At 33.6% G+C, this 288,358-nt stretch overlaps 4 protein-coding genes across 10 annotated transcripts; 2 read left to right on the top strand and 2 right to left on the bottom strand.

The window, feature by feature from the left end:
* Positions 1–18,469: 18,469 nt before the first annotated feature.
* On the bottom strand, positions 18,470–52,768 carry C4H12orf50 (chromosome 4 C12orf50 homolog). 3 transcript variants are annotated; one of them, XM_047550943.1, is made up of 12 exons: positions 52,366–52,768; positions 48,783–48,902; positions 48,320–48,440; positions 34,544–34,702; positions 33,496–33,573; positions 33,302–33,415; positions 31,806–31,919; positions 27,001–27,108; positions 24,163–24,267; positions 23,705–23,908; positions 21,928–22,020; positions 18,470–19,253 (listed from the first exon to the last, which is right to left on the bottom strand). In XM_047550943.1, exons 2-12 carry the CDS (start codon positions 48,792–48,794, stop codon positions 19,228–19,230), a joined length of 1,134 nt encoding a protein of 377 aa, XP_047406899.1. In that variant the 5' UTR covers positions 48,795–48,902; positions 52,366–52,768; the 3' UTR covers positions 18,470–19,227. The 3 variants fall into 3 exon arrangements, with proteins under 3 accessions (XP_047406899.1, XP_047406898.1, XP_047406897.1); XM_047550942.1 differs by having other exon boundaries at positions 23,705–23,905; positions 33,496–33,621; XM_047550941.1 differs by having other exon boundaries at positions 33,496–33,621.
* Positions 52,769–54,381: 1,613 nt separating this feature from the next.
* On the top strand, positions 54,382–67,503 carry C4H12orf29 (chromosome 4 C12orf29 homolog). 3 transcript variants are annotated; one of them, XM_047548701.1, is made up of 7 exons: positions 54,382–54,599; positions 58,671–58,788; positions 61,219–61,314; positions 61,999–62,115; positions 63,526–63,723; positions 64,492–64,661; positions 65,615–67,503. In XM_047548701.1, the coding sequence occupies exons 1-7, from the start codon at positions 54,510–54,512 to the stop codon at positions 65,801–65,803; spliced, it is 978 nt and encodes a 325-aa protein (XP_047404657.1). In that variant the 5' UTR covers positions 54,382–54,509; the 3' UTR covers positions 65,804–67,503. The 3 variants fall into 3 exon arrangements, with proteins under 3 accessions (XP_047404657.1, XP_047404658.1, XP_047404659.1); XM_047548702.1 differs by having other exon boundaries at positions 63,634–63,723; XM_047548703.1 differs by lacking the exon at positions 61,999–62,115.
* Cep290 (centrosomal protein 290) lies at positions 65,746–159,359 on the bottom strand. 3 transcript variants are annotated; one of them, XM_047548698.1, is made up of 54 exons: positions 159,164–159,359; positions 158,513–158,642; positions 158,305–158,382; positions 157,061–157,130; positions 156,735–156,781; positions 154,283–154,426; positions 150,398–150,451; positions 149,805–149,825; positions 149,526–149,678; positions 148,839–149,021; positions 147,809–147,898; positions 145,316–145,438; positions 144,277–144,400; positions 140,066–140,238; positions 139,124–139,286; positions 137,520–137,620; positions 137,364–137,451; positions 136,053–136,165; positions 134,460–134,544; positions 133,792–133,934; positions 131,432–131,596; positions 130,918–131,067; positions 129,227–129,342; positions 127,589–127,691; positions 127,268–127,498; positions 120,287–120,460; positions 118,665–118,776; positions 115,473–115,678; positions 114,347–114,498; positions 112,175–112,286; positions 111,091–111,546; positions 110,166–110,330; positions 109,155–109,262; positions 108,808–108,942; positions 107,125–107,391; positions 106,405–106,512; positions 105,202–105,401; positions 103,592–103,805; positions 102,505–102,642; positions 97,233–97,454; positions 96,770–96,892; positions 93,076–93,221; positions 92,609–92,764; positions 88,694–88,817; positions 84,167–84,301; positions 83,333–83,419; positions 82,206–82,370; positions 81,589–81,711; positions 80,429–80,601; positions 71,701–71,842; positions 70,542–70,615; positions 69,890–69,984; positions 67,688–67,767; positions 65,748–66,748 (listed from the first exon to the last, which is right to left on the bottom strand). In XM_047548698.1, exons 2-54 carry the CDS (start codon positions 158,612–158,614, stop codon positions 66,521–66,523), a joined length of 7,440 nt encoding a protein of 2,479 aa, XP_047404654.1. In that variant the 5' UTR covers positions 158,615–158,642; positions 159,164–159,359; the 3' UTR covers positions 65,748–66,520. The 3 variants fall into 3 exon arrangements, with proteins under 3 accessions (XP_047404656.1, XP_047404654.1, XP_047404655.1); XM_047548700.1 differs by lacking the exon at positions 108,808–108,942 and having other exon boundaries at positions 65,746–66,748; XM_047548699.1 differs by lacking the exon at positions 149,805–149,825 and having other exon boundaries at positions 65,750–66,748.
* Positions 159,360–159,592: 233 nt separating this feature from the next.
* On the top strand, positions 159,593–208,058 carry Tmtc3 (transmembrane O-mannosyltransferase targeting cadherins 3). Its single transcript, XM_047550765.1, has 14 exons — positions 159,593–159,752; positions 164,745–164,961; positions 168,693–168,911; positions 170,399–170,498; positions 176,813–176,928; positions 177,287–177,459; positions 182,271–182,523; positions 188,084–188,232; positions 190,385–190,505; positions 191,941–192,052; positions 199,196–199,299; positions 200,529–200,698; positions 202,121–202,347; positions 203,991–208,058. Exons 2-14 carry the CDS (start codon positions 164,773–164,775, stop codon positions 204,785–204,787), a joined length of 2,730 nt encoding a protein of 909 aa, XP_047406721.1. The 5' UTR covers positions 159,593–159,752; positions 164,745–164,772; the 3' UTR covers positions 204,788–208,058.
* The last annotated feature ends 80,300 nt before the right edge of the window (positions 208,059–288,358 follow it).

The following is a 288,358-nucleotide window of genomic DNA, read 5'->3' on the forward strand; positions in this document are numbered from 1 at the left end:
TTTGGGTAGTATGGATATTTTTATGATATTCATGCACCCAATCCAGGAACACATTATATATTTCTATTTATTCATGACTTCTTAAAATTATTTCATGAATGTTTTGTGGTTTTACAATATACAGATCTTTCACTTTTGTGGTTAACTTTATTCCTACGTATTCTATTCCTGATATTTGAAAAAGGTAAAGAGGAAGTACTCAAGTAAATATATTCTGTATGGATGGAAAAATTAATTGAGAAATATCAACATAGTACACGTTTGTCTCTACAGATTAAGAGCTAAGTTTGAACTTAGTTATCCAAAACATGCTTTGCTGCGACCAGCACGACCAAACTTTCAGGTCTAGCGAGGGGTGAAGGGGGAATGGGAAATAAACATTCACAGACACACATCTTGAAGATTAAACTGGGATCAGGTGGAGCTCTGCTCTCTGATAGAGATGCAGATCTAAAGAGTTACACTAGAAATCTTTATTTATATATGTTTCATTGCAGGTTAAAGACTATGCAACCATTATTCTTTGTATTCAGGGAAGTTACAGAAACCAGGGCATCTCTGTAGCTTTTCCACAGTTGCAATCCACAGTTGCAAAGCGCAATGTCAGGAGTTTTGTGTAGCTCTCAAGAAAGTCCATTGTTAAAAGTTACTATAAGGCAGGCAGGAACCAGAGAATCAGAGCTGGTGAAACATTGTGGTTATCTAGATAAGAATTCCTTCCTTCCTGGGAGTTGGGTGCCTGAGATCAAAGTCAGAGCTGATAGGACTCTTGCACAGAGCCTCCTTATGCAGGGAATTGCCCCAGCAGCTAAGTATCCTGTGCCCTTGCACAGAAACATTCCCAGGCACCAGGCATGACATAGCCATGAAGTTATCAGAGTCCCCTGATCTCAGTAACTGCTCCCCCATCCTCTGTTACCACTCTCAACAATGCTTAGTGCCAATTTAAACAAACTGAGCACCTTCATTGGTGTAATCTATATGTGAATGCATTCCAGATGGGATTTTTACCTAAGACTTAGTAGATATGTAATAAAGTAAAAAAGAACCAAAGGTACTTATAAAAAATAGATGCCATTAGAAAAAAACCACACTGTTGGGACTAATGACACATTAACTAACTCAGGCTGACTCCTTACTTCCTGGTGGGTGAGCAGGATCAGGACCTCAAAGGCGGTTTCAAAAGTTAATGATGATAAATCGGACCACCCTCAGGGATTGGTTAACAACAGTTCCGTGATCATGATCAGCTGGTGCTTGCCATATAGTCCTATGGGACTCTCACCTGTGTGAATCCTCCATGCCTTGCTGACCTTTAAGCTGATTGGTTCCCGCCTAGCCCCCACTTACATAAAAGCTGTGTGACTTCCTCAATAAACGAGTTCCTGCTGTGACGGGTCTCCCTGACGTGTCTGATTGTCCTCCACCCGGAGGGCTGGGAGCGGGCAGTCAGTCGGCCCTACCTATCCTGGTCTGACCTTGTTGGGGAGTGTCCCCTTCCCTTGTTGCTGGTTGAGAAGAGCAAGGGGGCTTAAGACCCCGACACCACACATTTAGATTTATCACTGTGCCTTGCTTCCTCTGAATTTCTGATGTAACAACTCCACCAAAAAAGTAGCATTTTAGAGGATATAGTAATGAATAAAATGTAGTTCCTATTATAAAAAGAATATTATTATATTAAGAAAACAATTTCAAAACAGGAATTAAAAAGAGAGCTAACTGACAGTAATTGAAATGAATTGTTGAAGAATTAATGAGATATATTTTATTTTATTTGGGGATAATTTTAAGTTTTTTATTAGTTTATTTTAGTAATACAATAATATCAGGGTTCATACTGATATATCAAGCATGGAATATAATTTTCTCTAATTCAGTCCCCAGTACTTCTCCTTTTCCTCTCCTTCTCCCTGAAATTTTTATTTGTTCTAATTAGTTGTATATGACAGCAGAATGCATTTTGATTCATTGTACACAAATGGAGCACAACTATTCATTTCTCTGGTTGGTCATGATATAGAGTCCATCCCATTTGCATGATCACACAAGTTGTAATGGTTAATTTGAATTCTCAACTTGATTGGATTAATATATGCTGATGATTAAGAGGCTTCTGGGTGTGTCAATGAGGGCATGTCTAGGAATGACTGGAATGTGGGATAGTGAACTGAAGTAGAGACCTTCCCTAAGCGTGGGCAGCACTGCCCAATAGGATGGTGGCTTGGATGGAATAAAAGTTGGAAAAACAAGGAAGCAGATGCAGATGCAAGCTCAACAATTCTTGAACAGGTTCTTGATTGCTGCTTCGATCATTTGAGGATGTTGGACTCTTGCTTCTTCACTCTTCCAAAGAGAACTCTGCCAGTGATTCTCCAGAGAGTTTCCAGAAGCCTTCCATCTTGGACTAGGGTAGCACTGTTGATCTCTCTTGTTCTGGGGCTTTTGACTCTTGGACTGTGCAGCTACTTGTTCCTCCAGCTCTCTAGCCTGCAGACAGTCATTGTGGACTATCCAACTTCTGGTTGTGTAAGCCAATCTATTAAATCCCCTTTTTATAATCACACTTCCTGTTGATTCTGTTTCTCTAGAGAACTCTAATACATGAGTACTTAGGATAATGATGTCAATCTCATTCCACCATCTTTCCCACCCCTTGTCCCCTCCCCTGAGTTCAATCCCTGATCAACCCCCCACAAAAAAAAAAGAGAGAGAGAAAGAGAGAAAGAGCCAATTGTATTCATTTCTTCCCAATTTTGAGATCAGTGTGAGTTCACTTTAGTAGCCTTAAGTCAGTCACTATGGGAGTTTTCACATTATAGATATCAGCAGTGCTACAAAAAAAGGCTGTTTGCCTGAAAACTAGTTGCTAAGCATTAACCAGCAAAAAACTTGATAAAAATCTAACGAAGAGTGAAATCTGAACTCTATGTTCTTCTGAAAAGAAATAATCTCTGATTTACCATATTAATGTATTTAATATGTGAACATAATAAAGCATTAATATACTACATTAGTATATTGCAGAAATTCCCCCAATTTTTTTAAATTGAACCCAGGGGTGCTTTACCAGTGAGTTACAGCTCCATCCATATTTGTTTGTTTGTTTATTTATTTGTTTATTTATTTTGAGGCAAGGTCTTGCTAAGTTGCTGAGCCTGGCCTCAACCTTTTTCCTATCTCAGCCTCCCTAGATACTGTAATTATAGGTATGTGCCACAGTACCCAGTTGCATTTTTAAATTACACAACATAACACAATGTTAGTCTGAAGATGGTTTAAAAACAGGTATTTATTTAAATGGAATTATTCCTATAATATAACCCAGACCTTCAACCAATAAATGCTTTCTCTTTAATTTAAAATATACATTTTTGATAAACTCCTTTTTTTCTTATTAGAAATTACTTAGCATCATGTTAGGCAATTTAATATTTGTTAAACATAATAGCCTACTGGCTATCTTGAAAAAGAAAGCATCTCAGTGTCAGAGGAAGCAGATTTGAAACCGTTTCCCATGGAAAATCACCATTTAGTTGACTATAACCAGAGCTACAATACCAGGGGTAGAAATTGCTCCAGGTTGAATGCCTAGGCAGTTGTTAGTCAGCTTTATCACTGCTGTGACCAAAAGACCTGACGAGAACCATTAGAGAAGGAAAAGTTTAGTTTGGGGCTTACAGTTTCAGAAGTCTCAGTCGGTAGAGGACTGATCCATTTCTCAGAGTCTGAGATGAGGCAGAACATCATGGTGAAGTATGTAACAGAGAAAGCAATTGGCGAGGTGGCACCAGGAAGCAGGGGCAGGGGGAGAGGGAGAGGTGGAGAGAGAGAGAGAGAGAGAGAGAGAGAGAGAGAGAGAGAGGGGGGGGGGGGGAAGGAGAGAGGGGGGAAAAAGTGTGCTTCCCTCACCACAGTCAAAATACATATCCCAAAGGCAGGCCCCTAATGAATCTCCTCCAACCACACCCTACCTGCCTAGACTTACCACCCAGTTAATTCCTATCCCTGAATTAATACACTGATTAGCTTAAGGTTCTCCTAACCCAATCATTTCACCCCTAAATTTTCTTGCCTTGTATGTCCCACACATGACCTTCTGGGAGACACCTAACAACTAAACCATAACAGGAGTATAAATTATTAAATAAGAATTGTCAAAAGAAAATTAAAATGCATTTGAAATTCTGCTACAATATGTGTTTTATTGTTTAACTTTTAGTGGTGTAAATTTATTCTGATTATGTTTCAGTAATATTTTCTTATTAAAATATTAGATATAGATTTGTTTCTGAATCAAAAATGTAAGAAAGGAAAACATTCATACATCTGAAATCACCAGTGTATCTCATAGACAAGGAACAAATGAGTTTGAGAATTAATCGTTATGTTATCAAAAATATATTCAAACTGTTTTTCCTACTATTTATCAGCAGAAACATTCAGATCTCATATCTACTTGCTATTTAATATCATAGAAATTAAATATTAGATTAAGTCCAAAAAAGTGGTCATATTATTTCTATTATATCAATCAATAGTGATAATAACCTGTCAGATACTCTTCAATAATAAAAAATAGATATCTTTTGTTAAAATCATCCCTATCTCAGGCACAACTCTTGGCACTTCATATGTTATATATAATGCCAATAACACACCTATCCAGAAGTTACTATTACAAATGAGGAAATTAATGTTCAGAAAGATGAAGTATTTCCTACAATTTCAAGCAACTGGTAAATGGCAAAACCAGGAGCCAAAAAAGAAAAGGGGACAAAAAAAAAAAAAAACCCTTCTGACTCCAAAGTCATGTGAGTTTACTGAATTTACTGGCAATTACCCAACTTTCCTGGTAATTGCCCTTAATTTGTTCTCTGATAGTTTTTTCCCCTTGTGGGGAAAGAACATAAACATCTTCTCAGCAATAGGGGCAATTATCTCCACAAACACTACCAAACAAAGCCAACTCAAAGCAGATTGAATTGGAACCCAAAGTTCCCCTCCCTTACTGTGTATGATCTGTTTTGATTAACTTACAAATGGTACTAATTGTCTTTGTGTGTTTATGCCAGGAACAAAGTAGAAATTGTGGTTTTTATTTTTGCCAGGCAGCATAGACTCCAGTTTGTGACAAAATAATTTTAAGTGAAAATAAACTGTTGAGTTAGAACTTTCACTTTTTAAGTTAAATGGCAGCCTCTGGTAAAAGCAGGCATAAATAATCTTCAAAAGAAAAGTTGTACATAATAAACTTTTCTTAAAAATAACAGGTGCATCCTAAGACTAGCTGGGTCCCTCAAGTAAACCAAAGAGAAGAGAATTTAAGTAAAAACTTATAATTTGAGTTGTGAGATAATAAATTAAGGAATAATTAATTAAGAGAAAAACCGTAAAAACAAGTCCCATGAGGATAAATGACTGAAAACTAATGTCTAATTTCTTATAAAAATATCTTTGTTTATTTAAAAATTTTATTTTAGGGGATCCCATGTGACTTTAGGAGTGGAACGTGTGGACTTCCTCTTAGTCTGCTTTTCTTCATTTACCCCAATACTGGCAAGAGTAACAATGAATTGAGGTTTATCAATCTTTTCATTCAGTGGTATATTTATAGATTTGCCAGGATGCATACATACTTACAACAGTTTTAGTTAATATTGTACATTTAAGTGTGATGTTTAAGTGTTCATTTCTTCTGAAATTCATATTTTGTGTAAGATTAGTGTCCTATTGTCTTTTGTTTTGTTTTTTGATTGTTTTTTTTTGTTTGTTTGCTCCTTATTTAGTTCTGGGGATTGATTATGGCACTTAATCACTGAGCCATACCCCCAGACCATTTTATATTTTATTTTGAGACTGGGTCTTGCTAAGTTGCTCAGGGCCTCACTAAGCTGCTGAGGCTGGCTTTGAACTTGCAGTCCTCTTGCCTCAGCCTCCTATGTTGCTGGGATTAGAGGTGCGTACCACTGCGCCCAGTGTCTTTTTATTTTTAAATATATGGATACCCAATTTCCCTACCACATTTATTTAATGGTCCCACCTTTCTCTATTGATATGCAGTCTCTCCTCTACTATGTATCAGTGTATGTAGATACAGTAATTCATTTTCTGAGCTCTCTATTCTCCTCCCTTTTGCCTCCAATATCATAACGTCAGTACTATGCTGTAACAAATCTAAAATATCACTTTACATATTACATAGCTTGAAAAAAATCTTGATATCTTTTAGAGAAACTCCTTACATTTTAGTCCTGTCAGTATAGTCTGAGTTATTTATTAGTCAGCTTTTCTTCATGGTGAAAATAATACCTAACACAACTTAGAGTAGGAAATTATTTTGGCTCATGGTTTCAGTCCATGATTGTCTGATTCTGTTACCAAGTGGGGATCTTCCAAGAAACTGAGGCAGCACGAAGACTGACTTTCCAAACCCCAATTGTAAGATCCCAGAAACCTCTCCGGACGCAGGAACTCACATAAGAGAGCTTATTAAGTAAACAGGCAGAGTGTCTCCCTGCAGGGTAAGAGAGAAAATGAGAGGAAAAGAGAGAGAGAGCAAGAGAGAGTGAAAGTCAGGAGGAGAGAGCATGAAAGTGAGGAGGAGAGAGAGAGAAAAAAAAGGTCTAGGGAGCCATTCTTAAGCAGTGGAATTCTGCAGGCTAACAAGGGACCAATAACGGAGGAGGATACTTGCAAGCTGACTGCTAGGATGTTCACAGACTGATAAGCTAGGTTGTAAGTTGGGAAGTGAGGAAATGACTGCAGCTTAAAGGGTGAGGGAGCAGCTTTATATTTTGTTATATCAATTCTTGCAACCAAGTCAGAAAGATTTCAGACATGTCACTCAGAGCAAGAGGAATGAGTTTATTGCAGGGATAAGAAAAGGGAAAGGAGACACTCTGAAGGGAGAAAGTGGGTCCTTTCAGAGAAGAGAAGTACCATGTGCCTCCCCTGTACTCCAGTTTCATTGGGGATTCCAGAGAAGTTTCCAGAGAGTCCTTCTCGGGTTCATCTCTTAACTTTAGACTGACAGCAGGGTGACATTAGACTTTCAAGTCCTCAGTCAGGGCAACTTTAGGTCACCCTGGACCATGCTGACCTGTTCTAATCAGATTCTTAACCATCAATTCTCACAGATTTTATGGTTAGGAGGAACCATCCTTATCTCACAAAGTTTCAAGATCTGGTCACAAAAGTCTCCTGGGTTCCTCCCATTGTCATTATCTTGGATCTGCATTTCTTTTGTAGTTAACAGGTAGTTTGCTGAGGAATGTGGCATATCCTGTCCACTTAGTCTGGTCAAGGCTGCAGGTAAATTGCATCTTGCAAAAGAAAGCACGTGGGGGTCAGCACAACAAGCCCATTTTATAGAATTCTCTTAACCTCATGTTCCCACCACCCTCATCTGTCTATTCCCTAACAGTTTCATTGTTTCTGTGCCTGTGGTGAAGTGTATATCATGGTGGAAGCATGTGGTAGAGCAAAGCTGGCCACATTATGGCAGCCAGAAGTCAAGATAGGGAGAGAAAGGACAAGGTACAGTTCAAGGACGTGCCCCCAGTGTCCTACTTCCTCCAGGTAGGCACTGCACTTCCTGGAACTTCCACCACCTCCCAATAGCACCACCTGCTGGGGGTCCAAGCCTTAAACATGAGCCTTTGGGCGACATTCTAGATTTGAAATATTACTGTTCTTGAAATTTTGGAATTTCATATTGATTTTTAAATAAGCTTGTCAATTTCAGTGCAAAATTCCTATTAAGATTCTGATGGACATAATATTAAGCACTTGAATTTGTGGATAATTGATGTCCTTTTTATGAACATGTAATAAACACTTACACATATTAATAGGATACAATATATTTCCAGGCATACAATGTGCACTGATCTAATCAGGGCAATTAGTATGTCCCTCTTCTAATCATTTGTTTTTTCTCAAATTCCACATAATTGTGGAATTTGTTGTTAGCTATTGGTACATGCACATGACATAATTTTATTGACTTCATTCCATAGTACCTCCCTTTTCCCTCCCTTCCTCCTTCTCCCTGACCTCTCTCTCTATTCCACTGATCTCTCTTCTCCTTGTCACTTCTTCGTTTGGAGCCTTTGAGCTTCTTTATTCTAGATCTTCATAAATTATATAGTAGGTTATTTTGAATTATAGTCATCTTCCTGAGCCATAGAACACCAGAACTTGTTCCTTCCATGTTTTAGTACCACCCTACCTCCCTTTATCCCTTCTATCCCTGCACTCTTCCTAGCCTCTAGCAATCAGATCAACATTTTTTAACCTTCCAAATATGAGAGAAAACATATGCCTTTAGTCTTTCTGTGTCTTGGTTTCTTTCTTTCATGTAACACAATGTCCTCCAGTTCCATCTACTTTACCACAAATGACAATAGCTCCTCTGTCTTTATGGCTTAATAATGTTCTATTTTATATGCATACTGCATATTCTTTATCCACTAATGTATCTGTATATTCATGAGTGTTCCATTTATTTGGGCATTTGTTAATAATTTTCATTAAAATTTTGTAGATTTCTACACACAAGTTTTGCAAATTTCTCTTAGTTTTATTCCTAATACTTTGTTCCTTACTTTTACGGGTATATCCATTTTTTCTATATTGTTTATTTTAAATATATGTGTTAGTATTCAAAAATGAAACTCATCTTTATGTACCACATCATTTTATATATCATCTTATGTATCATTTATATCATTCTCATATCTAAAACTGGTCAGTCTCTCCTAATATATTTAATAATTTATTTGCAAATATTTGGATATTTCTATATAGACAATTGTACTGCCTAAGAATAATGATGTTTCTTTCCTCAATTCCAATTGTTATTAGGTTTATTATTTTTCCTCATCTTACTATGCCTACTAAGTCCTTTAGTAAAGTGGTGAATTAAACCAGTGATAGTGGGAATCCTTCCTTTTGATCTTCAACTTAAAGGGAATGTTATCATTCACATTTGAATATGTTTATTTTAGAGTTTTACTGATACTCTTTATCAGTTTATGAGAGATTCCTTCTATTCCAAGTTGAACAAGAGTTAGTTACATTCCACAAATTTTGATATGTACAACTTTTATCATTCGTTACTAGTATATATTAATTTTCATTGCTTTCTTCTTTGACCCATAATTTTTATTTATAAATGTGTAATTTAATTTCCAAATATATGGATATCTTTATTCTTTTTTGATTCTAACCAAATGATATTATCACAAAAAAGGTGCACATTAACAAATACCTTGAAATTTGTTGAGACTTGTTTCATGACCAACTCTGTAGTTTTCACAAAGGACCACACATTTGTGTTGTTTTTAAATGCAAGTTTTCCTGTTGGGACTAATGACACGTTAACTAACTCAGGCTGACTCCTTACTTCCTGGCGGGTGAGCAAGATCAAGGCCTCAAAGGCGGTTTCAAAAGTTAATGACGATAAATCAGACCACCCTCAGGGATTGGTTAACAACAGTTCTGTGAACGTGATCAGCTGGTGCTTGCCATATAGTCCTATGGGACTCTGGCCTGCGTGAACCCTCGTGTCTTGCTGACCTTTAAGCTGATTGGTTCCCGCCTAGCCTTCACCCTACATAAAAGCTGTGTGACTTCCTCAATAAACGAGTTCCTGCTGTGACTGGTCTCCCTGATGTGTCTGATTGTCCTCCACCCGGAGGGCTGGATGTGGGCCCCGCCTTTCCCTACCCTTCCCGGTTGGGCCTTGTTGGGGAATGCTCCCTTCCCTTGTCGCTGTTCCATAAGAGCAAGGGGGCTAAAGACCCCGACATTCTCCAGTTGTTAAATATAGCAGTTGTATAGTTTTCTATTGCTGTGTAACAAATTATCTTAAACTTAGACACTTTAAAATAAAACTCTAGTTTTAGCTCATAGCTTTTGTTCTGGTCAGAGGTTTATGATGTGGGGAAGTTTTTGCTTCCATTCTCATTCAGGCTGTTGTCTGAATTTAGTTCTTGTAATTGTAGGACTGCGGTCCTCGTTTCTTTGTTGGCTGTCAGTGGAGGCCACTGTTATAGATATTTTCCCATATTCCTTGTCATGTGACCATCTATTTCCCAAGCTACTAACATAAAACCTCCTTTGCATTATTTTCTGCACAATTCTATCCAGTATCTCTTAATTACTTACTAGATTCAATCAGATTCAACCAGGATAATGTCCATTTCTTAAAGTCAACTATGCCATACGTTAGAACCTACTACAGAAGTGTTGACACTTCATATTTGTAGTTTCAGGGATTACCCAGGACATGTGACCCAAGGTAAGACTGACACTCTTAGGGAACATCTCACCATTCTGTGTACAATAGTAGTCTAAATGTCTTTAGGTCCAGCTTGCCAATTGTTTGGTTAAAATATTTTTTTTTCTTTGAGGGCATTAAAAATGCATTTGGTGCATCAAACAGCACTGTTTTTAGTTGGTGAACAAAAACTTTATCCATATGTGGTAATTATCTCTAGTAATGTCTCTAGTAATCTTTCTGTCATAATGATCTTTTGATTAGTTTTCTTTTGGTAAGAATTCACCAATATATATTTTTCTGTCACTTACTATCAAATGTTCTATGTTGTAGTTTTACTTAGGTCTCCTTTAAATCAACATACAGCTGAATATGAAAATATTTATCAATTATAATTTGCTGTATTTGTTGTTAGTATTGATATGTTTCATTTTTGCTATTTTATATGATGCTTCTTATACCACATTTTTTTTTCCTTTTTTAAAATTCTTGTTCCATTTTATTCCTTCAACTAATTTTATAGCAATTAGGTTTTTCTTTTCTTGCAGCTATCCTAGAAATTTTAACATGTATAATTAATGTCTCAGATTATATCATATCTTCCCCTTCTGGCTACAGCTGTTTTTGAGATCTCAGCTCTATGTTGGTGTTTTTAAACTCACAGATTCACACTGTGATTGCTTTATATAGTCATTATATTTTCTTAAATTAAACAACAGGTTCATCACATTCTTTGATTACCATTCTTCATTCCCCTCAGAATATTTTTGTAAATCACGTTCCTTTTTCCTGAAGAATATTCCTCAAAAGTCATGTTTTAGTACAGAGAAAAAACAACAAACAAAAAAACTTTTTTAATTTGTCTAAGAGTTTTATATTTTTCACAAATTCTTAGAAAACAAACTTTTTTCTGAATTGATAATTATTTGCTTTTAGTGCATTGATTATTCTGCAGTATTTTGCAGTCATCTGGCTCTGCTGCTTTTTAGAGCTCAAATATCAGCATGATATTTCTTCCTTTGTAGGTAAACTGTCTTTTCACTCTTACTACTTTAAGATGATACTTTTTGATGTACTGCAGTTTAAAGATAAAGGGTATAGGTGTGGGGTGCTTTTTGTTCTTCTGCTTTTTTAAAAATCCAATGGATTCTTGAATCTAAGGGTAGTGTTTCTCAATAATTGGAAATTTTCCAAACTTTCTTCTTATTGTGTCTCTTACCTTCTCATTGTCTCCTCTAGACAACACAAGTTGGAACTCAACTCCCCATCTCTTTCTACCTTTCTTTTACATTTTCAGTGTTTTAGTCTTTCTATACTACATTGTGGATAATGTATTCAAGTATATCCTTCAGTATACACACTATTCAATAAGCCTTGAACCTTTCACTATCCAATTCTTCATTATTCTACCTCAAAATATTTTATTTTCACTTCTGAATATTCTATAACTCCTTTTTAAATATCTCTGTTCAACACCAATAGCTTCTTATCAACTTTTCCTATTTTCAACACATTTTTTATACCTTAATTATTTTTCCAATGTCTAATTCTCATTTGTTGTTCAATGGCTGTTTCTACATGGTTTTTGTTTGCTTGTTTTATTTGTATGTGTTTCTTGAAACTGTATCTCTGTGATTACCTGAGGACTGAATTTAATGACCAGAGACCAAAAATGATTTCCCTTTTCTTCATTCAGGTACCTGTGTCACTATAATTTGGGAACACTTCATAGTAAATTTTTTTGTTTGAAGCTTGTTAGGACAGTCTAATAATGCGTATTCAAGATGAAGAGAAAAGTTAAGTCTTTATAAACATTAAAGAGAGAAGTTATATATTAACACTGCTCCATCCACAAGGCAAGGGTTCTTTTCCTAGTTACCTTTCTAGTTCACAATTAAAGGGTCCTGGATTTTGTTGGATTTTAAATACTACCCTCACCCTCTCATGTCCTATCCTTTGTCTCTAATTCCCCTATTTGTGGGCCACTTAAATTCAAACTCTGTGGAGGAAATTTGTAGATACCTCAGGGCAAACATGAGAGCTAATACTTCGATGCTGGGGATCCAACCCAGGGTCTTGTGCTTGCAAGGCAAGCACTCTACCAACTGAGCTATCTCCCCAGTCCACAATACTTCTTTACTCCTCTGGATTCCCTGTTTATCATTCTGGCCTCTGAGGAAATCCCTTTCTTTCCTACCTGTTCTCTACACTAAAAATGATGCTTTTGTCTTATATAATTTTTTCTAGATATGGAGTATTTATATTTTTCCAGGATATTTTCCTGAATGTATAGTTTCCATTATGTTAGAAACAAGTCTTATATTTTTATTCTTTACCAATTATATTTTCATAAAAGCTAAAATTATTGGGAAGTTACTATGTGTCAGAACTAAGTTCTATCCATCTACCTACCTACCTAACCAGTTATGTATCTAAAAACCTACCAATTTATCTATGTAGGAATCATCTCTTTCTCTCCCTGTCCTCTTATCTCTCACTCTCTCCTCCCAGCCTCCCAGGCACTATAGCCCTAGGAGGAGTAGCATGTCTCCATGGCCCTGTGGAATCCTTTCCCAGCATAAATCTCCCAAAACACAAGGTTCATGGCAATGGCCTAGCATTCCTGGACTAAGGGTTTTACTAGTTGAATCAAAGGAAAGAAATCTCAGAGATGATAATGTGATACCAGAGGAAAGTATCATGGAAATACTCAGGGGAAAAATGACTACTTAAGATCTTCTAGTACTGTTTTCAGCATGAACTTTAAATCTAATCTAGATTTTAGGCCATATTTGTTATATTGGAGATTAGAAGACATACTAAACAGATTTGAATGACTTTCCCAAATTGCTCTTTGGTCAAAAGAAAAGAACATGGCCTGCATTACTTCTCACAGAATGAGACCCTATGGTTTTCCCAAGCCTTCCTTAAAAACCACAACATTTCCGTACTACATAACTCCTAAATTGTCGGAAGAATGTAGAATCAAGGAATTTGGAATTAGCTAGAGATTATACACTCATCTGCTACATTCTCCATCTGAAATATTCTAAAAATGTTATTTATACTGCCCCTCCTGCTCAGCCAAGCCCCTTTACTGTAAGGACAAATCCCCAGCAAAAATCCAGACTCCGATTACAGCTAGTACAATCTTCTCTGATCTGCACATGATTTGCATGATAAAGGAAACCAATATCAATCTGTGTCAAGATCCCAAGTGTTAACAGAATTAACAGGAAAGGATGTGCATTGGGAACACTGGATGGAAATTGTTTTTCCCATGTGCTAAGTAGTCCAACCACATTACTTCAAAGCCCAGAGCAAGATGGACACTAAGACCTATAAACTATATATCTAAATATTTAAAAGTTATAAATCATGCTAACAAATACACCTACAAAATGATATAGGACCACATTTGTATTTAGAATTTAGAACAACTCAACAGTTTTACACTAGAAAATAGAAGCATGACTGTAAGCACAAAAGGATGGATGCAGACCTCCACGTATTGAGAAGCCTCTTATTCACTGGAGGACTTGGGCTCATTTTCTGGATGCAAAAATGGTCATCAGTTACAGGGGGATTTTGGTTTTATGGGGTACAATGAGAATGGTTTAATCATTGGAAGCCATGGATGTGCAGTCTGGACAGTCAGGGGCTAGTTGTACAGGTTAAAACTTCAACTTAAGGAAGCTAGTTGTAAAAACGTTGAAACTCATTATTATCTGGGGAGAGAGAGGATTCCAGATCCCAAGGGATGAATACTCAGATCTTGCTCATTGCTTTTCTTTCTTTGAGATCCATTGTTTCCCAGAGTTTCAATATTTGCTGTGCCCTCCATTTAGGACTAATTTGTAATGGGGGAAGAACCCATTGTTATTAGGAAAGAATTTACTAGGAGGTTAATCCTTGGCTAGTTTCTGCTCCCTCCTCCCAAGCTGCATTGTCCATCCATTTTCTTGGGGAGCTGTCTTGCAGGAATATTATTTTCCATAACCCTTCAACGACAAGCCTCAGTCTCCTGGAATGAGGTGTATTCTGCTTCCTGCTTCTCATTCCATTCTTTGCTGTGTTCCAAGTTAGGACAGACTCTGTGTACATGAAGGGCAGGACAGTCCTTCATCAACAGCTTCCCCATCGCCACTATCTGAGGGCAAGTTTCACTCTACAGAGAGCTACCCTGTGGGAGAAGTCCATACAACCCAGGAAATGGCTTTAGAGTGATCTCAACCATAAAATCCAGCCTCCCAGGCACTAGAGCGCTAGGAGAGCAAGTCTTCATGGTCCTGTGGAATCACTGCCTCATACAAGTCTCTCAAAACACAAGTTACGTGGAAATGGTCTTGCATTCCTGGCCTAAAGGCTGTATCAGTTCTATCAATGGAAAGAAAACTCAGAGACAGGCATTAGATCCTTCAAGAAGTATTAAGTGCTTATTATATGCCAGGTTCAAGGCATATAAAGAAGAAAAGACATTATTCTTTCCTGGGAAATACTCATAGCTTAACACTATGCACAATATAATTGCATAATGAAATGCAGGTGAATGTCCAAGTAAAAAAGTTCACTCTAAAACTAGTTTTCTGAGACACATTTTTCTGGGGAACACATAAGCACAATTTTTCTGCTTTGAAGCAGAGAACTCCTTCTTAAAATTTAGCAATTTATCATTAGTAATTCATCTTTCATCCCACAGGGGAACTAGTGTCAGTCTGGTCATCACCTCATGCAGTGCTGTAAATCAGCACTTCTGCTCAATGAAGAACGTTAATGGCAAGAAAAGTTTTAAGAAATCTGTGACTACTCAATGTCAAGCTAAATTTTCAGGTGTGGTGTCTCATTCTACCTATTCCATACCTCCACTATAGCACAGATAGCTTCATATAAATTATTAAACCACACTTTGCATCACTTATTACATTAGAAGCATTTAGAAAGAAAGATTTGATTTATCTTTATCTCTATAACATCTAGCAGAAGGCTTAATCTTAGGGGATGCCCCTATAACATTTGCTGAATGGATTTCAATTAGGTTTACACAAAGTAGGCTCTCTTTTGAAGGTAGTACCATAAAAATGTTTTCTTTAGTACAGTATAATTTTCTAATGTAACCATGTTTTCTTTCTTGTGTTGATTGTCAGAAAACACAAAATTAAATGTAATATTCACAATAAACATATCTGGATATTTGAGGAACAAACAGGAAGTTAATCAACATATCTACACCATTCTTAAGAGAAGGCAAAGAGAAGGTAATGGGGAAGAAACTTTTAAAAGAGTTTTGCTGTCATGGCTGTGAGGTCTGTGACCCAGAACAAACCAGAGTGTCTTTGGGGTAAATGGGGGTATGAGGAGATAAAGTATAATCAAACTTTAATGCACTCTAGTGAAGTGGATGGGCCTATGGCTATAAGCATGATATCATCCTGCCTTTGCTACTTACAAGTTATGTGGCCTCTTATGAAATTAAGAAAAAATTGAAGTTTTTTTAGCTAACTGCTTATGAACTTGAACTGAAACCCCTTTCTGATTACTCAGTCTGTTGGCTTCTCCCAAGAGATTTGGGACTCAACAAACCTCCACAATAACATGGGCCAATTCCCTAAAATAAACATGTGCATGCATACACACACACACACACACACACACGTATACACATACACACCCTATTGGTTCTGTTTCTCTGTATAACCCTTGTAATGCAGTTGCAGGGAACCAAAAATTCTAAAGGAACTTAATCTTAAGAATGTCTTTTCAGAATTTGTTCTAAGGTTTCTGGAACTAGTTCTATAACCTGATTAAAAACACTAATGACTCTGTTTCTAGTCATAAAGAAAGTACCTATGGTCCATGGTGTGTGACAATAGAGAGATGCAAAATAACACCCTGGATATCACTAATCAAGCATTTTAAAGAGCCCAGGACCTAGGTGATCGGTTTGTGATAACTTCGAACAAGTGTAATGAGATTGAGTGGTTGTGCTTAATGTTCCAGAAGAAATTGGTTAAAAAGATAAATTCAAGGATTCAAATCCCCAGGCTCAAACACTGCATAAGTTACCTGAAAATTACTATGCTTGCCCTAACAATAGAGCCCCATCTCCTATAACTACAAGGTTGAAATTGCTAGAATCTCAAACTGAATTCCAAGGCTGACAGTGTCTTCTGCTTAATAAGAGCATTGATTGGGAAGGAATATGATCCTGAAATTTAGAATGGGCATATATGGGAAGACCCTCATGAAGCTGGGACATTGAACCCTAAATTTTATGAGTCTTCTTTAAAGAACCCCAGAAGGGTCTCCTTCTCCACCCACATCTTGGGTTTACCCTGAAGTTGCCTTGAAAGTCCTTGTTTCCCCTGAAGACCCATCCCCACCACTCCTCTTGCTATTAGACCTATAATTAGACTCTAATGGATGATTTGTTTTGTTAGCTTAAAGATGGACCAAAAGAGGACCAGACTGTGTGAGCTAAAAACGCTGGACCTGGTTTTCATTTACTGGAAAGGGGTTTGAAGTCTTAGAGAAGTTTGAATGTTAGAGTGGATTTGTCTTGCAAGACGGATACATTTACCACGGAAGTATTCAGAAGTCTCCCTTGTATGTCCCTCTCACAATGTGGGTGTTGAAGTTCTCATTCCTGGCACCTTATTTGGGGATAGTATCCTTACAGGTAATTGAGTTGAAATGAGGTTATTAGGATGGGCCCTAATCAAATACGATATTATCTTTATGAAAGGGGAAATTTGAACACGGAGACACACATAGAGGAAAGGTGATAGAAGGTGGCACAGGGAGAAGACAACCCTACTCAAAACCAAGGAGGGAAACCTAGAGCACATCAAATTCTCCCCTCACAGTCCTCAGAATGAGTCAACTCTGCTGACCCCTTGATGTCAGAGGTCCAGCCCCCCAAAATAGGAGACACTCATTTTCACGCTCATTTTGAGGTACTTTGCCCTAACAAATAATATACTAAGCATCTAATAAATGCTATTCTTATTATAATTTTTTATCACTGCTGCATTCTGAAAAGAGTGGAATCATAGACCACCAGTGAAAACTCTTCAAAAGTTTCTGCATGTGCCAAAAAAGCAACTACCTAGCACTGGTCTTATGAAACTTAAGTTTAAAAGCTGTATTTGTATGTTCAAGAGTCAGAAAACAGGTTCTGTTACTTTCCTATTTTTTAGTTGCCCACTTATTTTGTCACCTCCTATATTTTCTTCTTTTGGAATTTTCTACCTTTTTCCTACTTTAATAGTTTAGTCCCATAAACCAAAATTACCTTTTTCCTAATTACAAATATAAAACAGAGTTGGTTAATGCCATGTTCTACTTGATCCTTTGGACAAAGTTTATCATAATAAAAGTTTATATTTATGCAGAAGTAGCATGTATATAATCACATTCAGGCCTCCCTTCAGATTTTTCTCATTCCTATGGTTCTTCAGCATTCAACATGAAGACATACACCGAGAATCTGTACTTCAAGAAAGATACTTTCACAGAACCTTCCATGTTCAGCAATATTTAATGTTTTAGAAGACATAGATCTGTTAGTTAAATGGGATTATAGACTGCAGAATGGCTTCTATCAGCTTCTACCCAGGCAGCTTTTCATCTCAGCTCTTTTGTTACATTCCTCTAAATTTGCTGGCAGTTTACATTTCTATCTACTCTGCATGTAAACAAAATAATTATAAAATGATACTAAAAGTGAGTACACAAAACACCATTAGAAATCAGAAACTAGGGTTCATTACTCTGCAAAAGGGAATTACGTCTTATGAGATATTCCTTAAAATATTTCTAAGAACACTGATTCCCCTAGATGTTGAACAAGAGGCTACTAATAACCACAATTTGCATGTGCACACATACACACACATATATAGGTTGTCACAAAGTCTTAGTAAACTTCTAAAATGTAAGAAACTCTGAAACGTAAACACTACAAACTTATAAAAACATCATTTGAAACCAATCCTCATGTTTTTTTTAAGTTTGAGGAACAAATTTTTAAGTTTTTGTTTCCATCACTGTGCAAATGGTTAATTTTGGCTGAAATTTTTAATATTAAATAAAATGATTATTATTAAAAATGCAAAATAAATGGAAATAAGTTTTCTGATGAAGTCACTTTTGCATTTGTAAGCATTTTTACTTACAAATGGAGTTGCAGAAGCCTTAAAACTTCACTAAGTCTTTGGAGATGCCATGTTATTAAATGTTATTTTACATGTCCTTTTCTCCATTGTGATAATTTTTGTTCTCATGGGAGGAAAATAATTTTCAGTTTCGAATGTAAGCACACCTCAGCAACTAGATTTTGTAGTTACCAATTAAAAGATATTGTTCAGCAACTGCCCTGCACAATAAACCAACTTTGTCTCCTACAACACATCAAAGTGTACTTCTTTTGAAATTCTTCAGATGTACTCATCACCAGACTGTAACCCTGGGGCTTCATTGAATTTGTTTATAATTTGTGTATTATCATTGCTGAGGGCCCAGCTTAAAATCTTGATAAAGAAAATGTGAGATTTCTTCCATTAAGAGTATGGCAAAACAAAGATCAAAGGCATAATTTTACTCCACAATCTGTGTGATCTAACTTGGTTTATGATTAAAGAATGATTTTAATTCTCAAACTTTTAAACTTTATTAAATGTTGTGGTAATGCATTGAATAAATTCCAGACCTACATAAATACACAGGCAGCTGTTTGTAATTTGCATTTTTATCAGTTTTGAAAGAGCACAATGTACTTCCTGCATCTTATTTTCAGAATTTGCATTTTATCATCTTTGGCTATCCAGTATATAGTATTGAGTACTTGAATATCTCATTCTTTGAATTTTCATTGTTGATTGTAAATCAGATGATGGCTGGCACTTATCTCTTTTCTCATTTTTCTCTTCTCTCAACCTCCAAGTTTACTTGCTACCATTTCTTCTTGGCTCTAATAATAGAATACACAAAATATTTCATTTTCTTTTCCAGGCTTCTTTAAGGCATGAGTAATCATATTTCTTTTCCTAATTACTTACCTTAAAATCTACAGGCAAAAAAATTAAGTTTTTGCTTTTATTCATAAATTTTCAAAATGTCATTCAAACTTCATCAGCTTTTCAGTGCTTACTGAGTATTGCATTTAGAGGGAAGGGGAATGGAATGGAGATAGTACTATATATAAGTCTGCACTCTGAGCTATTCAAAATGAACAGGATGAACACTCCATCATACGGAGACAGGCAATGCCATTCATATCAGCTCTATGCCTATCAGAAAGGACATGTGGCCTCGAGGGAAGGCTGGCAATGAGAATGACATCTCTAGTTGCCTTCAGCTCCTGGCCCTGATTCCCATAGACACTCAACAATTTCCTCTCCTACACTGTCCTCACAGCATCCAACAGCATTTTCCCAAAAGGCTCCTCTCACCCATTTACACTTCTCTGGCCTTGGCTGCCAGAGTCTTAATGAACAGACTGGTGGCAGCTTGTGTTTTCTGCCTCCTTCCCTTTAGCAGTCCATCTGTCCCCTGGGAAATATTGAAATTGCTGCTTTGTGCCCTAGCGAGAACATATGGGGGAAGAAACACAAGCTTATCTTTCTCTTCATATTCTGTCGATGACAATTGGAAAGGATGAGATCTGGAGTTACCTATTTCCTAATGAAAAGCAAATAAGCAAACAAAATTTATTTTATAAAATATTATGTTAATTTTATAAACTATTTTATGACATCCATTTAGTTTCTTGAATCTAACTTCCCATTCTTACTGATGTGGAAAATGTATCCAGTTCTTTTTTACAAAAATTTAATCCAACCCAGTGATTTCTTAGTCACTTCATTTTCATATTAAGTCACATATACATTTAAAACTTTTTCTCAGGGGTTTCTCCCTACCCCACCTCTTTGCTGTTGATTCTAATTTCTGGTATTGGAACAAGGGGAAATGGTTGCTGCTCTGTGACAGCTAGGAAGAGACTATAATTCCAACAGACTTGACATGTCTGGGTCTTGAATGGAGGTTTCTTGAACTTTAATGTGTACCCTAATCAACAGGGGATGTTATTAAAATGCAGATTCTGACAAAACAGATCTGATTCCATATTTCTAGCAAGCTCCCAGGTGATATCAATACAGCTGGTCCTCAGACCATACCTTAATTAACAAGGGTTTGACTGGTGACGCGGGGCTTGGTTTCTGCTTATTTCTCTGGCAGAGGCTATCTATTGAGATTATAGTTGAGTACCAACCCCCCGCCACTTCAATTGTACTCAACAACATGAGCATCTTTCTCATTCTTCCCCAAATCTTTTATGATTCATGTTTATCTGGGATGGAAAAGGAGAAAGCAATTGGGATACAGAAGCATTCACTGGGACAGGAAAGGGGTGGGGGGAGATTATATCCTTTAATATTCCAAATATCATCCCACTAATAAGGAAACCATAGGAGAAAAAGTTGTAGCTCAACAATTGCTAATTTCATTCAGGATGTGCATCAACTCTTTATCTCCTTTTCCCCACCCCAAATTAAATGCCATCACTTGAAAAACATAGCTAAGAGAAGATATAGTCAATGAAATAGCACTGCAGCAGAGTTCTTTTATAGTACAATACAATCAGGGTAAAGATGGGTGGGAAATAAAAACAATTGTTTCCAGTATATAAATATATACATAGGTCTTGAAATTGAGTCACAGCTGCAATCAAAAACAGTTTTCAAGTTCCAGGTCAGTTATCACTTTGGAAAAAGGGAAATGTCTAGTCTGGATATATTCCGATTCTTTCCAGGAAGCATTGATATTAGAGCTTATAGATTTCAGACTATTTTGAAAATACTGGGCTACTTATCTAGATAAGAGCTCCCTGTCTGAAACTTTTTTTTGAAAGATTCAGTTGTCTGAGAAGTGATGAGATTTTATTCTGTATGGTTTTCCAAATCTACTAATCCAGCCCTATTCAAGCTAGGAAAAGACAGTAAGTTATTTAGCAAAAGACCCACCTGAGATCAGGACTCCCCACAATCCTCTGCCCTGAGGAGACTCCCAGGATCCCCATTCCCTCCTATAGCACAAAGTACTACAAGGAAGAAAGCTCAGTACTTAGTGCCTTCTACCTGAGAAAATTTATCTTGGATGTCCTGTTCAGCCCGAACCAGCCTATATTTGTCGATGGTAGAGATAGCAAGGCTTAGACCCTTATTCGTGCCCAAACATGATTTAATATGTTTGTGTCTTGTAGCATATAGCAAAGAATACATCCAAACATTTTATAAAACTGCTGCACTTACTATTCCTGTTGATGAAGAAAGAATTATATGGAGGTTTTCTGATAACACAAAAATAGGTAAAGAGGGGATAAAGATGTACCTCAGTGGTAGAGTGCTTGCCTAAGCATGCATGAAGGCCTGGTTTAAAAAAAATAACTGACAAAGAGGGACACAATAAAACAAGGTAAAATTAAATTGCTGATAGACAAGAGAACTACAAAACTCCAAGTAACTAAGTGTGCATATGTATCTTGACATTTGTATTCATTTAAATTTTTTTCTAAAATGTTTCTTAAACTTAAAAACTTGTCATTCATTTTCAGAATCACATGATACCTTAAAGTAAATATTTACCTGGATATATTTTTTCAGTTTTTGAATAAGGTTTTGAAAAAGGAATTCTTTTTCGCCAGGCTGAACCGTTATATGAAGTTGACATATATTTGTCTGAAAAAATAAAAGAAAACTGCTACTGAATATTTTTGAACTTTAAAATCATATTCCAAGAGTGTTTCAAAGTTATAAACATCTCAGCAGTGAAGCTCTTCTCTAAGTATTTCATTTTACCATTTCAAAGCTAAGGAGGCATCAGGGATATAAGTGAGACCACCGAAGCTATCACTGATCGTGGCCGTGGATCTCTTAATTGGTTTTCCAATTCCTTAAATAAGGCTCTCTCCCATGAGCCATGCTAGAGGAGAGGGTGATGTCTGAAGGCAATCAAAATATTTCACTACCTTGCTTTACCATAATTTAACATAAGATCTTGCTAATCTTGTAGAGTTTTATTTTTTTTAAATGTGGCACAGCCCAAGTCCTGTTTCCTTCCATGAATTGACTTCCAACATCAGAGCAATCGCTTTGCTAGAGCAAATTCACTGCCCCAGGAAGCCGAAGCACTTATATACCCATCTAGTCCTTAGATACATACATCTCTCTAGCATTATTACTTTTCAACTATTATCTAACCTTATATTTGTGTTTGCAGGTATTACTATGAAGCTGTAGTTCTCAAAGCATGGTTGAAAATGATAAAAAGAATTTCCCCCCATTTTGGCATTTGCACTAATGACATAAAAACTAAAACAGCACAGAGTATAATTGCTCTATGCTATAATCGCACCTTCAGGGAAGTCTAGAACCTGGCAACAAACTGTTCTAGTACTCATTGTATTCTGCTCAGTCATCTACTTACAGTAAAATAGTAATTATTATTATTATTATTATTATTATTACTATTATTATTATAAATAAAACTAAGGGGTAGTTTCACTTAAGAATGTCTTTATTTACATGTAAACATTCACATATCAGTTTATTCTAAAACAAATAGAAAAATACTTTAAAGTTAACTTCTTATTTAAGTTGTTGAAGACTTAAGAGTCTTAGATTTTCTAAGACTTCTCTAAGATTTCTCTAAGAGTCTTAGATTTTCAAAAGTATGTAACATCTGGAACTTCACTAACAACATTGTGAACATGGAAAGATAGAAACGTGAAATTATAAAAACTTAAGTGGCATTTTTTCTTAGGTTGAGAGAAATGAAACCCAACTTCAAAAGAGCAAAATTCCTCTGAGACAGGGAGAAAAGAGATTGGGTTCCCTTCTCCCCTGTGGCCTTGTACTTCCTGACATACACTCTGACTTTCCCTATTACATGATGAAATGATTTAGAAGCAATCTGTGCATGGTGGGAGAGATGAGAGGTTGTCAACAATATTGCAGTTAACCCCCGAAGTAACCCTTTCAGATAGTAATCATGAAGGCCTGAAGAACAGCCTGACAGTGATAACTGAACAAAGCAGTTAGTGGAACAAGAAAATGTCAACCATCAAAAACAATCCCCCCTGGTGAAATGAAGCTGTCCAGGGTAACAAAGTGCAGTGCTCTGAGGCAGAGCTCCAGGGAGGAACCGTGTCAAGTCATCTGCACCCACCATGAGCTTTCTTCCATAGCCTTTAAATCATGTGCATGACGGCACATGGAAGAAATCCTCCCTCTAGTTTCCATATTATGACGACCCAAAAAAGAAGAGGAAAGGGAGTGGTAGTGAGGATTAGCTGATCCATTAGGAAATTCCATGGGAATGCAATCCACAGACAAAGTAAACCACATTAGACAAGAGCCTCACCTGGACAGAGGTTGAGTTTGGGTTCCTTGTTAACATCAGCTTTGTGGTAGGACCCATTTGTGGGTCTGCTGCGTGGCGGTGCGTTCAGCGGGACAGTCCTGACGGTATCTCTTTGAACATGGATATAGGTTGCATTCTCAGCATTTCGATTTTTATTATTATGATGGTAACTCATTTTATTTTTGGGATTTGGGACCTGTACTGCTAAAACACAAAGGTCAGAGGAAGTGAGGGATAAAACAAACGGGCTTCACATCCATAAAAACTATTTTGTGCTAATAGTATTTGACAGTACAATGGAAGGCAACATAAGCTAAAAGAATTAAGTTTAGAGGAGTTAGGTTTACGTCTAACATTTATGGTACATGACAGTGAGTTGTTTTTCACAAAGAACATATTTGATATCTAACCACTCTTCAAATGACAATTCAGAAACATGAAATATATTGACCCTTTACCTCTCCGCATTCCAGAGCCAGGAAAGTTCTTTGGTTCATCATAAATCCATTTTCTCTTTTTCACACCTTTAAAATGAGGCTTCCTCACTGGCTGGACATCATTCACTTAGAGAAGATACAAATTTTTACAGTTTTTAAAGAGATTGTTTCATCTGAAAGTTACTGTAGGTGTTAATTAGATATCTGCGCATTCAAATATCAAGCAAGGAAAAATGTACCACCCCAATACTTTATTTTCTAAAACAAAGGGTGATTTATTTTTAATTGACAAAAAAAAACTATCTTGGAAAGAGATGGATGAGAAAAACCTTCAATAAGCAGCTTTTCTTCAAAGGCCTGTGTGGATTCTTTTAAAAGAATATAAAAATGTATCCCAAATATAATTATGATGCTATTTTTAAGTAATTTTGTAATATTTTCAACATAAATCTTTTTGTACTCTTTTAGTTCAAAAGCCTCTTAAAGTCTTAAGAAGTTGAGTGTACAGGTAGTTTGGTCAAACAAGATTGGATAATCAGAATTTGTAAGTACTAAAACCATAAATTTTTTGATTTTTACTTGCATATTTTTACATCAACATTTTATATGCATTTTCAATTTTTCAGGAATTTCTAAGGCACATATTTCCAGCGAGACTTAAAATAATTTTGTAGATAGAGACATTCTGTTACTCACAAGTGACTACTGCAACAAAGGAAATGAGTATCAATCACGCTGTGTACTTGCTCTCTACAGTGTACTGATAAATCTGTCTTTGTCCCAGCATTCAACCTCAGTTTAAGCTTTAAGCCCTCAATGCAGCTCTGATTCACTGCCTCCTCTCCTCAATATCATGTCTTGCCTCTGTTTCCAAGTTCTCAGGTCTGGAAGTTGAAAACTGTATTTTTAACCAGTGCCACTACACCAAACTTGGCTTCCTGAGAAAAGGCGTAATTGTTCCCCTTCAGGGTCTCACTGGGAACCAACACTATTCTAGGGGTTCAAGAAATGAAATAAGGGACAGAAGGAAGGAGGAAAGGAATCAGGAAGATTCACAAGTCTTAACTGTATTCAAGAGAAGTAGTTCAGAGTATTGAATAGTAAGGATAAACAAAATCAAGAAAAATAATCCAAAACACAATGTATTGCCAATGTATTTCCCTATATGGAAAATTGTAAATGTTATACTAGTGAATCTTCTGAAAAGTAGTATGTTATTGTTTTAACATCTATTTTAAACTAGTGGGAAAGCATATAAGTTACTAGGACCTACTTCACAATTAGAGTTAGTACAGGAATATTTTGTCTTTAATTCTTAGTCCTCAATAATTTTCAAACCATCCTTTTTTTTCTTTTTTAAAATTCTATTTCAAAATAAGCAAAACAAATCCACACTAAGACACATATATTTAAGGCCTAAAAGTGATAGAGCTAATGTCTCACTTGAAGAGGGGTCCTCTCTGCACTTCATACTGATATTCTCAGTAGCATTTAATACATGCGTTGTAGGTACTAGTCGGGTAGTTAGGGAACGCTTTGGATGAGGACTGTCCTTGTTATCTTTTAAAGCAAATTAAAAAAATAAAATGTCAATATTAGTAAAAGAAGCATTTCAGTTGGTATTTCAGTTTTCAAACATTATATGGGCACACCTCTTTAAAAATATAAATGTATATTAATTTTTAGAAAGTGTCTTTAAAATTTTTTAGTTGCCACACTGTACCTCAAATATCACTGATAAAACTTAAAAATCTGGAATAGTATCTATTATCTTCAATATATAAATGACATAATAGTGGCAATATTTTTAATGTCTTCATGCCAAAGAAATAAAAGGTTATTAATTTTATAAGTGGGCCCATTTAAATTGTGTTTCTGAAAATAATTTAAAAGTATCAACTTTTATTTGCTCTATAATTTGGAGTGGGACTATCCAATAAGCTCTCCACAATGATAAAGATGTTCTAAATCTGGGCTGTTCAATATGGTAGCCACTAGCCACATGTGGCTACTAAACACTTGAAATGTAACTCAAAACTGAATTTTTAATCCTATTAACTTTAATAATTTAAATTTGAACAGTCATATGTAACTTATGGCTACCATATTAGTATAGTTATCAAAGAGTTTCTTTGATGGACTTTTCCATCTCTGATCAGAAAGGTAAAGAGATTAACATATGATTTTCCATTAAAATATTTTAACACAAAAACCTTTTCCTATGCTTGAGGATATTTAATAGTCAGCAAAAAAAGTAGATGAAATGGGTTTACATTTTGATGTAGAAAATGTGAATTCCTCTAATGTGAGGTCAGCAGTACTTTTTGTCTGGGACTAAGAAAGGTGCTCAAGCGGAGAGGCTCCCAAGTACAGTAAATGCAGCATAGAACAACCAAGGATAGATTTTGTTGTTTCTCTCAATTATTTGTAGACTACAGTTAGCAGTGATCATAAAATAGGGACGTTATCATGAGATTTGTACTTTTCACAGTGTTCACAGTGTTTTCTAACAAACTTCAGTCGTTCTGCTATACATTGGAAAAAGAAAACTGAAAAAGGATGTGGCATTATGATTTAAGAGAACCAATAACTTTAGAGCAAGCAAGGCTCCTAGAAATTATGTAGCCCAACAGGTTAAAGTTTTCAGAGTAGGAAACTGAGGCTAAAAATGTTTAAGTTCCAAGGTTAAACAATTAGGGACAGAGCCAGGACTGGAAGCTCAGGGCTCCTAACTCCTACTCAGTGGATACTGTGCTTTATTACTTTCCCTCTTATATTGATTCCTATAACAACCAAGTTTTATGCTTAATTTACCTATCCAAATTACAAATGGGTCAGTAATATAGAATGATTCATTACCTTTAGTATTTGAACATTTTGGTGTGGTGATTTCTTTCTCTTCAGTTAAAGCTTCACTTTCATCTACTCCAAGAAATATGATCCTTTGTGGAACATAACAGTCACCTCCTATTACAAAAAATTACTATCAAAAGCAGCAATGGCAAAAAGTGGTACAAAGCTACCTTTCAACACAGGAATATACTCCACAATATCCCTTTTGTCCACTTTTGTTTAAATACTACAGTGATGCCATCCCTATCTCTACACATGTCAAAAATGCTTAGATTAATACATAAGTATTAAGGTGTATGTATTTGAATGCCCAATATGCAAACTTACATACAGAAAATTGCAAGAAAAGTTACATATTCAACAAAATTAATTCTCTTTTAACTTATGACAATCTCTAGTTTCACCTTTCACAGCTACTCAAAGTAAATGCCCATAGTTGCTCTAAATATAACTTACACACAAAATTTTCTGATCTTTTATCACACAAATTACCCTTTCTTAAAATCAAATATTTGTTTCAAATAACCTTCTTTAAAAATAACACCCATACATTAAATAACCTATGGAGAAACCAGTGGAAGTAATATAACTGCTGATATTTATGGAGCATTTTTCCATGTCCAACCTATACTACTACTAATAATTCAGTGTGCTATGTGATAATGGAAACACATTACTGAATTGTTTTGAAACATTGTGGGCAAAAAAAGCACTTTTATCTCCTCACAAACTATATCATGTCAGGTTTTGCCCAACTTGAAGTCACCATTAATGTTTTGAACCTAAATGTAAGACTTTATGTTTATCATTGCTTGTTTATCTTGATAGATTTGACTCATTGTTCTAACATATTAACTTCCAGCATCTGCAAGTTTTACAAACATGTCTCCATTAACCCAGTCATTCAATATATTCAATACATTTAAACATACAATCATTTATTGTACAAGTATTGTCTGAATGTACATAGTGTGCCAGACATTCTACTACAGAAAATTACCTGTGGTAATTGATTATATTTGGTTCTTGGCCTCATGAAGCTTACATAAAACCAATGATAAAAATTTCAAAACAGAATTCACTTTTCTTCTTATGAGCAAATGGCTTGTATAAGAATAACTTCCCTGCCAAAAGCAATTACAAAATATCCAAAACAAATTGGGAAACAACCCACTGCACGGAACTGTAATGCCCGACAGTAATGGAGGCACACAAGTAAATTTCACATCTTCTCGACTCTGGCTTTTTTCTCTGAATGAGTTAAGCTCCACATTTACCATAGCTTTTTCCACAAAGGTATTTCTAATTCATCATGTAGGGAAATACATTCCAAGCAGAAATAGACTAACCAACTACTAAAGAGAAAGAGTCCAAAGTTTGGGTGGCACAAAGTGGCTTCAAACTAAGGGAAAGTTTGATAGAGGTAAAAAGAGCAAAGAAGCAACGTCCAAAAACACAGACTCCATGCTTTCCACACACAAAGTGGGGCCCCAGAAAGCCAGCAAAAGAGCATCCAGGAGGCTAAAGAACTGCTCAGAGACCTTGGTAGCTGCATACTCTTTGGGAAGCAAAATTTGGAGTTCAAGCTTCCCCAGGTTAGAGAGATCTTGGCAAACATGGAGGCTCTCATTGCAAACCCAGAAATGTAATGTTTTAGGAGCAAGGATCTTACCCTAAGAATAAGGACTTTATCTCAAAAGAAAAAGCAAATAGTATAGAATCCACTACTTCATTCCTGATAAAGCCTAAAACCAAACCCTGACATAATTGAGGTAGCTTGTTGATAGTCTAGCTACCTGCAAAAAAAAAGAGAAAAGTTTCTCTGTGGAAAACAACCTCATTCATACTGTGTATATCATTATTATCCATAATGTCCAACATGTAATTAAAATTAGAAGGCATATTAAGAAACAGAACAATTGATAAAAAAAAAAACCAGAAGATGATGAATGATGTCCAAATACTGTGCAAAAGAAAGTTAGAAAAAAATAATGACTAATATCCAAAAAAAGACTAATGGGGAATTTTAATCAAAAAATTTATAAAATTGTCAAGTAGAAATTAGGAATTTAATACATGGAGTTAAGAGCAGAGATGAAGAGGATTAGTGAGCAGGACAAGAAGTTGGCAGAAAGGATCCAGATTTATCCAGTGAAATCAATAAGAAAAAGATACTTTTAAGTGGGCTAGAGATGTTAAAAATGCAACTTGACAAAAGAAGAAGTCAAAATGGATAGTAAGTCAATGAACATGTGCTCAACATTACTAGTCATTAGGGAAATACAAATTAAAATCACAATGTGAGATCACTGTTAAACCACCAGAATGTCTAAAATTAAAAGGAATAAAAATATTAAGTGTTGGTAAGAATATAGAGCAAGTTTACCTCCCAAAAATGAGTGCATATGACTTTGGAAGACATGTACAAGAATGACTACAGAAAACACAAACTGGAAACAATTTCTAGCAAACCCCTATTATCAGTACTCTAGGTGCTTTCATGGTTTTTCACAAACACAAGTAAAGGGGTAAAAGAATTTGTTACAGGACCCTCGCATGCCTAGATGAGGTCTAACAAGGTGACAGGCTGACCATTCTTGCTTTAGTTTTCATGCAAAAATGAACAGAGGATGGAGACATTAGGGGGCACAGCACAGCATGTACAAGAATTTAGCTCTGGGGCACATGGAAGGGGTCTGGATCTCAGTTCCAACACCTTTAGTAAGGGCAGTCTCAGAAGAGTGGCCTAATGCTTCTGAACTTTGTTTTCCATTTAATAAAAGTAAAGATAATAGCCTCCACCAGCATGAGTATTTCTATAACTTAATAGAAATGATTTTAATCCACCTGAGATATGTGTGTGTATATATGTGTGTGTACGTGTGTGTATACACATTTCCCCTAGAAGCAATGGTTTAATATTCACTAATTCAGTGTTCATGTCAACTTTATAGACTATAGCTATGGGTATAATAAGAATCAACTGCATGTGTGTGTGTGAGTGTGGATGTTAACAGTGTGTGTGTATGTATGCATACATAGGATGTGTTATATTTGTATGCATATACACACTAGCTCTCTCCATATATACTTACATGCACATACACATGTTTACACACACATGTACACACATTTGTATACATATAGAAATCTACACAGCAGTGTAAAAGAGCTATTTTTATAATCAGCAACATGGATCAGTCTCATACAACTAGTCTTAAGTAAAAAAATTCAAACTAAAGGAGTACAAACTGTACGTTTCCATTTATATAAAGGTCAAGAAATGCAAAATCAACCTATGGTACTGACAACAGGTTAGTTGTCACCATCGAGAGAGGACCTTAGACTTGGAAAGGAGAAGCCCTCTGTAGTATCATAAATATGGTTATATATGGGTGCATATGCATGTAAAATTTTATTGAGCTATATACTTGGGAGTTGCATGTTTTATTAAATTCAAAGCTCAATAAAATATTAAAATAATAAGACTAAAGTGTTTTCCTTCAAATTGAATATTGACTAATCACATAACTTTAAATTTTTATCATCTTCCTCACAAGGATGTTTTATCAGTTCAGAGGCTTAGGTATATTTATGTTGTTCTCAAACATATATACTCAGGAGATTCTTCTATCTGGGAACACACAGAACATTATGTGGAGAATCAAAAGATACAGATGCAGAAACCCAGTATTCCAAATGATGGAGAATTTTAACAATCTTTTGGTGTGGCTGTTCAAACAGCTTATTGTTCTCACATTATTATTATTAAAGAGAGTAACTAAAATGCAATGACAATCTCACATTTTCTACGACTCAATTAAGTAGGAAATATATTTCTGTTGTCACAACATAAAGAAAAGTTTATTTTTCATACAAAAACATCAGTTTACTAGTGGTTGAAAATAACCTTTTAACCGAGATGGTCATGTATTTAATAATATTTCACCAAAATGTACAACTAGAGTTAGTCAGATGAAGTGGGTCCCCATTTTGTTCTCTTCATTTACTGTTAAAGCTTATTGCTTCAAGAAAATCAAATGACAACTAGGCTGTAATTACTGCAGACATAAGAAAGGATAGAATCAAACTGTGTTGGCACCAGGAAAAAGTATTGACAAGAGAAAATGACTGAAAATGTTTGAAATCAGAACTGCAGAAAATATCACCAATGTGCTTCAGATGCACTGGTCCTTACTGGTATCTTCCAAACTCCTTCCTGTTCCTCACACATTCTTCCCGCCAGCCACAAACTTTTTCCTTATCCAAAAAGTCTCTGTATCCTTTTCTAAAAGCTTAGAATTTTCTGTCAGAAGATGGATTTTCTGAAATGCTTTTGCGAAAAGGCAGTTTCAAAATGTTTAAGTTACAGTACACAGTTAGGATGTGATGTGTTGGCACAAATGATTTACATATCTATATTTAAATAGAGCTGTCTTGACATAGTCTAACTCAAAGGATTTATTAGGGACCTCCTGTGTTTATAGTTCTATGATATTATTGCACATGCTTAATATCTGAATTCATTATAGTCAGAAGTTGAGCCAATGCACACATACACACACACACATACACACACACACACACACACAATTAGTTCTCATAAAAATACAAAAAACTGAATGTCTTGCACAATGAGCACAAATTCCTAGAGACATCTGGAAGACAAACAAGCCTCTGAAAGCATTTGATTTTGTGATGTACCTCCCACTCCCTGCATTACACAAGAAAAAGACAAAAAAAAAATTGATGACACAAAATTTCTTGTGGTGATAATATATCCAGAACCATCCAGTTACAAATTAACTCACCTCCATTTTCTAGAGCAGCAATGTCAGTCCTTGGTTTCCTATCCAATGATGTTGTTTTTATCTCACTTTGCCTTTCAAATAGGCTAAATTTTGTGGGAACTGTAAGACCATCCCCTACAAATAAGAAAAAAAGAGATAGTCACTCCAGGAAAAAGAGATAGAGAGTCACTCAGTAGGTGAGTAAGAAGTTAGTGATAGAATTCATGATGAAAGTAAATAGATTAAAAGCTAATACAAATATTGTTTGCACAGTGATCTGATAAAAAACATATAAATACATAAATTTTAAGCAAATTTTATAACTGTCAATAAAGCAGTAAACAAGTTTATTTTTATTCCCCTATTTGTATTACTAATCAAATGGTAATTTGAAAAATTCCAGTAGATCAACACTATTGTGAATACATAATGTGTTTATGCATAGGAATTAGCTAAAACTACTTAAAAATAAAAAAAAATTGTTAAAGCATAAAACAAAGCAAAATACATATAAGTGGATTTTTAGTCTTAAATTTTTAATATTCACTGCTAATTTGTTTTGTTTTTTTCTATGTGATTAGTGCAGGCCTGCAATCTCTTCTTAGAAATTTCTCATGAAGTCTTTCTTTATTCTGCCATCTGTTTGATGGTTCGTTGCTGCCACCTACTGCCATTTATTCAAATAGTTCACCACATATAGATTAGCAAGCAGGTATGTTGTCCTGTACTTTATTGATCCTTACACATTATCACACACCTGGATCTCGCACTCTGTCTCCCCCACCCTTTCTCTCTCTCACTCTCTTCCCCAACAGGAGCCTGGAGGGATTCACTTCTCTCCTACTCCTACAAAATGTGTTTTTAAGCTTACCCTAAATGCAAGAGAACCATGTAAACTCATGACATCCATGAATTTCTCTGAGTTCCTTGTTTTATATTCAGAACATAAAGCCCTTCTTATCTTGCTTCAAGGGGAAAATGCTCAGAAAGAGCAAAATCAGTCTCACCACACCAAAGGAAAAGTTCTAAGAAAGACAGAACCTGAGATTTGCCCACCAGAATTGTCCTGAAATTGCCTGGTATACAGAACATGCTCATTTAATGAACAAATATGCCCTTGCTCTGTCATTGTGTCATTCTGTGAAATTCCTTTAGTCTTTCTTGGACTTGGTTATCTTCTGTTTGTTTAGAAAAAAAATCTAGACCTATTTCACAGGAAGATTTATTTCACAAATAAGATTGTAAAAGAAAATGGTTCACAGGATTACTGCATGAGGTATGTAGTGTCACCATGTGTTTATGAAGTCTATTTATTCTGTGGCTCCTCTAGGAAAATATCATTAGGTTAATAGCAGCTTTCATAGAAAATTTGGGTCAGCAAGTAAAAACACTTCTTTCTTACTCTCTAATCTGTTGTATTATTTATCATTTGGTGTACATCATACTAAATAATTCACCTTCTATCACATCAAGTATCTACTACAAATCGCTTTTAATGTTGCCTTTTCATTTCTTACCTTCCTGCAATTCACTGCCATTTTCCAAAGGTTTTTCTAGCTCTTTTTCCACTGTAGGAGCTATGCTTTTTGATGATGAAATATCTGGAGGAGTATGAAATCTATAGTATTCACCTAATCTCCCATAAGAAAAGAATGGTTAGTATATGTATCTCATCAAGTCCTGAAAAATCCACAAATTTTTGATTTCTTACCAGATTTATAACACATCTCCTTTATTGCTCTTTTTTCTTCAATTTCTTCAGGAGTCTTTGTCCATAAACTAGAAGCATCTACAGGATATATATTTTTTAAATTAAATTGTCCCAAATCCAAATAATCTGAAAATGTGTAAATCAGAAAGAAAAATCCCAAATATTGTTTTCATGGATGAATTATGCTTTTTTAGCTTTTAAAATTAAGAAATTTACATACTGGTAAATGCTTTTAATTGTTATCATTTTAAGTATTAGAATCAGTCAAGAGAAAAATATATGACTAATCACATGTTATGTATCTTGAAATGAGAAGTTGAAGGCACAGACTCACACATTGAGATGGTGTCTGGAGGAGAATGTAGGATGAGAGACGTGGAGATGTAACAGATTAAAAAAATAATAGTTCTGTGTATTCCAAAGTAGAGGGACAGTGGTGGCCTGTAACCCACAGGAAGACATGTTCCAGGGAAGAGACAGAGTGAAGTTTATTTTTCTATGTGTCTCACTTGGATGTACGTACTGACAGACACCACTGTGCTGTGGTTTTATGAGAGGAAAGGCAGAAGACCTGGGTCCTAATTCTCTTCATACTCTTGTGAGGATCACCTGGGACAAGGCAGATGATAGTACATCATAAATTATACACTACTCTATAGATTTTCATAACTCCAAAGGTTCATGTAAGACAAATAGATGATTAATAGATATGCAGGTGAGCAGACGGACACATATAATTAATGTGTTTTGTAACAGTTGTTATATATAAATGTGGGAGGTAATTTGCATCTCTTCAAATAATGCACACAAACACGAGATCTTCCCGTCATTATGCAGTACAACCTTCCAATCCAAATAATCACAAGCATACGCAGACATGAACAAATCAGAACATAATTACATTTATTTAATAAAATTAAAATAATTTTCTCACCAAAATCTGCCCTATGTATTATTACATCATAAACCTATCTAGTAGCTAAACAAATACGTAAAAATACTGCGAGGTTTTTAATATGCATTGTAATCTGATGAAAGGTTTACTAACCATTTTGTTCCTCTCCTTCTTCCTCTTCATCTTCAAAGTTAGTTTTTAAAACTAAAGGATGGTGAATGGGTCGTGATATATTATCCTGAGGCTTCAGAGGTTCCTGACTGTGGTTCAGGGGTGGAATTCCTTCCTGACTTTCTTTCTGTAGTGTGATATCTACGGAGAAAATTAACATTTCAGACTCTTCCTGACATCTCTTATGGTATATGTGTTCTACCAACAACCGGTGCTTTCCTGATTAATGGAACACTTTGTTAAAATATGTTTCTTATTTTAGAAAGATTGTTAAATCATTTTAAAGTAAATATCAAAAGTTTGCCCACAACTCATGAAAAAGATGTCACTTTATAGGCTCTAGATGGTCATTTGGTACATCTGAACTTTTGGTCTTACAGGCAGTTCCCAACAGAATGGTTCAACTTTACAATGGTGTAAAAGAAACAGGCATTCAGAAGAAACCATACATCAGATTTTGATTTTTTTCCCCCAAGATTAAAAGTAAGCAGTAGATACTCTATTGGAATGGTGGGCAGTGGCAGCAAGCCACAGCTCCCAGTCAGCAATGCAATCACAGTTTTAAAACCACTGACACTCTACCATGTACTGTGTTACAAAGCTATGATATATAGTAGGTCAGGTGTATTAAATGGATCTTCAACTTAAATGGGTTTATTGGGGGGCTGTTGGGGGTGTCGCTCAGTGGTAGAGTGCTTATCTAGCATGTGTGAGGCACTGGGTTCAATCCTTAGCACCACAAGAATATAAATAAATAAAATAAAAGTATTGTGTTCCATCTTCAACTAAAAAAATTTTTTAAAAAAGGTGTATTGGGAAGTAACCCCAGTGTGTAAGTCAAGGAGTATATCCAAATGCAAACTGATCATAATCATCACTGTAATCATACATTAGATCTGTTTGATAAGAATAAATTTACTAATCAGATTGTAATACCTAACAAAGGCTGACTCTTATAAGACAGGGTTTATAATGGCAGAGTATATCCAAAAAAAGGAAAAGATCCACTGGGTCTAGGTTTTTGTGTCTGGCAGAGACTACCTGGAAATGAGAAGAATGATACTCCAAGATTTGTCTACTGGCTGGACACTGAAGACAGTGGCCAAGACTCTAAGTAATTTTTAAATGCACTTTAGCTTTGAAAACTAACTGTCAAATAAGAAGACAAAACTAGCTAACTCATGAATCTTCTTCTATTATTATAAATCCAGCTCCTTTTGTTCTCTAAATCAATTTTTACCAAATCCGGCTAATTATTAGAATCGCCTAAAGAAATTATTCAAAATACTTTTTGGGTCTCTGCTTTCTGAGCTCCTGATTTGGCAGTTCTGGATTAAAGCCTGGAAATACAATACCAAATTGAAATGTCTCCAGTAATTAAGAAAACAGCCAAGTGTGGAAGCCACTGACCTAAATCAATGGCCATTCAATTAAAACACTGGGTCATGGGAAGCTGTTTGCTGGATATGCCATTCCAGTAGTTCAAAAGCAATCAATCCTATTCCAGATCCTCACCTTTCATTTGTATTTCTCCCTATAACTGGTTTTCATGAAAACAGGCCTGAGTTCATAGTCTTATCTCTACTTTACAAAATAAAGGCCTACCCTTTACTCAGGCAAATTTATTATAGTGCATTACTCTAGAGACATATCCTCCTTTACTGATTATCAAATTACCATGTACCCAAAGGGCTTTCTCCATTACCTTGATTTATACACCATTTCTTACCAGGAGAAAATCATGGTATGAGAAACAATAATGCTCCTGCTAAAGTTGTCCTAATCTCAAAACCCTCCACATATGCTGGATAATATGCTAAGGGAATTAAGGCTGCAGATGGAATTAAGTTTGCTAATCAACTAACCTTAAAACTGACAGATTGTCATGGATTATTAGGCCTAAAGTAATCAAAAGAGTCTTAGAGGGTAAAAGAGAGCCAGGAAAAGAGACATGACAATGGGAGCAAGGTCAGATCATGTCACCCAAGAAACCAACTCTGAGTATGCAGGAGGAAGGTAGCCCGCCAACACCTTAACCCAAAGATTATCTGTGTCAAATTTGCAGTTTACAGAACAGAATAATAAAGCAGAATTCTTGAGGTTATGTGGTCTGTGATAATTTATTGTAGCAGTAATAGAAAACTAACACACAGGATGGAATGATATGAATTCAAATGCAAGGTAAAGCGTGGTAGTAATTAAGAATGTTTAATGAAAATTTTGTTCTTCCATCTTTGGACTATTGTTAAAGAATATATCACTATTTTTAAAATTTTCTCATTAGTACATTAAAATTGTACATAATAACAGGATTCATTGTGACACATTCATACATGTACATACTTTGTATATCATTTAGCCAACTTAATTCACCAGTACCCTTTTGCTCCCCTCCTCTTTCCCCCGATCCCCTTCTGTTTCTCTACTGTTCTTCCATCTATATTCATGAGATCCTCCCCCTTTATTTCCCTCAGTTTTCCTTCTAACTTCCACATATAAGAGAAAACATACAACCCTTGACTTTCTGCATCTGGTTTATTTCATTTACTATATAATGCTATGAATTTCCATCAATTTTCCTGCAAATAGCATAATTTCATTCATTTATGACTGAATAAACCTCCACTGCATATATACACCACATTTTCTTTATACATTCATGTTTTGATGGACACTTAGGATGGTTCTATAACTTGGCCATTGTGAACTATGCTGCTCTAAACGTGGATATGGTGCATCATTACAGCATGTTGACTGAAATTCATTTGGATAAATACTGAAGAAGTGATAGAGTTGGGTTGTTGGTGGTTCTGTCCCAGTCTTCTGAGACACCTCCACAATGATTACCATAATAGTTACACTAATTTACAGTCCCACCAACAGTATGAAAGTGTTCCCTTTCCCCCACATCCTCACCAGCGTTTATTATTATTTGTATTCCTAATGACTGCCGTTCTTACTAGAATAAGAGGAAAATTCAGTGTAGTTTTGGTTTGCATTTCCTTCTTGAGTTAAGGTCTCATAATAGCAATGCAAAGAAAGGACTAGTAAATAACTGAAGGAAAAACATGAATTTAATAAGCATAAAGGTCTTAGTTTATTCTCAATATATATTCCCAAGATTCGTCATTAGCTATAAAGAAAATACTTAGTAAATATTTAAAACAGTAAATGTTAAAGTCACATTTTAAAAAGCTGTATTGCAATACAATTCACGTGTCATATAATTCATCATTTTAAGCATAAAATTCATTGTTTTTCCCCCAGTGGTTTTTAGTATATTAACAGAGTTGTGAAAACATCTCGATTTTCAATTTTAAAACATTTGATCACTTCAAAAAACAAATGCACTCTGATTAGTAGTTACTTATCATTTTGCTCCCAACCCCACAGCTCTACAAAATTACCACTGTATTTCCTGTTTCTAAAGATTTGCCTATTCTGGATATCTTATTTAAATGGAATCATACAACATCTGATCTTTGGTGAATGGCTTCTTCCACTTACCAGGTTTTCAAGATTCATCTATGCTATTGCATAGAAGAGCACTTTATTCCTTTTTATATACAAATAACATTGCATTGTATGAATATACAACATTTTATCTATTTATCAGACCATGGGCACTTGGGTTGTTTCTATTTTTTATCTATTACAATTACTGTTGAGGCCATTTGTGTACAATATAGACAAGTATTTTCACAACTCTTGGATATGTATTAATGAGTGAAATAGCTGGGACATATGATGTCTCCATGTTCAACTTTTTGTAGAACTCTCACATGTTTTCCTAAGTAACTGCACTGTACCATTTTACATGCCTACTGAAACCTATAAAGATTCCAATTTGTTCACATCCTTGTCAATACTTATCTTTTAAAAAAAAATTAATCAAATCATTCTAATATAAATTGTCATTTCATTTGATTTTGCTTTACATTTCCATAGAGGTTAATGATGATGATCATCTTATCATGTACTTATTGGCTATTTAAATATATTTTCTATGAATACATATGACTGAAATATTATTCAATACTTTGGCAATTTTGTATTGTAGTTGTCTTTATATTTTTTCAGTTGTATGATTTTAGATACATGTCCTTTATCATATATAACTTGAAAAAATTTTCTCCCATTCTGTGGATGATTTTTTTCACTTTCTTGATGGTAGTCTTAAAACAACATTTTTAATTTTGAAATTCAATCCATTTTTTTCTTTGGTTACTTATCATTTTGGTGTTGTATCTCAGGAAGCTTTGTATAACCTAATATTTCTTGTAAAAGTTTTATACTTTCATTTCTTGTTTTCATTCTTTGATCCATTTAAGTTTTGTATATAATGTGAACAAAAAGGTTCAACTTAATTTTTTTGAGTGCAGCTGTACCCACTCAGAGTAGAGCTCTGTCACAATAAGTAGGAAGTGGTGGAAAGAAAAGGCTGTGGCTCATATTAATATCACAGACTTGCTGTTCTTACTGAGATTTAGTAGGTTTTTAAAAATATTACATCATTTGCCAAATGCCCTTAGGACAATTTCTAGAGACTTAAATTTTTAATATATAATTTTTACTAACTGGTTTATTTCATTGAGGAACAAGTTTGCGAACTCTTCACAACATCATTTTGAAAGTTATTCCTAGGTTCACAATTTTTTAATTTTACACAGAATTATTTACAGGATTGCCAAACTATTCTTGACATCTTAGATAAAATCCAGGGATAAAACTTTTAAAGTGATTTTTTTTCTGGATGAGAGTTGTTCTAGTAGATTTTTTAAAACCCCTGAAATCTTCCAATTAAAGTGAGGCATTATCTTATTTCAGCTTATAAAATGTTTACCATCTCTGTCTTAGCAAATATTAGAATAACATGTTAGTTCTGGGCGTTTGTTGTTAGAAATTACCTTAATCCACCTGTGTTGAAATAATAAAACACTTAATACTAAGTAATCTATAAACAACAAAAATCTATTTCTCACAGTCCTGGAGAATGGAAAGTCTAAGATCAAGATGCTGTCAGGTTTGGTATCTGGTGAGGATTCTGCTTCCAAGATGGCACCTGTTAGTGCATTGTCTTGATGGGAATGGCTGTATGTCCTCACATGGCAGAAGACAGAAGGACAAAATGGGCCTAACTCTGTGGGAAGCCTCTTACAAGGTCCTACATCCCATTCACGATGGAGGAGCCCTACAGACCTAATCAGCTCCTAAAGGCCCCAACACTTAATATTATTGCATCAGACATGAAATTCCAACATCAGTTTTGGAGGTACACAAATATTCTAACCATAACATACTGCCCTGGGCTCCAAAATTTGATGTCCCGCTCATATATTAAAGATGCTATTTCCATCCTTGTAGCCCCTGGAATCTTAACTCATTCACCATCAACTCAAAAGTCTAAAAGTTGAGCTTTATTTAAATATGTAAAATGGATATCTCTCTCCAACTGTGAGCCTGTAAAATCAAACAAGCTCTATACTTCCAAAGTACCATGGTAGACAGGGACATGACAGACATTCCTATGGAAGGAATTAGATAACAAGAAACTGGTAATACATCCCAAGTAAATAAACCCAACAAGGAAAACAACACTGAATCTCCTTTGAATCTATGTTCTACCTTCTACATCCTGGGTTGGGTGTTATATCACCAAGATCCCTTTTTTCCCCTATCCCCACAACTTTACCAGACACAACCCAACTAGCAACTCTCAAAGGTTGGAGTTGCACATTGCAGGGTCTGCAGTTTGGGAGTCTCGGGGCTGGTCCCACTCTACAGCTCCACTAGGCCTCCACTAGGCACTACCCCGCTTTGGGAGCTTTCTATGGTGGTCTTGCCCCCATGGATGAACAAGGTATTACCCTAGTGGGAGCTTTCTTCCATAGCCCAGTTTGTCTGGTTCCCTCTGAAGCATTCTCTGAAATTCACATGGCCACTACCAAGGCTTATAGCTGGCTCCTTCAAGAAGAGAGGCCTGAGCTGTATCTAGGCCTGCTTGTCTCATATTTGGGGTGGCTGAGGAATACTACATTCAAATTTAGAGAGCAGAGACTTGAGTTGTCACAGAGTAGCAAAGATCCCATGGGTACCCAAAAAGCCCTTCCCTCAGTTCTTGGTACTCCAAGCATGTGCTAATAGAGATAATATTGACAATTGTTCAGATAAATAGCATCTGGCTTCCTTCTATCCATACTAATCTCCTGATGAAATGATGCTTGACCATAGCCCTACTACTTTTCTCCTGAACATACTTTTTCAACTTTGCCAGGCTGAGAACTTTCCAAATCTTTAACGTCTGCTTCCTATTAATTATAAGTTCCATCTTCATCTCATCTCATATTTTATTTAAAACAATTAAGCCTTGCAGCACTTTGCTTAGATACATCTTCTCCCAAATATCCTAGTTAATCGCTCTTAATTCCTTCTACCAAGTTGTACTGCATGGCTGCTATTCAGTCAAATTCTTTCCAACTTTACACAAGGATGGTTTTTCCTCCATTCTTCAGTAAGTTATTCCTCATTTTCATCTTAGACCTCATCAGAATGGAGTCATCCATACCTTTGTCAGTGTTATGATAATGATTACTTGGCACTTAAAAAATGTCTAAGATGATTTAGTCTACATAGTTCTCCTCCTCTTCTGAGTCCTCACCAGAATCGCCTTAAGTGCTGTTTACAGCAATATAGACTTTTCTCATATTTATTTCAGAACACTTCCAGCTTCTACCAGATTCAAAGTCATTCTCTTTCCTCTTACCCAGTTCCAAAGTCATTCTCATATTTTTAGATATTTGTTACAGAAACACTTTACATCTCAGTACCCATTTTTGTCTTTTATCTGTTTTTGAGGTTACTCAGTAAAAATGGGGCATATAAATTAATTATGGTACATTCATTCACTGTTCATCTCTACAACCCAATTACAAATCAAGTGTCCATCTATGTAGGGGTCAGCTTCCAGCTATCCAATCTGTTTTATTTGTTCATACATCGATCCTTAGTACTGTGTTATCTTTGTCTCCTTCACTTCATAGGTCTTCATATCTAGTTGAACAAATTCTATCATTCTGCTCTACATCAAGCATGTTTAGACTACTCTTCACTCTTTACATTTCAATTAAATTTTAGAACTGTGTGAATTTTGTTTGAGAGTTTTATTTTAAAATAGAATATAGATACTAAATCATTATGGTAATTTATGTTTTTATTAAATAGTTTAAATTCTATGTATTTCAGGGTTATGATGTGATTATTTGACACATTATATGGTATATAATAATCAAATCAGTATAGCTAGCATTTCCATCAAAAGATTTTTTAATCTTTAATAATTATACATATTTATGTGGTAAAATGTGATATTTTAATACATGTATACAAGGTATACTGATCAAACCACCATAATTAAAATTTCCATATCCTTACTTTATATTTGGAGATTTTTTAAGCTTCTTTTCTAGTTTCATTATGTTAATTTAAATGTCATTGGATGAATTTAAGAGAGTGAAGAAACTTATTTTTAAATATCAGTACCATAAAATGCTGGAAATTACATTATTTGCAATGATAAAAAAGTTGAACCAAAAATGTTAGGCGATAGTTCATCAGAAATAAAGATCAGTGCACATTACTTTTTCATTCATTGTATTAAAATATACATCAGAAGGAGAAAGAGATACACTTGAAAAGAGCACAGTGAAAAGAAAATATTTAATTAGAAATATGAATATAAAATTCATTGGTTGAATTGGATTCATCACTTGATTATACTTGGTAATTAAGTAATGAAATAAAATTTCAGATGTTGCTGGTTAAGTTTGCCTTTCTAACAATGGTCTGCTAAGAATCTGACACATATCATTATGTGTTTTTTGATTTGCAATAATTTTCTAGAAAATATCAATGGTCTTTACATTTTAAGGCATTATTATAATGCACTTTCCATGAGTTTACATAAATACACAACTTTTGTCATCTTGATTTACCCAAAACATAGTTTAATGAGACTCAGATCAATTTTGGTGTGATCAGCTATATTTCATATAACACTTTTGAAAACAATATATTTGTAGTATTATGTAATAAGCATTTGTTATTTTTTGCTTACCCTGTAGTCATTACTTCCTTCATTTTACATAAAAGATGTGAGTTTTCCTTAGGGGAATCACCTTTTTCTCCTTTCCAATCTCATTTAGTTTGAATAAAGATGGCCTTCTTAACCCCAGAAATTAGCTGTTCCTCTGTCCTGAATAATTGTTAGGGATGAGCATGCTTTTCACATCAGTAGATGAGATTTGATATTAAGCCTTTAGCTGGTAAAAGATATATTCTACGATTGCTGATTTAAAATGATGATGATAATGATGCTAATATAAAATACTTACGCTTTGCTGAGAACCCTAAACTATTAGGTATGAATCCATTCTCTAATACAATTCCATTACATGGGTACTATTATTTCTATCACATAGAAGGAAAAACTAGGCTACAGAGATTAAGTTGCCCAAGGTTACATTGGAAAGCATGTGGCAGGTTGAGATTTTAACCCCATCTGAGTGAGAGTCAGTGTTCCTAATCTTTGCTTATTCTGTCTGCAGGTTCTAGGTCTGGAGCTTCTGGGGCAACTAAGGTATATGGAGGAAGCCAAGTAGCTCACCCTGCATCCAAGGTCAGCTCTGACCATGTTTTCCTTAAATTGAATTGAGTTGTTTTCTCTTCCTACAACAGTAGTGTGCTAACGTGAGCTCAGATCAGTATGTGAGAACCTATTTTTAATTTTTTGTTGTTGTTGTTCTGGGGATTAAACCCAAGGGCACCTAATCATGGAACTATATCCTCAGCACTTTTTATTTTTTATTTTGAGACAAGGGGTCTTTACTAAGTTTCTCAGGACCTCACTAAATTGCTGAGGCTCGTTTTGAACTTGTGATCCTCCTACCTCAGCCTCCCAAGCCACTGGTATTACATAAGCGTGTGACCATGCCCAGCTTGTTAATTTTTCATCAATACTGTGGCTGACTTATGTCACATTGGTAGCCTGAAATTGGACATAGTATAAATATTTGTTCCTTGGTAATTGGTAGATACTATAAGCCAGGACTATTTTGTTTTTTGTTTAATTTTTAGGATGGGAGCGAGGTTGGGTAAGAAGAACCAGTTGTTAAACATTTAGTGGTACACAATAGCTTGTAACAAAGAAAGTTTCAATTAGTACATATGAGAGACTACTATATATCACGACGGGACATTTCAAACATGAACTACTTCTGTGCTTTATCAATTTTCAAAACAAATTATTTTAAAGTAGATATCACGTACACTGCCATTATAGTACAGTATTTTCTGGTATAAATTGCTTCCACAGGTAAAAAACTGCAATGCAAAATGAGTTTTAAGAACCATTGCATAAATAAGTCAATTATTTTAGCTAAATAAATTGCTCTTATTCAAGTCTGGGAATTGGTCATTATCATTCCTTTGTGCTTGAAAGAGTAAAAAATGGTGCTAATTTTTGTAAAATTCGCAGAGACTCTTAATTCTTTTTCTTCACTTTTCACTAATTCTTTAGGAAACTCCACATAGACTAATTAGGTTGGGGCAATAGATTTGAAAATATACTGATGATCTTTGCATATTCTTGTAAAAAGTAGTCTTATTTAAATCTTAATTATACAAACAAAAAATAATAAAATATCCTAAAGATATTCTGCAAAGAAACTGGCCTGAACTCTTTTGGAAAGTCAATAACCTTAAAGGGGAAAAAAAATCTAGGACTGTTTTAAGAATAGTTGGTCTATCAGAACACACTAATCTCTAACGTATACCATGGGAGAAAGAATAAGCACTTACTATGTTTGCAAAGAAAATACAAAAGGTACTCAGAAATTCCTAGGGAATTTTTGTAATTGTAGTAAATATTTACTGAGCTATGTTTTCATAGCATTCTCAGTTGGTTTGGTAGCTATTTGCTTTTAAACTCTGAAATGATAACCAGAGAAATTAGAATGTTTCTTGAAGATCTTTGCTTTAGCAACATTTAAATCTCTCTCAAAAGAGTCTAAAACCTTTTTAAATTCACTAGCAGGTTAAGTTTAAAATGCAAAAAGTCTAGTTGGTTGTTTGATATCCCCAGAACCAAAAAAAAAAAAAAAAAAAATCAAAACAGGCAAGAGTCCTGATAATTGCACTAAGTGCTTAGAGATAATATGCAAAGGCAAATCAACTAATGAAAAATTGCTTTTGGCAAGCACCTTGCACTGGAAGAGTACAGCTGATATCTAGATAGCACTACTGGGGTGGCTCCAACTCACCCACTTATATGGATTACATGATAAGTCTTAATTCACAAGCAGAGGGAGGTTCTAGAAATTTTCACAGGTTGCATGTTCAAGCACCTAAAATTTTTCTTATTTTAACCCAACACAAATAGTACAGATAGCACAATGCTTTGTATATGCTGATACTTATGTTGTGTTTTGATGCCACATAATTTGCAATAAACCACTTTTGTGTAGTCTACTAAAAATGTAGTAAATATGTGTAGTCTAGGAGAGTAGAAATGAGCTGGGGGAATACCATGTAGCACGATTGGAAGTCAGCATTATGAATTCATTTGAGGTTTTAGAGAGAAGTGCCAGAGAACAATCTGAAATTGGCAGTGAGGACCAAGGAAATCTCTCATCTCATCTCTAGTTCAGTGGTACTTAAAGGTTGGGAGAAAAGACAGTACAACAGAAAAGCAGGGTCCTCAGAGGAAAATCTTTCTTTTAAAAAATTAATTTATTAATTTATTAACTTTTTTATTTATTACTTCCTGCACTGGGGATTGATCCAGGGGCACTCTTCCACTGCACTATATCCCTGGCCCCTTTTAGTATTTGTTTTGAGACAGAGTCTCCTTAAGTTTCCCAAGCTACCCTCCCATTTGTGATCCTCCTGCCTCAGCCTTCCAAGTTGCTGGGATCAGAGGTGCACACCACTGTGCCTGGTGAAAAACATTCTCACAACAGAGAAGGCAAATAAAAGAAAATTCAGAGAATAGTTATTTCTGTTGATAATGGAAGGTTGGGGAGGTGTGAGTGAAAAGGACAGGAGAGGAAAAGAAGAGAGTCACTCAAGAGAAGAAGTCTCTTGTATTGCCAGTTTCTTCATGACATAAGCAGAAATAAAAGAGGATGAATTCCTGGTGGACTCAAAACACTCAAGTGGAGATGAGGAAGGTAAGTTGGAGAGTAAGGAGAGTGTATGGGGGCTCCTCCTTGTCCCCAGCAGATCATGTCTAGGAGGTTTGGGGAGGCAGGGTACTGTCAATCTATGTGTCCCCTTGTGCCCCTCTCATGATGAGTAGAATGCTTAGGGAAGGGCTTGGTTCCAGTGCATGGATCTGGATTTGACCTCTTGACACTTCAAAAGTGTCAGGCTAAGCTTTGACACCTGTTGAAGAAATTGAGACTTCCAGAAAAAAAACTTAAGTTATTATCTGCAAATTTCAGATTCTATTTCTAATAAATTAGAATAATAAAACATATCCCTACAGCATTTAGCCCAGGGCATACCTTATGGTGGGGAGTCCAATAATTGCCAATTATACAAACATTCTACCCTTCCTCTGCCAAGGGATACAATGTTTTATTTTAGTCCTAAAAAAGCTAGTTTGAGAATAGTAATTTTCTCCCTAGACCAGTAGAGAGTCAACCACTAACTACATATAAAGAACTTAATACATTTTCATAAAGAAAAATCATATCACCTGTAAATTAACAAGGTCAAGTTAATTACTTAATTAGGTGAAATAACTTCCATCCCAGTAGGTTACCTAACAGTAGTCATCTATCCACCCCCATCTATCAAACATCCAGTTTGACTGAGCATCTTTGCTCCAGAAACTTGTGCAAATCAGTGGTAAGGAAACCAGTTATGACTCCCATTCTGTGATGTGCAGAGTCTAGTGAGGAAGAGAAACACTGATCAGGTATTACATGTATGATGTGTACTATGAGGTTAGAGGTTTCCAAAAGTGCACAACAAAGAATCTAAGTTTTAGTTATTCATTTGATGAGGATTATCTAAAGTCAACATTTCAAATCCCAAAAGATCAATTGCTAGAGCTACTCCATTCAAGAAATTGGGTAGCCCAAGCAGGAGAGTGAAATGTCAAGGAAATCTTGACAGCTCCAACTTCTTCAGCAAGGTTCTTGCCATTTACTGCTTCTGGGTATGATGTCTTGTATTTCCCTTCCAGAAACTATTTTTTAGTTTGCCAGAAAGTAGTCTCAACATAATTTAGTTGAATTGAACCCTGGCTTTTGTAGCAATGGGATTATATTTGCTCCACTGTTGTAGCCTTAGGAAGAACAACAGCAGACGGCCACTCTGCTAGAAGCCAAAGTGTTAACCCAAGTCAGGTCCTTGCTGTCCCCACCCATGAGACAGGTTTCTGCCATTCATAGGAGGCATCCATGAACCTATTACCTCTGGTTTGGCTCTGATGTTTGATGCTTTGCAGAGACTATCACCTGCTTAGTAACATCGGTAGCCATTTCATTTTTCAGATGAATGTGATCGGTTTTCGACATACACAAAGTTCAACTTGCTCTTTGTTATCTTCATCTTTTAGTGACCTACTAGCTTATACTACTAAACTTCATCTCATGATTCTTTTATTTTTTTAATTTTTATTTATTTATTTATTTTATTTTTTACAATCTGCATTTTGATTTATTGTACACAAATGGGTACATCATTTTGTTTCTATGGTTGTAAACGATTTAGATTCATACCATTCGTGTAATCATACATGTACATAGGGTAATGATGTCTGTCTCATTCCACCATTTTTCATACCCCCTCCCTCTCATTTCCCCCTACATAATCTAAAGTTTCTCCATTCTTCTCTCACCCCCCCAGAGAGCACTTATCTCCAAAATTTATAAAAACCTTCAAAGTTATGCACAAAAAATACAAAGAACTCAATCAATAAATGGGCCAAGGAACTGGACAGACACTTTACGGAAGAAGACATACAGGCAATTAATAAATATATGAAAAAGTATTCAACATCTCTAGTAATTACAGAAATGAAAATTAAACCAACTCTAAGATTTCATCTTACTCCAATTAGAATGGTTATTATCAAGAACACAAACAATAACAGATGTTGCTGTGGATGTGGGGAAAAAGGCACACTTTTACATTGCTGGTGGAGTTTCAAATTTGTACAGCCACTCTGGAAAGTAGTGTGGAGAATCCTCAGAAAACTTGGAGTGGATCCACTTTTTGACCCAGTTATCCCACTCCTTGGTTTATACCCAGAGGACTTGAAATTAGCATACTACAGTAATGCAGCCACATTAATGTTTATAGCAGCTCCATTCCCAATTGCTAGATTGTGGAACCCACCTAGATGCCCTTCAATAGATAAATGGATAAAGAAACTGTGGAATATATACACAATGGAATATTATTCAGCCATAAAGAGTAATAATATCATGGCATTTGCAGAGAAATAGATGGAATTGGAGAATATCATGCTAAGTGAAATAAGCCAACCCCAAAAAACCAAAGCCTGAATGTTTTCCCTGATAGGTAGATGATGACATCTCATGATTCTTGATAGAATCATCCCAAAACATCCATTAGTTACTGAATTACATTGCTCACCTTGTTGTACTTTTATGTGTTATTCTACGCTGCTACTACAAAATCAAATTATTATATGGTATGTCCATGTTGTTAAAATACATATATACTCACTGCTACTTGGTGGCAGAAATAATCCATTGATATTTCGAGGTTTGCTATGATAAAAGATACAACTGATCTTCACACAACCAAGAGGCTGTGTTTCCCAGAAGCATGAAATGCTGCAATTTTGCTAGACAAAGAAAATGGGGCGGGGGGCGGGGAACATAAGGATTAGATGCCATGTTCACAATAAATACAATGTGTGACAACACAACACAATGTGACAAAACAACTGCAATTAGTGATTAGTATCGTGTTTTCCCTGGCCTTCAGCTCTGCTATTTAAAAGATGCAATGATATTTCCAAAACTTGTTTCTCCATTTTTCGCAGAATATAAGTTAAGCAAAGTGATACTTAAAATTAAATAGTGGAAGGAAGAACCATTTGTTTTCTATTCTGTTGTCAAAGCCTAATTTAACATTATCAAAAGGAGATGCTTTTAACACACATGATGATACTGAGTAATTTTACCTGCATTTCCATGTGTCTAAATCTGCAAAGTGGATCTAAACATTTTCTCTCTCTCCATAATGAGCACACAGTGTCACTGCCAAGGGCCTCCTCACAGTGTCGAAATCGGCACTGGGAACCCTAAAAAGAAAAAGTAAACAGTGTAGAAAACTCAACACATTAAACAGTAAATTCTGTTAGTGTTTAACAAGATCTGGTTGCTAATTATAAAAGAAATTATGAGTGTATCAAAATAGAAGTACTAAAAAAAAATACTATCAACACAACTCTGCCTTTTAGCCAATGGATCTATCTTTAGTGAGAAAGTGATAAGAAAATCTCAATGATTCGATAGTATGACATGTCACAATTTGCTCACAGAATCCTACTTTGGTTGTCAGTTAACCACAGAATCCACTGTGGAACAGAGAATAGAGATAGGAGACCAGTGATACCCTTGACCACCATCCAATGATTGAACAAACTAAGAAAACCAGATAGATATTTTAGGAATCACTATGTTATAACTGTGGAGATAATCAATCAATCTTTTTTCAGATCATCTGTTTTGTTAATCTATGACGGCACTGTTAAGTGTGTTTATATGGATAAAGTGAAAGGAGTTTAAACTCTGTTATTGTGGAATGTTAAATAATTACCACTTTATGCTGATATGTATGCTTTATGACCTTAGCCTACAAAGAGTTGCCTGTACATATATATATTGGCATTTTTATGTAAGAACAAAAGCAGATGTAGATTATTTAAATGGGCTGCTCTTACTATTTTTAATTCTATGTTCTTGTACACACAGATCCACAGTTGCAAAAAACTTCAGGCCACTGTCTTGAGGGCAGAGAGGTGACATATAAAAAAAAATTCCATTAAATTCTTCCCTCTTTTGACACATGCTCCTGGTTGTTTCTTATCTTTTAATTCCCCTCTATTTTTGGCTTCAGCCTCTTTCCCTCTTAAAAAAGTAGTGTGCAGAAATTTTGGGGTTAGATAAGCTGGTATCTGAAATCCCTGGTTTTACTACTTGCCCATAGTCACAAAGAAAAATATGCATCCTCTCTGTGGTCAATTTCCTCATTTGTAAAAAAAAGAGAATAAAATACCTTTCACCTAGGATAGATATAAAGATTATGTGACAGAAGGTATTGTGGTTGCCATATTTTATAATCATTTATTGAGGACTTAAAACCCATCAGTCTCTGGGCTAAGTACTTGATAATAAGCAGAGATAAAGAAAAACCTCTTTGCCAACCTGAACCATAAATTCTATTATTACTTATCATCCCAGAATTTAATCTGAAGGTAAATGAAGAGAGAAGTAAATTTAATTCCTGTGGTGAAAAAGACTGACTTCATTCGGGTTTCTTAGCAGAGATAAACATGTTAAACTAAACAATCTTCTCTTTCATTGGGTTCAGACTATCACAAACAGGAAGTCCCCAACATCAGGTTTCTGTATCTATTTGGTTTTATTGAGATCCATTAATCCTATCCTCAAATTTACCCCCATTTAACTTAATTTTTATATTTGGCTGTTTTCTTCATAATATATTCCCTTTTTCCATAATATCTAATGATTTGCTGATACTTGTTCTTTTAACAGGGGAAAAGTCAGTAATTGTGTTAATGAATTTCAAGTAGAGAAGCAGGTTTATTATGTTAAGTAAATTCAACTCTTTGAATTTATATGACTGGATCACATTAAACAAAGCAATACGCTATAGTGTGTAATGTGATATTAGGAACCTGATGTCTCAAGGAGCCATAATGTAGTAAAAGTACCATATAAAGACTGAAAAGTCAAAGGCATGTAACTGACACATATAAGGGTAATTTTAAACGAATAATAACTTTTAAATTATCCCAGATTCCCCAGAGAAATTCAGTATGCCAAAATACATCATAAACTTTTACTTCAGATTTTAAGTATATAAAATATCTTGTGGGAAAACAGTACATTTTGATTCAGCCATGCAAATTATTGCCATATCTTCATTTTACTTAAAAGCTTAAGCATGTGAAGGACTGTAAATTGTACAATATTTACCTTTATGCATGTGGAATTAAAAAAGAAATAGCAGTCATTCCCAACTTCTGCCATTTTCAACTCTCTTGCTGCTAATCCAATGATTGTTTATATATATAAATATATAAGAATTGCAGAAATGAAAATATAAGAACTATCAGTGTGTAAGGGGGGAAAAGAATTTCTTTTCCACAGTCTTTCAGGCTATCAGTAGTATTCCTTTAAAATTGACCTCCTGTTGATAGTACATTACACAATAGATAATTCTTAAATAAACTTAAATTAGAAGATACCTTCTCTAGCTTTGCAGAAATGTTGAAAGTGGTTGCTAGTAAGCACACAAACTCAAACTTCCAGAATTTTCCCCACTGTTACCTAATCCATTGTTTGCTCATCATAAATGACCTCATCTTTAACTGTAGGGTAGTTTACTTGCAGGCTACTTCCCTTACTCAATTCTGGTTTATTAACCCCAAAAGACTAGTAAAAACAAATTAGTATATTTTATTTTTCAATGTTCTGATTGAATATGAAACATAGTTTATACTTTCACTTTTAAAAGTAGTGTAAATATCTCACAAGTAAATACTTATTTCTAAACCCTTTTCTTTATATTGTGTGGAAACAGAACTAAAATTTCTAAATAGAATATGTAAATATGCTGTTCATATTCCAAGAAAATAAATACAATTATTTAAATATGTACTTGCTGTTATTCACTGGCTTGGGAATAAAATCATATTCATGTTATGTTACCTTAGCAGGTATCTGAAAATAAATTGGACCAATTATTCATTCTGTAGCTTTATCTCATTTCTTATTCATCATAAAAGGAATAGTTTCTTCCTACAACAAAGTTTCCAGAGAGATTGAAAATTTTGAAAATTGGTTGAAAGCAACATGAAGTACTCTGATTCGTAGAATGAAACATTTCAATCAGCAGTTACTGAAATCCTCACGCTACTGTCTTTACTAAAAGAATCGGAACCTGGCAGAAATCAATACAATTTTCATCACAGGCAACTTAGAGATGCCCGTGGAGATGGCAGATCACAGTAGATTAAAACTGCAATATCATTTTAATTGGAAATTTAAAAGATTATGACAAATATGAATTTCCACTTTGGTTACATAAAATAGGCAAGGTTGGTATGAACCTTTTTGATACAACGTTTTAAAAATAAAAATCTAGAAACAAAATAATCTAATATTTAAAACAGTCGTTTGTCTACAACTGTGATAAAAATAAAATAATGAAAAAAACTAGATAGTACTAGAAGTAAATAAAGAGTAAATAAAGATTTGGCTAAACCCTTTGAAAATATTTGCAAAGATATATAGAAAAATATATATTGACTTTTGTTAGTCCTCCTAATTCTGGAACAACAGATATTCATCTTAAGTACATAGACAACTGGAAGAAAAATCATTAAGTAGCAAAATCTGTATCTACTTTTGAATTTGGAGTTTCACTGGACTGTTTTCAAATACTATTACCAACACCACTAGTGCATGATTACATGATTTTAAATAGGTGGAAAAGATGAAAAAAAATGTTTTTACCTCTTGAAATTAGGTGTGAAGAGCCACATTCCATTAGATACAGCAAAGGAGGTCAAATCTGTATAGGGATTTGTTTATTTCATTGCAGAGCACATTAATTTGATCTGGTAGTCTTTAGGGTACCTGGAGCCTTATCTTCTCCTTTTAAAAATTCTCTCTTCTGCTTCATTATTTTTTTCTTTCTTCACTTCTATTCTTTTCTGTTGCAAATTTTCTTTATAGAAAGCTATGGTCCTATGTATGCGAATTTTTACTACCTGTAGTGAAAAGTGATAGGAACTTTGTCTTCTCAACTAGGAGTAAAACTGAAAATTCCTATGCAATTTCTGTTGGTGAAAGTAGAATCACACTGAGTGTCCTTCTTGATGCATGTTAGAGCACTGACACATCAGTCAGAGATAAAAATCTTTCTTCCAATTTGTAATCCTGTAATACCACTTTCTGTGACTGGTAGCAACTCCTAGTTTGCTCATGGAGAGTGTAAGAAGCAGGTGAAGCTGATGACTGTTACCCATTATAGTAGCTGTCTGCTTTAGAACTGTGACTTGATCCTTTGACTCTTTCTCTGTTTTAGACTCTTGTGTTTTTACCAGACTTTGCTCTAGATGCGGCTAAAACTAAAGTACTGGAAACTGTTTCATGAAAGGCGGTTAGCTTTGCTTCTACTATTCAAAGAGCAAGTAGAATGTTTTGAAAGATTATATTTTCTCAGAAAAACAGAATGTTGCACCTAGAAGATTCTGTGGCGGTTTGAGAAATGACAGTTGCTAGTTGTGAAGGTTATTTCATTGCCTCTTCCAGACTCATAAGGTAAGTAATAAACTGCTTTTAAGGGATTCCTCTGGAAGAAAAAAGTCACAGGTGCCCAATTCTAAAATGCTAAGAAGTTTCTTGTTCCAACATCACACAGTCACCATCATATTTTCTTTTCTAATTTTTTTTTTTTTTAATTTGGGGGTGGTGGTTGTGTTTTCCTAGGAGAAAATTAGAAGAAACACTTTGAAATGGCAAATTTTTTCCTCTCACCCCTCCCTCTAAAACCCAGCAATCAATCTGAACTTTCTCTTTAGGAATTTTTCATTCTTTGGGAACCCCCTTATTATACAGATAGCTTAAGTGAAATATTGTTTAATTTTTCTAAGGGCTATGTCTATGAAATGCTGGGCAGTTGGATACATGTAGAAAACACAATTACAGAAATAACTGGGTCTGTCCAGGCACATAAATGAAGTGTAAAGTCAAAATTCCCTTACAAATTTAGACTGAGGATTACTAAATGCAATATGTTAGAAAATCTACTATTATTTTATTCAGTCATTGGCTAACATACTTTGAGAAATGTCAAATAAGAATTTTTAGTTCTAAGTTTTTAGTTCAGTACTAAAACTACTCATGTCGAGCTCATCTTTAAGATAAATAAGATTCTTATGAGAAACTCAAGAGTGTGATATGGTTGTTGGTAGTCCTGTGGGTTTGGACTAGTGTAGTGTTACACTTCGCACTCATTCTGGAAAGTCCATAAGAACCAATTTCAAACATTATATACTACACAGTGAAAGCAATTCGAAGGGTAATTTTTTTTTTTTTTTTTTTTTTTTTTTTTTTTTTTTTTTTTGTCTCAGGTGTTTTAGTTACAGCTTTTTCTGACTTCCTGCGAAATCAGTTTTCTCTCTGGGATCAGAAAGTATCTAGTTATTTCTAAACTTCTATAGTGTTTCCCCCACCACGAACAAGCAAGTAGGTTTCACTAGTACGGTGTTAAATCACCATCTGTAATTATTGATCACTTACAACTCGATAGTGTATAATTTTCGACAATACCATCGGTTACTAGGTGTGGCCACGTACACACAGTCGGAAACGGACCTTGGTGTTTTTCAGTCATAAAAACTAGGGGGACACACGTGGGAGCGCACAGCCTGGCGCCTCGGCGCCGCACTACAACTCCCAGAAAGCGCCGCGGCCAGTAGGCCGCTTCCGGGCCGCGTCCCCGCCCCTCGCTCGGGTTGGCAGTTTTAGGGCGCTGTTGCCGTTTGTGGGCGAGGAGTGTGAGTGGCCTGAGCCGGCGGAGGACTGCTGCTGCTCTCCGTAGTCCGGACCCCAGCCTTTTGGCAGAGAGGTCGCCACTGCCTTTGAGGCCCACCATGAGACGCTTGGGCTCCGTGCAGCGGAAAATGCCGTGTGTGTTTGTGACGGAGGTGAAAGATGAGCCTTCCGCCAAAAGGGAGCATCAGGTACAGCGCGGCGGCCGGGTTTGAATCCGGCGAGGGCGGCCACGGACTGTAGAGCTGCCCAGCAGGCCGGGAGCATTTTGTAGGTTTTGCTGGGGAGGTCTGGGTTGGGAGTCTGAGTGTCCTGAGCTCCAGGTTCCCTTGATTTCTTAATTGTAAGGGGAGGGATTGTGGGAGGTATTTTTTTTTTTTTTTTTTTTTTTTCCTGATCAGGCGATTCAAGCTTGCTCTCGCAGGGAGATGAAAACCCACAGGTCCTAAATAACATTCTTTATTCTCGGGTTAGCATTTTTTGGGGAAAACCCTAAGTCGTCAATCACTGCAGTTCAAGCCTGACTACTTTTGGAGAATGATGAGAAAGTGCAGATGATACTAAAAGACTTGGCTTTACCTCTCCTAACCTGAGAGTGGATGGCAGTGTTGACACCTAGCCTAATTAGGTCACTAACGATCTGAACCCCTGTATTGTTACCAGTAATTACCTACTTGATTCTAATTTTAGTGTTCCTGTTTCAAGGTTTTCTATTCGCCTAGCAGCGTCTTTTGCATAATGAACCCTAGGAAAATACTAGTGGATAAATACTAAGTAGTCTACATCAGGTTAATTCCTTCATATGTAACAAAGTCCTTGAGGGAAAAAAAATCCCTGTTAGCGGGGTGTTTCCAACTAGAACGAAATCAGCATGGCATGTTCATTTTCATCATTAAAACTGGTCTTTTAGACTAAATGACCTTTAAAGTAGATACTGCCCAGTTATCTTTAGTCCCACTTTCTAGAACCTGACACATGGTTAGGCACTAGATAACTATCTGTTGTATTAATGAACTCTCGAATCGAGTCATATAATTTCCCGTTCAAACTTGATGCTTTTTACTTATAATGTCTGATTTTCCATAGTCTTTTCTACTGCTATTCTTGTTATAGTTCTTAATATTACTTGCCACCCAGAATGGTTATCACCATGTTCTTCCCTAGTCAAAACTCCATATTTGCTACTCAATATCTATAGCAGTAGTTGCCAACTTTTTAAGTCTCAATACCAAAACCATGCACATGCTTTGTCATTCTTGATAATGGTTCACTCTATGATTCTAAACTTTTTATGTTGGGGGAGTAATTTGTAAAACTTTCTACCAGAAAAATAAGTTCCTTACCACTCTGCAGTTGGTAGGAGCTTATAGTACTGTTATAGCAAAGCATCTACATTCTTATAATTTAAGGCTTTCTATTAATCAGTCCCCATCTTCTCCCTAACCTCTAAATGAAGTCTCTGTTTTAGCAAAGTGAACATACCAATTATAATCCTCTTTATTTTTGCTCAGGCCATTCACTTTGCTTGGATCACCTCCAGAGTTGTTTTAATTTTCCCAGGTTTTAATCTCCATAAATCTTTGATCAACTTAGTCATCCCAATGATTTCCCTTGTCCAGAAATTGTAGAGGTCCACCTGATCCAATTGATATTCACTAATACTTTTATACACACATGCCTTGTTTTTCCAGTAATCATTTAAAAGTCTGATGACAGGTAAAAGAAGAACTTTCTGTATTCCTCAGTGTCTTGTTTTGTCTTTTGGCAATGTTGATAGCAAAGAGAGGTAGATATGAAGGAATATTTTATATTCATCCAAAACTCAATGGGCATAGTAATCTCCCTAGGAGCTTGCTAAATTTAAATACATACAAATACACACACACAGAGCTATTGACTCAGCCCCTCTGGCTTTACTACTCTAGTTAAACTGATACCCACTGATACCAGTATTGTAAGTTAGCAATAAATCCCCATTCAGATATATCTTAAAAGTACTAGAATGGGGCTAATTTCCTAGTTTACTTCACTCTATTCAAAGTAGTACTTCTGTACACCAGCATATGGTTTATATTGTGCGTTGTTTTTCACATTGAATTAGACTATAAAATATGGGCATAAGTTTTGTTTCAGAAATGAAAATAACAAAAGGTGGGTAGGAACATTAGAACTGTCCTTTCCTCCATCCTTGATGTTAATTTTTCTTCCTGATTGTAGAAAAGCCATAAATCAAATAAATAATCAGTTTACTATTGACAAAGATGAAAGGAACATGAAATGAATACTCTCAAAATCTAAGAAAAAAGGAAAGAAATTCTTGGTAGTTTTAACAGTGAAAACTGTTAGGTGTAAAATATGAATAAACCAAAATCAGCCCCAAATGTTGAGTATGCATTGTGCAGAGAATAGAACTTAAATGATAGGTACAATATATCTAATTTGGCACAGTGATCCACCTTTGGCCATTGGTGAGGCTAGATTTCCCAGAGTCCTCATTTGAGGCCTCACCCAAGAGGTGATGCCAGTGAGTCTTATTCCTTCTGTATACTTTGCCTGCCTAGCCCACGACAATGCATTTCACAAACTAGATGCCCAATCTTTGTTGAATAAGTGACAAGATTTTTAGATTGACATAATGAAACGTTTGAATACTACATTCAAAGTAAAAGATTCATGTGATTGCATGGTGTTATCAGCTAACTGTGAAGAAAACTATTATCAAGCAAAACCTAACTCAGAAGAAAGAGGTTTTATTTATAGAGGCAATTTTCATTTTGCTTTGAACTTTTATGAAAAATAAATAAATAAATGTAAACAACCATAGTTGATATAGCTTAGAAATTTAACTTTGTAATATTTTAAGGTCTGTCCAATACAAGTCATTGTTAATAGTAAGAAATCATCAGAGGTTAATTTTCCTTTCAAGCAGGTGTTTTCCAGAAGAGTACTTGTTGCACTGTACAATGCATCTGAACATTTTTAAGATGTTAATTCAAATTCTGAATCTTCAGAATGACTTTAAAGTCTATAATCTAAAGTATTTAGGCAGAGATGCAAGATCCTTCATAATGGATCAAAGATGAAGTATTAAGAAAATAGTATTATGTTTATTATACAGTTGAGGAGGAAAAGCATATAAAACAAGTAATTCTGATTGACTTGGTTTTTGGAAAATGCTTTGTAGATAATAGATATTAAGGATAAAAAGACAAAGAAAGAGAGACTGAAATTATGTCTGCAGTTTCTTCATGATTTTGTCCAAATAACAAGACTATGATTTCTTGTTTATGCTTTTATATTTTTACTTTGTAAATTTTCTGTAATGAGTATGTGAGTTTTAGCTTTCCAAGAAAAAAGCAAAAACAGAATACATATCTCTCTTGCCTGCTCCCTGAGAGTGTGGCCTGAGGCAGATTCTTGCTCACTTACAAAGAACCAAGTCTTAATTAAAAGAACAAATTTTGTAAATAACTGAAATGTTTGTACTAATAAGAGAGGGGGAATGTCTCATGTATTAAAGAGTAGATTCATTCTTGGAAAACTGAAAAGTATTATTGGCAAATACTTGTATTGAACCACCGAATTATTTAAAGTTCACTTGATAAGATTTTACTTGCACTTGTTTCCAAATACAGTGACTACCTTGCATTCTTCAGAAACATCAAGGAACCACCTGATTTGGGGTCTTCCCCCCACCGCCTGCCATATTTACTCGGTGTATTCCCTTACTTCAGAGAGCTCAAATATTACCTCCTCAGAAAGGGCCTCCCTATCCACTATATGTAAAATAGTACATCATTCCTGTCTTTCTTTTGTCCCATTTTTCTCTTTAGTACCTGTCATACCTAATAATATATTCATTTTATTTCTGTTGTATCCCTCATTACAAAGCAGGTTTCACCAAAGGCAAGTACTTTTTTCTTTTGCCTTCTATATTTCCATTGCCAAAGAAAGTATTTAATAGTAGGCATTTAGTAAATAATTATCTAATTAATATCTGATGTGCATATTGCATATTGATGTGTTGTCATTACGGTGGATGAAGAAACATAATTTGCAGTCTGAAAAATCTGGATTTTTTGTGATAAGGTAAAATGGAGTGGGTGATTTAGAACTTCACAGAAGAAATATTTTTAAATTGTCTTAAAGGATGGACAGGATATCTTTTAAAACCAAAACAAGTTAGGAACATTTCAGGTGAGAGTGTATGAGAAGGCAGAGGCTGTCTATCTTAAACCAGTTTTCTCTCTTTCTTTTTTAAGCCATTTAAAGTTTTGGCAACTGAAACTGTAAGTCACAAGGCTTTAGATGCAGATATATACAGTGCAATTCCAACAGAAAAAGTGGATGGAACATGTTGTTATGTTACTACCTACAAAGGTAAAATAAAATTGTAATGTTTACTACAAGTATTACTTTATCGATCATTTTAAAACTATATAAATCTGAAATGGGGCATTTGCTCATCATAAACCCTTAGGAGCCTTAGTAGCAAATTAAAATGTCATAATTGTTATTTATTACATCATTATGTTATTTCTCTTGGGGTAGGAAAGGGAAGTAACATTTAATAACTATTGAGCACCAGGCAGTACAATAAATGCTTAACACGTTATCTTTAATTTATACAGTAAGGTTCCCTGTATCATAGGTAAAGAAACAGCCATCTTAATTTGTCCAAGATCATATAGTTAATGAATGGCTGTACTGTTGATGCAGCCTAATTTTGTCTAACACTAAAGCTTGTTCTCATTTTTTGATTCCAGAGCTCTTTCCATTAGTTTTATTACTATTGGCAACGTCTCTAATTTCATTTAATGTACTTTAAAAGCGGTAGAAGTTCAAACAAAAACTGTCAACTATGTTAAGAAAAAAAATGCACTGAAAAGAATTCTTTGTGATTATTTCTGGATAGCGAGATTACCTCTCATTCTAGCAAAAGAAGTAGAACAGTTAAATGGGCATCCAGACACACCCTTTGTATCAGGAAATCTTTTCTGGAAAAGCATTAAAAAAATTCTTTTAAACTGGTAAATCACAGAGAATTTACCATCTTAAACATTTTAAAGATGGTGTACAGTACACTCATATTGGTGTTAAGTACGTGCATACTATGGTGCTTTCACCACCATCCCCAGAACTCTTCATATTCCATAACTGAGACTGAATACCCACATTCCTTCTCCTGCCAGCCCCTGGTAACCAGCATTCTGCTTTGTCTCTATGAACTTGACTTCTCTAGGTACCTCATGTAAATGGAATAGTAAGGTACTTACCATTTTGTGATTGGCATATTTTCCTTAGCATAATGTTCTCAGGGTTGTCCATGTTAGCATGTATCAGAATTTCATTTCTTTTTAAGACTGATAATATTCCATTTATTTAAATATGTAAATTATATGTATTTTCACATTTTGCTTATCCATTCAACCACTGGTGGGCATTTGGATTGCTCCTACCTTTTGTAGGAATAATGCTGCTATGAACAGGAGTAAACAATTCTCTCTTAAGATCCTGCTACCAAGTTTTGGTATGTGTCTAGAAGTGGAATTACTAGATCATATAGTAATTTTCATTTTTGAGGAGCTGCCATATATTTTCTAGTGGTGGCACCATTTTATACTCTCATCGACAGCACACCAAAGTTCTGGTTTGTATCCTCACTAGCACTTGTATTTTTGTTTTTGTTTGTTTTTTGATAGTAGCCTAATGGATGAGTTGAATATGCTTTTTATATTTACTGTTAAAAAGAACAAAAGATCTATTCAACCAGAAATGACAGTATAATTTTAATTTGGTTCTTTATACTTGTCTGGATAACTAATAAGTAATAGAAAATATCTGGACCAAAGTATAATTATTTTTTATAAACCTCTGATTTATATGTTTAAGGAAACAGCAAGATTTTTTCACTTTTTATATTAAGAAGCTTTAGTGTATCCTTATATATGGTTATACATGATAGTACCAATTAAACAAGTTTAACTTCTAAAAAAGGCTTGTGGAACTCCAGATGACAGAAGGACCCATAAGGTAACAAGGGCTTTAAAAGTTAAGGTTGGACTCTCTATGAGATAGCAAGAGGGCCAGAGAGGTCAGGGGAAAGCTGTATTTTTTTCTGCTTTAAATCCCTGGCAGGACACATTTTCTCAGATCAGGATCCATTGATGTGTGCAGGCAACTTTGAAACCAGGGATCCAAAATAATGTCTCAGCTAGAAATTATTCTGATTTTGCTGATCAGGTAGGTATCTTCCTACTAAGAAACCATTCTCAACAACAGAGCCCTCCAGGAGTCTAAAGCCAGGTACAACTCATCAAACTCACCTGTCCAATAATGCCGGCACAGTGCCCTAAAACTTACACCCATCTTTACAAAGCAGCACCATTAATCAGTACGTTTAATGGCTTGGCTGGGGTGGTGCTATGATTCCAGAGCTGTAAGAATTAACCCTCACAGCACAGTGTTAATGTGCAGGGGAGGTATAAATACAATTACCTGGTTATGATTCCATTTTGGATAGAGGTGTCTTTGGTTTCTCATGAATGCTATTAATATGATTATGGAATATCCTTATAAAAGGACCATGTTTTTTGTTCTTATCTCATCTCCAGCATTCTTTAATCGAAGTCAGTCTTTCATAACATAAGGTATTGTTAGATGGTATGTATCATAGACTGAATATTTTCCTTTGTCTTTTAGGGTTGCTTCTTTTGAAGAGATGACCTTACTGCTTATTGAGTCTTCTTTGAGGTTATCTTTCAAGATAAATTGCTTGCCTCTTAACACTTTCTTTTTATACTTTTTTAGATCAGCCATACCTTTGGGCTAGACTAGATAGAAAACCCAACAAACAAGCTGACAAGAGATTTAAAAATTTTCTACATTCAAAAGAAAACTCAAAAGGTTAGTGGTTTTTTCTTTAAACTTTTCAAATTTAAATAGCTGAAATTTGTGTTGTTTTTGTTATGGCATTTCTATACATTTTTATCCTTCTGAATTATTTAAGCAATTTGGAGAACAAAGATGATAGTTCATATATATAAGAAGAATGTTACTGAAAAATATTTTATAATATTTTCCTAATATTTCTGTGACTCTTCATCAGTGTTTTATTAAAACATACAATATTATAATGCCAGATACATTTTCATTTTGTATGCATAAGAGATATAATTTTATCAATCTGGCACAAATCTCAAAGGAAAATTAGCATTTTAAATTATGACATTAAGATGCCTTTAATTTTTATATATAATAGATATATATATACCTACAGTCATTCATGTTAATAATTTATGTATTTGTATTTATAGTACTTTAAAAGTTCATCATAAACCTATATAAAATGGAACATTGGCAACTTTCGTTAGAATATTATACACTATTTACAAATGGTGGTATATTCAGAATTGAAAATTTAAAATGTTACTACCATAACACTGAGGAATACAGTCACATTGTGGTAAAAATGTGACTAATTGTATCATACATTATGAGGTTTTATTAGCTATTCCCACTCTGAACCTGCTCAGTATTTTTATTTTATTTTTTTAAATGACCACCAATAAGATTATCTACTCTTTTTAGAATTTCTTTGGAATGTTGAGGAGGATTTCAAACCTGTTCCAGAGTGCTGGATACCAGCAAAGGAAATAGAGCAATTAAATGGAAATCCAGTACCTGATGAAAATGGACACATTCCTGGTATCATGAAATCTCTTCCTGACTGCAGTTTTGTGTATACTAGTATAAAAAATGAAAGGCTCATTCAATCAGAAATTGCAGAATTTAATTTTTATCTGGGTCTTTTCTTGATATTTACAATGCAAAACTTCTGAATCAAATTTATGTAGTCTTAATCTGTATCAAAAATGTTTCAAGCCAGGCACGGTAGTGCATGCCTATAATCCTTGCAGTTTGGGAGGCTGAGGCAGAAGGATCATGAGTTCAAAAGCCAGCCTCAGCAATTTAGTGAGGCCCAAAGCAACTTAGCAAGACCTGGTCTCAAAATAAAAAATAAAAAGGGCTGAGGACGTGGCTCAGTAGTTGTTTCATATTAAGCATGTCCTCTCAGGCTTACAGATTTTTCTAAGATGGACAGTTTACTTGCTGTACTCTGTGATAATAAGAGTTGAGGCTGCAGGTAATGGAATGGGCTCAGACCTTAAAGGCTCTGATATTCCGTGTAGTTTTAAGTTTATTCTGAAGATTCTGTTTACAGAGCTGTGCTACAACTGAACTAAGATTAAATTTCAGAAATAGAATTTTGTATTAAAGTTGGGTTTCACTGGAGGCTAGCAGACTAGCAAGGAAGTTATTAATTACTATAATTTGGGGGTAATGAAGGTAAAAAATGTGGTCACTATGGCATTGTCACAGTTTGTCTCCATTTTTGCAGAGTTCTGTACAATGAGAGGGTCTACACTGGCAATAAGACTTTTTAAGAATAGCAATAACTTTTAATACTTTTAATCAATAAATTGTCCAATATACATAAAATATTTTTAGTGGATTGTGAAACACCTACTGCATATCTTATCTCTGAAACTGACTGGAGAGAAGATAGAAAATTATTTTTTATTTTTTAAAATGTTTTAGGGCTGGGAAATAGCTCAGATGGTAGAGTGCTTGCCTTGCAAGCACAAGGCCCTGAGTCCGATCCCCAGAAAAAAAAAGGAAAGTTCATGTTTTTGGGCTGGGGAAATAGCTCAGTCAGGAAAGTTCATGTTTTTGGGCTGGGGAGATAGCTCAGTCAGTAGAGTGCTTGCCTTGTAAGCACAAAGCCCTGGGTTCAATCCCCAGCACTGCAAAAAAAAAAAAAAAATGTTTTAATGCTATCTTAAATTTGTGTTCAGTTCATAATGAATCAAGGTGAATTTTCTAGCAAGAGAATGTTGGGTACTGTGTAGTGGAATCAACCAGGTAATTCCTTAGAATAAAAAGTGAAACCATATTTTTTTTAAAAAAAGGAGTAAAACTTAACTTTCTGTTTTAGAAGTATATGTCTGATTAAAACATCCCAAAACTGGAAATTTACAACAGAAATTAAAATTTAACTGTTTTCAATCCAGAGAAACCAGTAAAATAAAAATAATTTTTTTCTTTAAATGATAGGTTGGGTACCAGTAGAGAAAAACAACAAACAGTATTGCTGGCATTCCTCTGTAGTTAATTATGAATTTGAAATTGCTCTGGTACTAAAACATTGCCCTGATGATCCAGGACTTTTGGAAATTAGTGCAGTGCCACTCTCGGATCTCTTAGAACAAACACTGGAGCTTATAGGAACAAATATCAATGGAAACCCCTATGGTGAGTGAAGTCATTTTCTTCTTCAATTATACAGACTATCATTTATAAAGAGCACCTCTTAGGGTCAACTTAAAAAATACATGCATAAACTAAAGAAATAGTAAGAATTTTGAGTTAAGAGCACCTCTTAGGGTCAACTTAAAAAATACATGCATAAACTAAAGAAATAGTAAGAATTTTGAGTTAGTTTCCTAGGCTTATAGCCATTTGTGTTAATCTTATATTCATGGAAAATTCATGACTAACAGTTTTGAATTATTAATCCAAAAGGTTGATTCTATCCTGTTTCGCTGTGATAACATTCTATAACTATGCATGAAATTAATTATTCAGGTGCAACTTTTCATTGCTTTTTAAAATTTAGATGAGGTGACTGAGAATGTACTTTGGCGAGGTAGTTCTTTTCACGTTAATGAAAACAGGAAAAAATAAGATACATAAGGAACTGGCAATGAATACTATATCAAGTTTCAAAATATATACCATGATAGATTTGAGTACACTGAGGGTCCTATGGAGTACACTCTTAACTGGTAAATGAGAAGATGGACCTAAGGACACTGAAGCTATAATAGCAAAGTCTTATGTAGAGATCAAAAGTAAACTGTCAGGTGTAAGGCTAAGACAGTACTTATATAAGGTATCAGTGATATACTATAGCTTTTTGGCAGACACTGAATGATAGTTGAATGTGGCTAATGGTATAGAGCATTCTTCCTGAAAAGTTCCTTTGAGTTAGTACAGCTAATGGCAAATTTTATCATTTAGGGTTAGGAAACAAGAAACATCCATTACATCTTCTTGTACCACATGGAGCATTTCAAATAAAAAATCTGCCTACATTGAAGCACAATGATCTGTTGTCCTGGTTTGAAGGTTGCAGAGAGGGTAAAATTGAAGGAATAGTATGGCACTGCCATGATGGCTGCTTAATTAAGGTAAGGCAAAAAAAATATACCTTGTGTTGGGTTATGTCATCTTACATTCCTCCAAGGAAGAAGTGGTACTCAAATTCTCTGCACAAACAAGAGCAATTCTGATTCTGAAGCCAAGAAATACAATTCTCTTATCTCACATGCCAACGACCTTTACAATGTGAAAGCAGTGTTTCCCAACATGCACTCCATGGGCCACTGCTTATACCAGCTGTTGTTCAGAATTAAGTGATACTACGTGTCCTCCTCTTGGAAATTCACAATGCCCATTAGAGCTCTTGACATACTATACCTAGTTTAACTCAGTATCTCCCAAACTTACTTGGTACATACAGAATGAATTATTCTTTCTGCACTGTTTGACCCCTGGACTTATCTATTTGATTTCTCATAGGTGACAGAATGCTGCTTTTTGCTATAATTGCAATTGGTTAAACATTGTTAGAATGTTCACAGTTCAGGGTTGGGGTGGAGAGCAGTTCTGACAAGTTAACCAGGGTCCACGGGTTATGCAAAACCTTAATGTAATGAACCAGTTTTCTCATATGTAATTTGTAATGTTTAAGAACTATGTCTTTTCAATCCTCTAGCTCCATACAATTCCTTGAGGTTAAAAATCTTGGATATTATTTTTAATAAGCCCTCTTTCCATTACTTCATATGTCCATTATCAGTTAAAGATTCTAATCTGTTGAATCTTTATCTGTATCCTTCTCACCAACCAATTCACTGTTAATTTTAATTTGTAGGCCAGTATTCATGTTTGAATTGCACTGTTCTAAACATTACCTTTCAGTCTTACCTTTGTCCTATCTATTCTTCATAAACAATTGAGAGTATTATTTCCCTGCATAAAACTGTTCATTGCAGGATAGTGAGGCATCCTAAATAAATAGATATAAGTGAATTAGATACTGTTTAAAAATTAAAACTAATACTCTTTTTTCTCTTTATAGGTCCATCGCCATCATCTTGGTTTATGCTGGCCAATTCCAGATACTTACATGAATTCAAAACCCGTTATTATCAACATGAATCTGAACAAATATGACTATGCCTTTGATACTAAATGTTTGTTTAGTCGTTTTTCGAAAATAGATAACCAGAAATTTGGTAGACTCAAAGACATAATACTTGATGTATAACGAAAATGCAATTAAAATTACATTTGTTATGTTAAATCTTGAATATTCTGCCATGTTAAAAAGTAAAAATGAAGTTTACTGTTGTCTACTGTGAAACACCATTGTCTTCTAGCATTTGAAGAAATTTTCCAGTTGCAAATACCTATTCAAATTTTAATTTAGAATCAACACATTAATTGTAACTTCTGAATATAAAAATGTAATGAACAGAAAGCTCCCCAAGCTTATGTAATTTGATTCTGTCCACTGTAACTGGGTGATAATTTAAAGATGACAATTAAACTAATAATGTTTTTATCAATACTTTAAATATCTTGAGCTCACTTTAATCTTGTTAGACATTTAACAAAATGTACATCTTAATCTTATATCTTAATGGCTGTATATACAGATCATAGTACTTGACAATCTTAAATAATTGTATATAAATTCTAAATGTTAAAATTGTTAAAGTTTACCCTCACACTTTTTTAAAAACTTAAGACATTATGAGTAGAGAAATTCACCATAGTTTATTATCTATTCTATGGTCATAACTTTCAAAGTCTTCAAAAATATATTTTTCTAATAAGTTGAAAATTTTCTATAATTTACTAAAATTTTCAATTTTAAGTAAAAGTAGAATATATTAAGGAAAATTTTTGGTTCACAGACTTGCTTGATTTACAGATGAAACAAAATTAATCAAAAGCTAATAAATACAATTACATAAGGCCTTCAATAAATGGGGAAATTAACAGGACTTTCTTCATCTTCGGACTGTTCAGAAGTAGGAACAGGGCTACTTAATTCAACTCCAAATTGTTCAGAAAGGTTTTTTAACTTCTCTTCTAAGAGAATATTTTTTTTCACTTCTTCTTTGTAATTATACTTTAGATCTTCAATTTCTTCAAAAAATGAAGGGTCGAAATTTTCCAGTTCTTTTTTCAGCTTTTTTATTTCCTCCTGTTAGAAACATATTAATTTTAAAAGTTGCACATAGAAATAGCATGTTTTAGGTTTGAACTGAAGAGAATAAAAGATAAAATAACTTGAAGTCGAATACAGTTAAAAAGGCAGAAGTATTTTCATAATATTTTGTTAATAAGGTTTTATTGTACAGGATAAAGAACTTGTTAACTGCCAAATTAAATGATATAGTCTGTAAATTATGTTCTAGCCTTTAAAATTTGTTAATTAACTCTGAGAATGAGATTTAATTTTTCCTTAAAATCACAACAGGAACTATCAATAAGTCAATCAAAAGTGAACTTCTGTATTCACAACATTGAATTTATTCTGGTTTAAGATTTTTCGTTTTGTGCTTCATTTTTATTTTTTATTACAATTATATACTTTTTGATGAATAATGATTAAGTTCTTATTAAGCATATTTATGACCAGAGAAACCTTGGGATTTCTCCTTTGCTAAGTTAGGCATCTGGTAAAGAGAGAAACTAAGCTTTACTGGCTATTTTAAATAGCCAGTGATCACCAGATAATTATCCAGGCCCCTTTTTTCTGTTGGTGGAATCTTAAAGTACATAAAGCACAGAAAAAAATTTAAGTGAACTATAACCTTAGAGGAAGATTTCCAAAAAAGAATTTTAAAAGGTACTTAAAGACACTGTTCCAATTGTGACCTAAAACTTAAGAAAATATCTTAACAACTGTAAAGAGCTATATTTGTTGAACTGAAAATAAATTACATTCTCATCCTTTCTAGTTGTTCTGTCTGAATTTGTTAGCTTTTAAACATAATGAGCTTTAAAATATCCAGGTAAAATAATGTAAGAAAAAGATATAATTCCTTGAATTTCAGGATGTGTACTTAAAGATGGTGATTGTAAACTATTTTTCACAAAACATTTATAATACTAAAATTAGACATAAATATCTAATTACCTTCAAATGCTGCTTTTCTAAATCTGATATTTTGATCTGTGTTTCTAGGTCTTTTATTTGTTCCTTTAGTTGATCAGCATCTGCAAAAAAAGTTATAGAAATTAGACTCACTTTTTCCCAACATAAAGGATTTGATTTAGAAAATAAGCAGAAAACTCATGTAACCTAGAGCCTTGAAAGTAGGGCTAAATGGTTGAAACTTTTTCAGGCTTGTAAATACAATTTTTTAGAATTGTTAGGCATCGTCATTCCATAGAAACCAAAGAGAAAAGGAATCTGCCAGGAGTTAGAAGTGAAGATTAAGGCTAATTTTTCAAATAGAAGCAATTTATATTTTTCAGAGAAAAATCCTACAACCAATACAATTTGTTAGGTACTAAAAGTACATCAGAAAAGCAGACTACTAGGTAAGTGGCTAAAACCATAAGCTGGCCCAATGTTCCTTCTATCCCATAAGCACTGCTACTCCATATAGGTCAACTCACATTTAGTTTGCCACTAATACGTGCACAACACCCTAGGCAGGGTGTTTGATACAACAAAAAAAAAATCAGACATAGCCCTGATATTTTGGTAGGAAAACAAAAACACACACACAAAGGTTTTCATTTATTGGATCTACTACTCATGTTAACAGATCAATAGGCAAATGGACTTTTTAATCCCACCTTTCCTAGATATAGACCACTTTTTAAATACTACACATACTGTGTCAAGTCACATGCAACTGCTGAAAGGTAAAATTTTTAATGATAAAGTCTGAGAAAATAATAGCAAACAAATGTGCATGACTCAAGCATACTGTGTTAAGGTGCCCTTGGAATGATCCCCTATGTATAACTAGGAGAAGAATAGAGATTAAAAAGGCTGAGGAAAAAATATTTTGTTACAGGATTCTGTTAAGTAGAAGCCATTTTCCTTTGGAAGGCACAGCAAAATCATACTTTTAAAGATTTCCTCAGTTTTGCAGAAAGTGCTAAGATATTGTAAGTTGATTTTAATCAGTGGACTATTTTACATAGTAAAATAGTATTACATAGATTGGTGGTTAAATAATGCAGGAAGAAGTGAATATTATGTATGGCATCTTCCAAGAGCTATTTAAATGACCCCATACAGTTTTGATAGTAATTTTGAAATGCCATAAGTTTGTTTAATTTTGAGGCTTAACAATTAATAAAATATGACAGACATCTTTGTCCCTTTCACATAGGAAGTTTGCAATAAAAGGGCTCACATTCCTTGAGAACACAGTTTAGAAAAAATGGCATGTCCACAGCATTCAACAGGTCTTTTGCACTAGGTCTGGTCTAGTACAGTTCAAGCTGACTACTATTAGAGATATATCAAGAGATTAATACATGTATTTTCATTTACCAAGAGGCACTGCTGCATAGTAGTTAAGGGCAGGGAATAGCAAGGAACTTTGACATTTTGTAGAATTAGGTTTTAATCTTGCCTCTGTCACTATCTAGCTGCTCTAAACCTGGAGACTGGTTGTCAACCCTGAATCTGCTTATCACATGAAAAATGATGATAACACAACTTGTAGGCTATAAGAATAAAGTAGAATACTTGTAGAGCACTTAGCATAGTGTCTGGTACAAGTCACACATGGCAGCTTTACTACACAGTATCATCAGAGCTATATGATAAGATACATGAAATAGATTGTTCAGATAAAAATTGATACAATCCTTTCATGCAAAATTTGGCACTTCCATCAAGTTATTAAATAATGGAACCAATAGGTTAGGCAGTTCACAGAATTAGTTTATAATTAGCAGAAACAAACTAAATGTCCATCAAAAGGTAAATGGCTAAATGTATCCATGCAATAATTGTGATTATAAAAAATAATAAAAGAATGAGATAGATTTGTATATAGAACTCAAAAGATGTCCATGATAAATTATTAAAGACAACAGGCTGGAAATGTGGTATGAATTCAATTTTATACCATCCTTTAAGAAAATATTTATACACATACAAACAAAATAATATAATGCCTGTTCTCTTCATTTACAGCAGTCATATTCTTTTAAGTTGGCACAAACAGCATTGAGAATCACTACTGCTATGGGAAGCATGTACATACATGTATCTCATTTTATATAGACAAATATCAGAAAAATGAACAAACAAAAAAGGCAAACACTAATAAAAAAAATTGGGGTAGCTAAGTCTTATAAAATACATTACCAGGTGTGGTGCTTTCAACTCCACTTTGGTCCTTGTTATCTTCTATCTGATGGATTAATTCTGCTTTTTCTTTATTCAGCTGATTATTAGCTAATCTAAAACAATGACAATGTGTTCAAAAAAAAGATACATTGCTCCACAAAATACATGGACATTCCTTATCAATTTAGTGATGTACAATACCCAAAATGTGCTAGTTACCAAGGTAAATATCTATTCTCTAAGCTGCAATGTCCCCATTGTCTAACAGAGCACAGAATCAAATGTCTTCATGTTTTTCTTAATATATGACCCAATTTTTTTTAAGAGTTTTCTTATGACAAGAGCCCAATGTAAGTAGGCTATAGAAACTCCTGAAGGTAAATAATTACTTGTTCCTTCTTTCATTAGTATTTGCCTCTGGGACACTAAAGTTTAATTCCATCTGTGCTGTTAAGAAAGTTTAATTACAAACTGGCCCCTTATTTTTCAGTATCTAGTATGTAAAAGATGAACTGCCTGGTATTGGAAGGATGAAATAAGGACCTAATGAACTTATCAGGCAGCCCAGTTGAAAGACCCCTTGTCTCTAGCTGTAGGAACCTAGTTATTTAAAAAATAATAACTTTAAAAACAAAGTAAAAGAAACAAGTCATATGAACACAGAACATACCTAAGAACTTGAAGTTCCCGTTTAAGGTCTTGCTCTGTCTCAGTACCTTCAGGAACATGTTTGAGAATTTCAATCTTTAGAAGATAAAATTTAGCACATAAATATGAGCTTTATAAACACATTTTTAATAAAGTAGAATATTAAAAGTTGGGTTTTAATGACACATTTCTATTTCTTTTTATTATTCATTCGTTCAACAATTATTAACTACTGCATGCCAGGTACTGGTCAAGATAGAGAGGATATCTCAGTGATTTAACAGTCAAAGTCCCCTCTTGCATGATCCTTTTAGTGAAGACAATAAGCATGTGATAATGATATGTTATGTAATAACAATGCCAGATTGCAGAAAGAACTATGAAGAAAAATAATCCAGGATAAGAGAGCAGTGATGGAAGGTAGTATACGATTACGGTTAGAGAAGGTCTCTCTGAGAAGCCTCCATTTAAGCAGAGGCACATGAAGTATGGGAATGGGCTATGATAATTGGGTGTTTTAAACAAAGGAACATTTGAAAAGATTTGAACTTTAAGTTTGGTTTGTTCAAAGATTCAAGGGAAAGTATGTGGCTAAAACACTGAATTAAGGAGAAAGCAGATGAGAGTGAAGGAAAAAAAATAGGTGGCACATGTCTTTATAGGCTATGACAAATATTTTACTATAAAGCTTTATTCTAGAGTGATGGAAAACTACTGGAAGATTTTGGGTGTGGTACTGCTGTAATACTTTCAAATGATTATTTGACATCCATGTGAAAAACAGATCAGAGATATGGAGGAGGTGAAATGACATGAGGATAAAACTAAGACACCAGTTAGGAAATTACTATAATCATTCAGTTATGAGATAATTACTTGAATAATAATTACTAGAATGGTAGTGATGAAGATGCTGCATAGTAATCTTATTGGGAACACATTTTGAAAATACAGCTGAAATGATTTAATCATGAAAAAGATGTGAGGAATGAGAAGGAATGAAGTCAATGATGATACAGTTTTTGTCTTACAAAAATGAATGAAATGGTAGTGCCATTCAGTTAGATGGGACTTCTAGGGAGGAATTATCAAGAGTTGTTTTTTCTACTTCACACAATGCAAGGAATCTCTTGAGAATTAATGCATTATTTTATCATATAAAGAAAAATCACACTGCATGCCTGTTGTTCGAGGTCTTCATTATATTTCTTAACTTTCTGTTCTCTCTCTGTTGCTTCTCTTACAAGCTGTTTAAGGTCAGTGATGCTTTGATTCTTTTTGGCAATATCAGCTTCCAATTCTTTCAACTTCGTTTCATACATTCTATAAGAAATAGGATAAATATGGCACATAGCTTTTCTTACTCAAGTGAGTTCGAATTATCACACTAAAAATAAGAATCTTACTACCCATAGTCTCCTAGGAGGATTTCTTCTTTAAAAGATTACATAAATATTGAGCATTAAAAGGTTATGACAAGAGGGGCAAGGGAAGTATTCCAGTTCATACATATACTTGTGTGCACAGGGCCCTGAAGAGCTTGTAGGTCCACACTAGGACTATGGGAACAGAGGCAGAAGCCATAGGCAGGACTGCTAGCATCCATGAGGTCATTCTGAGGTGGGCAAGAATGAGAATATCAATGCAGTGAAAGGCAAAAGGGGTGTCAGTATACCAACTCTAACTTCATTAACACACACTGTTGCACTTGAATTTGGAGCTTCACATTTTTCAAAGTATGATTCCTGAATGAAGCACTTTTGACTTTAGAAAATTTTATATTTTATATTTTTCTTCTATTGCACATCCAGATTTAATAAATTAAACATGTAAATTAAAAAGGCAAAGGCAAGAGAGAAGTATCCCTAATTCATAGTTTAGCTAATTAGAGAATTTAGATGTTTCCCAAGATTATACATAAGGATGAATCCTGAATTTGACCCCTATAAAAATGGAAAATTAATATTTTTCAGTCATAAAACAAGAAAATACAAATGCATGACTGATGTGATCCTACAATATGTATAATCAGAAAAATGAGAGATTACACTCCATTTATGTATGTCAAAATATACAAATGCATTCTACTGTCATGTACAACTAATTAGAACAAATAAAATTTAAAATTAAAAAAAACAGACTTCATTTAGAAGGAACAAATTATTCAAAAGCATAGCTCATAGTAATAGTGCATGATGGGGGAGGGATGAAGCTTATAAAAATATAATAGTCCAAATGGATTTGTAACCATCAAGAAAATGATTCATAGTTCAGAAGAAGTGTTTGAAGTCTGCTTCAATGGAAATTTTTAAAAAATTAAGTCACATAGTTGTACAGGCATACCTAAAGGAATACAATGCTTATAATACTCAAACTTCTCCAGAGAAAGGAAAAAAACCCTGAAATGCCTTAAGCTAATTTTAAAAGCAAGTACTGCTTTGGCAATAAAATCTGATAAGAACAGTAAACGAAAGGAAAGTTATGGTTGTCTAAATATATTCAAATAGTTTTTAATAGACCTTAGAAACTTAAATTAGGAGGGAATATTCTTAACTCGACAAGGACTATCTACCAAATATTTGCCAAAGGTGAATAATGGTGATCAGAAGTTTACTCCTTCACTTCTTCCATTTCTTTGTTCAAAAGTCACCCAGGCACAGAAGCCTTTTCCAATCACCCTATCTAAAATAGTCCCCACATAACCCTGGACTGTCCCAGCCATGGGTGCCAAAAGTACTCTCTAAATAGCTTCACTGACTTGGATGTATACTATCATTTCTAGACCTTAGGAAATTTAGGTGGGTGGGATGGGAGCAAGATAAAGATTTAGGGAACTTGAAGATCAAGAATCAGAATGAGGGGATTTCTAGCGCTGGCCCAGCCCTACACAGATGCCGCTGCTGTGGCTCCCCATCTACCATTGTGTTGGGATGCCTCTACTGCCATCCTGGATTATACCTGATGCCTACACTGCCATCTTTAGTTGAGGCAGCTTCCATTCCGGGACACCTGCTGGAGACTAGAAGCTCATTATCAAGGTACCTACAGGTTAGCTGCTACAGAGGCCACCAACTTGGGACATGGCTGCTTACATCCAGGGATATCAACCAGGTCCTGAAAGATCATCAACAAGCGCCTTCAGGCTTGGCTGAATCTGAGGTATCCCTGCTAGGTGTGCTAATAGTCACTCACCATCTTGTTGCAGAGGGAGGAGAGATCCTTGCAGGAGGTCAATAGGTGGGAAAAGGGTGTGAGAGTATCTTGATCCTGGCTCATCCAGGCAACCAGCCCAGCACCCACTGGGATCCCAGAGATAACTCGGAAGCACTTGTTGGGACCTGACATCAGCCTGGCCCACGACTCCACTGAGCACCTGGTCCCACTGGCTTGGCAACCAACAGAGCCCTCCAGTTCCTCAATCCCCAGTCTCCCAACCATCCTCTGGTCACCAACTGGCCCAGTGCCTGCAGCTACATGGCTGGCACACAGCTTTCAATGCCTGGTCCTGATCTGCTAAATGCAGAACAATTTCCCTAGATAGGTTCAGAGATCCTGGTGCTCAGTCCTTAGGACCTCCAGGTAGAGAGGTTCCTAAGGAGACTGGGAAGTTGAAAGGGCAGGGACAGAAGAGATACAATTTAGAGACTAAATTAGAGACCAGGAATCGTGGGGTCCACCAGTGAGGGAAGGGGCTAAGACCAGGTTACTGTGTCACATGAGTGGACCACAAAGGAGCATCCTGGGGTGCAGTCTTCCAGAGAAACTGGCAAATGCTATACCCTGCCTCCAGGAGTCCCTCCTCCAAGTCTAATGCTTCTACTGTTATCATCCAGAGGGTGGAGTTACCAGCAAACCCAGACAACCCTGCCTATCACAAGAGAAGAAAGGCAGAGAAGATAGTGAACTCTAATAGAAATAGTTGTTCAATTTTCCCTTCAGGCTCTTTTGTTTTTAACTTTTCCCCATTTTCTTTTGTTTTTGTTTTTACATTTTTAATTAATTTCCCACGCTCACAACCCCATCATCTTTGAAATCAAGTACCCTTCATGCATTAGGCTATGGAAGATGGGGAGCTTCGAATGATATGTTACAGTTAAGTTGTAGATTTTTAAAAAATTATTTTTCTCACTCTATTTTCCTCCTATATATCTATTTCCTCGAAGTCTCTTTCTCCCTTTTGTCATGGTAACAACCAAATTCTTTTGACTCCACTTTCACACTTTTATGATCTACTACCTCTATATTTTCACTTCTTACCTCATTAACGTTACATCCTTCCACTCCCCCATCCTTTGTCCACCCATTAGAAAATGCAGACTTTACTGTAAACCTATTGTTTATTCAGTAGATAATAATTGAAATCATCATCTCTGTTTATTACGACAAAACTGTTAATATCTTAACAGGGGCTATTTGGTTTAAGGATGCATATTGTTTGTATTGGGTGCTGCTAATATTATCTCCCCCTTAAAGGTAAGGTATTGGAAATCTGCAGAGACACTATAATCCTATAGGGGGGAAACTGTAATATCTCAGATCCATGCTGCTAGAGGGAAAGACACGCAAACAAGATGAAAAAATCAGGGAAGAAAGCACCCCAAACCAAGAAGCTATATTAATAGAATCCACTGAGAGCACAGTAGAAGAAATGTCAGAAGGAGTTCAGAACGTACACAATTAAAATGATCTGTGAAGTAAGGGATGATATAAGAGAGCAAATGTAGGCAATGAAAGATCACTACAATAAACAATTAAAAGAGCAAATGCAGGAAGCAAAAGATTATTTCAATAAAGAGATAATAGATTTTGAAAAAAACAAACAAAACCTTGAAATGAAGGAAACAATAAACCAAATTACAAACTCAATGGAAAGCATCACCAACAGACTAGATCACTTGAAAGACAGAACCTTAGACAATGAAGATGAAATATGTATTCATGAAAATAAAGTTGACCATACAGAGAAGATGGTAAGAAATCATGATCAGAGCCTCCAAAAATTATGGGACAACATGAAAAGATCAAATTTAAAAATTACTGGGATTGAGAATTAGAGATACAAATCAAAGGAATAAACAATTTATTCAATAAAACATTATCAGAAAATTTCCCAAACTGAAGAATGAAATGGAAAATCAAATACAAGAAAGTTACAGAACACTAAATGTACAAAATTACAACAGATCCACACCAAGGCACATTATAATGAAAATACCCAACATACAAAATAAAGATAGAATTTTAAAGGCTGCAAAAGAAAAGGATGAGATTACATATGGGGGAAACCAATAAGGATATCAGCAGATTACTCAACCAAGACACTGAAAGCTAGGAGGGCCTGAAACAACATATTTCAAGCTCTGAAAGAACATGAGTGCCAACCAAGAATCTTATATCCAGCAAAACTAACTTTCCCATTTGATGATGAAATAAAATCCTTCCATGACAAACGAAAGCTAAAAGAATTTACAAATAGAAAGTCTGCACTATGGAACATTCTCAGCAAAATATTCCATGAGGAGAAAATGAAAAACAACAATGAAAGTCAGCAAAGGGAGGAACTACCCTAAAGGAAAAGTCAATCAAAGGAGAAACCAAGTCAAGTTAAAAACAAAAAATAAGTCAAAATGACTGGGACTACAAATCATATCTCAGTAATAACCCTGAATGTTAATGACCTAAAGTCATTATTCAAAAGACATAGACTGGCATATTGAATTAAGAAAAAAAAAAGACCCAACAATATGCTGCCTTCAAGAAACTAATCTCATAGGAAAACACCGCCACAGAGTGAAGGTGAAAAGATGGGGAAAAACCATGTGGGCTCTGAAAAAGCAGGGGTTTCCATCTCATATCAGATAAAGTGGACTTTGAACCAAGGTTAGCCAAAAAGGATAAGGAAGGACATTTCATACTGCTTGTGGGACACATAAATTAACAAGACATAACAATCGTACATATTCATGCCCCTAATAATAGAGCATCAATGTATGTCAAACAAACCCTTCTCAATTTCAGGAACCAAATAGACCACAACTACAATAATACTGGGTGACTTTAACATGCCTCTTACCACTGGATAGATCTTCCAAACAAAACCTGAACAAAGAAACCACAGAACTCAATAACACAATCAATAATTTAGACTTAATAGACATACATAGAATATTCCATCCATCAACAAGCACATGGATCCTTCTCTAAAACAGACCATACGTTATACCACAAAGCAGCCTTTAGTACATATAAAAAAAATAGAGATACTACCTTGTATTCTATCTCTAATAGAGATACTACCTTGTATTCATAATGGAGTAAAATTAGGAAAACCACTCCATTCAGAATAGCTTCAAAAAATAAAATAAAATAAAATACTTGGGAATCAATCTAACAAAAGAGGTGAAAGACCTCTACAATGAAAACTACAGAACCTAAAGAAAGAAATTAAAGAATTCCTTAGAAGATGGAAAGATCTCCCATGTTCTTGGATAGAATTAATACTGTCAAAATGGCCATACTACCAAAAGTACTATATAGATTCAATGAATTCCAATTAAAATCCCAATGACATACCCTCCACGAAATAGACAAAGCAATCATGAAGTTCATTTGGAAGAATAAGAGACCCAGAATAGCAAAGTAATCCTTAGCAGGAACAATGAAGCAGGAGATATCACAATACCAGACCTTAAACTATACTACAGAGCAATAATAACAAAAATGGTATGGTAATGGCACAAAAATAGACAGGTAGACCAATGGTACAGAATAGAAGACACAGAGACAAACCCACATAAATACAATTATCTCATATTAGACAAAGGTGCCAAAAACATAAAAAGAAGCAAAGATAACCTCTTCAACAAATGGTGCTGGGAAAATTGAAAATCCATATGCAGCAAAATGAAATTAAGCTCCTATCTCTCACCCTGCACAACTCAAAATGGATCAAGGACCTAGAAATTAGACCAGAGATCCTACACCAAATAGAAGATAAAGTAGACCCAAATCTTCATCTTGTCGGCATAGGACCAGATTTCCTTAACAAGTCTCCCAAAGCACAAGATATGAAAGCAAGAATCAATGAATGGGATGGGTTCAACCTACAAAGCTTCTCGCAGTAAAGGAATCAAAAATGTGAAGAGAGAGCCTACAGAATTGGAGAAAATCTTTACCACACGTACTTCAGATAGAGCACTAATCTCCAGAATTTATAAAGAACTCAAAAAACTTAACACCAAAAATACAAATAACTCAATCAATAAATGGGCTAAGGAACTGAACAGACACTTCACATAAGATATACAAGCAATCAACAAATATATGAAAAAAGTTCAACATCTCTAGTAATTAGAGAATACAAATCAAAACTACCCTAAGATTTCATCTCACTCCAATTAGGATGGATATTATCAAGACTACAAGCAACAACAGGTGTTGGCAAGGATGTGGGGGAAAAGGTACATTCATGCATTGCTGGTGAGTTTGCAAATTTGTTTGCCACTCTGGAAAGCAGTATGGAGATTCCTTAGAAAACATGGAATGGAACCACCAGCTATCCCACTCTTTGGCCTATACCCAAAGGACTTAAAATCTGCATGCTACAGTGACAGAGCCACATCAATGTTTACAGCAGCTCAATTCAAAATAGCTAGATTTTAGAATCAAACTAGATGCCCTTCAATAGATGATAAAGAAACTGTGGTATATATACACAATCGAATATTACTCAGCCATAAAGAATAATAAAATTATGGCATTTGCAGGTAAATGGATGGAGTTGGAGAATATCATGCTAAGTGAAATAAGCCAATCTTCAAATACCAAAGGTGAATGTGATAAGTAGATGCTGACACATAATGCAGGGGAGGCGGGATAAGGAAGAATGGAGGAACATTGGCAAAGTGTAGAGAAAAATAAGGGGAAGGGAAGAAAGATGGTGGAATAAGACAAACATCATTACCCTAGGTACATGTATGATTACATGAATGGTGTGACTCTATATCATGTACAACCAGAGATGAAATGTACTCTGCAACAAATAAAAATGCATTCTGCTACCATGTATAATTAAATAGAACAAATAAATTTAAAAAGAAAAGAATCAGAATGAGGTTTATCTCTGTCAAGAAGCTACTACCTGGACTTGTTTTTTCTTCAAACTGGTTTATTAGAGACATCCTCTATGGTTAGTTACTTGTACAGTTCTCAGAATAAAAACACATAAGTGAAATAAAATAAAGTCATTTTCAATTATGGTTAAGTCTCATTCCAACTGTTCACAAATTGTATTAACTCTTTTATCCTAACAATTTCTTTTATAGCCTCAAAGAGCCCTTCTAGAAAAAAATGGGGGTTATCTTCTCCACGGATGAAAATGACTTAAGCCCACAAAGGTATGCACAATTCAGTCAAGGTCATAGTAATTAGGTCTATCTAAGCCATGGAAGCTACCTGGCTCTCAAGGAACCCAGGCAAGGTAACTTTGTAGAAGTAACACACAGTGTGTAGCACAGAATCTGGGAGTAGCAGGTACAGAATAAATATCTGTTGAACAAATAAATCTCAATGTAACTCAAAATTCTTTCTGAGACCTTATGTGATTACAGAAGAAAAAAGGAATGACCAAGAAATGAACACAAAGTCACAGCTGGGGTCCAAGAAGGAAAAACAGGACACTTTTTCCCTTCTTTGTATCACAATTGATATTTTCACCCTGATTCTCACCTTCTGACTTGATAAGGTATCAGAACAGGAACCAAGGATCACAGAGCCTTCTGGCCTTCTCTTAATGTGCCTGCTTATTAACCTTTCTCTTTTCTCCTTACACTTGGCTGATGGGGCAAATACAGTGCAACCAGCCACTGTGGGACTTGCTGTAGTCTAACATTGCTGTGAGTTCCATCCTATTTCTAGTGATGGTGGGTGCCAACCTGTCCCCCATCAAGGTCATTCTGAAGAGCAGGCAAGGCAGATGTAGACTTCAAAAAGGTAAGGACATATGGAATTATAAAGATGTGTTTGCCTTCTGAATGGGAGCAGTAAATGTGCTGATGACAAAGAATATAACTTCAGACAGGAAAACTTTGCTGGAAAAGGACAAAGGTGGGATCCTATTGGTCACTAACTTCCAGACTTCTTGAGTTGGAAATGACAATGACACCAGAGCCTTTTAGCAACTTATCATAGTCATGATGAACCATCCATGGTGACGGCATCATATGAATTAGTTTCACAGGCAGAAATCCCATATACTTACAGAAAAGGTTCACGGGGTGGGAAAAAAAAATTGAGTACCAAAAACCAGAGGCCAGAAACACTTAAGCTGATGCTGCATTTATCTACTGGGGCTATCTGAAGAGAAAGTTGTCTAGTATTTAACTTGAAACAGTACTGTAGCTCAGTCTAGATCCTGTATGTCACAGACTGACAAGATAGCTCAAATGTTTCTAGCTCATACTTGAAATAGAAAATGAACAACAATCAAGAATCTGATGCTGCATTTGCCTAGTTGCACAAGGCCCTGGGTTCAGTTTCCAACATTGCAAAACAAAAACGGAAGCTGAGACTACAGTTGAAGAAGAGCAGCACTCAGGAAAAGTTGGTTAGCACTTGCCCAGGCTCAAAGCTGACAGCAACTTTATGATGCGCAACCAGCTCCAAGGTCTTAGCCTAGCCCCAGGTTCTGCTCTGTTCTATTCCCTGCCATCAAAACTAGTTAAATGTTTTAAAGAAAAAAAGATTTTCTGGAAATGCTAGGATGACTAAAATAGAGTATTATGCTAAAGTAAATAAAATATTATTCATCAGGAAAACTCTAAACACTCAGAATAAGGTCATCCTTAAATCAATGACACCAGAATCAGAAGTGATTAAATGCTGGGTAAATTTTGAAATATTTGGTCCTACCTGGTAACAACAATTGACTTCCAGCTCTTGCTGTCAGCACCTTCAAGCTGTGGACCTCTACTTTCTGCCAACTGTAATCTCTTACTAATCTCTTCTAGTTGAACAGTCATCTTCTCATTTAAGATCTCTAAATTATTCTTGGCTATCCGTAGTTTCTCTGCAGTTTCAGTTTCCTATCATTAAAAGATAATTAGTACTTTAGAATAAAACATAACACTATTCTCATATATATATATATGTATTTGAAATTACCATTACAAGTTGAAAAACATAAATAACTAAAGTTAAATGCTGATTACATCTGAAATCAAAATTCAATATTTCTTTTCTTCTAAAATAGCAATATGATAATTACAACAAAAGATCATATATATGAGCTCATAGGAATATACTTACAAGTATTTTACTCAAGTGGTTACCTTAAATTTTTCATTGTTTCTCTTAATATTTTTAGAATAATGAGATAGTCTATCTCTTTACACATTTAAGATACTTTGTTTTGCCTTCCTAATACTTAAAGACACATGGCTATAAGCATAAGCCATATGTAAATATCAGATTATTTCTATTCTTATACATGCATATTCAAGGCACAGCATCACTCTGGTCTCACAATGCATTCAGTTACTATTCTAACTAGTTTTAAAACTATTAATTTCAATGTATTCACTAGATCATCCATAAAAATAACAATACCTACTTGCTGAGAACAAGAAATATACTTTGTCATTTAAATAGAAAGAAATCTTATTGTTTAACCAGAGAGTTTCATATACTCCTTACTGGAAATTAGGTATTGTTCTAAGGCATGGGCATAAAGATTAAGTCACTTAAACCCTATAGCAACTCTGTGAGACAGGTATAGTTCTTATTCTCAATCTTACATATGTGGGAACTGAGGAATAAGTAATAGAACTAGGAACTGAATTCACAGTGATTAGCTTTAATTATATTGCCTCTAAATTTACTTTTTTCTATGAGTGTCCTTCAAAGTAATGACAAACATAGAAGCACAATTCCTAAATCTTACTACAATTCCTTAAACCATTTACTATCTACTTTGAATAAATGTTCTCACCAAGGATCTACTTTCAGTTGTCAAGATATACAACTTAACTAGAACAAAAATTAATAGTAATAATCAATCATAAAAGTCATACTTTTTTAAGTTCTTTACGAAGCCTTTCATTTTCAGCAACAATTTTTTCTGTGCCTTTGGTCTTGGATTCATAGTGCATGCTCAACTCACGTCCAAGATGAACTTTTAGTTTTTCTAATTCAGCCTGGTGATTAAAGAAAAAAAAAATCACAACAAGGAAATCAAATAAAAGGAACTTGTAAACTCATAAAATTTAATTCGTTAGTTTTAGAGACTATATTTGATATGATTAAAATTAAGGTCTTTCCTTGAATACTGGTCATCTAGAATGGCAGTTCCCAAATGAATTACACTACAAAAACAACCCTCTCACTATACCTATCTTAGAATATATCATCAAATGATCAGATCGATTGGGACCTTGGGCGTTTATATTTTTAAAAATAGATACAGGTAATTAATCTATGCTACCAGAGAGAAACCAAATTGGTCTTGAAATAAGGAAGATAAGTGGAGCCACTTCTGTAACTATCCTTATCTTTCTCTCCAATTAATTTTTTTTCTGTTTGTATAAAATATGTACATGTATTACAGCCATTTTATAGTATGTTTAAATTTTTCCTAAAAAATTAAAATAGTAAAGTACTCCCATAAAAATTATCATATTAAAAATGTTACCTTTAGCTTTTCATTTTCTAGCTCAATATTAGCCATTTTTTCACTGGTCAGTATTCCTGATGCTCTTTTCAACTGTTCATTTTCTCTTTGGACTTTTTCAACTACTTTTTTCATTAAACCAATAGTTTTTTCTAGCTCTGGGATTGTTTTTCCACTTCTACCAGACTGTAAGAGAATATGCCCATTTATAATTTAACAAACATTTCATAGAATATGATACTGAAGTACCAACAACACAACTGGTTCATTATTGTACTCGTTATTGATAATTCCTAATATTTGATCCCCAAACTTATTAATATATCCTTATAACAACCTGTAAGAATTATAATTTTCACATACAAAAAAACCAAGACTTAGAGAATCTGATATTCCTACAAGCACATGGTTAATAAGTAACAGCTAGTTAGCTTTAATGTCTGATCCACATGAATAAATTCAAATATTCTATTATGTTCTCTCCAATATACCAAAATTTTCTTTATATGGAATAAAATCACAAAATAAAAATTATATTGTTAAATAGCTCATCAGTAATCAAATTTTGACTGCAATTTAAAAGATGCAATTTTCTCTAATAGCCACTGCTTAGAAATTCAACTTCTGTTCAACATAATAGAAGACATCTGAAACAAAAAACCTTGCATAAAGATATCAACAGAGGTAGGCTACCCATTAATAAAAAATAATTTCTTATAATCAAGAACAGTTCATAGTTCAATAAAAGTGTTCATTTTGTTTACATTTTAGTTAGCATTCATGCTATATAGCATGAATAACCCTGATATACAAACTTTTATGTAATTTTAATATATGCTTTCATTAACTAGAAAAGGTCAAATTACATTTTTTTTAAATTTTAATTTTTTAGATCAATATAAAACTAAGTATTTATAGCATACACGTTTTCATTTTTGAAAAATATGTTGCTGATCATCAGCAAGATATTTGCTCTGAATATTTTTCTAATAATACTCTTTGTATTTTAACTGAATCCATCATATATAACATTATTACCAGAATGACTTTTTGAACTATGATTGCTTTCATCTGTTTGTACCACTCACCAACATGAAATCAATGGAGGCCTAAATTTTTGGCCCTGGCTTCCCGAGCAACATACTTACCCCTCTAACATGACCAAGCTTTCGCTCAACTTCAAACTTTCCTTTCTTAAGAAACTCACACATTTCCTTCAAATCTCTTACTTGATTCTGAAAGATAAAATATGTAGCAATCTGACATAATTATTGCCACTGAAAAGGTAAGGCAAACAATTCATCTGAACTAAGAACTTCTTCAACTGTATAGTAAAATTAAGCAACTGGGTTTCTAGACTAATAAGGAATATTCTGAACTAAGACATATGTTCAATTAATAAAAGAGAATTTTGTATATAAACTTTCAAGAAATATTTTCCACACTATTGCCTTAGGGTACAATGCAAATTTGGGGTTAGATCTCTGAAACTGTCCCATAATTTACACATGTAGATCCTTATCCATGTAACACAGAAAGAGAACTGAACTTCTAGCCAAGACAAAGACTCCCATAAATAGGTTAATATATAGGAAATTGAACTTTTAAAAAAACTTATTAAGATCAAAGTAAAGCAAACTTTCTAAAAGGAACAAACTATCCTTATATTTTCAAGTGTGACCATTGCTAGCATTTAACATCAACTTACATAGTATAAATTGACTTAATTTATTTTCTTCCCCAATAGAGCATTTAAGTTTTACCAGTGTATCCCAGTAACTACAAAAGTGTTTGATACAAAGTAGGTCCCCAATAACTCTTAAATAAAAAAAGTATAAAATATATAAAATGTAACAACCATAACATTTTATGAATATGCATTTCATAATGTAATATAAGTAAACATAACAACTAGATGTGTGGTGAAGAAAGGTTATAGGCATTTAATTTTCTTAATAATAATAAAGCACACTAAACTTTACCTTTAGTCTTGGCAAATCTTTATTTGCTTGTTCAAGCTGAAACTTTAGTTCAATATTTTCAGAAGACAACTTCAAGTTTTCCTTCTGCAGCTCCTGTTCTTTTTGACAATGTTCATCTGACTCTATTTCAGAAGTCTTCAGGAAAATAAAATTTGCAATATTTTTTAAGTTTAATAAATTAGAGCTGGATAAGACATACTGAATTAGAAAATATTATATAGAAAGGGAAATTTTTTTTCTTAAGAATATGAAAAAATTGGGGAGTTCTAGAGAAAACTCAAAATAAACAAGTTGGAATATAAAACTTGCACATTAAAAGGTAATATAGTTTCCTTTTATTTAAAATAGGAATCTTCATAAATGTAGTGTGTTTTATACATACTCTCATAATGGTTAAACTAGTTTATGTTGGTTTTGTTACTTCAAAATAAAAGTTGTGTAATTGTTGTTACAGAGTGAATATTGTGTCCCTCCACCCCCAAATTGTATTTTAAATTTTAATTCCAAGTACCCTAAGAATGTGATCGATTTGGAGATAGGGTCTTTAACAAAGTAATTAAATTAAAATGACAGGTCACTAATCCAGTATGACTAGTGTCCTTATCAAAAAGGGAAGTTTGGGAATTTGCAGAGACATGCATACAGGAAAGAGGATCTGAAGACACAGGGAGAAGAGGGTCAGTTATAAGCCAAGAGTTAGGATAGATCTTTCCTGTAAAGTGTTCAGAAAGAAACAACCATGCTCACAACTTGATTTTTGAACATCTATCTTCCAAAACTGTGAGACCATAAATTTCTGTTTTTAAGTCACAGAATCTATAGCAGTTATCCCTTAGTTTCCCCTGGAGACTGGTTTTGGGACCATCCCACCCTCCTCCAATGGACACTAAAATCTGTGGAAGCTCAAGTCCCTTAAATAAGATGGCATATATGCATGTAACACACACATCCTCCTATATATTTTTAAATCATCTCTAGATTATTTATAATACTTAATACAATATAAATGCTATGTAAATAGTTGTTATAATGTATTGCTTAGGGAATAATGACATGAAAAGGAAAGTCTGTACATATTCAGTACATATGCAATTTTTTTCTGAATATTTTTGATCCATTTGGTTGGATGAATCCTTGGATGTGGAATGTGTGTATATGGTGGGCCAATATAGTTTGTTCAGTTATGGCAGCCCAAACTATGCACTCTAGTCTACCAAAAGGAGTGCCTCAATTCCTTCCTTTTTCAGAAAGCTTCTCCTTATTCCTTGAGGTAATTAATTACTCCCTTCTCTGAAATACTTTTGGTTTCTTTGTTATTTCCACAATCTCAGAGTGCTGGGGACTCGAACCCGGGTCTCCAGCATGAGAGGCAGGCACTCTACAAGATGGGCTATATGGCCTTCACTTGAAATACTTTTAATATTACATCTGCATTTCTTTTGGCAAGAATCTACCTTGGGTTATTATTTATGTTCATTTTTACTTCTCATGCTAAACTATAAGGTATTTGAAAGAGAAAACTGTGTTTGATTATTTTTTCTATAAAGAGGATTGATTACCACCTACTTCACAGGATTGTTATGATATCATATGAAATAATTTTGTTACTTAGCCTGGTTTTAGTATTTTTTCCTCAAACTTCCTCTATTGGTTTGAGGGCTTCAATTGGGTTCAATAAAGTCAATATTTCATAGACATTATAGTTTTAAAATATCTCAGTAAATATACCTATTATACATGATTTTATAACAGTGATTCAATTATCAAAATTTGCATATTTGTTACATTTTTATCAAAAAGTAAAGAAACACCATAAATAAATTTTCTTAGGTAAAACACAGTAAAGAAATTACAAAATAGGAAATGGAAAAGTAAAGAAATTTTGGACAGACATTTGATTCTGATGAGGTATGCCTGATGCCAGGAGGACTGTATGTGTTCAAGAGATTAAGGGAATGAGTTATGTATATGCCCACATATATATTAGCAAGAAAAAGAAGACAATTTTGCTGATGTCCAGAGACCACAGCTACATATACCCACTTATTCAGATTACCCAGGCATATACTCTAATTATTCCACAATTAAGTTAACACAAGGCAAATCCCTGACAATTACAAGACTATCAAGTTTTTCAATCTTAGGAATAAAGGCATTAGAGAAGATAACTTTTAAGTTCAGACACGGGAATCTTTAATTCTTGGACTCTAAGCTCTTTTGTTCCATTAACTTTGTCTCTTATATCTGTGGTAGCTATTTGACTCTATGAATGCTAATCACCTATAAAGTACCACTGATTAATAAAAAATATTAAATATCACTCACAGAAGATAGTAAGTATGTGATGAAGATTTTACATGAGAATAATTTCTAAACATATTTCTCACTAAAATATGAATGCAATTACCATATTATATAAGTGAATGTGAATCACTTTTTCTTTTCTATTCTCAGAAAATAAAACAATATACTAGATCATACTGTCCTAATTTTTGGAAAATAAATTTAATTAAACTCTCTATTCATGATAATATAAATGAATTTCTTATATATTGAACTTTATAGGATTTTCCAAGTGTTTTACAGAAGAAAAATTCCACTAAAAGGCATAAACTGCTTAAAATCAAATCCTTTGTGTTTAGGAATTATAGATAATATATATTGGACATCTCAAAATTTCTTATTATCAAGTGAAAAGAAAAAAATTTATGAACCAGGATAAAGAAATGAAGTAAGAATTAAATCACTTTCATCTATTTTCTCTTAGATGTATAATTTTAGGTGATGCTAGGGATGACTGAAACATCAGAGAAAAGACAAAGAAAAAAAGAAACACGTTATCTGATTTCAACTGGAAACAAACTTGTCTTATTCTATATTTCCATATCAGCTGACTGAAAGTAGTATATATACAAAAGTTCAGAAACTAGTTAGACTGAATTTAAAGTCAGATTCTGTTTCTTACATGGTCAATAGAGATACTTATTTTTCAAGCCTCCTATGTAAAATAGGAATAATATTTTGCAAAGTATGAGAAATATACTTAGGTACAGAGTCTAAAACAACACAGGCAATACATGTAAGCTCCGTTTTTGCATTATAAAAAAAAAAGTTATCTATTACCATCCATGGCAAAAATACCACTAGAGGAACCTGCTACATATCATTACAACAAAACTTTCCTGATGTTCGCTGTAATGAGCTTTCACTTGTAAATACAGTGGGCTGAATTAGAAATATCTAAGGCAATACAAACATAAAATGCCTTCTTTCTACTATTCATAAGTACTAAACTGAATGAGGAAATGAAAAACCATTAATTTTGTTAATAATGAAATAATTATTTAAAATTAGGGCTTAAGGAAAAGTCTATTAATAGTTCTTAGGTTTTTTGTTTTGTTTTGTTTTGTTTCTTACAAATCCTACATATTCTGTTCCATTGGTACTATATGTTGCTTAGAATTTGCCATAAAAAAATTTGGCTAACAAAGAAATAAGGAATATGGAATATATTTCATCAGGGACATTTCATTTCTTGGCTAGACTGATAATACCAGTTTCATAATTTGTGAATCATCCACAGCACACTGATTCACTGGCATGATTATGGTCCTCCATAGCAGATTCTCTGGGATTCGTGTAGTTGTGAACCATATCTTCAGCTGTGTGGCCCTCCTTTTCTCATTCTTACCTATCTCATTCTCTTTCTCTTTTTTATGTTCCTGTTTACTATTTAACTAAATGTTCTTGATCAATTTTCTAAACTTCAGGATCTGATGCAGATTCAAAATTTGAGTCAAAATCTCTTGTTACCATTAGTTGACCTAAATGGACCTGATATGTTTGGTAATACTTCCAATTTATTTAACTCAGTAGGATCCATTTGTTATTTTTCACTTTGTGTTTTTCTTTAATTAAAACCATAGGTTATTAGCAATGATGTAACTGTCACTGGCACCTATTCTCTATTTTTAAATCTTAGGGTTTTTTTTTTTTCTGGTTCCTAAATAAAATGTTCTTTTGCAAAAGGTATTACATCTGTATTTATTAACACTACTAAGGTAGAATGCACAGTTGTGTCACGTACCAGATTCTGTTGAAGTAGAAGAAATGTGAAAAGGAAAAAACATAAAATATACACATTAAGTATTTAAAATGATAGCAAACAAAAGATTCTACATTATTCATTAATGAATCTTTATAACTAGAAATACACACATGAGAACAGAAACATACTGCAACATATTTTCCCACTGAACTATAGGTTTCTAACACAGAAAACTTCATAATAATTTCATTTAGAATTTTTAGAAATCAAATGTCATGAAGATTTATGTAAACATTAAAGTGTTAAGTTATTAAGTTAGGATTAAAGAAGTTATTATACAACATTACCTAGTAAAAATAAAAGTTGAATTTACTATATTTGATATTAATGAGAAGAATCTAATGGTTTTAGCCAGAAAAAGGAACAAATTGATTTCACTTTTATGCATTTAAAACTGGAAAGAAAAGATGCATACTTACTGAAGGCCTAGAATATGCATCCTTTGAAAATTGCTTTTCTAATGCATGAAGTTTTTCTTGAAGGTATTTATTTTGTAAATGTAAATCTTCTACAACAGAATCTCGAGGAAGAGCCTGATGGGTCCTACAAACAACAACCACAGATTCTTTACTATGCAAACCTTAATTATCCTGCTTTACTATATTAAAATACAGAAAAGAAGAAACTGCAGTATGTTTATTAGTATTCATTTAATATTTTTCAAAATTCTAAAATTTCAATATAAACCTGGCTATCACAATTTATATTTTAAAACAATCCTCTACAAAGGATTTAATGAAGGTCTTCTTCAAACTATCAGATAAGAAATGCATTTTGACCAATAAAAAAACTAAAAAGAAATATATTTGATTTAGAGAAATATATTCCATATTTTTACATAGCATGTACCAATTTATATGTCCTTATGTAAGATAGTTAAAATATACACTATTCTAAAAACATTACATAATAAGTGCATTATATCCACATCAGACTCCAAAAGCTCAAAGATATAAAAAGGGCTGGGGTTGTGGCTCAATGGTAGAGCGCTTGCCTGGCATGTGTGAGGCACTGGGTTCAATCCTCAGCACTGCATAAACATAAATAAATAAAATAAAGGCATCGTGTTCATTTATGACTAAAAAATATTTTTAAAAAAAGATATAAAAAGGTTCTTAATGCTTCAAATAATAATTTGTCACTTCAAGTCTAAATGTGTCTGCCTGATCTACATCACCCTCCATAATCTGGCATAACCACATCTATCCAACCTTATTGTCCAGGACACTACCTTTATTTAGGCACATAAATTTACTTTGACCCAAATATGAAATATTTACTCTTGCCTCTATACCTGTGCTAGGTGATGTCCTCTGTCATATGTCCTTCATCCCTTTAATATCTAAAATTGATTCTTAACATTCAAAAGTTTGCTGAATTTGAAAAGAAGACAAGTTAGTTTCTTCTATGAAGTGTTCTCCAACTACAGCCTTCATAGGTTAACAGAATTTTTTAAAAAGGGGGGACTTCAAAAGCATTAGAAGGTTTCAAAAGTAAAATGATTTGATCCTTGCAAAAACTACAAAGTCTACTGAAAGAGGTTTGTGTGCTTGCTTGTTTTAATACATGTTTAGATCCAGAAAAAGGAAGAGAAAGATCCACTGCTGGCACCAGAGAGTAACTTTAAACAGATATCAAGAGAAAGAATTTCTTGATCATATTTCTCTTCCCTATCAAGGGAAATTCTGTAGAATTAAACAGTAACTTAGATGGAAAGAGGATGGAATGTAGGTTAGAAATTCATGAGAATATTATTTGAAGGAGTTCCACTTTATAGGTTCATATCACATTCATACTGACAAAATATTAGATATTAATTAATAAAGAAGCACTACTCTCAAAGTGCAGGAAATAAAAACAAAACTAAAAACTGGATTATACCAAACTAAAAAGTTTCTGCACAGCAAAGGAAAGAATCAGCAAAATGAAGAGAGAAATAAAAAAATGGGAGAAAATATTTACAAACTATACATCTGATAAATAATTAATTTCCAAAATGATAAGGAACTCCAAAAACTCAACAGCAAAAAAAACCACCAAAAAACAAAAAAACCCTAATTTAGAAATGGGCAACAGACCTAAATGGCATTTCTCAAAAGAAGACATTAACATGGCCAAAAGGACATGAAAAAAATACTCAACATCGCAAGTCCTTAGGGGAATGCAAATCAAAACCATAATGAGATACCACCTCACAACTGTTAGAATGTTTATTATCAAAAAGACAGAAGATAATAAGAGCTTGAGAGGATATGAAGAAAGATCCTTATACACTGTTGGTGGGAATGTGAAACAGAAACAACTTAAGTGTCCATCAACTAAAGAATTGATAAAGAAAATGTAGTAAACTCACATACACCATAGAATACTATTCGGCCACAAAAAGGTACAAATTCTATTATCTGTGACAATATGTTTGGAACTGGAGGACACTGTATTAAGTGAAATAAACCAGACAGAGAAAGACAAATACCACATGATCTCACTCATACGGGAAATACAAAAAAGTTTATCTCATACAAGTTGAGGGTAGAATAGAGATATCAAAGGCTGGGGAGAATGTGGAGAAGGGAGGGATGGGAAAAGGTTTGTTAAGGGATATTAAGTTATAGTTAAATAGGAGAAATAAATTCTGATGTTCATTAGGGTAACCGCAGATAATAATGTACTATGTATCTCAAAAAAGTTAAAAAAATAGATTTTCAATGTTTTTGTCACAAAGAAATGATAAATGTTTGAGGAGATAGATATGTTTTCCCTGACTGAACATTATATAATGTACATGTATTGAAAAATCACATTGATATATTCAATTTTGTCAATTAAAATTATAAAATTTTAAAAAGCACTAAAATTAATTTTTAAAGATTAACAGACAAAACCATGGTAAATTTATGAAGGATAAATATCCTCACATCTAAATATTATAGGTAGGTACCAGACTTTGACAATGATTATTAACACCATTACAGATTGTAATATTGTAAGCACTTGGCAGAGGAAATATCAAATTGTTTATAACAAACCAAAGTTCATCTTGGAAGAAATATGTGAAACAAAAAAATACTGTTGTAAGGACAATATTTTATTTTACTTTTTATTACCACAAGTATATGGAAGAGCAGTTTGGAAAAAGCAAAACGAAACAAATCTTAAAGTCTCTCTCAAGAAACGGCATGATGGTGGCAGCTGGAGGGGGTGTGGTGGATCCAGGTACAAAGAAGTAAACACACTCAATCCTGTCTCTCTCAAATGAGCAACTACTTGTGGATGTTGAAAACTAAAACACTTAAGGCAGTGGAGGACAGAATGCCAGAATTTAAGTACCAGGTAACAGGCAATGAATTTAACCTTTTCTTTTCTCCTGTTGTAACTGGCCTGAATACATTATTTGAAACTGGAGGTAGTGTCAGCACTGAAGAGGAGAGTTCTAGAGAAGCCTTCTAGTTATAACGCAAATAAGGAGAAAGGGAACATCTAAAACAGAGAATACAAAACTATCTCATTATTTCTGCCTTTTCTAGATGGTCTCATGATCCAACCCTCAGGTAATTCCATGGTGTTGGCAAAGGCTTCAATGGGAACCTATAACAGCTGAAGTTTTTGAAGAGGGGGATCATTTTCTCGAATTGGTAGAGCTGTAATACCAAAGTGACTGGGCAAAATACTTTTTCTCCTCCTTTTTTCTGCCCTCCTATTACTGGCTCAGATATAGACATGTGCAACTGATGAAGTACACAGCACAGTGGGTTTAACTAAAACCCCAGATCTGTATGAAGTACCAAAATGGGGAACCCTAGGGAAGTAGGAAGTATAAAGAGAGGAAGAAGCTCAAGAAACTAATCCTACAAAGTTGTTTATGAACTTCTGGGCTCACTCTTGAGCTGCACATGTGTGCATCTGATCCTAATCAGATCAAAATACCAAGGGTTCTGAGAAATGAACAGAACATAGCCCATGTACCAGACTGCTGACTGGTAAGTGCACAGGCAGAACAGATCTGAATGGCACTGAAAAGGCTTTGAAAACAGAACTGATAAAGGAAACATAGCCCACAGAAAGGAGGCTGGAACTTGAGGTCTGAACCTAACCAGAGATTACTAGCTAAAACAAATCATCTAAATTTTCCATATAATTTAAATAAGACCCAGAGATTCACAGTATAATATTTAAAGGTCAATATTATAATCTAGAATTACATGAGGAATATCTCAATTCACAAGGGAAAAGAAAACCAACACAACCCCAAAATGAAATGACACACATTATTTCCAAATCTATGGTCAAGCAGCTTCGTGTTACAATAGGTACTACATTTCCATGTGATAACTTACTTCATATACAATATGTCATTTTCTAAGTCAAGATTTCGCTTTTTTAATTCTTCCAACTCTTTTTCTGACTCCAGAGCTCGTACTCCCATAACCTGATCAACAGTCATGCCGGTTGTTTTTAATTTCTTCTGCAAAGTAAGTTTCTCTTTGTCAGCTCTGTGAAATTTAATGTAGAATCATGAAAATAAACCATTTACTATTTTGCTTACCCAATTTATTAAACTACAGCTTACCCATTATCAGACCAACATATGGCAATTGTCACATTTGTACTTAGTCTGAACCAACATACTTCAAAACCAGAGGAAACTTCATCTAAATTTTGTAAAAGAAATTTAAAAAAACTGAATCATAGATAATAAATAATTAAAGCTAGAAAATTTCTCACATTATCAACTATGACAAAACTATATAATTTCCAGGTCAATAAATTGTAGACATAGTGTTATGTTGAAATTTAAGCTCACTTGGCAAAAAGATCCTTCAAAGTATTCAGCTGTTTTGTTATGGTATAGACTTCTCTCTCTTTCTCTTTTAACTTGTTTCGAATTCCCTCTATTTTGGTTTGCCATTTTTTACCTTCTTCCCACCTAATTAATTCTTCTCTAGCACTCTGTAAACAATAAGAAAAGTATTAGAAAATTATAAAAATTATTGTAATTTCATTTTTAGATTTGTAAATTACAATCCACTAAGAAAAACACTAAACTAATACTTCCAAGCAAATATGATAATTGGTTCATTTTGCTATATAAATTCCTAAAATCTTTAGACATGCCAAGCTTCAGTCTAAGTAGGCTTCATTCTATCACCTGACAGATAAAATTCTGGGGCACAACTGACTAATGCCAATACCCTTAAGGAGACTTTAAATGAAAATTATGACTAAAGTAAGAGATCATGCCTAAAGTAAGCTCCTACCAAAGAACTTTCATGTATAAATGGTCAACCTGACCTTATTATGACATGACAATCTCCTAGAATCACAACCTACTCAAGTCTTCAATGCCTATTACCTCACTCATATGCAATCATTTAGTACTAACCACATGCCAGATACTACCCTAGGGACTAGGACTAGAAGAAATGAATATCAGATGAAATTTTCATAAATCTTACAAACCATTTTATGTTGGTTGGCAAGTAGATCGGAGTAGAGGAGGTGAAAGAAGCAAACGGTATATAGTAAAACAAGAAACAAATCTAAACATACTGGACAGTAAATTAGCTGATGATAAGGACTTAAAAGCAAGGGAATTAGCACACTTCAGAAGTAGGGAACCTAGCTGGTTATAATTGTGGTGGTGTCATGGCTTGTTATACTTTTGATAAAGGAGCCAAAGAAAGCTTAAGCAATGTAGGATACTCCCAAGCACTCAACAAATGTCCTACTGAGTATTTATTTAGTTAGAAATTTTGCTCACAATTGTCTGAGCTAAGCATTTATCTCCATTTTACATATTAACACTAAGAAACTTTTTAATATTTTACCACACACTGAATTTTCCAGGAATACATTGGTCATTATACAGAGAAAGGCTACAGACATTGTTTTGTGAAGAATTACTGATTATCATTTTGGAAATCAAATTATAACTGGCAATGTCATCATGACAAATGAATTACCAATAGAACATATTTGTATTATACTATATTTTTAGCTTAGAACTCACATTGATATGAAAATGTGAAAGCACATGACTACCTATATTTTCTAGCATAATCATGCCAGACTAGTTACATGTTGAAATGTGAATAATATAGTCATATACTTATTATTTTATAAGTTATTTTCCTTTAATGTTTCTCCTATAAATATTTCATTTAGGACATTATTTATAATATTCTTGAAATTATGTAAGTAGTTTATAAGTAAAACATTATATTTACTATAAAAGGTCATGTTGGGCCTAAAAGGGTTGAGAATCATGATTTATAAATTTAAATTCCCAAATAGGATTAGTTATCTTATCAAAACTATCTTCTATAATACTGGAGAACTACATTCTCTAATATTCTTCTTCCAATATTGGTTAATTTTTTTATCTTATTTATTTAGTTTGGCTAACAAGTAGCCTTTAAAAAAAAATGTAAAAACTTCAGTAAGTGGTTAATAGTTATTTTTTTTTTCTGAAATAGGTACAAGAAATTACCTATATTCCGAGAAATGTAAATACTTGTTGGGGGCATAAGGTATGTAAATAAATGATTCTGAAGCAGGGAATGGAGTGCTCTGCTCTGATTAGTCAATTCAACTGTATCTTGTATTACCCTTAAAAATAAGGAGAGAAGCAAGGCTGAGGGAATTTAAGAATGAACAGGGAATAACAAAGGCAAATGTCATATGTTCTAGACTAAGGGAGAAAAGCAAAGAGAGGATAGGAAGAGAAGTTCTGCTTTCAAAATAATTTTCAGTACTAAAAGTCTCATAAAAAGATGGTATATTTAAAATTTTCAATCATTTAACAAACAGTGAGCATCTACTAAGTAGATGCTAGAAATGTAACAATGAATAAAACAAGCAAAGATACTGCTATCAAAGCTTACAGTCAAGCAGGAGAAAACAAAAGATAAATACATATAAGTAGATATCTAGTATATTCAGGTAACAATAAATGCTATGCAGAAAGGAGTGTAAAGCATAGGAAATTTTGTTACTTTATATATGTTGCCTACATATTTATAGACAAAAGCAAGCCAAATTTTCCAAACACTCAATATGAATGCATTTTTTGAATATAAATTAGAAATGCCCAAGTACTATGGAATCTGAAACAAATCTTCTCACTAGGTTTATGGATATATATGTTAAAATCAGGATTGTCCTGTGTTCTCTTTTTCTAGTTATTAATAGTATCTTATACTTGCATGGATTAGACTTGATATCTTACAAAACTTTCACTTATTATTTCATTTGTCAAAATTATCTTAAGTGGCAATATAGGCAGTATTATTTCAAGTTAATAAACTGAATAAACTGCAACAAAGAAGTTAGGAATTTAGGCAAAGTCACAAGGCTACTGGGGCATTCTGATAGGAATCAGGTTAGGAATTGGTATCCAAGGTTGGATTTACCCCCAGGTAGGAAGGCAGTCAGGATAGCAATCCAGAAGAGCAAAGACATTTTGATCTTGCAGATTTCACCAACAAAGCTTCTGACAGAAAGCATGCTGTGGTTTCACATATGCAAATGCTATCATTTTCATCAAAATTACATTGACACTGATGAATTTTCATGGGGAAAGCACTGAAAGTCTACTAAGTTATTTTAATTTCATTACCTACTTTCTCTTCGGTGTCATTACTGACAATTTTCTTTTTATTAAAATTATTTTAGAGTTATTAAATGTGTTCTGGGAATTTTATAATACAAATTTTTCCTCCTCACAGTAATTTTTTTCAGGGGCAAATATTACTACTAACACCAACCAGTATTTCTGGAAAACTTCTGTTCCTTTGTTTTTGTGGAGCTGGGAATTGAACCTAAGACCTGATAGACAAACACTCTACCACTAAGCTACATTCCCAATAATACTCTTAATATATAAGTGGTATTATATATAATATATAAGTGGTATTTTCAATATACTAACAGCATATTCAATATACTCCAGTTTCTTTTTCATAACAAGTTTAATTATAAGAATTTTAGCCCATTTTATTTTTGGTTTGGGTTATTTCTACTAGTAATTCTTATTACAAAATGGCTTACTAGATGACCCATAAAAAAATTTTAAGCAATTTCTCTCACAAGACGGAATCAATCTATGAGCAGATAGATAGGTTATTAATTATCACAAATACTCAACATGTTCCAAATCTTTTGTTTACTCTGAAATGACAGCCTAGGCTACTGAGGACAAAAAAATAGACATATCTGGATTAAAGTAGAGGTATTAAAATGCCCAGTTTTCTCCCAAAAGTCGAAAGTACCTACCTATATAAATGGTTACTTGGGGAGAAATGATACAACTGGATATGTAAGGTGTAAAGAAACACTGGAGGTATTTCAAGTCAGGAAGATGACACAGAGATGAATTCCCAGGTAATTCCCAGGTAAAAGTCACATTAGAGGTACCTACTTAAGCAGACCACAAATTCCTAAAGGATGAAAATTTTTGCCTTTTACATATCCAATACCACTTACAGTGTATCACATACCTTTTCTTTCACAGGTTTTAAGTCTACCTCATCCACTTTTCTTTCTAGTTGGCTTTCTAGTTTTTTAACTTTTTTTTGAAGTTCTTCAATTAAACTTTGTTTATTATCCATCAGAGGTCTGCTCTGAAAAAAATAAGATATAACTTTATATTCTATAGAAATAATATAAAAAAATGTAATAAATATTCCAATTATAGAAATCTTGAGGTCATCACTAACCACACTTTCTGAATAATACTCTTAATATATAAGTATAACATGGTATCTGCTTCTGTATTTTATAAGATATGCCACTCTAGAACTGTGACTATAACAGAAACCACTGATGGAATTAGTTATATTTATCAAAATAATATGAAAGCCAGTTTTAGCAAATATTGAAGATGAAATTTAAAAGAGGAAATAAACTATTACCCACATATTATAAATCAAAGACATTAATCAGAACTAAACATAAAATTACCTGTAATCCATTGGTTAGTCTTTTAATTTGCCTTTTAAGTTCATCATTTTCTTGATCAATTCCATCTTTCTCTCTAAGTACTTTATTATAGGCTTTTTGGGTTTTTTGCAGCTCATTATTCAAATCATTCAAATTATCAGTTAATGAGTTTTCTCGGCTTTTACTTGTTTTAAGAGCTTCCTTCAGTTTTAAAAGGTTTTCATTTAAATCTTCAATTTGTGACTAATTAGAGGTAAAGAAAGGTTTTAGTCATGAATCCTCACCACATATCCCAATGATAAAAGCAACACAAAATAGAACCTATGCCATTAATACTTATTAAAAAGAAAAAGGAAAAATTTAAGTATAATACACAAGGGTTAAAAGTCAAACTATATATATATATTTTTCTTTGTTTATTTTAAATAAACCAAGGCTACTTGGAACAAAACAAAATATATTTTTTAAAAAAGTCTAAAGCAATTAATTTTCAATACCCAGAAATGAAATTTTTGCATTTAAATGTTTCATTATGGCTAAATTAAAGAAACCAATCAATACCCAGCAATATGCATAGAGATGTTTTAAACACTATGAAGCATTAAGAGTAGTATAAAACAAAATCTCTGACTTCAAGTAGTTTCTAATCTACTTTGTGAAGACAAAATATCAAAGGGCAACTTGCAATTCCTGGAAGTATACATAAGCCATTAGGAAGGAATCCGGAGTTCTTAGCTGTTCAATACAGTGACAGTGAGAGAAACATGATGTTATTTGCCCTATAATGCTTTATTTGACTAAATGTAATGTCTTTCAAATAAATTATTACAGCTCAAACAGTATTACTACCAATAAAAAATTAGTATTATAATATTGCTAAAGAAAAAGAAACTGTCTTGAAGAAGCTTTCAGAACAAGGATCTGAATAATATGAAGGATTCAGGCAAGAAGACATTTTATGCAAAGAGAAAGGTATTTAAAAGGATACTAACAAAGGACTATTCCTCCTTATACATTTATTTACTTAATTGATTTTCATTATCAAATGTGACCATAATCTTTAAATATACAATAAGAGATTTAAAAATTTCAGTATAATCTAGTCCCTACATAATTTAATGGCCATGAAGGAATATATATCAGCAAACCAACAGTAAATCAAAATTACAAACTAAATAATTGTTTTAATCAAAATATTCTATGTGACACTTTGTACAAGGAAATTTGAAATTTATTTTAATATATATAATAAAATATTTTATACATATTTTATATATATATATATGAAAAAGTTTAAATTACCAAACCTAATGATCGAGTGAGAAAATAACAAAATGTTACCCAAAACTACATAATTTGGGAATAAAAGGCTCAAAGTCAGGTAGCTCTATAGATAAAATGTCTTACAGACAACATGATTTGTAGTAACTATTTCAGGGGAAATGAAGGAAAGCTAATCTACTTATAGGAAGGCTAATAAGAGCTAGAGGTTTAGCTCAGTGTCAGAGCACTTGCCTAGAGTGAAAAAAGTCCTGGGTTCAATCCTGAGAAAGAAACACACACATCTACATAGAAAATTCTGATACAGAAAACAAAACAAAATAAATACATACATCTATTCCACTTATCAATACAGAAGCAAAAATGGTTTCATTCATAATTGCCAAAGCTTGGAAGCAACCAAGAAGAAGAAAGTGAACCTATGAATAAGACAGGATATATCCAGAATACATTCAGTGTTAAAAGGAAATATTAAGTGAAAAAGCTAATTTGAAAACATTATATATTATATGATTCCAGCTATATGACATTCTGGAAAAAGAAAATCTGTGGAGAAAATCAAAGGATGAGTGGTTTCCAAGGGTAGGCAGAGGGTGGGGAGAATAAGCAGAAGGAGCACAGAATATAGTGTTTTAGGGGAATGAAAATACTCTTCTTGATACAATAATGATGGATACATATCATAGATTTGTCTAAACCCATAGAATGTATACCATTAAGAGTGACCCCTAAGGTAAATGTGGACTTTGGGTGATTATGATGTCTCACTGTAAATTCATCAACTTTCACAAATGTGCTACCCTGGTGGAGGACATTGATAATGCAAGTAGCTACGCACGTATAAAAGAACAGATTATATGGGAAATCTCTGTGTTTTCCTCATTCTTTCTGTGATGTGACCCTAACACCCGATCTTTAAAAAAAAAAAAATTAAAAATCCTAAGTAAAATTTTCTTAAATTCTACTAGAAAGAGTAGTTCACATGGTGTGGTGGCACATGCCTGTAATCCCAGCAGTTCAGGAAGCTGAGACAGGAGAAGGATCAGTCTCAGCTACTTAGTGAGCCCCTAAGCAACTTACTGTGAACCTGTTTCAATATTAAAATTAAAAAGGGCTAGGGATGTATCTAAGCGGTAAAGAACCCCAGGTTCAATTCCTGGTACTAAAATAAAAAAAAGAAAGAGCAGGTGATGTTGGCTTAGCTTTTCCTAATTCACTAGATGAAAATCAGTTTATGAGTACCATAAGAACACATATTGTTAAAAATGTGTGTGCAGAAAAAAAGAAAATGAAAAAACAAATGGGTTCATTTGTATCTATCCACTAATGACAATGCTCCTTAAATTATTTCACAAAACAGAATAGGATGAAACACTTCCATATTCATTCTATGATGACAATTATCACTCTCATACTAATATAGATAAGAACATATTGAAGAAAGAAAACTACAGACGAACATTCCTAATGAATTTACATGCAAAAAATCTTTAATATTATACTAAAAATTGTATTCCTAATTTATTAAGAACACTGTAAATCATGACCAACTTGGTTTTATTCCAGGTATGCAAGCATGGTTTAACATACATAAATCAAGAAATGTAATTCATGACATAAAAAGAATTAAGAACAAAAATCACATAAGCACCTCAATAGATGCAGAGAAAGTCTTTCAGATAACGAAGCACTGACTAATGTAAAAACACTGAAGAAATTAGGAATAGAAGGGACTTCCCCCAACATCATAAAGGTTATATAGGACAAAACTAAAGTCAACATCATAGCAAAGGGGAAAAAGTGAAAGTATTTCCTTCAAAATCGAACAAGAGAAGGATGTCCACTCTCACCACTCCTATTCAAAATAGTACTAGAAATTCTAGCCAGAGCAATGAGGCAAGAGAAGGAAATAAAAGGAATATAAATAGGAAAGGAATTATTACTGTTTGCATGATACTTCCAAGTATGATCCTATACTGAGAAGTCACTGAAGACTGTCAGAGCTAATAAGCAAATTCAGCAATACAGCTGGTTACAAAATCAACATACAAAAATCAGCAGCTTTCCTATACACAATAATGAATCTGCTAAGAAAGAAATCAGGAAAACAATCCCATTTAAAATAGCCTGATTAAAAAAAAAATTTTTTTAAACTCTAAGAATAAACCTAACCAAGATCTAAGACCTCTACAATGAAAACTACATTGAAGAAAGAAAGTGAGGAAGATAAAATGAAGGAAAGACCTCCCAGGTTCCTGGATAGGCAGATTTAATATTGTTAAAATGGTCATACTACCCAAAGTAATATAGAGTCAATGCAATCTCCCATCGAAATACCAATGACATTCTTCACAGAACTAGAAAAAAGAGTCCTGAAATTCATTTGAAAGTATAAAAAACCCAGAGTAGTCAAAGCAACTCAAAGTCAAAAAAGGAATGCTGGAGGCATCACAACACCTGACTTCTAATTATACTACAGAACTATAGTAACAAAAACTGCATTGTACTGGCATGAAAACAGACACACAGACCAATGGCACAGGACAGAAGACACAGAGACAAACCCACACAGATACAGTCATGTAAGCCTGACAAAGATGCCAAAAACATACACTGGAGAAAATACAGTCTTTTTAACAAATGGTGCTCAGAAAACTGGTTATTCATATGTAAAACAATAAGACTAGATCCTTATCTCTCACCATACACAAAGGTCACCTCAAAGTGGATCAAAGACCTAGGAATTAGACCAGAAACTATGCAACTCCTGGAAGCAAATGTAGCAGCAACATTCCAACATAAAGGCACAGGCAATGACTTTCTCAATAGGACCCTTAAAATTCAGGAAACAATGCCAAGAGTTAACATATGGGATAGCATCAAATTAAAAATCTTATGTACAGCAAAGGAAACAGGAATGTGAAGAATAGGAGAAAATGTTTGCTAGCAACTCTACTGTTGAAGATTAGTATCTAGAGTATATAATGAACTAAAAAAACTTAACACCAAAAAAATCAAATAATCCAATTAATAAATGGGCAAATAAATTAAACAGACATTTCTGAAAAAAGAAATATGAATGGCCAATAAATAAATAAATATTTATATAAAGTTCAACATCATTAGCAATTAGGGAAATGGAAATTAAAACTAAACTGAGATTTCATCTCACACCAAAATGGTAGTCATCAAGAATATAAACAATAATAAATGCTGGAGAGGATGTAGAGAAAAAGGAACACTTTTACACTGTTGATGAAGTTGTAAATTAGTATGACCAGTACAAAAATCAGTACAGAGTTTCTTCAAAAGACTAGGAACAGAAACAGCATAATACACAGCTATACAATTTCTTGGTATTTACTCTAAAAAATTAAAGTCATTATACTATACCATACGTGCACACCCATAATTTACAATAGCCAAGTTATGGAACCAGTCGAGGTGTCCATCAGTAGCTGAATGGATAAAGAGAATATGGTATATATACATAATGGTGTTTTATTCAGTCATAAAGAAGTATGAAATAATGTCATTTGAAGGAAAATGGATAAAACTTCAGAACATTACATTAAGCAAAATAAATCAAACTCAGAAAATCAAGGGTTATATGCTTTCTCTCAAAAGAAGAAGCTAGAGAGGAAAAAGGAAAAGAAAGGAAGGGAAATCACATAAAATTAAAGGCAGATCAGTAGAGTTAAGGAAAGGGACCAAGAAAAGGGAGGAGGGGAGGAAAAGGGGAAATACTAGAAAATTATATTGGTCAAATTATATTGTTTTATTGAGTTCATGGGCAAATATTTACAATGAATACCACCATTATGTACAACTATAATGCACAAATAAAAAGCATGAAAAAAAGATACTTATTCTTAAAAAGTGTCTATATATGTGTATCTATCCACTAATGCATAACTAATCTGTTCATTATTAAAATTACTACAAAAGTGGATTCTCTTTCAATGGGAACTGTCAGGAATTTGGTTATATTAATGCATATGTTGATGTTCACCTTTAGCTCTCTTGTATGTCGATCAACAATTTGTTGAACATTAAGATTTGCTTCTTTCTGAGAAGTTATAGAAATAATATGTTCCTCAGCTGCTGCTGTCATTTCTGCCCGGAGTTCCAAAAGAGCTCGACTAAGTGCCTAAAAATTACAACATATATACATTTTTAAAGGAAAATTGGTATTTCAACTGAGCAATATATGAAATAAAAAATAAACAACCTTTATTAGTTTCTACTATTTTCCAAAAATATCATGTATTTAATCAAATGTAATTCACAACATACTTTTCAAATGAATATTCATTAGTTATTTATACTTAATTCTTTCCAAATTGAATTTGAGGGTTCAAAATCTTGACAATGATTTTGAGTACCCAGCAGAAGTTAATCAACTTATATTACAAAATCTAGGCATGTTTTGTTTTCCAATATCCAAATTTAGGTATTATAAATCCTTCACTCAGTACATCCTTCCATATGAAATTAACTGAATTTAGGTAGAAAAGGATAGGAACAGGAATAGAAAAGGCTTAAATATGGCGATAAATTTCAAGAGCTAAGAGAAAATTAGCAGTACCTTCTAAAAGTTTTAGGATATCAAAGCTGAGATAAATGAGGGTGAAAAAAACTAACAATAATCAACCAATGACTTCCCATAAACCACGTCTGTGATTCCCTTTTTAGACCTTTTTCTCTTTTCACTATCATATATCTTTCTAAATCACCCAAATCAAATTGAAACTGCTTAATTATTTGAAATAGACTCAGCAGCATAAAATTCCAGCAGAAAAGAAGAAAAATTAATGTTTAAGTTTTCCTTTCATTTCCAACAGATAATCTACAAATTACTGAGGACAACACAGACAAAATGAACTATATCTGCATTTTAAAACAGCAGTCAGTTAAGGTTACTTAAAAACTGTCTTCTAAGAAGTCTTACTTAAATGCATGAGATAAAGCTCATTCTTTTTATTCTAACACAAATTAATGCTATTGTCTTTTACAAACTTACAAATCTTCAACTATCATTTTTTTTTCTATGTTTACTATGTTTTTCTAGAAAAAGTTAATAATATGCTATTATTCACTTTTTGCTGTTTCTCTTTCAAGGCTAATTGGCTCTTCAGCCGTTCTACTAGATTTTTCATTGTAGTTGTTGGAGCTCTTGAATTTGCTTCTTTTTGAGCCTCAAGTTCAGACTTTAAACTCTGTGACTCCTTTTGTGAATGGGCCAGAAGACACCTTAAATCTTCTACTTCTGCTTTCACTTTTTTCACTTCACCTGCATGGTTTTCTTGGAGCCTGACAAAAACAAAACAAACATATATAACAAATGAGCTGCCACAAGTAATACCTTAATAAAAATTTTATAAAGGCATAAAACAACCACCTTTAGTATTTCATATGGCAAATACTTAGATGATAGTTGTACAATGATTTAAAAAACTGCACAACTCTAAACTTATTTTACATTTAAAAATCTGTCTCAATAAGCACATTGATATATTCAGAATCTCTAATATACAGAATGCTGTGACACTGTATTGTCACAATAATTAATAAAAAACCAAATTCCTTTGTTATTTAACAAACATTTATTGAGCCTCGATTTTGTGCTGCACACTCTAAGATGTGCAAACAAAATTTCTCTATGTATGTATGATTTTCTATACATAACCATTAGAAACTCATATAACCACTCTGAAACCACCCCTGAAACTTAGGGGAATAGTGAGAACATTCAGTCTCTAAAGGAAAATACCCCTGTTAAACTACAGAACAAACAATTTGTGAGCCAGACAAAGGAGCCTGGGAGGCACAAATTACTTACAGCTTTTCAGTTCCCTACTAGTTTTCTGTAATGTTAACAAAACAGGAACAAGACTTCAATAGAAAGAGACCTGAACCTTGTGAGGTTGAGACCAACCTCTGATTGAACCATGACCCCCTGGCCTGGTCACCTAATGGACCACTGATATACAAGAAGTTGTTCTAAACCAAAACCTACGTGCCAGACCTAACCCTAACCCTAACCCTAACCCTAACCTTAACTTTAACCTTAGTAGGAAAACATGACCTGCTCAATATTTCCCAATCCCAGAAAGCAGGCCAATTCCTTTGGATGACACATATTCACCTTATTATGTATTCTAGTACAGACTTAACTTTAAGTCCTAGTGGTGTGTCTCCCTCCCAAGATCGCCTATATTCTGCTCTGAGAGTCTACCTTCACCTTTCACTTTCTAATAAAGTTCTTCCTTTCTCAGATAAAACCTGATTTGTCCCTAAATTCTTTTCTGCCATGTAGAACTGGGAAGGTCTGGGTAAAGCCCAGCAGGTCGCTTAGGACTCTCATATAGTGAGTGACAAAAGAACCAAAGTATGGTCATTTCCATTTTCCAGAGGATGAAACTGACACACAAAAACATTTGTGAGAATTGGGATTGGTTTTTGAGTCAGACTGACTAGCTTCAAAATGTTGCTTTTCTGCCACCTCCCAGAATGCTACTGAGTCTTCCTAAAATCTTGTTTCCTGTCTGATAATTGTGAACAGTAGCAACACATGTAGTAAGTAGTCATGAGGATAAAATGAGTAATATACATCAAGGTATTAGTACAGTGCCTAGCACAGCAAACACATTTATCTTTATTATGTCTTACTTACCATTTATTTTTAAAGTACATTTCTAAAACTTACCGTAATTTGACATTTTCAAATTCTTGGATTTTTAATTCAGTGATTTCTTTTTGTCTCTCCAAATCTTGTGATACTTTCTTTAATTTAATCAAAAGTGAAGAGAGAGAGTCATCTTGTTCTGCTACTGTCTGTTCCATTTCAGCCAAACGAATAAAATGCTTATTGGTAGGAACTGGAGTAGGAGATTGCTTTATTAAATCCTATGAAATAAGAATATATTAGCCCTAAGTATTTATAATTCAATGTCACTGATTATTCCACAATTTTAATTTGATTTCTCAAATGATCAAAATATGAAACTTAAAATTTAGTAATTTAAATAGCAATAAAGGTTTGAAGAGATGGGAAACAACTTATTTTTGTTTTTCCAATTTTAGCAAAGTATCTATATGCAGTGGAGGATCAATAAATGCTGACTGAATTAATGAGACAAGGCTCAAGGATTCCAATATTGCACATTAAACCATTAAGTCCCAAGTCTTGAATTCTGTGACTATTTCAACAAAATTGACAATGGTGCATTAAAATAGGTTGGAAATCTATTTGTGTTCCAATATATACTTTATATATATATTTTTTTTTTCATATGTATACAAGGAAATATATAGTCCTCTATGTATATGAAAATACATATTTTCATATATGTACATGGAAATAAATATGTATTTTTAAAAACACTCTAATCACTCACCTATTACTTTTCTCAGAAGAACAGACCTCTAAAAACATAATTATTTCAAAGTTATTGTAAGTGATATATTTGATGCTCAATTTAAGATTTTATAGGTGTTCCACGTCTGGGATAATGGGACAAATGGGTTAAGAGATCAAAAACAGGTCATTGCACACATACACAATGGAATGATTAAAAGAGGCAAGTATTAGCTGAATTCAAAAGGTGCAAAGCACTTACATATAAACTTCCAATGAGCAGAATTTGAAAATTGAAAAGAAAGTCTTAAGACAAATCTCATAGGGAGTCTTTGAATGCATGGCTGAGTATAAACATGATTTTGTGAGTAGTGATAAGTTACTAAAGGATTTGGGTCTAAAAAGTAATTACCAGAGCTGGGTTTTCAAAAGATTATTTTAGTAACAAAAAGTCGGGATAACCTCTACTTTGACAAATTGAAGAGAGATGAATTTTAAATGATATGATCTCAAAAATCAAGAACAAATAGAACAAAGTTCTTAGTATCTTACCCAAGCTGTTTGTTTGAATTTACTGAGTGAACTGTCAGCCTGTAGTTCTAATTTGTGATGAAGAATAAGAAGGTCTTCCTCATGTTTCTTAACAATTTCTCTTTGCTCCTGGTATATTAAAAAAAACTATTTTAAATCATGATTCAAATAAATTCACATTCCAAAGATCTTTAAACATTTTGTTATCCTTAATTCTCTAAAATCTCTTTTAGCTAGAGAAGGAATAATAATTGCATGTATTTATCTAGACCAGTATACATTTCCCTAACATATATGTATGTAGACAATCCCAGTCTTAGGTCATAATTTACTTTTAACATTAAATATATATAGCTATCATTTTTTAAACTGTTTTTAGAATTTTTTTTAAATGTTAGAATTTTGCTCTACAGTTCTAGTAAACCTGATGTCTACTGATTACCAGTGTGACATATTTCTTTTTAACTTACTGCCTCAATCTTTACTTATAAACTCAATTGGTATTTCTCAGATTCTTATGGATTCACCATCATAGCCATTCTTGGTTTACTTAGTTCACAAATGAAAAGATACACAAACTTCCACTTTTTATGACATCTCTATAATCCAATCATGTGAAAGCAACAATTCCCAAATTTGAAAGCAAGAAATAAACTACTACTTTAGCACAGAATAACATTTCACATTTGACTAAAAAACATGATGTGAAGTTAAATAACATGACAAAATATGATAAAATACCTCTCTGGCTTTTTCTAGAAGATGTTGATATTTCTTTAATACTTCTTCCTTTTGATTTAACCTTGCTTGCATGTTTGCAATGGTTTGATGAGCAATTTTCATCGTGTAATGAGATTTTGGTTCCATGTCTTTTTTGCCTAGCTCAGACAAAAGTTTTTCTTGTTCTGCAGTGACAGGTAGTCGAAGCCTCAGTTCATTGATTACTTTGTCTCTTGATAGAATATTTTGCTCTGCTAACTGTAAAGCAGATTCTTTTTCTTTTAGCTTCTGCAGTTAAATCAACATAAATTATTTAAGTGTATTTTTAAATACTTTAGCTGAGTAGTTTTACTTTATTTTTCACATATTCATAATAGCTATCTGACATTACTGATTACATTGCTGCATTTATATGCAATAAGCTATTTGTGCACATTTTTTAATTTACTTGTAAGATTACCATGTGTTAAAAACATCTTCATTAGAGTTATATTCCATGTATGTGTAATGTCTATATGCACTCTACTGTCATATATATCTAAAAAGAATAAAAAATAAAAAAAATATCAAAAAACATCACTAGGATGAAAATGAAATTTAAATAGGGCATTTTATTTAGATTCTTCAGAAATGAGTGGTGGTATTATATTTGCAAAAAAAAAAAAAATGTAATAAATCATTCTCTTTATTTTTATTTACCATGACCCCAGAGCACTAAACGACTAATCAGTAAAAGTCAGCTTAGTAGAAGACTGGAATTTTATTAGCTCCTCAACAAATTATTGTTTTATAATCTATGGTGTAGAGGGCAGGAGTGGTGGCACACACCTTCATCCCAGCTACTTAGGAGGAAAGACAGGAGGATTTTAAGTTCCAAGTCAGCCTGGGAAACTTAGAAAGACTCCGTCTCAAAATAAAAATACAAAGGGCTGCAGAAGCATCTCAGTGGTATGGCACTTGGCTAGCATGTGTGAGGCCTTGGGTTCAATCTCCAGTACTGGACATAGAGGGATGGGGGTGCTCTTCAGTAGAATTAAGGCAGACATTCTATTGTAATTCAGTGGCAGTTCACATAAATGAAAAATCTTATAATTACTAAAGAAGACCTAAGTTTCCTAAATTAAGTAAAAATGTACAATTTTATATGAAAAACTTAAAATATGTTTACAGTTAATATGTCTAGGTAGAAATTAAAATGAAAATAATATTCAGTTTATATTATTTTCTAAATAATTTAATAAAAAAACTGATTTGATCACCTATTAATCAAAATCCAATACCTATATAAGTAATTTCTAGGTTACATTCACTCTTAACTCCTCCTCTAAAGGAATGAACTAAAAATTGATTCATAGGACATAAAGTAAACTCTTCAAAATAAAACGTAAATATAAACAGGAATGAAAAGATAATATAAGGGAAGGTAATATACTGCTCATAAAGTTACAATGAAATATTCTTTCTACTTCCTTTGATACTCATTTTTACTGAACAGTGTGCCCAAAAGAGATAATTAGTAATTAAATGAAGATTTAATTCAAATTAGTTATATTGGCTATTAAAAACATTATAGGAGAATAGAAAAATAGAGTGGAATTAGCAACAGATTCATTATTTTTTGACTCATCATCATGAATGTTATTTAAAAAATTCCACAGACATATCCAATAATACACTAATCAAAGTGCAAATTCTTATCATTACCTCTTCCAATGATTTGCAAGTTGCCCGTGTTTCTAGGATTATTCGAATATTCTCCTTAAGTTTTCTTAGAGCGATCTCAAGTTGATTTGGAAGGGGCAAACTAGGATCTGGCATTGATCCTGTAGCCTCTTCAAACTATTAAGAAACAATGTTTTAAAAACAGCAGTTGCAGCACTGATATTAAATAATATTAATTTTTACAAATGTTTAACAAAATATAGATTAAATCTCATATTTTATATATACAAAGATAACATCGACTAATTACATCTGATTTAGAAGATATTTCTGTAAGTTAATGCTCTAGGCCATGCTAATTAGTAGCAAAGAGGATTACTCATTCATACCTTTTGTGCTGCATTTAGTATTTCATTTTGCTGACGGTCAAAAATATCGAGTTGACGCTCCAGTTCAACTTCTCTTTGATCCCAGGCCATTTGTCTTTCTTCATGAAACTTAACAAAAACAATATGCATCAGACACATGCACAGAGACACCAGGTATATAAAAAGCATTTTACGTATATTTTCTTATTTAATCCTTACAACACTGTGAGGTCACTATATAAACTCAGAAAGTGAAGTAACTTGCCTAAGCCCATAGAGATAGGCAGGTGTGATGTCAGGATTTCAATCTATTATCTATCCATTCATTCATGCACGCATTTAAAACATATCTAATGGCACGTGCCATATGCCAAGCACTATTCTAGGTAGTACAAACATAGCATAGAACTTATATTCTTGTGATGGGGAGACAGCTAATTACAAACAAATATGTAACGCATTAGAGAATGAAAAATACTATGGAGAAAAATGAAAATAACTAATTTCCATTTAAGGGATCTTGATGGTAGAATTTACCATTTTATATCAGGTGTTTGATGAAGGTTGATTAGGAAGGTTAAGACATTTGAGCTAAGAGCTTAAGACAGTGAAAATACCAGTTGTCTAGGGCAAGAAAATCTAACAGAGGGAACAACAAAATTGCTAATGTATGTATGTGCTTGATGAGTTCTTTCAGCTTCCAAATTGAATAATTAATTCTAGAGTAGGCTACTGCCTATCCATCAGTGACAGTAAACAGAAACTGTGGACATCAAATAACCAGTATCAAAATAAAAATTAACTTACCAAATAACAAATAAGTCTGCTTATATATTGCTCTTTTAAGAGTATGGTGACAAGTAAATAAATATACATTTTTAGAGTAACTTAGCAAATGAGGAACAGATTATTATATAACCTATTAATAATGAAAATACACTTAATTAGGAGAACAACACAACCACTTATGCAATACTCTTATGTTTAAAATGTTAGCAAACAAAACACCAAAATGAATGCATTAAATGAAACCTTATTCTGCTGAACAATTTCTTCCTCCAGACTGCTGATTGTGTGCTCATATTCAGATATTATATTATTCAAGTATTTTATTTCTTCTTTATCTTTGACTAATTCTCGATTTAGTTTAAGCTCTTGAAGACGATGCTCTTCTATTTTCATATGCCAATTGATTACCTAAGATTTCCAAATTATATATAAATATAACTGCTATTAAATAAATATTTCCCTGTTGATCATAATTTTAATTAAAATTAATAAACATTCTATAATATAATTATATATAAAGTTATCCTTGGTTGAGTTACATAGAAAAGTTTATATAGGATTTCTGTAGACTTTTCAAAGAATATATGAAATATTACAATAAAACATCCTTCAAATTATGGGGAATGGATACACTAACATTCACTTTTTTGTTTACTGAGTATTTACTGTAAACATGTTACTAAAACATTGGTACTAATTTCAAAAATGGAAATCCTAAGTATTTCTAGCCTAGAGAATAGGGTTCAGTTGCAAGATAACTATTTTTCATTTAATTCCTTCTAAATAAGGGTTAAATCATTAAAAAATAAATGTGTGCCTACTTTTTGCAAATAATTTTGAACAGATAATGCTTATGAAGAGTAGAAATCAACTGATAAACCATTAAAACATTTAAGAATAATTAGTATTTGATATATATGAACATTTTAAAGTGTTTAAAATTCTTTGCTATTTTGCAACCTAAGGAGTTTTGTTGAATGGGCTTAGAAAAGTCTCATTTCATTTTTAGAAATAATAAACAGTCAAAATTCCTAATTTATAACATCAAAATTAATAAATTATAATTGGAGTTTTGGCTGCAAATTAAGCACTTCATGCAAGCACATAATAAGAACTTAAAATTATTGTGCAACTCTTGGAAATACTAAACTTAAAAATAAATGTTTACCTTCTGGGCTCCCCTAGCATCTTTTAAAGTGCTTATTAACTCTTCTAGGCCCCTTAATTTTAATTCCATCTCCAATGCTTTATTCTCCATATTTCTATGTTCTTGCCGAGAATTTTTCATTTCTTCCATTATCTTCAGTTTGTCATTTTGAAGCTGGATCATTGTTTTAGAGAACTTTTCCTGTTGTGCCAAGGGTAAAGCTCCACTAAACTGCCTGCGTAGAGACTGAATTGTTTGGCGCAGATGTTTTGTTCTGTTTCTCCCCTCTAAACGAGCATAATACAGAGTCTGTTCTTTTTCATCGAGTTTCTGCTCTAAGCGTAAATTGTAGGTCTCTATCTTCTGTAGTTTAGATGTAACTGATTCCAATTTACTAAGAGCAGTGGCCTCACTAATTTGAAGAGAGACAAGATGTTGATGTAACTTGGCGATTAGTGCCTTTTCATCAGATTGAGCCTAATATTACCAAAAAAAAAAAAAAAAAAAAAACACATTTAGAGTAAGTTTCAAAATTTTCTAATGAACTTTACCATGGATTAAAATCACACTTTGTGAAATAAAATTTTAAAAGAGTATAATATATGGAATCCTACTTTAATACAAATAGTTACCAAAGAATTGTTAAAAAAAAAAAAAAACTCAGAATCAAGTAAACTTAAAATCCAAATCTAACTAAATAATTTTTGAATATTACTATTTAACTTCCATATGTAAATAACAACACTGGTACCCACTAATGTAGACAATTTTAAGTGTGTTTTTTAATCCTCCAAAAGCATTTGTGAGAAAATGTGAAAAGTTACATAAAAACTCAAGAGAATACATTGCTATTAAAGACTTCCTAACTACTTCTCAATGTCTTTGAGCTGCAGTCAGTATGATACATTTGTAGGCCATTTAAATGATTTTCTGGATTATGAATGGTATTTCAAATTAGAGTATTTCTCTATTCAGGTTCCAACAAACAAGAAAAAGAGCCTTTGGTGGGCATGTTTTCTGATTGAAACTTTACTCTTGCACTAATATTTGATGATAATTTAGGAAAAAAGTAGATTCTATATAGAAGAGGTAGTAGTGCACATACCTGATATTCTACCAGCTGCATTCTGAGTGATTCTACCTCTTTTTCCCTGGACTGTTGTTGAGAATTCAAAATTTCAACTTGCCTTTTTGCAATATCAGAAATTTCTCTCAGTCTAGGAAGTGATAAGGAATTTCAGTAACGATTAAGTACAATTTCGAAGTAAACACTAAAATTCCAAATTTCTAGACTTCTTTCTGAAAATGACATTAATTTTCAGCATCTTTTCTTTGCATAAAATACAAAGGGTTCAGGAATTTTCTGATCCTGTTTAATAAAAACTAATTCTATGTCAACATGTGTGCTATAGAGAAAAAAGAAAAACTCCATTCCCAAAATCTCTTTCCTTTGAAAATTCATAATATGTAACACCATCTCATATTACATATTCTGAGAAGTTCTAATACAAATAATTATCATAAGTTACACTTAATACTTAGCATTTTCCAAATGCATACATCAAAAGAAATGCTGATTACAGACTTTTCTCATAAGACACTAATTATTACAATTTAGAAAATGCATTAGAGTAAGGTATTAAATTGGTTTATCTGATATCATTACACAATTAAGAATACAGAAATTTTAGATTCCTGAGTTCCCAGTTTTGATTAGTATAATATTTTGATTTGCTTTAATTTATAAACTATTGGAAATGTTAAAAGAAACACAATATAAATTTATAACAATTACAAATAAGTAAGCCCTGCTATTTTCTTTATGACATTTGAAGCTAGATAACACAGGCAAGATAAAATTTGTTTTGTGCTAGAGTAATTTTAGCTCATTGTGACAAGTCAAGTTTCCTCAAACTTACCAGAAGCTCTTACTGCCAATTATAAGTTTTGATTAATAAAATAATAAAATGAAAAATGACAAAGTAATTATTTTAAAAGGTGAGGTCCTTGAGGAGAGAAGAATTTAAAAGGAAAGAAGAATCCTTTATAATGAAAAGGGCTGGCAAAGACAGGTATTTCCAAGAGGACTTCAACACTCCAAAATAATGGCTATAAATTTATAAGTAAGCTATAAAAACAAGCATTATTTTACAAATTACTACCGGATAGATTAACTCAATGCTCCCTATGCTTTTCTACTTGAGTAATATCTAATTACAAAGGAAAATGAGAAAGTGAGTACAAAGCATCTACCTGGCACACAAATTTTACTTTTAAATTTTGTGTTCTTAAATTCTGTGTTCTGTTTTCTAGTCTGAAATGAAAACAACGTTACCTCTAGGTTATTAAGTGGGATTGTATGAGTTAGTACATGTATAGTACCTTGCAGAGATAGTACATAGCACAAGGTCAATGGAAATTAAATCAAAATCTGAACTTTTCATTATATTTTTAAAGCAACCTTATAAAACAGAAGAGGTACTAATATTTCCTTATTAAAGTAAATAAGCATAAATTTAAATATAATAAATGACCATTCTTGCTAAGAAAAAAAATCAGTATGAGGAAGGAGCAAAGCTCACAGGATCTTGATTCCATTTTCAGTGCTTTCTGCAACAGTATTCCTATATCTGAAAAATGCAAATTTTGAGAAAGCATTTCCTCTTCAGTGTCATTATTTAACCTCTTTAAAAATTAACCTTGTTACTTGGCTGTGGTGGTATATACCTATAATCTCAGAGACTTTGGGAGGCTAAGGAAGGAGGATCAAAAGTTCAAAGGCAGACTCAGCAACTTAGCAAGAATGGGAGAAAGAAAAAAAGAAAAAATGGGGGGGGGGGAGGGAAGGGAAAAGAAAAGAAAGAAAAGAAGAAGAAAAAGAATTATTATTATAATGATGATGATGGAAGGAAGGAAAGAAGGAAGAAGGAAGAAAGGAAAGGAAAAAAAAAGAAAAGAAAAAAGAAAAGAGGATGTAGATCAGTGGTAAAGCACCCACGGGTTCAATCCCCAGTACTTCCCTGCCAAATCAACCTTGTTAACATTAGTCTTCCTTTTCTGTTGCAGTTCTAGGGATTGAACACGGGGCCCTGTGCATGCTAAGGAAGCACTCTACCATTGCGTTATAAACCCAGTTACTATTCCTGTTCTTATAAAAAGAAACCAGTATCAATTGCCACTAAGAATATTTTCTCCATGTATTTGTAATTAATTTTCTGAAAGACAAATTAGAAAAGACATATCTAATCAAATGACTAACTTGTTAGCAAACACTTACTTTGACACTTCAACTTTTAGCTCCATTTCATTCTTCTCTAATTCCAGAATCCGTTGCCTATCAGCATCACTCACTGCCTTGCTTACACTATCAGCTAATTCATCTCTTAGCATCTGTTCCACCCTCTGTGCATCCAAGTTGATTTTGGTAAGCTAGGAAAAAGAACAAGAAAATTTCAAATAAACAAATTGTTTGTTTATTTGGTGTTTGGATGGAAATTGAACCCAGAGCCTTGTGCATGCTAAGCACATACTTTACTGAGCTACAGCCCTAGCCCAAATACATCAGTTTTGATTGAGGTTTTCCTTATAATTTAGTTTTTAGAGTAGTATAGTCCTTTTTACTTTGCCTTAATTCAGACACAGGTGTAAAGCATTAAGAATAGACTGAAGTGGGGAAAGATTTTGGAACAATGGAACACTGGTTATATTCAAATCCACAAAAAGACATTTATATTAGGCAACTAACCATTTTATAATATCTGAACTTCTGATGTTGAGAATTCAGCATACTAATATTTTATCTCAATTACGTCTCTATACATAAATCTAAATCCATTAATAAAAATACTTGTATTAACTTAGTGACTCAGAACAAAGATTATATATATGTTTTGGAAAATGTATTAATTCTCAGTGAATGCAAATATTATAAGATACTTGTTTAAATGTAAATTTTTGAATATTTGTAAACTATTTACTGCCAGGCTGTTTAATGATTCTGACTACATTAAAAAATCTAAAACCTCCTATTAGATTTAAAGTCACTGAAAGTAAAAACTGCAATCTATTTTTTTTCTTGCTATAGTCTCAACTCCCAAACAGGGTCTAACATGTTTGTTAAATGACAGGATGGTAGTAGAAGGCAACTTAATTACTAGGTAAATAACACCTCTTTGTACATTAAAACTACAGCATAACATTGGTGAGAAACAAGAACTTACTCACAGAAATATATGTTCATTTTAAATAATTCCAATTTTAAAATAAATCTTTTATTTATTCATTAAATGAAACACAAGTCCTGTATTCATAGGCTACTTCAGAGATACAGAACTCTTTACAATAATACAATGTCTACTAATTCTTTACTCTCTCATTGTATGGTAAAAATTTTAATATCAAACCTCAGCAAATTTGGTTTCCAATTCAAAATTACGTTCTTCCATTTGCTTTAATGAAGTCCTTATGTGTTCATACATTTTTTGACAGTGTTCAGCCCGTTGCCTTTCATTTAATTCCTTCATTTCCAACATAGTGATTTTTTTTGAAATAGAGACAATGTCACTGTTGGTTATTGATTTCTTTGCCTTATCCATGTTAGATTCGTTTCCTATATGCAATAATACTTAAGTCAATCTCATGTTGTTTATATTCAAGTCATATCTCAGATAGATGCAGTACATTAGGAAGTATATTTCCATGGAAAGCTCATGAGCTTTTTGAATTATGATAGACCTGGATCTTATTTTTATCTCTATTATTTCTTCCATGTCTGATGCCTACCCAGTCATCTCTCTGAAACTTATATTCTTCATCAAACAATAATAAAAAAAGAGTGCTAAAGTAACAATGTAAAGTTGTAGCATAGCAGTGTTACATATAGAAAAATCGAAATATGGTAAATTGGCATACTTTACAGAAAGGAGATAAATTGTAAGAGAAGCAATGCAGTAAAGCAAAGCTTCTTTGGGAACTCAAGTATCATGACTTGATCTTTAAAGGCATAACGGAGACAAGTTGAAAAGTAAACTCTGAAGTTCTATGACTACAAGATTTTACCAAATACTTTACATTCTTTTATTAGTTGTTACATGTAGATACATGGCCTGTCTGGACACCAAAATCTCTGATTAAATGAAAACAAATTAAAAACCCCAATTATGTGGGAAAAGATAACATACAGGAGTGTTATTAGTTAATTAGTCATTCTTTTGGTCAAGGAAGAAACCTTATACTTTTGCTTTACATAATAGACATATTCCAGAAAAAAAATGGTAGAGTATTTTGTTTTTTAGAGATTTAATTGGAATTAAGCATGGCTCACTTTTTTTTTTTTAATACTGGGGGTTAAACCCAGGGGCACTTAAACACTGAGCCACATCCCTGGCCCTTTATATTTTTTATTTAAGACAGCATGTCACTAAGTTGCTTAGCACCCTGCTAAATTGCTGAGGCTGGCTTTGATTTGCGATTCTCCTGCCACAGTCTCTCTAGCGACTGGGATTATAGGTGTAGGCCACAGCACTAGGCTGCATAATTCACTTTTTAAATAAGCTTTTATAATAACAATAATGCCTCCTCCTATTTTTACAACATCAAATTTCAAATTTTATGACTAGTTTCTCAAAGTAATATGCATGGCTGAACAACAAAATAAAATTGGTGTGTCTTAGTTTTGAAAATTATTTCATTAGGTCCTGTATCTACCTTTAAAATAAAAGATTTCAGAATAGCTGCTACAAAGCAGGGATCAAGTAACAGTAACAAAACATTAGAAGTAGCTAGGAATTAGTAAATCAGTTCACCACAGAACTGAAATTCCTTCAAGCAACCTAAGCACCATAATGAAGGGAAAAAACGCACTAAATGTAAGTATATAAAGAACATAAAAAGCGGGGCATGGTGGTGCACAACACACCAACTCAGGAGGCTTAGGAAGGGGGATTACAAATTCAAAGCCAGTCTCATTAATTTAGGGAGTCCATAGGCAACTTAGCAAGACACTGTAAGCACCCCGTGGGTTCAATCCCCAGTACAAAAGAAGACAAAGAACCTAAGATGTCCTATATTGTGATAAACTCCAAAATGAAAAAGCAGCTTGGAGGAGGAGCTGAAACAAATTATGGTAAAGAGGGAAGAACACAACAGACCAATGGTAAAAATTCCTCAGTGAAAAAAAAAAGATTGATGAAGTGACACTTAAACAAAGCTTAAAGGCAACAGGAAATAAGAAAAAGCTCTTAAAACCTTGGTGATACTTTTAGGGCCAGTGTTTATAGCTCAGTGATAGAGCAGCACTTGCCAAGCAGGTGCAAAGTCCTGTGTTTGATTCCCAGAGCAGCAAAAAAGCAAAAATAAAACAATATAGAAGAGAGAAAGGTACTTGAAAAATAAGGAGTTTCTATGAGGAATTTGGCAGTTATTAAGAGAATAAGAGGGAAAACAGTTAAACTTAAGTAAAACTCAAGATTTTAGTTTTAATGGTATCTTCTTTCATGTAGGAGGTACATTAAATCAATTCATACTTACTTTCTTTGTGAATTAAAAATTATATTCATAAAAGTAATTTATTTTAGATTTCTCAATGTTTGTGCTCTCTAATCCAAATGCCTCAGTAACAGAAACCCTGAAAAGCGTTAGATCTATAAGGGTTAGGAAACAAATTAAAAACACCTTATCCAAATCGGCAAATTTATTTGACAATTATAAAATCCAATGCTGTGATAGAAAATTATAAGAATGCTATAAATTTGGATAACCATTTAAAAACCTAATATGGAAAACCCTAGCAGGAGCCACCAAGATTTCAATATTTTTTGCAATAGATTACTGTTAGAAACACACAAAGATGTTCACTGTAGCACTATAAACAATACCAAAAGTAAGAAAAAGTAGTGATTTAATTATAATCGTTCAAACAATTAGGATATTGCATGAGCATTTATGAGTATGATGAGTAAAACATGGTAATATTTTTGATATCTACTATACATATATAACAAATATTTATTGTAATTTGAAGTATAAAAATACATAAGCATATAAGCAAAAATATGATAATACAGTAGTACAACTATGGACAGTATAAATTCTTTCCAGATTTTCTTTGATGTTTCATGGTGAACTTCTTTTTTTTTTTTTTTGGGGGGGGGTGCTGGGGATTGAACCCAGGGCCTTGTGCTTGCAAGGCAAGCACTCTACCAACTGAGCTATCTCCCCAGCCCCATGGTAAACTTTTAATTTAATAATAGCAAATGATATATAATTAATACAACCACATTCACAGAGAGAACTCAATACTACTCTTAAAATATAGGTATTTCAAAATTATCATGACTTCTGATTGTTAAATGATTCAAAGTAGTTAATGTATAGTCATAAATTTCAGTGTATCTAGTTGATAAATTGAAAACCACATTTTGGTGGGGATCTGTCCAGGATATTATTCATCAACTACCTACTAAGTTAAACTTTTGGGCAGAGTCCATATTTTTAATCAGTATATTTCCTCCTCATTTGGAGCAGAATAGAATTTTAAACGAGAAGCATTCACTATTCATTGCTAATCATTTTCAATTACCAGTCATAAGACTTACCTATTTTAGTTTCTTGTTCCCAGGCTTGTTCAACAGTGTGAAGTTTTTCCTTGGTAATCTCCAGTTCTTTATTTATAGACTCCATTTGTTCTTTTAAAGATGCATTTTCACACTAAATAAAAGATACATCATTGATAAAACTATATTATAATTCAGACTAATATCACAAAACTCTTACAGTCTTAACTTTATACAACAGCTTCTAACACTCACAATTTAGTTTAGAATTTCCCCCATATGCAATATACATATACACATATATAATGTAAAATATTACTTTAAAATATCATAATTTTATGTATCCAATATGTGGCTGCAAACTTCTAAGTATTAGCTTCTACCACTATAACTGTATGTTCATTTTGGTTAATCTGGAATACTCAAAGGTTTTGCTGTATCCTCTCTGAATTCTAGACCACAAAACCTACAAGTAGAACAAAATTGTTATTTATGCACAAAGGGTTTATGATAATTTTGTTACACTGCAATAACAACTTGGACCCAGGCATATAATAAATTTTGTTGAAGTAAGTAACATACAAATGCACATGTGAAAAAAGCAAAGACTAAATTACAAGGTATATCAAAATTTTTTTAAATTTTGAGGAAAGATGAAAAATATACTTTGGGAAAATAGATGAACGAAAGTTAAAAAATTACTCATTAATGTTACCTACAGGGGATTTCTTCCTAGAACAAAGGACATGGAGAATGGGAAAAAGAAAATAAATCATGAACGTACCTAAATATTCAGAATTTTCCATAAACATAACATACTTATCTCTTTTTGTCAAAAGAAGTAAAAAGTAAATGGATCTTGATTATTTCTAAATAGTATTAATACATAATAACAGATAACTTTGTAGGAGTCATTAAAAGGTATTCAGAATGTTTTCATTTATTGAATGTGTCCCCCTAATCAAGTAAAAATTTGTGTGCCAACAGTTATACTTAATCCACTATTGTGAGAGGATCTTAAATGAGAATAAAACAAAAAATATAAAAATCTCTATTTCCAATAAGATGAACAAACTGTGGAGTTTGCTGTACGAAGATCAAGTGACTATAAAATAACTATAAAGGGTATGAGTATATTCATGGAGATTTAAATTAAACTTATAATATCTACTCTAATCTTTTCTATCTCTATAATTAAAAAGATGGAAACTTGCAAAGCTCATCCATGGTCCAGGAAAAGACATCAATGTGAACTAAATCCATTCCAAGAAACAGAATCCAGGGGAAGTATGCTCTGGGAACAGAGGTTTAGGAAAGAGATGGATTCTGAATGATACCTCCTCCTTCGATTACAATATGCTATCTGTTCCATATTCCTTTTTTTCTTTAAGAGGTTGAAATAAGTTTGATTCTGCTAAATTAGACAAATGAATTAAAAAGGATGACCTGCTTGAAGTTATCTAGAAGTCATTCTGCAACCATACATAATGTGTTACATATGTGTATGTGTACTGATATGTATTTATGAACACATATAACTGTTAAATTTACACGAATAGATACAAACTCTAATAAATTAAAATCTACAGAATTACCCAAAACATAATGACCTCATTAAAGAAAAATGGCTAATTTAACAAGATTGGAGGATCACACAAACTCACCTCTAAGTGTTCCAAATTACTTGTTCTTTGAACAAGCATATTATCTTTTTGCAAGATATCCCTGTACTTTGCAGTCAGTTCATTGTATTGTTTATTGGCCAGGTCTAGTTCCGACAACGAGACACTATTATCTATAATTTTTTGGAGAGCTGCAATCTTAAAAATGGCCATTTCCTATGTAAAAAAAAAAAAACGAAAAACAAAAAAAACTATATATATATATATATATATATACACACACATATACTGAATATAGTTGGTATATTTTTTTCTGGTGAGTCACCATGCATTCCTGCTGTGATGTACTATACTGCTACAAGCACAATGCTACAGAGCCAGTCATGAACTGAAACTTCCAAAATTGTGAGCCAAAGTAAAGCATTCTTCTTTTTAAATTGATTTACCTCAAGTATTTGTTAGCGTAATGGAAAGCTAACACAATGTTCTGTTAACCAGCTATCAAACTATGAAAAATCATTAATACAAGACACTAAAGTGTCTTTATTAACACCAAAAAGAAAGGCCCAAACTTTCAGTTCATTCCAGTTAGTTTTTCTGTGATAAGCAAAACTTATATATAAAAGTAAACTAAAAGAGATGGAAGTTTATTAAGAAATGGTACACTGAATGACCAAATTCACAAAGTGAAGAAGATAATAAACTTGTGGTTAAAATTTATTCTGAAATATAGGAATGATGGAAAATACTCAATAGTGTTTCAAATCTCATTGTGATAACTTCTCTTCTTCATCTAAATAACCACACAATTCTACTGTGCCCTAGGAATTTGGTTTCATTTGGGGCACGGGGGGGAGACGGGGTAGATGCAGCTGTTTCCCATTTTTCAAAAATATCCCTTTTTATTAGCTTTCCAACTGTTGCACAAAAAGGAAAGAAAGGAAAGAAGGAAGGAAGGGAAGGGGGGAGGGAGGAAAGACAAAGAGAAAAGAAAACTTCAGGCAGAATGATTATGTTGAAGAGAAAATTCCAATTCCTTTTCCTATATCAAACACAGATATAAAACTCAAAAACAAATACACCTAAAAATAAAAATAATAACATTTCTTATGTCTCAAATTTTCCATGTCTAAGCACAGTTTTCAGTTTTTAACAGATTTTAACAGATTTCTTATTGCATCAACATTCAGCTTTAAGATTATACTAAAAATAGCTTCAATAGTAATGATACTATCACACATTACTATATTTAAAATAGATGGTAACATTTAAATTTTATGTTGAATTTTTTTGTTCCTATGATTCTAAATTTAAGTCATGTACACTGAAAATTTACATGCTTAATTTTTAAAAATAAGATACAAAGTCAAGGTTGTTTATGATTGCAAAAAAGAAACATTAGAATAATTTGCTGTCCACAGGGGCTAGGGCAGAATGGAATGAAATGAATACAGACAGAAGTAAGATTTTGACTACTTTTTTTGAAAATATAAATGTTTTATATAAGCAAATCAATTTTTAAAAATCCCTACAATTAAATATGCCTATAAATATAAATATGCCTATATATAAAATGTATATAATCATACGAAGAGGAATTATTCCAAATAACTATAAAGTATGTTATTTTGCCTATACACCATTAGTGAAATTTAAAGAAAATAAGAATTGTAAGGACATTTAAACTATGTTAGTAGCAATGGTGTTGTCATTATTGTGTTGTTATTTTCAAATTAATATATGTATATTTTAAGATATAATATAATTATTTTGATGTTAACAGTCAAGATTTTCTATTTTAGAAAAGTAAATACAGATACAAAACTAAAGACATTTTGAAAAAAATCCATATTGTTTACTTACCCCATAAGGCTAAATTTAAATTTGAATTGGCAATACATTATGAACTTACAGTTTAAATATTTCCTAACTTGTTCACTGAAAAGGACTAGTAGCAGTGACATTCTGAGAGCAATGGCATCAACTAATTAGATTTTGGTATCTAAACACTTTCCTCTCTAAAAAGAACAAGGTCTCTATAGAAAAATGGACTATTCCAAGGCTAGACAGGAAGTACAGAAGGTAAAACTAGAAAACTTGTGCTAATCAAGCTTTGAAGTTTGGTTCAAAGACCAATGATTTCTTGTCAGAAGGAAAAAGGAGCCAGTTTTAAAAGTCTCCCACTGGACAACGGTGAAAAAAAAAAGAATAAATTCAACTGAGTAAAATACACTGAATATTTTAAAAGTCTGTGCATTTGTCATGACACCTAAAGAAGAGAGAGCCGAGTAGGGAAAAAACAGGAAGAAGCATGAAACACAAACTCTGTATTCTGAAAATTGAATCATTAAAAGGAAAATCATTAAAAGGAAAGGCTGAAGCATTTTCCCTGACTTTGCAGAAGGAATAATACTTCAAGATAACTGAATGGCCTGGGCTAATGAGGGAAAGTTCTTTATTTTTCAAAAGAATAATTGCTAATAAATGTAAAACCATAATATAACTAGAAAATCATGATTCTTGCAACTCCTTATGAAATAATTGAGTCAGGCAATAATGATCAGTGGATGCTAAAATCATTAGGGGTACTAAGGAAGAATTTGTATTTTCATTGTGCCAAAATATCACCAGTTAACTAATTACTTAGTAATAGAGGTACATGGTTGTCCTCCCTTTGATACAGTAATCAATCAAGAAATGAGACAATCATACGTTTAGTCTTTTCAAGTGATACCATATAAAATATAAATCAATACCTATGAAGCACTCTTATCAAAAATGCTTCACTTGAAACTAACCTAGGCCTCAGAGCTAACTTTTGAAAATAAACCACATAGAGGAACAAATAAAAAAACCACACATATGCAAAAGTTAAACAATTGCTGGGCCTAGTGGCACCCACCTATACCCCAGTGGCTGGGGAGGCTGAGGCAGGAGGATCACAAGTTCAAAGCCAGCCTCAGCAACTTAGCAAGGTTCTAAGCAACCTAACGAGAACCTGCCTCTAAATAAAAATAAAAAATAAAAATATAGGGCTGGTGATGTGGTTCCGTGGCTAAGTGCCCCTGATTTCAATTCTCAATACCAAGAAAAGAGGAAAAAAAGATAAAACTAACATTTTTCAGAGGAAAAAAATTCTATAAAAAAGATATATAGTCCATGCCTAGACCTGGTCCAGTCAACCAGCCCACAGCATATATGCATCTCCCGTGTTAAGACCCAGCCCACCACCTGCCATCTCTAGCGCTCCTGCTGCAGCTGACCTTCTATCAATACATGGGGTGGCCTCTGCCTGCTAGCATGGATTATTCCTGACCTGGCCACCACCATCCCTAGTGGGGCAGCACCATTCTTGGGACACTGTATTATCAAGTTCCTCTCAGGCATCAGGCTACTGAAGACTAGAAGGTGAGGTGTTAGGAAACTTGCAGGGACACTATAAGTCTATAGGGGGAAAACTGCAATTACCTCAGATTTGCATTGCTAGAGAGGAAGATACATGAAGAACATGAGAAAACAAGGAAAGAAAGTGTCCCCAAAAAACCTAGATGCTATATCAATAGATCCAATGACAGCATGGCAGAGAGAATATCAGAATGGGAGTTCAAAATGTACATAATTAAAATGAACCAAGAAGCAAATGCAGGCAATGAATGATCGCACCAATAAATAGTTAAAAGAGCAAATGCAGGACACAAAAGAACATTTCAATAAAGAGACAGAGATACTGGAAAAAAAAAAAAAAAAACTTGAAATCAAGGAACAATAAACCAAATTAAAAACTCAACAGAAAGCATAACCAACAGTCTAGATCACTTGGAGGACAAAATATTTAATCTTGAAAATAAAGTTGAACAAACTGAGAAGATGGTAAGAAATCATGAAGGGACTCTCCAAGAATTACAGGATATCATGAAAAGATCAAATTTAAGAATTACTGGGATTGAGAAAGGCACAGAGATACAAATCAAAGGAATGAATAATCTATTCAATGAAACAATATCAGAAAATTTTCCAAATCTAAAGAACAAAATGGAAAATCAAATACAAGAGGCTTACAGGACACCAAATGTACCAAATGTACAAAATTACAACAGATCCACACCAATGCACATTATAATGAAAATACCTAACATACAAAATAAAGATAGAATTTTAAAGGCTGTGAGAGAAAAGCATTAGATTACATATAGGGGGAAATCAATACAGATATCAGTAGATTTCTCAGTCCAAACCCTAAAAGCTAGAAGGGCCTGGAACAACAAATGTCAAACTCTGAAAGAAAATGGATGCCAACCAAGAATCTATACCCAGCAAAACTTACCTTCAGATTTGACAACAAAATAAAATCCTTCCATGATAAACAACATCTAAAAGAATTTACAAAGGGAGAGCCTGCACTACAGAATATTCTCAATAAAATATTCCATGAGGAGGAAATGAAAAACCACAATGAAAGTCAGCAAAGGGAGGAACTACCCTAAAGGAATAGCCAAATAAAGAAGAAACCAAGTCGAGTTAAAAACCAAAAATAAGCCAAAATGACCAGGTATACAAGTCATATCTCAATAATAATCCTGAATCTTAATGGCCTAAATTCATCAATCAAAAGACACAGAGTGGCATACTGAATTAAAAAGAAAGACCCAACGATATGCTGCCTTCAAGAGACTCATCTCATAGAAAAAAGACTACAGACTAAAGGTGAAAGTATGGGAAAAAACATATGATGCACATGGTCTCAGTAAAAAAGCAGGGGTCTCCATCCTCATATCAGATAAAGTGGACTTCAAGCCAAAGATAGAAGGGATAAAGAAGGACATTTCATACTGCTTAAGGGAAGCATAAATCAGTAAGACATAACAATCATAAATATTTATGCCCCAAATAATGATGCATCCATGTACATTAAACAAATCCTTCTCAATTCCAGGAGCCAAATAGACCACAATACAATAATACTAGGTGACTTTAACACAACTCTCTCAACATTGGACAGATCTTCAAACAAAAACTGAACAAAGAAACCACAGAACTCAATAACATAATCAATAATTTAAACTTAGCAGACATATATAGAATATTCCATCCATCAATGAGCAAATACACTTTCTTCTCAGCAGCACATGGATCCTTCTCTAGAATAGATCATATGTTATGCCACAAAGCTACTCTTAGAAAATACAAAAATAGAGATACTACCTTGTATTCTATCAGATCATAATGGAATGGAATTAGAAATCAATGATAAAATAAAAAAGAAACTACTCCAACACCTAGAGACTTAATATGCTATTGATGATGCATGGATAGCAGAAGACATCAAGGGGGAGATAAAAAAATTTTAAGAGGTAAATAAGAACAAAGATACAACATATCTAAATCTTTGGGACATTATGAAAGCAGTATTAAGAGGAAAATTCATTGCATAGAGAGCATTTGATAAAAGAAGAAAAAGTCAACAAATAAATGACCTAACATTATAGCTCTAAGCCCTAGAAAAAGAACAGATCAACACCAAAAGTAGTAGAAGACAGGAAATAATTAAAATCAGAGCTGCAATCAATGAAATTGAAACAAAAGAAACAATTCAAAAAATTTACAAAACAAAAAGTTAGTTCTTGAAAAAATAAGCAAAATTTATAAACCCTTAGTCACACTAGCGAGGAGAAGGATAAAGAGACAACTCAAATTACTAAAATTTGTTATGAAAAAGGAAATATCATGACAGACACCATTGAAATAAGAGAATTAGAAGCTATTTTGAAAATCTATACTTCAACAAAATAGAAAATCTCAAAAACAACAACAAATTTCTAGAGACATGATCCACCCAAACTGAAGAGGAGGACATAAACAATTTAAACACACCAATTTCAAGTAAAGAAATAGAAGAAGCCATCAAAAGTCTACCAACCAAGAAAAGTCCGGGACAAGATGGATTCTCAGTCGAGTTATATAAGACCTTCAAAGAAGAACTAATAACAATACTCCTCAAAGTATTCCATGAAATAGAAAAGGAGGGAACCCTTCCAAACTCATTCTATGAAGATAATATCACACTAATACCAAAACCAGACAAAGATATATCAAGGAAAGAAAACTTCAGACCAATATCCCTAATGAACATAAATGCAAAAATTCTTAACAAAATTTTAGCAAATGGCATACAAAAACATACTAAAAAGATCATTACAATCAAGTGGTTTTCATCCCAGGGATGAAAGGTTGGTTCAACATTTGGAAATCAATAAATGTAATTCACCACATCAAGAGACTTAAAATTAAGAATCATATGATTAGTTCAATAGATGTGAAAAAAGCATTTGATAAAATACAGCACCCCTTCATGCTCAAAACACTAGAAAAAATTGGGATAGTAGGAACATAACTCAACATTGTAAAGGCCATCTATGCTAAACCCACGGTCAACATCATTCTAAATGTAGAAAAACTGAAAGCATTCCCCCTAAAAACTGGAACAAGGCAGTGATGCCCTCTTTCACCACTTCTTTTCAACATCATCCTTGAAACTCTAGTCAGAGCAATTAGACAGTCCAAAGAAATTAAAGGGATAGGAATAGGAAAAGAAAAACTCAGACTATTCACTATTTGCCGATGACATGATTCTATATTTAGAGGAGTCAAAAAACTCCACCAGAAAAAAGATATATAATATCCAAATTCCATAAATGCTTAATTATGGCACTACTAAGAAAAATGTAAATGCATTCTGGGTTTTAAGTAAATAAGGGGATTATTGTCAATGATTTTAGGTAAAATAAAGTAACTGTAGTTATGTAAACAACAAAATGTAAATTTATATTTAAGAGATGCACATAAAAAGATGTAGAGGAGAAATTATCCACAATTTAAATATATTTCTACAACAAACAGATGAAACAATTATGGCAAAATGTTAATAAACATTAATTATTAATCCTGGTTCATAAATCTATCCTATCTTCTACATATTGAAAATTTTCATAAATTTAAAACCAAAACAACGAAAATCACTAGTACCTTAAATCTTTGCAAACATCCAATTTTTTCACAAACTTCAGCCTCCATTGACATCAAGTCATTCTTTTGTTTCCCATTTTCCTTTCTAAGTTGTCGTTCCATTTCTACTAAAGTTGTATATCGCCTTATGAGTGACTTTTCATTCACTTGCAAAACAGTGATTTTTCTACTATTTTCTGAAAGTGTTTTTCTCATTTCATCTGAATCCATCTGAAGAGCACTGAGCAAATTCTGCACAAAACACAGAAAATACTTGCTGAATTTAGCTATCCTAGCTTACACAATATTGTATACTGATGCTAAAAGTATAAAGTTACTCACATTATATTCTTTTACTTTAATAGCATCTTGTTGAATTTGATCCTCAAGTTTTTTTTTTTCCTCTTTTATTGTTTCAGATTCTGTTTTCCAGGTCTCCTTTTCACTAAAAAGGACAAAACAAGAAGAACCAAAAAAAAAAAAGAAAAAAACAACAAAAAATCCCACACATAATACATTAGTAAGACTATTAAAGTTTCTTTTTATTAGTAATACTAATGAAGTTTCGTCACAAAAAGAGCTAACTTTAGGTCATGGAAACAATGTTTACTTAAAAGAAGACATATTCTGAATCTGACACACAAAAAGTTAAAGTTTTATTCAAAGAGGGTTTGGTCAGGAATTGATTTTTTTTAGTTAAAGCAAGTTAACAAAGTTATTTTATTAAGTTGTTAACATCACTAAATTTAAATAAAATTAAATCTATTTTATTAAATGACTTATCCTTCTAAAGGGATACAACATTATGACTTAATTCAAGTCTGGATAAGAAGCATGCAGGTAAACTTCAAACATCAAGTGCCAGAAAACAAACTAAGCTTTGAACCTTGGTTCAAAGACCAACGAGTTCTTGTCAAAAGTATGCAAAGTTAGCTTTAAAGGGCACCAATAGCTAAAGTTGAACCAAAAAGGAAATTACTCCAGTTGAGACATTGTTCAATTATAAACCAAATTTTATAAACATTTTATTGAAAATAGAAAAGGATCAGGAAATTAACCAATTCTCAAAACTCATTCTGGAAATCAAGTCTCAACATTCTCACCCTATTCTTAATCTGAAAAGCATTTAGAATGCAAATATTAAAAATCATCAGACTTAAAAGAAGATACGTAAAGCACATGAAATTTCAGTTGGGAGAACTAAATTCAAGAGATCTATTTTATCAATACTGGGGATTGAACCCAGAGCCATCTGACATCATTTTTCCATGCACATATATGAAAACAACACAGTGAAACCCACCACCATGTACATCCATAAGAATGGGATCCTAGCCGGGCTCAGTGGCACATGTCTGTAATTCCAGGGCTCAGGAGGCTGAGGCAGGAGGATTTCAAGATCAAAGTCAGCCTTAACAAAGGCAAGAAGCTAAGCAGTGAGACCCTGTCTCTAAACAGAATACAGATTAGGGCTGAGCATGTGGCTCCGTGACCGAGTTTCCCTGAGTTCAATCCCCTGTACCCCCACAAAAAAGGGATCCTAACTAGAATAAAATATATTCCATGCTTTTACAATTATATCAAAATGTATTCTACTGTCATGCATGACTGAAAGAACCAATGATTTAAAAAGATCAGCAGAGACTCCTGGTGAACCCAAGTCTGATCCCACATGAAAATCATCTCTGTGCATTAACAGCTCTGTGGCAGGATGCTAAGGTGGCAATAAATAATTGAAATGGGTGAAAAAAAAAAGAGCAAGATCTGTTGTACATCATGGTTACTGAGGTAATACTGTGTATACTTGAAAAGTGTCAAGAGTAGAGTTCATATGTTCTCATCACACACAGACACAAAAGTATGAGATAACACACGTTAAACAGCTTGATTCATGCATTCCACATGTTATTTTCATTATGAATCAAAATATACTATGAATATACTATGATTAAATTTATAAAGTTCTGCTAATACTTATACCTTAAATATTCTTTATATAATAGACTTTGCTGATGACGAAGTACTGCAAATTTTCTGTTATAGTCTTCAAGAGAATCCTCTAAATTCTTTAACTTCTTTTCTTTACTTTCTAGTTCCTAAAATATTGGTTTAGAAATAAGAACTGAAAACATCATAATTCAAGGAGATAATATGTATAAAAAAGTACTATGAAACAGGTAAAATTACTTTTATCAAATATGATGGTCGCAGTAAACATACAAATTATTTGAAAGAAAAGTTATCTTCAAATACAACACTTTCATCAGATACACAATAGTTTCAAACACACACTTCCATTCACTCAGTCACATACCATTTTGTGAAAATATATTTTCATACCTCCACTCAAATTATCTATCCTCTCTAATCATTTCATTTTAAAGATACATACACTGAGATTTCAAAAGATTACATAGCTTACTCAACATCAAAAATACTCAGTGGCACTATACTTGGGAACCTCTAAGTCCAGGACATATGCCAGGTCTGGTGCCTGATATTATTCAGATACAACATTTGAAGTTTGATCCGTCTGATTCTAAAGGTCTTACCACTTCCATTGCTCTATACTACCTTAGAAATGAGAGTTCAAGTACTTAGTTTTTCACTTAGGATAGGTTTTCACATTACAAATTGGTGTTCCCTAATTTATCATAATGCATTTCATATATAGTGTTGAAAAACATGAATCTTATCACTAATAAAAGGACAATGCCATTTTGCCATTAGTTATTGATAATGTCCCTTTATTATAGAAGAATAAGAGTGCTATAAAGAAAAAAGTACTATGAATTTAAAAGTAATGATACAACATGAATTATAAAGCAATGTTCTGATAAGTAGTGAAGGTAGTCCCTACTCGGATGACAAGAAAAATTCTAATATTTAAGAAAAGATTATTTTGTATCAAATACAAAAATAAATATTTGGTAATTATAACTCGTTATCAAAGAATGGTCTAAACCACAGTGGTACTTATAATCAAAATCATTTTAATTGATTTTGAAAATATTTTTGTAAATATATTTGTAGTATATGTGATGTTATGGGTATTCAAACTTCAAATGAAATAATGAAAAGCATTTCTCATTAGGCCACTCATCATGCCCATGATACAGACTGCAAAAGTGAAAAAAATACAGGGCAAGTAGTATAGCACAGTACCCTTTCTACCGGTATCCTTTCTAACTTGCTAATGGATTTAACAATTTACAGGGTAAGGGGAAGAAATAGGTTAAAAAAAAAAAAGAAAGAAAGAAAAGAAAAGAAAAAAGAAAAATTTTGGTTCAAAAGTTTTTCTTGTGAATAACACCAAAAAAAGGAATCATGACACCTGAAAGAGGTTTAACAAACTTTATTCTGGTGAATTATTTCCTTAACCAGCAATAAATACAAGTACTACCCTTATTTACATATCACTACTTTATAGCAGCTGCTTGGTACACTACAAGCCAATCATATTTCATATGAATGACACACTCATACAAATAAGATGTGAACATGCTTCTCAGGGAGATGAATGGAATGAACTACTTTTACATAAACTATTCTAACATAATAAACCACTAGTAATATATATCAATGTTCTGAGAGCTCAAAGGAATACATGAAGATTAAATTAAGAAACATACTACCAATGATATTTTATTCACATGTAAAATTTTCAGTACCTGCAGAAGATGTATTAAATATTCATTCTGAGAATTAATGATATTGGCACTAGATGGTGCTATCCCATCAGGTAAGTCTACTCCTTTAAAAACAACATTTGATCCTTCTGATTGTCTTAGAAGATTGGTTTCTTTCTCAAGATGATCTATCTGGAAAAAAAAAAAAAAAAATCCAGAGATGAGACCCAAGTCTTATAGCCAAATTGAAAATACTAAATTATACTTCATGTTTTTTTTAAAATAGTTAAGTGAATACCAAGACTAACAAGAATGAATAAAATCATGCTTTTTTAATTAGAAAAGCCTAAGGATAAGATAGAATTTTTGTGTTTTTATATAAGGCACTTATTTTACATTTACTTTTATAAGAAAAATCCAGTGTTCTTAATTTTCAAAGAATTAACTCCATGGACATTTTCTCATAAAGTAGCCTCGGTGGGTAGGGGGACCAATCTTTCCTATTAAACCTATGTTTTCATGCTTAGTATTTTCTTTCATTTAATAAAATTCTTACCTTTAAATTTGCTTTTGCTAATTGCTGTGAATAATTTATAGCCTCCTTCCGAGATTCCTTAAGCTCCTGTCTTAGTTCTTCATTTCTACCAGTAAGCTGATCAACTTGGGCTTTCAAATGCAAACTGGCATCAAAGATTCCTTCTGCATTTTTTGATTCTATAGCCTAGTATATTTATATTTTAGAAATAAAGAAAATCATAGGAAACAAATTTATCTTTAATACAACTGACATTTAAGCATTTTTCTAATCTGATTACCAAGTATAGTAACAAAGTATGGTATTTCAATGTCTTATTTATGAATTTAAATTTATAAAACTTCAGTTTGATATTATCAAGCACGGTCATTATTTCATTTTAACATATAACAACATCTAGTTAACAGACTGGCAAACCAGAAAAATAACCAGAGAGGATTAAAATAACTGGTGTTCAAATATTAGCCGCAAGTCTTTTACCAAGTGATTACAGAACAAAGCTTTTCAATGCAAAACAAGTTTTCAGAACTGAAAACAGAGACAAATAAGATAAAATAAGTAAAACAATCTAATCTATTTGGGAGGGTGATATGGTATTTAATCCAAGGCAGCTGATTTGTAAAAGCTAGCTTTTACACAAAAGAGATCAGAGCAAGCCATACAAAGTAGTAAGTTATATTAATTAAAAAAAAATACCAGGAAGATGAAAGGTAAAAGACAATACTACCTTGTTAGTCATCTTGGTACCATGCTATGTACATAGGCTTTTGGTAAATGAGACTGAATTAGATAGAGGTTTGGGGTACTGAACAATATCCTGTACAACAGAGGTTGAACTGAAGTGCATAAACCAGAATTAATGTGATCTAAAGAGTCATGAATTCTGAGGGTTTCTTAAAGGATGTATTAAGTATTCCTAGGTGACTTATGAATGTCAGAAAAAAAGTACAGCAATCCAGAATACAAGTCTATGGAAGCAGAAGTCTGGGGAAGAAGGTCCAGAGATTCTCAAGAGAAACAGAAAGTAAGATTTCCTGGGGTTATTCATTCTGTTTTTATTTGATCAATATGTAGAATTTCCCATGGAGAATGAAGTTGAATCTAGAATACAATATCAGTAATGGGTAGCAACACAAAAGAGGATTACATTAAAAAAAGCATAAGTAATCATTCATTAGTAATAACAGAGACAAAACAAAGTCAACAACCAGAGAAGTTAGAATCTGAAAAATATAAAGGGAATCAACTAATTTGCATAAATTATGTCAAATGATTTTCTAGCCTTGGGAAGCTTTAACATAATCTGTGTCACTCTTGCTCTCTGCTAACAAGTGTGAGAAAGAATTCAACTATTGATTGATCACGTTTTTAAAAAGCAATTAAGTAAATAATAATATTTTTCTATTTAAATGAAGTAAAATTTAGGGAAACAATTTAATAAAATATGCTACATAAATTCAGCTCATGTATTATATTCAAGTTTATGTAACTGTGCAACTCGTAAATCTCCATACAGTAAATATAAATAGAATATTATTTAATGGCTATAATTCTTCCTATAGTAATGAATAATATTATATAACACTTTTAGGTTTGTGGCATAATTTCCTAATAGATCTACATTCTTCCATAAAACAAATTAATTTAAAAAGGTAAAAGTTCCAGAACATGAACAAATGGATTTTTGGAGTGAACCTGAATGAATACTGGAAGAGACCATCAAGAATTGAGTTTGCCATTTTTTAAGAGTTTAGTATGAGGGCAGCCTGTGGTTGCAGTAACCTATGATCTTTCCAGCCTGGAAGATATAGGATACCACACAAATTCTCAGGAAATTGAAGAGAAAATCCTAGTGAGAAGAGTGTCATCATAAAAGAACTCTGAATTCTTCATTTCAGAAAAAGTTTCCAGGTCTCAGGCCAAATCCAGAACCATAAGAATAGTGATAACAGAGGAAAATGAGAATTAACTTAATGATAGGTAAATAGAATTAACTAATTGACAAAGGAAAAGGAAAAAAATAGAGGGAAAAATGTACAGAGCCTAAGGACAAATTAGAAGATGTCAAAACATATGTCATTAAGTCCCAGAGAGAATGGCAGAATATAACTGAAAAAATGATGGTAGAAAACCTTAAAATTGTGGTGAATAAATTCAAGATGTTGAACCCCAAACTAGACAAAGGCACACCTTAGTACATTATACATAAATTGGTTAAAACCAAATAAAAAGAGAAAGGATTATAAGCACATTATACACAGGGAAGCAATGATTCAAATGATCACAACTTTTTCATCAGAACCACAGAAGCAGTATAACAACATCTTTAAAGGGGGAGGCCAGCTGGTTGAGGGCAGATACTGATATGAAAAATAACTTACATTAACTAGTCTTTCAAGACTAGGGATAATAAGAGATGTTTCACTTCCTTTAATGTCAGGATCCTTCTGCATTTCCTTAATAGCTTGCAATATTTCCTTCATACCTTCTTCAAGTTGCTTATTTTCTTCAACTAATTCTTTTACTGTGATTACACATTTTTTTTAATTGAAAGAAAAGATTTTTATAACTTACATTATTCTATAAGAGGACAAATATCTCACATATAGAAAAATCATTGGGAAATACATACATAAATTGGGAACACATACATAAATATATAAAAAATCAATTATAAATGCAACATGAGTAATTTAAATGGCAGATCCACTGAAATAATGTGCATACACTCATATTTATGTCATAGATGAAAAACATAAATCACAAGCATACTTTTGCTTTAATTTAAAATGCTTTATATTAAAAATCTTTCAGTTTTCTAACTTTACTTTGATTAGAGAACACAAAAGAAAAACTTGATATACATCTCCAAAAAAATTTAGAGTATCATCCAACTGGATGAGTGAAAGAGACTGAATTACATAGATTACAGAATCAATTAAAGCTAAAAAAAGATTTGAAAGCAGATAATATGTTAAAGTTCTTTTAAATCATAATTTTTTAGTATAGGAAAAACAGGTATAAAAAAATAGAGATTACAGTAACTTACATTTATTCTGGAATTTATTTATTACTGTCCTACTTCTTTCTAAATCTCTTTCCTTTTCAATTAGTTCTCTTGAAAGAAATTCATTCTGATAAAGAGAATAAAATTGAAATTTTTAACAAAATATTACAGTAGTCTATAGGTTTCAAATTTTAAAATGTTTGATCAATTGAGGTATAGCACACCAAAAAACAGGCTATAGAGACACAACATTCCTCAAAAAGACAAAATTAGATTTATAGGACAAAAATATATGATCTTCCTGCCACTTTCTCCCCTCGTTCAACCCCCCATGGCAAGAGACAAAGAGACATAAGCAAAGATTTTGTCCTTACTACCAAAATCGTCTGTCTTGATGGTCTGTCTTTATACTACCAGTTCTGCCTGGCTTCTATTTCTGCATTTCTACTAAGTACTTCTTTGATCAACAAATCCTGTGCTATGACTTCATTCCAAAGAAACATTTATGTATTAGTCAAGTCAACAAGTTCTTATCAAATGTACTGCATTTAAAAATTCTTTCAATATAGAATGTATATAAATTAGTATTAATGTGCAAACAAAACTTATAATTGTTACAGAACTTTTTAAGAAAAGTCACAAAAAAAAGTAATCCCAGGAATGTAACTTGGAGGAAAGCTCACCTAAGATCTAAGAAATACGAGTCTCTCCATAGCTATTCTATAAGATTTTCAAGTGGACCTACCTGAGACAATTCTGAATGTGTAGTAATAGGCAAAGGACACGAAAGATTAACTTCAAGCTTACTTTTCAAAATCTCAGTCTATAAAGGTATTTCACTTTTTCTTTTATCTTTTTTTCAAATTGACATCAGTATGCTTTATCTGAGAATGAACCTGTTCGTTTCCTGATATTACTACTTGTAATTTATCCAGGTCAGGTATACCATCATGTATTTTTTGATAAAATGTTGCAGATTTTTGACTAAGTGATAATTTCTGCATTAAGACTGAAGCTGGAGGTAAGGTATAAAAAAAAAAAAAAATTGCTTTTTTGTATGAAACTTCTCTAGTGCTTGACAGCTTCCTGACACTTTCTTCATATAGTCATCAGAAAGAGAGTATAAATAATCATTTATTTTTTTATCTCTACTAAAGGTACTAATGCTTCTAGATTTCTTAAAGACTGTAGATATGGTCTTTAAAAATCTCTCTTAATGTAATAGTTTCTGGAGTTGAATTATCTTTTCCTTGCACAGATGAAGAATGTCTACATAAAGAGAGAAAAGGATCTACTTCACTTTCTACACCATGAAGAATTTCAGATAATATTCTTGATAATGATCATATGGTTAGATTCTCTCCCCTCTCATTCTCATCTGATTGTGGAATAGTGAATGATGGTCTCCAACACAGCATCTCTGTTTTATTTTAACTCAATCTGTAACTAATGTTACAGAGTAACTAATGTCTCATTGATCAATCTTTGGATCAACAAGTTATTTAAGTAAGCAAATGTTTTTACTTATTTCACAACTATAGAAGAATAGGTATCCAAAATGAGAAAATAAGAAAAAATGAAATGTTGATAACATTTCCTTTATTCTCTCTGCCATAATAATACTTTATTGCTTACCTTTGATTGTGTTTCACTCATATTTTTGAGGTTCACAAAATTCAGTTTTCTTTCTCCTATTCTATCTCCTTGAGAAAGGTCTTCAGTTAGGTTCAGGTCCTCAATAGTTAATCCTACATAAAAGAATTAACAAATTAAAAATGAAAATAATTCTCCTACTATTCTAATGCATTAATTCTTAAAAATCAGATTCAAGTTTTAATCTAAACAAAATATAGAATAATTATTTCCAAAATGTTTGATCCACATGTAGTCAGTATAACCTGATCTAGTTCACTTTTATTTTTTTTTGAAACTTGTGGGTTTATGAACCTTTTATTTTTTTTATTTAATTAATTTTTTTATTTTTACAGACTGCTTTTTGATTCATTGTACAAATGGTTCACTTTTAATAAGCTATTAATAATATGAGAAAATGATCTAAATTTTATGTTGTCATTGTTTATCCATTCTGTACTATACTATACTAATAAGTATACTATTCTAATAGCATACTATTCTATACTAATAAATAAGTACAACAGTCAAATATATATTTAAAAAGTACATAATAATCACAAAATAGGAGTAAACTGTTGATTACATTAGTAAATTACAGAGTTTCATTTTTCCTAGAAAATTTATGATTATAGATATCATAAAGGCAAAAAACCATAATGTTCTGCTATTATTTATAGATGTGCTTATGGACTTGGGTCAAACTATAAAAAAAACAAAATTTCCCTTTTTGTGGTCCTCTAACAAAAAGTACTACAATGCTTATTATAAAAATTTAACCAACTGTTCTTTTTTTACCAAGTAAAATAAACGAAAATGCTAATTTTTACATTCAATAAAACATTATTTTCATTTAGTAAAGAATAATTTTCAAAGAAGGTTTCCAATGCACAGTCCTTAAGGAAAGAGAAACTATTAAGAGTAACATAAACTATTAAGAGTGACTCTTAATAGTAACATATTAACATAAAAATCACTAGTATTATCATTATTAATCACAACACAGTAGGAACTTTAATAAAAATTAAGAGTATACAATTAAATTTCCAAAACCATGATTTCTAAATTTTGGTTTTTGTCTGTTCACTTGTGTTTTTCTGTATTTCAGTTTGTTTTGTTTTTACACCTGTTTCAGATTCAGGATTAAACCCAATTACACTTAGTTACCTCTCTATAGGTCATTATTTTCATTTATTAAAACTGTAGGAGATCCACCATAATATAACAAAAACAGATTTAAAACACAGATAATTTCAGATTCAAATGACTCATATCTAAACGATTCTTTTAAAGATATTCAATAATTGAGTATACCTGAAATTGCACTTCTTTTTCCTCTTTCTTGAGCCATCTGACGAATTTTTTTTTTCAGATTGAGTCGTTCTTCCTCTAAACTTTCAATCTGCAAAGCAGGAATTATTAGTTTTCTTTATTCCACCAAAAAATTAATCAATTAACCACCATACTTGCCTCTTTCAAAAGAATCTGGTTTTCAGCTCTGTACTGCTGCTGTTTTAAGCGTTTACTATTTCTAAATTCAGTTAAATCAATCATTGTTTTTGGTTCAAGACCTAAAACAGAAAGCAGTATAATTAAAAACTTAAAAACATTCAAATTAACTACAAAAACATCACATCAAGCATCTGGTTATAATTCATTTAGCTAGTATAAAGGAAGAATGGATTACTTTTTGTATAAGAATTTTCCAGATATTTGTGCCAAATCCAAGATAAAATTTTATTCCAATTATTATGGAAACACTAACAAAAACCTATCAGGATCTGCCTTCTCCATGTCAGACTATCATAAACATACTACAATGTATTATTAAAAACAGAAGCTTTGAGATAAAATAGACTGTGGTTCAACTCCCACATTTAACTTTTAACTAAATTAAAGGGATAACATGGTATTTATTTTTTTATCTTGGCCAGTCAGGAATGTATATAATAAAATTAAACTAAATATATTGCTTAGAGTAGTGTCTGGCATATAGTAGTTATTATTAATACCAATATCAATTACATTATCATTATTATTCTTTTGTTCCCAGTGTACCTGCCTCCCAATTTGCTATTACTAAGCAGCTAGGCTTTGAAAACCAGATGTTGAGATTGTCTAAAGTAATTATAAATCAAGACTTAAAGGCTTCTAAGCACAGAAAATCTGGTGTTTGTGACAGATCTCCATATTGTCAGAAGTCATCTTTAGGAACTTACAGATTCCTGGTTATGACCTGAATGGTCAATAACTAACAAGTCCAACCTGAGGTCCTAGCTTAATTCTAGGTCCCAGTTAGATATTTTTCACAAATAAAGAATCTGGATGAAGTATTTAATTTTCCTCCTCTATAGAAAATTTTTTAGAGATGACCATTTTAAATCTTAGAAAGCATTAACTGATATTTAGCAAATATAATGAAACCAGTTTTTAGATTATTTCATTTCATTTTAAAGAATCAATTTAGATGGAACTAACATAATATCAAACTAGTAATATTAACTAATGTATTATTCACTGGAATAAAAATGTAAAGTCTCAAAGTGAGATTTACAAATTACTTTCTAGAATCAGTGGAACTCTTAAAATGGTTAACTAAAGCAAAATTTAAGCAGTCTAAATTGTAAAAGTCAAGTACTTCAAAGCCCTCTAAAGGTTTAAACATTTATAAATGTCCTTAGGAATTTATGTGAAACAAAGAGCACTTTGCAAACTAACCAGTGATCAGTCCATTCTTTTATGGAGGAAAAAAAAAGGTTAACGTCTGACATGTGGTATTAATGTTAAAAGACCTTCATTTTTTAAAAAACAAATTATTACTCCTATTACTGAGCAGGTAATATATAAAAGGAGACTCTAGGACTGCTGACCCACCATCCCGACCACATGAAATCCTCAATCCCACTTCAATAGAAGCAGTTTCACTTTTGTTTAAATGTTTTCAAAGAAGTATTTGTTTAGGTGGGAAAAGCATTCAACTACTTAAAAGTCACAGTAATAAACCAAAGTAAACAAAAAAGATTTGGATATCATGTCTAAGAAAACTACTTATCTTTATAAAAAGACTGACTTACCCACACGCTCTCTAAGTGCCTCATTTTCATCAAGGAAATCATTGATCTTTAACTCAAGTTTATTGATTTCCTTTGTTAATTCTTCAATCTCTCTGTCTCTTATTTTAACCTGGTTTTTGTAATTCTTTATTTCAACAACAGCATCTTCTAAGCCATATACTCCCTGAAAAACACCCAACCTAATTTAAATATAACATGGTTTATTTCAATAAATAAATCAAATTATTTATGAATTATTTTTCACGAAGTCTCGGGGGAAATGTATATGTACCTACAACTTATATTATAGGTATATACGAGGTTCTTTTCAAATTCTAAATTTATTTCTTAACAAATAAAAACATAAAAATTACACATTAAGGGTTTTTATGTACTTTTATAAACTAAATCTAATAAAAATAATGATGAAATACAGAATGTTTAAAACTTCCCAGTACAACATCCTAATGGCAAACTATTAGAATATTACATATAAAACACATAAAAATATTGAAAATTAAAAGTGAATCAGCAATACCAATAGAATATGTAAGAAATGAAGTTACCTAAGTTGCAATCAGTTAAAAATCATAAAGTGTACAAAAAGTAGACTGTTGACATAGAAGATAACAAAATCATCTTGTCACAAGGTTTTTCAAAGCAGCCAGTGGTATCACATCTACATGGTGGCACAAAAAATATACACAGCAAACAATCTAATTCTGCAACCTCACCAAAGCTGATTACCTGGACAAAATGCTTTAATCAAATGTTTTGAAAGAATTGTGACAAAAAATAAACGCTCAAAAGGTTGAATAGTTTAATATAAATTAATTAGAGTAACCTTTATCAAAAGAGATTTATGGCATGTTTTTTAAATGGTATGCAATAAAGGGTACAAAAAAGTGTGTAAGTGTTAAGAATAATTCTAAGCTTCTTGGCTGACAAGATAAATATACATACCGATTCATAATCTTTTAATCGCTTCAGAGCCTCAAATAATTCCTTATCCTTTTCCCTAGCATCAGACTCAGCCAGTTCAGCTGTCCTTTCAGCCTCTTTAGTTTTCTCTTCTAAAATTTGTACCTTTGACTGAATTTTCATAAAATGATTCTGTTGAGAAAGGGATGAAGCACCTACAGGGTAAAAACAAAACTCATGAATTAAAATTGAGTTAACTACTTATTCCTTTAAATTAGTGGTTCCAATATGGGGGTACAAGTACTATGGCACTAAAAAGTTCTTTTAATGTTGCAATTTTATATTTTTAAACTGAAAGTTCTGTTTTGGTTTAATAAAATTAACTAAAAAAGTAAAGTGCGGTTAAATCACGTTAGCTGAAGGGGGGGGTATGGATTATAAAACGCTGCAAAACATGGCTTTCAAGAATTTATCACTGTAACAAAGAATGTTGCTATTCATAATACTCAACTGCTCTTTTGACCACGTAATTTGAATTACAATTTTTTAGCTGGACACCTGACCATTTGAAATGAAGACTAAATTTCCACTTTACACTCCAGAGAGTTAGTTATGGTCATGTTACTGTAGGAAATACAAAGGTGATGTATGAATTTCAGGAAATGTTTTTAAAGGAGAATTGTCAATCTTTCATTTCTTTGCTCCATCCTGCTACCTGGAATATGAATATGAAAGCTGGAACTCAAACACTATTCTTAGAACTTGAGATCAAAATCACATGTTGAGAAGGGCAGAGAAACAAAACAAAGGAGTCCCAGATGTCTGCTACCTGATATCTGTGCAGCTGCCATACCAATCCTGAACTGAATTACTTCAACTTTGTTTATATCATAGAGGAATAAGTTTCTATCTTATTTAAATCATTGTTCCATGCTTTATTTTTCTATAATTTTTAAATTTAATCATAACTTAAGTAAAATAAAATTCCTAAATCTATTCGTTTAGCTTACTAAATTGTTGCTAAACCAACATATAATATACTTATCATTCTAAAATTTATTGACACAAATCATACTATGCCCATTTATAATAAACTTGTACTAATATATTTATATTAGCCTTATATTATGCACTGGGCTAAGATGGGGAAAACACAGTGTTTTTTAAGAAATGAGACCTAGTGAGCCACGCATGGCAGTACACACCTGTAACTGAGACTCAGGAGGTTAAGGCAGGAGAATCGCAAGTTCAATACCAGCCTAAGCAATTAGTGAGACCCTGTCTCAAAATAAAAAATAAAAAGAACTGGGGATATAGCTGAGGGGTAAAATACCTCAGGATTCAATCCCTCTTGCTTAAAAAAAAATTAATAAGAAAGAAATAAACATAAAAACAAATGACCTCTGCTGTCTGGAGCTAATAGCCAACTGTGAAAGAGGCTGAGTTGTCCCTCAATATCTATTCCCCCTTTATTCCACACAGCCTTCACAAAAACACTACATTTTCTCACCTACCCTTCAACATGTGCTTTTCATCCCTTGTCTCCTCTACCTCTATCTTGCTATTTGGATAGGGACATGGATAAAGCTGCCTTCTAGATGGAACAGAAGATAAACCCCTGGAAAGCCTGATTCTAGATGACAACACAAGGGAGAAATTCCTGTCTTGATTTTGCCACTATTCTTATGATCTGAAGAGCTAAAGTTAATCCTAACCAATGAAAGAAGCCATCATGGTTTGCAAATTAATTTTAATATATATCACAATCTAGTACATATATCTTTTGCAATCTTTAGGAATAATATGACTATAGACTGCAAGTGTCATGAGATATCTTTGTGTGATACCAGAGATCAATTGCAACTTTTCCTAGTGACTAACATGCAAAATTCACAGGAACAGTCATTCTTCTAAAGCAGTTTAACATACTGTATTCTAATATAAACACATATAAAAACATGTACATGCTTCATCATGCTTCTGGATTAACATACATCAAGTTGGTCATTGACGATACTCAATAGTCCTATTACATTTCCCAAGTCTTCATTCTTCCAAATGCCTTTTTCTCTCCTCAAACTAGTAATACACATACTACCATGTTATTTTTGGCTGAGAACCTTGCTTAATTATCCACTGAGATAAAAGAAGCAATCAATAGAGAATTTCTACAAGTTCCCACCGACAGGGTGTCTACCCAGCCTCCTGCATCTTTATCTATATATACTACCTTTCTTTCTCTATTTATCAATTAATACTCTGTGTTCCTAGTTAAGACCAACTTCTTCACTGACAGACCAAATCCAATCCCATGATTTTCTTAAGAATTTTGCTCCAGAAGTTCTCTCCTTCCTCTGCTTCATCAACTGTTCCTTCTTGAATGCAGCATTCCCATTAATCCAGAAGCATGAGTTATTTCTTCTCTTAAAAATCACTTTCTTAATCTTTCTTTCCCCTCAGGTTAACACCTCATTTTCCCCATTGCCTTTATGGGCATAATACTGAAAAAAATAAGAGTTCTTATATTTATTCTCTCCATTTCTTCTCTTAAACTAAAAATCACCATTGCTAAATTTGATGCTTACTTTTAGTGCTTATCTTGACCTACTGACTGTTAACTTCTGAATGTAACTTATTCTTCCTTGACACTTTTAATGCAGTTTTCAAGATTCTCCATGCCCCTGGTATTCTTCACATCTCTAATCATTCCTTTTAAGTCTCCTTTGGTCATTCCTTTTCCCCCGGTCTCTAAATCAGAAGTATTCCAGGGCTCAAGACTTAGATTTTTCTTCTTAACCTACAACCATTCCCTTGATGACCCTTATGACTTAAATATCATTTTTATGGAGATGGTACTCAAAATTTCTATCTTTAGCTTAGTTTGCTCTTCTGAACCTCAGACTTTTATATATAAGTACCTGCTTAACACCTTCACTTGGACATCTAATAAACACCCCAAACTTAACATGTCTAAAACTAAGTATCTAACCATCTCTAAACCTAATCTTCCCACAAACCTCCCCAAAGTTCAGACAAAAAATCCTGATAAATTTTTCTCATATTCTCCTCCATCTGCTCTGTCAGCAAATTTCACTTCTATCACCTTCAAAATAAATCCACTGACTAAATCTAATAACCCTACTGCTACCATCACTCTCCAATCCACCATTACCTTTCTCTAGATTGTTTCAATCTGTAACAAGTCTCTTATGTCCTTACCATTTCCACAGTGTACTGCAAACACAGCCTAGGTCAAATTATATCACTCCTTACTCCTATCCTCAGAAACTGGTATCTCGTCACACTTAAAATAAAAGTAAAAGTTCATACACTGAACTATAAGGCTACACAATATAGGCTCTGGTAAATTCTGATCCTATGTCCTATCATTATCCAATTGCTTGCTCTATTCTAGCCACCAAGGATTCTTTGTTAATCAAACATGCTTGTTACATACACTCTTACTTCAATGTCTTTGAACTTATTCCCACTGCTTACAGCCATTGCTATAGCTCACTCCCTTAGTTCCTTTAAGGCTCTGTTCAATTATATCTCACTGAGGCTTTTGTTTCACTATTTTTTTTTTTTTTTTTTTTTTTTGGGTGCTGGGGATCGAACCCAGGGCCTTGTGCTTGCAAGGCAAGCACTCTACCAACTGAGCTATCTCCCCAGCCCCTTGTTTCACTATTTAAACTATTTCCCACTCATATCTTTTTATCTTCAGTAATTATAATAAGCAAGTTATCATGAACAGTTGATAGTACTCCTTAGTATACTTATAGAATGCAAAAATAACAGTATTGAGATTATGAGGGCTATGTTCAGAGGATTTGATGTATTAGGCAAGGTGGTATGACTTAGTGTAAGGAAAGGATGATAAGACATTAATTTGAGGAAGACTATTTCAAATGCTAACATGTCAAATTACTTCTGAAAACTATCTGCACTGATCAAAATTTTATTTTTTAATTATAAAAAGATAAAAGATAAAGATAAAAACAATTACACAACATCTTCATTTTTATCATACCATTATAGTAAGACTTAAAATAATTTTCATCGGAGAAAAATTATAGAAAACTCATCCATGATTTATAGATTTAAGCAGTAGTAAGATGTACAATATCCTGTCATTTTTTGAATCAAAGAGAAAACATGCAATAATGTGTTTACTGATTTAATTATATTTTAATAAAAATAAACTATTAAAACATAATAGATGAAATAACTTTACAAATAAAATACTGAATTACCTTTGCTTCTTTGGAGCTCATTTCTCAAATCTTCAATAATAAAAGTGTTTTTCTCCATTTCTTTTGTATATTGTTCTACTTGTTCAGTGAGCATCTTAATTTGACTATCTCGGTCCTGTATACCCTATGAAATATTTAAAAATATTCCATATACCTTCATGAATATTAATAAAGGAGAAAGGTAGTTTTTGGGTTTTTTTTTTTTTCAAGAAGAATACAAAATATATTTTCTCTTGGACAAAACCATGCTTTTGATATTCTGTATACCCAGCTGACCTACACATACACAGGTGTCACTCTAATACTTGAAGATGGAAATAATAGCTAACACTCTAACAAACAGGAATTCCAGAACACTCTATCATTTGTGGCTTTTTATAACTCATTAGGTGTTACCTATCCATCCAAGTACACCATTTACCATTTTGTGTATTGGTGTTTTGCACTGTGCTTTTTTCCTCTTTCACTTAACTTCAATGCCTTTAGCACTTCATGCAGAAATACCACCCCCTATAATGGTTCTTATCCTTTAAATACTTCCCAAATTTCATTCTTTCTTTTGGTCTGACTAGAAAGTTAGCACAGATAATGAAAGTGTACTTTCTATGTAAGTATATTTTTATTAAAAATAAAATCTTTAGGTAGCTCATCAAAGTTATAAACCACCCTTTTAGTTGGTTTCACACTGTAATAGGGTATTGTCAGGACTAAAATATTATTTAATAAAGCTTAATAACAGAGTAGTAAGATATTTTAAAATCTAAAAGTTTTAATAGTTTTTCATTAATCCCTGATCAAAACAATTGCTATATTATTTACATCAACATAGAAAAATAACAAAAATGATTCTATTGCTAACTCTAACCTTTACTCCAACTATAATTTTTTTCTTGGGCTGATACAAGAAATTACAAAAGATTTTATCATACACCCAGTCGTAGAAGCCACTAAATCAGACACAGGTGATAAAATAAATAAGCGTCCACACTTGAAACTTTAATAAAATTGATTGATAAGCCAAAAATTGAGAAGGTTTTACCTGTTGTAGAGCCATAATATTACTTTTATCAGCATCAAGCTGGGCATTTTTAAGTTTTTCCTTTAGATTATGTAACATCTGCTGATATTCAATTATTTCATCATCTTTAGAAGACAGTATTAACTAGAAATAAACAAAATAATATCTGTGACACAGAAGAAAAATAAAGTATTCCTCACTTATGGTTAACATCATTAGCACATTTAAGAAAATACAGGAAATAAAATTCTTTGAACAAGAAAGTATCAGCAATTATAGGCACAACTTTAATTCTTTTTAACCTGAAGTTCAAATAAGAAATGATTTAAAAAATACAAACTGTAATTTTCACATTTTTAGAATTCAATATTTAAAAAAAACTCAAAATTCCTTTCTAAATCAGAACTTATAAGTACTTCCACATTACTACAAAAAGTTTTAAACAACTGATCTATGAAATGAACATTAAAATGCCACTGAGAAGAATAAAGTATCTTAAATGAGTGAAAGGAAAAGCAGTTTGATTGGGCAGGGGGAAGTGAGAGGAGGGGAGGGGGCAAGATGGTGGAATGAGATGGACATCGTTACCCTGGGTACCTGTACGATCACACAAATGGTGTGACTGCACCATGTACAGTCAGAGAAATGGAAAGTTGTGCTGCATTCGTGTACAATGAATCGAAATGCATTCTGCCGTCATGTATAACTAATTGGAACAAATAAAAATTTGAAAAAATAAATAAATGTACAGCAGGAGGAATAAAAAAAGGAAAAGCAATTTGTGTTTTCAGAATATCATAAAGATGTTTATGCTAAATCAATTTATAACTTTTATACATACCCAATAAAAAAAACAAGATTTTTTTTAAAGAACTGAGCAAGCTACTTCTAAAATTCCTGTAAAAATTTGTTTATAAGAGTCATAAATGATGTTTCATAAATGATGTTTCATAAATGATGTTTCAGTAACAAGGTAGCTCTGTTGAATCCGTATTACAATTTTTATACCAAAATGAATTATATATGCTTTAAAGACTTAAATGCAAACAAGGAAACTAAAAGATACTAGGAATAAAAAACAAGAAAATAAGTTTATACTAAGAAGTCTTTCCAATTATGACATAAAGGTCAGAAACCATTAGAAAAATAATAAATTTAAATAATATAAAAAGAAGTATCATCTTTCATTGAATTGTCACCATCCCAATAACATATCTCAAGTAGTCTGTACATCCTAATCTTGCAACAAAGAAAGTTTAGTAATAATTATTTCTAAGTAATACCAGCACATTTTTTTAAAAACAGCTTCACATAATTGTTTCATCCCATTTTTTTGCAAAAATAATTTGTTATAAAATCTGTGACAATTTTGTGGTAAAATATGGTACTTCATATAAAAGAAAAAATACTCAGACTCAGAGTCAAAACATAGGCAGCAAATGGAGAAATATACCTGCAACAAATATCACAATTACACATGGTAATTTATTTTATAAACCATACTTGTATATTTAAAAAATAAAATATATACAAGAATATTCATTAAAATAGTTATTAATAGTAAAAAATTGGAGACCACCTAAATGTTACACAAAAAGGAATCAATTATAAATACACATGCTACAAAGAACATTTAAACAGTCATAAAAAAGAACAAAGCAATACTCTACATACTGAGATAAAAATAATTATTAAAAGATGTAAGTAAAAAAAGTGTATTACACATCTGTGATTTCCCCACCAAAAATTATTTGGTAAAAACAAAAACAAACACAAATCTAGTTTTTCCAAGAATTGGTCAATTATGGCTCACAGGTGGAAATCTGGCATGCCACTTGTTTTTGTAAAGAAGGTTTCACTGAAAAATAGTCTTACTCATTGATTTGCATATTGTCTATGGTGGTTTTGACATGTTAACAGCAGTGTGAAACAGACTGGATGGGCTTCAATATTTACTCTTCAGTTCCTTACATAAAATTTGCTGACCCCTAATTGATTTTTCAGGCCCATTTCCATTGCCACTGCTTTTATAATACATATTATCTGAGCTTTCTTGATGCTAACCAATTCCCACTGCCAACAACACTTATAAGAACACTGTTAGAAGCAAGAACTCTACAAGAGATAGTTTTTAAGTAAGAATTAGTCATCTCACATTTTTCGAATATATAACCATCAAAATTCCAGCTTCTGACATGGAAAGGTAGTAGAATTGGTTGAGTTTAGAGGGTGGTAAGGAGAAAGAGAGGTGAATTTTGAAAAGGCTTTCCAAGTGATTTTGGTGGATCTGTTTCCTTACTCTTAATCCCATTTATTAATTTTGACTTGAAAGTACTCACTCAGTAACAAATGAGCTAGAAGACTACACAGCTTTTCTGAAACTTATAATAGGATTAATAAAAAAAACTTTAAAAATTTTATTAACTTCTACAAGTCCTTTATGCAAAAATGAAATTTAAATTTAAAATCTAAAATAGAAAATGAAAACACTATTGTATCAGTTGAGAAAAGCACCTTCCATTCTTCTACTTTTGCATTGACAGCTACCATGATTGGATCATCTTCTTCATTTTTTGCTTTCAGAAGATCTGTAAGTTCCTTCACCTAAAAAGTAATAATTATTTCAAGAACTGGTACTAATTGGTGCAACATAAATATATTTATTACATATGCATATTTATATATACACATATATACAGATATACTACATTACATATGCTATTACTGGAGTAGGCCCACAACAAACAATGGTTTCTGTAGCTTTATATAGATTGAGCAATACTAATCCAAAATTCTGAAATCTGAAAGGGTTCAAAATCAGACAATTATTGGCAATGATGTAATGCCACAAGTAGAAAATTCCATGCTGAACCTCATGTGACAGATCTCAGTTGAAAAGCAGGTGCACTAAAAATACTACCCTTTTTTCAGGCTATATATATCAGGTGTATATGAAACATAAATGAATTTAATATTTACATTTTGATCTTGTTCCCAAGATATCTCTTTATGCACATGTAAATATTTTGAAATCTGAAAAAACTCAAAATCTGAAACACCTCTGGGTAACAAGCATTTCAGATAAGGGATATTTAACCTGTAGTTGCACAATTTTCTTTCATTACTAGAGAATTGTATTTTTAAATATTAATCTACTTTTTAAATAATGTGACATAAATAGTGAACAATGTATTAGTTTCTAATATATTTATATTGTGTTCATTTTAAGATATAAAACTAAATATTATGATCCACAGAACTTTCAAGGATATTTAATAGAAAATCTTCTGTTAGGGTCTAAAATGCATAGACAACAGGACTGCCATCTATACATTCATTCAAGTGTCACCTACATGGCAAGAATAACAAGATGTTTGTGAGGGAATTTCAAAACACATATGGACAAATACATCATAAGGACAACATATTACAGTAATTAAGAGGAGAGACAAAATTCACATCCTAGAAAATTTAAGTGTTTCCAATATATACTAATGAAACAATATGAAGTCTAAAACTAAGCTATCTTGACAATAATTCTTACTTGAAGTCTATAATGATCATTTTCTTTCTTTAACTGGTCCATTATATTATCAGTCTGATGAACAATAGCTTTCATCCTATTATATTCATCAGTCATCTTCTCCATTTCCTGTACAGACTCTTCTAGATTTTTTCTCATTTCTTGATTCTGAACTTCAATCTTCTCATTAGCTTCTGTTAAAGTCTAAAAAAGTTGGAGATATTATAATTTTTTTTTTCTTTTTTGGCAGTATTGGATATTGAACCCCAGACCTTGCACATGCTGGACAAGGACTCTACCACTGAGCTATACCCCAGCTCTAAAAGTCACTATGATTTCCAAAACAGTTTTAAATAAAATAAAATTTAAACTAAATTAAAAATAAATGGAGACATTAACTATTCACGGCACAAAAGAAAATTCTTTAAAGATCTTTAGGATAAATTGGCATTGATCAACTAAATTGCATTAAACATCAAGAAAATTGTACACAGGATTTCAAATGTTCCCAATACCCAAGATAGGCTTAAATAAAAAGAAAGAATAAAGAATTGGAACGTCAAAGATGCAATTTATTTCATGCTTTACAAGTTCATGATAGCAAATTTATAATGAAGAATTACATGGAGGGCTAAATACTAGATTTACATTATAATGAAATTAAAGTTTATAAGAATCATTGCTTTAAACTGACTTCATTCATTTTACCTGAATTTCATCCAGATATTGGACAAGTTCATAGTTTTTTTTGGACAACTGTGATCGGTAGTCACTGTCTTCTCCTCTTCTCGATAAAAGTGATTCTTTTTGTGAATCTATTTGTTTCTGGTAGTCAATAATATCCTGACGAAGCTGTTCATTCTGAAGATAGACCAAAAACAAGAGTCCTTTAAGAAATTATCTAAAACAACAAAACTACATCCTCTAAATATTGCTCTCAGAACATATCTTTAAATTCCCAAGATTTCACCACCATTAAAGCCTCACCTTTTTCTTTAGACGTTTGTTCTCCAGAAAAGGACAGGAAAAAGTAATTAGAAATGAGAAAGGCAATACAGAATTAAAAATAATAGTCAGAAATTAAAGAAAACAAAAAGAAACTGTAGAAGATTTGAGTATATTATTTTGGATAACCAAAGAATGGAAGAATATTAATTATCAAATGAAATGGAACATTTTGACTATGCTACTACATTAAGAATAAGCAATATATAAACATTATTTGGCTCAGAAGAACCAAATAATCATTAGAATTTGCAAAATTTTATCAGAACAAAAATTATTTTAAAAAATGCTGAATAAAATAAGAGCAATAAGAACAGAAATTCACTCATATGTTCATTTAGCAAACTAGCAAAGAATGGATTATTCAACAGAAAGCAAAATTTTTCAACACAGACCTAAGAGATGAAACAGCCTCATGTTTTGATTCATTTATCTTCTAATTCCTTGATACAAAGTAGTATCATAAAATCACAAGTTACTTACAAGATTCCATTTCTGTTTGCAAAATAAATTTATGTAAACATTTTTAACAAGTATCTTTGTTGAACTACAACTACTAAAATTTTTTTACCAACCTCTCTCCTTAATTTGCTGTTTTCATTTTCTGCCTCCTCATTTCGAAGAGCCAACTAAAATAGTAAAAAAAAAAATATGAAAAATTCAATAGCAATTCAATACAAAGACAAGTTTTTTGGTTTGTCAATCTAAATTCTAAATTCTTTCCAATAAAGTAAAAAAAAAATTAACTATAAGGACTTCATATCAATCTAAGACAAATAATACATATTTATTCAATCTAAGGACTAGAAAGGCTAAGGCGGACTCAGGTTAAAAGATTTTAAAAATTCACACAAACCAAAAACTAACCAAAAAAATGAGTAAATAAATTATTAATTTTTTTTTTAAAAAGTACTCTCCCTCATTCTTCCCCATTCCCACAAAATTCCTAATAAAATGAGTGGTTTTCTACCAGAGATTATTATATTTTATTTTCCTATGTCATGGCTAGAAAATTCTTTGCTCCTAATGAGTACTGAATTACTTAGAAATAATGTCAGTGCATACAATAGTTAAATGAAGCAACCTGATATCTAACTAGCCTAGGTTTATATCTCTTGTCCATCAATCTCTAATAAAATGTGCACAAGGTACTTAATATCTCTTAAAATCAGTTTTCTCATCTCATATGCTGACATAAGAACTAAATAAGATGTATATGAAGTCCCTTAACATCATACTCAGTAAACAGAATTTAAAAAAAATAATATTTTTGAACATAGAAAGCACCCTTCTTCACATACAAATTATTTTGTGAATGTTTTGCCAAATAGGTAAAGATTATTATAAACCATCACAATAATTTTGTAACCTCTTCTTCAATAAACAATCCCTCTTATGGTGTTACTCTTCTAGTTTTCTCCTTATTTGAGAAGACAGAATCACAATGTTATACAATCATATTTGAAAATCTACAATAAAGAACCAAATACAGTATCTAATACTTGATGAAATCTTGTATACTGAGGGGTGGGGGGTGGCTATGAAAGACATTATTGGGTCAACAGAGAAAATTTGATTATATACTAGATTATAGTACAGAATCAATATTAAATTTCCTAAGCATGAGAATTATATTGTGATTTTGCAGAATATCCTTTTTAGGAGAGACATTCTGAAAACATTTTAAATATGAAGTTTCTGCAATTAACTCTCAAATGGCTTAGCAGAAAATAAAAGGCAGTGAGAGAGAAAGAAGTATGTCTGTGTGTACAAAGATAAGGAAAGGAAGATAAAGCTAATATGCAGAGTTAACAACTGCTGAATGTATATGTGGGGACTATGGATTTAAAAAAAATTTTTTTAGTTGTAGATGGACATAATACCATTATTTTATTTACCTATTTTTTTATGTGGTGTTGAGGATCTAACCCAATGCCTCACATGTGCTAGGCAAATGCTCTATTGATGAGCTACAACCCCAGCCCCTATGGATATTTATTGTTTTTCTTACAATCTTCATGAAGGTCTCACATTTTCCATTACAAAAGGTTCAAAGAAAGCTCAAAATAAAATGCAAAATACAATTCAGACCTTACAAGTTTGCTTTTATTATTATCTGAGAATTATGAAATAGACTATTGTATTCTGAATTGGAAAATTTTAACAAGAGAAGCCAAGAATTTAATACTAAAATATTAAACGTTACTGATGTTCTTTCTTCTTTCCCCTTAGCCTCTCAAATGTCACACTCTTAATGGGATTTCCTTCAAAGCACCTATTCCTATTTCATTTTTTATTAAACATTTCTGAAATCTATCTTACAATCACTTTTCTGGCTTCATTAGTATCTATACTGAAACATAAATCCTCATCATCTGCCCAGTGTCTCTAGTGAATTCCAGATCCACAGATATCCTTTTTGAATGAGGAGTTCAACTCAATACATAAAAAATAATCTTAGCTAGGCACAGTGATGTACACCTGTAATCCCAGAGACGTGGTAGCCTGAGGCAGGAGAATCAAACATTCCAGGCCAGCCTCAGTGACTTAGTGAGATCTTGTCTCAAAACAAAAAAATAAAACCTTTTGGAGATGTAGCTCAATGGTAAAGTCTCCTGGGTTCAATCTCCAGTAGGAAAAAAAAAAAAATCTCAAACCTCCACAGTCCTTTTGTGTTCCTTCTTAGTGAATGGCACTATCTACCTACCTATCCAGTAGCCTAACACACAAAATTAGACAGACTCTCTCATTTATCCTTCTCCTCCCACCATCATTCACCATTTGCAATTACATCTACTTCTCTCAAATATGTCTATGCATCTTAATCCCATTAGGCATTACCTTAATTAGTCCCTTCTTAGGCCATCAATAGCATTTGTCTGAATTAACACAAATTAAGTTTTGGCCATCTTCAATTTACTCTCCACAAAGCAGAATAAACTTTTTAAATACAGATCTGATCTTTTTAAGTATAGATCTGATCTTGATATTTTTGTGTTCAAAATTTTTCTTTTGACTTCTTTTAGAAAAGAATCAAATTCCTCAGAAACTGGCCCTTATTTCTCCAGAGGACTGTGAGTATTAAAATTGGGAAGGCAGGATAACACAGTGGTTAAAAGCACAGACTCTAGAGTAGGACTGTCTAGATTCAAAACCTGGCTTTTTCATTTATTATCTTTGTAACCATGGGCAATTACTAACCCTTTCTATATGTCTTAATTTCTTCATTGGTAACATGGTAGAAGTGACACTTGTCATGAGATAAATTATCAAATGAGGAATGAATCAATGAATAAGCATTATATATGAATTAATATAATAATGCATAAATAATTCATAATGAATAATGAATTATTCATTATTAAAGTATATGGCACATAGTAAAGACTCTGTTGAAGGTATTTTATCTATATTCCAGCCAAAATGAACAATTGTAGTTCCAGAGCACACTATTTGTCTCATGTCTAGGTCTCAGCAAATGCTGTATCTTCTAACCAGAATGCTCATTCTTGCTGCTACACTAACTTCTACTTCAGGTCTCAGTTTACAGATCACTTCCTATATCTCAAGACTAAGATATCTCTCCAGAGTATCCTGGAGTATTTTTTTTAATCTTTCTATATTCCTCAAAGTATCATATTATCCCTGGTATGCTTATTACTGATTGTGAATACCTTTGAGAACTAGATGATAGTAACTCACTGTATCCCTAGTAATTAGCCCAGTCTTTGCTATGCTATAAATACTTAATAAAACTCAATGACTGGTTAAGGGCAAAGAAGGAACTGCTAAAGAAATTCAGATCCTCACTGCATCTCCTAAAACCCGGAAAGACCATATATTCAAGTTTTCCAAACTACCAATAATATGAATACATTAACATAAATACATATAATTTTTACTGCAAATAAACTGACAGTTAAAAAAAAAACTTGTTTATCAAAGCCTATTAATTTTCATACCAAACTTCAAGACCAAAGCATTAACTTTATATATATAATTCTAATGTACTCAGAAACATGTGCCTCCGAATACAAAGAATTAATCTCAAAATCATTAGACATACCTGGGTGTGTGTGTGTGTATATATAGACACACACTTTTGTTTTTTTTCTTTCTCTTTTGGTACTGGGGATTTAATCCAGGAGCACTTAACCACTGGGCTACATAACCAGTCCTTTTTATATATTTATTTATTTAGTTTTAGTCAGTGTCTTAATAAGTTGCTGAGGCTGGCCTCAAATTTGCAATTTTCTTGGCTCAATTCCAAAGTTTCTGGGATAACAGGCATGCACTACTGTACCCAAATTCCATTACATGTTAAAGATGCAATGACAAAATGAACATGATATAAAACCTCAGAGACAGTATTAACAATATTTTTAAAAAGCAAAACCAGATGTTCTGTAAGGACATCATATCTTGAACAGTTAAGATTCATTGAAAAAAGTGTGCCTTACTTGTTCATTAACTTTCTTCTCTTTTTCCAACTCCTTTTCCATGTCCTCCAATTCTCTATCTTTTTGTTCCAATTGCTTTTCAAGTTGGCGAATTTCATCACGTAAAAACCGAGTGTCCCGTCCACCTGCAGATTGCTGAGCCATCTTCAAGTAATAAACCAAAAGTTTAAATTAATTCCATAATATTTGGAGGTTCAAGTCCATCAACAAACCAGTAATTATCCTGATTTAAAATTTTCATTATGCTTCAGTACCAGATATTTAAAATTATATTCACTTAAGGACCATTTTTTAGTCATTAACTTATTTAACCTATGGTTCACAGACAACCCTTTAAGAATATCCTGAACCACTGAGCCACAAAGAAAGGACTCTTAATTACTTAGAATCTGTTATAGCTACTAAGGCACAGGCACCAGACTAAATTGCAAAAGCATAGAATGTAGGCAAAGAATCATCAAGACATCTCCTGAGCCATAGAGATCTCAAATCAGGCTCCCATCCACCTGCACCTCTTGGTTCTCTTGACCTGCCCCTTCTCTCGGACCTGGAGTATTTAGACCGGTGCTGTCAAAGAGAACTTTCTAGAGAAATGGAAATATTCTCTGCATTGTCCAATTCAGCAGTCTCTATCTACATTTGGTTACTGAGCATTTGAAATGCAGCTAGTACAACTAAAGAACTGAATTTTTAATTTTAAGTTTAAAAAAAAACATAAATGCAAATACCTACAAGTGGTATACACTACCATATTGGACAGCCCAAATTTAGGTTATCTTTAAAAACTTGAATCAAACTAAATATATTTTGGTTGATGTCTGTGTTAATTTTAGGTCATGACCCAAAACATCACATCACTGGTCATCTAACCTGTCTCATTTTTGCTTCTTCACCATACACTTTTGCTATACCTCTTCCTAATCCAAATTTTTCTCTCTTCCCCTCCCTCAAAAAGCTTCCCACTGTGCTCTCCAAAAGCCTCACCTAAGATAAATTAGTATTTCACATCTTCAGTTTCTTTACAGAATCCTCTTTTCTACCTCCTTTACCTCAGCTGCAATTTGCTTCTTTTAGGACACTAATTTCTTTGGAACTCTTCTCACCAGAAGTTGTTTATTCTTTCAAGAATAGGTGTTGATATTCTCCTAAATTTATTCTATCTTGCAACTAACTTCCATGTTATCATTCCTATCATTCCTCCACCATCCTGTAAAAATTCCAGTTGCTTTAAATCGCACAAGATATCCAGCTATCCCATCCCTACACATGCACAACAGCAGCAAGTCAACTTCCCAATTGCTCCTTAAAATTCACTGGAATTCTAGGCATGTGGTGGCTCATAGTCTTCCATCAAAAGCTGATCTAAGCAATTTCCACATCCACATAACTTTCACTGGTCTTTTTTTTTAAAACTTATTTCTTGAATTCAGTCTGCCACACCCACAACAAATCCATGTCTAAGCATGAACATTTTCTCAATTACTCCCATTAGACCTGCCCTTCAACCTCAAAAGATTCTATAATCCCTTAAATTTATTTCCCCTTTCCTATCTCTAGCCTTTTCTGTCCCAACTCCAATCTTGACTTCCTTACCTGTTTAGCTAAGCTTTCATAATTATCACTTCAACCACTTTCCTAACAAGATCTTCAAACTCCTACCCTTCATTCTTTAACAGACTCTATGTAACTACAGGAACAGAATCAATCCAACTTCATAAATCATTTATTAAGCAAATATTTATTGAAAGTGCTTGACATTTTCCCAGGCAGGACATACTGCAAGAAATAAAAAATTACTAATCCAAGTTCAGAGTTACATAAATTAAAAGAATCAGAACTGCAGCTCACTCCAGACCCCCAATTCTCCAGTGCTTTCTCCATTACATGTCAAGCTTTATCTATCATTCTTATAATTTGACCATACCATCTTCCACTCTTATTTTTGCAGATGATCTCACCTACAATCTCTCAAGTTCCAAGCCCTAAACCTACAAGCATAAGACCTTCTATATACATCCACTCTTCCTTCCCTCCTAAAACAAGGGAAGAAGGTCTACCTCCTTTCAAAGTCAGTCCTTTCTACCTTCTCAGGAACCTCAATGTGTTTAGTTCCTCACAATATGTTTATATTTTAGCGCTTGGCTTTGTTAAAAGTGACTACTTCTATCATATCCTTTTGTCATTATTCCTCAAACCTTCACCTCCCTCCCTCTACCCCAATACCAGTAATCTTCTGTATTATTCTATAAACTATCAGCTCCATCCAGTTCTTAAGTGTTTTTATTGTTCATGATTGGGTATTTAATTCAAAGCACATAATAAGCATTTATTACACTGAACTAACAATTGAGTACAATGTCAACTTTGTGATTTTTTTTTAGACAATAATCAAAAAATATGAAAATAATACAGTTAATGATAATTACTTTCTAGGAAATAAAAAAGGACATACCTCCAGTTCATTTTCCAGTTTCATTACTTTTGTTTTTAATTGATTTTCTATTTAAAAAAAAAAAAGGCAATTGGTTCAATTGGTTAGATTTACCTCAAAACAAATTTTTCAATGAATTACAATAAAATAATAAAATTTTAAAATATTACATTATAAGATTATGTAAAAGTAACCATTACATACCAGAGCCACAAAATAGTTCTAGAAACATCTCCCAAAACAAATTAAATCTATATATTTCCTAGAATATGTTAAATTTGATTTTCTTCTGTTAAACAAATAAATGGAATTGGTTAACACAATAAAGTTTTTCTCAAAACGCTTACCAAATTTTGCTTGTTCTTCTCCAGCTTTTTCAACTTCTTCCAAAGCTAACTCTACTTCTTGAGCTTTCATCTAAACATTAAAAGAAAAATAAAGTTACTTCAATATACCTTTACAATGAAATGTAAGTGCTAAAAATAAAAATAATTTTATTTGCTATCCCAATCTTTAGTGCCTACAATGGCTGGCACATGAGAACAGTCAGTAAATGTTAGTTGAATGAATAAATGAATGATTTTCTTCTTTAAGGTTATAATGGGTAGATCTGCAATAATTCAAAACAGCTTTGATTCTTCTTCTCCCCTACACGCTTTTAATTTTTTTATCTTTTCTAATTAGTTGTACAAGACAGTATAATGCATTTATACATTTTGATAAATCATACATAAATGAAGTGTAATTTCTCATTTTTATGATTGTACATATTATAGGATCATATTGGACATGCAGTCATATGTGCCCCTCAATTCTTGAATGCAGGATTATAACTTCTTTCTTTGAAATGTTTTTCACAACTATTTCTATTTCAAATGTTTTTATTCTAGTCCATAAATTTACGTCTGGACTCCTTCATAATGTTATGGCTACTCAGTTCTAATTCCCTTCAATCTCTCCTATATAACAGCCAGTTCTTCCTTTCTAAGGCATATTTCTTTATCTGCCAACTTCGGTTTAAAAGCCTCCCTTGCCAGTAGCATACAATACACTTTTAAGACCCTGCATAACCTATCCCAAACTGTCTATACAACATCTGCTTTCTCTATAACGTGCTACAAACTTCCCATTATTGTTTCCTCAAATAAAAACAAACATATTTCCTATTTCTAATATTTACTTATAACTATCAGCTCTAGAATTCTTTTAGCATCTCACCACTGCCTTTCACTTATCTAAAACTACTCCTCAGTCTTCATCCTTTTACCAAGTCTTCTGATACAACTAAATCACCGTTCCTCCCAACAAATCCCTATAGCAAGCAGTCAATGTCTGTATTTCTCATTTGGACTTCAAGACATATGTCCTTCCGTTATTTTTAAACATTTCTATTCTGTTTCCCTAACATATTCTTTTAGGAACTTTACAGTAAAAAATTGCTGTTTTATACACAATTCTCAATCCACATTTGTTAACTCATTTTTAAATGTTGCTCTAGATATTGCTAAGTAATTTCACAGAGATTACCTTATATAAGAACATTTAAATTTCTAAGAGTCAAAGTTACTATCAAAACATACTGCATACAAACCTTCATTAATGACTGAGTAATTCTGAAAAGATGTATCACATTTTCTTGATTTTCATTTTTTAGCTCATTTACTTCCACCTAAGCAAACAGAAAAGCAACTATTTTACAACCCTTAAGCAAAGTATAAGAGCTCTTCCAGTTTTAGCAATGATTTCAGAGGCACTTAAATTTACCACAGTTGTATATCTCTGTATTATCTATTAAGCACCTTGGATAAGGAAATTAATAAATTATCTGCTAGCTCTTCTTGACGAGGCAGTTCATCTGGGTCAATTTTGATTATTTCTTTCCAGTTTATATTAGGTGGCATCTTGAATTCTTTTACTGTGCTCTATCTCCTGTAACAAAACAGGTGGGTATTAGCATTTTCCAAGGAAAAGGCAATACTGTAACTGTAATGTGTTAGCAAAGAACTAAATGGCGCCTTAATCGCAAAACAAACGTGTGCAAAACAACCTTGACCCAAAAGATAACTTTGGGCACAAACCTTCAGATACTGTACCGGCTAAGTAACACATGACTTCTTTGCTAAAACTAATATAGAGCAGAACATTCTGAGTCCCCTTCTCCATGACCCCAACACCAATGCGTAGGAACACCTGATGGTGTTCGTTCAGAAGGATGAAAATGACCCCTGATTCTGAGAAGCAAGAACTGGGGGTTTTAAAAGGAGCACAAAAGCACAAATAAATGACTGAAATGAGTGAAGCTGTGCCAGGGAAATGAGCTGAAGCAAGAAGGCTGGATTGCAAACCACAGGATAAAAGGGGCGGGATAGCTAGTCCGTTGCACAGAGATGTTCACCAAAGAAGCCGCTAGGGAAGAAACTCGCCGCTATCGCTTAGGAAGCTCCACCCACCTAGACCAAGCTTGGCAACCAGGTATAGTTCCTCATCCACCGAAACCACCACGATGGGCCCCGTCGCGGCCCCGTGGCGGCTCCTTATCGCGGTTCCACGAGGACTCTAGGTCCCGCCAACTGGTCGCGAGAAAGCTAATGCGGCGGCCGCTGCTAAGCGACACCATTCCCCACCCCGCCAAGGCCGGAACAAGGCCCCGGATGCATGGAGAGCCTACATTTCACGACCGTGTATGACGCTTTACGTTTAGATTTCACAGCCCGCTGCTGCACTCGGTTTGGGGACGAGGAATATGAGCGGAGTGAGGACTCTAGCTCCCAGAGTGCAGTTCTGCCTTGCGGCGATGCATGCTGGGAAGTGAAGTCATTGAGAAGGGAAGGTAGGGCGTTCCCGGCGTGCAATGCGGAAGGCTGCGACGGTACTGGGGAGACTAGGGAAAGACCGACAGACTGGAGGCGCGGTGGCTGAGGTGTGTCCGCGCTGGTGGCCTGAACGAGGTAGAACATGACTGAGACTCTGGTGGCGTCACTCTCCGGGCCTCTCTTCTTGAGGTTTGCCTAAGCTGTCCCCTGGCGGATCCGCTCCCAGGTGAGGTCGGGTTGTGGGTCAGCAACCGGGGAGGAGTGGAAGGCTGCAATCACGGTTTAGAGAAGCCCCAGCCTTTGGGGTTGAAGGGCCTGACCGGGTTCTGGAGAGGTGGAAGGCACCACCTTCTTTTTCAAGCGCGTGCAAGGGGCGCCCAGGGTAGTGTCTTCTATAAGAAACGGTGAAAAAAGTTTTAGAGTCATTTAATATGTGAACCTGCCTGGATACATTGAAGTGGGGACTGCGAAGCTGAGATCAAGGTGTAAGGCGAGTGAAGAATTTAAGAGGGCACTGCATCCTCGACTCCCAACGATCTTATCCAGTAGTACCCTCTCAAGTTGTGATGAGCTTCACGGATTGGAAGCTGAAAAAGTAGTAAGAGCTCTAGAAAGGCGAGGTTAGTACTTATTTAAGCCACTGTGGAAGCTGGAAGGAGAAAGGCCCCCAGTACTTATCAGTACTGCTGCTGTCTCTTGGCTTGGTTACTGAGGGTGGTGAAAGCCTCCTCTCAGGTGTTTAACACCATCTTACTTGTCCAAGTTTTGATCATCTTGCCGTCTTTAGCTATTCTGGAGTATAATAAACAATTAGGCAACTTTTCTTAGGAAGCTGAAAACTTGAAATCTGAGTGACATTTCCAACTATGTCGATCAATCCCTTTCCTTTCCATGTTTTTTAAAGCACGTTTTTATGCTATAAATGACGGTAAAATTTCCTTTTGAAAGTGAATAATAGATTGTTTTTAAAACATGTGCTTGGGTAAAACAAAAAAGAGCTCAGAAAATAAAAACATACCGATTTTATGAAATAAATTTTTTAAATATTCATTGGATTTGTAAAAATGATTATGTATTTACTTTTCTGAAAGATTGTCAAATACATCATTTATTCTTTGTAACAGTCCAGTAAAATGGGTGCTTACATTGCCTTTATTTTTCATCTAAATTAAGAAATTGAGGCTTAGAAGGTTAATTCTCTGCTCTGACTTAAATAATGTAATTGAGCACAGACCTTTCTGGCTAGAGATTGATGTACTGCCAACGCAGACATTCTGGAAAACAATGTTTTGTCTACTTACTCTTCAGTCTTACTGCTTTATTATATATTATTCTAATTTTTTAACTTTTCTTGCTCAAGAAATTGAATTTCTTGAAACATAATTGTCTTTGTAATTTGCAGAGATGAAAGTTAATATTTATTGATCACATATAAAGTCATCTGTATTTACTGCATATTTCATATTAGGAATTTGTTATTTTAACTGCAGCACTTTGTTTTTATTTTCATTTATTTGCTATTATTTATTAATTTTGTTTGTATTAGTCTTTTCTATTCCTGCTTCTTTCACTTTTTTGTTAATATTTATGTTCTCCAGTAACTCATATTGCCTGGTCTAATGGTAAGTGTTATTCTTATTTTTCAGAAATGAGAACAGGTTCAAAGAAGCTAAGTAATTTCCTAATAATGAATGAAGCTAAGATTGTAAATCTCAATGGCAAAGTCTTGTTAAAGTTTCATTCTTTAAGTCATCCTAATATTTTTTGAGCTCATACACTGCACTTCAGGGATATAGCATTAATTAATTTATCTGTGGTCTAGGTTCTTATGCTTTGTAACTGTGAATGAGGAAATTAAACTTGGGTTATAGTTCAAAAGAGGAAAAGGACTAAAACTCTACGTTATTTTTCATCAGTTTTTCTGCATCAGTTTTCACCAACAGATTTATGTGGCAGTTTTGTAAATAGCCTTGTTATAGGAACACTTGCCTGGACTTGCCTTCTTTCTTTCCAAGGCTTTTATGAATAGTTTATCTAACTAAAATTACTTGACAAGGAAACCTTGCCCTTTATAATTGCTAACCCCATCCTGCATTCCAATCAATTTATGTTCCTTAGATGTTCCTACTTTTTTGATGACTTATCAAGAAAATGAGTGGTCTCTTACTTTCCAGTGTCTAAAGCATGACCTTAAGAAATTTTGAATAATATTATATATAGCAAAGGCTTTGTTTCGCCTTGTTTTCAGGAAGAGGAATGAGTTTGCAACAAGAAGATACTTGTCTTCCTTCAACATGAGTAGACTAGAAAGATTAATAGGATTCAATGTGAATGATCTTGGCCCACTTCACAGGCCAGAGTTTTTCAAAGGTTAAAATAGTAATGAAAACAGTAAACTGTTCTTATTGTTAGAGATGATATAATTATGAAATTTGGGAGAAGTAACTCAATTTCCCAAAAAAAAATTGAACTGGGAGAACTTTCCTTTGTGTTAAATATTGCCAAATTTCTATAAAATTTTTCCTATAGATTTATCTCCCCCCATTGTACTGTTAGATTATGACAGGCAATTAGCACCAATACAATTTTGCTGAAGGAATTGTATTTTGTATCTCTTTAATGTAGCTCATAAATGATGTTTAATTACAGATGGATCTTGTGACATTCCATTTTTGTAAGTAAATCACTTATCCCCATCCATTTAAATAGCATGCATTCACAAGTGTTTTTATATGCTAGGAAAAAAACTAGAAATTCCTACAACTGACAGCAGTGGTCTGTTACATTGTCATATGACCCCTAATGAATCATGCCCATCTCCCCTCTGTTCCCTTTGTAACCTCTTGCCATCCACCTTAACCTATGCCTTGCAGGTGATTCTTAGGGTGGGCCTATATTGACTTCACAGCTGAGCTCCTAACACTTTAAGAGAACCAGCTCTTTCCCTTTCTCTCATGTTACACTCCCTTGGGGAATCTTTAAGGGGGAAAAAAAAAAAAAGTTGCTGGGACTTGGGATATAGCTCAGTTGGTAAGTGCTTGCCTGGCATGCACAAGACCCTGGGTTCAACCCACAGCAAAAAAAAAAAAAAAAATTACCCTGTTAAAATTTCTCCCACATTCATTTGCAGTTGTCTTTATCTTTACACATTTATGCCTACCCTTTAAAAAAAAATCTTCATTTTCATTTTTTGTGGGGTTGGGCAGGAGATAAGGCAAATGCTTGTTCAGTCTCTCCATTCTTTAAACAAAAGCACAATCAACTTTTTTTGTGGATTAGTAACGATGTTCTAGTCCATACCTTGAAACATGGTACATCACTTCAAAATTCAAGATGAACCCTTATGTAGTTTTTCTTTTAGTTGAAAACTACTTTCCCAAAGGGTACAATGGATTTCCCTCCTACTTTGCATTTTTTTAAAGTCTAATGCATTCTAAGTTCTTACTCTCTGATCACAGAATCTTTTAATACCTTTTCATGTATTATATATCCCTTGTATATATGTATCCTTATATAAAGTTTATATGTAATTTTAAATCAGCACACACCCTTCTTTTACAGGTAGAACTTTTACTGCTGAGTGAAATTTTGATTTTATTTAATATTCTTCCTCTAATGTGGCCAGAACTTCTACAGATATATCTCCGATTTCAGATTTCCTGGCTTTATGGATGATATATATATTTCCTATTGCTGTTGTAACAAATTCTCAAAAATGTAAGAGATTAATATAACTGTTCACTTTATTATTTTGCATTTTTAGAGTTGATATACCCAAAATGGTTCTCACTAGACTAAAATCAAGGTATCAATAGGACTGTACTCCTTTTAGAGGCTCAAATGAAGAATCCAGGCTTTTTGTTGTTTGTTTGGCTTGGCTTTTCCACTTTCTAGAAGTGGCCCATTGGTTGGTTTATGGCCTCTAGCCAGAAATCATTTACTCTGACCTCAGTTTTTTTTTACTTGTCATTCTCCCTCTTTGACTTGTTAAGGACTCTTACCATTATTTTGGGCCCTCTCAGATAATTCACGATGATCTTTTGATCTTAAAATTCTTTAGTGAGACCTTAACATCTGTAAAGTCTCTTTCGCCAGGTAAAATAGGATATTCAAAGGTTCAGAGGGTTTGAACATGAATAATTTGGAGTGTCATTCTGCCTTCTGCAGAATGGTAAATGGTAAATTAATGGTAATGATACAACACAGGCCAGAAAATCTTACTATTGCTTGTGTTTTGAGAGTACTTTCTTAACTTTATCTTGATTATCTGTCTGATTTTTATTTTCCCAAGTAGCATCCGTTAATATAGTTCTTTCTCCTCTAAACTATTCCTTCACTGAATCCTTTAAAGCAGTGGTTCTTGTGTTGTATTTTCACTTTATTACAAATTGTCATCTATGAAACATATTCACTGAACTAAAAACTTTTGTTATAATGGGACCAAAAAAAAAAAAATCTGTGTCATAACCTTATATGCCCAAAGGGCCAAGCAGATAATATAAGTAAATAAATCTGGAAAGACAGGAGGAAATAGTAGGGCTATAGTTAACCAGCTATCATATAGCTGACCTAAAAACATTCAGGACAAATATTTTTACAAAACTTTTTGCCCTATTAAACAAGGTTGCAGGACCTCTGATTTAAATTGGGTTTTAGATACCAAAAAATACTAAACTGGAGGTTCCGTTGACATTTTGGAAAACCCATGCTCACTGTCTTTTTTTTTTTTTTGGGTGCTGGGGATCGAACCCAGGGCCTTGTGCTTATAAGGCAAGCACTCTACCGACTGAGCTATCTCCCTAGCCCCGCTCACTGTTTTCCACAAAAATTCATTTAGGCACTTCTGGAATATCCATTGCTAGTTGTTTAGATTTACCTTATATATATATCTGCTTTCCAGGTGTCTAGAGCTATGACAGTTGATAGAGTTCACTATCTAGTTAGTTAGAAACAGGTCAAAGATTAAGTGGTGTAATAACTGTACTAGGGGGTATGAAAGCACTCTTGAAGGAACATTTAATTTTGCCTTAGGTTAGAGATGTGAAGAGAATTTATGCTTCTTAGAGATGAATAGCATTTGAGCTGAGCTTTTCTCTAGAAGGATTAACATGCTTTATTAACAGTCTTTATATCTTATCCATCTACCAAATTGTGCTTACTTAAAAAATAAAAAGCATTAAACTATTAATCCTATTTTTCACGTTGTTTTTGTTTCCAGTTTTTAACCACAAGTTCTTGTGGAAAAAATGGCTGATATTAACCTCAAAGAAGTAACCTTAATAGTAGGTGTGGTTACTGCATGCTATTGGAACAGCCTCTTCTGTGGTTTTGTTTTTGATGATGTTTCAGCAATATTGGATAATAAAGATCTGCATCCATCTACACCTTTAAAAACTTTATTTCAAAATGACTTCTGGGGAACCCCTATGTCTGAGGTAAGTAAATACTTATATGAGATATAATTTGTACTTGAATTAAATTGAGCAGGAAGTTGATGTGATTACAGTAGTACTTGATTCTTTCCTTGCCTACATTCCTTGGCTACCTTCATTTATTTTTTTAAAAATAATATGTGTATGTGAAAACCAAATATTTAGGGAGAACATTAAATACAAGTCTGTTTCTGCTATGTCTCTTTTTTTCTGTCTTGTGAGTAAGGCAGAAGAGATGATTGTGTGACTGTGATAAATTTAACCATTTTAAAATAAACTTCAATATAAATAGATTAGACTATAAGGGTAAAAATAATAAGTACACATGTTGCCTGTTTCACAAAATTATGTCATATCTCTTATTTTGGTTTTTTATTCAGAATTTAAAAGTTTAGTGCATTTTCCTGAAGGTGTTTTACTCTGCCTTTATTTTGAAGGTCTGTGTTAGGCTATTTAGAATTAAACCTTTACCAGTTTGAGATCATACAGTTGGGGTTCTATTATTAATTCTTTTAAATATTAGCTTTATGAAAATAAGTGGGAATGCAGCTCTTGGATAGGAAGTCATTTTCATGATGTTTAAAAGGGAGCAATATCTTGAGAATAAATAAATGAATAATTTTATCTACAGTCTATCGTGTAGATTTTAAACAAATTGTGAAGCCTAACATATGTAATACGCTATTATTTTGTTTCTTAGTCATTATTTGTAACCTATTTCCTCATTCCTCAAATTTGGAAACTTCTCAATGCTTCTTAGAGTTGGGGCTGGGTAATCATAAACATCTAATATTTTTTTCTTATTAAATAGGCCAACTTTATTTTCCTGCATCCTTCCTGATCTCACCCAATTCTAGCCCTTAAAATTTTTTTTGATAATGATAGGAAAATATGACCCTATTATATAAATTATTTCTAGACAATTTATTCTCCTCTATCCCTATCCTTTATCACCAGAGACCCTTAAAAGTTTGTGTCTATTCCCCCACCCTATGCTTGTATGTTTTGTGATTTAAGTGGTATCATTAAGATTTTGAACTGGAAGATTAGCTGGCCAGATTAAAAGGAGTTCAAAAAAATTATTGTGTCATGGTGTTGATGGTGTTTTGTGATTTTATTTTTTCCAGCATTGCAAATTGAAAATTCGATTTTGTTCAGAGCACCATAAGCAGGCAGACTATAAGAAGAGAACTTATTAATATATTCAAACAGTGATGAACAAAGTAGAATAACAGTTTGTTTATCATCTATAATATAGTTTCCTTTTTCATCTATTTTTTTTATTTTGATGGGCATATTATCTCCCTGTAGGTAAATGTGACACCACAGAAAATTTTTTCTAAGGATTATTGAGTTGTCATATAAGGTTTCACAGTAAGCCTGGAATTAGCACATTCAAAGCTCTAATGATTGATGTCAAGTAATGATAGCTTATAAAGCCTGTGTATGTATGTATATATGTGTGTGTTCAGACCTAATAAGATTTTTTTTTGCCAGTGTGCATCTTAAAGACATTTTGGGCTAAGTGTAGTCTCCTGAGCCTTATGAATACTGCCACTACCATGGGAGTCTCAATGATTGGATTATATCTTTAGTAGGCTCATTCTATAAATATGTAATATGGTCTGTTTGAAAGTTCAGTGAATCACAACACTGACTATATCCTGGAATATGTCCAAAGTATTTTAAAAATCATTACTAAAGCTGTATGCTGTTACTTGGATTATTTTTCAGAGTGGAATGTATACATCAGTATTTTTTATCTTGTTATGTTTGTACATAGGTGTGATCTTTTGGTGATTGTTTTTGTATGGATTTTAGTGTTTTGTTAGTTATCCAGGTGTTTCTTTGGTACAACCGTAGCTGAGAACCACTTTGCTCAATGAGCCACACTCTTCTGGCATTTGATCTGTAAAGTACCTTATGTTACGGTAATTTGTTCAGGTAACCTCTGCAGAACATTTTTGGCATTTTTATGTTGAACAGAGAACTATTAGCTTATTCATTTATTATTTTCATGCTTGTTTCTGTTGTCAACTAATGTCACAAGTAATTCAGTTTTTCTTTAATATTCCTGAATTTAGTAATGACCTGATTTGTTCATAATGGCCTTAACATAAAACTGATGTCTAATAAAATGATGATTATTTGTGATAGTGGAATCTTAAATAGCTTTCTAATGAATTATGTAAATAACTAGTTATATTAATAATTAATCTGTCTTTTAGTTGGTCATTACATGTAGCATAGTGTACATCTAATAGAACTAACCAAGCAATTGTGTCTACTGCAGTTTAAAATAATGTATATCTTCGTTCTTTCTGATTCCCTTTCATCTGGCAAATAAGTTTCACATATTTGTCAACGTTACACTATAGGTACTTACAAGGTTTCTGTTGCCTTTTTCTTCTTTCTGGTATAAATCATCAGTTCAGTATAGTACCTTATAATTTTGTATGCCTCTGGTTAAATTTGAAGTATTTACTGCAATTAACCAAGCAATAAAGAACATTCTAAATAGATGACATATCATAAAATATGTAGTCAATACAGAGATACTAAGTGCTCCTAAATTCAAAATAGAGGATGTTTATTCTTTGTGTCTCCTAGTATTCCTTAGTGAGGAAGAGTAGGGTTAAGTGTATACATGTGCAGCAGAGAGAAAACAGAATATCAGATGTAGAAAAGAAGCTGAGTGGGTCCAGGGTTGTAGCTCAGTGGTAGAGCACTTGCCTAGTATATGTGAGGCACCGAATTCAATCTTCAGCACCACATAAATATAAGTAAATAAAATAAAGGTATTGTGCCCATTTACAACTAAAAAAAAAAGAAAGAAAGAAAATAAGCTAAGTGTGAATGCCATTTACCTAAAACTTAAAGAAAATAACTAGGGTAATATATATTTTTGAACTGTATTTTATTCTTAACTCTACTTTGATTTTATAAAAAAGTATTTTTGGCTAAATATAACTTCTTTTTTTAAAAAAAAAATTTAGTTGTAGATGTACACAATACTTTTATTTTATTTATTTATTTTTATGTGGTGCTGAGAATCAAACCCAGTGCCTCACACCTGCTAGGCAAGCGCTCTACCACTGAGCTACAACCCCAGCCCCATAACGTCTAATTTATAGAGAAACTCATCGCTTCAAGTAAAATTTGATTTCTTGCCAACAAAAAATTTCACCACAAAAGGTTCTATTCTTCTGTTCTATAAAACAGGTTTTGCTCTTATATTACTCTCTGCATACTAGTTGGAGATTTTTACTTTAATATGCGCATGTCTATCCATTATGCAAGTTTTTTCATAAAATAACTAAAGCATCTTTTTGAATTATCACTATTCGAACTTAACTGGTAAAACATTCTGGCCTTACATTTCCTTTTGAAGATCTTTCTATTACATTGGTAATAGAAAGGCAGGCTTTGTAAAGGATCCAATATGACCAATGCCACCATGGTTCTACGTTTTTAAAAATTTGTTTATTTAAGAATTCATAGTCAGGCATTTTCCTGCTGTGGTTACTTTTCTCATCAACATATGAAAGGGAGGAAATTACCTTGTTTTTTTCGAGTAAGGACATAGAAAAACACAGATTATAAAGTTATCTTTTATGTTTGTTTTACACTTTCTCAGCCAAATATTGATATCTTTAATAGTAAAAGCAATGATGAGGTTTTCTACCCTGAAGGACCAAGGTATGTTAATAATCAATGGTTGTTTTTCCTTTTAGGAAAGAAGCCACAAGTCTTACAGACCATTAACCGTATTGACATTTCGCTTAAATTATCTACTTAGTGAACTAAAACCAATGTCATATCATCTCCTAAATATGATTTTTCATGCCGTGGTCAGTGTGATATTTCTTAAAGTCTGCAAACTGTTTTTGGACAATCGGAGTAGCATGATTGCTGCTCTGCTTTTTGCAGTGCACCCAATACACACAGAAGCAGTAAGTAAAACTGTAAATTGATTTTTTAAAAATATATTTTATCTTACAAATCCTATTCTGTGATTATACTGCTATGTTTTCAAGAAAGAATTTTAATCCAAGTGTTTGAAGACTCTTAAATTAGTATAGGTCTTAACTCCCTCACATACAAAGTCTGCCTACTGCGTAAACATTTTAAATTTAGAATACCGTTGGAACCATAACATTTTATTCATTCATGAACATATAATCTGGGCGTGGTGGTGCACACGTGTAATCCCAGCAGCTCAGAAGGCTAAGACAGGAGGATCATGAGTTCAAAACCAGCCTCAGCTATGGCAAGTCACTAAGCAACTCATGAGACCCTGTCTCTAAATAAAATACAAAAATAGGGCTGGGGATGTGCCTCAGTGTTTGAGTGCCCCTGAGTTTAATCCCTGCCCCCCCCCCAAAAATGATCTCTAATTTCTTAACTTTAGTAATGTAAAAAGTATAGTTATTTTTCTTGACTAATGGTTTTCTATCAATATTGATTTTAAATATTATTTGTCAACTTGTCAATTTTGTGTTTTAAAGGATAGAAAATAGTAAGGCAAATACAAGTTCTGAAAATATATCAAAATAGCTGAACAGGCATCCTAACAAATGATGATACTCAGGAGTTTCATATTGTCTGTTGCCATGTGTTTTAAAATCATGAGTTGTCTCTGCTATTGCCAGTATATCCATCCGGCCCCCTCCTACCAAGACACACCCAAACTATTTTTTCATTTTTCTTGTTTGCTTTGAAACTTCACAGTTGCCTCCCAGCAAGAGCTAAGAATATTCAGTTACTTTGTTACAAGTTTTTCTTTGAAGCAAAAGTTAATGTGTGTTTTAGAGGGAGTTCATTTTAAATTTCCTTGAACCATATAGTATCTAGCCAAATGATTTTTCCATATGTTTACAAAAATGATAGGTTGATCTTAAATTTTATAGTAAGTTCAAAATGCTCCAAAGGAAGAGCTTTATATATTTTCTTTAATTTAATGGTCTTTTGAAAATTTATTGTCTCTTCATTTTGCGGATTTATCAAGGTATAGCTTACTAAATTTATCTTTATATTTTTAAAATGTTCCTATTTTAAGTAAATATGTAAAAAGTACTTAGCTTTTTTTTTTTAAGAGGATTCTTCTGAATATCGTCCTTAAATTTGTAAGATAATATCAGTGAAAATATGCAGAATCTCTGCACTAGTTTTGCAGCATTCTGGGAGTCTATAATTATTTCAAAGCAAGTTAAAATAACCATAAAAGAACTGTTAAAAAGGGTCACTGATTTTCATATATGGAAGATACATAAATTCACCATCTGAGGGCACTCAAAGAATGTTTACAAAACAGAAACATGCTCTTGAAGTGTATAGACTCTAGTTTGCAGCTCAGTGTTTGTTACTATTATAGAGTAAATTTTCAAGATACAAACCCACTAATTTTCACTAATACAAACCCAACTCTTTCCCTTTCTAGGTAACAGGTGTTGTAGGAAGAGCAGAACTACTATCATCTATCTTTTTTCTAGCAGCATTTTTGTCATATACCAAATCAAAAGGACCAGATAATACCATAGGTAAATTCCTGACATTTGATTTTTATTTCTGTCACTATAAAACTTGATCAGATAAGTTTTATTTACTGTAAGTGCTTCTCATAAAATATTATTGCCACTTTGGGGTTTATCTTTATATATTGTTCTATCTTAGTATACTTGGAAATATAAAGTATATAACATTGTAAGAATTTTTTTTTTATTTATGTATACTTTATGTTTTATCATGAGCCATTAGGGTCTGTAGAATCTAATTTTTAACACCAAATAGCACTAGAATATAAGTAGTCAGGCCAAATTATTTCTGTCTGTTGTTATTTGTTTAAAAAAAAATAATGTACCAGTGCTTCAGTTATCTAGTAGGTTGTGATGTTGTTTAGGCAACTTTAAAAACCTGCTAGAATTTGACTTTTATTATGGGTTGATTATAGTTCAGTTATTTACTGAGCCCCTACCATGTTTTCTTCTTTGGAATATGCTTTGTATATATTAGTTCATTTGTCTTAATGATGCTTAGCATTGTTAGAAAATAAGTTCAAGCAATAAAAATGATTTTTTTTTTTTAAGAGCACAGGCACAAAGAACATGAAAAGGATTTCATATAGTAGTCTTTTTTATGTAGTTTTTAAAATTTGTCAGTGGCATTTATTTTATTTATTTATTTATATGTGGCACTGAGAATTGAACATGCCAGGCAAGTGGTCTACCGCTGAGCCACAACCCCAGCCTCTTTATATAGTATTCTTGACCTTTACTTGATTGATTTTAAAGTTTAAGGGTTTTTTTCCTTAGTTCGTAGGAAATTTTCTCACAATAGTCCCAATATACTCATGATAAGAATCCTAATTTTGTGTGTTTGAAAAATAAAGTAAAAAAAAAAAATTTAGCCAAACAGCTTAGTAACTTTCAGATATGTGATACAAATAGACTTGCTTTTTACTGCTATGCATAGTGCCCTCTTGAAACAGCCTAAGTGGTTGAAACATGAACTTGAGAGTATGTTTTCAAATTCTAGTTCCACCATGTATTTACTAGCTCCATTTACTACCTTGGACAAATTACTTGCTTCTGCTTTAGTTTTCTCATTTGTAAAATGTGGTTAATAATAGCCTCTACCTATGCAGTCCATCATGTACTAAGAGGTAATTTAGCAATTAATATGGAATTGGAAACCACTGTCTTCTTTAAGTACCTTCAAAGCAAAGCATGAATGATAGAAAAAAATTCTGTGATCTGTATACAATGATCAGGCTTTTACCTGCCTCTATAACAATATGTCTTGTTATTCTTTCTAATAATTTTACTCAATTCTTTTTGTAAAAAAATATTTTTTAGTTGTTGATGGGCTATTTATTTATTTATTTATTTGCAGTGCTGAGAATCAAACTCAGTGCCTCATGCATGCTAGGCAAGTGCTCTACTACTGAGCCACAACCCCAGCCCTACTCAGTTCTTTTTAATCATTTTTTGTTCCTTCTAATTCTTTTATTTCCTTAAGAATAACTTTATTTCAAATGCTTGGTCTATCTTTTCTTGTAATTTCAATTTAGTAGTATGTTATTCTGTTCGCTTTCTCTCTTACATTTGGTGTACCATTAAGATTATTTTGCCTCATGAATTCAAGCCCCAGGTTCTCCTAAAGTTATCAACCATTTGCCTATTAAGAGAAAATGCCAGGGCCACTGTGTTTCTATCCTGTGATTTTTGAAGAGATGACAGGAATTAAAACCTAGGATGGAGAGTTCCAGGTTCCCCGTACCACTATTAGTACATATTGCCAACAGTTATACCAAATATTCCCTATAGTCTCTTAAAGAGAATTAGCATAGAAAAGAACTAGTCAACCATCCTTCTGAATTTAGAGGGGGAGGTACATGGAAGTTACTGCCTAACAGTGATTGGTCACTTTGCCTATCCCCCTTCTTTGTATACGAGTGATATTGGTCACTCTATAACCTCATTTTTATTTATTTTACCTTTGTTTTCCCTCTTTAAATTTGCTTTTAACTGATAAATAACAAAAAATTGTACATATTAATGGAGGACCATGTACTGTTTCAGTACCCGTATATATTGTGTGATCAGGTTAAACATACCTAAAATAAATGTTTATCTTGACTTTGTGGCAAAAACATTGAAAATCCTTTTGTCTAGCTCTTTAAGGTCTGTGGTACTCAATTGCTATCTGTAGGCACACTACTGTACAGTGTAGCACAGTAGAACTTCTTAGGCCTATCTTACTGCAACTTGGTACCTGTTGATCAGTCTTCACCTGTTACACTCTCCCCCCCAGTCTCCTCAGCCATTAGTAACCACCATTCTACTCTCAATTTTCATGAGACCCACATATGAGTGAGACCACACAGTACTTGTCTTTCTCTGCCTATTTCATTTAGCATGATAGATCTCCAGTTCTATGCATGTTATTGCAAATTATAGGATTTCACTCTTTTTATGGCCAAATAATATCCATTGAGTATATGAATCATATTTTCTTTATCCATGTGTTAGTTGATAAGCACTTAGGTTGTTTCTACTTCTTGGCTATTGTGAATAAACAATATGTTTCTGTGAACAAACAATGTGTTTCTTGGATTTATTGATTTTATTTTCTTTAGATATATATCTAGTACTAGATTGCTGGATCATAAAGTAGTTTTTTTATTATTATTTTCCTCTTATTTTCTTTTGATAATTTTATTTTTGACTTTTGAGGAGCAATTTATACTGTTTTCCATAATGACTACTAATTTACATTCTCAACAGTGTGTAAGGGTTCCCCTTGCTCTACATTCTTGCCTGTACTTGTTATCTCCTGTATTTTTCATAAAAGTCATTCTTACTGGAGTGAGGTGATATTTCATTTGCATTTCTATGACAGTGATGAACATCTTTCATATACCTGTTGTCCATTCAGATGTCTTCTGAGAAATGTTTAAGATCTGGCCATTTTTTAATGGGCCCTTTTTTATTTCTGCTTAATTTTGGGAATTCCTTATATATTAAAGATAGTGATCCCTTGTCAAATGTATAGTTTGCAGATATTTTAAATTCTTGACTGTGCAGAAGCTTTTTAGTTTGATGCAATTAGTTTATCTATTTGCTTTTGTTGCCTGTGCTTTGGGGTCTTGTCCAGAAAATCCTTATACCTTCCAACGTCCTAACGCATTTCTCCATGTCCTCTTTTGGTAGTTTCATTGTTTCAAGTCTTACATGTAAGTCTTTAATCTATTTTGACTTGATTTTTGTAACTGATGAAAGAGAGTTTAGTTCCATTCTTTTACTTGTGTATACCAATTTTCCTAGCACTATTTTTGAAGACTATCCTTTCTCCACTGTGTAGTATTAGCAATTTTGCTGAAAATCAGTTAACTGATATAGAAGTGACCCATGACTTTTGGGCTCTATTTTTTTGCTTTGGTCTGTGTTTCTTTTTAATGAGAAGGCATGCTATTTTGATGACTACAGCTTTGTAGTAAAAGCCTCCTGCTTTGTTTTTTACATCTACTCTTTATACCATCAAGATTTCTAAAGTACCCTGATTTTATCTCTGCAGTTCGCACTAACCAAGGTAGCTGCAGATTTCTGATCCACCCAAAGGAGTCAGGAGAATACATTTCTCTTGTATTCTACTTTAATGCAATCCCTAGTAATACCCATACAAGCATACCTATTGACGATAAACCCCAAAGACCCAAGAGTTTTATTTTTTAACTATGAAAACCACCTTTCCCTCCACTAAATCTTTTTCTAAGATTGATTTTTGAGGAAGGGGCCAACAGATCATGCTTGTTTTACCACCATTTGACCAAAATGAAAACAAAATCATCTTTCTTTCTATACCTTTGCCTTTCTTCCCGATTTGGTGACAAACACCTGTAATCCCAGCCACTTGGGAGGCCAAATCACAAGAACTGAAGCCTGGGCAATTTAGAGAGACCCTGGCTCAAAATTTTAAAAATTATTAAAAGAGTTGGTGATGTAGCTCAGTTGTAGAGTACTCCTGAGTTCAATCCCCATTGCTTAAAAAAAAAAAAAAAAATTAATTTAATTAAAAAAAATAAGCATTTTTACCCTGAAAACATATTTTATGCACTTCTATTTGTTTGTTCTCCTACAATAGAATGTAAGCTGCTTCTTCTGAGTATAATTTTTTCTCAATTTTTACTCTTTTCCAGAGTCATACTTCCTGATGTGCAGTAGATATTCAGTACATATTTGTTGAATAAATGAGCAAGTACATGAATTATTTTTGGTTCTAATAAAAAGGGTGCTAGACCCTGCGTTGGGCCACTACCCTTTCAACTCCTGTGATAACTTAGTACTCTACATTAAATAATTTAAACCTCGAGACCACAGAGGTTTTCATTTTCTTGTTTGTATTATCCATTGTATCTAGTACACATTGTCCTGTATAAAGGTTTTCAATTTGTATTAATTGAAATCATTTCAAATTCTAATTTATTCATGTCCCAATCCATTTTTGTAAACATGCTGCAGTCTCAGGGCCTTTGCATTTGCCTTTGTGCATAACTTTTGAGATTTTTGCTTAAATGTTGCATCAAACATTGTCAGTAGCATTACTCATCTTTCCCAGTCCTTTTTATTTCCCTTCACTGTTTTTATTTATTTTTTTATTTTTTTTCTTCACTTTCTGTTTTTCTCTATAATAGTTAATACTATATGGTTATTATGTATATTATATATATATCATTATTTTTGATTATCATTTCTCTTGCCCCATGTCCTGGAAATGTAATAGATATTTAAAATAAGTAATTTAATAGACGATTACTGGAGCTGTGTGTAAACTCTTTAATATGTTTTAAATACCTACTTTCAAGGCCATTATTTTCCCACAAATTTTTAATACATACATGTCCCTTCTATTTCATCTACTCTGCATCACTCATTAGTAAAGCTTATTCTCATTCCTACTCCTTTATTCATACATCCCTGTTTACCAGTTTCTTTTATATATATTTGTCAATATATATATATTTGTCAATATATATATATATATATTCAGCTTTAAGTCCAGCCTTTCTTGTGAAAAATCATCTGTTGATTTCTTTCCTTTATGAATTTTAAGTTGAATTTAACATTATACTTTAGACCTAATGTAATCTGTAACATTGGTATTGATGATTTTGGCCTCATTAAAATATGAGTTTGTCTTATTTGTTTTTTAAGGAAGGAGTATTCTACCTAGTATCTTTAGTTGGTTTTTTATGAAGGGTGGGTACTGGGCATTGAACTCAGGGTCACTCGGCCTCTGAGCCACAACCCCAGCCCTATTTTGTATTTTATTTAGAGACAGGGTCTTACTGAGTTGCTTAGCACCTCACTTTTGTTGAGGCTGGCTCTAAACTTGGAATCCTCCTTTCTCAGCCTCCTGAGCTGCTGGGATTACAGGTGTACACCACCGCGCCCAGCTAGTGTCTTCAGTTTTTTGAGTTTGGTTTGGTTTTTCGTTGTTTTCCCTTTGAATAATTGTAGTCTGTAGAGTACTTTCAAGCTTAAAACAATTTCAAAAATACATGTTTCTGAATTAAACCCAATAACAAAAAATATATATATCAGATTCATGAATTATGTTCTTGTTTACGCTTGGAGCTAATGTTCTTAATGGGTAAAAACTGAAGTTATACAATCACACTACCATTTTTAAACTGGAAAATAATGAGATGTCACATTCTCATATGTGACTAAAGTTTAGAAAAGTTGCTCAAAAAGCAGTTAATAGTTGATACAAAATTGCTTTCTTAATTCATTGCTCTTTAATCAAATTATTACTAAATAACATTCACTTAAAGATGAAGTACGTTTTCTATTTATATGGAACACAGGAATATTCTATTGCATATTTTTAAAGAATAATATTGATTTAAATGCTTTTTAACCCATTTTATTTTCATTTTCATAATCCTTTTTTATGAGACTGGTACTCCATTTTGCCTGATGGTTTTTAAATTTCAAGATTTTAATAGAAATATAATAAAGTATATGGATATCTGTGTTATAATTCCCAGGTATTTGTATTTCAGATTGATACATTTTTCCAAATTCATCATTCTACCTTTGTTTTAAAAATTAGTATTTGGTTAACTAATTTTCATCTACACAAAATTTTTTGTTAAATTTTATATCTTGATGTTTTGCTTTGAAGATATAAATTCAAAATTGCAAAATTTAAATGTTTTAAAATATGAAGTATTGACCAATGGGAAATAACAAAAATGTTAATATGGAATCACAAGTTTAAAGTTTTGTTTTATGATATTATGAAATTATTTAGTTTTCTTTATTTGTTTTTTTCTATCCTTTAATTGCAGCATGGACTCCAATTGCACTTACAGTGGTTTTAGTGGCTGTTGCAACACTGTGTAAAGAACAAGGAATAACAGTTGTGGGGATTTGTTGTGTGTATGAAGTGTTTATTGCCCAGGGGGTAAGGAAAAATAAATTTTCTTATTGTAATCTTTTGTCCTAATTGAATCAGATTTTAATAACCTTGTTTTTTTAGATATATCATTACATAAATCAGCTTGCTTACCAATAATGATTTAAAAAATTTGCAAGAAATTTCAATTAAGAAATCAGTGGTAAAGTATGTAGTAATACTGGTATAGTATAATTCATTATTGGCTAAGTTTTGGGCTCAGTTTTGTTCATTATCAGTTCATCAAATTGTTCCACACTGACTTTATAATTATACTTAATTTTTTAATCTAACCTTGCATTTAGGAAGTTCTACATTATTTAAAACATGATGATATATTGTTATTTAAACTTTTTGTCTTTTTCAGTATACTTTGCCATTATTATGTAATACTGCTGGACTGTTTCTCCGTGGAAAGGGTGGTATTCCATTTTCTATGCTGCAGACACTAATAAAACTCATTGTCTTGATGTTCAGTACATTATTGCTTGTTGTGATTAGAGTCCAGGTTATTCAGTCCCAACTTCCAGTGTTTACAAGGTATGAAATTCTGGTTCTTTTTTGTTTTGATCATTCTGTCTTTTTAACTTTAGACTTTAAGTGGTCATAAATTTGGGAAAGTCTTTGATTTACACCGAATTTTTTCAGCAGCTTTATTGAGGTATAGTCTATATATTTTAAAAACTGCACATAGTGTTCGAAATATACAGATTAATTAGTTCTGTCATACCCGTACACCCAAGAAACCACTACAGCAAAGATAATGACCCACAAATTGGCTAAGTGTTAAGATTAGTGTTAAGTCTTCTCTATCCTTAGTGATTTTTGTTGATCAGTTGTTGAGAGAATATTGAGGTCTATACTATAATTGTAGATTTGTCTTGTTGCAGTTCTATCAATTTTGTTTTATGTGTATTTTAAGCTCTGTTATTAAGCGCATAAATGCTTAGGATTGCCACATCATCTCGATGAGTTAATATCTTTATTATTATTAAGTGATCTTTTTCATTGCTAGTAATAGTCTTTTCTCAGAAATTCACTCTGTTTTATATTAGTTTGTCACTCCCGCTAGGCAGAGTGGCACACACCTGTAATCACAACAACCTCAGAGGCTGAGGCAGGAGTATGATAAGTTCACGCCAGCCTTGGCAATTTAGTGAAACCCTGTTTCAAAATAAAAAGTGCTGGGGATGTATGTAGCTTAGTGGTAGAGCTCCCTTGAGTTCAATTCCCGGTACTGCGTTTTTTGAGTTCAATTCCCGGTACTGTGTTAGGGGGGCCTGTCATGCCAGCTGTCTTTTATTAGTGTTACATGGTACATATTTTTCCATCTTTTTTACTTTTAGTCTAACACACTCCTCCCCTCCCTCCCTCCTCCTCCCTCTGTGTGTGTGTGTGTGTGTGTGTGTGTGTGTGTGTGTGTGTATATGTGTGTGTGTGTGTGTGTGTTGGTTTTTTGGGGTGTTTTGGATGATTGAACCCAGGGACACTTCACTGCAACCTACATCCTCAGCCCTTTCTAATGTTTATTTTGAGACAAGGTCTCACTAAGTTGCTTAGGGCCTAAGTTGCTAAGCCTGGACTGGAATTTGCAGTTTTCCTGCCTTAGCCTCCTGAGTCACTGGAATTACAAATTACAGGCTTGTGCCACCTAACCCAGCTGCTTTTATATTTAAAGAGAATTTCTTGTGGGTTATACATAAGTGGGTCTTAATCATTCTTTTTTGTTTGATTAGATACTCTGAGGTGCTTAAGAGGAGGTGTTTGGCCCATTTATATTTAATATGATTAGCAATATATTTGATGTAAATCTTCTATCTTAACTGTTTTCTCTTTGTCCAAACTGTTCTTTGTTTCCTTTTTACTCTCCGTCTTCCTTAGAAGAACGTTGCCTTGGTGCTATTTATGTGCATTTCCCTTGAGCATACATTATAATACGTTTTGTTACATTTTGCTTGAAATACTTATCTTTGGAAGTATTGCAGTGATGAAGTCTTTTATATTAACTCATGGAGTTATCATTTTCAGTGCTCTGCCTTCCAGCAGTACCATTTTTCCCTATGCATGAAAGACTTTCACATTTCTTGGTATTCAGCAATGAGTTTGTTCACTTTTGTATCTAAAAATGTATTTATTTTGCCTTTGTTTTTGAAAAATGCTTTGTCTGAGTGAAGAATACTACCTTTGTTATTTCTTATTCAGTACTCTAAAAATGTCCCCCTACATCTTTTGGCTTCCATTATTTTTAGTGAGAAATCCTTTCTCATCCTATATTTTTATCCTTCTGCATATAACATTTATTATTATTATTATGTCTTTTGTGTTTGGGGCGGTGTTGCTCAAATTAATTAAGCTTCTTGAAATACATTAGGTTTTACCTTATATTAATTCAGGGAGCTTTTTAGCTATTACTATCTCAAATATTTTAATGTCTTCTTGTCTCTCCCTTTTCTGGAACTTCACTTATATGTATCTAGACTTCTTCAGGCGTTGGAACTGATTCGCGGTTTATTTTTCTCCCTCGTTCTATCCCCCTCATTTTTATTTTGGATAGCTTATTTTGCTATGTCTTCAAATTCAATAATATTTTTATTTTCTTGCCGTGTATAACTGTCGTTAATTTCATTTTGTTATTTCTCATCTTAGAAGCTCTTTTCATCTCTAGAAGGAAATCTTGATTCAGATCTTTTACTTGTCTGTCATATGTCTACATATTCTATTTTGTTTTATTATCTTTCAGTATTCTTTCTGTGATCGGTACCATTTCTTGATCAATTTTATATTGAATAAATTTTCTTCTCATAGTGAATTGCATTTTTCTGCTTCTTTGAATGCCTGGTAAATTTTTAATGGATGCCATATATTGTATCTTCATGTATTTCTATAAATATTTTTGAACTTTGTTTTGGGATGTACGTAAGTTATGAAATATGTTTTGTCTTCTAGTCTTGCATGTAAACTCTGTTTTATGGGACTGCAGCAGGCTTTAGGATGGGGCTAATTTTGCACCTTAACATCTTTCTAACTTATACCAATGACTGAATTGTGAAGATTTCCACATAAGTGCTGAGGAACTATTCCCTCCTCTGTGTGATTTTAGGGGATTTTTATTTCTCATCCTGCGTCTATATCCTTTTTCAAAATGTTAAAGAACTGTTAGTTTTCCTAAGACCATTATAACAACCACAAAGTAAATGGCCTAAAACAACAGAAATTTATTCCCTCACAGTTCAGGAGGCCAAAAGTCCAAAATCAAGATGTTGGCACAGTTGATTCCTTAAAGAGGCACTGGGGAAGAATTTGTTCCATGCCTCTCCCAGCTTCTACTGGTTGCTGGTAAACTTTAGCATTCCTTGACTTTGTAGCTGAATCACTCCATTGTGTTCCATCTTTATGTGGCTTTCTTTCCTGTGTCTGTCTGTCCTCTCCTCTTTGAGTAAGGACACAGTCATTGGATTTAGACCTTTCTATAATATGTCATCATCTTAACTAATTATATTGGCAAACTCCTACTCCCAAAATAGACCATATTCTGAAGTTGTGGACAGACATGAATTTTGGGGAGACATAATTCAGACCACTACACTAACCTTAGACATTTCCTCTCATGTAGAAGTAGAAGTTATACTGAATTTCAATAATCTATATGCAGTATTTCCTTTCTCCATTTCATGTTTCCTTTTAGCATTCTACTCAGCTAAAATTTAAAATGAAATTTATACTGGTTCTTTATTCAATTTTAAGTTATTAGCATTAAATGAAAGAAGTTTGGGGTTTTTGTTTGTTTACAAAAGACCAACACACAGTCCAGGATACTATCCATTTTATTGCGTTGTGGCACTGAATAGAATAGATTTTCTTCAGATAATTTTCTAAGTCTAAAACTTGATAGTATTTTCACATAATTAATTGACCTCAGTATTTAAAAAAAAAAAAAGAGTGACTTCAACTTGCAGAATTTTTAATTCTGGCCATTTAAAACTAAACTGATTCAGGTTTAACAGTAGTGGAAATGGATTGAATTGTAGATATATACTTTTAGATCTCCTTCAGCCCTTAGTTTCAATGTTTTTATTCTGATTATTACTCTATTTAGAGAATTTAAATGAACTATTTTCTGTCTACAGTCGGAAATTTGGTTTATTCATCTTTGTAAGTGACTGTTGCTGTTTGGAACATGTAACATTAAATATATATTTTTCTCAATATAAGCATTTAAAAATATGTGTGCATGTGTATGAATTTCATTCTATTACATTACCCTGTGAAGCTGATTTTAATATAATTTTTTAACTGATTAAATATGGTTTGATCTGTTTTAACATTAACTTTTTCTTTGATGTCAGCTATCCTAAATAAGCTATTAATTTTAAAAGCTACTCTAAATATTGGATTATAGGGAGAAAGACAGATTTGTATTCATTTCTGCCAATTTTTTTGAAAGTTCAAGTAGTGACATAATTTATTACTTTTCGTATATACAGAGATTTCAAAAATGAAAGTTTTAAAAAAATATTTATTCAAATAGTATTTACTTTTCTCAATTATTTGATATATTTTAAGAAAATCAAGTCTGGTGAATGTTGATTTTTTTTAATTGACTTATTCATTTTAAAATGACATTGGGTTTTTAAATTGTTATATTTTAACACAGCCAGTGAGATTTAGAACATAGATTTTAAGAAGTTATTCATTTGTAATGTACTTTTTAAAAATAATTTTATTTAGTTTACATGAAAAAGACTGCTGATAAAATACATATTTAACATATGATGACTTGCAGAAAAATAAACTAAGATATAGTTATTAATATATTAGAAGAAAAAAAGTAGAACACAAGTAGAATGTTATATAGACCTACACAGTTACCACTGTGTACTAGAAATTTAGTTTTTCGCTTCCTAATAATCAAAGAGAAGATGGTTAAGTGCGGAGATAATATAGTTTTCTCTGTCCATGAAAGAAAAAAAAAAAACAAATTTTGTCTAGGAAACTTAATTTTTTAAACAAAAATTAGCATTTAGCTTACTAGCTATTATAAGCAGTTCTCTCTAAAATAAACATCTCATGTAGGAAAACATTTAGTGAAATTTAATGAAAGTAATTTTGCCAAATGTCATTTTGTAGTATGAATTATTCTAATAATAACTAGAAAGAGATGACCTGCTTGTTCTTCAGATAATTCCTCATAAATTTCACTTCTCTCAACTAGACATTTCATATAATTCAGATAACTTGAATTTTGGAATGATTTTACACATTATTCAGTATTTTATTTACATATGTTATAGAATAAAATTTGTGTTTAAAATGTGTTTCTTATAGGTAACTTTTTTCCATTCTTTATACAGGTTTGATAACCCAGCTGCTGTAAGCCCAACTCCTACAAGGCAGCTAACTTTCAACTACCTCCTTCCTGTGAATGCTTGGCTTCTATTAAATCCTTCAGAACTGTGCTGTGATTGGACCATGGGAACAATACCACTTATAGAGTCATTTCTAGATATTCGAAATCTTGCCACTTTTGTTTTCTTTTGCTTTCTGGGAGCTTTGGGAATATTCAGTCTCCGATACCCTGGTGATTCCTCCAAGACTGTTTTAATGGTAAGAAACTTCCTTCACTTTTCAAGCAATGTTGCATCCAGTTGATTAACTAAGAGACTACCTTTAATTTATCAAAGACATCTTTTTAAAGCAGTGAATTTCCTTGTCAACACCATTCTAATTTGCAAACTTATTTCAGGTTATCCTAAAATTATATACCAGGCACACATTAACATATAGATTTCGTATATAAAATGAAAACTGACTGAATTTTCCTAAATAGGTGGAAACTTAAAATCATGAAGTTTTCTTTTTTTTTTTTTAGTTCATTTTCTCTTAGCTTCATTTAATTAAATTATACACATTTGAAGAAATGGTTTATATTGTATACTTATTTTCCTGGCACAGAGGAGAGTGTCCTGTAAAATATGCAGCTAGAAAAATATACCTGTTAAGTTCTCATTAGCAAAATTATTATTTCCTGAACTAACTCTTGCTATCTTCAGAGAACCCTGATTAGTTGAAAAGGTTTTTGTTGTTGTTATTTTTTTGAACTGTCATTTTCTTTCTCTGCCCTCAGTTCTTCCTCACAATAGTTATTTTTCTTCTTCCTTTTAATTATCAAAGACAGTGATAATCTATAACATTTTCTTAACATTTACTACTGATTAGAAAATATATGCTTCAAAAGTATACCATTTCTGGCTACAACCACTAAATGCATACTAGGCAGCATTTTACACACTGAGGATATGATAATAAGAGGAAATATTAAGTCCTATTTCCAGGGAGTTGTCTTCTAGAAAAATTTGAAGCCAATGGCTGAGATACAAAGAAGATTGAAAGAATATAAGATTTAGGGGATATCATGTTTACATCATCCTTGGACATGTTGAATGAGGTTTATTTAAAGCATCCTAGTATTTTGAACAGCATTTCATGCCTGTAGTTCAAAAGAGTTTCCAAAGTTGCATATAAAGCTTTTATTTATTAGCATAGAGGTAGTAATTGAAACCAGAATGTAGATAACATTGCATATAGAGAGCTTATAGAGCAACCTGTATCAATTAGGGTTTTTTCAGTTCCCAAGAACAGTTGCTAGCTAATACCACTTGTAGATGCATAGAACAAAAGTTAACTCATGTTCATTATGGATGCTTTAGAGTATCTGATCTTATTTCTCCCCTAGAATTAGTTAAGGTGACTGTGTAGAGTGAAGAGAAGCCTATAAGTAGGTCTTAAGAAACTATCATATTTAGATTTTATTCTGAATAGAGAAAATGAACCTAAATAGGAGAGAGACCAAGTGAACAGAAAAGTAGGAAAGTGTTTGAAAAGACAGATTGGTTAACTCTTAAGAGACATTGTAGAGTAGAAAATGGAAATCTCTTTGAAAAGGGATATCTGTTGGATTTGACCTCTTACAGATCTATTAGTTAATTGAATGATATTTATTTCTGTGGAGTGACTTGATTTGGAGATAAGAAAGTAAAGAGAACTAGTTCTCATTGGAGAGAAATTTGATTGGTTGATATTTAGAAACATTTTCATTTGAGTACTGAGCTATCTTTTAGCTAATGAATTGGCTTAAAAAATAAAGCATACTAAATTTAAATGTTGATTAAGTGGGTTTAAACTAGCTACATGTTGCCATGGCTACTAAGGTAGCTTAAAGATGTATTGTCAAATGAGAAGATTTTTAAGGTTGGATAAGCAAGAGCATGTTTAAATTCTGCCACAAAGGATACAGTTAATTTAAAAGGGTTGAATAAATGATAGAAGGGATAATTGAGGTTTGTGAAGAGCAGGGAAATGCCAAACACAAGTTTGACCTGAAATGGAAGGAGGAAATTTACATTACAGGAAGAAAGGAAATGAACATAAATATAAATATTGGTAGGTTTAATAGCAAGAAATTGAAGGAATTCTTTTCCTGTGACTTCAGCTTTCTTTGCAAATTAGTCAATATGGTTGCCTGCTGGAAGTACATGGATCAAAAGCTTAAGAAGAGCAATCAAGATTCAGAATATTCAGAGAGAATAGAATTTAACCTATCAGAAAACTAGAAATTCTAAGCAGTCAAAAGAAACAACTTGAGGCTGAGTATGGTAGCGCACACCTGTAATCCCAGTGACTCAGAAGGCTGAGACAGGAGGATCGAGGGTTCAGATCCAGCCTCAGCAACTTAGCCACACCTTGTCTCAAAAAAATAAAAAGGACTGGGAATGTAGCTCAATGTTTAAGCACCCCTGGGTTCAATACCTGATACCCCTACCAACAAAAAACAAATCATTTTGAAGTTGATGGTATTAATCTGGTCAGCTTTGGACTTTCTCTAGTTGTTCAAATACAAACAGCATAGATAAATGGCAGTATACACCCAAAGTTGGTGTTCTGATAAAATAAAGATTAGAAAAAGGAGAAGTTGTATTAAAGCTTGACAAATAAAATGTTGATCTATGTAGTATAACCTGAATTTTTAAAAAAGGAAATAGTGCTAAGAGAATAAACAGATTTATGTAATTATATATTACATATATTGAAAAAGGAACATTTGTGTGGTGGGGTTGTGGTTCAGGGGTTGAGCGCTTGCCTAGCATGTGTGAGGCACTGGGTTCAGTTCTCATCACCATATATAAATAAATGAATAAAATAAAGGTCTATCAACATCTAAAAATTTATTTAAAGAAAAAGGAACTTTTGTGACCTTGAGCATAACTGCTTTAAGTGTAGTCCAAAACGTGCTATTTCTTAAATGGTATTTTCTGAAGACCTCTACAAAGGAAAAGAGGTACAAAGGTGTAATTCCAACAAGAGATACCATGTTAGCACTTATTAAATAAGATGTCATGTGTGTCACAACAATTTAAGTAGTTACTCCCTTTTCATTTATGAAAAAATAGTCTAAAGGTGATTGAGTAATTTACTTTCTTTTACATAATAAACAAGTGATGATTCATTTCTAACTTGTATCTCTTTTACCACCCTTCCTTTTAAAGATAGCTCATTTTATTAGAAGAAGAAAATTAAAAATTAATCATAGTTAGCTAGGTTGGTGTACATTAATAAAGAGCATTAAATAGAACTCCTAAGTAAGTTTAGTCAATAGACTAACATTTAGACATTCCTTATCCCTACCAGTAGACTGTTCCTGAGAATTTTTTTTTGTGACTTATCTATTAGTCTGTGATGCATCTTTGAATGAATTTAACACTTTTAATTTCTTCGAATGAAATTGCTTTAGGACTGCCATGAATTAACAGGAGATTATTTTTGTCTAGCATATCTATGAAATGAAAAATTATATGTACTCTAAAGATTTCACAATAGCTAGATTATGGAACCAACCTAGGTGCCCTTCTTCAGATGAGTGGATAAAGAAACTGTGGTATGTATACACAATGGAATATTATTCAGTCATAAAGAATAAATAATATGGCATTTGCAGATAAATGGATAGAATTGGAGAATATCATGTTAAGTGAAATATGATATGCCAATCCCAAAAAGACAAATATTTTACATTTTTTTATTTTAAAATAATAGTGAGATTTTAGAACTTAAATTAGATTTTAGAACTTAAAATAGCAGCTCGAGAACAGTACTTTTCCTCAGATTCAATATTACCTCAAGTCATAATATATGAATATTCATGCAGAAAGTATTCTTCTCAAAGTATATGCTTCTCTACATCTATATTTTACAATAAGTTTTGATAAGGAAGAGGCATTCTTTACGTTAGAAAAGTTTCAAACTTCTGAAACTGGAAGATTAACTTATTCATTTAGGTACTCTAAAACAAATCAGGGGAATAACATTTAGAAGTAGATGTCCATGAAAAGATGTCCTTATGACAACCAAACTTAAATCCTTTCACAAGTTTGCTAATTAATTTTTCACAAGTCTGCTAATTTTTTGGCTTTATAATCAAAAAACCACATTTCATGACATTTTCGCAAGGGCAATAAATCTGAGCATTTTTACGACATTTTATTTTAGTATATGTATTACAATTTTAGAAATTCCTGTATAGAATAAAAAGTCTTCATTTAACCAGAGCAGTTTTATTTTTATGTATATAAAAAGTCTCTAGTTAAATATATTTGAACTGTCTGCATGTTATTGCAAAGTAATGCTAAGGTATGAACTAGAAGTCTACTGTCTTGTTTGAACCATACATTATTTCATTCTTTCAGTTTCCAATATCATGTGGTTTCTTAAAGTAATAAAGTTACAAAAACATGTTTATGTTATCAATTTATGTAATTTTATTTTGTTGAAAAACATTAACATATTTTCCTATCAGGTTATTTTTGCCACATGTACAAAAGTTAGATGTGCGAGCATTTTTTAATTTTAAGAAGTCTTTTGTTCTGACTATGTACCTGAAATTTTGTATTCTTGACCATCTCCCCAAACTTATCTCTCCAGTGCCCCCAATAACTACCATTCTAGTCTCTTCTTCTGTGAGCTCTGTTTTTTTAGATCCCATATAAAAGTGAAAGCATTTGTCTTTCTGTGCCTCTCTTATTTTATTTAATGTAATCTCCTCCAGGTTTATACATGTTGAAAATAACAAGATTTCCTTCTTTTAAAGACTGAATATATTCCATTATGCATAAGTACTCTGCTTGTTTTAATCTGTTCATCCTTTCATGGATACTTAAGGTGATTCCATTTCTTGCCTATTGTAAATAAGACAGTGAATATGGGATTGCAGATGTCTCTTCAACATAATATATTTCATTTCATTTAGATATATAGCCAGTAAAGGAATTGCTGGATCATATGGTATTTCCATTTAATGTTTTTGAATAATCTCTATACTCTTTTTCATAATGACTATGCTATATTTACATTCCCACCATCAATATGCAAAGCTTCCATTCATATCTCTACCAACATGTATTTTCTTTTGTTTTTGATAACAACCATTCTAACTAGACTGAGGTGATACCTCAGTGTAATTTTAATCTGCATTTCTCTGATGATAATGATTTTAAGCATTTTTTCGTACATCTTTTGACCATTTGAATGTTTGCTTTTCAGAAATACATCCAATTCCTTTTCCCATTTTTTAATGGGTTGTTTTCTTACTAGTGTGTTGATTATGTCATTTTAGAAATATTTTCCAAAAAAAGTTTTTTTTTCTTTAACAGGATACACCTTGTTACTCAGTTTTCACTTAAAGATATAAATATTTACCTTTAATAAATGATTTTTTATATTGTACTAGGCAAGTATATTTCTCACAGAAAACAGTGAAGAATAACTAAATATACTTTTCAAATTTAAAGTGCTGTAAAAGGTTCAGGTTTTAATTTCAAGAAAAAAGTCATTCCTAAACAATATACCTAGTAATATTATTTTCAAAGAAAGACCACTATCATCCAGTTATAAGTTCTAGAATTTAAGACTTCCATCTCATGTTGATTACATACATCCTGGTGTTTATACCACCCCTATGTTGTCCTCTTCATGTTTAAATTAGTATTTTTCTTAGTATCATTTTAAAATGGTCCATAAATGCATTCATCCAAATGAAATGATAAAATTTTGGATTTAGTTGTTGAATGTTTAACTTTTCAATTTAATAAACTTAAACTCTCTTTCTTTCTAGGCACTTTGTTTAATGGCATTGCCATTTATTCCTGCATCAAACCTTTTTTTTCCTGTTGGATTTGTTGTTGCTGAGCGAGTACTGTATGTTCCTAGCATGGGATTCTGTATTTTAGTAGCCCATGGATGGCAGAAAATTTTAAACAAAAGGTAAATTAAAATGTTTGTTCTTTTAATTGGCTTGCTAAATATATAATTCATTGTAACATACTAAATATTTTAAATCTGTATTTTGTTCAGTTTTATAAATTATACTTTTGTAATCTTTCGGGGTTTTTTTCATCTTAATATTCTTCTCATTATCTGTAATTCAAGTTAGGAAAGCTCCACAGCACCTACTCACTCTGTCTTCTTCCCGATATTTATGTAATTTTATTTTACAGCCTGAGACAGAACAAACTTTGAGTCAGACCCAAATGAAAACAAGGATATTATTGAAACTAAAGTCACAAATGACCATTTCCACTTCCATATGCAATGAACATATAGTCATCCTTCTTAAGTGAGTCATATTGAGTTCTCAATATATATAAACTGCATATTGTAGGCAATTCATAATTTCTTGATGTCACTATCTTCATCATAAACTTGGTTTCCTAGTTGCCTTAAACTATTAAGGAACAATATGCTTAGAAACTATTATTGTAATAAGTATTAGTACATTGTCTACATGTATCACTAAAATTGTCAAATCAAGCAAATTGTTAATGGTTAAAAACACTAATGTAACTATTAAATTTAGATCTTCAACTTTTAAGAAATGCTTACTTCTCTCTCTCATTTTCTAGTCACCCAACTCAAAGAATTCTGATTGATTTCTCTTTTCATTATTTTGTTAGCAAATTTCTTCCCAGTACTTATATCCAGTCAACATTTTTTTTAATTTATTTCATTGGTTTCTCTTTAAAAGTATCTCTCCTGATTCTCTCCCCTATCCATTCATTTCTGTCCAGTTACTCCTTGCCATATGTACTCTTTGAATATTTGTATTTTTCTGAGTGATAGCCTCTTTCATTTTCTTGCACATGCTTCATGGGTAATCTCATCCATGTTTACAGTTTTCACCACCATCAAACCTTTTCTCTTACCTTCTGCCCTTATATCCAAATATAATCACTACCAATTTTTGAGTACCTACCATCTGCCAAGAGTCTACTATCCTTATAAATTTATTTTCTCATTAATTCTCAGTACTCCCCAACTTTATTTTACAGATGTGAAAATTGAAGCTTTTACACGTTACCTAAATTACCCAAGATCACATAGCTAGTAAACAACAGTCTTGGTTCAAATTTATATCTTACTACTTCCAATGACCATTTTCTGAATGAACCATTCATTCTTCCTCTCGTTAAGTGAATCTGTCAAAACACAAGAAATTGAACCATGTTATAGGAGCAAAAACAGATTCAGAGAACAATAATACTAAATGGGATCATAGAGAATAATGATATATAACCTCCTTTTAATAAATCAGGAATTTAGTCTCAATGAGTCTAAAGTTGTGTAAGTAATTTGTATCTATTTTATGAAGAGTTAATTGTACTATGCCTTTTAATAATTCAGATTTTAAAGTTTAAAATTATTCTAAGAATGTTGTGATGGCCTGTGGTACAATTTCTAAGCAAAACATACTTGTAAATATAGCCAGAGGTAAGATTGACCCTTTATAAACACAGTAGTATTCAAGGTGTGGGTACTGGAACCAATATAAAAAGTCACAATTAAAACTAGTTTTATCAATTTTCTGTCATTCTAAACAAAGCTTTGAAATAGAGTTAAATATCAGAGTATAAAGTATCTCTAGGTTTTGCATTTTCGGATTCAACTAATAGATTGAATATATTTAAAAATAAAGATTGCATCATTACTGATATGTAGACTTTTTTCTTGACTATATTGCATTTACATTGTAATAGGTATTATAAGTAATCTAGTGGTGATTTAAAGTGTATTAACAAGATGTGCATAGGTTATATGCAAATACTGTGACATTTTATATAAAGGATTTGAATATCATCAGATTTTGGAATCTTCTGGGTGGGTTGGTAGAACCATTCCTGCACAGATACCAAAGAACAACTATGTAATGTAATTGAACACTGAATTTTGAGGTCATATTCATAATATTTAATTTTTTTGGTGTTGGTGGCCAATAAAGTTGGATGATTATTAGAATGAATTAGAATAAATTCAGATATGATCTTTAGGAACATTAGCATATTTTACCTTTCCTATAAAGTAAAATGTTTTGGTGATGTAGACTTTTCTTTCTTCCTTTTTTTTCCCCCCTCTTATACAGTGTATTTAAAAAACTATCCTGGGTTTGTCTATCCATGGTGTTACTTACTCATGCCTTAAAAACACTCCACCGAAATTGGGATTGGGAGTCTGAATATACATTGTTTATGTCAGCCTTGAAGGTAAAGTATTGTTCAGAATGACAGGAAAGTATGTCACCAGTGATTTTTTTTTTTTTTTTGGTAGCCATTTCTGAGCTGTTTTAACTTTACTTTTAATCAGACATTTAACTGTCAACATTAAGTCGTTTGCCAAAAAGTTAATGAAAATAGTTTGTTCTTTATATATGCCATGAAAAAATTATCTGGATATTACTTGACTATTTATCAAAAGTATATGTGAATAGTTCTTTAAGTGCTACATAGATGTTAGAATTTCACATGGTAAACTATTTAAATGGAGTACTGTATTTCATTGATTCATAGGGTACACATTTTTTCTAACCTGAATACCTGGAATAAGCATAAATTTTACAGTGAAAGGTATCTCTAAATTAATTAGTGACCTTTTTTCTTTCTTAATGGTACATAAAATATTGGTTAATCCTCTGATTGATGTGCCTTAGATTCAGTGAAATAAAATGCACAACCAAAAAAAAATGGAATCCTGTTATTTAAAAGATAACCAATGGTTACAGTAATATGGGATAGATCAGACATCAGAAAGGAGTGTGATGAAGCATTTCTATAGAATGGAGAATATAAATCTAAAAAAGTTCTTTTAAAACCACCAATTTATTTTCTATAAAAATTATCAGCAATCTTAAGCTCTTCATAAACAATGCCCATCTTCATATCTTATACTTTCTGCTTTTTTTTGACTATTTCTTTATTCTCTGTTGCCTAGCTTTATGGAATTGCTGACATCTACATAGTAGATGACTCTCCTCTAAACCATATGGTAATTCCACTTTCTCCCTGAGCTCTGTAGACAAGTGAAACTTCATTACCATGCTTACTAATCCAAACTGCTGGTATACTAATGGAACCCCGTATTTTTTTAAAACTTCCTATTCTCACTGTCAGGACAGTGGTTAAAACCTGTAGCCATAATTGGTAATTCCTTGGTTGGGTGTCATCCTCTGCCTGCAAGAATACCTTTCCTATATTTGAACTCTGAAAGCACATGTTGACTCAGAAGTTTAATCCCAGGGTTTGTATTACCATAATAGACTACTTAAGTAACTTTAACTATGTTAAGACTAAAAATGAGTCATCAATGTAATTTTTAAATACATTCTCATATCCTAATACCTTCTTTCCTAAAGGAATATTAATAATAGTGGAATAGAAATTTTCACACAGCACTATGCTTTCTTTAAATAAACATTTTAGTACAATTCTAATAACATAAAATGGATGAAATTAGACTGCTGTGGTTTTAGTATATCATTAGAAGAAGAAGAGAATAAACATGGTGAAGCAGTCTTCATTTGATGACTCCTTCATTCCGAGGGACATCTCTATGAAACAATCCATTCCTAATAGTATATCAAACAAATATCTGTGTGAATTGGAGTCATTTTTTAAACTGTAACTTATTTCATTTGTATTTAAGGTAAATAAAAATAATGCCAAATTATGGAATAATGTGGGTCATGCTCTGGAAAATGAAAAGAACTTTGAGAGAGCTTTGAAATACTTCCTACAGGCTACCCATGTTCAGCCAGGTAAGCATTAATAATTAGTAAATTGATGAATAGATTTTTTTTTTAAAGAAGAAAAAAACTTTATTTGGGGAAAAAACACTTATATCAGACATTTGAGAATTTTTTTCTTTTAAACATAGTTATTGGATAACAGTGAAATGTGCTTTTTGATGGAGTATTGGGTACAAAAGCTTGGTAGAAGTTATTTTAAGAGAAGAGAAGAATAATTGAGGCAATTAGGATAGAGAACTCTTTTTTAATAAGACATAGTGATGGTACTAGGTATTAGGTCAAGAGAAGATGGTAGGGTGATAAGGTTTTTGGTTTTTTTTTTTTTTTTTTGAAGTGGGAGAATAAAAGTACTTTGGGGGCTAATCCAGTACAGTTGGGCAAAAAGTAATAATGCAGAGTGGGAAGACAAGTAACTAGATTGATGTTATTGAACAGATGAGAGGATATAGATAAGATCTGGTGCACAGGATGAGGATTTCATTCAAATGGGTACTGATAGTAAATGTGGTCACAGAAGGCACAGTATATGGATGTGGAAAGAGACAGAAGAGTAGATGACATGAAGTTTCTGAAGTTTTGTTTGATTCTGTTTTCTCAGTGAAATAAAAAGTAAAATCATTAGTAGAAAATAAAAGGGAAGAAGTGTTTGAGATCTAAGAACAGGAGAAGGTATGAAATAGTGATCTAAGACTTTGCTTCAGAAACAATGTGTATATGAATCAGAGATCCTGTTATAATGTATATTCTGATGCAAAGTTAGATAGGGTCTGAAATTCTGCATTTCTCATAAGTTCCCAGGGGATGTTTAGTCCACAAATCACACTTAGAGAAACAAAAATCCAGGAAACTAGGAAAATAGTTCCCTATTATATAGATTAAGAAAATAGAGTATAATTGCCAGCCAGCTCTGACACCCTACTTGAGATTAGTATTAATTTAAAATTAAACCAGTTGATATAGTTACATGTTATTCTCCTAGTACTTTTTAGCTACAGTGGTAATAAGGATTCAACTCAGAAGAATTATAGTTTTGTCAGACATATATGACTAAGCAAGAAAGAGCTAAGGGAGTGATTATAATGAAGAGTTGCAAAATTTAAATTGTTTTAGAATAGATGTGAAGTTGGTGAGTAGTGGAGGAATAGTGACAGGATCAGCAGATTTCAGGTCTGAAGAATGGTTGGTTTCTGAGTAGAGTGTAGCTAGAGCAACAGTGTTTTTCAGTAGGCAGTACTATTGGCATTTCAAGTGTGCAAAATGTTATTACAGGATATGTACCAAACATGATCCTTACCCATCAAACGCCATTACCTTCAATTCAGATTAATAACCAAAAGAAACCCCCTGCATTAAATGTCCTCAGAGGGGTACTGCCCCATTTTTTTCTAGTAGGTATAATTATGTCCATTGGACTAACTAGTTGAGGTAGGAGGGAGAGGTGAAAAATCACTGTAAGCAAAGGCATCAAGGCCACAATATTAAATCTGTGTGACTTTTGAAATGGCTAAGAGTTTTGACTGTCATGATGTTGGAGGGAGCAGTAGGGATCCAGAATCTGCATAATAATGCATCCAGGGATTAGTGACTGCAACTCAGAGGGATAATGGATAATAGAGTTCAATGGCCTGATGTTTAGACACAAGTGATTTTTTTAAAGGAGTGATAATTATCTGAAAGTGGCAATAGGGATCAAGGAGGACACCTAATCTTCCAGGCCCAGTGTTACGAAGGATAAGAAGAAGAACTCAGTAACCACTTCGAATAGGTACAGCAAGGGAACCTTGTCTCCGAGACAAAGCCAAGTTTCAATCAGAGAAAGACCAACAGAAGATTATAGAAATAAAACGATCGATCATCCCTCCAGTTTTATCTCTTATAACCCTTTTATGTAGGTTAGTTTTTCTTGTAATAAGGGTACACATACTGTTTTTCCACTTTGGCTCTGTGTATGTTCGTCTTGAATCCATGATTTCTCCTTTCTCCCTTCCCTCTCATCTACTTTGCAGCATATCCATGCTAGTCATATGTACTAGTGATCCTTTATAACCCATTTCATCTGACTTTTCCTCTAAAATATCTTCCTGTCTTTCCAGCTAAAGAAAGTATTTCTCATTTAAAATCCCTTACAACTACTCTCAAAATATTTGTAATTTTCTCTCTAGTACCATATTTTATTATTAAAATATTAATTTGTTTAAAACATTTATTAAATTATGTATAAAACATTGGATTTATCTTTTAACTAGTACATTATCTTGTAGAGTCCTATACACAATCAAGGGTCATTAAATGTAGTAGTTTTAATTCATTTCTTTTGAAGTCTTTTAGATTCATTCTGGGAGTGGGTCACTCAAGTTGTCTTTGATGTCAGGTACACAGGCTTTGAGACTCTTATTTAAGCCCCTTCAGCCAAACTTTCTCATTTCTAAATTGGAATAGTAATTTCTATCTCACAGTATTGTTCTAAAGACTAAATGTGTGTATTGATATATATGTACATGTTCAGTTTAATTTAGTGAATAGTGTATCTTATCACAGAATATTACAAATATGGCACTTAGTTTTCAAGAATTTTCTCCATCATTGTCATTTGTTACCTTTTACAGTTTTTTAGATATACTTGCTGAATCTATGTATGACTTCAGATTACACTTTCTAAATTACTGTTTCTATTAAGTCATGGACTAGGGAAGACAGGTGATCAAATTTATTCAAATTTCTTATGAATGAAAAACTTATAAATGTTGAAAGTGGCATTCAGAGGCTCCTTATTCTTTGTGGGGTTTTATTTTGTTTTTTGCTATGTTCATAAATGACTTTGACAGATGAAATGGCATATTATTTCACTGTATTATGAATAGGTATTGGAGTTTGGGAGAGTGTGACCAGGATAGGGCGAAAAAGAATGACTCTTGGGTTTTGTCACAAAAAACTGGAGAGTAACAAGTGTACAGATGATTATTTAAGCCCTGAAATGTCATCAAATTACTTAGAGTAGGAATTCATAACATTCTAAGGTTCTTTTCATTTAAAAACAAAAGTGTAAAAGCTTTTGTTGCATAGTCAGATTGAGAATATAAATTATATGATAGTCTTTGATTAGACCATATACATGTCATGTTAGATAACCAGTTGATTTTGATTTTTTTGTTTTGATGATTACAAATGTGTTTTAAAAAAATTCGCAGTTCACAATTTTATAAATGAAATTAGTTTCCCCAAACCCCTTTAGAATTCAAGGATAGTCTACCCTTAAGAAACATCAGAATTCATGTTGTTGTTTTATTTTGTCTAGAGAGCGTTGGTTTCATTTTTTTTTTAATTGTAAACAAATGGGATACATGTTGTTTCTCTGTTTGTACATGGAGTAAAGGCATACCATTTGTGTAATCATAAATTTACATAGGGTAATATTGTTTGATTCATTGAAGAGAGAGCCTACAGAGTGGGAGAAAATCATTGCATTGCCACTCATACTTCAGATAGAGCGCTAATTTCCAGAATATATAAAGAACTCAAAAAACTCTACACCAAGAATACAAATAATCCAATCAACAAATGGGCTAAGGAAATGAAAAGACAATTCACAGAAGAAGATCTACAAGCAATCAACAGATATATGAAAAAATGTTCAACATCTCTAGTAATAAGAGAAATGCAAATCAGAACTACCCTAAATTTCCATCTCACCCCAATTAGAATGGTGATTATCGAGAACACAAGCAACAATAGTTGTTCGAAGATGTGGGGAAAAAGGTACACTCATACATTGCTGGTGGGGTTGCAAATTAGTGCAGCCATTCTGGAAAGCAATATGGAGATTCCTCAGAAAGCTTGGAATGGAACCACCATTTGACCCAGCTATCCCACTCCTTGGCCTATACCCAAAGGACTTAAAATCAGCATACTACAGAGATACAGCCACATCAATGTTCATAGCTGCTCAATAACCATAGCCAGATTGTGGAACCAACCTAGATGTCCTTCAATTGATGAATGGATAAAGAAACTGTGGTTTCATTTTTATCTGAGTGAAAATCTTTGAAACTGTTTTATCAGAAAAGATGGTGAACTATTTACTTTAACTTTGATATCATCAGATTGGGAATAATTTTTAAAGAGTTTTCAGGAGTTTCCAGATCTTTATAAATTTATATTTTAATTGACAGAGAATTACTGGATAGGAAATACTGGAAATCAACATAATTTGGACATCAGTGTGGATATTCTTGATTGCATTCTTTTGGCTAAATCATTAGGAGGCATACACAGTTACCTGATAATTGCCTTCTACATCACATGTAGACAGAATCACTGAGATAACATGTAAGCCCATAGTGTTTCATAGTGGTCATTTAAAAGGAATGGTAAATGAAAATTAAATTTCAGGATGTCTACAATTGTACTATCATGAAAATCTGTGGTTTCTTGATGACAAAATCAAGGTAATGGTGCCTTGTTTCTAATTGAAGGAAATTCTAACCTTCTAATAGATGTTAATGAAAATTAAAATGTAATTGCTTTCCCTTCCAAGTTCACAGATGTCCTGGATTCTATCAATAAGTCACTTGGAAATGAGGAAGTACAAATAATATATATAAATTCTTTCAAAGAGATTTTCTATTTAAAAGAACAGAGGTTTTAGCAGTACAAAGAGCATAAACAAAGTCACATGGAGAAAAGGAATGTGACCCAGTATATAAGTGTAGTGGTTCGTCTTAGATCAGAGAGGAGGTATAGAATTGAAAACTGACCAGGTATGTGCATGTGTATGCACACATTCACACAGATTGGTTGATAGCATTGATGATGGAATGATGTACAAGTTCCTCACTGGTCTCATTTCCCTGATGAAATTAGGATATTAGAGATTTGAGGAGAGAGAAGGAATAAAATACTACCCAACTAGGTTCTGAAAAATTTGTAATGTCCTCATTTACATTGAATTAAAAGCAGACTAACTTATGCTAAACTTGGTTTAAATAATTTACTCATTAGAGCAAATTTGTGCTTTGAAATTCTCTATAGCTCTTTAGTTATTTAAATATCTTTGATTTTTTTCATCTTGCTTTCTTACCTTTATTCAAATTTAAATTTACCTTAGAATACTGTTCCCAAAAACCTTTGGGATGTTTTAACTTTATAACTTATAAAACTTGCTTAGAAATTATGTCTTTCATTTTTTTAAGTATCTTAAGTAGCCATTTTATTGCTAAAGGACATCTAATTGCTATCTTTATTCTTTAAGAAAGTGGAACTGCTTTAATGTCTGAAGTCTGCATTGATGCCAGTATCTCCTTTCCATAATTCTAAGACCTGATTCCAATGGGTAGTAATTTGCCTCATCTTGTATCTAAGTAAATAACCTCTTTCTTTTCTAAACCTGATTAGGATTTATTTTAGTATAGTTCAATACTCGCCTGACCTCATTACACCTTTATATATACATTTCCCATATAATTTTTTTAGATTAAATTTGTTACTATGTTTTTTTTCAGGTTTTATATATCCTGTTTTTCCTATATAAGTTATCTCTAGAATAAACACTATGGATTTAATTGATGTTAAAAAACAAATCAGTTCTATAAAAGCAAAGATTACCTACTCTTTATTTTTATACACACTTGGTAATTAGATAATTTTTTACTCTTAACTCTTCATCAGAATTGCCTTTGAAACTTTTTAAAAGCTCAAGTATTCCGGTTTACAAATAGGATTGGCAATGACTGGCCTGAGTGTTTTTGCTTGTTCAAACTCCTGCTGACTCCATAAGACTGGGAGTGCATCTAAAAAGGAAAAACCCCTTACTCCAAACCTTGTCCCCCAGTTCTCAAACCAAACTTATACTACATCTGCCATTTTTTATGCAGTACACACAATTGCCAACCTGAAGCATAATGTAGCGAGAATTTAGGACTCTTACTCTCCTCCTAGGGGAATACCCAAGATAGATATGTTTGGCCCCTATGTGTCCTGGGAGTTGCAGTCAAAGAATTATTCCACAATTGTAAACTCGTCGGTGTCACAGGCAAGTAGTAATCACAAGTTGAAACCTTGTCATGTCTGTTAGATATCTTGTTGAATAAAAATTGTCTAATTTAAGATATCTCTTCCTTTTATCTTTTATCTTCGAACTATTTACTGGGAAGTATATCTTTTTTAAAAACTAGTATGCATTGAGTCCTCATATTTTTCTAATTAAGCTGTATTTTATTTGTTTTCCTGAATAAACTTGTGATTTTATTTTTCCATTTCAAAAAATGAGGCATCATTTCCCGGCATTCCAATATTAACATAATCTTTTTAAAAGATTTTAATGAATTATGTAGTGTTGTATCATCATTTGAGAGAAGGGCCACAGCATCTTATATAATTCTGTTATCCTGTTATTCCATTATTCCATCATTCTAGTCACATTCACAAAAATTTTTACAAAGCTCATCATAAAATTTTTTCAGTCTCCTACCTTGATACATATTTGGTAGCTACAACACTTGAGCTAACTCTAGGAATCATGATGATCCTTTTCACTTGTAGAGTTGAGCCATATTGTTGAGTGAATTCTAACACTGAGATTAAGGAAATAGAAATAATCCTTAGTATAAGATAGTAAAATATAGTGGACAGAAGTAAATGTAAATGTCATCATGTCTTAACCTTTCAGAGAGTGATTCAAACAGTTTTTTTTTTTTCATATTGAATACATTTTCTGCCTTCACAGAGCTAGATATAATTTTGTAGTATACTGTTCATCATAAGTTATACCAAGTTATGTTAAAAGAAGTTCAGAGAACTGGGTGTGGTGGCATATGCCTATAATCCCAGCTACTCAGGAGGCTGAGACAGGAGGATGACAAGTTTGAGTCCAATCTCAGCAACTTAGCAAGGCCCTAAGCAATTTAGCCAAGACCCTGTCTCAAAAGTAAAAAATAAAAAGGGCTGAGACTGTGACTCAGTGTTAAAGTGCCCCTGGGTTAAATCCATAGTCTAAAAAAATAAATAAATAAATAAATTCAGAGCAGAGAAAAAGCAAGACCTGTTTCCCTCTTTTGTATTTTTTGCGTAGTGTATTTATTGTTGAAGCATATCTTCTCAGTAACCTTGAATTCTATTTAATATACTTCTCAACAAATTATTTTTTTTTTCTTTTAGATGATATTGGTGCCCACATGAATGTAGGAAGAACTTATAAAAATTTAAATAGAACTAGAGAAGCTGAAGAATCTTACATGATGGCTAAATCACTAATGCCTCAAGTAAGTTGTCATAAATTATCTATTGTGTCATGTCTACTCTATGTCCATGTTGAATAGTGTTACTTGGATGGAAAATTTTTCAGTTTGTTCATGTAAAAGGTAAAATGTCTAAGGAATCTTCTCTTTCTATATGTGTTATAAATGAGTGCATTTACTTTTCTGGCTAACTTGATGTTTTTTACTTATTTTATAGTCCATTTGTAAATCCTGAATTTTAAAGAATGTAAATATTAGATGTTCTTGATTGTAAGTTATCGTGAGTTAAATTACTTTAAATGAGAAGGATTTTGTGTACTTTAAGCACTAAATTCAACATTGTTCGTATCAAAAAAAATACAAGTGATAAAATAGTGGGCATATCTCTGTTGCTAAATTGTGTTAATCAGTTGTTATAATGATATAAGCACTCTGATATAACTCATCAGAGTTAACAGTACAGTATCAAAGATGGAAGATCTGATGCTGCCCATTACAAGCTGTGTTATCAGAAAACATAATTTGACCTGTGCCACAGATTTCTCATTATAATAGCAATATTAATGATTGGGTAATTTAATAAACTTCTAAAAACAAAGTTGGACCATAACATATCCTGAGTATTATTTCAATTCTAAAATGATAGGTTAAATTTGTACTTACTGTAGGTTTTTTAATCAGATACAGTTTATTGTGTTCATTAATAAATTGGATCCATATATATTATACATAATGACCTTTATTTTTAACCTGGATGATAACTGACTAGAACATTTATTTATCAAACAAGTTTTTAGTATAACTCTGAAATAAAATTAACTGTCCTCTTGTCACAACCAGGAAATATTTTGCTGACAACAAGAAAATCGACCAAGTGTATAGTTGTACTTAGAGGCAGGAGATTTGGGGGTTTTTCCTTTTCTGATGCCAATTTACTAATAAATCTTGATTTCTAAAATTTCTGATATATCTGACTTCAAAAAAAGTAGATATGACTAAAAACTATCAATTGTTCACTGAGCTGGCATTAATGAAAAAAAAATGTCCTTTAATACCACAAAATTTTACAGCTTGTGAATATTACACTTGCTCACTTTCACATTTTTATATTTAATTTGATACATGAGTAAAACTGGCAGCATAATGTTATTATGTTTTTGTGTTACTTTAAATAAATCACTAAGAAAACTTACTTTTTATTTTTATTTGGTACTGAAATATCAAATAATGAAAATGCCTTTTTTTCTAAACAGATTATTCCTGGTAAAAAATATGCAGCTAGAATTGCCCCTAACCATCTAAATGTTTATATCAATTTGGCCAACCTTATCCGAGCAAATGAGTCCCGACTGGAGGAAGCAGATCAGCTTTACCGACAAGCAATAAGTATGAGACCGGACTTCAAGCAGGCCTACATTAGCAGGTATCATAGTTCACTTCAGAGCTATCATTGTAGAAGATTGGAGCTGCATCTGCGTGTACATCTTGACTAAATTGGCAATTTCTTGGCACCAAGTGCATAGAAATACTATAGCTTATTTTGAATGACAGTCAAATTTAATTAATTTGAAATTGACAAGGGAATCCCTGATTTTGTAATAGCCAACCTAAGTTTTGTATGAAGGAAAGGGTAGAAAAAACTTCTTCTCAGTTTCATTTTCTTATCATCACCAAAATCTTTTTTCTTTTTTTCCTATCTAAAACATCTGGAACTTACATTTTTTAATAGTTCTTTCTGTTATCCAACTCTCAGAAACTTTCTTAAATAAATTTTAAGATTCTACTGATCACTGATTCCTTTACTGCAAAGAAAACTTCTTGGTTGTTTTCTAGCATCATATGTTCAACCTTTATGTCCTTCCTCATGTAGTGTTATCCTTTGTATACTTCAGGAAGAATGCATGTTAAACTTTTTTTGCAACCTGATCAGGAAACCTAATCATAATTTATAGTAGTTTCTTTAGGAAAAGTGCGTACAGAATTTAACTTTATGAGATTTAATCTATTTTTAATTTGGGGTTTTCTTTTTTATCCTAATCCACTTACTCATTGTCATGTGCTCATCCATAAAGAATTGTTCAATAATCTGTGCATTTAAAAAATTCTTAGAAGTTGTTTTAGTGAAAATATTTTGGGACAAAATTAATTTAAGTTCTCCAGCAGAAAATGAAACTATATTAGAAGATTGACACAGTGTTTTTTAAACTGATCCCCAATTCTAGATGTGTTCCTTAGTTATCTGCAGGTGGCACTGTTTCCCTTCTGCCCTACAAGATCAACTTTTTTGAAATACTTTTTTTTTTATGTTTATTTTATAGAGTACTTTTAAGGAAATTAAGTTAATATAAGGAATTACAAATTTCACATGCTCTGTTCATTTGTAAAGTGAGATTTGTATCATAGATTTGAAGACTACAGTTTCCCTCCAACCATATATATCTTTCTTCAACTACTACTAACTTCATTATCTGACAAATTCATTGATTTCCCACTGATTAGACTCATTTTTGTAATGTCGTCAAGTCTGTTTCATTTTAGATAGATTCAAGGAATAGATTTTCTCTGTCCCCCTTTCTTGGATACCTCTCCACAGCTAACCTCTAAAGTCAAGCATGATTTTTCTTTCTGTAATAATATTTGAAAATATATCAGACCTAATTTGCTGAACTGTGGAGTTCAAGCTTGAGAGCAGCTTCAAAATGTTATTTTTGAAAGGCAACTTTTAAGAGTCTAAGTTAGAAGAAATGAAAGCTGTACGTGAAAAGGCTTAAAACTTGTCAAAAATGGTGTCTACTAATTGACATAGTAATGTTTTATGTAAACCTTATGTTTGATTTTTTCACAGGGGAGAATTGCTTTTAAAAATGAATAAACCTCTTAAAGCAAAGGAAGCATATCTTAAAGCACTAGAGCTGGACAGAAATAATGCAGATCTTTGGTACAACTTGGCAATTGTATATATTGAACTTAAAGAACCAAATGAAGCCCTAAGAAACTTTAATCATGCTTTAGAACTAAATCCAAAGCACAAGCTAGCATTATTCAATTCTGCTATACTAATGCAAGAATCGGGTATGTTTTCTCGATATTTCTATAATTATAGCTTGAAATATAGTAAAACATTAACTTATTCATTACCCATAACAAACATTTTATAGAAGGAATTTATAACAGAATTGTATATAAATGACATAGTAAGAATATTCAAAATACTTGAGTTTTACTTTAAACTCTTTTTTCACGTAAAATGCAGTGACAGAATACTAATTATTTATTTTCCAATATGTGTTAAAACTAATTTTTAGGCATTCTGTTAAACAATATCTAATTAATATGTTTGTTAATTTATTCACGTAACCATAATATAACTTCTTTTATATATAAATAGCATTAGAGTTTCCTATGATTTATAAGATAAAATACTTTAGGTATCTTTTTATATTTAGTTTGACTAATTTTTTGAGGTATTATTATAATTTCCTATGTTTCCTGTAATCTTGCAAAAACTAAATTATTAATCACAATAAATTTCTGCCTTTATTCATATATTATATAGGAATTTTAGTTGTCCCTCACAAGGCATCATATATGATTCATAATCTCCAAATTTTATATTGGAAAAACCTATTGACAATTTCTGTTTATTTCTTAAATGCTTTTCTTAAAACATTTGTAAAAATGAAAGAATCATAAAATTATAATATTTTAAATATGCTTAAGTGAACCATTAATTTACTTTGGCTAATCTTTGGTTTACTAAGCTATAAAGTAAAGTTCAAGTAAGTCCAATGACTACTCCAATTTCATATGGCTACATTAGTAGCTAGTCAAAGGTAAGAGCTAAAACCTACTTAGGGATTTATTTTCAGATTTTCATATTCATCATGTGAATTAAAAGAACAGAGTTTATGCTTGGTGTTCAAAAGTATATAAATTTTGAGTAAAACTAATCGTTTGTAAGGTTATCATACCTTAATAATCATGAAAGCTGCTCATTATCGAATATAAGATTGCACCCTAAGGTATATAGTTGTAGAACTGAAAAAAAAAATTATTTGCAATAGAAATTATCTCAATAAGTATTTGTTTTTCAGATCTTAATTTTAAAACTTAATGGTTCATTTTTGCCCTTGAAATTTACTAGAAAATTTGAAATAACATACCAAAAAATCTGAGTTAGTGATTCTGAAACTGTTTTCTAATACAATAAGTTATTGCTGGGCATTTATATATATATATATATATATATATATATATATATATATATATATATATCATAATTCTTTTAAAATTCAGTAATTTAACCTAGAGGTGTTAAGTAACTTGTTCAGTATATAAAGTCATAATTTAACAGAATCAAGATTGAATATGTGTCTTTTGGGAAATCATACACCTCTGTCCTCTTAATTTTCTTTTCTTCTTTTGCTATTGCCTTTTAGATTTTTTTTTTTTTAATTAGACGATTTCTCCCATTTTGATTTCTGATACACTCTTACTGCTTTAAAGGAAAGGAAATGATCTATCATTTAATTATGTTAGTGTTTAGCTTTCCAAGGAAGAAAGAGGTTTTTGCTTTCTGGTTTTTTATTTAAGATATAGACATTAATTATTTTGGTGCTACCTTTTTGTAATCTAATACTTGAAAATGACTGTTCCTTAGGCTTAGTTAATTTGATAATAATATTTTATTGTCTTTAAAAAAAAACAATTCCTAGGTGAAGTTAAACTCAGACCTGAAGCTAGAAAACGACTTTTAAACTATGTAAATGAAGAACCACAAGATGCTAATGGCTATTTCAATTTGGGAATGCTTGCCATGGATGACAAAAAGGATACTGAGGCAGAGATTTGGATGAAGAAAGCTATAAAATTACAAGCTGACTTCAGAAGTGCTTTGTTTAATCTGGCTCTCCTGTATTCTCAGACTGCAAAAGAATTAAAGGCTTTGCCAATTTTAGAAGAGTTACTGAGATACTACCCTGATCATATCAAGGGTCTCATTTTAAAAGGAGACATTCTGATGAATCAAAAGAAAGATATACTTGGAGCAAAAAAATGTTTTGAAAAGATTTTAGAGATGGATCCAAGCAATGTGCAAGGAAAACACAATCTTTGTGTTGTTTATTTTGAAGAGAAGGATTTATTAAAAGCTGAAAGATGCCTGGTTGAAACATTGGCATTAGCACCACATGAAGAATATATTCAGCGCCATTTGAGTATAGTCAGGGATAAAATTTCCTCATCTGGATTTGTAGAACAGCCAGTATTCCCAACTGCTAAGACTTCAGGTGGAGGAGACAAACTTCCATCTGAAAATATAAAAGAAATCAGAAGTGAATCAGGACCAACACAGATAATAAAAACAAGTGAATCTAAATCCAAAAAACAATTAGCAAAAAATGAAGACAAAGAGAACCCCCAAAAAACAAAAGACATCAAAGAAATTGAGAAAAAGAGAGTTGCTGCTTTAAAAAGACTAGAAGAAATTGAACGTATTTTAAATGGAGAATAGCATTATTCTTTATAATGTGACAGTGGTATCAAAAAACTTTAATCTATATCATGTGAGTACTTGTACTGGGAGCTTTGAGAAATATCAAGAATATGTAACAGTCTGTCAAGAGCTGCCTCTACATAGGATCAAAATAAGATTTTAATTAAAGACCTGTCTTACCCCAAGATTTGTGTCATATATGATATGGCAGAAGTTTTTAGTTTTGGTGAACAGAGCAGAAATTTCAAATTACAGGTGACAAATTTGTAACTTTTATTATAGAAGTAAAATTTTTCTGGGAGAATAATCTTTACTACTATGACTTAAAAATAGTTTGAGGCCTGAATGATGGTCCCTTGAGGATAAATCCAACAAGTGCTGGTTCATTCTGTGAATTCCCATTTATTAGCCATTTCATTTTTCCTTTACCTCTTGAAAACTGGCATTAGGTTAAAAACACTTTTTGAACATATTCTTTTTTCTTCAATACTTTTAAATTAAGGGATTTTTGCACTACAGAAAACACTGGCTCTTTATGTTGTATTTTTTGCTTGACTTAGAATGCTGGGTAAAACATTTTAAATGAATTATATGACATGTTAGATTTAGAATATTTTTCTTAATTTCATACTTTTTCTTCATTCTAAAATGCAGTTTTAAGCAGTTAAAGTTTCACACACACACACACACACACACACACACACATTTCTAATGGTGCTCACATATACTGTATTTTTTTTCACATTGAAAGTTAAAACATGAACCATATAATCATGACTATTTTCAGCTTTTAATCCCCAAACTGTTATGTTTCTGAGAGTCATTAATTATATTGAGAGGTCCTGATAATTTTTAACTTTAGTCTTCTGATTAATAACATAGTACACTTCTCTTTCATCTTACTGTTAGCTCTCTGGTTTTATTTGAATTTAATTTTCTGTTTTCAAAGTGACACCTTAATCATTTTTAGATACTTTAAGCCACTAAATTCAGTTCTTTTTAACTGAAGGCAAAACAATGTGACAAAATTTATTTTTAAGCACTAAATTCTTGATATCTTGTAGTATATATTTTTATTAAATATTTATTTTGACTACTGAGCTTTCATAAAAATGTTTAAGCTGTTTTAATTCTATCAAATATGTAAAACAAATTGCTAGTGCATTTGCCTATATGAGCATATATTATGGTTGAACAAAAATTGCATCATTTTGACCAGTTGTCACTTAGAAAGATAATTAGCCTAGTAGATGACTAATAAATTTGTCATTTGGTTTTAGCAAATTTAAACCTGAAAAATACATTAGATTAAAAGGTACGAATTAAAATTAAATTTATTAATTGAAATTAATTTTTTTCTTGAATTAAAATACATTTTTAATGAGTTTTATAAAGTTGGGTTTTAATTTAAAATGTTAAAACTCAAGAAAGCTGTCATTCTGGGATAGTAACTAATTTCTAATTATGTAGTATTTCAAAAACTATATTTTTTAGTTCCTTTGAGAAAACTTAGTTTCTAATTATATATGTCTCAGAAACCATATTCCTATAATGTTTTTTAAGAAATGTTTTATAAATAGGTCATAAGAAACATGGTCTGCATTAAAGACCCAGTCTTATTAGGTTCCCAGAGGATCTGGCATAGATTTTTCTAGGCAATTTAAAGCAAGCATGGATGCCAGTGGGTATTAATTCTTGACCCAGGAGATTCTATTAAACATCAAAGTAATATCGTATTTCAGTTCATACATTATGGTTTTGTGATTTCAGATAGAAGGTGGAGAATACCTCATGTACTATGACTTGAAAAATGAAATTAAGTTATTAACATTCTGTCCATTGTATCTGGAGGATGTTTCTGAGTGTGATCTTGTCAGTGATCATTTTAAGTGGAGGACATTCCAGGAGGATAAAAGGAAATCTTTCATGACAGCAAAACAGAATAAAAGTTTGAGTGATATTTTAATAAATTCACATAACCACTCAGATAACAAAGGGTCTATATTAATGTTATGCAGTGATTTTTATAGAAAATAATTATATTAGCACTCAGAACAAGTGTCTGATGTAGGAAAATACTCATGTATTTGAATTTTAAATTATTTAAATCAAATCCATCCTGAGTAATTAATAATTATTAATTATTCTAAATCAGTTGTTCTCAGTGTGGACCCCACCCCCTAACAATTAGTCTGAATTTCTTGTGATGGAGCCATGCTTCAGTTTTTTCAAAACTTCAGGTGGTCCTACTTTGTAGTTAGGGTTAAGGACTAGTCTTCTGAATTAGTTCAGGAAAATCCTTTTCTCTTTCCTGTGTTAACTTTTTAATGTAGTTACACTAAGGAATTTGTTTTGATAAATAATTTGAGTTTTTTTTTAATTAAGATCTTTTACATTTTATCAAGCTTCATTATGTGTAAGATTATTGTTTCTTACATATAAACTCAAAAATTCAAACTTTTCAGGTGAGAAAAGGTAATGGATTCTTTTTCCTCTAGAGCTGCCTTTTTGAAGAGCTGAGGGTGGGAACACTTAAGACCAGTTCACTAACCTATGATTCAAAGTTGTGGACATTTGTTTGGAAAGGAAAGCCAGTCACAAGTTTGTGTGCTGGTAGATGAATGGAGTTTTAGTTCTACTGTTTTATAAAATAATCTACACCCCAGGAGTTCTAGCAAAGCTTTGACAATCCCCAGGAGCAATACTGTATTACTCCACTAATTCTCAGAAGGTAAAATTAAGTTTCCCAAATTGCTCTTCTGTGTGTTCCTTATTAACATTTGGAATTGGAAATTTTGTAATTATTCCAGTGAGTAGTTTTCTGAAGTTGATGTGGAGAATAAAATAATTAAATATGTAATTTTGTTTTACAATTTTGTGTTTACTGTTATGTAAATATTTGGTATGTGAATTATACAATTCTAATAAACACTCATGTCTTTTTTTCATTACATCTAATTTGAACTCTCAATTTCATGTTATAGAATGCTTCTTTATTGAAAATATTAAGAAAATATATAGATTTGTATGTCAATTTATACTTCAGAAATCCATATATTGTCATATTTATTTTTTTAAAAAATCTAATTGCATGAATATGTGTATTTAAAATGAACCTCCCCCCCAATATATCTGATAACATGGTCCAAAATTATGTATGGGAAACATCAGCCATCCATGCTAAGGGTTCATATGAACGTAGTTTAAAATTGTATGTATTTTGTATTACTATGATGTCTCTGTGTACCTTATTTCTAAATATTCAGTATTAAATTGGTACTTTTTAAAACCTTAATCTGACTTGCATTTTAGTTTTGAAAAAAATAGAATATTGTGGGTCTAAAGAAATTTCTGCCCTGAGGAAGAATTGATATTAATTTATTAGCAATGATCTGAGAAAATCACATGAAATTAGTTCCTGACGGTAATACATTTTCAACTGTAAGTGACAAGAAGGCAATCAAGAAAATGAAACAGTTAAACTCAGACTTGAATTTCATACAAGTTTAAGTTCTGTATCTGCATGGGTTCAAATTCTGGTCTCACCATTTAAGGGAAGTTGTTTAACTTGTATACCCTCAACTGCTTCATCTGCAAGTTGGGAAAAACACTTCCCTTGTAAAGTTATTAAAAGGATTCATATAATTTATAAATTAATATATTCAAATTGCTTAGAACAGATCCTGGTACCTAGTGATGTTAATTACTTATATAAGCACAAAGCTTGAACTCTCACATTTAATGAATTGATCTGTGCTAAAAACAAATATCAAAAATATCAAGATACCAATGATGGTCATGACCCCAAAAAGGATTAAAGATCCATGCTTGTACATAGATAGCTCAAAGTAAATAAAATTTGGGATTAAGTTAAAGTGAGTGAGAACTAAGATACTTAAAATGTTGCTATCTTGTTCTTTTGCTGTTCATTGCTATCAGGGAGATCACATAAGAGAATATTCAAGTTATTCAAGTAACCTAAGATTGGATTTCAGGCAAATTCACATTCTTTGGAACTTGCTTTTTTCATCAATAGCATTTCTGAGGCTGTCAAAGCAAAACACATTTCCCATAAAGTAGCATTTATATTGTAAAAGAATCTGTTGCCATCATTCTGCTTAGAATAAATTAACCCTTTAAAAATCACGCCCTTTCTTAAAGATTTCATTAGCACTCAGTCTTCTTTATGCCCTCTTCCATGGCTTTAGTTTCAGATTGAGAAAGTAGACAGATAAAATTAACCCATGCTGAAGTGTGAGTGATCGCTCTTGTTAGCCATTCCATAGACTACTTCAAGTAAACTCATTTTAGACAGTTGCAGGCTGTAGAGTGGGACCTATTTTAGTGATAGGGAGTTTCTCTGTCATTCTTTATTTCTAACTAAAGAATTAGTCTCAAAAAGTTTTCTAACTGTAACAAGTCCATTTCTAACCAGTCTTGTTTTGCATGGACCCTGGTAAGCCCAGTAACACCTTTGGAGTGGAATCAAAGTAACTGGACATTTAGCAGAGTCAGACATGTCCCGTAAAGATACCTGTAAATCCTGGCATGCCCGTATTTACTATGTGATCACTTTAGGACCATTTCCTTCAGTGAAGCTAAAGTTTTCATTTGCTGGCTTCTGTGTCTCCCCCTACCACTTGAAATACTGTTTTCTCAAACCTTTTTCCTTTTTTTTTTTTTTCTTCCCTCTCTCCATTGAATAGTAGTTGCAGCTATATATATCCCAAATGTTTAGCTCCTCTTTTCTCCAAACCCCAAAACCATGAATCCAATGATCTACTGATCACATCCAGTCATTTATTTTCTTCTTCCTTTCTTCCAGACCCACAACCAGTGAATACCAAGTTTAAGAAAGAAGGAATCAGAAAATATATACAACTTAAAGCAAAGAAGGGGGTTAAGGAAGAGAAAGACCAGAGGAAACAGAAAGCTTGCTAATAGTTATCCACTCAAAACATACTGACCAACTAAAGACATCAGGGGTAAATAAACTTGATTATGGGGCTTAGATTGAAAAATACTACAAAAATACACAAAGAATATAGTTTTTAAACCATTAGAAGAAAACTATTTGATGGACTCAATAGTGGGAAGAGAAAAAACACTACAGTAGATGTTAGACAATTGCTAATACAGCAGCAATTAAAAAGAACCTAAGTGGGTTAAAACTTACAAAACATTGGAGATGATTATATTTAATTATATTTAAACTGTATGATTAGTATAGTTATAAATGCAAGGTCAAACAATATGTGTATAAAACACACTTGAAAAGTACAGAGAAGATAATAAAAAACATGACCAAAAAGTATACCAGGAAAGTACAAACCAAAAACAACCCAGGGCAGCAATTTAATACAGGACAAATGAAATTTAAGGCAAAAAGGAAAGAGATAAAGCAAAAATGATGAGTACTGGTGGAATAATAAAACAAGGAGATTATTTCCATCTAAGCATGCTTGCCACCTATTGATACAACCTAAAAATAAAACAATGATAATAGTACAAGGAAACAGATAAAAAGAAAATGTTCATCTATTTTAACAAAACTCAAAAAATCTAATGGATCAAGAAGAGAAAAAAAAAAGCTGTTCTACTAAAGACTAAAACATTTTTAAATAAGTTTGAACCATAAGTGTTTACAGAATTCCACATTTGACACAAAGGATGCATTCTTTCCTAACATATGTAAAATTTGTATAAGTAGACTATGTATCAGCCACAAAGAAAACTACAGCAACTGTGGTATATGTACACAATGGAATATTACTCAGCCATAAAGAAGAATAAAATTATGGCATCTGATGGTAAATGGATAAAGTTGGAAAATATTATGCTAAATGAAATAGGCCAAGCCCAAAAAAACCACAGGCCAAATGTTTTCTCTGATAAGTGCATGACAATATATAATGAGGGGGGTTGATGGGAGGAAGAAATGAATGAAGGAACTTTGGATGGTGTAGAGGAAAAAGGGGTGGGAGGGGGTGGGGATGGTAAAACAGTAGAATGAAACAGACAGTATTAGCCTATATATATGTATGATTACATGAATGGTGTGAATCTACATTGTGTACTACCATAGAAATGAAAAGTTGTACCCCATTTGTGTACGATGAATCAAAATGTGTCTGTAAAAATAAAAAATATTTTAATCAAAAAAAAAAAACAGAAAACTAGAGCAAATTCCAAAGTACTAATTTCTTTGACCATAAAGCATCAACATTAGAAATCAAAAAGGATGAAGCAGGACTTATATTTCCAGGCGGGATGTGGTAGGTTCTGGCAGGCCAACATACTCACTGCTACAACTATTTTAAAGCAGGAACAAAAAATTTAAAAAGATAAATTTAAAGACATTTTCAAATATTTTGGAGAACTGTGAATGAAACTAATAAGAGCCACAAAAATTAAAAACCAGGTGAGGAAAGAGTCCTTTCTAGAAGAGATATTTCTAGATATTTGCGAATATTTGGAATATTTGTGAATCTGGATGTGGAATGAAAATCTTCACTCACCCGTTATAGAGGGAATCAACTCCAGAAAAGGAAAACTGTCAAAACTTTGTCTAATCACATGGGAATAGAATTATGTATTGAAAACTAGAACAATCCCAGCACCATGGAGCAGACCTGTAATCCCAGCAACTTGAGAGGACTTGAGACAGGAGGATCACAAGTTCAAGGCCAGCCTCCACAACTTAGTGAGATCCTGTCTCACAGTAAAAAGTAAAAAAGGGCTGGGGACATGTCTCTGTGGTTATATGCCCTTGGGTCCAATCCCCAGTACTAAAACAACAGCAACAAATCCCTAGTGCCAAAAAATAAAATTTTTTTAAAAAAAAGAAAAGGAGACTGGAGCAAACTAAACACAGGGCTGCTTCTTCAATTAGATACATGCTCAGTTGTGCAATGAGATTGCACAAGATTGGTGGGCTTAGCTGAAAAGAGTAAAATCTCACACATTTTAGCTCTTGCTTAGGTTATCAAATACTATGGAAAAAGTCAGCATCCAACCTGAAAGTGGTTTCTCTAGTCCACCCCCACGCCTCCATACACATATGCCTGACTGGGTTCAATCCCCAATGCCAAAAAAAAGAAAAAAAGACACATAGGCAAAATGAATAAAAATTCAAAGAATTTCAATAGCTATTTGGAATCTATAAAAATGAATCAAATATATATTCTAGAATCAAGAAAACATATCTGAATTAGGAACATACTGGGTTGGTTTATCAGTAGCCTGAATAGAGCAGAGGATAGAATTAGTTAAAAAAAAAAACACAAACCCATACAAAGTATACCAGCTGGAATATGAAGAGGAAGAAATGAGGGGAATGGTGTGTAAAACAAAAGTGACGCAGTCAGATGAAGCATTCATTTAATTGGAATTCCAGGAGAAAAGAGAACAGACAAAAACAGTATTTGAAGAGAGTTAATTGCCAAGCATTTTTCAAAACTTACAGACATCAATCTACTGATAGGTTATTCTAAATATGGTAAATGCAATAATTTTAACAGATAATAGTTTATTTTAAATCAAATACAATGAAAAAAACAAATCATTACAACATATTATTTTTAAAAGCAATAAAACTGATGGCTGAATTTTCAACAGAAACCATAGGAGTTGGAAATCAATGGAATGACATCCTTAAAGCTAAAGGGGGAAAAGTAAAGTTAATCTAAAATTCCGTACCTGCAAAAGAGTCTTCAAAAACGAAGGCAAGTTTTCTTAGGATTCTCCATATTGCTTTCCAGAGTGGCTGCACCAATTTGCAACTCCACCAGCAATGTAAGTGTGTGCTTTTTTCCCTACATCCACGCCAACATCTATTATTGTTTGTGTTCTTGATAAAAGCCATTCTAAGAAAACTTGGAATGGACCCACCTTTTGACCCAGTTATCCCACTCCTCGGTTTATACCCAAAGGACCTAAAATCAGCAAACTACAGTAACACAGCCATATCAATGTTTATAACAGCTCAGTTCACAATAGCTAGATTGTGGAACCAACCTAGATGCCCTTCAACAGATGAATGGATAAAGAAACTCTGGTATATATACACAATGGAATACTATTCAGCCATAAAGAAGAATACTATTATGGCATTTGCAAATAAATGGATGGAATTGGAGAATATCATGCTAAGTGAAATAAGCCAAGCCCAAAAAAACCAAAGGCCAAATGTTTTCCCTGATAAGTAGAGGATGATATATAATGGGGGTGGGGGTGGGGAATGAGAGAATAATGGGGGAACTTTAGAATATGTAGAAGAAAATGAGGGTGGTATGAAAAATGGTGGAATGAGACAGACATCATTGCCCTATGTACATATATGATTACACGAATGGTATGAATCTGCATTGTGTACAACCATAGAAACGAAATGATGTACCCCATTTGCGTACAATGAATCAAAATGCAGTCTGTAAAAAATTAAAAGCTAAATAAAAATAATAAAATTTTTTTAAAAATGAAGGCAAAATAACAATATTTTGAATGGTCAATGCTGAGAGAATTTGCCTCCAGAAGACTGGTAGTAGAAAAGTAACAAAAGAAGTTCTTCCTTGTAAAGTAAGATGATCTCAAAAGGAAGTATGAAACTGTGGGAAGAAGTGAAGGGTATCAGGAAGAGTGGATATGCCAAGAAGTATAAAATGATGCAAACTTTAAAAAAGAAATAATATAGTGACAATATATTGTATGTACATAAAATAAATGCAAGTATTATATATATGTTACATATGTATAAAAAATTTTACAATATACAAAGTATAGGAAATGGAGTTAAATTATAGAGTTCTTGTATCATTCAGGAAGTAATAAAATTGATAATTTATGGAGGACTATGATAAGTAAAGGATAATTAATGTAATATATAAAATAACCCACTAAAAAGAATGGTACCAAAAGTAATAATATGTTGTAAATGAATAATATATCTAATAAATATATAAATATTAGCAAGTAGGCTAATAAAAATACAAAAAATCATGTTTGTATACTAGCAATGAAAACTGGAAAATGAAGTTTAAATACCATTTATAATATCAAATACCCAGGAATAAATCTAACAAAAGATATGCAGGACCCCTGTCCTGAAAACTATAAACATTACTGAAAGACACTTTAAACCTGCAATAAATTGAGAGATATGTTAATGAGATTTATTTCATATACGTGTTACTGCACACTCACCCAGAACAACTGAAATGAAAAGAACTTACAGTAAGATGTGAAGTGTTCTTATACATTTTGGTAGGAGTGTAAATTATCAGCAAGCACTTCGGAAAGCTATTTAGCACTATCTAGTAAAGTTAAATGTACATTTATCATCTAACTATGGAGGCAGCCTCCAAGATGGCTTCCAATAATTTCTGGCTCATAGTATCCATGGCCTTGTACATTAACTCTACACATTAAGTAACTTAGAGAATGCAGTAAAGGCATGCTACATCCACAATTGGATTAAATAAAACGGTGACTACTATCCTGCTAGCTGTCTTCATTGGTGACCTTGATAAAGCAAGCTACCATGTTGAGGAGGCCCATGCAAGAAAGAATTGAGGGTGGCCTCTGGTCAGTGGCCATCAAGGATGTCCAAAAAACCACAGGAGCTTCAGGTGGATCATTCCCAGTCAAGCTTTCACAGAGACCCGAGTTCTGCAAATATGTTAGTTTTCTACCTCATGGCTTCCTGAGGGATTTTCTGGGGGTATTTTTGGCCCTAAAAGATTTTCAATACATATTCTGACTTTTAGGATCTAAATCTTTTTTCTTCCCATTCCCTTGCCAAAATGCGATTCCACTTCATCTAGTTAATGACAAGGTAAAATGCACAATAGACACTTGTGGGTTTCAGATGAAGTTTGGTGCCCCAATCCTATCACTCCCTCCCCTCTCCCTTGGAACTCTTGTCAAAGAAAACTATACTAAAATAAAGAGCAAAATGTGGGGAAAAAGTACTGCTTGAATAACTGGACAAATACCTAAAACATCAGAATTCTGTTTTCATTAAATGGAGGTAACACAAGATCACTTTGGAGAGTATAGTGGCTCCTTTCCTCATGTGGAAAGCTAGAAGGTGAGGTTCTTAGAAGTCATGGCAAGAAGGAAAAGGACTGAGGGGTGAATGTGAAGCAAGAAGCTTCATTTTCATTTTTTGGATCTGGGCCTTTAGTGGGGCCTTAAACTGATACTTCATTCTCCAGAAGTCCTCATCCTGAGCTTAAGAGTCTACGGTATGAGGTTCTTACCATAATTCAATGTAATAATAATAAAAAGGGAAAATTATGATGATTATAATATTCACAGACTATTTACACTTGATTATCTGGTTGAACTGTTAGAAGTTATAAATCAAAGTGATAAACTGTCAATTTATTACATTGATTTGTTACACTGACAAATTCATCACTCGAAAATTGCAAATGTATAAAAACATGATTGCACTAAAAGCAAAATACTGAAAGCAATTTAATTATTGCACATGTATGAATGTTTTATTCATAAGGTGGCATTTTGATGAGCAATACAGAAATTAAACATACAATAAGATACAACTGAAAACCCACTAAAATAATTGAAAAGACATTATGCATTGACAGAGTAAATGTGAATCTCACATATTGCTGGTATAAAAATACAACTACTTTATCGACAATGTGAAGGTTTTTTGACTTGTAACATAGAATACCAAATTATCCAGCAATTAGACAGGGAGATAAAGTTATATTTACTTGTAAAAATAGCCACAATATGTATATTAATGACAGCCTTATTCATAGTAACACAAAACTGGAAAAAATGCCCACTCATCATATCAACAGGTAAATGTATAAACAATTTTGATATATCCAAAAACATTAAAACATTCTTCATCTATTAATTTTTTAAAAAACTACTGATATAAACAGCCACATTAAGGCAAAAGAAGTTGTACACAAAATTCTGTATTATGTGTAGTTTCATTTATTTACCAAAAAAAAATCCCAGACCAGATAAAACTAAGTAGATTCTGAGAACTGCAGAATGGGGGGAGGGGGGCGTAGAAAAAGCAAAAGACGCATGAAGTATGTTTTTGGGGTGATGGAAATATTCATGACCCAGTAATTCTTTATATAAACAAAAGAAATGTATATCCTTGTTCACTAAAAGACATACCCTATTCTGTTCTTAGCAGGAATTTTGAAAGAACATCACATTAAAAATGACCAAATTATTCATGAAAAGAAAGTAGATAGATTGTTTTTAACGTTTTCATTTTTTAATCATGGTGTAGTCACATAATTAAATGCTATAATGCGATGAATATACTTGAACTTTTGCTACCTGGGACAACATATATGGATATCACAAATTTAATATTGCATAAATAAGTCAAATACAGAAGATACTGTGTATTATTATATTTATATGAAGTTCAAAACTTGGAAAGACATATTCATGCTGTTACAAGTCAAGATAATTGTTACCTTAGGAGTAGAAATGGGAAATTGATTGAGAAAAGGAATGATGTGGACATTCAATATTCTGATATTGTTTCATTTCTTGATCTGAGTGATGGTTGAAAAGTAAGTTCATTGTTTTTGAAAATATATTCAAGATATGTACTTTTTCTCTGAATATATGAAAAACTTCAAAATGTTTAATAATTATAGAAGATATACTTAAGGAAATGGAAAAACACAATAAAAATGGTATACAAAAGAAGTCTCAGATTTTGAATAAATATATACCAAATAATATAGACTAAAAATAATGTACAATAAAATACTACTTTTTAAAATACTTTGAGACATAACTTAAATAAAATGACCTGATTTTATTTAAAATATTAAATTATAACATATATAAATCTATAAAACCATTATTAAAAGTTTTGCATCAAACATATCCATTATCCACTCCCCCCGCCAAAAAAAATCCTCTTTAAAATCCTGTGTCCTACCACCACTCTTCCTCAAATCACTGATCCATTTTCTTTTTCTGTGGATTCGTTTACATTTTCTGCAGTTTTATATAAGCAAATCATCATTTTTTTTTTTTGTCTTCCACTCTGTTCACTCTGTTATGGACCCAATGTTTGCCCCCTCCCACTCCCAAATTTATATGTTGGAATGCTTCACCTAAATTTGGTGGCACTTGATGGTAGAGTCTTTGGGGAATAATTAGGTTTACATGAGATCTTGAGGGTGGAACCCCCATGATGGAAATAATGATTTTATAAAAACGGAGAGCCCAGTGTCTCCCTTTTCTCTACCATATAAGGCCAAAGTAGAGAGTGGCCATCAGTAAACTACAAGAAGATCCTCACCAGGAACTGAACCTGCCAGCATCTTGATCGTGGATTCTCCTGTCACCAGAACTGTGAAAAATGAAAGTCTGTTGCTTAAGACACTCAATCTGTAGTATTTTGTTTTAGTAGTCTGAGACAGAAATTGGTACCAAAAAGTGGAATACTACTATTGCAAATACCTAAAAATGTAGAAGCAACTTGGGAAATAAGTAATAAGTAGGAGATGGAAGAGTTCTGAAGTGTGAGGATGCTAAGAGTGATTTTGGTGAGGGTTCAGGAAGAAAAGTGGAGAGCTAGAGAGAAAGCCTACATCCTATGAGAGAATACATAGAGTCTTGAGTAGAATCTTGTAGACATATGGAGAGTAAAGTCCATATTTCTGGTGAGGTCTCAGAAATGAGGAACATGTTATTTGACAATGGATAAGAGATGATGCTTGTTACACTGTAGCAAAAAAAAAAAAAAAAAAAAAGGCAAGAAAGAAAGAAAAGACTGAATTAGAGTAGTGTCCTCGTGTCCTAGTGTTTTCTGATAGGAAGAACTTACTAGTGACCAAATTAGATATTTAGCTGAGGAAAATTCTAGTAGCTTGGTTCCTCTTGATTATAATATATTTGGTGGTAGTCTTATCTGTGTTGAATCTGATTGGAGACTTTTGACCTGATCTTCCTGTACTTGCATATTTTACATTTCTCCAGGTTTGGGAGATTTTCTGCTATTTCTTTAAATAAGTTGTCTGTCCTCATATCTTTCTCTTCTTCTTAAACTTCTATGACTCAAACATTTGCTCTTTTGATACTGTTTCGTAAGTCCTGTAAGTTTTCACAATTTCTTTTCATTATTTTTTTTTGCCCTCTGTCTTTGAGTTCACAGATTCTTTCTTCTGCTTGATCAATTCTGCTATTGACACTCTCTATTGAATCTCTTATTTCATTCAGTATATTTTTCAGCTTCAATTTATTTTTATCAACATAATTTGACTCTTTCTATTCAATTTCTCTTTCTGGTCACCTACTGGTTTCCTCAATTTGGTGTATTTGTTTGTGTTTTCTTAAAGATTGCTTTACTTCCTTAAAACAGTTATTTAGAATTCTTCATTAAGCAGCTCTTACATTTTCCTTTCTTTAGGGTCAGTCACTGGCACCTTATTTTGTCCATTTGGTGGTGTCTTCTTCCCCTGATAGTTCTCAATCCTTGTGGTAGTACATCAGTGTTTGTGTACTTGAAGTACATACTTAATTCTAGTCTTCATGGTTTGGCTCTGTCTGAAAAAAACCATACCTCCAAATATGGTACTGTCTGACAAATTTTAGAAGACAGAAAATCCAAGAATGATTTCTAGATATAAGTACTCTGATTCTTAATTATAACTCTTCTGAATACTACATTCTGAGATAGAGTAAATGGAAGTAGTTTAAAACCATGCCAAGGGTTTAAATAAATTGCTCTGCTAGAGAAATCCCAAGCCTTACAAAAAGAGGTTAAGATGGCACAAATCTTAAAATACTTCTCAGAATCCAGAACCTAAAGTTAAAATAAGTACACTGATAAGCATTATAGGATGTATAACACATCATCATGAAAAACAATCGTGTTAACTCAATAGATTGAAGTGTTGAAGCAGTGTCACATAAATCATAATTATGTGACATCAAACTTACTAGTAATTCAAAGATTCAAAGAATACAAGCAAAGAATGGGTGCAGTCAAGGTCCATATTTTAAAGTTTGCTTACAACAAGAAAAATTTATCCAAAATATTCTACTAAAGCACTTTGTAAGTAGAGAACCCCTGTATACAAGGAGATCTGCAGAAGTCATTCATGCCCTCTTTTATCCCCATCAGGGAGAAAGTGGTCTACTGATCTGCCATCAACCATTCCCTTATCAATAGAAAATATTCTCTGAAATATATTTTACTTCTAGGTCAAGGAGTCTTTTTTCTACCTGTCATATAAAATATGTTGTTTGTGTACTAGCAACAACTTTATCTTATTTTTCTTCCCCAAATGACAGCCTAAGGAAAAAAAATTTGCATTGAATGAGATTTGGGAATTAATTGTGCTATGTAGTGCTTGTTCTGTGGTCCCAGAGGAGTTAGACAGAGTTCTGATTGAGAGGACTTACATTTAACAGATATCTTTGGTTTATAGTTGTGAATAAAAGATGTTTATGCTTTGGTTTTGCATTGGGGATCGAACCCAAGGCCTTGTACGTGCTGGGCAAGTGCTCTACTATTGAGTTACATCCCTTGTCTTGGGTACAGCACATGAGTAAGACCTTGTATGTTATTTCTTTGAGGAAGGGGAAGAAGACATGTTTTCTGTGGAACATGACACATGTATGTAATGTAGACAGAGACACTTTTGAAGGTATATGGATGGGAAGATGGGGTAGCCAAATGAATGAATATTTCCTGAGGTGTTTGTTCTCCATTATCAATTTACTCTACTTTCATTACCATCTGGAGGTTCCTTCACTGACCTACACTGAATGGAGGCACAAAATCCATGCTGGAAATAAGAATATTACATTCTTAGCTATGGTCATTTATAGATTATTCCAGGAATTTCTTTGTGACACAATTAGAATTAGTAAGAAGCTGGGACTTCCCAGAGTCCTTTGGTCTTCTCCTATTGGATTTGATTGAGAAGCAATCTAAGTCTATAGTGAGGGCAGCCATCTCCAGAGAGGGAAGATATACAATCTAATATTAGATAGAGCAGCATGATGGATAACAGAAAAATAGAATCCAAGTGACATTGTTTAGTTCCCAATTAAATGGTGGTAGAAGCCAAAATTTGGATTTTAGAGATAGAACAAGCAATTACTTACCTTTCCTCCTTAAGCTCTTTTGATTTGGGTTTATTGTCATATGAAACTGAATAAAACCTACTAATATAATTTTTAAAAATTTTAAATAAATTTTCATTGCTTTATGATTCAAGAAAAACTTCTTTTGAAGCAACATTTTGTTTTTCTGGTGTCTGATGTTAAGCAAAGACAGATTGGAAACAGGAATGCACAACAGGAGGGAGAATCAGGACTTTTTTTCTTATTTTCTGGTTTTTATCTAATGTTGTAAAAATACACACACAAAAATGTCTGATTAAGCTGGTAGAAAGGTTCTTGGTGATCTTTCTCTTGGCTTTTCTTCTCCTTTCTTATTATCCATTTCACTCCAGTTTAATCAGCCTCCTTGCCAGGCTCTGACTTCGGGACTTTGCGCTTCCCAATTTTTCTGCCTAGAATACCATTCTCTCAGGAATTCACATATATTCCTAAATTTGATTTCTTCTTAAGGAAAATCAACTACTACATTCAATAAGTATTTTTTAAAGAAACCATAAGGATAAAAGGCTATGAAAGAGGTAATAAGTGACTATAGGACAGAACACAGATGAATAATCAGTTTTTTTATAAAGAATTATAAAAGTGAAAAAGGGAAATAAACTAATTATCATGGAAGTAATTTATTCATGCCCTCTGGTTAGGGCACTTCTTTACTCCTGTTGATGTTCCTAGTGTTGGCAAATAGGAGGGAAACTGTGGCAGGTTTTAGAGATTTTAGAGAGTAAAGGGATTATAATTACATGAAATGAGTTTTTTAAAAATAATTATTTCCTCTGGTACTTTCTTCTTTTTTAGCCCAGGAGATTAAGGTAGGAAGATCCCAAGTTCAAAGCCAGTCTCAGCAAAAGTGAGGCACTAAGCAACTCAGTGAGACCTTGTCTCTAAATAAAATACAAAATGGGACTGGGGATGTAGCTCAGTGGGTGAGTGTCCCTGAGTTCAATCCACGGTACCGAAAAAAAAAAAAAAAAAAAAGTCACTGAAAGTCTTGAAGAGTCAAGTATGTCTCGGGTGTAGCTCACAAGATGGGGTGGACAACATTTCATTCACTACTTGAAGGCACAGTTGGAATGATGACATGTAGTTCTGAAATTGCATGCAGAAGCGAAAGCGAGCGGGGAAGGAGCAGGTAGTCACTACGCATGCCCAGAAGCAAGAAACTGCCAAGAAGGCCTTGAGACACACACCTGGCTTGAAGCTAGGACTTTGAATAAGTTGAAGGAGTAGTTCTGAAAGTTTTAAATCATGCAGACACATTTTGAGGAGAGATTTTTTTTTTCTTTTTATAGTTCTATAGCTCCTGAAAAATGTGGATTGTGTCAAGATTGTACAAGAGTCAGAGATAACTTTAAAATGACTCAGCAACAGGGAATCTAGACACCTCTGTTATGGCTTGGAAAGTTCATAAAATTAAATGCTTAGTAAAGTAGAGAAATTGAATCAATCAAACCATGGTTGTTATGCAGAAACACACTGATTCTCTTACTGCAAAACCTACTGCACTTTCCTGTCTCAAAAGATCTGGAACTTGAAATAACTTATGTTATTGCTAAGACTAAGAACTGGCTTACTCCATATTTCCTTGACTTCTTGCAATAAACCCCATCATTAAAGATGATACATCCAACATGCACACATCAGTCGTGTATCCATGTTTATGTGTGTGCACTTGCATGTGGCCCTAAATAATTTGAGCAGTACTAGTACTGGGAATCTGTTTATTAATAAACAATGTGTAATGGGCCATATAGGTCTTAAGTTTGTATATTTCAGAAACCTAAGTGACCAGATGGAATTTAATTAACTAATTTTACATCTATGATGTCTGTATTTATAATTATGATTCAAAGAGTTGTACATTTTCTTTTTTTTTTAAATAAACTTTATTAAGCACTTATATACAAGACCTCATCTCGGGGGTACATAGATGAGCATTCTCTACCAGAAAGTGGTCATAGCTAAGTAAAGGAAATAAAGCTGCATGCAAATTAATGAAAATACCATGATAAGTAATATAATAGGAATTCAATTTAGACAAATTTAAAGAGAAAAAGGCAATTTTTAGATGTCTCCTTGAAAACCTAATAAAATTCAAAGCATGCTAAAAATATTCTTTCAACTGCCTGACAATAAGACTGTTTAGTTCCATCTTTGGATTTTGTTCATATCCAAACTAGTCCATGAATATTCTTTAGGTACTGAATATGTAAAGCATTAAACACCTAAGGAATAGAAATGGAACTGTCCAATTTTTAGGATGGCCCTAAATGTCTGCTGTTTCATTTAAAACACTTTTTTGCTCATCCAGATATAAAATCATGATGCAGATCTGACAGAAGTTCCTGCAGAATCATCCTCCGTGTATCTCTGTAATCTCAGCATCTGATCCTCGTTAAGTGTTCAATATATTTTTTTTTTCAAATGAACGGTTAAAAGGCATATAATTTCATGACTTTACTGCATCTCTGCCTCATCTTTATGAATTTTAATGTCCTATTAGGGTAGAAATCTAGGTTGAGGAAAGACATAACCAAGAGATGGACCCTCTTATTTCAGCTTACTTTTAATTGAGTTTATTTTCCAGGCTGTTAGAAGTATTTAATTAAATGCTCTTCAGATGCTGGAAAATGCACATGCTGCCATACCAGATTAACCAGTTGCATCAAAACTTAAAGGGTGATTAAGATGAAGTAAATGACAGTACCTTTCACAAAAAGGCTGGATATGTACAATGTCTGGCTTTGGGAATTCTGTGATTCTCAAGTTGATAAATCACTATGACCTAAGTATGAGCAATGACAAGCCTCCTGCTGAAAGCCATGGAGGCTTCATGGATTCCACTCAGTGACTTGCAATTACAGTTCGGCAAACTACCTCACTATTACCAGCTACCACATGCAGACCAGATTCTGCACTCCATGTAGTTTTGCAGAGTTTGGCCTTTGTACTTGCTGCAGATCTCAGGTACCAGATGTGTCATTGGGAGGGATCCATTCTAATGAGAACCCCAACGCTCATAGCCAAGGACTCCTCTCCATGATTTTAAAAAATGTGTTCGCCAGGAATATAATAGAGCAAACAAACCTATAAAGATCTATGGGGAAATATCATTTTGTATTTTCTCTTACTTTAGCCTATGACAATTCAATTAATTTCATTAAACTCTCCTGAATTCCCAAATTGAGATGTAACCATGGTTTTAATACAACTGACATTCTTAAAAATATTGCCGGAAAGTATGAATTTTTAAAATCTCTAGGATTTCAGAGACTAAGTATAAAGTTAGCCTCAAATTTATCTCTCAAAACAATAAAAGGATGCAGCCTTCTCAAGTATTTGTCAGTACTAAACACTTAATAAATTAATGTCATGGAGGGGAAATGTCCCATCTGTGGGCTAGGAAACACACTCTCTTTATGTCTGAACAAAACTTTTTTTTTTCTTTTTTAATTGTAAACAAATATTGTTTCTCTGTACATGGAGTCAAGGCATACCATTTGCGTAATCATACATTTACATAGGGTAATGTTGTTTGATTCATTCTGTTATATTTTTCCTTCCCCCCACCCCTCCCACCCCTCTTTTCCCACGATACAGTTCTTCCTTCCTCCATTCTTGCCACCCTCCTTAACCCTAACCCTAAACCTAACCCTAACCCTAACGCTAATCCCTCCCACTCCTCATTATATGTCATCATCCACTTATCCCCGAGATCATTCGTCCTTTGGTTTTTGAGATTGGCTTATCTCATTAGCATGATATTCTCCAATTTCATCCATTTGCCTGCAAATGCCATAATTTTATCATTTTTTATGGCTGAGTAATATTCCATTGTATATATATGCCACAGTTTCTTTATCCATTCATCAATTGAAGGACATCTAGGTTGGTTCCACAATCTGGCTATGGTTAATTGAGCAGCTATGAACATTGATGTGGCTGTATCTCTGTAGTATTCTGATTTTAAGTCCTTTGGGTATAGGCCAAGGAGTAGGATAGCTGGGTCAAATGGTGGTTCTATTCTAAGCTTTCTGAGGAATCTCCATACTGCTTTCCCGAGTGGCTGCACTAATTTGCAGCCCCACCAGCAATGTATGAGTGTTCCTTTTTCCCCACATCCTCTCCAACACCTATTGTTGCTTGTGTTCTTGATAATCACCATTCTAATTGGGGTGAGATGGAATCTTAGGATAGTTTTGATTTGCATTTCTCTTATTACTAGAGATATTGAACATTTTTTCATATATCTGTTGATAGCTTGTAGATCTTCTTCTATGAAGTGTCTGTTCATTTCCTTAGCCCATTTGTTGATTGGATTATTTGTATTCTTCGTGTAGAGTTTTTTGAGTTCTTTATAGATTCTGGAGATTAGTGCTCTATCTGAAGTATGAGTGGCAAAGATTTTCTCCCACTCTGTAGGCTCTCTCTTCACATTACTGAGAGTTTCCTTTGCTGAGAGAAAGCATTTTAGTTTGAATCTATCCCAGTTGTTGATTCTTCCTTTTATTTCTTATGCTATGGGAGTCCTGTTAAGGAAGTCTGATTCTAAGCCAACATGTTGAAGATCTGGACCTACTTTTTCTTCTATAAGATGCAGGGTCTCTGGTCTGATTCCAAGGTCCTTGATTCATTTTGAGTTGAGTTTGGTGCAAGGTGAGAGATAGGGGTTTAATTTCATTCTGTTGCATATGGTTTTCCAGTTTTCCCAGCACCATTTGTTGAAGAGGCTATATTTTCTCCATTGCATATTTTTGGCCCCTTTGTCTAGTATGAGAAAATTGTTCTTATTTGGGTTTGTGTCCATGTCCTCTATTCTGTACCATTAATCCACCTTTCTATTTTGGTACCAATACCATGCCGTTTTTGTTACTATTGCTTTGTAGTAGAGTTGAAGTTCTGGTATTGCGATACCCGCTGCTTCGCTCTTTCTGCTAAGGATTGCTTTAGCTATTCTGGGTTTCTTATTCTTCCAGATGAATTTCATAATTGCTTGCTCTATTTGTGTAAGTTACATCATTGGGATTTTAATTGGAATTGCATTGAATCTGTATAGCACTTTTGGTAGTATGGCCATTTAATATTAATTCTGCCTATCCAAGAACATGGGAGATCTTTCCATCTTCTAAGGTTTTCTTTAATTTCTTTCTTTAGTGTTCTGTAGTTCTCATTGTAGAGGTCTTTCACCTCTTTTGTGAGATTGATTCCCAAGTATTTTATTTATTTCGAGGCTATTGTGAATGGGGTAGTTTTCCTAATTTCTCTTTCTAAAGATTCATCACTTATGTATAAAAACGCATTGGATTTATGGGCATTGATCTTATAACCTGCTACTTTACTGAATTCACTTATGAGTTCTAAAAGTTTTCTGGTGGAATTTCCAGGTTCCTCTAAATATATAATCATGTCATCAGCGAACAGGGATAGTTTGAGTTCTTCTTTTCCTATTCGTATCCCTTTAATTTCTTTCGTTTGTCTAATTGCTCTGGCTAGAGTTTCAAGGATGATGTTGAATAGAAGTGGTAAAAGAGGGCATCCCTGCCTTGTTCCAGTTTTTAGGGGGAATACTTTCAGTTTTTCACCATTTAGAATGATATTAGCCATGGGCTTAGCGTAGATGGCCTTTACAATGTTAAGGAATGTTCCCACTATCCCTATTTTTTCTAGTGTTTTGAGCATGAAGGGATGCTGTATTTTATTGAATGCTTTTTCTGCATCTATCGAAATAATCATTTGATTCTTAACTTTAAGTCTGTTGATATGGTGAATGACATTTATTGATTTCCGGATGTTGAACCAACCTTGCATCCCTGGGATAAAACCACTTGATCGTGTTGCACTATGTTTTTAATATATTTTTGTATGCGATTTGCTAAAATTTTGTTGAGAATTTTTGCGTCGATGTTCATTAAGGATATTGGTCTGAAATTTTCTTTCCTCAATGTGTCTCTGTCTGATTTAGGTATCAGGGTGATACTGGCTTCATAGAATGAGTTTGGGAGGGTTCCCTCCTCTTCTATTTTATGGAATACTTTGAGGAGTATTGGAATGAGTTTTTCTTTAAAAGTTTTGTAGAACTAGACTGAGAACCCATCTGGTCCCGGACTTTTCATTGTTGGTAGGCTTTTGATGACCTCTTCTATTTCATTGCTTGAAATTGATTTATTTAAGTTGTGTATGTCCTCCTCGTTCAGTTTAGGTAATTCATATGTCTCTAGAAACTTATTGCTGTCTTTGAGGTTTTCTGTTTTGTTGGAATACAAATTTTCAAAATAGCTTCTAATTATGTTTTGTATTTCAGTCATGTCTGTTGTGATATTTCCTTGTTCATTCTGAATTTTAGTAATTTGAGTTTTCTCCCTCTTTCTCTTTGTTAGTGTGGCTAAGGGTTTATCAATTTTGTTTATTTTTTCAAAGAACCAACTATTTATTTTGTTAATTTTTCCGATTGTTTCTTTTGTTTCAATTTCGTTGATTTCGGCTCTGATTTTAACTATTTCCTGTCTTCTATTACTTTTGGTGTCGGTCTGCTCTTCTTTTTCTAGGGCTTTGAGCTGTAGTGTTAAGTCGTTTATTTGTTGATTTTCACTTCTTTTTTTGAATGCGCCCCATGAAATAAATCTTCCTCTAAGTACTGCTTTCATAGTGTCCCAGAGATTTTGATATGATGTGTCTTGTTCTCATTTACTTCTAAGAATTTTTTTTATTTCCCTCCTGATGTCTTCTGTTATCCATTCATCATATAATAGTATATTATTTAATCTCCAGGTATTGGAGAAGTTTCTGTTTTTTATTCTGTCATTTATTTCCAATTTCAATCCATTATGATCTGATAGAGTACAAGGTAGTATCTCTATCTTCTTGTATTTGCTAACAGTAGCTTTGTGGCATAAAATATGGTCTATTGTAGAGAAGGATCCATGTGTTGCTGAGAAGAAAGTGTATTCATTCTTTGTTGGATGGTATATTCTATATATATCGGTTAAGTCTAAATTGTTGATTGTGTTATTGAGATCTATGGTTTCTTTATTCAATTTTTGTTTGGAAGATCTATCCAGTAGTGAGAGAGGTGTGTTAAAATCACCTAGTATTATTGTGTTGTGGTCTATTTGGTTTCTGGAATTGAGAAGGATTTGTTTGACATACATGGATGAGCCAATGTTCGGGGCATAGATATTTATGATTGGTATGTCTTGCTGATTTATGCTTCCCTTAAGCAGTATGTAATGTCCTTCTTTATCCCTTCTCACTAGTTTTCGCTTGAAGTCCACATGATCTGAAATGAGGATGGATACTCCAGCTTTTTTGCTGTGTCCATGTGCATGGTATGTCTTTCCCCATCCTTTCACCTTAGACTATGGGCATCTCTTTCTATGAGATGAGTCTCTTGCAGGCAGCATATTGTTGGATTTTTCTTTTTAATCCAATCTGCCAGTCTATGTCTTTTGATTGATGAGTTCAGGCCATTAACATTCAGGGTTATTATTGTGATATGATTTGTATTCCCAGTCATTTGACTCATTTTTGATTTTTGACATGATTTGGTTTCTCCTTTATTTGGCTATTCCTTTAGGCTAGTTCCTCCCATTGCTGATTTGCATTGTTGTTTTTCATCTCTTCCTCATGGAATATTTTGCTGAGAATGTTCTGTAATGCCAGCTTTCTTTTTGTAAATTCTTTTAGCTTTTGTTTATCATGGAAGGATCTTATTTCGTCGTCAAATCTGAAAGTAAGTTTTTCTGGGTATAAGATTCTTGGTTGGCATCCGTTTTCTTTCAGGGCTTGGTAAATGTTCCAGGCCCTTCTAGCTTTTAGGATCTGGATTGAAAAATCTGTTGATATTCTTATTGATTTCCCCCTGAATGTAATTTGATTCTTTTCTCTCGCACCTTTAAAATTCTGTCTTTATTTTGTATGTTAGGTATTTCTTAATAATGTGCCTTGATGTGGGTCTGTTGTAATTTGTATATTTGGAGTCTTATAAGCCTTGTACCTGGTTTTCCATTTCATTCTTCAGATTTGGGAAATTTTCTGATATTATCTCATTGAATAGATTGTTCATTCCTTTAGTTTGTTTCTCTAAGCCTTCCTCAATCCCAATAATTCTTAAATTTGGCCTTTTCATGATATCCCATAATTCTTGTAGATTCTGTTCATGATTTCTTACCATCTTCTCTGTTTGGTCAACTTTGTTTTCAAGATTAAATATTTTTTCTTCATTGTCTGAGGTTCTGTCTTCCAGGTGTTCTATCCTATTGGTTATGCTTTCTCTGAAGTTTTTAACTTGGTTTATTGTTTCCTTCATTTCAAGGATTTCTGTTTGTTTTTTTTTTTTTTCAGTATCTCTAACTCTTTATTGAAATGATCTCTTGCTTCCCGTATTTGGTCTTTTAACTGTTGATTGGTGCGATCATTTAATGCCTGCATTTGTTCTTTCATCTCCTCCTTCAATGCCTGTATTTGCTCTTTCGTCTCCTCGTTTGCTTCCCTGATTGTTTTAATTATGTACATTCTGAACTCCCTTTCTGACATTTCTTCTGCTGTGCTGTCATTGGGTTTTATTGATATATTACCTAGGTTTGTTTGGGACATTTTCTTCCCTTGTTTTCTCGTATTGGTCAGATATCAGTGGGACTCTGAGATATTGCAGATTTCCTCTTTGGCTTATAGTGTCCCTGTAGATTTCCAGTTTATCACCTCCCAGCCTTCAGTAGCCTGAAGTCTTGGAGGAACTTGATAATGCTGTGCTTCCGAAGAAAGCTGCCCCTAGTCCACTACTGGTTCCAGGGCTGGGGGCTGGCTCTGTGCAGAAAGGCTCTTACTGGGCGGGTCTGCTCCGAGGAGCTGGCTGTAGATCGCGCCTGCTGCTGGAGGGAGCAGGCTGCTTGGGGAAGTGTCCAGCTGCCCTGCCTTGGTCCCAGAAGCTGCCTGTGGGCCAGGGCCTGCCGCTGGGTCCAGGGCTTGAGAGTTGACTCTGTGTGGAAAAGCTCTCCCTGAGCGGCCTGCTCCAAGAAACTGACTGTGGATCGAGCCTGCTGCCAAAGGGAGCAGGGCTGCTTGGGGAAGTCTCTGGCTGCCCTGCCCTGGTCCCAGAAGCTGCCTGTGGGCCGGGGCCCGCCGCTGGGTCCGGGGCTTGCAGCTGGCTCTGTGTGGAAAGGCTCTCACTGGGCGGCCTGCTCCAAGAAACTGGCTGTGGATCGAGCCTGCTGCCAAAGGGATCAGGGCTGCTTGGGGAAGTCTCTGGCTGCCCTGCCCTGGTCCCAGAAGCTGCCTGTGGGCCGGGGCCCGCCGCTGGGTCCGGGGCTTGCAGCTGGCTCTGTGTGGAAAGGCCCTCACTGGGCGACCTGCTCCAAGAAACTGGCTGTGGATCGAGCCTGCCGCCAAAGGGAGCAGGGCTGCTTGGGGAAGTCTCTGGCTGCCCTGCCCTGGTCCCAGAAGCTGCCTGTGGGCCGGGGCCCGCCGCTGGGTCCGGGGCTTGCAGCTGGCTCTGTGTGGAAAGGCCCTCACTGGGCGACCTGCTCCAAGAAGCTGCTGTGGATCAAGCCTGCCGCCAGAGGGAGCAGGGCTGCTTGGGGAAGACTCTAGCTGCCCTGCCCTGCTCGGAGAAGCTGCCCCTGTCTGGGCCTGCCGCCTGGGCCGAGCTTCACCCGGTGGGAGAGATTCACCCTGCGACTCTATGTTAGTCCAAGTCTCTCAATGCCTCCTCTTCTTGAATCCTGGGTTCTGGAGTGACGGGAGATGCAGTCACCCTCTAGTCCACTGTCTTGGATCCTTTACAAGTACATTTTCTATAAGTACATTTTCTTATCTGATTTCTTATTTGATCCCTTAATTAAAGAGATGAAATTATTATTTCCATTTTTGAAATGATTAAATTGAGGCTTAAAAAAGTTATGTAAAATAGCCAAGGACATCCCCGCGGTTCATGGAAAATTTAGAATTTGAAGACAAATGAATCTGTTCATTCCACTATACTGTTCTTCCTTGTTCCATGTACTCAATGTATTGGCAAGCACCTATTATTTTTAAACAAATATTTAATCACATAGTAATAATAGCTATCATGTATTAAGCACCAGCTACATGCTAGTTATTGTGTTCGGCTAAGGTCTTCTCATATTCACTTCATAGTGTAGAAACAGACATGTAAATGAACAATATGGAGAAGAGTATATTTATTTGAACAGTTGACCCCAAGAGGCATGTGCTGTGCAGGACACAAGGGAACTGAATTTGGCTAAGAAAAAGCAGCTTTAAGGAAACCACCGTATGGTCATTTTGTCACATGGTCATTGACTGGAATGACACATGGAATGGCACTGATTATTTTCACTATTTCTCATTCTCTCTACTCAGTTTTATCATTTAATCAAGAAGCTTTGATGTGACTACAATGGAACTCCAATGCACTGAAGATATGCAAAAAAATAGTCAAATTTATTTATTTTGTCCTCAAAAGAATAACTTTTCACTGAAATGCCCACAATGCTCTTTTCTCATGCTCTCTATCATAAAACAAGCCTTTAAGCACTGTTTTATTTAATCCTCAAAATGTCCCCTCATGTAAGTAGGGATTCATTCCTTTTAACAGGTGAATGACATAAGGTTAAGGGAACGTAATACTTGCCCAAATATGTATCTGTACAATGAACTTTCTGTATGAATAGTGGAAGAGATACAAGCAAATGAGTTTAGGAATCATTTGTGTGTCTTCTCCAGTTAGTTATGAGTTCCGCTAGTATAGTAATTTTGGTAGGCTGAAAAAGGTCCCTCAAAAGTTGTCTACATCCAAATCCCTGAGTCCAAGGATATGTTACCTTACCTGGAAAAAAGTCTTCATATATGTGAGTAAGTTAAGGATCTTGAGATGGGAAGATTGTCTTAAATTTTGCAGGTAGGCCTAGTATAATTGTGAGGGTCCTTATAAGATGGAGACAGTAATCCCAGAAGCAGAAAGAAGATTGACACTAAAAGAGGCTGTGATACACTTTGAAGGTGGAGGAAGTGGCCATGAATCAAGAATGCAGCCCACCTTCAGAGGCCAAGGAAAGCGACAAAACAGATTCTCTCCTAAATACTCTAGAAGGAATGCATCCCTACAAACAGTATGATTTTAGATGTCTGTCATTCAGAATTATGAAAGGATGCATTCCTTTGTTTTAAGCTGCCAGATTTGTGGTAATTTGCTATAGCATCAATAGGAAACATATAATGGTTGTGTCCCCTTCACCTTGGAAATAGAAAGAGTCGGGCTTCAAAATCCAGATCTGTTTCTTTTTAAGAGTCCATTCTTATTTGAATCTGAAACTTTTTTCCTGCTTATACTATCTGTCTCTCTTATATTATCTGTGTAACTAATAAAAAATCCAAATGTTCTGTTCCTCTTTTCAAAAATCTATCAGCAAACACATTTGCTTTGCATTATACATCAAGTGGTGTAATTCAAATGTTTTTAAATTACTATCTTATATATTCAACAAAAGGACAAAGTTCCAATCTTATAAAATATACTCAAGAATATTGGCATAAGTGTATGAACAACTTCCCTTTTGAAACTGAAATTAATAAGCCCAACATAAAATAGATGAAACTGCCATCAGTAAATGTAAACTAGACTCAATGATATGAGGCTAAACATATGTTGCTACTAGAGCAAGGTGTCTTCACAACCAAATGAAAAGCAAAGGATGTTTTAAAAATGTTCTTGAAAAACTGGATAAATGTTAAGTAAGATTAATTTAGGCCTAATTGATTAGATACTGACTTGCTCAGTCACATCCTGGCAGTTCCTAGCCATTTTAGGCATGGAGAAGGCACTCAACAAATATTTTCAAGTGATTGAATAATATTCTTCTATTATATATTTTAAAGTATTTTAAACTACAAGATAATAAAACTTTGGGTTCAAGAGTGAGGGGCCCTGAGCTTACTAAATATATTTGCCATGAAGGCAGAGCTTGCCCATGCCAGAGAATCTCAGAAGACTCACAAAAAACTGGGGTGCCTTCATTCAGAACAAGCGGCTGAGCATGGCTAGAGCTCACATGTTCATGGAACACATGTGCTGCCTGGATGTTGACTCATGGTCCAGAACACTGGCATCATTGTACCATCAGTCCAGTTTCCCAGAACAGTGAGATATTGAAGGAAATGATTAAGTGTGGAATGAATGTGGGTTATATGACTGTTCCCTTGGTACTTATGAGTGCCATGCAGAGATGACCATGAGTGTGTGCTCAGTCACAGAAAGCTCTGGACACTAAAGGGCCTAAGATCCAAATTGAGATCATCAAGAGCAGTGATACTATGAAAATGGAGCTGAAGGGAGCTGCTCTCAAGATCACTCTGGATAATGTCTACATGGAAAAGTATGACCAGAACATTCTGAGGCTGGATGACAAGAAGTGAGTAGAAAGATGTATTTGGATGAGGGAACTATTTCTTGTAAGATGGAGAAAGGTGGAGAACGGTGACTTCTTGGACAGTAAGAAGGGTGTGAACCTTTCCAGGTCTGCCACATTTCTGCCTGCTGTGAAGAATACAGGGACTTCCTAAATTTACAAATGGGGCAGAGGATGGAGGATAGAAAAAAGATAAGAGGGGTTTATTTTAACTGACAGTTTCAGGCTAAACCAACAAAGAAAAAACAAACAAACAAACAAACCAGTTCCACATTCCTTTCATGCATGTTGAAAACTAGCCATTAAGACCTACTGTGTTCTGTTTGCAAAACTAACCAACCAAGAAGTAGCAAGCACTTCTCCTTATAGGTAATCCTCCTTTCTCAACACTTTGCCCACTTCATGTTGTCCTTTGCTTCACATTTACAGCCAACATAAGTTCAGTATAAGTGGTTTATGCTTTCTTTTCCTCAAGGATTTATTGTGTTATACTCTAGCTTCTAAGATCCATTGAAGATTTTTCCAAGCACTATTTGGTCATGCTGCTAGTGGCTTAGGGAATAGGTCTGAGAACTCATCTTTTATTTTGGATAAGATCTAAAACAGCTTTAATAAAGCCCTTTTATTTCAGAGATCTCTTGGTCTTTATGTTTGTTTTAACATGTTCAGAAAAGAACATCCAGAATCTGAAGTTTGGGGTAGGGCAGGATATAGATGTGGTGTCTCCATTTTTAACTTACCAGGCATCTGATACCTATGAAGTTAAGAAAGTGCTGGGAACAAAAGAAAAGAACATCAAGATCAAAACTGAGACAGATGAAGTAGTTTGGAGTTTTGAGGAGATTCTGGAGACCAGCAATGGGATCATGGTGTCTTCTTGTGTATTAGGCATTAAGGTATCCGCAGGGAAGGTCTTCTTATCTCTCAGAAGATAATTGTTGACACAACCAAACTGGGAAGTACTGTGCCACAAAAATGCTGAAAATGATTGCACACATAACATTCTGTATACAGGTAATCAAGAAGCCCTATCCTCTGCTGACTGAGGGCAGTGATGTGGCTAACACATTAGTGGAGAAAGCCAACAGTCAAAGGGAGCTCTCTATGGAGTATGTTCCCACATAGCGCGTGAGTGCTGGTGAGGGAGAGGCCCCTACTTATGATTGAGGAGCTCTACCTCATGAAGCCCATTACTAGCAATCCCACAGAAGCTACCATTATGGGCTCTGTGGAGACCTCCTTCAAGTGCTGCAGTGGGGCTATAATCATCCTCACCAAGCATGGCAATTTTGCTTACTAGGTTGTTAGATACCACCCATATGCCCCCATTGTTGCTCTGATATGGAATCACCAGTCAGAGGACCAGGCCCACTTGTACCATGGTACCATCTCTGTGATGTGTAAGGACCAAATCCAGGAGACCTGGGATGCAGGTGTGTCCCTCTGGGTGGTTTCTACCTTGAATTCTGGCAAGGCCTGGGACTTCTTCAAGAAGGAAGATGTGGACATTGGGCTGATGGGGAGATGCCTTGGCTTTGCCTTCACCCACACCTTTTGTGTAGTGCCTGTACTGTGATGGACCTGAGTCCCTCTAGCTTCTGTCCCATATCCTCACTCCAATTATCCACTAGGCCAACAATATCTGCAGTGCTTACTCTTGGCTATGGTATGGCACTGGTGGGCTGAGACACATGATCAGTTTTAACCCTTCCTTATGAGGCATCTTAGTCCACTTTTTGTTGTTAATAACAAAATACCACAGACTGAGTAAGTTATATTGAAGAGATGGTTTGTTTTGGTTCATGGTGCTGGTCCAGGGTGGAGCACCCAGATCTGGTGATGGCATTTTTTTGTTGGTGGAGTCCCCAGCTGGCAGAGTGCATCACATAACAAACAAGAAACAGAGAATAAATGAGTGCCCTAACCAAACTGGTTTTTTAGTAGACCTATTCTTGTCATAACCCATCAATCCACTAACCTATTAATTACCTGAATTAATTAATCCATTCATGAGAGTAGAACTACTATCACCACTTAAAGTTCCCACCTGGTCTCACCACTTAATGTCTCATTATGGAAATTACATTTCAAGTGAGTTTTAGAGGAACAAGACATATTCAAACTATAGCAGGTAGGATAGCCCAGACTCTGGGATGCCCAGTGTTTTGATTTGAATATAAGATGTCCCCCAAAAGCTCCTGTGTCAATGCAAGAACATTCAGAGGTAAAAACTTTGACTTATGAGAGCTACAACCTAATCGGTCCACCCCAATTTGAAAGGACTACTGTGCTGTGTGGCAACTCTGGGCCAGTGTGGTGTGGACGGAGGAGATGGGTCACTGGAACCAAGTCCTAGAAAGGTTCCTCTTCCCTGTCCCCTGCCCGTCCTTCTCAGCACCATGAGCAGAGCCCCACTCTTCCACCATGCCCTTCTGCCACATTGCTCTGCCTCTTCTGGGACCCAGAACAATGGAGTCAGCTGACCATGGACATAGACCTCTGAAACCATGAGCCAAAAGAAACTTTCCCTCCTCTATGTTGTTCTTGTTGGGTATTTCAGTCACAGTGATGAGAAGCTGACTAACATACTCATCATGTAGCCCCATTCAGGCTAGGGAAAATGGAGGAAGACAGGAGTAAAGGCTCGCAGAACTTTCTGTGAGAGCATGACCGCTTCCTCTCCTTTGTGTGCTCTGCTCAGTTCCTATAGAAAATACACATTCAAGAGAACTCCCAACCCTGGCCTGGGTCAGGAGCCAACAAGAGTAAAGATCCGAGGGCATGGGTAGGTAGTTTCAGTTTAATTAACTCCAGCTCGTGTAACTCTGGCCTCGACCTCTGCTTACCTCCCCAGCTTCTCAGTCTCCTGCATTCCCACCTTGTTATGCATCGTGTTCTGCTCCTGCACTGCCCTCAGCTGTCACTCAAAACAGATTCCACTATCCACTTTCCATTTTATCCCCTACTGAATCCACCTCCTGGCCTGTTGCTATAGTCTATGTGTAGTTAATAAACAGCTGAGGCAAAAAAAAAAAAAAAAACCCACAACAGTAACAACAAAAACAATGACGTTCATTCAAAAACAGACATACTACTTAATAAAAGGAATAAACAACCCAGAGCCATATCTTCACATGAAAATAACAATACTCTCATCTATTTATGGTTACTTTGATGGTACAAGCATTGTACTAAATGCTTTAATTGCATTATCTTATTTAATACAATAATCTAGCACTGTTTTCATTTTTTTCCCCTTAAGGAAAGCTAAGATTTGAAGAGGTCAAAGTGGCAAAAACAGGTTTCTGTGATGCTAAATCCAATGGATTTACCCACTCTGCTATACTGACTTTAATAATTTAAAATGTGATAAACATCACATTCTAAATGACTCTCCTTTTCATAAAGGAAAAACTGATTTTAAATAGATGATGTGAGGACAATTGCTTAAAGTTCTTTGTCACATCATTCATCAAATTTTAGTCAAAATAAACAGAATGACTAAGTTTAAAAAACCATTAGATGGATTTTACTACCTAAAAATTAAAATTTTGCAGTTAACATCACAAAGAAGAATGAAACTTGGAAGAATGCTTGAAATTTATATTGCCTGTGAAAGTTTACTCTTCTAATTTTTAAAGCATTCTTACAGTTAGAAAAGGAAAGAATATTGAAATAAAAAGGAAGCAATAAATACACTCCCCAAAGATTTAAAACAAATAGCTGAAAAATCTAAAAAAACATTTAGCCTCTGGAGTAATCAACAAGTACAAAATAAAATTACAATAAGAACTTGAAATAAAATAGTCAAGGATTTAATAATAATAACACCAAATACAGCAGACGTAGGATGAATATACATGCCCATAAATGTTAATAAGGATGCAAATGGATAAAACATTAATAATTAGAGAATGGGATCATTAGTTTAACATATGGAAACTTTTTGATCCATTAATTTCATTTCTGTGAATTTGTCCTAAATTAATAAATATATAAAAAATATAACTACAAAGAATATCACCTCAGCAGCATTTATGATACTAAAAATAATTGAAAATGTTCTGAATTTACTGGGAAGACATTTGTAGTATACTGTCAGGTGAAAAGGGCAGATTGCAAAAAGACATGAATAATATGATTACTTGAAAAGCATAGTTACAAATGCAACACGCATATAATTGGTATATTTATAGTTATTCTAATTCTTGAAAAAAGTATCTTTTACTAGCCACCAAAATTTAGGGGTTTATCCCTCAGCAGACAAAACTGCAGGTGATTTTTATTTTCCACATCATTTATCTATGCAGCATCATCAAATATAAATAAATGTTTTCTGATGATCAAAGAAACAGTAAACTTTACAAGAAAATAAGTTTACAGTAACGCCCACTCCAAATTCAAACACTTTATTTTGGCTTCCAAAGTGGTTTCACATCTGGTCTTACATAAAACGTTGATTTCATTATCTACCTCCTTATCATGGGCCTTTTAAATACTTTGGGAAAGTACCAACCCCCTTTTTTTTCTCCTTAACTGAAGAACCTTCAATCTTCATTCTCTGGAAAATGTCTCTTCCATGAAGGCTTTCTGGTCACCTAAGAAAGCTGGTGCTCTCTGAACTTTGCTTTTACAGCAACTTTTAAGTTTCTTGCTCATTGTCTTCTTACACCCTGTCACTGCCAATCACATGCTTGCCAATCACATGACCACTCTGCTTTCCCTATGTCTTAGGAGCCAGAGGAGTTGGCCCTAGAAGAAGCTATGGGTTAGGTGGAGTAAAGGAGAAATGGTCAAATGACGATGAGAGACCCAATAATAATCACAAGTGTGATTAGGTATTCTTTATAGAGTTTGTTTTCATAATTAATAATTCGGGTGAAAGCCAAAATGACGATTTAAAGCCCTTTCTAAAGCAACGACTCACAGGAACCTGTGCTAAAGAGAAATTTAACAAAAAATCATGGATGAGGGAAGAGACGAATGGACTGATCAATTGGTAGATAAAGATAATAATAGGTCAGAGTGTATCGTTCTTAAGCATGGACTTATAGAACTATGGTAATCTATTCTGAAATTAAAATAGTCTCTTTTGAACTCCTTTTCTGGACAAATTTAAATATATTGGGTTTGGCAATGCATTTTCAAAGAGCATGTTAACTGGAATCAATTGGTTGTGGCTACTTAGAGTCCTATGGTGGCTCATCCTTATTCAGGAGAAGGGAGGGCTGTGAACAGGTGGTAGTTGGCAAGGGATAAAAGGGAATGGCAGTACATGCCATCCCTTAGCATATTCACCTCTGAAACACTTAGATAATGGGAATTTAAGAGTTGCAAGACTGTATAAACTTTCTTTTGCTGCTTCTTAGTTCTTTGATTCCTGTCTCTTCATGTAGGGTCTATGTTCTTGGATAGTATCCCAAAATGATGTTTTTCTTCATAGTCAAGTTCTATGTAAACTCGTGTTGATAAATTAAAACACCTTTAGCCTTTAGCTACTTCCACATAAATAAAAAGAATGAATTATTGTGGTTCATTTTAATGAGTAAGGAGGCAAAAATCACTTAAAGCAACTCAGTTTGTTCTAGCGACTGAATAGCCATGTTTCTTGGCTAATGCTGTAATTTGGCTATCAGCTTATACTTATGAACCATTTTAAGAATAAAAAATTTGGGAAGTTATTTGGCTCGGGGTAAGAAAAAACAAGATGTCACACAAGGGCTTGTTAAAAGTTCCACCATGGCAAATTCAAACATATACAATATTATTAACTGTGTCTTGGCAGCTCATTTTCTTCTTTTATAAACAGTCAAAAAAGCAGCTCTGGTTTATTTAATTCCAAGAAAAGAAAAATTGGAACCATTTAGCCTGCTTAATATCAAAACCTACCTGACCCACAAGAAAATCAGGAGGAATTTAGCAGAACACTTTGAGTTACATCATCCCACCATACACAGACCCTTTGACCACAAATAAAATAGAACTTTAAAAAAATCCCTAATACACAAATTTCGTATGTGTTCATGTCTTCTATTATTTCTACCTCTAATACTCTTTCTCTGATTTCTTGTTTTATATCACCCTTCAGGAATTTCCAGGAGTTCATTTCTTGCTCCTTGCTCCTTTCTCTTAACATTGATCTTCTTCAGAAGATCCCCCTGTCTTCTGGTATGAATCAACTTCACATTGACTGGTTGCTAAATGTTCATCTTAAGTTCCAAACTCTGTATTTGTCTATTGTTCAATCATACTCATATTAAAATATGAACTCATTTTTCTTCCCAGAGAATATGTTTCAAATATGTATTCATCCAGCCAGGTGTGGTGGCACATGCCTGTACTCTCTGTGGCTCAGGAGGCTGAGACAGGAGGATTGCAAGTTCAAGACCAGTCTCAGCAACTCAGTGAGGACCTAAACAACTCAGTGAGAACTTGTTTCAAATAAAATATAAAAAGGGGTGGGGATGTGGGGATGCGGTAAAGTGCCCCTGAGTTCAACCCCTAGTACCACAAAAAATAAAACAGACAATTTTTTTTAAAGCAACAAAAAGTGCCTGAAGTAAAAGGAAGAAAAGTTTAGACAGAAGTGGGGAGGAGATCAGGAAATGACTAGAGCTTATCTAGCCATTTGTGAAGTCTACAGGTCCTGGCAAAAGATAAAAATGAGAGATCATGTGTATAATAGAGAATGAGTAGATGAATGTATATGTGTTATTATTATTTTTTTAAGTACCAGGGATGTAACCCAGGGGCACTTTACCAATGAGCCACATCCCCAGACCTTTTTACTTTCAAGACAGGTGTTTGCTAAGTTGCTTAGGTCCTCGAGGAGTTGCTGAAGCTGGTTTTGAACTTTGCAATCCTCCTGCCTCAGCCTCCCTAGCCACTGGGATTACAGGTGTGTGCCACTACATGCAGTTGTTTGCTTGTTTGTTTTTGCTGTTGTTGTTTGTTTGTTTTTAGAGTACTAAAGAATTGGGTCACTGGACTGGTAATTTTTTATTAATAAATTGTGAACAGGAAAAGATAATGAGAATTATGATTTTAGAAGACTGCTCTTACAATAGTGCATTCAATGGATAGTTGGGAAACACCTAAAAGCTTTCGTAATTCTGTAGTGACATTAGGAATGAGAGAGGAGCGGAAGGTTTGGGTTGTAACTACATGTTAGCATTAGATAATGGTTTTCTCTGTTACCTCATCCAGAAAGCAATCATATTTCAAATGGCCAAAAACCAAATGAAAAAACTGGAAAAGAAAATGCTTCTACTGTCATCCATGCGTTTTGGTGAGAGGTACTAAATAAATATTTTATAATTAAATGAATAGTTGATGGTTGGATTAATGGTGAAGGTTTAAGTCATCTTAGAGGACTTTTAAGGAGCACATCTATCCCCTACAGTATATTTTCAGCACATCTCTATTTGTGTCATACACCTTGCAACCCAATTTATTTCTGGGTAGAGCTGCCCACCTCCTGTCCTCTTTGATTAATCATATTTTACTCCTCTCCTTCTTCAGTTTGCAGTTATTGAACATTGTCATGTGGTAGTTTTATTATTTCCCTTATACCTTCCTTGACTCCTTGTTATGGGCCAGGCTATATGGGCAATGATCAAACAGACTCCATTTTACCCTGAGACTCCTTGTCATGTAGGAAATGCTTCTCCCGTGGGAAACACCCCACCTCTGTACTCATCAGCAGTCACTTAGCATATCATGTTTGGCAACACAAAATGGCAATTCTTATATAATGTCAAATTGTTCTCGTCTTGGTTCCTATTTTTCTTGGACAATATACCCTGTCAGAGAACGATTGTCTAGATCGTTTTAACTTGTATCCATTTTAACTTGCATCCAGCTAAGGTCGTTTTGACCCACCTTCCCTTCTGCTTATGATTTTGGTCTCATGATGTTACTCTGTAGTTTTAAATAATAGCAACAGCCACTTGTGATTAATGCACCAACATGCTTTACTTATGGTATAGAAACCCCTGCAACCCTACTCTCTGGTCTGTCCTTGCAATAGCCATTTTGGGCGTTGTGTGAGACAGTCAGACTGCCACCTAATAAAGACTCTCAAATTTGGACTTCTCAGTGGTGACTGGTCTGTCTTAAGTTGCACCCCACAACATCCTCTAAGAGTCTTTTAAATTCTGCAATGTCGGAGACCAAGGTTTCTGAATTGTCTTACAATTTCTGAATGACTGCTCTGCACAGTAGAGATCTACACATGTTTTTTTGCCTCATTCATGAATTTTAATTAAATATGCTAACAATTATTGTGTTTTCAAAAATATACAGCACAGAGTGCTACACTATGTTCTAGTAGTTTTGAGAACATTGATTGTTTTGTTTTATTACGTTTTGGTATTGAACTCACATTTTTTACTTTATAGGAAATTGCCTTTGGTTCCAGGAAGCAAACATTCCCAGAAGGTTAATCTTTTATTCTTTGTTTCCAGCATCTCTTCCTATGATGTAAACTTCCAGATGTTAATGTATTTTTTTTAACATCTGGTAGTAAATCTTGATATTTGGTTTATCCATACACCAAAATCTTGGAACTGAAATGCTTTTAATATATATCACAAACAGCCTTAATTCAATCATGGCTTTCTGCCTTGATAAGGCTATTTTATCATCTTGACTTGGATATGACTAGTACAGACTCTGAGATCTAGAAAAAGAAATTAATTTGATGGTTCTTTTGTGATATGGTATTGCATAATCTTTAAAAACACAAGACTATTCTTTGATATATAGGATTATGCTTTGACATTATGAAGCATCATTCTTTTGAATTTTAGAACTTACTTGTTAGCTGTTAACCTTTTTTTAAAAATGCCTTTTAGTTATGGAAGGTCTTTTATTTATTTATTTTTATGTGGTTCTGAAGATCGAACCCAGTGCCTCACACATGCTAGGCAAGTGCTCTACCACTGAGCCACAATCCCAGCCCCAAGTTATTAACCTTTGTGTGCATAAAATTTTTGTATATGAAATTATAGACTGTCATGTGAAATATTGAGAAATTTTACATGTCCTTTACATTGTGGAAAATTTTTCCTTTGTATAATTTCCCTTTTAACGGAGTTGGAGCATGAAGAAATGCATAAGGGGCTGAGGGTATAGCTCAGTGGTAGAGTGCCTACAACATTTAAGGCCCTGAGTTTGACCCTGGTACCCAGTTTTAGTCACTATTTTTTTTTTTCTTGTTGCTGTGACCAAAAGATCTGACAAGAACAATTAGAGGAGGAGAAGTTTATTTGACTCATGATTTCAGAGATCTCAGTTCAGAGACCACTGATACCGTAGCTCTGGGGCCAAGGTGAGGCAGAATATTAAGGCAGAAGAATGTGGAGGAGGAAAGCAGCTCAGGACATGGCAAACAGGAAGCTGAGAGAGCTCCACTTACCAGGGAAAAAATATAAACCCCAAAGGCACACCCTTAGTGACTCACCTTCTCCAGCCACTCCCCACTGCCTACAGTTACCACCCAGTTAATCCATATCAGTGGATTAGGTTAAAGCTCTCATAACCCAGTCATTTTACCACTAAACTCTTTTACATTGTCTTACACATGAGCCTTTGGAGGGCACCTCATATCTAAACCGTAACACCCTCACAAAAAAGAAATGTCAAGATTATAAAATTGTATGCTATTTTCTATTGCTGCTATAATAAATTACCTCCAAGGAGCATAAAGCAAAGCAAAAATGCAAATTTATTATTATCTTTACTTTTATTATGGTGAGTCAGAAGTTCAACACATGTTTCAGTAGGGTTAATATTAAGGTGTCAGCAGAGATGTAGTCTTTTCTGGAGATTCTAGGGAAAAATCCATTTCCTTACCCTTTCCACCTTTTAGATTTAGGGGTTACCCACACCCCCACACCTGTTCCGCAGCTACAGAGCCAGCAATGGAGAGTCAAGTCCTCATCACACTGTAGCTCACTGTGACTTTTTCCATCCTTCCCATCACTCTCTGACCACAACCAGGAAAGGTTCTCCACTTTGAATGACTGGTATAATTCTTTCGGTCCCCCAAAACCACAGGTCATCAATAATATGATCTTTATCCTTAAAGGAGATTAATTTCTACATATACAATTTTTAAAGTTATGATTTAGTGTACTGCAGAGCCCCTGCCTTCAATCTAGTCCAGGATCAAAGAGATGTCATGTTTAGCCTGAAATCTGATCTCTTTCATAGAAGTCAACCTAAAATCTCTTTTTTGTTGTTGCTGTTACTGCCTTTGATCATCTTATCCTTGCAAATAACTGAGAAGAAAAAGTACATTATGACAGATAGTAAGGTAGAATTTTTGTTTTTGAATAGAAAAAAGAATGCTTCTCTATAGCTTCAGGAAATGTTCAAGTTATGAATCTGGATATTAATTGGAGCCGTCAAAACAATAAGTATGAGCAAAGTAAACTATAAAAAGTTGTTAAAATAACTCTACAGCAAGTGGCTCTATTTGCATGCAATATCACTTATTTATGTCAGGTTTCACGTGTCCATAGGACTTCCACTGCAATTTACAGTATGAATTATTTGGAAAAGTTTTTTAACATCTTGCTCCTATCATCATGCTCACATAAAAATAAAAAAAAGAAGAGAGATTTGAGTAAGAAAATTACTTTGGTGATTCTAGAACAATGATATGTATGTATGTATCTCTCTCTCTTCTATATATCTATCTACCAACACACACACACATACAGTGTCATGGTTTGGATGCCAGGTACCTTCCCAAAGCTGTTAACACAGAAATACTCAGAGGTGAAATGATTGGATTACGAGAGCTGTAACCTGGGTGGTAACTGTGGGCAGGTGGGACCTGGATGGAGGAGTTGGGTCACTGGGAGCATACTCTGGAAGGGTTCATCTTCCCTGCAGTCCCGCCTGCCCCCTGTTTCTTTGCTGCCATGAGGGGAGCAACTTCCGTCTGCTGCACAGCCCCCATGATGTGCTGCCTCACATGGGGCCCAGAGAAATGGAGTCGGCCATCTATGGACCTCTGAAACCATGAGCCCCAGATAAACTTTCCCTCCTCAAAGTTGTTTTTCTCTGGTATTTTGGTCACAGGGACACCAAAACTGACCAAAACACACATGTACACATGAGATTAGACAAGTCTGGAAAATGACTGAACAGAGGTTTTAGTATTTATATTTTTCCTTTTGCTGCTCAAATTTCAGCTTTAGATTTGAAGAAGGATTGTTGCATTCATTGTTTTAGGGTTTCTTTGCAGGTTTAGAGATCCTTAGCGACACAAGTAAATGCCAAAACAAGATAGTGAGAGCATTTTATACCTAGTCAAGGACTCGTTGGTGGAAGTTTGCCTGTAGTTCTTATGAAAGACTTACACAAAACACCCAAAGAGGAACACAAAGGAGAGAATAAAGTCAATGGTAAAGCCAGGGAAAGTACCGATTCATAAGAACTTCATCACTCCATGACACTCCAAGTTGACCCTGGAAATAAATGTTAACCCTCTTTTCTTTTTCTCCTGGCATAGATCAGATCTTTCAGACTTGATGGGAGAGCTCAGTGGATGACTTTGAGTTCTAGCACTAGTAAAAATGCCTTCACAATGTGGAAGAAAGATAGATGAGGAATAGACACATGGGAGATGGAAACTTAGAATCCAGTTCTTCCCTTTATTATACATCTTCACTCTGTTCTGTACCTCTGAAAATAGCTGACTTATGCCGTATTATGAATGTGGTATACTCACACCTCATAGGGTGGACATGCTAAAGGTACATATACAGCCTTCATAGAAATAACAAGAATAATGGTACCTTAAAACAGAATTCTTTATGAGTACAAAATATGATAGGCAAGTCAAATAAGTTATAATAATTATCACACAGCACCGTGTTTATGGGAATATATAAATTTATATTTTTTTATATTTATATTTATATATTAGCACTTGAAACAATAAAAAGATTACACACAGGGAGTGGAATTTACAGTGACACAGATGCCCATTTTTAATTTCAATTTTTTAAAATAGATTTTTATTTTAATGAGCACAATAATTCTACATATTTTGGAGTTCAGTGTGACATTTTAATATATGTATACAATGTAATGATTTGATCAGGGTAATTAACATAGTTATCACCTCAGACATGTATCATTGTTTGGTGTTGGAAACATTCAAAATCCTCTCTACTAGCTATTTTGAAATATTCAATTAATTGCTCTCAGCCCTAGTTGTCCCACTGTGCTACAGAACATAGAAGTTGCTCCTCTTACCTGCACCCTGGTACCCACTGAGCATCTCCATCTCTCTTTCTCTCCACTCTTGCCAGGTTCTTGCACTCTCCTGTTCTCTACTCCTGTGGGATCAACGTATTAGTTTTCACATGTAAGTGAGGACATCTGGTATTTGTCTTTCTGTGCCTGACTATTTCACTTATACTGTCCTTCAGTTCTATCCATGTTATTGCAAATGACAATATTTCATTTCTTTTTATGACAGAATCAGAAAACTATAAAGCAATTCCTACAAAGTTCTGGAAAAAATATTATAAAACATGCCTGATTCAGATATTGAATACTTACCAGAAATATGATCAACTTATTCTCCACTGTCTGCTGAAGAATTGCTCATGGGTACCTTCTCTCACCAACCTTCACTCACTGCCAGGTCTACTCTTCCTGTCTTGGTGGGGACAGTAAGTTTTCCTTACATTGCACTTTACATTCAGACTGTATTTCTTTTCAGATTGCCATATTTTACTGATATATGCACTTTCCCTTTATTAATTGATGTATTTTTCTATCTGTGAAATTCCTTTGCAATTTTTGGATTGAGAAAGAATGCATCATAGTTCCCCTCCCCCCGTTGGAATTAATGAAACTATGTTCACTTAGCAAGGGGTTTTCAGAAATTGACTAAAACAGTTTCTTGAGTGATGAATATAATAAATACATTTTTGTGTGCCCAAGTTCTTAAAGTTTTTCCTCCCAAACGCCCCTTTTCAGGAATAATGGAGATGATACTCCAGTCAATGATGAGGACAATGATACTTTCTGAACTTGGAAAGGTATAAGGAATTCCCAAGATGGTGCTGGAGAGGAAGTACTGGAATAGTTATGGAGCAGGTCTTGCTAACACCTGCAAATTGGAGCAGTCTCTACTGCTATAGTCTATAGACAATTTTACTCATAAACTGGTGTTCGTTGGCCAGATATTGATGGCATTCTCTATATTACTTAATTTCCTTCTGACTGTAGACCCAAAGGGCACTTCTGTGTCCTCTGACTCTTCTTTAGCCCAGGAGTCGACCCTCAGCCTCTGCCATGGGTCATCTTGCCCCTTTTCTTAGGCCCCACGGAAGATATTCTGCTCTCGGCTCTCATTTTCACCTTCTCAGTCTGGATAGAAGCCTTAAATCCTAAGGTATCCCTCTCTCCCATCACACAGAACAATAAGGAAGTATGGCTACACTCCAGCTTGGTTCAAGAAAATCCTTCTACAGTCCTAAAGAAGAAATTAGGACCAATGAGAAGGTTGCCATGCATTTCATTTCATGCTTTTCATTCTGGTCCTCTTCTGCCCCCACCCCCATCCTGTTCAGAAAAAGTACTTTGTTTTCCTTATGTCTTATCTTCCTTTGTCACTGAATGGGAGCAAGCATGGCTGCTTCTTTTGGTGGGGGTAAAGAAGTAGCTCTGTTCCTGGGAGATCTCTGTGAACTAATTTCTCCCAGCCCTTGATTTTTAATGGAGAAAATGAAGTCATATAATCTTTCCCTTGACATGCTCTGTGTCAAGCTCAAGCTAATGCTTCCTAAGCATTAGTCTCCCACTGAGCTACATCCCAACCTTCTAGTACCAAATTCTAATCTCTTTCCTGTTAAATAAATATCGTTGGAATGTGTTGAGCAAGTAAGAGAGGAAAACACATTAATTATTTATAAATCATAACCTGTAGAATGGGTTTATATTGAAATTGTCTTTGTTGTAGAGCACACACACACACACACACACACACGCACACAAACAAATACATTTTGAAAAGCTGTTACAGGGCTGGGGAGGTAGCTCAGCTTGCCTCGCAAGCACAAGGCCCTGAGTTCGGTTACTTTATTTACCTGCTTCAGTCAGTGCAAAGAACTTTGAATCTTCAAGCTGCTTCTGCCAACAAGCTTGATAACCATTTTCAAGAAGATAAGGATAAAGTAAGATTTGGTGATAGAAGGATAAAATTATGGCTGATGTAAAGATATTTTCTTTTCTAGTTCCTTTTTAATATGCTATATCAGAAGAGAAATATAAAAACTTGAGGAAGACAAATTCAATAGGTATATAAGGGAATACCTGCCTGACTTAATCAGACAGAGAGAATGCAATTGTGTAAGATACCTCTAGTTTCCTGTCCAAGTTATCCTTGGTGATGGTGGAAGGTTAATGCATGTTAAGTTGGCTATCATCACCAGACTGACTTATATATAATAATTATGACCGCTACTATTATCTATTATGAGCCATGCATTTTATGCATGTGTATATATTTTACTATATATCTTTATAATTTTTTATTTTAATATTTCTAGGTAAGTAGATATCCTCAATTTTGCATGAAGACTTTAAAGACTGAAAAAGATTGCATAATAGTACAAATTTCATGGTTAGTGTTGGACCTGGGCTAGAATTTGAGCCTAGGTTTTTTCAATAGACTTCAAAGACTGTGTTCCCCCTCTATGGTCTCTCTTTTCCACCTCTACCAATACTCACAACTTTATTACCATTACTATATCTGTTCTGAAAAACTTCGGAATTCCGAAGTTAATTTAATAAAACGTACATAGTTTACTGACAGAAGCAAAGTATTGTATCAAAGATTGTAACTTAGAAACATAAATGGGGTACCCAAAAGGGTGGAATTTGGTTTAGGTAGCATTAAATGGGGTCAAGGTCCTATGGAGAGGATCTCCTGGATAGAAAGAGGAGTTGGAAAGCCTTTTAAAACTAATAAGCCTGCTTATGCTATGATGTGCAAGCTTCCAGCGAGGAAGCAAAAGGAGCAGCTTGGTTGCTACATTGGCAATAACTTGATCTCATACACTTGTCCTGTGTCCTCCTTCTGGTATCTATGCATACAAAGAAGTGACAGGAAAAAATTTCACTAAAGGTTTGGGAGTCATAGGAGAGGGCTGTCATTAACACTTACATAACATTGCACTATGTAATGTACCTGTGTTTTGACAAGTCTTTGCAGCTACTCCATCCCATAAGAATTCTCAGTGTGCTTCAATCCACTGATGATACCCTACAACTTCACAAGTGTTAGCCTGACTCCTTTCTTCCTGATCTCTCATCTCGTCCTCACACCTCCTCGTGGGAATGCGCCATGACTCCATTGTGTTCGGATTTCTTCTCAATCTATCACTTACAGCAATTTAGCTTCCTTCAGACTTTTCTAAATTCAGCTCTCTACATTTTCAGTGTTTCATTTTTATTAATTAAATGTAATCTTAAATGGATACATAAATACAAAAAATTATATATAAATGGGGTACCATGTGATGTTTTAAAATGCATATATATTTGTATAATATTTAAATCAAGTCAAACATATCTACCATTTCAGACATTTATCATTTATGGTGAAAACATTTAAAATCCTTTCTTCTACATTTTGGAAATATGCAGTACATAATTGTTACATATAATCATCCTACTGAGGAATATCATTCAGTCATAAAAAGAAGGAAGGAAATCCTGTCATTTGAGACAAACTGGATATAAACAGAGATCATTATGTTAAGTGAAATAGTCCAGGCACAAGAAGACAAGTGCTGTATAATTTTTGTGGTTATTAAAGTCAGTGGGGAGGGAAGGTTGGGGGAAGGTTGACCAGTGGGTACTAACTTAGAGTGAGAAAGATGCCAGCAGCACCGAAACAACCAATCTCACATGTACAGAACTCACAAAGGACTTAACTAGATAAAAGGCATCGAGTCAGCAGTCTACATACTCTTTTTTTTTTTTAACCTTTAAAAAATGTTTTTAAATTGGCACATAGTAATTATACATATTTATGGTGCAGGATGACATTTCAGCACATGTATACTCTGTATAATGATTACATAAGGTAATGAGGGTATTTATTACCTCTCCATACCCTTTTGATCATGCATCCCTGCCATTGAAAATGTTTTGCACATACTGCTAATGTGTGGAAGTTTATTTACAGATGATACAACATGTATTACTATCAAGCCATATGTTAAATATCATAAAAAGCTTTATTTCTTTCTTTATGAAGTAATTGATAGGTAGAGATTCTAATATTTTCTTTCTATGCCTCAGTGTTTGCTTTGCATACCTACCAGGATGTGATTATCACATTTTTGGATTACTGATTTATAACTTTATCACCAGAAAGGACCAGGATACACCTGAAATTACTTTTCTTTCAACAAAACACCATAATGTCTTTTTGTAAAAGGTGTACATACCCTTTGCTTAGCAAAATAGTATTTAGTAATTGTTAGAAAAGCATATTTAAAATGTTTTTTTATATGACTAGAATGATATTCTTTTCAAGAGGAAAATACTCAAAGAAGGAATGTACTCTACCTATATTTCTAAGGAAAGATTTCATAATCTTTTCACAAATGATAAAACATGTACTTTCATCTACTTTGGCTTGATTTGATATTCAAACACACATTTCAAAACAAGAAAATTCTGTTTCTCATTATTTGTTCTTATGACATAAAAATAGTTGGCTATGAAGTATAATTGTTTGGGTTATCCTCAAGAATCACTTTTATGGATACACTTCTCCATTTTGTTACCCACAAGGATATCCAAACATGAATCTGCAGCTACTTAAACTCAAATAAAGACTTATTTCTCAAAAAATGATCTCTAAAATTCAGATTCCAAAGAATGTCAAAATCCAAACCTCTGCAACTGGAATATGACAGAAATTTCTTCCACACATAACTAATAATTTATTTTTTAAATACATAAATAACATTAAGGAAGATAGATAAATTCAAATAACCTGTCAATTCTTTCCATTAGTTTGCTGCAAATATGATTTTAGCTTCACTAATTAGTTATTCTGATTTATTAAATCATTTTGTTTAATATTTTGGAGACACAAGTAGAATATTTTAAAAGATGAGCTTAGATAAATGCTCATTCTAAATTCACATGTTAAAAATCTTGAAGGTTATTTTCAACAAGAGCATATCCTTAAACATTGAGAAGACTAATTTTCAATCTGTGTTAAAATACTAACATTAAATCCCAAAGGATAATTTTTAGAAATCATTAACTCCCACATTATGTTTGAAAACTATGTAAACTTGTTGAAAGCATGTTATGGATTCCCAATACAGAAATTAAAATTTTTTTCAAACACAATCATTACTTGCCAAAAGGTAAAATTAGAAAATAGTTTTCCAAGCTTATACGTATGAAAGAAAAAAGATCTCTTGCAATTAATGTACATCTTTACATCAGACATGTTTTAGTTGAATTGTATCTATAAAGCTTATTTTTAAATAATGACTTTGAAAAAGAGCTTCGGATTTGGCAAGATGAGATTCATGTTGGATCCAGTCAAAAAATTTTGGTTACTATTCTTGCCAACTGCATCTAAGTTAATGTTTTCTCAACCCTAATGGTTACTATAGTTACCTGGGGAGTTTTAAAAAATCACAGACCAATCAAATCCTAATTTCTGAGGGTAGTTCCAGAACTTTGTTATTTTACTAATGCTTCTCATGGGCATTCAGAATGGAAAACATTTAATCTAAATGAATAGCTGTGATAATAGTAACTATCCACATCTGTTAAGGGACTCCTCTGTGTAAGGTATTGTGCTAAGGGTTTAACATACATCATGCAACCTAACCTCTACAATAAAATCAATAAAACTTTACATAAGGGAAGTTCAATGCCCATGGCCATTGTGGAGTTTTGTAGATCACATGTACTTACTTTTTCTATTCTAAGTTTTCCAGTTAAGTGGTCCATTTTATTGTCCACCTTCTCTGGATAAAGAGATGACCAGAAGGATGGATCTACATTGATTTCTGGGCAATTGTTGATGGTTTGGTTTTTATAGTCAGGGATTTAGAAAGAATAGCATTGGGAGTTTGGTTGACAAGGAGGTATGGAGAGAATGTGAATGGATAGATTTCTCAAACATGGTATTTAGCATGAAAGTAATTGTGTCTGATACAAATGCTTGCCAAACGGTGTGTGATACAGGAGTCCCAAGCAAAGCCACGGTGGTCTTAATATGGTCTTGATCTGTAGCTATTACAGAGATCAGTCATTTAGTAGATACAAGTTTTATAAATATTTTTTTGCACTGTGGCTTACCTGTTAATTTTCTTTTCTTTTTATTTGTTCTTTTTAGATATATATATATCAGCAGAGTGCATTTTTTTATTTTTATTATTATTGTATACAAATGGATACATGTTGTTTCTCTATTTGTACATGGAGTCAAGGCATACCATTTGTGTAATCATACGTTTACATAGGGCTATGATGTTTGATTCACTATTTTTCCCCCTTACCCCCCACCCTTCCCACCCCTCTTTTCCCTCTATACAGTCCTTCTTTCCTTCATTCTTACCACACTCCTTATCCCTAACCCTAAACCTAACCCTAAACCTAATGCTACCCCTCCCACCCCCCATTATATGTCCTCATCCGCTTATCAGCGAGATCATTCGTCCTTTAGTTTTTTGAGATTGGCTTATTTCACTTAGCATGATATTCTCCAATTTCATCCATTTGTCTGCAAATGCCATAATTTTATCATTCTTCATTGCGGAGTAATATTCCATTGTATATATATGCCACAGTTTCTTTATCCATTCATCAACTGAAGGGCATCTAGGTTGGTTCCACAATCTGGCTATGGTGAATTGAGCAGCAATGAACATTGATGTGGCTGAATCTCTGTAGTATGCTGATTTTAAGTCCTTTGGGTATAGGCCAAGGAGTGGGATAGCTGGGTCAAATGGTGGTTCCATTCCAAGCTTTCTGAGGAATCTCCATACTGCTTTCCAGAGTGGCTGCACTCATTTGCAACCCCACCAGCAATGTATGAGTGTTCCTTTTTCACCACATCCTCGCCAACACCTATTGTTGCTTGTGTTCTTGATAATCGCCATTCTAATTGGGGTGAGATGAAATCTTAGGGTAGTTTTGATTTGCATTTCCCTTATTACTAGGGATGTTGAACAATTTTTTCATATATCTGTTGATTACTTGTACATCTTCTGTGAAGTATCTGTTCATTTCCTTAGCCCATTTTGCAAGGTTGGTTCAGCATTTGGAAATCAATAAATGTCATTCACCGTATCAACAGACTTAAAGTTAAGAATCACATGATTATTTCAATAGATGGAGAAAAAGCATTCAATAAAATACAGCATCCCTTCATGCTCAAAACACTAGAAAAAATTGGGGTAGTGGGAACATTCCTTAACATTATAAAGGCCATCTGTGCTAAGCCCATGGCCAATATCATTCTAAATGGTGAAAAACTGAAAGCATTCCCCCTAAAAACTGGAACAAGGCAGGGATGCCCTCTTTCACCACTTCTATTCAACATCGTCCTTGACACTCTAGCCAGAGCAATTAGACAAACCAAAGAAATTAAAGGGATACGAATTGGAAAAGAAGAATTCAAACTATCCCTGTTCGCTGACGACATGATTATATATTTAGAGGAACCTGGAAATTCCACCAGAAAACTTTTAGAACTCATAAGTGAATTCAGTAAAGTAGCAGGTTACAAGATCAATACTCATAAATCCAATGCGTTTTTATACATAAGTAATGAATCTTTAGAAAGAGAAATTAGGAAAACTACCCCATTCACAATAGCCTCGAAAAAAATAAAATACTTGGGAATCAATCTCACAAAAGAGGTGAAAGATCTCTACAATGAGAACTACAGAACACTAAAGAAAGAAATTAAAGAAAACCTTAGAAGATGGAAAGATCTCCCATGTTCCTGGATAGGCAGAATTAATATTGTCAAAATGGCCATACTACCTAAAGTGCTATACAGATTCAATGCAATTCCAATTAAAATCCCGATGATGTACCTTACAGAAATAGAGCAAGCAATTATGAAATTCATCTGGAAGAATAAAAAACCTAGAATAGCTAAAGCAATCCTAAGTAGCAAGAACAAAGCAGGGGGTATTGCAATACCAGATCTTCAACTCTACTATAAAGCAATAGTAACAAAAACGGCATGGTATTGGTACCAAAATAGACAGGTAGATCAATGGTACAGAATAGAGGACATGGACACAAACCCAAATAAATACAATTTTCTCATACTAGACAAAGGGGCCAAAAATATGCAATGGAGAAAATATAGCCTCTTCAACAAATGGTGCTGGGAAAACTAGAAAACCATATGCAACAGAATGAAATTAAACCCCTATCTCTCACCCTACACAAAACTCAACTCAAAATGGATCAAGGACCTCGGAATCAGACCAGAGACCCTGCATCTTATAAAAGAAAAAGTAGGTCCAAATCTTCAACTTGTTGGCTTAGGATCAGACTTCCTTAAAAGGACTCCCATAGCACAAGAAATAAAAGCAAGAATCAACAACTGGGATAGATTCAAACTAAAAAGCTTTCTCTCAGCAAAGGAAACTCTCAGAAATGTGAAGAGAGAGCCTACAGAGTGGCAGAGAGGGGGAATATCTTTGCCACTCATACTTCAGATAGAGCGCTAATTTCCAGAATCTATAAAGAACTCAAAAAGCTCTACACCAAGAATACAAATAATCCAATCAGCAGAGTGCATTTTGACATACTATACATACATGGAATACAACTTATTCTTAATTTATGATCCCATTCTCGTGGTTGAACATGATGTGGAGTTACACTGGTCCTGTATTCATATAGGAACATAGGAAAGTTATGTCTGATTCATTCTACTACTTTCCTATTCCCTTCCTCCCTCCGTTCTCTTCATTCCCCTTTATCTAATCCAATGAACTTCTATTCTTCCCCCTCTCCTTTGAAAGTTAGCTTCTGCATATCAGAGAAAACATTCAGCCTTTGTTTTTTTGGGATTCATTTAGTTCACTTAGCATGATAGTCTCCAGTTCCATACATTTATGGGCAAATGTCATAATTTTATTCTTCTTTAAGGCTGAGTAATATTCCATTGTATACATGTACCCCATTTTCTTTATCCATTCATCTGTTGAAGGGCACCTAGGTTGGTTCGATAGCTTAGCTATTGTGAACTGAGCTGCTATAGACATTGATGTGGCCATATCACTATAGTATGCTGATTTTAAGTCCTTTGGGTATATGCTGAGGAGTGGGATAAGTGGGTCAAACAGTGGTTCCATTACAAGTTTTCTGAGGAATCGCCATACTGCTTTCCAGAGTAGTGTCTACTAATTTTCTTAATGGTATCTTTTGATGAATAGACATTTGTATTTTGATGAAATCTAAGTGACCAATTTTTTCTTCTCCATTTCTTTCTTTGTCTTATCTAAACCAAGTAATCTTTGGCTACCCCCAGGTCACAAAGATATTTTTCTACATTTCCTTGTAGGAATTTTATAAATTTGGTTTTCACATTGAGGCCTATGGTTCATCTCAAATTGAGTTTCATTATCATCAGAGTTTACTGTTATCATATAGATTACCAATTGTTTTAGCACCACTTGCTGACAAGACTTTCATTTGCTGATTAATTTGCTTTGGAGTGTTTGTTGCAAACCAAAAAATAGAGTAAGTCTAAGTCTATTTCTGGAGTTTCTATTCTATTCTATTCATATGATTGATCTATATGCCAGAGTCACACTGACTCATTATCAGAGTTTTAGATTAAGTCTTGAAATGAGGTAATACAAGCCCTCTAACTTTAAGCATTCTCAGAACTGTGTTAAATATTTTGTGTTCTTCACATTTCCATAATTTTTAAATTAGCTTATTGATGTCCTATGAAACAAAAACAAAACCCCTCTGGGATTATAATTGGTACTGGTGCCATCCTTTATGTCTTGTTTGTAGATGTGGAGTGTCCTAGTTTTCTGAATAGGAATAACTGATTAATTGCCAAACATTATAGGGATTTGTTAAATTAAACTCCAGTACTCATTTAGTACATTTTGTTTAATATCATCCTTTACAGTTGCTGGGGATATCATGATGGTATTTTTCTCCTGTGTGTGACCTAGGCTGGAAAGATCAGTGTAATCCCAAAGCCATTCTTTATCTTCAGTACCTAGCCAAAAATTTCATAACTTCCATCTAAGCAAACACCCATAAAAACTGCACAAAGGAAACTATAATAAATGAGTTAGAAATAAATGTTTATAAACACCAATAAGGAAAGCTTTGTTTTTGGTCGGTTTGATGATCGCCATGTGCTCCTGATTAGAGATATTTTCCCACAGGTTTTAGTAAGTCACTTCAGTTAGGGGCCTTCAGAGTGACACAACCTCCACAGAAGACGTCAGGTCTCCCTGCTTGATGCTGTTTACTCACAGCATATCCTTTTCTGATCACCAGGGCTGTAATGATGAACTGTGTTCAATCCTCAGTCAGAAACCTTCTGAAACTCTTCATCAGGTTCCTGGAAGAACCTGACCTCCCCTGTTCTCCAGTAGATGCTCAGACTTTTTGTTTCTTAATAGCTGATCCATTTCCTAATTAATCATAGTTCCTTAAATATAGTTTAAAAACCTCATCCAGACATATAATCTATCTCACAATACAGCTCATAATTTATTACCAAAGTTGTAAATTCTGTGACCTGCTTATAAAGCCCTTACAGAAGGGAAGTCCATTTTAATTTGAGTCAGTGGATATTTTTGCATTTTTTTGTCTGAACATAATCCACAGAGGATTTTGAAAATAGGATGCACGTGGAGCACGATCTCAGAGATCAAAGATAAATACATGGAATGTAGATATTTTGGTTTTATGACTAAAAATTGTCTGTCACTTTACAGTGGGGCTGGCTACATAACCACCTTTCCACCAAACCCACATTTAACGTGACCACTTGGTTTTAGTCACTATATTAGGTTCTGGGGATAAAAGGGCTAATAAAATGCTTTTCGTGACTTTGAAAATTTCACAGCCTCGTGGGAAAGGAACACATACCAATGACTAACTCTAATAGTCATGAACAAAGCATTCTGATCGTCCATACAAACAACAGTGGGCACAGTTGGAGGAGGAGGATTTGCAGAGAGGACAAAGACAGCTTCACCAAAGAAGTAGTATGTGACATAGGTCTTAAAGAATTGCAAAGGAGTGCCTGCTGAGTCTAAAATAGGAGTAAAATCTATACACCTGAAGACTAGAATAAAATTTAGAATGTATGAATTCTCAGTGCCATCACTGACTTGGCTAATATTTTGTTTAAATGCTTTTTTAAAAATATAGATTCCAGAACTGTATCCTCTAGGATTATGTTAAGTCACAGTAATTTTTATTGCCATTTATTCCTTCTGCGTTAGTTTTGGTTAGGAAACCAGAGATAGTCCATGATAATAGAGGTACATAAGAATTTTAGCACCTTGGCAATCAAAACTGTTGTAAAATGTTAACTTCTTCTCCCCCATCCCCACCCTAGAGGATAATAGCATCTAAGAAAGAAAGGGGTGCTGCCCAAGAACTATTTGAACACCTATACACCTTCATAGGAATCAGATACATTGAAGCACTATTCTCAGTGGACTCTGTTCCCTAGCAATTTAAGCCTCTGAGTCTTGCTAGCAATTTCTTTGCATCTGTTCAATTCCACACTTGCCCTTAAAAGAAGCTTGAAAAATTTATTCTACTTGGAGTTTAACAAATATAATGTAAGAATATCCTCATAATAACTAAATATACATTGACTTGAAAAAGTATGTCCATTACTATACAATTACCTTAAGAATAACTATAGATATAACTTTCTCTAAACAGTGCAGTCCTTGAGAGCCTCCATCCTGGATTCTTTGGTGAAATCCTTAGACAGATGAGTCCAGGGAACATCCTTAAGGAGATTACTTGACTATTTGTTTTTTCTTCTTATTCAGTCATTTAACTTTCTTTTCTTTCTTGAGTGTGGGTGGATCCTTATCTGAATTGGAATAGTCACTTCCCTTATATCAGGGCTTTAAATACAATTATCTAGTACTCTCAATGTCACCAGGAGGGATTATTCAGCATTCAGATTTTAAAGTCAGTCAGGTGTAGTGACTCATGCCTGCAATCCAAGCTACTTAGGAGGCTGAGGCAGCAGGATTGCAAGATCAAGACCAACCTGGGCAATTTAGTGAGACCCTGTCTCAAAATAAAAGTAAAGGGATAAGTACAAAGTTCTGGGGATGGGGGTAGAAAAGCACCAAAAGGAAAACATCATTTGTTTTGCTCATTAGCTGTATTTATCTCAGAGATATGGCTAAAGATAGAATTAAGATTCTCTCTTTTCTCTGAATCTTTGACAGATTTTTCTTACCCAAGAATTTCTTTGACCTACGTGCCTTCAGTCTCTTTCCTTCTGGTAAAACAACACCATGGTTAAGATTTTCTCAAACACTGGATTTTCTGTTATCTTATTCTTTCCAGTGAAGATGGCGTCTCATGCCCTCATCCGGGTGAGGCTAAATATATGAAGCAGCTATTTATGGACACAGAGCGAGGCTCCCCTAGAGGGGTAGAGTTTTTGAGGGGATCAAGAGAGAGGCATAATTCCTTTCCTCTTTACAATTTTTCTCCTCTGATGGAAGGTTATGATTGTATTGGCAATGACAATCCAGAGTCCAGAGTGACAGAGGCCCAGTACCTCCCAGGAGGGTATCAAACAGCGTGGGAGGTCCACAGCTCTGAATGGCTATTTGAAGCAGAATAGGACTAAAGCAAAAAGAGGTCCAGGGGAGGTTAACAGTGGATTAGATGTTAAAAAATAGACATGAAAATGAGAGGGCTCTTTGGTATTTATAACTTTTCCAGCCAAACTTTTTATGATAGGGAATTGGGGAGGAGCCCTAGCCTGGGATACTGTATGGACATTTTGCTGAGGTATAGCTATGTCCTAAATCTCAGACAACTATGGTGAAAAGTCACACAACAGGGTACAGATGCTGTAGGAGGAATTGGGCCTTAATATCTTTGAAACTTTACTAATAAAGGCATTGATTCACCTGCCTAAAATTACCATTCAACTAATCCATTCAAATTATTAATCTATGAAGTGGATTAATCCACTGGTTAGGTCACAGCTCTCATAAACGAATCATGTCACCTCTGAACATGCCGACATTAACAAAAGCTTTTGAAGGACATTTCATAACCTCATAGCCAAACTGTAACAAAACTTTTGCAAACAATTATGAATATGTTTGAAACAAATGAGAAAATAGTCTCCTAATAGAAATAGAGGACATTGAACTGAAATTTTAGAACAAAAAATATGATAATGGAAATAAGAAGCTCAATAGGTAAGTGTTAAACAGCAACACAGACAGGACAAAGAAAAGAACTGATGAACTTGAAGACAGAAAAATAGAAAGTACCCAATTTACCAAACAGAGGGAAAATCAACTGAAAAAGAAAAATAAACAGAAACTCAGGGACATGTGGGACCATAACAGAAGAATTAACATTTGTGTCATTGGATACTTCAAAGGAAAGGAGAAAATGGATAGGGCTAAAAAAGGGTACTTAAAGAAAAATAACTAGAAATGTCTCAACGACTTAAAGCTATAGATTCAAAAACTCTTAATAGGTTAAAATTAAAAAGTAAAGGTTCATAGATGTGTCTTAGTCATAATTATAGTACACTTTCTGCTTTTGTTGGATTTGCTTTATAGAAATTATTTCTAACTTTGTTATGGTGCATATAGAAATAAATAGTATGTGCTGTTCTTGTGGGTTAAAGATGGACCCAAATCTCTCACTTTACCTATTCAAGGATGGAGTCTATTTTTGCTTACCATACTTAAATCCTAAAACTGTTTATCCCATAAAATGCAATTGTAAGTAATTGTGCCAGTTGTAGGTTCAGCCTTTAATAGTAGCAGCTTGTGTTCCTCTCTCTAGGAATGCTTGCTATTGGAACATGCTCTCAAAACTCAGCCACCATGTGCAAGAAGCCCAAATCCCATGGAGAAGGCATCGCTCCCAGCCAAAAACCTGTACATCTTGCCAGCCATGCATACAACTCCCTTGGACATTCTAGCTCAGTTAAATTCCAGAAGACCGAAGCCTTAATCAACATGATGTGGTGCAGCAAAACTGCACAACTGAGCCAGTTAACACAAGATAATGAGATAAAATAAAATTTTTGTCTTCAGCCAAAAGCCTTAAGATCCTGTTATTAGAATAAAAAAATTGTTTTCTGATAGATTTTGATGACATGGGAAACTCTGATTTTAATAGTAAGTTAAAACAGATGCAAAGAAGTTATAAAGTGTGATTAATGTTGTTTAAAAAACATACAAAAGACAACACAATTTAGTGTTTCATTGTGCATACAGGACCTTAAATCATTGTCTTACATCTTCATAATTATATGACTAGAGGGATATACAATTAGTGACAGAATAATTTATTTAAGTTTATTTTCATAAGGACCAGGTAATGCTGGTTGTAAAACATTTTAAATATTTACCTATTTGATAATTAATTTATTTATTAACCTGGGGATTGAACTCATGGCTTAACCACTGAATCCCCAGTCCTTTTTTATATTTTATTTAGAAACAGGGTCTAACTGAGTTGCTTAGGGCCTTGTTAAGTTTCTGAGGCTGTCTTTGAACTGGCAATCCTCCTGCCTCAGTCTTCTGAGCCGCTGGGATTACAGGCGTGGGTCAACGCACCTGACTATTTACCTATTTTTAATCACAGAAATATCTGATAGTTTTGAATCTAAGCCCTTGTCCTGGTCAATATGGCCCCCTAGCACCAAGTGTAGCCAGCCCACTAATTCCTGTTGAGAAGCAGGAGTGAAGGAGTAGCCACTGGGTGGGCTGGAGCAGGTAGTGAACCTGGGCTGGGGTCACACAGAACCTGTTACATCCGTTGTGTGTCTGAGGCATGGCAAGCCAGGGTATGCTCACCTGTCATACATAGTGACCCAGCCCAGGCCCAGGAGCAGCAAGAAAATGACAGTGGGGACAGACCTGAGTAGAGATTATGGACTAATCTGTGGAAGGGAAGTTGGAACATGACATCACTTTGTACACACAGCCAAATTAATGTGTAGCTTTTTAGGGGTGGGGGTGAGAATTCTAAACATTTTTCACATATGCCATATCATCTTCTCACACACTCCAAACATCTTTCTATCATTTATTTATTTATTTATTTTAGTTGTTGATGGACCTTTATTTTTCATTTTATTTATGTGAGATGATGAGAATCGAGCCCAGTGCCTCACATATGCTAGGCAAGTGCTCTACCACTGAACTACAACTGCAGTCCTTTTTTTACCATTTAAACGAAACTCATTAGTTCTCTGTTATAAGTCTACCATATACAAGGCTCAATATTGTGTTGGAGCATAATAATTTTCTGGCTCTCAACAATAATTACTGTTGGGAAATTCACTTTGTTCACTTCACAAATACATTTTCCCTGAGAACTTCTGTGATCCAGTCACTTTAATAGGTTCTGGGGATATAGAAGTATATAAAGCAGTTTCTACTCACATGGAATTTATATTCTAGAAAGAGAAAAAGATAAAAATATAAATAAATATATAATAAATTATCAGTGATTAAAAACAATAATAAGGGAAATGGAGAGATCTACTTTAAACAGTATAGTTTAGGAAAACATTTATGAGATGTTTATATTTGAGCAAAAGCCAAATGAAATGATAAGCATATGATAATTAACTTGCTAGCTCAGTAACTGGAGAGCTTGCTTTTCTTTCTTTCTTTTTTTTTTTTTAGGAGACAAAGTGAAAGTGATAATAATGTTATTTGTATCAGGGACATACTTAACTGTGTGAAAATAAAGAAATAATGAAGAATAGTGATTAAGGAAGAAAGTTATTACAAGACTTGAATAAGTGGTGATTTTGGTTACAGCCAGAACATTGGAAGAAGGAACATATAAGAAGCTTTACAGACTTAAAACTGATAACCTTTCATGTTAATGAGGAATTATATTTTGATTCATCACTTCATCTTTATCATTAGTAATATCATGAACCCCATCATACATGATACTGCCCACCTATCACTGTGATAGCACAGGTGATCAGAGGTACTTAACACAAGAGGCAAGCACTCCACATGTGGCATTCCATCTAATTCAGAAAAACAATAATTAAAAAAGTTACTTTTATTATCCTCGTTTTCAAATTAAGAAACTGGGGTTTAGAAAGGTGTGAAAACTCTCAACTCACACAATCAGTAAGTTAGAATGAGAATCAAACTCCAGAGTCTACATTTCAATTTTATGCACAACTGCCCATATTAGGCCACATTCTCAACATTCTACTGATTTCTCTAAACTAGCAGTATAAGGAATTTTTACCCCCTTGTGTTTCTGCCTAAAAAAATATTTCACAGGCAACATATTGTTTTACAAATTGAATATGTGAATCTGGGCATTTTCACTAAGATAATTTTAGTAATATGTATATTTATTGTGATATTAAGCCAAGATTAATTTTTTCATATTTATAAGTATTCTTCCATTATACTTGTTTAACAATTTTATTTTCTCTAAACTCCTATAATCAACTTGTCATCATCTTTCATATTTCTTTATAGCATATATATTTGTTCATATCTGTGTTATTTTCTTCTGTTAAGTTTAGTGTATCTTCCATTGACTGAGTTTATGCAAGATTACAAAATTTACTATGTCTAATGTCATTTTGTATTTTTCTCTAGTGAAAATAAGTTAGTTCAAATTTTGTTTAATAATCAGTGTTTCATTTTCCTTTTTTTGTAAATGGCTAATATTCTCTGAAATTTTCATTTATATGGTATAGGGGAGCTGTATTATTGATGATTTACCTTCATGATTTTTTTGTTTTTGTGTTGAATTATAATCTCAATTTCTCATTATAATTATAATCTCGAATTATTTGTTTTTTATTTCTTACTTGTTTGTTATAGACTTGGCTTTGCAGGACACTGTTTTGAAGTTCACACTACATACATAGTATTAAATGTAAAACATGTTGTTACTCTTGCCTACCTTGCTCTACCTTAAAGCTATCTCTAATTTAACTTGACCAAGCTCTAATCACATAGCTTTCAGATATGACTGATAGTATTAATGTCTTCATAACCTTCTGTCTTCCTCTTTCTCTGTATATGTGTCTCTTCCTTACTCTGACTTTTTATTTGTAGTGAGGACACTTTCTTTGATGAAATATATGCAGTAATAATAGAATTAAGAAATTTCCAGAAGTCTCGTAATCTCAGAGCAACATTCCCCAGATGTACAAATCACATGATCACTTGTTTAACCTAAGTATTTCTTAATATCTATAATCTAGCCAACCTCAGTAACTGACTCTAGTGCCAATCGCTTTCAATATAGGAAATTTTCTTGTATAAAGTTTAGCAGTTTTTTCATGTGAGGTGAATTAATTTTCTTATAATTGGACTGTATAATCAAATACTTGATATTCTCAACTTACTTACAAATTTTAATTTTAAGTTAAGATATTCTCATTGACACAAAAAATAGACAATTAGAAGAGTATTACCATTAAGGAAAATTCCCTCTACTGTTAAACAATACCTAGAGGCATAGTATAATTTCACAAATGATATAAAAGTACCTTATCATAAAAATTATTCTTTTCTATTTTTCCATGTTTCCTATTTTTGCAAATAATAGAAGCCATTTTACTATAGAGAAATATTATAAATTCCAAAGAAAAATAACATTCCCAAACTGCCTTCACATGAAGGGCGCCTCACATTTGAAGAAAAAACAGAACATATGCATTATCCTTTTAACGTTTTCTAAGAAATTAGATTATCTTTTCCCCTGCAAATTTTTTCATTTTTAATTTTTTCTATTTTATTTGTTCTAATTAGTTGTACATGACAGTAGAATGCATTTATATATTTTGATAGATCATACATAAATGGAGTATAATCTCTCATTTTCCTGATTATACATATTCCCCCGCAATTCTTATTCTACATTCCATCAGTATATTTTAAAACCACAAGCCATAAATAATGGTACGTCTTCCATTTATTGTCTATCAGCTTATAATCTGTAGTTAACTTGTTTTTTAAAAAAACTCCTAGGTTTGTTTGACACAATGCTTTATTTTATTGGTTTTCCTGAGTTGTTTAAGTTGAATTTCTTCCTTAATAAATAATTGAAATACCTATTTTCAAGTGTTTCTTAAAGCAGATATACCTTGCAAGTAATTTAGTAAAACTTATCAGTAAGCTATAATGTTTCATCAGTATAAAAAAAATTTCAAGTTTTCAAGAGGCAGTCCTCCAAAACATTGCTTCCATCAGATTTTCCAAAGAATTACTCTAAAAATTCTCAAATAGAAGGCCAATAAAATGTCGAAAAAAGTTTTAATTTTGCCATGCATGCAAACTATTCAGATCTGTATGGATCAACTTAAGTTTGCCAAATAATGTTGAAATGCTTGACAAATGATATTTTCTGGTTTTTTTTTTTTTTCTTTTTCAAAGTTAATGATTTACAGAAGGATGCTTTCAAAATTGTACTTTTCCCTCTCAATTATGGAAAAAGGTAAGGTTCTTGTTATTTGGCTTGACTTTTGCCTTCCAGACATAACTGGGTATTCATCATTTTGTATTAAAGATGTGTAGTGTGTTTGAATCTTGGCATGACAGAATTCAGTCCAAAGGACTTCTCTGGTGCAACCCCACTTGACAGGAAATGGTATGAATGTGAAAAGCAACTTTGCTAAGCCCTAAGTTTGTTCTTTTCTCCATATTGTGAGGTGAGTTAGGAAAATGGGCTGAGGAAATGAAATCACCATCCCATCTACCTTATCTTGATGGCTTACTTTGTGCCCAACATTGGTCGTCTCACAATATTATTTTTAGTACATCATTTAATCCTCACAAGTACCATAAAGTAGGTTGCTCCCATAATTCCAGTTTTGTTAAGAAGTTATCTGAGGCTTCAGAAGATTAAACTCCCAGTTCCTAAGAGGCAGTGCTGACAGCTAATTACCTAGATGTGTCTGGTGTCAGAGCTCTAATTAGAGTAATTTATAGCCAATGCGTTTTTCTCCCTCTTATCTTGTTTTTTAATCAGTTATCTTTGAACTAGAGATATTGTCTTCTTAAATCCAAAATGGTTGAACTTATTATATTAATCACACTTAGTTTTAGCATTTGCTCACCTTGTTTGTTTTTTCTTTTTGACCCCAAAAGTGTTAGGGCTCAGTATTTAACATTTTTGTATTTGTTTTAATCAAGTTTTATTTTGAGATGAAAGTTGTCTAATGTAGCAAACTCTTATCCAATTACTTAAACATTTTGCTTTTAAGAATTAAAACCCTTGAGGAGGATTACTGAGCCAGTTCTAAGTTTTGATGTCTCTAAAAACCCTTTTCTTTTACTTTATGTGGCTGAAGAAATGCTGGACACTGGTCACTAAAGAGATGCAAATCTCATGTCAAACAAAGCATTTATCATGTATCAAACTAAATCATATTCAAGAATATTTACGAAGTAGTTTTGAGAAATAAATAATAGTAATTTTAAAAAATCCTGAAAAAAATCAAACCATGTTCTAAGTGCTTTTAAATGAGTGCATGCTGACATCCAACCTTATAAATTCCCCAGATCACACTTCTTTCTTTTTCTATTTCTTTTCTAGTTCAAACTTTTAGAGAGATTAGGTTATACACACTCTTGTTAAGATGCTTTTTTTGTTCTTGCTGCAGAATTTGGCTTTAGTCTCTGATTTACTGAAACTTTTGTCATCACCAGTAACCTTAGAACAGCCAAATCTGGAGGGACCATTAGTGTTGCTGTGTTTTACTTCCTTTTCTGGTGACCTTTGGCATTATTGGGCATCTTAATCCTTGAAAGTCTCCTCTTTTGAAGTCTGTGACATCATTCTTTCCTGGATTTCCTTCTACATATAGATTTCTTGTCTCCCTGTGGTCTTTTAAAATTTCAATATCTACCAGTGTTTCACACAGTATTCCAAGCTTCATTTCTAACTATATCTATATATTTATTATTGATTATGAATCAGTAACTACCAAATCTGTGTGTTTAACCTAGACCTAATTGTTGAGCTCCAGAGAATTAGTGGACATCTCTATTTAAAATTGGAATCACATTAAACTCAATATTTTCCAACCTGAATTTAGCTTTTCTTCCAAATCTGCTCTTCCTCTGATTCATTCTATCTATCATCTATCTGTCTGTCTGTCTATCTATCTATCTATCTATCTATCGATCTCTCTATCTCTCTATCTGAACTTCAACCCACTTACATAAAATACCTGGGCTTTTTCTTAACTGGTACGTAAGGTATTAAACCAGTTTCCATGTTTTTTAATTACTCATATTTAATATCTTTTTCAGATGCTTCAAACTCTCCATCATTACTAATAGTGTTTTAATTCAGAATTATCAGTTTATATTTTATTTTTGAAAATAAAATGGTGTATGGAAACTCATGTATAACAGATAAAAGCACATTAAAAGCTTTTATCTGATCAAGTTGGAGTAGAAGAATATTCACATGCTTCTCATTTTATATCCCTCTGACCTTCAGTTTGGACTTCTGAGATACCTCTGTGGAATCCTGGAGTTTAGCAGAAATATTTCTAATTTTTCTAAGTGATAATCACAATTACAATAGTCATCATCCTAAGTGAAAGAAGCCAGACTCCAAGAGACTACAAACTGTGTAGCTACTTAGGTGACACTCCTGAGAAGAGAAATCTGTAGTAATGAACAAAAGATCATTGGTGGTCATGCATTAGAGAAAGGAGGAGTTGATTACAAAGGAGCCGCACAATGGAATTCTTAGGAGATGGAAATGTTGTCCATGGTACAATGAATGTGAATGTCATTTTTCTTATTATCAGAGAAAGAATTTACAAATAAGCAAGGTGAAGACTAGAATAAATCTTAAGATATTATAATGGAGCTGCAGATAATAGTATGAGAATCTGTCTATAGAAAGAGATACAAATAAGCATAGATAAGTGTGTATAAATAGTAGTATACAAATACGTATTTCCCAGCTCTCTCTGAGGAGAAGACCTAGAAGCAATGACATCCTGGTAGTAATGAGTACATTTAGTCTAGATCTTATTTTAAAATACCATTCTTCATGAAAAGGGTACCAAACTCTAAGAAGAACAGGTTGCTACTAGGGCTGGGCAGCAAAAATACCAGATTAGCCTAAAGTACTGCACAGTGCCTGAAAGCAAGTAATGCCAGGGGAAAAAAAAGAAAAGAAAAGAAAGAAAAAGACAAGGGTACAGAGATAGGAGCATATTAGATGGAAATAGAAGTCTAACTGGAATAGTTGTTTTGTTTTGTTTTGTCATTGGGAATTGAACTCAGGGACACTTTACAACTGGAGATACATCCTCAGCTTTTTAAAAAGTTTTTGTTTTGTGATGGGGTCTTGCTTGGTTGCTGAGGCTAGCCTCAAACTTGTGATCCTCCTGCCTCACCCTCCTCAGTCTCTGGTGGGATGGGCTGACAGATCTGGCTCCATGAGAATGCTATAGGCCAGACTCTAAGGGAAATGACTAAACAAACTCCATTTTGCTCTGAGACTCCATGTTATGTAGGAAATAAGCTTCTCCCATGGGAACACCCCGCCTCTGTACCCATCATCAGTTACTTAGTGTGACATGTTTAACAATACAGAATGATAATTCCTATGTAAAGAAAAATTGCTCTCTTTTGATTCCTATTCTTCCTAAACAATGTACCATGTGAACAGTGATTGTGTGAATATTAGTAACCATTCTTTAGTTTGTACCTAGGTAAGGGTCATTTTGACCCACTTCCCCCTCTGTCGATGATCTCATGATGTTAATGTGTAATTTTGAATCATAGCAACAGACACTTATGATTGATGTAATTTTTGGTATAAGAACCCCTACAACTCTGTGGTCGGGGCTGTTCTCCCAATAGCCATGTTTTGGGGCATTGTGTGAGACAGTCAGCTGGCCAGCTTAATAAAGACTCTCAAATTTGGACTTCTCAGTGGTGATCGGTCTGTTCTTAAGTTCGCCCCATAACACTGGGATTACAGGCAAATGCCACCACCCCTGTCTGGAAGATTTCTTAATGGTGGAAGTTTGAACAATTAGAACAAAATAATGCTGCTATTGAATTAAAGCCCAAAGAAAAAATGAATATCTGTGAATCCATACTGGTAGAAGTGAGTGATTGAACACATAAATAAAAGGAAGGAAAAAGAAGAAACAAATCTTGGTACAAGAATTACAAATAATAAACATGGAAGAAATGAGGGACACTCTGGGTGTGTTGGTGCATGCCTGTAATCCCAGTGGCTCAGGAGGCTGAGGCAGGAGGATCGTGATTTCAAAGACAGCCTTGACAACTAGTGAGGCCCTAAGCAACTTAGCAAGACTCTGTCTCTACATAAAATATAAAATAAGGGCTGGGAATGCGGCTCAGTAGTTAAGCACCCCTGGGTTCAATCTCTAGTAGAATAAAAGAGACAGAAATGAGAAATATAGAAAGTTACCATTAAAATATCACATTAATACATCTTACACTAATTAATGCTCTACTTAGTAAAAAAAAAATCTTTTAAGGGAATCAGGATATTTGTGTAGACTCAAAGTATTTTTTTCAGAAGCATTCATTAATTACTATGGTGGTTTTAACTACCCCTTCATTAATAGATGCCGCTTCTTCCAGGAGGTGGAGATTACTTGCTCCTCTCTGGAACATGAAGTGGGCTAAGTGAACGGATTATAATGAACAAACAATGCAAAGGGGAAATAGTAACTTCACAGTAGAGAAAACTTGCAGATACTACTTTAACCAAGTGATCGAAGTTAACTTCACCAGTTGTAAGTCATGCTGAAATCACGTAGGCTTTGACATATGTGATAAGAAGGGCATTCCACGTGTGTAGTAGTCTCACAGTCGAATCATTTGTATCTCAAGTCTAAATATGAACGAATATTATGCAAACTCCAATTGAGAGGCATTCCACAAAATTTCTGACCAGAATACTCTACAGGTGTCAAGGTCATGAAAAACAGGGAAACACTGAGACACTCTCACACGATGACTGACATAACCAGGGCTGGATCCTGGGTCGGAAAAGGGGAAAAACTGGTGAAATCCAAATAACACCTCTGCTTTAGTGAATAGCATCATATCAAAGTTAATCTCTTCATTTTGATAAATGTACCATAGTTCTGAAAGATGTCGGTGTTGGGGAAGCTGGCTAAAGTATATATGGGAACTCTCTATTCTATCTTTGTGAGTCTGTAAAATTTAAAAACATTTCAAAATAAAAAGTTTAAAAACACTGGCTTAAATCATTATGTGCCTGGATTTATGTAATAGTCTCTTTACTGGTTTATTTTCATTTTTCTTTTTCTTTGTCACAATCCATCCTCTATATTGCCACTAGAAGATTTTTCTAAAATGTAAATCTGATCGTTGGCTTAAAACCATTCAATTGCTCCTCATAGATTTCAAATTCAAATTACAACAGGTCCAATTCATTAGTTTATTCTTTCATGAAGGCTAACTTTCTTTCTAGAAAATACCACTATTGTTTCCCAGCACACACTTAACTACAGTCTTAAGAAATTAACCAGAGTTTCTTATTTATTCCAAGCTGCTTCATAGCTCCCTGTTACCACACATGCTATTTGTTTTAATGAGAATATCCTCCTTTTCTCTCCTTTTCTACTTGTTCTTCAAGATAATTCCTAGTATTCTTCAAAATATTGTGCAAGCTTGACTTCCTCTTGAAAGATTTCTTCCTATCACTCCATAGAGTCTGTTCCCTTGTCTTCACTCCCTTTGCTAATTTATATGAAGTTACATCTCTTGGGAAATTCCAGGAAGAGATTCTAAGAGTGATAGGCCAGGGAGGGAGAACACAAATTTAGATCAGGCAGAGTATGTCAGTGAGGAAGACTCACATCTTTAGCAACTCTGAGCAGTTTTCAAGTTTAGGCGACTGATTGAAATATGAACTCCATGTGGATAATGCTAAATGAAATTGTGATGCTAGAAGTTCCTTGATATAATTGTCTTAGTCAGTTTTTCACTGCTGTGACTAAACGACCCAACCAGCACAACTGTAGAGGAGGAAGAGTTTATTCGAAGGCTTAGAATTTCAGAGGTCATAGTCCATAGAGTTCCATTTCTCAAGACTCCAGGTGAGGCAGAACATCATGGCGGAACAGTGTGGCAGAGGGAAGCAGCTTGCATCATCAGGAAGCTGAGAAAGAGAGACTCCACTCTCCAGATACAAAATATATACCCCACAGTCACGCCCCCAATGAACCATTCCCTCCAGTCACACCCTACCTGTTTCCAGTTACCACTGAGGCATAATTTACTTATTTATGTTAAGACTCTCACAACCCAATCATTTCTCCTCTGACCCTTCTTGAAGAATTGTTTCATGCATGAACTTTTGGGGAACACCTCATACCCAAGCCATAACAATAATGAAGAAGGATAAATTTAAAATATAGGTGTAGAAATGCTAGGTTGGATTTATTGTGTACAACTCTTCTTTACCTCCCCAACTATGTTGCTTGGGACGCTAAGAGGATACAGTCTTCTCAAAGACATTGGGATTGCTTCGTGCATAGCATGCACACATGGGATATTTTGGCTATCTTTTATAGTTTGTGAGTAAACCTTGGAAATAGTTGGTCCCTGCTTTCAGTGAGAACTATGGGGTTCTGAAGAGGTTGAGATCATTTAATCCACAGATGCAAAGTGGGTGTGGTTTTTGCCATAAGAAACAGAGTTGACGCAGTAATCAGAATGGTTTAACCACAGGGACCTTAGCAGATGGATAATTGATCCCAGGGTCTTCCAACTCTTAAATGAACAGTTTTACAGAAAGAGTAAATGAAGTCTTGAGCAATTCTGGGCTCATTAGTGAGTGCCACAGCCAGATAGCACCATGAATAAAGGGAGAACTGGACACTACTGAGGCAGAACTCTGTAATAACTTCAAAACATTTATCATAAATCTTGTACTAGCCAACACCAAAGAGACCTGTGGACATTTGCTAAGGTAACTACACTTTGAACCACAGTTGGAAAAAGCACCCAAATAATGAATTACCTATTTCAGAGGTAGAAGATGCCATCATTGAAGTGTGGAAGTCCTTGCATATACAAAGTCCAGCAACTACATTCAAGTTTGCAAAGCTGTGGAGAGTATTTCTCTGTGGAGAATTGCTACCTTGCCCCAAATGGAAGGTATAGCCTGGTAAGCAGTTGCTAGCAAACAAAAGTTCTCAATGTTCCTCTTTAGGCTAGAAGAAAAAGCACTGCAGATCAATGCAGAAGAGTGATTACATGAAATTCAGATATGCCAAAGTTCACCCAGAGATGACCTGTATTTAGGAAGTAATATGCAGCTCAGAATCTTATTGATACTCACAAAATTCCCCAAATGGGAAGCTGGCAAAAACTGAGAGATAAGAATCAGGAGTCTTTAGTGGAATATACAAAGCATTATCCATTAATGAAGTTTAGAGATTGGACCTCAAATAGCCAGCCCAGCAATGATGCAAATAAGTTGCAGGTTTTGCAGTTGGGCCCACAGCATTTGGGGGCCCAGGAACTGAAAATAAAACATTTTTCAATTACAGTTCTGGTACCTTTCTGCTCAAGGTTTGTAGACCTGAAATGTTTAGGGGATGTTACAGAAGTAGGTAGTAACCTGTAAATGGGTTCCTGATGAATGTTCTTCAAGATATGAGTATAATATTTGTGGTTCTTTAGTTGCTTTTAGCTTTGTGTCTGTATTCTCCCTGAATGTGATTTGTATTATGTAGGTAATTGAGTATTGGGATTTCCTGGACAACAGAAAAATATAAAATTATAATAAATGCCTAAAATAGAGTTTAATCATATTACATTTATATATTGAAATATGCAGCCATTAAAAGTAATTTTTCCTAAGACTTTTAAATGATACTGGAAAACTATCATGATAAAAATAATGATATAAAAATAGGATACGAACTACATATGTACTAAGAATGCAATTTCATTTTTTAAATAAATCTACAAACATGTAGGAAAGGGACTGAAAATAAATATACTAGCAGGTTACCTGTGTTTGACTTAGGTGGCAGAATTGCTTCTTATTTTTTTTTCTTCCTTTTTATACATATCTGTCTTTTCCATATTGCCTTCAATGAGCAGATATTTGTTTTATTGTCTGGAAAAAAATGGCAAGAAAACAAAAGCAACTTCAGTGATTGAAGTTGTCTAAATTCTAATCATCTGGCGTGGGATATCTTGTCCTAACAACCAAGCTTGGCACTAGAAGTGAGTCCTGAAGGCCTAAAACCAAGGAAAGCTGTCTTGCAAGACAGTCTGGAGTAGAAAGTATCAAAAAATCGATATGATAAAAAAATTTTAAAAGAGAATTAACAAAAAAATCAGAATACCACATACAGACTCTCAAATACCAAAGGCAAAAAATGTATCCTCAAATAAGAGACAAAACCAAGAGTCAGAGGTAAGTAAAAATAAATCTTGAACATAAGAGCGAATTAGGAAGACATGTGGAGCCGTGGATGATGACTGTGAAGCCTCATGAAGGGCCATTTTATTTGAGTTACTGGTTCCTGGGTGGTTGGGATGACTTAAATGCAGTGTTGAGGAAGCAAGAGGAAGAAAAATCTTCAAAGTATGCAGTTTGCCTTTTCTAAGTTTAATGCACTTTGATAAATATCCACATTTCTGGTTCCTTATTTCTGTCACAATGTCATCTGTCAAGATTCTTAATGGTATAGCTCAAATTTGACCTTCCCTCTCAAACCTTCCCCAAGCCCCCAATTGGATATGATTTCTCACTATTCTTTAAAGACCTGCAGATTTTATTTATACTATTTATAAAGAATATAAGTTTGTCAGCACAGTGAAATATCAAACTGGCCTTTCAGGTTTGAAAACTTACAGAAGCTTGGCTTGACATATATTATGCTGCTTTATGTGACACATGGTGTGTATCTTGTAGTGAACTAGCTAAATGACAAAGTACTACAGACATGTACATATTTATTAAGAGAAAAATGATAAGGAAGGTTGTCACCCACTGGAAAATACTCCTCTGAGAAGCGATATTTTATCTTAGTAGCTAATACTTTCATATACCTGCTGGGTCCTTTCCTGCTTGCTATTGAGTCATAAATTAGTCTTTAAAAGCTGGCATACTTCCCGCTGTCAGAGTTTACACATTAAATTATAATCTAGAACATTTCCTTTACCCATCCTGGAAAGATTTAATTTAGGCTTCCAAGCCACTGACACTTTCCAATTAATCATGTAGTAGTAATGCTGTTGGGATGGGGGCAAAATGGAGATATGGGTGGACTGTCAAACCTTCATTTTTAAAGAACCAGAGAAGACAAATTATTTCATCTCTGCTTTTTTATTGTACTATATGTTTTTAAATTAATAAAATTAATTCAACATTTATGATTCTTCATTTTTTTCTTCTAACATATGCTGTCCTTTTGAGAAGAATAGTGATAGTTTTGACTATCTGGTATTACCTCTATGAATCTGCAAATTGATTTTCTTACTGATTTAGAGTCAACCAAGCATTCTGAAATAAACTTTCGCCATCTCAGGCAATAAAGACTGTAACTCTTCTTATAAATCTTTGCTTGACTTCTCCATTGGGAAATCCCACACATACCTTAAACTCACACAAATAGAATCATTGTTTCATTCTATTCTGCCACTTCTGCAAAATCTTCTAGAATCTAAAGGCCATTGTAATTCTTTATCCTTCACCTTTCGTATCTAATCAACTGCCATTACTTTCTCATATCACATAAAAAATAATAACTAATAGGATGAAAATCACATAGACTTCAGATGGTCCACATAGAACACCTTTTCCTTATGCAGTGCAGAACCAAATGGAGCGTTAGAGATTTTAGTGTTGGCATAATTGCTGCTGAACTTGATGTACTGTGAATACTAAATGGATTGCTTAGAATGTCCTGGTAGCCCATATCCTCTTTTACATCTCCCATCTATGTCCTAGGAAAGTTTTCATATGGGTAAATTTGATATTTAAGTAGTTAACCTAAGCTCTCTGCCTCCCCTAGTCTAGTGGAGAAAGAAAACAAAAAGGCATTCAAATCCTTAGCAATCATAGATGATTGACATGAAATATGAACTGATGCTTTATTTTTTGGGCGAAGGGTACCCAGGACTGAATTCAGGAGCACTCAACCTCTGAGCCACATCCCCAGCCCTAGTTTTTGTATTTTATTTAGAGACAGGGTCTCACTGAGTTGTTTAGCACATCACTTTGCTGAGGCTGACTTTGAACTTGCAATCCTCCCGCCTCAGCCTCCCGAGCTGCGGGAATAACAGGCGTGTGCCACCATGACCGACTGGGCTGATGACTTTCAACTGTCAATAGACCCTGACATTCTTGCAGGTGGATGATTAAGGAGTCAGACAAGAGACCAGCAGTTCATGTTAGACAATTCCATTCCCCAGAAACAGGAGACACTGGAAATACAGTGCTTTTACTTGAACAGGAGATAGGAGGAAAATAGGGGAATTGAGGAGTCATGGGAGTCAAGAGAGAAGTGTTTCAAGAATAGAGTTAAGCAGAATGCAGTTGTTACCTGTGTACCTGATACTCTCTGTCTAGAATCATTTGGGATCCTGGTATGTATCTAACATTGCTTGAAGGCTAAGGCAGGCGACATCCCTCTAAGAACTTTGATTTAGGAAGGAAGAAGGTGGTTCTCCATCACCTACACTTATAGTTCCAACTGATACACATTTTTACAATTTACCATATTTTAGAGTTAGCATTCATAACTTTTTCTCCCACCAAAGTAGAAAATCTTTGAAAGCAGAGGTTGCAGGCTGTATTTTTAATAACCAGAACATTTCTTGCTTTAGGATGTTTATCACCAGATGAAGAGCAAAAATAAATGAACAAAATAAATACTTAGGTTTTAAACAAATTAAATAAATTTTGTCATAACCCGAAATGGAATACTGAATAACTTTTATAAATTTTAGAGGATATTTTGAATTTGAAAAAAACAATGACTTTCATTGTATTAATGAAAAAACAGAATATTGCAAAATAGTTTTTAAAATTTTGTATCAATATTTAAAATTTGTATATATATATACAAAACACATATCTCTATCTTCATTAAAATATATAATTGACAAATAAAAATTGTGAAAATTTAAGGGGTATAGTGTTGTATTTTGATTTCTATGTACATTGATTACCACATTAAGCTAATATAGTCATTACCTAACATAGCTACTATTCTTTTATATGCGGTGATTCTCATTCTATAGATCTTTCTTTAAAGTTTATTTTGAGAAGGAGGAGAGGGATATGAAAAATGGTGAAATGAGACAGACATTGTTACCCTATGTACATGTGTGATTACATGAATTGTATGAATCTACATCATACACAACCATAGAAACAAAAAGATGTACCCCATTTGTGTACAATGAATCAAAATGCAGTCTGTAAAAATAAAAAAGTAATTAAAAAATAAATTAAAAAGAGATTTTAAAAAGTTTATCTTATTAAGACAGCTCTCTTCTCAACTGTATAATACATTATTATTATTAACTATAGTTACCATGCTATTCATTTAATCTTTACAATTATTTATAACTGATGATTTGTGTCCTTGGCCTTATTTGATTTGAGTCAAAAGATATAAACATATTTTTAGTAGAAAATATGCCAATGTGCTAACTGCATTTATTATGGGTGAATGTTACTATCTTTTTTATGATTTACAATTTTTTCCCAGTAATTAACATTAGAAATATAATCCATATGATAGTAGAGTTAAATGATTATGTTAAACCATGGTTCCTTGGCTTCTTCCCTCCACTGCACTGTACTCTTCACACTGTAGAAATTCAATGAATGTTGATGAATTGTTAGGAATATTGGGGCCACTGGTTAGCTGACAACTTTTTAAAACTTTCAGTCATTCTGCTCCTATAAACTTAGGTAAGCGAAGTTCTTTCTCCCTTGGTAAGTTCATATGAAATGCCTGATTTATTTAAAAATTTTCCATATTTCCAAGATAGGGAACCAGGGCATCATTATTGACTTTATCTATCTATTCTTTCTCCTGAAATAAAAAATACAAGACAGTTTTCAATCATTTGAGAGATGAGTCCTCAGGATGACTAATATAGTAGACCATCTGCTACTTTGTAAGTCAAGCCATGTTGATTTTACACATTCAAATTAGATATTTTCAATTGTTCTTCCAACACCTGTTATTTTATTTTTCTATGTTTATTTCTCAGTTACTCCACCCATCCCATTCAGTTTTCATTCTGAGTGTCTGTATGAGAGTATTTCATTAGAAGATTAATATACCTATATATAATCTGTCCAGTTTCATCTTTATGAATTAGGTTATTTTTAGTTTTCATATGAAGAAGTACATATATGAATATCATGCTATGCAAAATAAGCCAAACCCTAAAAACCAAAGACTAAATGTTTTCTCTGATATGTAGAAGCTAATTCATAATAAGTGTAGTGGGGTGCTAGGGAAGAATAGAGTTACTTCATATTAGGTAGAAGGGACTGAAGGGAGGGGAAGGGGTATAGGTAGGAAGGGTAGTAGAGTGAAACAGACATTATTACCTCATGTTCGTTTATGACTGCATGACTGATGTGATCCTACAATATGTACAATCAGAAAAATGAGAAATTATACTCCATTTATGTATTATTTGTCAAAATGTATACATGAATTCTACTGTCATGTACAACTAATTAGAACAAATACAAATTAATTTAAAAAGTATATATGTATATATATACAATTTATGTTTCCAATAAAGCTGAGTCTAACAGCTAGTCAACTCCTTTGCTTCAAAATATTCTGCTTTTGTATTAATATGAATTGCTTAAACTGTTACATTTTTCTTCTTTCTATGCATCTTTTCTTCAAATTTATCTTATTAAAATTGTTTAATTTTTCACATTTTCCTTATAATTGTTATTTTAGGTTCTTTTCACAAGCTTTATTATATCGTTAGTATCTTTATTTAACTTTATTGTTAACCACAAGTCATGTTCATGTTGGTCAGCTACCTCTTATAGAGGGCAATTGGCATACTCTTAAAACTCGTATAAAAATTTGTTGCTTAGTGAATATCTGATGTAAATATAACGCACCTCATGCTTCCCACAGAAAATCTGTCTTAGCAGATAGAACTGTAATAGTAAACTGTATTTATTTATTTTGCAAAGTATCTCTTCAACTTGAATGTTGTTACTTTTTTGTGCTTTATAACATAACTTTATTCTATTTTCTAAATATCAGAACATGCCTGCAAATCCAGTGTTAATGGGAGCCCAGGTTTGTATTTCCCTGTGTTATTTGTAGGGAAATAGTTTCAATAGAACTCCAAGGGTTTCTGCTTCCTGGAATGGTGCCTTTGTGTAAATCCTCTCCTCTTGAGTGAGGGTTGAACTTGGTGACTTACTGCTAATGTACTGAATGAGGCAGAGGAGATGGGGTGTCACTACAAGATCAGTTTACAGGGACTGAGTTTTGTTACACTGCCTCTCACCTCCTCATTTCTCTTGCTCTAAGGGAAGCCACTGGCATATTGTGAATCACCCTATGGAGAGACTCAAGTCTAGCTGTCCAGTGACAGGGAAGGCCCTCAGTCATCAGCCTCCAGGAACCATGGCCATGGGTTCAGTTGCCCATGAGGAAAGGAATTCTGCCAACAATGATCACAGGAGGGAGCCTGGAAGCATTTTTTCTCACAGATGAGGTTTCAAAGGAGACCGACACCCCAGCTACAGTTTCGTGAATCACCTTGAGTCAGAGGCATCTACCTAAGTGAACTCGGATTCCTGATTCACAGAAAGAGTGAGATAATAAATGTTTATTTTTTGAGCAACATTTTGGAATTATGTGTTAGGAATCAATAGGTAATTAAAATACTTTCCCACACATATTTTCTGATATTCCTGTGTAAGAAAGTTCTACATGAATATTTTTATGCATTATATATATATATATATTTTTATAACTATTTAACCTGACAGAAAGAAAATATTATAAGATTGGGAATATGTTTAAGTTCAGGATATATGGTTTTGTGTAAAAGAGAGATGATTTTGCATTTTAATGGTATTGAAAATTATCTAATTCCCATTGCTAGCAATGAGCCAACCAGATGTAGGCCTTCCACACCTAACAAGCTAAACGTGAAAGTGTATAAATCAGTGAGGTATCAGCTCTCACTCCTTATGAAGCAGTCTTGAGAAAGATGAAGCCAAGGAAATGTGAGCACTCTTTCTAACAGAAACCGAAGTGGGGGGAAAGGAAGAAAGAACTCTACTTCGAAATCCCATTCATATGCCAAGGCTGCAGGATTTGGCATATTACCATCTTGGTACTCAAATCAGCTGTGACCTTTGAATCTTCTTGGTTTTGTCATAAAGCCAACAGTGGTCAATTCATCACCATTCATTTCTAGCCTCAGAGAACATGCCCTGATCACGTGAGCATCCCACTTTAGCCATATGGTTTGGCTCTCAGTTTCTATCCTGTAGCTGTGTCCCTGTCACCATCTCCTGCCCCCAAGCACTTGCTAGGGTGATTAATCCAAGAGAGAGATATCTGACCTATACGGTAAATCCAATTCTTTTTCTCGGAAATATGAAACTAGAAGACAGTATATAGAGAAGGGAAGTTATTGAGATGAGACTGTCTAATGTTAATGCTCAAGAGAAGACCCAGCAGCTCCTGAGGTGGAGACCCAGAGAAGCCTTTGTTCCCAGCCTTGTCAAGGCAGGATGATGGTTCCATACGCCTTTTCCTTCTGCACACTACTTTAGTAAAATAATAAGTTTTTTGGACTAACTCTCTTAAGTTAGTCCAAATAGTTTTTGGTTATTTAATAGTCAGGCCTACCCCTACCTTAATCATTAATTACATTTCAATTAAATAAACTTGTGCTTTAAAATCTTAAATTAGTTTGCAATTTAGTCCTCACACATATAAACTAAAAACAACAAATAAATGAACTGCTTTTATTGCTGAATCAGTTATGACTTTTGATGAACTTGGATCTTGACAACAAATACAGAATTAATTAATTTCTGCAATGCTGGGGATCAAACCCAGGGAACTACACATAGCAGACAAGTGTTCTATATCCCCAGTTCAGAATTTAAGATGTGGAAAACTATCTGGAGAAGGAAAGGCCACAAAATCTCAAGCATATCCTAAAACCCAGTGGAACCTTGTAATCTGGTTCACAGCTGGAACCAGATCTTAGTAAAGTAATTATCTCAAGTAACTTTTGTGCAGTCCCATAGGAGGTGGCCTGTACTACCTGGTCTTAGATTAAACAGTAGACCTGTGACTTCTGCATCAAAGAAGTACTCTTATTACTTTAATTAATTTGGGACCATCTAGAAAAGCAGGATGGTATTTCGGTCTAATGTTACTCTATAACAGGTATGTTATTATAATTTAGTCATTGAGAAGATTACTTATGTTTTTCTTAGAAACAAATACAGTTCAATACAATGATTAAAAGCACGAAAATTATAAATCTCCTGAATTTTGATGGCTCCTCCATTGTAGACAGACCAGTTAAATTCTTTGTGAAAAGTGTTCATATCAGTGCTTCACTCTAAGGCTCACAGGATTTTTGCTTGATGGATGAATATTTATTTATGTCAGCTTGGCTAACTTGCTCTGTGGTAAGGCAGTGTTTCTTTCCTCTTGGTTATGAAACTAGGTTGGGTTAAATTAAAATGCCATGGCTATTTTGTTCTTCTTTCATTACTACCATTATGTGAGAGAGAAAACAACTCTAGCCATTTGTTCAACAAATATTTATTTAGCCTTTACAAAGAAACTGGAGATAAAGTTACTAAGAAAAACATATGGTTCCTGACCTCACTGAGCTTGTGGTCTAGAGAATCCAAAATGGTAACCCACATTTCTTCTGAAACTCATCCAAATTGCAAAAGGTCCTATCTCCAAAGAAATAATTTTGTTATGGTTTAAATATGAAATATCCTCCAAAAGGTCCTGTAGTAATGCAGGAATGTTTAGAGATGAAATGATTAGATTATGAGAGATGTAATCTAATTAGTAGATTAATTCATTTGATGGATTAAAAATTTGAAAGGACTACTATAGTGGTGATAACTGTAGGCAGGTGGGGGTGTGGCTGGAGGAAGTAAGTCTCTAGGGTCATAACCTTGGGGATTATATCTTGCCCCCTGAACTCCTACCCATCTCTGGGCTTTCTGGCTGCCAAGAACACCCTGCCCTTCCATTCTGATGTTGTGCCTCACCTCAGACTCACAGCAATGGAATCAACCAACTATGTACAGAACAGACTTTGAAAATGTGAGCCCCAAATTAAATTTTTCCCTTTCTGAGTTGTTCTGGTCAAATACTTGAGTCACAGCAATGTGAAAGTGACTAACATAGATGTTTAGGGGTATTCCTTACTTTCTTCTCCAAAGTCGCCCTGCTTTTGATTGTGGAAGACACATGTCAAAGCTAGTACCTTCCTTTTATTTTGATGAACTATGTTTGTAATTGCCAAATATATTTTCATCTGCAAGAATGGTAGTTTGGAAATTTACTAACTTCCTATAAATGGATACTCCTTTATTATTTTTTGTTGCACTTGTTACTTAGGTTAGTGTGTTCTGCAAACATGTAGTCATCATCTTTCCTAGAAGTCTAATTGGGTTCAAGTTTAAACATATAAAAAATGAATGACAAATTCAATCCCCTGATCTTTGCCATCTATCTTGGTTAATATTTCAACTGCTATTCAAGAATGGTTTATATGATGAACAAACAGTTTTAAAATTCTATAAGTTTTTTTTTCAATAACACTTTTCTTAAAGTGGATATTTCCTTGACTTTTCTTCTCCTGAATACATAATAAATGTATGTTTTTCCAGGTTTGGTGATACACACCTGTAATTTCTGCAACTCAGGAAGCTGAGGCAGGAGGATTGCAGGTTTGAGGCCAGCCTCAGTAATTTGGTGAGGCACTAAGTAACTTTGTGAGACCCTGTTTCAAAATAAAAAATAAAAAGGTCTAGAGATGTGTCTCAGTGGTTAAATTCCATGGGTTCAATCCCTGGTACTAAAAACCAAACCAAAACCAAAAACAAACCATGTTTATAAAATATTAGATAATAAAAATCAATTTTGAAAAATCACATTATTAATCCTATCATACAAATATTATCTGTAATAATTTAAAAAGAATTTTTTTCTGGTTGTCAGTAGACCTTTATTTTATTTATTTATATGTGGTGCTAAGAATCAAACCCAGTTCCTCACACATGCTAGGGAAATGCTCTATCACTGAGCTACAACCCAGTCCAGTAATAATTTTTTGATTTATTTCTTTTCATAATTTTAGGAGACATATAAACAGGAACATAATATTCCTGCTCCCTCTTTTTATTTAAAATTATTTAAAATTATAGAACTACTTTATAATCCACTTCCATCATATAAATTTGCATCACAGACATATTTAGATTTAAAAAAATATAGGTCTTCAGCATCAAGTTAATAGCTGAACCATAACCCATTTTATACCATCATTTAAATGCTCATGTCCCCTACATTTAATTTTCCTCTAAGTTTTTTTGTTCTTAGGAATGCACATTTAGGTACCCTTTCATTTTTTGCAAGATTTAACCTGCTACAAATTTTTTATTTATCTTTGCTCTTTAAATACTTAGTAGGAACTCATCTAGCCTAAGAGTATTTTATTAAATATCCATAAAATTAGAAATATTTATATATCAGTATTTTGCTATGAAGTAACACTGATTTCATACTTTTCTTTTCCTTGTCCCTGGGTAGCAAACATTGGCGACTTCAATTTTGCATTTTTCTCTGGTAACTTTTCACTAGATTCCAACAGCTCTCCTTCCAAATTTGGTAATGTTTATTCCAGAATGAATGTATTAAATCTGAATTCTTTCATGGGAGTAGCCAATCTCCTAAGTCAGAATAAAGGGAAAGGCAAACATGCTACCCAGCAAGGAGCCAGGCCATTACCAAGGTAATTCTATGCTATCTCTTTCTCATACAATGTAAGGTTTGGCATTCTTGTCTATGGTTTCTCAGGCTGTCACCAAGAAAAGAAAGAAGAGAGATATCCTTCTTAACTCCTCCACACACTCATGCTAGCATGCACAAAGGAAAAAGTATTGATAATTTATCACTGAGCCACATTTAACCCTTGTCTGTCCCTGACTTCTTGGTACTTTCTTTATTGTCTTCTTAGTTTAGAAAGACAGGAGGATAATAAGAGAGTTCTCATAAACTCTCCTTGATAAGCAGGTAATAATAATACTAATGATATAATAATTGGCACTTATTTAATTTTTACATAGTGCCAGCGATTTATGTAAGTATTTTATGTGTGTTAACTAATTTAGTCATCAGACATATTCCTTGTGGAAGTTACCATTATTATTTGCAGTTTATAGATAGAGAAACTGTGGCACAGAGAAATTTAACAGCTATGGTCAGACAGTTAGAAGTGGCAGAATAAGATTCAAACCCAAGTAATTTGATTTAAGAGCCTGCCCTTACTACAATTTACTATGTCTTTGTCTAGTTTTATCAAGTCAGTTAGATGAAATGAATCCTAGACATCCCGGGCATCTAAATTTATGACAGAATTTGTCTCCTTACCTTGGATTAGGATGAATTGTTGGAATCTGACAACAAAAAGGAAATTTATTGCTTGTTCCCAAAGCTACTGATCTAGTTCTCTAACTTCAAAGAATGTTGGCAGTGCAGCTACACATGGCGGTTCAGAGGGCTCCTTCCAGGTCTTGATGATCCTTGTCTTCAAAACTCTTAGTTAATGTTCCTGCTTCTGCAAATGTCATTTTATTCTATGGTAGATTCTCTGCTATTTTTCCCACTGACATAAGTGTCAGTTGTTTCATTTCCACACTTCCTAGGGCAAAGCTTTCTTTTTCTTTGGAGCTGGGTTTCTAAGTTGGGGCCACTTCTCCAATTTTCCTTTGAATATTCATAACACTTTCTTCTCTTTGGAGCGGGGGTTCACCTTCAGTCATAAGAGACTCCATATTTATTCCTTTATCTTACTTTCTAAGAATTAATCTCATTGCCCAGTCATGAAAACCCATTTAAAACTTCTGCTCATGTTATATCTGTGCCACTGGCCAAAGAAAGTTGCTTAACTTAATTTGAATATCAATTGAACAAGAAATATATTCTACTTATTCTAGTGGATACACTCCAACATCACATGCTAAAGGTTAAGGATGAATATTTCTGTCAATGTTAAGAAGTAAAGAACTGGGAAAATAGCCAAATTTACCCATAAAGAAAATGAAATTAAAGTGTTCTAAAGTTCATGAAATATTAAGTGTAAAATTTAATGTTAGACAAATCCAAGACACATGTTGGAATATTTAACCAAGGAAAGAAGAGTAAAAACATGTATGTGGCAGCAAAGGTTAAAACATGACCTCTCTGAAGACCTATGAGTACTGAAGGTGCAAGAATATATAGAAAGTCTGAGGTAAGACTGAACTTATAATCAGGAGAGAAAAGCTCTGGGAACTTCAGCAACAGATTGAGTTAAGTCAAAGTAAATATGTTATCTGTATTGTGCCTTTCTATTTCAGGTCCACCTTTGGACATAATTACTTGAACTCTTGTTGACAGAACATCTCTTCATCCTTTAAGGGAGCTAATCCTCTTCAAAAGAAACCTAAGTCTAATTTTTCATAATACAAGGATATCCATTGCATAGACAAACTTGAGCATGAGAATTTTGTCTTAGTATCTCAAGCAATTCCTTTGGTACTATTCAGTAAAAGGTCATACACAGCCAACAAAATAAACCTATGCATACTAAGTAGTATATTTGTGCTCTGCTACATGTCTACTGGCACTTCTTTTAGTTTATAGAGTCAAGGGACAAAGGAGTAAAATAACTGCGTGTGTGTTCCACTATTCATTACAGATTTTCCATCTGTATTTAATATTCATTGGTGCCAGGTCAGTGAAGAGGTCATAGGTCAGTCAGTGTGCATCATATTATCTAAAATTCAGGATACTGCTCAAGGACAAAGAATAATAAATCAAAGTTTTGGCTATCTTCCGTTGAAAGGAAAATACAAATCTGTTTTTATTTAAAGAATAACAAAACAAAAGATTTTTTAAGGATAGTATTGTTGCAAAATCAAGAAATATTTTAAACACAAAGAATAAATTAGACCATTAGCTGCTTTGTTTCTTTAATCTGTATATTGAGGTGACTTTCATCTTTCTGTACTAATATAGCATAAGATGGCCTAGTCTAATAGTTTGAAGTATGTTAGTAATGATGATTTTATAACCACTAGATTTTGTTTATTCTGATTCCTTCATTTATCTTTTATGCCTAGATCTTTAAACAAATCAAATACATTTCCAAGTCTCATATATGTTAATATGTGCAATATAGCTTGCTCGTAAACCTCATGAACTTCTTCTACAAGTGTGGCTTTCCACCCAGGAACAGAATTCCACCATTTAGAATAGCCATTTGCTTGCTCCTGCCTTAATTTTAGGCTGCAGAACATCATGGAATTATAAATTCAGAATACGTAATCTCATCTTGACTGAGTCCTCGGCAAAGTTTTTGCTCGTGTTTGATAAATTTTTCTTCCCATTCCCCATGTTCAATTGGTCTCTTCAAACTTTGATTTATTATTCTTTGTCCTTGAGCAAAGTTTTTGACTTTTCTTGACCTCAGTCTGAACGTAAGCTGAACCCAGCAGGTAACAATGCCTCTTCTTACCAGAGAAGGGAGAATGCAGTAGAGATCAACTCCTTCTGCTTCCTCGCTCTGCATCTCTAGGCTCACCACTTTTCTTCTCAGGGCAAGGAGGACTTCTCCCTGTGCATTGCATAGAACACTGGAAAATCACCCATATCAAATGTTCTCTTTGACTTAATATCTCTGAAATTATCTGGAATTTAAATTCTCAAAAAGTCCATCTCTTTTTTTTACTCCTAAAACTGCTCTTTCTTGAATTATCTAATTCTGTGGTGTCACTTAGACTTCATGCTGAGAATCTTTTTGACCTGCATCATTCTCATTCCTTACAACCGGTCATTCCACCCTCCATACAAATTCATCCATCTAGTAACTAAACTCTGAATTCTAAGAAATGCTTCTCGATTTTGTCCTCACTTCTTCATTTCTAATGCCCCTGCTTTTATCCAGATTACATATTGTTATTCATTTGAACTTCACTCTTTCTTAACTGAATTTTCTCCCATCAGTGTCTCTTTTCACTCCAGGTCACTTGCTACAAGGCAGTGTAAGTTCAGTTGGTAGACAGGAGGAATTCCGGAAGAAAGGGAAGAAGGGAAGGGAGAAAAAGGGCAGGGACGGGGGATGGAGAAAAAGAGAAAGAGGAGATGAGAATTTTGTTATGATATTCTTTCTCTACTTAGATTATTTTGGTTCCCTGCCTATAGGAAAAACAATTTGTTTTTGTTTTTGCTTATACCAAATTGCCTTTCGAATTACTCTATGGCTAGTTTCCCATTCTGGTGTCATTACAGCACTCCCTGACATGTACCCTACTGCTCTTCTCAAGAAAACACGGTCTTTCCTGTCCAAGACAGGCCTGTTGACAGATCTGTGGCTTCTGATGTGTTCCATCTGCCACCCCAATGTGAACTTTTTTACTTGGTATATCCTATTCAGTTTCCCACCTAGCTCAAATGTCACCTCAATGAAGTCTTCTCTAATGTCTGTGTGAAGAATTTTGGAACTCTGTGTGTTCCTATATCACATACCTCTAATGTACTTAATTTTGAATTGAAAATTATATTTCAGTGATCAACTATTTTTTGTAGCATTATATTTATGCCTCTATGTTATATCTGTTAAATCACACTGCATTCAATTCCTTAGTCTCTGAAATCCCCTAGCCTGTGAGCATCTTTAGGCAAGGTACTGTACATGTCCTCTTCATTTATTTCTCCCTAGAATCTATGGCATGTTTAGCACATAGTTATTATTCAAATATTTTTGTGGGATAAAAGAATGTGCTCATTCCTCTCCATTCTTCACTAGAGACAAGGGGTCATTTTTTCACCCTATTATCTATGCCTGTCCTGTAAGATGCATTCAGACATGCTTATTCAACTAATTAATTCTTAATGGTTGCATTATAAATCCATTTTTGAGCTGGTTTTCAGAGAAGGAATGATAATTAATTTAGGAGCTAAGGACATGAAAAAATTTCTCATTGATGAGACTTGGCTAACTCTACATTATTTACACATTAGAATTTTTCTTTGTCTTTTCTCAAGGGCACTCTCTTGATTTTAGAGTCTTTGAGATATCATTAATTTACTCAATCAGATCCTGACTAGGTTAGTATTATATGCCCCATTCCATTTTTTTGAAACATTTTAGGCACAATAAATTCCACGAGCACTCAATTTTGAAAGTAATGCATGGCAAAACAAGAGTTATTCCCGGAAGAGGTTAAACCATCAGTGAAAAAGGAGAGCAGAATGCTCTGACTCACAGATCCCACTGCTTTGATCAATTGTTCCGGCTCCTGGAGGCTTCCTCTAAATTCTGACCTATGTTTGCCAGAGCCTGGCTGAGTTAACAATGGACTGATGCATGAACAGCATCAAATGGACTCACTGTGTCTTTATGAAAAATATTTTATTTTTTTCTTTTTCATAGCTTGGGAAATGTTCTTCTTGTGTGGCTTGATTTCTGTAAATGAAAACAAGAATTCTTCCCTATATCATGTATATTTGCAAGCTAAGTATTTCTAACAACCTACATGTATTAATGGGATACTTACCACGTGCCCACTGCTGTAGAAGACACTCCAGCAATGCTATGCAGCACTAAACCTGACTTCCTCCAGGAGCTGGTGGTTCTGTTGAAGACACAAAGTCTTCCCATGGAAATTTTCTTCTCTTCTCTCCTTACCTTCCTTTATTTTGCTTTTCTTCCTCCTTTCTTTCCTTCCCTCCTCTCTCCTTCTTGTCCTTCTCCTTCTTTTCTTTTTCTTCCTCCTTCTTCCCTTCCTTCTGCTTATCCTCATTCTTTTCTTTCTTTTTTGTTTGTGTACTGGGGACTGAACTCAGGGGCACTTGACCACTGAGTCACATTCCCAGTCCTATTTTGTATTTTAATAACAGACAGGGTTTCACTGAGTTGCTTAGCACCTCACTTTTGCTGAGGCTGACTTTAAACTTGGGCGCCTCCTGCCTCAGCCTCCCAAGCCACTGGGTTTACAGACTTGCGTTACCAAGCCAGGGTCCTCATTCTTTTCTAATTAGAGAATTCAATTTGTGAATTAATATATATATGTATATAATATTAATATATATTCATATTTAGGATATTTGAGCATATTTACTTTAGCTCTCTCAATTATTAAACGAAAACTTACCTTTTTTTATTTCCATAGAAAGAAATGAATCATCATCATGGGAAACAGATTTCCTTTCCATGGTCCTAGAAACAAATTAGAATGACCAGTCCCAATTCAAATGCTACGTTTATGTTTAAACATCGTCTAAAATTAGGAGGTACAGGCAAAGCAAATAATTACAAAGAAACACAGGTATATATTCATTTTGCATGGGACTTGAAATTTAGTTTTTAGAAATAAAAATAGTTTTTTAAAAATATTCAGTCTTCTAAGAGAAAGTGTGAGTAATTTTTGCCTTAAGAGTGCACTGACCTAATCAGTTACTTTGTATAATTCACTGGTCTTAATTGTGCTGTCTTCACACACTGATGTAGACAACAATTAAGAGAGATGTCACAATTTTATTACTAAGTGATACTACAACTAAGGATATATTTTAAAAAACTGTGGTGTAATCATTTCTCTTCTTATACCAACATCCTTTCCATTTCCTGCATCCTGCTGTTGTGTCTTAAGACAAGACAGGTAGATTGTAGATTAAATGCTCAGAATGTCCATGGTAGTGTGAGGCAGATGTGTACTTCAACTGTCAGATGGGTCATAACTGAAAATGTTATAAATCGTTAAGTTAGGGCTTAAAGTTTGAAAACAATGTAGGGAAGTAAACTTGGAGCATGGGATAGTGATAATGCAGGAATGACGCTAACTTGAAAGAAAAAGAGTAAAGAGGGTATATTCGGATGGATACCTAGAAGAGAACCAAAGCAAAAAGAGGCGTACTTACAGATGGAATAGAAAGCCTTTGAAAGCAAATATAATTTTAATTACAACAGAACTTGCCACTTGTTTTCAAGAGGACTTTTCACTACTGATTCCTTTTCTTTAATGTTTGTTGAGCTGTTAATGTTTCTTGTTTTTTTCTTGAGTCAATTTTAGTCATTTATATTTTTCAAAAAATTTTCTCTAGATTTCAACATGCAAGCACCCATGATGAAGGTGGTATAAGTGTGGAAGATAGGAATCTCTGCTATTTCTTGACAGGAGAACTTCGGAGCAGATCTGCAGAGTTCTGGAGCAAGGTCATGCCTTTTAGAGCATAGACAACAGAGCTAGTCAGCATTGAGAAGGTAGTTCTTGGCTGCCATTGAACTGCAGCTGAGACTGCACTGGGTATCATGATGCACCTCCTTCTGATCTGACTCACTGTTACATAGGTTGGGTAAGTACAGCTCCAACATTCAACTATGGAAATGGTCCTCTCAGGGTTTGGCCTGAGCAAACTGGTGGCCAAGACCTTCATGTCACCCATATCACAGCAGTGTGTCATCCTCAGGTCACTTCTGTGGATTTCCCCATTATCAGATAAGGAGGACTTTTTCTGAACCTTTGTTTTTTTTTACTAGATTTTGTGACAATATTTTTAGAATCTTGGTGTTATGATGGTTGTTTATTTTGATATACAATTAAATATAAAGTCAAGGCTGGGCATGGTGTTGCATGCTTGTAATCTGAGCGGCTCAGGAGGCTAAGACAGGAGGATTGCAAGCTCAAAGCCAGCCTCAGAAATTTAGTGAGGTCCTAAGCAACTCGGTGAGACCCTGTCTCTAAAGAAAGTATAAAAAAGGGCTAGAGATGTGGTTCAGTGGTTAAGTGCCCCTGGATTCATTCCCAGGTACCAAAATAAAATGAAATAAAATAAAATAATATAAAGTCAAGGATACTACTACTAGACCTATCATAATAAGATTTAAAAAAAGCAGTAATATTTGGCAGATATATCAAAAGTTTTTTGACCTGTGTAAAGATAATATTTTTCTTTTAACTTATTAAGTCAATGATTCTAATAGACTTATTCAAGTTAAATCTTTCTTTTAACTTTGAAATGAATTCCCCTTTATTATGTAGTATTGTCCCCATAATAGGCAGTTCAGTTCTATTTGCTGAAACAAATAAAAATTATTTTCAAGTGACATTATGTTGGAATTCTCATTTTTCCTTTTTCTGTTCTCTTGGTTATGTAGACTTTAGAATTTTTCTTTCTTGTCCATCATCCTAAATACGTTAGATTGTATCCAACCACTCTGTTCCTTAAAGGTTTAATAGAATTTTCAAAGGTTTAACAGAATATTTCAAATTAGTTGAAATATTTAGATGACTACTACTTATAAACTTTATTATTTTCATACATATACAAATGTAGAGGGTACAAGAAATCCATTAACCTATTCCTCAACATTAACAATTTCTATTTTGCTTTGTTTCTTTTATCAACTTTTTCCTGCTTCGAGTAATCTAAGGTGAATTGCACTCTCATGATATTGCACTC

The sequence above is a fragment of the Sciurus carolinensis genome, chromosome 4, assembly GCF_902686445.1.
Source record: "Sciurus carolinensis chromosome 4, mSciCar1.2, whole genome shotgun sequence".
Classification (NCBI taxonomy): Eukaryota; Metazoa; Chordata; class Mammalia; order Rodentia; family Sciuridae; genus Sciurus; species Sciurus carolinensis.

Coding starts and splice junctions, on each gene's coding strand:
- C4H12orf50 (XM_047550941.1), bottom strand. Junction 33,622..34,543: donor AGAAGGAGAGGAACAAAATG/GTTAGTAAACCT, acceptor ACACATTTTCAG/ATTATTTGGATTTGGGACAA. Junction 24,268..27,000: donor AAAATGTTCAAATACTAAAG/GTAATGAATCAT, acceptor ATCTTCTCTAAG/TGAATGATGTCCAGCCAGTG.
- Cep290 (XM_047548698.1), bottom strand. CDS start 158,614: ATGCCACCTAATATAAACTGGAAAGAAATAATCAAAATTGACCCAGAT. Junction 149,826..150,397: donor ACAGCAAATTAAGGAGAGAG/GTTGGTAAAAAA, acceptor CCTTTTCTGGAG/AACAAACGTCTAAAGAAAAA. Junction 110,331..111,090: donor ATGCTAGGGGAGCCCAGAAG/GTAAACATTTAT, acceptor TGGAAATCTTAG/GTAATCAATTGGCATATGAA.
- C4H12orf29 (XM_047548701.1), top strand. CDS start 54,510: ATGAGACGCTTGGGCTCCGTGCAGCGGAAAATGCCGTGTGTGTTTGTG. Junction 61,315..61,998: donor TTCAAAAGAAAACTCAAAAG/GTTAGTGGTTTT, acceptor TACTCTTTTTAG/AATTTCTTTGGAATGTTGAG. Junction 64,662..65,614: donor ATGATGGCTGCTTAATTAAG/GTAAGGCAAAAA, acceptor TTCTCTTTATAG/GTCCATCGCCATCATCTTGG.
- Tmtc3 (XM_047550765.1), top strand. CDS start 164,773: ATGGCTGATATTAACCTCAAAGAAGTAACCTTAATAGTAGGTGTGGTT. Junction 176,929..177,286: donor AAGTGTTTATTGCCCAGGGG/GTAAGGAAAAAT, acceptor TGTCTTTTTCAG/TATACTTTGCCATTATTATG. Junction 202,348..203,990: donor TATACTAATGCAAGAATCGG/GTATGTTTTCTC, acceptor AACAATTCCTAG/GTGAAGTTAAACTCAGACCT.